This window comes from Hypomesus nipponensis, chromosome 17, assembly GCF_054491055.1.
Source record: "Hypomesus nipponensis isolate SF chromosome 17, ASM5449105v1, whole genome shotgun sequence".
Lineage (NCBI taxonomy): Eukaryota > Metazoa > Chordata > Actinopteri > Osmeriformes > Osmeridae > Hypomesus > Hypomesus nipponensis.
This window is the reverse complement of record NC_140377.1, coordinates 15,198,588-15,473,313: the sequence shown is the minus strand read 5'-3', so window position 1 is coordinate 15,473,313 and position 274,726 is coordinate 15,198,588. Positions and strand designations below refer to the sequence as shown.

Genomic DNA, 274,726 nt, shown 5'->3' with positions numbered 1-274,726 from the left:
TGTGTAAACACAAGTCCAACTTTGACCCATTGGTGGCGCTAGAGTGGTCTAATGGGAGACATGAAACTTGGTGTAGGTATAGAAGAAACTGTCCTTAATGAGTGTGCCAAATTTCACAAAAAGTTGTCGATGGGGTCTAGGGGCTGCCATTGACTCCCATGGTACAAGAATTACAAATAATAAAACCACCAATAACAATAGGTTTCCTCCTTACGGAGGAATCCTAAATATAACTGCAAGCAGTAATGGCGGATTCCTCCAAACACTGCGAACCATTGAAAAATGTTTATTCTTGACAAATTGTAACTGTATAGAAAAATGTATGCTGCAGAATTACCAATGGCATACCAAATCAGAAATACCATCAAGATCCACAAGGGCCTTTATTTCAAGCCAGTAAGTGAAGGAAGGGGGCTTGGTGAGCTTATCCATTCTAGAAAGCCTTGTATCTTTATGCATTAAGGCGTGGCCTGTAGCGCCACCTATGGGTAATGGTGGGCCATTTGTGGTGTGGTAGTTACTCTTGGTCTATACTATCAATGTTTCAGGATTTTTATAACTTTTTACCATTGTATACAAAATCGGAAATGCAATACCAACAAGATCCACATGGGCTTTTGTTAAAGTGTTTCTCGGCCTACACTATCAATGTTTCAGGATTTGAGACCTTTTTACCATTGCATACAAAATCGGAAATGCAATACCATCAAGAGCCACATGGGCCTTTGCTAAAGACCAAGGAATGAGTGGGGGCTTGGTCAGCCCACACTCTCCTGAAATGTTGCGTGTGCGTCTTGGCCGCGCGTGTGTCAAGGGAAGGCTGAGTGTGTGTGTGAGATTTTGGAGCACGCGCGGGGAGGAGCAGGGGAGACATTCATTGGAAATTTGCCTAGAAATTAGCCAAGCAAGCATGTTTCAAATATTCACCAAAAATCGACCTTTCATCTTACAGTCAACTTTTTCACAGATTTGTGTTATGAACATTCTCAAGAGTCTTCATATGAACTTGTGATTGAATCAGAGTATCAGTTTTTGACTGGCTGATGTGTAAAGCATTATTTTAGCGTTAGCGATAAGTTCAATTTGCTTTATATCAATCATTTTTTGAGATATGAATTTGCCTTTGCACCTGGTAACATGTTGTAGTGTCTTCCTCCGATCTACCAAGTTTAGTGTTGATATCTCAAAGATTTGCTGAGACATGACTTCACATCCTGTTTGGCGGCTTTTCTGATGAATTTGATTGGCTGTACCGGACAGACGGTTATGAGGATCAAAATTCCATTGATAACTTTTGTGAGGCTTGGTCTGAAGATCATCTCTGGTGAGTTTGAAGAAGATATGACAAAAATTGTAGGAGGAGTAGGCTTTCAAAGGTTTTTGATAAAACCGGAAATGGCGGGAAATCTATATAACCGGAAATTAACGCCATGGTGTGCGTTGAACTCGGCTTGATCCAGGGAATCCAATGGTACTTCATTTTTGAAAATGAGTCATACGGTTCAAAAGTTGCGTGTGTAAACACAAGTCCAACTTTGACCCATTGGTGGCGCTAGAGTGGTCTAATGGGAGACATGAAACTTGGTGTAGGTATAGAAGAAACTGTCCTTAATGAGTGTGCCAAATTTCACAAAAAGTTGTCGATGGGGTCTAGGGGCTGCCATTGACTCCCATGGTACAAGAATTACAAATAATAAAACCACCAATAACAATAGGTTTCCTCCTTACGGAGGAATCCTAAATATAACTGCAAGCAGTAATGGCGGATTCCTCCAAACACTGCGAACCATTGAAAAATGTTTATTCTTGACAAATTGTAACTGTATAGAAAAATGTATGCTGCAGAATTACCAATGGCATACCAAATCTGAAATGCAATACCATCAAGATCCACAAGGGCCTTAATTTCAAGCCAGTAAGTGAAGGAAGGGGGCTTGGTGAGCTTATCCATTCCAGAAAGCCTTGTATCTTTATGCATTAAGGCGTGGCCTGTAGCGCCACCTATGGGTAATGGTGGGCCATTTGTGGTGTGGTAGTTACTGTTGGCCTATACTATTAATGTTTCAGGATTTTAAAAACTTTTTACCATTGCATATAAAATCGGAAATGCAATACCAACAGGATCCACATGGGCTTTGGGTAAAGTGTGGTAGTTACTCTTGGCCTGTACTGTCAATGTGTCAGGATCTGGAGACCTTTTTACTATTTCATACAAAGTAGGAAATGCAATGACACCAAGGTCCTCAAGGGCCTATGCTGATATTCAAGGAATGAGTGGGGGCTTGGTCAGCCCACACAGTCCTGATATATTGCGTGTGTGTCTTGCCAAGCCCGCGCGTGTCAAGGGAAGAGTGAGTGTGTGAGAATTTGGAGCATGCGCGGGGAGGAGCGGGGGACACATTTCATTGTAAATTTCCCTAGAAATTAGCCAAGCATGCATGTTTCAAAGATTCACCAAAAATCGACCTTTCATCTTAGAGTCAACTTTTTCTCAGATTTGTGTACTAAACATTCTCAAGAGTCTTCATATGAACTTGTTTGACTGGCTTACGTGTAAAGCATTGCGAACCATTGAAAAATGTATATTCTTGACAAATTGTAACTGTATAGAAAAATCAATGCTGCAGAATTTCCAATGGGATACCAAATCTGAAATGCAATAACATCAACATCCACAAGGGCCTTTATTTCAAGCCAAGAAGTGAAGCGCTTTAATCTTCACAAGAAGTGAAGTGCTTTGTGCTTTAGGGCGTGGCCTGTAGCGACACCTATTGGTAATGGTGGGCCATTTGTGGTGTGGTAGTTACTCTTGGCCTATACTATCAATGTTTCAGGATGTTTTTAACTTTTTACCATTGCATATAAAATCGGAAATGCAATACCAACAAGATCCACATGGGCTTTTGTTAAAGTGTTGTTGTTACTCTTGGCCTTTACTATCAATGTTTCAGGATTTGGATAACTTTTTACCATGGCAAACAAAATCTGAAATGCAATACCATCAAGATCCACATGGCCTTTGCAAAAGACCAAGGAACACTCTCCTGAAATGTTGCGTGTGCGTCTTGCCAAGCCCGCGCGTGTGTCAAGGGAAGACCTATGGGTAATAGTGGGCCATTTGTGGTGTGGTAGTTACTCTTGGTCTATACTATCAATGTTTCAGGATTTTTATAACTTTTTACCATTGTATACAAAATCGGAAAAGCAATACCAACAAGATCCACATGGGCTTTTTGTTAAAGTGTTTCTTTGCCTATACTATCTATGTTTCAGGATTTTGAGACCTTTTTACCATTGCATACAAAATCGGAAATGCAATACCATCAAGAGCCACATGGGCCTTTTTTTCAAGCCAGTAAGTGAAGGGAGGGGGCTTGGTGAGCCTATCCATTCCAGAAAGCCTTGTATCTTTATGCATTAAGGCGTGGCCTGTAGCGCCACCTATGGGTAATGGTGGACCATTTGTGGTGTGGTAGTTACTCTTGGCCTATACTATTAATGTTTCAGGATTTTAAAAACTTTTTACCATTGCATATAAAATCGGAAATGCAATACCAACAGGATCCACATGGGCTTTGGGTAAAGTGTGGTAGTTACTCTTGGCCTGTACTGTCAATGTGTCAGGATTTGGAGACCTTTTTACTATTGCATACAAAGTAGGAAATGCAATGACACCAAGGTCCTCAAGGGCCTATGCTGATATTCAAGGAATGAGTGGGGGCTTGGTCAGCCCACACAGTCCTGATATGTTGCGTGTGTGTCTTGCCAAGCCCGCGCGTGTCAAGGGAAGAATGAGTGTCTGAGAATTTGGAGCATGCGCGGGGAGGAGCAGGGGACACATTTCATTGTAAATTTCCCTAGAAATTAGCCAAGCATGCATGTTTCAAAGATTCACCAAAAATCGACCTTTCATCTTAGAGTCAACTTTTTCTCAGATTTGTGTACTAAACATTCTCAAGAGTCTTCATATGAACTTGTTTGACTGGCTTACGTGTAAAGCATTGCGAACCATTGAAAAATGTATATTCTTGACAAATTGTAACTGTATAGAAAAATCAATGCTGCAGAATTTCCAATGGGATACCAAATCTGAAATGCAATAACATCAACATCCACAAGGGCCTTTATTTCAAGCCAAGAAGTGAAGCGCTTTAATCTTCACAAGAAGTGAAGTGCTTTGTGCTTTAGGGCGTGGCCTGTAGCGACACCTATTGGTAATGGTGGGCCATTTGTGGTGTGGTAGTTACTCTTGGCCTATACTATCAATGTTTCAGGATGTTTTTAACTTTTTACCATTGCATACAAAATCGGAAATGCAATACCAACAAGATCCACATGGGCTTTTGTTAAAGTGTTGTTGTTACTCTTGGCCTTTACTATCAATGTTTCAGGATTTGGATAACTTTTTACCATGGCAAACAAAATCTGAAATGCAATACCATCAAGATCCACATGGCCTTTGCAAAAGACCAAGGAACACTCTCCTGAAATGTTGCGTGTGCGTCTTGCCAAGCCCGCGCGTGTGTCAAGGGAAGACCTATGGGTAATAGTGGGCCATTTGTGGTGTGGTAGTTACTCTTGGTCTATACTATCAATGTTTCAGGATTTTTATAACTTTTTACCATTGTATACAAAATCGGAAAAGCAATACCAACAAGATCCACATGGGCTTTTTGTTAAAGTGTTTCTTTGCCTATACTATCTATGTTTCAGGATTTTGAGACCTTTTTACCATTGCATACAAAATCGGAAATGCAATACCATCAAGAGCCACATGGGCCTTTTTTTCAAGCCAGTAAGTGAAGGGAGGGGGCTTGGTGAGCCTATCCATTCCAGAAAGCCTTGTATCTTTATGCATTAAGGCGTGGCCTGTAGCGCCACCTATGGGTAATGGTGGACCATTTGTGGTGTGGTAGTTACTCTTGGCCTATACTATTAATGTTTCAGGATTTTAAAAACTTTTTACCATTGCATATAAAATCGGAAATGCAATACCAACAGGATCCACATGGGCTTTGGGTAAAGTGTGGTAGTTACTCTTGGCCTGTACTGTCAATGTGTCAGGATTTGGAGACCTTTTTACTATTGCATACAAAGTAGGAAATGCAATGACACCAAGGTCCTCAAGGGCCTATGCTGATATTCAAGGAATGAGTGGGGGCTTGGTCAGCCCACACAGTCCTGATATGTTGCGTGTGTGTCTTGCCAAGCCCGCGCGTGTCAAGGGAAGAATGAGTGTCTGAGAATTTGGAGCATGCGCGGGGAGGAGCAGGGGACACATTTCATTGTAAATTTCCCTAGAAATTAGCCAAGCATGCATGTTTCAAAGATTCACCAAAAATCGACCTTTCATCTTAGAGTCAACTTTTTCTCAGATTTGTGTACTAAACATTCTCAAGAGTCTTCATATGAACTTGTTTGACTGGCTTACGTGTAAAGCATTGCGAACCATTGAAAAATGTATATTCTTGACAAATTGTAACTGTATAGAAAAATCAATGCTGCAGAATTTCCAATGGGATACCAAATCTGAAATGCAATAACATCAACATCCACAAGGGCCTTTATTTCAAGCCAAGAAGTGAAGCGCTTTAATCTTCACAAGAAGTGAAGTGCTTTGTGCTTTAGGGCGTGGCCTGTAGCGACACCTATTGGTAATGGTGGGCCATTTGTGGTGTGGTAGTTACTCTTGGCCTATACTATCAATGTTTCAGGATGTTTTTAACTTTTTACCATTGCATACAAAATCGGAAATGCAATACCAACAAGATCCACATGGGCTTTTGTTAAAGTGTTGTTGTTACTCTTGGCCTTTACTATCAATGTTTCAGGATTTGGATAACTTTTTACCATGGCAAACAAAATCTGAAATGCAATACCATCAAGATCCACATGGCCTTTGCAAAAGACCAAGGAACACTCTCCTGAAATGTTGCGTGTGCGTCTTGCCAAGCCCGCGCGTGTGTCAAGGGAAGACCTATGGGTAATAGTGGGCCATTTGTGGTGTGGTAGTTACTCTTGGTCTATACTATCAATGTTTCAGGATTTTTATAACTTTTTACCATTGTATACAAAATCGGAAAAGCAATACCAACAAGATCCACATGGGCTTTTTGTTAAAGTGTTTCTTTGCCTATACTATCTATGTTTCAGGATTTTGAGACCTTTTTACCATTGCATACAAAATCGGAAATGCAATACCATCAAGAGCCACATGGGCCTTTTTTTCAAGCCAATAAGTGAAGGGAGGGGGCTTGGTGAGCCTATCCATTCCAGAAAGCCTTGTATATTTGTGCTTTTTGGCGTGGCCTGTAGCGCCACCTATGGGTAATGGTGGGCCATTTGTGGTGTGGTAGTTACTCTTGGTCTATACTATCAATGTTTCAGGATTTTTATAACTTTTTACCATTGCATACAAAATCGGAAATGCAATACCAACAAGATCCACATGGGCTTTTGTTAAAGTGTTTCTCGGCCTACACTATCAATGTTTCAGGATTTGAGACCTTTTTACCATTGCATACAAAATCGGAAATGCAATACCATCAAGAGCCACATGGGCCTTTGCTAAAGACCAAGGAATGAGTGGGGGCTTGGTCAGCCCACACTCTCCTGAAATGTTGCGTGTGCGTCTTGGCCGCGCGTGTGTCAAGGGAAGGCTGAGTGTGTGTGAGATTTTGGAGCACGCGCGGGGAGGAGCAAGGGAGACATTCATTGGAAATTTGCCTAGAAATTAGCCAAGCAAGCATGTTTCAAATATTCACCAAAAATCGGCCTTTCATCTTACAGTCAACTTTTTCACAGATTTGTGTTATGAACATTCTCAAGAGTTTTCATATGAACTTGTGATTGAATCAGAGTATCAGTTTTTGAATGGCTGATGTGTAAAGCATAATTTTAGCGTTAGCGATAAGTTCAATTTGCTTTATATCAATCATTTTTTGAGATATGAATTTGCCTTTGCACATGGTAACATGTTGTAGTGTCTTCCTCCGATCTACCAAGTTTAGTGTTGATATCTCAAAGATTTGCTGAGACATGACTTCACATCCTGTTTTGTGGCTTTTCTGATGAATTTGATTGGCTGTACCGGACAGACGGTTATGAGGATCAAAATTCCTTTGATAACTTTTGTGAGGCTTGGTCTGAAAATCATCTCTGGTGATTTTGAAGAAGATATGACAAAAATTGTAGGAGGAGTAGGCTTTCAAAGGTTTTTGATAAAACCGGAAATGGCGGGAAATCTATATAACCGGAAATTAACGCCATGGTGTGCGTTGAACTCGGCTTGATCCAGGGAATCCATTGGTACCTCATTTTTGAAAATGAGTCATACGGTTCAAAAGTTGCGTGTGTAAACACAAGTCCAACTTTGACCCATTGGTGGCGCTAGAGTGGTCTAATGGGAGACATGAAACTTGGTGTAGGTATAGAAGAAACTGTCCTTAATGAGTGTGCCAAATTTCACAAAAAGTTGTCGATGGGGTCTAGGGGCTGCCATTGACTCCCATGGTACAAGAATTACAAATAATAAAACCACCAATAACAATAGGTTTCCTCCTTACGGAGGAATCCTAAATATAACTGCAAGCAGTAATGGCGGATTCCTCCAAACACTGCGAACCATTGAAAAATGTTTATTCTTGACAAATTGTAACTGTATAGAAAAATGTATGCTGCAGAATTACCAATGGCATACCAAATCAGAAATACCATCAAGATCCACAAGGGCCTTTATTTCAAGCCAGTAAGTGAAGGAAGGGGGCTTGGTGAGCTTATCCATTCTAGAAAGCCTTGTATCTTTATGCATTAAGGCGTGGCCTGTAGCGCCACCTATGGGTAATGGTGGGCCATTTGTGGTGTGGTAGTTACTCTTGGTCTATACTATCAATGTTTCAGGATTTTTATAACTTTTTACCATTGTATACAAAATCGGAAATGCAATACCAACAAGATCCACATGGGCTTTTGTTAAAGTGTTTCTCGGCCTACACTATCAATGTTTCAGGATTTGAGACCTTTTTACCATTGCATACAAAATCGGAAATGCAATACCATCAAGAGCCACATGGGCCTTTGCTAAAGACCAAGGAATGAGTGGGGGCTTGGTCAGCCCACACTCTCCTGAAATGTTGCGTGTGCGTCTTGGCCGCGCGTGTGTCAAGGGAAGGCTGAGTGTGTGTGTGAGATTTTGGAGCACGCGCGGGGAGGAGCAGGGGAGACATTCATTGGAAATTTGCCTAGAAATTAGCCAAGCAAGCATGTTTCAAATATTCACCAAAAATCGACCTTTCATCTTACAGTCAACTTTTTCACAGATTTGTGTTATGAACATTCTCAAGAGTCTTCATATGAACTTGTGATTGAATCAGAGTATCAGTTTTTGACTGGCTGATGTGTAAAGCATTATTTTAGCGTTAGCGATAAGTTCAATTTGCTTTATATCAATCATTTTTTGAGATATGAATTTGCCTTTGCACCTGGTAACATGTTGTAGTGTCTTCCTCCGATCTACCAAGTTTAGTGTTGATATCTCAAAGATTTGCTGAGACATGACTTCACATCCTGTTTGGCGGCTTTTCTGATGAATTTGATTGGCTGTACCGGACAGACGGTTATGAGGATCAAAATTCCATTGATAACTTTTGTGAGGCTTGGTCTGAAGATCATCTCTGGTGAGTTTGAAGAAGATATGACAAAAATTGTAGGAGGAGTAGGCTTTCAAAGGTTTTTGATAAAACCGGAAATGGCGGGAAATCTATATAACCGGAAATTAACGCCATGGTGTGCGTTGAACTCGGCTTGATCCAGGGAATCCAATGGTACTTCATTTTTGAAAATGAGTCATACGGTTCAAAAGTTGCGTGTGTAAACACAAGTCCAACTTTGACCCATTGGTGGCGCTAGAGTGGTCTAATGGGAGACATGAAACTTGGTGTAGGTATAGAAGAAACTGTCCTTAATGAGTGTGCCAAATTTCACAAAAAGTTGTCGATGGGGTCTAGGGGCTGCCATTGACTCCCATGGTACAAGAATTACAAATAATAAAACCACCAATAACAATAGGTTTCCTCCTTACGGAGGAATCCTAAATATAACTGCAAGCAGTAATGGCGGATTCCTCCAAACACTGCGAACCATTGAAAAATGTTTATTCTTGACAAATTGTAACTGTATAGAAAAATGTATGCTGCAGAATTACCAATGGCATACCAAATCTGAAATGCAATACCATCAAGATCCACAAGGGCCTTAATTTCAAGCCAGTAAGTGAAGGAAGGGGGCTTGGTGAGCTTATCCATTCCAGAAAGCCTTGTATCTTTATGCATTAAGGCGTGGCCTGTAGCGCCACCTATGGGTAATGGTGGGCCATTTGTGGTGTGGTAGTTACTGTTGGCCTATACTATTAATGTTTCAGGATTTTAAAAACTTTTTACCATTGCATATAAAATCGGAAATGCAATACCAACAGGATCCACATGGGCTTTGGGTAAAGTGTGGTAGTTACTCTTGGCCTGTACTGTCAATGTGTCAGGATCTGGAGACCTTTTTACTATTTCATACAAAGTAGGAAATGCAATGACACCAAGGTCCTCAAGGGCCTATGCTGATATTCAAGGAATGAGTGGGGGCTTGGTCAGCCCACACAGTCCTGATATATTGCGTGTGTGTCTTGCCAAGCCCGCGCGTGTCAAGGGAAGAGTGAGTGTGTGAGAATTTGGAGCATGCGCGGGGAGGAGCGGGGGACACATTTCATTGTAAATTTCCCTAGAAATTAGCCAAGCATGCATGTTTCAAAGATTCACCAAAAATCGACCTTTCATCTTAGAGTCAACTTTTTCTCAGATTTGTGTACTAAACATTCTCAAGAGTCTTCATATGAACTTGTTTGACTGGCTTACGTGTAAAGCATTGCGAACCATTGAAAAATGTATATTCTTGACAAATTGTAACTGTATAGAAAAATCAATGCTGCAGAATTTCCAATGGGATACCAAATCTGAAATGCAATAACATCAACATCCACAAGGGCCTTTATTTCAAGCCAAGAAGTGAAGCGCTTTAATCTTCACAAGAAGTGAAGTGCTTTGTGCTTTAGGGCGTGGCCTGTAGCGACACCTATTGGTAATGGTGGGCCATTTGTGGTGTGGTAGTTACTCTTGGCCTATACTATCAATGTTTCAGGATGTTTTTAACTTTTTACCATTGCATACAAAATCGGAAATGCAATACCAACAAGATCCACATGGGCTTTTGTTAAAGTGTTGTTGTTACTGTTGGCCTTTACTATCAATGTTTCAGGATTTGGATAACTTTTTACCATGGCAAACAAAATCTGAAATGCAATACCATCAAGATCCACATGGCCTTTGCAAAAGACCAAGGAACACTCTCCTGAAATGTTGCGTGTGCGTCTTGCCAAGCCCGCGCGTGTGTCAAGGGAAGACCTATGGGTAATAGTGGGCCATTTGTGGTGTGGTAGTTACTCTTGGTCTATACTATCAATGTTTCAGGATTTTTATAACTTTTTACCATTGTATACAAAATCGGAAAAGCAATACCAACAAGATCCACATGGGCTTTTTGTTAAAGTGTTTCTTTGCCTATACTATCTATGTTTCAGGATTTTGAGACCTTTTTACCATTGCATACAAAATCGGAAATGCAATACCATCAAGAGCCACATGGGCCTTTTTTTCAAGCCAATAAGTGAAGGGAGGGGGCTTGGTGAGCCTATCCATTCCAGAAAGCCTTGTATATTTGTGCTTTTTGGCGTGGCCTGTAGCGCCACCTATGGGTAATGGTGGGCCATTTGTGGTGTGGTAGTTACTCTTGGTCTATACTATCAATGTTTCAGGATTTTTATAACTTTTTACCATTGCATACAAAATCGGAAATGCAATACCAACAAGATCCACATGGGCTTTTGTTAAAGTGTTTCTCGGCCTACACTATCAATGTTTCAGGATTTGAGACCTTTTTACCATTGCATACAAAATCGGAAATGCAATACCATCAAGAGCCACATGGGCCTTTGCTAAAGACCAAGGAATGAGTGGGGGCTTGGTCAGCCCACACTCTCCTGAAATGTTGCGTGTGCGTCTTGGCCGCGCGTGTGTCAAGGGAAGGCTGAGTGTGTGTGAGATTTTGGAGCACGCGCGGGGAGGAGCAAGGGAGACATTCATTGGAAATTTGCCTAGAAATTAGCCAAGCAAGCATGTTTCAAATATTCACCAAAAATCGACCTTTCATCTTACAGTCAACTTTTTCACAGATTTGTGTTATGAACATTCTCAAGAGTTTTCATATGAACTTGTGATTGAATCAGAGTATCAGTTTTTGAATGGCTGATGTGTAAAGCATAATTTTAGCGTTAGCGATAAGTTCAATTTGCTTTATATCAATCATTTTTTGAGATATGAATTTGCCTTTGCACATGGTAACATGTTGTAGTGTCTTCCTCCGATCTACCAAGTTTAGTGTTGATATCTCAAAGATTTGCTGAGACATGACTTCACATCCTGTTTTGCGGCTTTTCTGATGAATTTGATTGGCTGTACCGGACAGACGGTTATGAGGATCAAAATTCCTTTGATAACTTTTGTGAGGCTTGGTCTGAAGATCATCTCTGGTGATTTTGAAGAAGATATGACAAAAATTGTAGGAGGAGTAGGCTTTCAAAGGTTTTTGATAAAACCGGAAATGGCGGGAAATCTATATAACCGGAAATTAACGCCATGGTGTGCGTTGAACTCGGCTTGATCCAGGGAATCCAATGGTACCTCATTTTTGAAAATGAGTCATACGGTTCAAAAGTTGCGTGTGTAAACACAAGTCCAACTTTGACCCATTGGTGGCGCTAGAGTGATCTAATGGGAGACATGAAACTTGGTGTAGGTATAGAAGAAACTGTCCTTAATGAGTGTGCCAAATTTCACAAAAAGTTGTCGATGGGGTCTAGGGGCTGCCATTGACTCCCATGGTACAAGAATTACAAATAATAAAACCACCAATAACAATAGGTTTCCTCCTTACGGAGGAATCCTAATAATAATACTAACAATAACAATAGGTGCCTCGCAGCTTCGCTGCTTGGCCCCTAATAATAATAATAATAAATATAACTGCAAGCAGTAATGGCGGATTCCTCCAAACATTGTGAACCATTGAATTTTTTTTATTCTTGACAAATTGTAACTGTATAGAAAAATCAATGCTGCTGACTTACCAAGGGGATACCAAATCTGACCAATTCCAAATATAGCTGCAAGCAGCAATGAGGTGGCCAAGCAGTCAAATAACCCAGAAAACATTTTAGACATCCTCAGAAGAGGGTAACAAGTACACGCAGCAAGTTTGGTGTGAATCCATCAAAGATTTGTTGAGATACAACCCAACTTCCTGTTTGCTGGCTTAACGGCACATTTTGATTGCCTGTACCGGAAAAACGGTTTCGAAAATCAGAAAACCATGTGTTAGCTTTTGTGAGGCTTGGTCTGAAGATAATCTCTGCTAAATTTGGTGAAGATTTGACAACATGTGTAGGAGGAGTACAGAAAAAACGTTTTTCATTGAATTCAAAATGGCGGCCGCATAAATTCGGCTATTATCACAAATTATTATGAGTCACACACGGGATGTCCCAAGATATCATGAGACAAAGGAATCACTCAATAAAGGCAAACAAATCAATAGTTATTGGCCAAAACACATTTTTGCTTCCTGCGGCCACGCCCAGTGATCACATGACACCAAATTGTCTAGATATCCTCAGAAGAGGGTTCCGAGTCATCATACCAAGTTTGGTGTTGATATCTTGAAGATTTGCTGAGATATGACTTCACTTCCTGTTTGGCTGCTTTTCTGCTGAATTTGATTGGCTGTACCGGACAAACGGTTGTGAGGATCACAATTCTAATCGATAACTTTTGTGAGGCTTGGTCTGAAGATCATCTCTGGTCATTTTTAAGAAGTTTTGACAAAAATTGTAGGAGGAGTAGGCTTTCAAAGGTTTTTGATAAAACCGGAAATAGCGGAAAATCTATATAACCGGAAATTGACGTCATAGTTGAACTCGGCTTGATCCAGGGAATCCAATGGTACCTCATTTGTGAAAATCGGTCATACGGTTCAAAAGTTGCGTCCAACTTTGACCCGTTGGTGGCGCTAGAGTGGTCTAATGGGAGACATGAAACTTAATGTAAGTATAGAAGTAACTGTCCTTAATGAGTGTGCCAAATTTCTCAAAAAGTTACCATATGGTTCTAGGGGCTGCCATTGACTTCCATGGTACAAGAATAAAAAAAAGAATAAAACTAACAATAACAATAGGTTTCCTCCTTACGGAGGAATCCTAATAATAAATATAACTGCAAGCAGTAATGGCGGATTCCTCCAAACACTGCGAACCATTGAAAAATGTTTATTCTTGACAAATTGTAACTGTATAGAAAAATGTATGCTGCAGAATTACCAATGGCATACCAAATCTGAAATGCAATACCATCAAGATCCACAAGGGCCTTTATTTCAAGCCAGTAAGTGAAGGAAGGGGGCTTGGTGAGCTTATCCATTCCAGAAAGCCTTGTATCTTTATGCATTAAGGCGTGGCCTGTAGCACCACCTATGGGTAATGGTGGGCCATTTGTGGTGTGGTAGTTACTGTTGGCCTATACTATTAATGTTTCAGGATTTTAAAAACGTTTTACCATTGCATATAAAATCGGAAATGCAATACCAACAGGATCCACATGGGCTTTGGGTAAAGTGTGGTAGTTACTCTTGGCCTGTACTGTCAATGTGTCAGGATTTGGAGACTTTTTTACTATTGCATACAAAGTAGGAAATGCAATGACACCAAGGTCCTCAAGGGCCTATGCTGATATTCAAGGAATGAGTGGGGGCTTGGTCAGCCCACACAGTCCTGATATGTTGCGTGTGTGTCTTGTCAAGCCCCCGCGTGTCAAGGGAAGAATGAGTGTGTGAGAATTTGGAGCATGCGCGGGGAGGAACAGGGGACACATTTCATTGTAAATTTCCCTAGAAATTAGCCAAGCATGCATGTTTCAAAGATTCACCAAAAATTGACCTTTCATCTTAGAATCAACTTTTTCTCAGATTTGTGTACTAAACATTCTCAAGAGTCTTCATATGAACTTGTTTGACTGGCTTACGTGTAAAGCATTGCGAACCATTGAAAAATTTATTTACTTGGCAAATTGTAACTGTACAGAAAAATCAATGCTGCAGAATTTCCAATGGGATACCAAATCTGAAATGCAATAACATCAAGATCCACAAGGGCCTTTATGTCAAGCCAAGAAGTGAAGTGCTTTAATCTTCACAAGAAGTGAAGTGCTTTGTGCTTTAGGGCGTGGCCTGTAGTGACACCTATTGGTAATGGTGGGCCATTTGTGGTGTGGTAGTTACTCTTGGCCTATACTATCAATGTTTCAGGATGTTTTTAACTTTTTACCATTGCATACAAAATCGGAAATGCAATACCAACAAGATCCACATGGGCTTTTGTTAAAGTGTTGTTGTTACTGTTGGCCTTTACTATTAATGTTTCAGGATTTGGAGAACTTTTTAACATGGCAAACAAAATCTGAAATGCAATACCATCAAGATCCACAAGGCCTTTGCAAAAGACCAAGGAATGAGTGGGGGCTTGGTAAGCCCACACTCTCCTGAAATGTTGCGTGTGTGTCTTGCCAAGCCCGCGCGTGTGTCAAGGGAAGACCTATGGGTAATAGTGGGCCATTTGTGGTGTGGTAGTTACTCTTGGTCTATACTATCAATGTTTCAGGATTTTTATAACTTTTTACCATTGCATACAAAATCGGAAATGCAATACCAACAAGATCCACATGGGCTTTTGTTAAAGTGTTTCTCGGCCTACACTATCAATGTTTCAGGATTTGAGACCTTTTTACCATTGCATACAAAATCGGAAATGCAATACCATCAAGAGCCACATGGGCCTTTGCTAAAGACCAAGGAATGAGTGGGGGCTTGGTCAGCCCACACTCTCCTGAAATGTTGCGTGTGCGTCTTGGGAAGGGAAGGCTGAGTGTGTGTGAGATTTTGGAGCACGCCCGGGGAGGAGCAGGGGAGACATTCATTGGATATTTGCCTAGAAATTAGCCAAGCAAGCATGTTTCAAATATTCACCAAAAATCGACCTTTCATCTTACAGTCAACTTTTTCACAGATTTGTGTTATGAACATTCTCAAGAGTCTTCATATGAACTTGTGATTGAATCAGAGTATCAGTTTTTGACTGGCTGATGTGTAAAGCATTATTTTAGCGTTAGCGATAAGTTCAATTTGCTTTATATCAATCATTTTTAGTGATATGAATTTGCCTTTGCACATGGTAACATGTTGCAGTGTCTTCCTCCGATCTACCAAGTTTAGTGTTGATATCTCAAAGATTTGCTGAGACATGACATCCTGTTTGGCGGCTTTTCTGATGAATTTGATTGGCTGTACCGGACAGACGGTTATGAGGATCAAAATTCCTTTGATAAATTTTGTGAGGCTTAGTCTGAAGATCATCTCTGGTGATTTTGAAGAAGATATGACAAAAATTGTAGGAGGAGTAGGCTTTCAAAGGTTTTTGATAAAACCGGAAATGGCGGGAAATCTATATAACCGGAAATTAACGCCATGGTGTGCGTTAAACTCGTCTTGATCCAGGAAATCCAATGGTACCTCATTTTTGAAAATGAGTCATACGGTTCAAAAGTTGCGTGTGTAAACACAAGTCCAACTTTGACCCATTGGTGGTGCTACTACCAATTACAATAGGTGCCTCGCAGCTTCGCTGCTTGGCCCCTAATAAATATAGTTGCAAGCAGCAATGGAGGGGCCAAGCAGTCCAGAGCAGGACATGGCCTCCATAGCACTTGCGCAACAATTAAGTCACAATAACCTGTTGCACTCATTGCAACACACCAAGTTTGGTTGAAATATCTGTTTGCGTTCCAAAGTACTGAGTGTTCAAACTGTTTTTTTTCTGGTATAACACCACAGGCCTCCTCTGCTCCTCGTGGGAACGATGGAACCCAAGTTTGGTGACAATCGCACAAATGGTTGCTGAGTTACGCTCTCACGTGTCTTTTGCGGCTTTGCCGCCGCCTTTGATCGGCTCTACCGAACAAACGGTTTTGAAAATGGAAAGTCCATGTGACACCTTTGTGAAGCTTGGTCTGAAGATCATCTATGCCAAATTTAGTAAACATTGGACACAATTTGGGGCGTGTAAAAGGTTTTTACACTTTTCCATGAAATCCAAAATGGCGGCCGCGTCAATTCGGTTGTTATGAAATATTATCAATGGTCAAGCTTGATATCTCACAAGACATCAACAGACAAAGAAATTACTTTATTAAGGTAAACGCTTGAATAGTTAGTAGCCAAAACACGTTTATGCTTCCGGCCACGCCCCCTTTTAGTCACATGACACAATATTTGGAGGACATCCTCAGACTAAGGTTCCGAGTAGGCATACCAAATTTGGTGTCACTGTCTCAAAGAACTGCTGAGATATTACTTCATTTCCTGTTTGGTGGCTTTCCTGATGACTTTGATTGGCTGTCACGGACAAACGGTTGTGGGGATCAAAATGCTCTACCATAACTTTTGTGCGGCTTAGTCTGAAGATCATCTCTGGTTATTTTTAAGAAGATTTGACAAGAATTGTAGGAGGAGTAGGCTTTCAAAGGTTTTTGATAAAACCGGAAATAGCGGAAACTTTATATAACCGGAAATTGACGCCATGGTGTGCATTGAACTCGGCTTGATCCAGGGAATCCAACGGTATCTCATTTTTGAAAATGGGTCAAATGTTCAAAACCCTAATAAAAATAATAAAACTAACAATAACAATAGGTGTCCTCCTGACGGAGGAATCCCAATAATAAGAAAAGGTAGAATCACTTATGTGGCTTCGCCGCTTCGCGGCTTGGCCACCAATAATAATAAGAAAAGGTAGAATCACTTATGTGGCTTGGCCGCTTCGCGGCTTGGCCACCAATTAAAATATATAGGTCTTTATATATTGTGGTATCATGAGAGGCTAGACCACGATGCGGGGTGTAAGGCAGTGCATAAAAACCGGACAGAGCAGGCTAAACTGGGTTTAAACAAAATAAACTGGTTTATTTACCAAAATCAGGTCGGAAGCAAAACAAAAAGTTCCATCAAACAAAAAACGTTGTTCCACGCCTTGGATTCTACCAAGTATCAAAACTCAGAAGTCTGGCACCGACCTCTGCTTGTGCCAGGTATGCTCTCTCTCTCTTGGTCTCGGTATTGAGCCTTTTATCCTCTCTCCCTCCCCCGCCTGTGCTCCTGCCTCAATCAGAGGACTGAGGCATTTGCAGCTGTCGGCGTGGTGCATGCTGGGAGGTGTAGTTCTGGCGTCAGCCATCTTGTGGCATGGTAGCCATTCGCAGAGGGAAACGTACCGCCCCTCTACAACACGTCCTCTCGTTATGCCACAATATGTGTATGAGGATATCCATATCATCTCTCAGCTCTATGATCTGATCTATTAGTTCTTGTTTTTTTATCTAAAATTCCAGGTGACAAAAACACTTGCTCCCTATGTGGTAGTGTAGACTGAGGCGTGCCTGAACCATATGACGTCCTGTGATGATGCTAGCCCAGAGGTAAGGGACTTATGTAGACGGTCACCATTGTCACACACTGTGTTGACTGTAGGTGACCTGTGCAGTCTGTGAGGGATAGGCAATTCCCATCCTGGAAGGCCAAAACACTTATGGTTTCCATCCATCCTTCTGAATAGAGGGATTCAGAGCTTGATTATCAGGTGAATGTCAGCACCAGCCATGTAAAACAGGAAAACCAGAACAGTTTTGACGTCCAGGACCAGAATGGCTTATTCCTATCCTATGGATCAAGAAAGTTAGGTGTTCACATTGCATTTCTGATAGAGCTTTTCAAGCAGGGTCCCTCGTTTTGAGTGATCGGTAGACCTCTGATTGAGGGAGCAGGGTTAATCTGACACATACCTTCCTTTCTAGTCTAGCCCTTGTGGGGCTCTGGGCATGGATTTGGATTTTAGATTCAGATGGAGTTAACCTCACACACACTTGGTTTCTAGCCTTGTCCTCATGGGGTCCTTTAAACTTCAGACACACTCACACATCTTGGGGTCTAGTCTTGTCCTCATGGGGTCCTTTTAACTTCACACACACTCTTCTTGGAAACTAGTCTTGTCCTTATGGGGCCCTCCTGTGTAGATGACATTGTCAGTGATTTTAAATCATTTGGCCAACACTTTTCAGTATCTAAACTCCAGTTGTTAGAACCATAATGTTGCGCATCTTGAGCTTTTGAGTGTTTATAACCGATATTTTGAATGTGATCCATTGCAGCCCCCTGTGTGTTATTGAGACATCTAGAAAAGACCAGGTCTTGCACCTGGCTTTAAGTGATGCTAATTCAGAAATGGTTTTCAGTCGTGACTTTTGTAGATATCCATTCAAACAATATTGACCAGATCTTAATGAGTCTTGCTATTCTATCTTGCAGGCTCCTGCTGTGGGAGTAGAGACTGAGGCGTGCCTTAACCATACGACGTCCTGTGATGATGCTAGCCCAGAGGTAATGGAGTTATGTAGATATGTATGTAGTTCTGTCTCTGTAGCAATCAGACATTGGTGACCGGGCCCTTAAGGATAGTAGCCGTATCTGCCTCCTCTATGGTTATGAGGGACAGCCGGTGGTGGCGTTGGATAACCTGATTTTGTTTTTCATTTTACTTAGATGTGTACTGTCAGAGGTTTTTCTCTAGTTGATTATCCAGACACGGATGAAACGGATGAAGCTGATGAAACGGATGAATCCAATTATTTTATGAATAACCTGGGTCTACATCCAGTTGTGCCAATGCTGAGGAGGACAAAAAGCATTTTGGTATGCCTTTGATATTTTGAATACCTGTAAAATAATGTTACACAATTTTCCCTTTCCCTTGTGATTGGTTTTAATAGGATGTGACCATACTGACTATACCTTGACAATTCTCTTCTTTCAGATGATTGACAAGAGTACCAGACTTTACGGATGCTCTCTATGATTCAAGTGAGAGCATAGTGGAAGACACTGACTATGAGGAGTCTCTAAGCTATTGTTCAAGTGTCCAATCGGACAAAACTGATGTAAAGACTAAAGACACTCTGGTATGCCGTTAATGCTTTGAATACCAATATGTTGAATTTCCCAAACCATCTTTTCTCTAGTTATTTATTTTATTAGGATGTGAGTGAAAATGTACAACTGTCTTGTTGCAGATGGATGACAATACAACGGATCCCTCACTCAGACTCGCTTCACTAAGGGAAAGAACAAGCATAGGCCATCTTGTAAGCCACCTTTTACTCTTTTTCGCTTAAAGGGTAGCGCTTCTCAAAATCAAGTTTATTAACTAGAGAGGCAAACATGCAAATTAGGGATTTTTGACCAAACTCAGCCACTAGGGATAGCCATGGGTGTGCATTTTAATGTTTTATTCTACATTTTACACTCAAGCTGTTACACAGTATCACATTATTTGTAAATGTACTTGTGCTGTACATAGTCTGACATATCTTTTTAAGTTTACCGTCTTTTTTTTTCTTTCAAGATTCAAATGAGTCCTATAGGAGATGAGTTGTTAGACTCAAGTGCTGATAGTGGGGAAGAATATGCACCCAATCCTAATGAGAAAGCACAGACAGTGACTGCAGTGCTGAAGATATCCCAGGAAAATATAAAGAACTAAATTACATCTACAAGTCAGAGCAGATCAAAGTCTACGCGTCAGAGCAGCTCAAAGTCTATGAGTCAGAGCAGCTCAAAGTCTACGAGTCAGAGCAGCTCAACGTCTGCCAGTCATAGCAGCTCAGTCTTCCAGTCAGAGCTGCTCAAAGTCTACCTGCGGAGTCCACCGAGGAAGGCCGACGAGGAGGATCACCTCTTCTGTAAGTATCAACCTATTTATATTCATAATTAGATCATATTCTACCTAGAACTTATTCTTAGCTAGCATGTGTTTCTTTAGCATTCCTGTTCATTACACTACCCGTAGACGTAGATATGTCACAAAGTATATACGGTCAACTTCTAACCTTCACTACCTATCCAGATCTTCTTCACCTGCCCTCTCTTTCTTTAGGGCTCTGGAACTGCCAGTCTGCTGTGAACAAGGCAGACTTCATCCCGGCGTTTGCATCCCATGCTTCTCTTCATGCCCTTGTGCTGACAGAGACGTGGATCCGCCCAGAGAACACTGCAACTCCAGCTGCTCTGTCCTCCAGCTGCTCTGTCCGTCAACCACTCCTTCACTCACTCACCCCGCTCAACCGGACGGGGTGGTGGGACAAGTTTGCTTCTTTCCCCTCATATTAATACACATCCACACCACTCTCCTTTACCGCCAGATCATTTGAACACCATTATGTGATGATAACTAATCATATCAAAGCATGCTTAATTGTTCTTTATCGCCCACCAGGACCGCTTGCTGACTTTGTGGAGGAGCTGGACATGCTCCTCAGCGTACTCCCGGATGATGGAACCCCCCTGATAGTCCTTGGGGACTTCAACATCCACCTCCAGGGAACGCAGGCTGTCGACTTCGTGTCCCTCCTGACCTCCTTTGACTTGACGCTGCTGAGCACACCGGCAACTCACAAGGCAGGCAAACAGCTAGACCTCATCCTGACACGTAACTGTATCACTGAGCTAACCTCTGTAACCCCACTGCACATTTCTGATCACTTCTTTATCAAATTCTCTGTCTCTCTCCCTCCAACCCCTCCTACCTCCCCTCCCCTCGTAACTTTCCGGCGCAACCTCCGCTCCCTATCCCCCTCCCATTTCTCCTCGGTTGTAACATCCTCCCTCCCATTGACGAGTTCTCGTCCCACCCCACTAACACTGCCACTGACACCCTGTTAACCACTTTAACTGCATCACTTGACTCTCTCTGTCCCCTGTCAACCAGGCCTGCGCGATCTTCTCCGTCCTGCCCGTGGCTTACGGATGTTATTCGTGAAGAGTGGTCCACCCTTCGAGCAGCTGAGAGGAGATGGCGCAAGTCCAAAGACGGTCTGGACCTTGATAAGTATCACTCTCTCCTTAAATCCTTCTCTTCTCACATAACTGGTGCTAAAACCCTCTACTTTCTTAACAAAATTAACTCTGCTTCAAACCCCCACAAACTTTTTTCTACCTTCTCCACCCTTCTTAACCCACCTCCCCCACCCCCCCCCCCTCCACCCTGACAGCAGATGACTTCTCCTCCTTCTTTGAGGAAAAAGTCTCAGACATTAGCAGTCGGTTCCCTAAACCCACCTTTCTTACCCCCTCACCACTCATGACTGACCCAACTAAATGTCTAAACTCTTTCTCTCCCCTGTCCGAGTCAGAGCTCTCTGACCTCATTCTCTCTCATCGCCCCACCTCCTGTCCCCTTGATCCTGTCCCCTCCCCTCTCTTTCAAACCATCTCCCCCTCTATCATCACTTTTCTGCTCCATGTCTTAAACTCCTCTCTTACCTCTGGCACCTTCCCCTCTGCCTTCAAACAGGCCAGAGTTACCCCTCTACTCAAAAAACCCTCCCTTAACCCTACTGTCCTCCAAAACTACAGACCGGTATCACTGCTACCCTTCTTTTCTAAAACAATTGAACGTGCTGTATCTAACCAACTGTCTAACTTTCTCTCTCAGAACAACCTGCTTGACCCCAACCAATCGGGCTTCAAGACCGGCCACTCCACAGAGACTGCCCTCCTTTCAGTCACCACTGCCCTCCAGTTTTCCAGAGCGGCTTCGAGGTCATCCGTCATCATTCTGCTGGACCTTTCTCCAGCGTTTGACACGGTTAACCACCAGATCCTGCTCTACAGACTTTCTGAGATGGGCATCACTGGCACTGCACTCCAGTGGATCTCATCCTACCTCTCGGGAAGATCCTACCAGGTCTCCCGGGGAGGCAAACTGTCTGACCCTCACCAGCTCTCCACCGGTGTCCCACAGAGCTCCGTCCTCTTCTCTCTGTACACCACCTCACTTGGACCAATCATCACCTCCCATGGCTTCTCCTACCACTGCTACGCCGACGACACCCAGCTGTACTTGTCGTTCCCTCGACCAATCCGGGGATCTCAGCTAGGATTGAAGCCTGCCTCGCAGACATCTCCGTCTGGATGACCGAGCACCACCTCCAGCTGAACCTCGCCAAAACTGAACTTCTCATCATCCCGGCTAACCTTCCATCTCCCACGATCTGTCAATCACCCTGGGATCTGCGACGGTGACCCCCTCATCCTCTGCCAGGAACTTTGGGGATACCATAGCTGACAAGCTCTCCCTTACGGCCCACATCGCCACAGTCTCCCGGTCTTGTAGATTTACCCTCTACAACATCCGGAAGATCAGGAGATACCTGTCTGAGCACTCCACCCACCTGCTAGTCCAAGCACTGGTCCTCTCCAAGTTGGACTACTGCAACTCGCTGCTCGCTGGTCTCCCAGCATGTGCAACCCGCCCTCTTCAGAGGATTCGGAACGCAGCGACCCGCCTGGTCTACAATCTACCCAGAGGCTCCCATGTTACCCCGCTCCTCATCTCTCTCCACTGGCTACCCATCAACGCCCGTATCAGATTCAAGACCCTGGTACTGACCTTCCGAGCAGTGAACGGGACTGCACCCGTCTACATCAAGTCTCTCCTGCAACCTTACACCCCCACCCGTCACCTACGGTCTTCTTCAGACAACCGCCTGGTGGTCCCACCGCTCAAGACTGCCCGGTCCCAACACAAGCTCTTCTCCTGCCTGGCCCCACAATGGTGGAACCAGCTCCCCACCTCCATCAGGGACACAGACTGTCTCCCCACCTTCAAGAAAAGGCTCAAGATGCACTTGTTCCGGGAGTACAACGGCACTTAAGAATGCTTGGCTGGACTTGTTAGTTAGTTTCCTCCAGGATCACAATGACTCTTATTAAGTGACTCATTGCTCTTTTAGGTTAGATATAACGTAGCTAAGTCTTGAACTCGCTGTGAAATATTTTACTGTTGATTGTTGTTCTACAGGTACAGTCCTGCACTTTTGTGGTTCTTGTTGTTCTAATTCGTAACTTGTATTACTGCATGCTCTTATGGGTCTTCCCTTTTGGCACTTGTTTAGCTTTTTCACAATGTATGCTTCATGTTTTGGCTACTTGCAATGTTTGGGACAATCTCGTTGTTACGATCAGTGACCTATGCTCTTTTGTAAAGCTCTCTCTTTTGGAAGTCGCTTTGGATAAAAGCGTCTGCTAAATGAATAAATGTAAATGTAATGTAAATGTCTACCATTCAGAGCAGCTCAAAGTCTATGAGTCAAAGCAGCTCAAAGTGTAACAGCCAGAGCAGAAGCTTGGAAAAAAGTAATGACTCCAGGCAAATACTTCATGATAGCATGGCCAATCTTGATGACAAGGAAATAGAGCAAACATGTACTAATAAGGAGTCAAGTGTTTCAATGCCACCTGCTTCAAAAAAGGAGGATGGTTCTAGGAGATACAACAAGAAACACCACTGCCTTTATTGTAAACAAGTAGTTCAAAAGATGTCCAGACACTTGCAGCGTAAGCACAGCAATGAGATTGATGTTGCAAAAGCCATTAGTTTTACAAAGAAAGAAAAGTGCAATTGGACTATATCCGAAATAAAGGTAACTGTGTCCATAACAGGGAGGTCTTGGAGAGTAAGAAAGGCAAACTCGTACCATGCAAGCAGCCAAAGCAAGAAACTGAAGGACATGAGTTTATGCATTGTGTGTACTGCTCTGGATGGTTAAAAAAAAGAACGATGTGGCGACATTTTCAGGTCTGCAAATTGAACCCTGAGAGACTGACCTCCAAACCAGGTATGACAAGGGTCCAAGCACTGTGTGCTTTTGCTGAACCTGCTCCAACTGGATTTAACAATGCATACTGGAAGTTCTTAAATTGTATGAATCAAGACAAGATTACTCTTGCTGTTAAAAAAGACTGCTGCATTTTAGAGTATGGGAAAAGACTGTTCACAAAGAATGAAAGGGCAACCAGCCAGCACCAGTACATAAGACAAAAGCTGAGAGAGCTTGCTAGGCTGATGCTAGCAGCGGAAGAAGTTACACCTGTGAAGACAATGAGAGAGCTTATCAAACCTGAAAACTACAACCACGCTGTTACAGCTGCAAGACACGTGGCTGGGTTAAGTGATGAAACTGGACAATTTGACCGTCCATCTTACGCTCGCAAAGTTGGACACACCTTGCATTCTTTGGCCACGTTTATAAAATCTGAAGGCTTGAAAAAAACAGATAAGGAAGCAGTTCAAAATGCAGACGAATTCGCACAGCTATACAAAGAGAGTTGGAGATTTGACATAGCAAGCCAAGCTCTAACTCAAATTAATCAGTCCAAATGGAATACTGCTCAACTCTTGCCCTTCACAGAGGATGTCCTGAATCTCCATTCTCATTTGTCTGCAAAACAGCAGCACCACTTGAATGCCTTGAAAGAAGAGGTTTCGCCCCAGAACTGGAAAGACCTCACTAAGGTGACCCTGGCGCAAGTAATCCTTTTCAACCGCCGGAGGGAAGGAGAAGTGTCCAGAATGCCATTGACATCGTATTTAACAAGAGATGTATCAGAGGCGCATGAAGATGTTAACTTACCTCTCACAGAACTCTCACAGAAGCTTTGCAAACATTTTATTCCGGATAACCATAGTAGGAAAGAGAGGAAGGAAAGTCCCTGTTCTTCTCACTCCACTGATGAGGGAATCGCTCGATATGTTGATTGAGAAGCGAGAAGAATGTGGTGTGCTGAAAGAAAATTGATTCTTGTTTGCGTTGCCGAAATCTGTCCATTACATCAGGGGTTGTGACTGCATAAGACAGTTTGTGCATGAATGTGTTGATGTCAAAAACCGCAAAGCACTAACCTCAACTAAACTGAGAAAACACATTGCAACTCTTTCAACCGTTCTGAATCTCAAGACTACAGAACTTGATCAGTTGGCAGATTTTCTTGGACATAACATTGACGTCCACATAAAGCACTACCGCCTTCCAGAGGGCACTCTCCAGCTTGCTAAAATAAGCAAAGTTCTCATGGCTCTAGAACAGGGATGGCTTGGAGAATACAAAGGGAAAAGTCTGGATGAGATTCACATTGATCCAAATGGCATTAAGTCTAAAATGCATTTTAGTCTTAGTGCACAATTATTTGGTGAAAATATAACAGTATATTTTTTAGTGCACAATTATTTGGTGAAAATATAACAGTATATTTTTTATTTTAACTGTTCAGATATGTGGATGTCATGTTTTTAATGTGGGAAGTTAAAGGAGCATAATGTAATAACAATTTGAATCAAATACAGAGAATTCAGGTATGATAGTAAGAAGTTGTCATACTCAGAACATTACATACTGGTGAAAAGAGCTAGAATTAACCATAACCATAACATTTTTAGGTTAAGTATTTATATAAATCAGACCAAATTTCGGAGTTTATCACAAGTTTTAGCTTTCCAACTCATGCCTATTGTCGATTACCATTTTAGAGACTGTTGATATCGACACAGAGATGCAGATGGCGAATGAATCCATGGAGGTGTGTTCAGACCAAGACGTTGGAGGTGTGTGTGATTGTTTTTCTTAATGCGTTATGATCTGATTTATTAGATATGAAAATGTATGACCATTGCATGTTGATTTGGACAGTTGAATGCCTGTAGATTTCACTAGTTCTCACCATTTTACTTAGTATGCATGATAAACATCCTAGTCTTGACAGTTTTATTGACAATTAAGGTTAGTTGATCTAAATATTTTTGGTGCCTACAGAACATGCTAGTATGCCAGAAACACAGAGGTCAGAAGATGGGGACAGGGTGACCTCCATGCAAGAATATGATGACCAAAACAAAGGCAAGCTCAAGAGGAAGTCAGCAAAAAAAAGAGGCGAGTTCAGAGAAATCATACTGTTTAGAGGAGATGTAATAGGTGGCATCTTAAAGATTATGATTTATCTGTATTATAAAACCTTCTGTATCTAGGTGCCCGTACTCCAGGAGCACAAGGGTCAGGAGATGCTTGCAGGGAAGACCCACTATCATGTACTTCCACAAGGGACGACCAAAGCACAGGCGAGACTGGAAAAAAGAGAGGTGAGCTTAGCAAAATTAAGGAGATTGATGGCGAGTTTCTTGTTGGGCATTACACGTGTTGACTTAATGGTTAGAACAGAGGAAAGTGATCAGTGATTGGAATCATCTGAAAGAATGATAAAAGCTTTGTATATCTACTTAGGTAAACAAACTTCTGTGAAACGAAGCTGGATGCCAGAGGAATCGGCTGCCGTAGAAAAGCATCTGAACAACTTCATAGTGATGCAGAAAGTTCCAGGAAAAATGGACTGTCAGCGCTGCATCACTGCTGAACCTCAATCCCCAAGAAATTGAGACTGGAAAGCAGTAAAATTGTATATCAAAAACCGTATTTGTTCCCTAAGAAGGAAAATGTGAGGGAGGGAGGGTTCCAATGAAGTGTTTGTTGAAGTGAAATGTACAGTACAAATGATATTGACATTCACAATGTCCAGCGATAGGTAAAATTGTGAAATGTTGAGGTCCTGGTGCAAATGCCCCTGGTGCAGTTCAAGTTGTTCTGTTACATGGGAGGGAGGGATCCTACTTCAGACATAACACTGGTTTAATAAGTTCATAAATGGTAAAAAAAAAAAAAAAAAGTTCAATAAAAATTGTGAACAAATTAGTGTTTTGTGAGTACTGCCCAGTCTACCTAATGACAGTTTCTTACTGAGGTTAACTACACAGTGACTGATCTTGACTTGATGTTCAGGAGGTTGGTTATTGTTGAGGGAAAAGAGCATGGGAGACTAGATGCCGGATGTAGAAGTTGAAATAAAAATGTAAATCACAAAGTCCTGCAATTTCACCTACCAATCAAGGACAAAATACGAAAAACATTTGTCTCCAGATAGTTTATTGACTGTGTCCCCTCTAAGATACAAAACCTAGAAAAGTGTACATGTGTGTAAATGTGGTCCCCACAATTGCTGTACACTAAAAACATGACCCCACAAGTGTCCATAACACTGGTGTACCAAAGTTGTGAACTTTGTTAATTTGAAGTGATATTTGTGATTAGAAACTGCGCTTTACATTCCCTGATTTTTTACAGAGGTGTAGGACCATTGGAAAGGGTGGGCCCCATATATGGGCTAAAATCTAGCGGACCCCCTGAGGAGGAAAGACGAGTATGTGTGTGTGTGTGTATCTGTATGTGTGTGTCAATGTGTATCTGTGTGTTTTTGTGTGTACAGTACCAGTCAAAAGTTTGGACACATGGGAAAATGTGTCCAAACTTTTGACTGGTACTGTATATCCACATGCAGCACACATTCAGTACAGACACCCCTCTGTCTCTACCTTGCTCTTGCTCTTTATTTCAAAAACACCCACTCACTCACATACAACAAATACAGAAATCCTATATGTCTGTAGTGGCTGTCATGGCCACAGCCGTGCCCACTTGTTGTTTTTGGTTTTGCCCTGCCCTAGTGTTTTCCTGTCTTTAGCTGTGTCTACTACCGCGCACTTGTGCACTTCGAGCACTGACTTTCAGTGCTTAGGGCGCTTCACACACAAAACCATTAGAATTTAGTGCACTGAAAGTACCCGGATGGCGCACTGCAAACGGTCCAAAAAAACAGTGTACAACGATGGACACTACTCGCCCTAAACTGGCACCATCTTGGCTACATAGTGGAAGAGGACAAGCCCTTTCAGCAGCTTTTTCCGCTTGGGGTGAAAAGTGCGTTCATTTTGGCAGGTTTTGTGGGTGTCGCGAGCAGATTTGCGTCCGTCACTTCCGCCAAGTGTTTAACGTAAGTGTTCCATTTAAGACAGCACTTATCAGCGACGAAGTGCACTGAATATGTAAGTGCACTGTTTTGCAGTGCACTGTATTGCAGTGTACTTCGCAAAGCGCGCGGTATTAGACACAGCCTTTGTCTTCACGTGTCTCGTTCTCGTTAGTGTCATTGTGTCCACCTGTGTCTCGTTTGGTTCTGTGTATTTAGGTTTCTGTTTTGTGTCCAGTCTTTCGTCTTGTCCTGCTACCCATGTCATGTGAGTACCGTTTCTGTGTCCCTGGCTTTTCATGATTAAACAAGTGATGGGGGAAACAAAGCTTTTTGAAGCAACAAGCTATTTGACACAATTGTCTCGAAAAGGTATCGCTTTTTTGAAGCGTTTGATACATCTTCTCCATAGGGACATCTGCTGGTCAGTTTATGGTATGGCGACTGTATCGAGCGATGGAAGGAATCAAGTGACGTCAAGTCATCGAGACGTCAGTCTCAAAATCGTCATTGACAACTTGATAAATAAAGGTTATGAGACAAATGTTTCGATTTGCAAGTGTCAAAAATATGTTATCATATATCTTGTTGTATTATCAACAACGTAACGTCTTTGCTACTTTACGTTTATGATATTTATTTTTAGGTTCTTATAACATTAATTACACATATGCTTCAACTGAGTATGGCCTCGTGGTAAGAGCGCAACCCCTCACTCAAATGTAGTGGGATTGCATCCCCTCACCCCGTTTTAGTAGAAGTATATGCTAAAATAATATATTACTAGATGATAATATAAGCTAGCGGTTAAGGTTTTGGAACATGCTTTTGCAACCGGGAAAGGGATGGCCACATTTGAAGGCTGGTAAAACTAGAGAAAGATGTAAGCTATGTGCTTGTGTACACCTATACATATATTTACCTTGTCATAGTTTAAAACAGTGATGACAGTTGACACTTTGGTGTGTAAAATAGACGTGCAGTGAACCTCAAAGTCCATTGAAACCTCTTTCCTATCAAAATACACTTCTCACTGCTATTTTGAAAGTGCAACTTGCAAACTCTAGCTTTTGAAACAGTGCAACTTGTGACGTCACAAGTTCAACTTTGTCACGCCCCAAAATGTACATTTACCCGCCCTCTGCTTTTCTGGTCCAGGAACATAAACGGATGTTGCGTAGATCTCCGACACTTTTTAAGCTAGCTGCGCGCTGCTCTGTACTTCCAAAGGAATTAAGAATAAGAAAGTTCAAAGTTTTCAAGATATTGAAAATGGAGCGCCGTAAATGCAGTGTTCCAGGCTGTACTGGGAATGCTGACACTTTTCATAACAAGGAACCAGACACTCAACGAGCATGGCTGATGTTTCTCTATGAGAAGATCCTTGGAAAGTTCAATACATTTATTCATTTGCTGTATCTAGCATAGGTAGAATGCTAAATATGTTTCTAAACACATCAACATAACTTACTTAGCAAATGACTCTAGCTAGACTAGCTGTAGTAGGCATTGGAAGGGAAGCTTCCAAAAAAAATAGCCAGAAAACAAATAGCACCGTAACCTACTGCTAACGCCTGTCTAGATAATCTATTTGAAAGAACTGGAGAACGGCAGGTGCTAGATACAGGATACGTTGGCATTGCTGATAACTGTTACCGACAAATCCCTTACTACAGCTTACGGTTGTGATTAACATTAGGTTGGAACGCACCTCTTTTCAGCAACAACTTCATAGCAAATCCCGCTTTACATCGTCCCACGTTTTCAAAACCGTCCTTAGTGAAATGGTTTGGCAAATGTGTCGAGGGTCGAACTGCAAAGCGAACTGCAAAGGGATCTTCTACGCTACGGTATATAGACAAACATCAGCCATGCCCGTCGAGTCAATGTTAGCTCGACTCCAGCTCATCTGCTTTTTATTAACGCTGATTTGCAAGGAATGCAAGAACATAGTGAAAACACCTAGACTGTGTAGACATGTAAACTAGTTTAGCATGCTAACGCAAGAGCATAGGTCGAGTGATGATTTAGCCTAGTTTATTGGCAATGGGGATAACATTATTTCATGTTCCTGACTGTGTTTCATTCAAATAAATAACCTGTGTTGTCATGTAAATCTATAATTCAAGATGCATGTTTGTCCTGATTTTTCAGCAAGATAGTTAAAGCTAAATGAAGCTGAGTTGAATCACGATAGTTTGTTAGGATAAGCTGTTGTGCTAACCTTACCCACCTAAGGCGATCCTGTTTGCTTCAGAAGTGGAAACAACTAATGTAATCATTCCAAAATGATATCTAGTCAATATACATACATTTAATTGTACGTTTTCAGGGCTCTCAAGTTTTGAAGACAGGCAAGAGTGACATTCTGATGATCCTGCCACCTCCGGTATCCCAAACGCTGCCACTACCAACGATGCCAACGATAAGCTGGAGATTTGTTGATGCGGGTGGCCTTTTAGTTACCTGAGGAGTGAGTTTCACCGATACACACCGGCTACAACTATGAACTACTTGTTCTGAGCAGGTGTTGTCAGTGAACAGGCTGTAAAACTGTTGGTTAAGAGATTTGTGAAAAACTGATGCTAATTATCTGGGAAACATTTTTTAATGCCAGTCAAGTTGTCATTGTTTGTGTCAAACAAGTTGTGAATTTGTTGTAACATTAAAACAGGACATCATGACTGTGCTCAAAGTGATGCTTAGCTCCAGCGGTTTGCTTTGTAGGTGAACAAAACTTTCGGAAGACGTAGCAGAATCAAGAAAAATTACAGGATATGCTTTTTTTCCATTGGTTGTTTCATTAAATCTTACCCAGATACCGCCCAGAATGTGACGTCGGTGAAAACCCTCTATTCGGAGACCTTAAGGAAAAGTGTGAAATACCCCCAAAACCCAGTCAATCACCCCATTATATAGGTGGAGGCTTCAAATAAGCCCAGTTGGCTTTTCCTTGCCTCTCCCTGCACAGCGATATTCATTTATCTCTAGTATGTTTGTTTATTAGGATTCCTCCGTAAGGAGGAAACCTATTGTTATTGGTGGTTTTATTATTTGTCATTCTTGTACCATGGGAGTCAATGGCAGCCCCTAAACCCATCGACAACTTTTTGTGAAATTTGGCACACTCATTAAGGACAGTTTCTTCTATACCTACACCAAGTTTCATGTCTCCCATTAGACCACTCTAGCGCCACCAATGGGTCAAAGTTGGACTTGTGTTTACACACGCAACTTTTGAACCGTATGACTCATTTTCAAAAATGAGGTACCATTGGATTCCCTGGATAAAGCCGAGTTCAACGCACACCATGGCGTTAATTTCCGGTTATAAAGATTTCCCGCCATTTCCGGTTTTATCAAAAACCTTTGAAAGCCTACTCCTCCTACAATTTGTCATATCTTCTTCAAAATCACCAGAGATGATCTTCAGACCAAGCCTCACAAAAGTTATCAAAGGAATTTTGATCCTCATAACCGTCTGTCCGGTACAGCCAATCAAATTCATCAGAAAAGCCGCCAAACAGGATGTGAAGTCATGTCTCAGCAAATCTTTGAGATATCAACACTAAACTTGGTAGATCGGAGGAAGACACTACAACATGTTACCATGTGCAAAGGCAAATTCATATCTCAAAAAATGATTGATATAAAGCAAATTGAACTTATCGCTAACGCTAAAATTATGCTTTACACATCAGCCATTCAAAAACTGATACTCTGATTCAATCACAAGTTCATATGAAAACTCTTGAGAATGTTCATAACACAAATCTGTGAAAAAGTTGACTGTAAGATGAAAGGTCGATTTTTGGTGAATATTTGAAACATGCTTGCTTGGCTAATTTCTAGGCAAATTTCCAATGAATGTCTCCCTTGCTCCTCCCCGCGCGTGCTCCAAAATCTCACACACACTCAGCCTTCCCTTGACACACGCGCGGCCAAGACGCACACGCAACATTTCAGGAGAGTGTGGGCTGACCAAGCCCCCACTCATTCCTTGGTCTTTAGCAAAGGCCCATGTGGCTCTTGATGGTATTGCATTTCCGATTTTGTATGCAATGGTAAAAAGGTCTCAAATCCTGAAACATTGATAGTGTAGACCAAGAGTAAATACCACACCTCAAATGGCCCACCATTACCCATAGGTGGCGCTATAGGCCACGCCCAAAAGCACAAAGATACAAGGCTTTCTGGAATGGATAGGTTCACCAAGCCCCCTCCCTTCACGTATTGGCTTGAAAAAAGGCCCATGTGGATCTTGATGGTATTGCATTTCCGATTTTGTATGCAATGGTAAAAAGGTCTCAAAATCCTGAAACATAGATAGTAAAGGCAAAGAAACACTTTAACAAAAAGCCCATGTGGATCTTGTTGGTATTGCTTTTCCGATTTTGTATACAATGGTAAAAAGTTATAAAAATCCTGAAACATTGATAGTATAGACCAAGAGTAACTACCACACCACAAATGGCCCACTATTACCCATAGGTCTTCCCTTGACACACGCGCGGACTTGGCAAGACGCACACGCAACATTTCAGGAGAGTGTGGGCTTACCAAGCCCCCACTCATTCCTTGGTCTTTTGCAAAGGCCTTGTGGATCTTGATGGTATTGCATTTCAGATTTTGTTTGCCATGGTAAAAAGTTCTCCAAATCCTGAAACATTGATAGTAAAGGCCAACAGTAACAACAACACTTTAACAAAAGCCCATGTGGATATTGTTGGTATATTTTTCCGATTTTGTATGCAATGGTAAAAAGTTAAAAACATCCTGAAACATTGATAGTATAGGCCAAGAGTAACTACCACACCACAAATGGCCCACCATTACCAATAGGTGTCGCTACAGGCCACGCCTTAAAGCACAAAGCACTTCACTTCTTGTGAAGATTAAAGCACTTCACTTCTTGGCTTGAAATAAAGGCCCTTGTGGATCTTGATGTTATTGCATTTCAGATTTGGTATCCCATTGGAAATTCTGCAGCATTGATTTTTCTATACAGTTACAATTTGTCAAGAATATACATTTTTCAATGGTTCGCAATGCTTTACATGTAAGCCAGTCAAACAAGTTCATATGAAGACTCTTGAGAATGTTTAGTACACAAATCTGAGAAAAAGTTGACTCTAAGATGAAAGGTCGATTTTTGGTGAATCTTTGAAACATGCATGCTTGGCTAATTTCTAGGGAAATTTACAATGAAATGTGTCCCCTGCTCCTCCCCGCGCATGCTCCAAATTCTCACACACTCATTCTTCCCTTGACACGCGCGGGCTTGGCAAGACATACACGCAACATATCAGGACTGTGTGGGCTGACCAAGCCCCAACTCATTCCTTGAATATCAACATAGGCCCTTGAGGACCTTGGTGTCATTGCATTTCCTACTTTGTATGCAATAGTAAAAAGGTCTCCAAATCCTGACACATTGACAGTACAGGCCAAGAGTAACTACCACACTTTACCCAAAGCCCATATGGATCCTGTTGGTATTGCATTTTCGATTTTATATGCAGTGGTAAAAAGTTTTTAAAATCCTGAAACATTAATAGTATAGGCCAAGAGTAACTACCACACCACAAATGGCCCACCATTACCCATAGGTGGCGCTACAGGCCACGCCTTAATGCATAAAGATACAAGGCTTTCTGGAATGGATAAGCTCACCAAGCCCCCTTCCTTCACTTACTGGCTTGAAATAAAGGCCCTTGTGGATCTTGATGGTATTGCATTTCAGATTTGGTATGCCATTGGTAATTCTGCAGCATACATTCTTCTATACAGTTACAATTTGTCAAGAATAAACATTGTTCAATGGTTTGCAGTGTTTGGAGGAATCCGCCATTACTGCTTGCAGTTATATTTAGGATTCCTCCGTAAGGAGGAAACCTATTGTTATTGGTGGTTTTATTATTTGTAATTCTTGTACCATGGGAGTCAATGGCAGCCCCTAGACCCCATCGACAACTTTTTGTGAAATTTGGCACACTCATTAAGGACAGTTTCTTCTATACCTACACCAAGTTTCATGTCTCTCATTAGACCACTCTAGCGCCACCAATGGGTCAAAGTTGGACTTGTGTTTACACACGCAACTTTTGAACCGTATGACTCATTTTCAAAAATGAGGTACCATTGGATTCCCTGGATCAAGCCGAGTTCAACGCACACCGTGGCGTTAATTTCCGGTTATATAGATTTCCCGCCATTTCCGGTTTTATCAAAAACCTTTGAAAGCCTACTCCTCCTACAATTTTTGTCATATCTTCTTCAAAATCACCAGAGATGATCTTCAGACCAAGCCTCACAAAAGTTATCAAAGGAATTTTGATCCTCATAACCGTCTGTCCGGTACAGCCAATCAAATTCATCAGAAAAGCCGCCAAACAGGATGTGAAGTCATGTCTCAGCAAATCTTTGAGATATCAACACTAAACTTGGTAGATCGGAGGAAGACACTACAACATGTTACCATGTGCAAAGGCAAATTCATATCTCAAAAAATGATTGATATAAAGCAAATTGAACTTATCGCTAACGCTAAAATTATGCTTTACACATCAGCCATTCAAAAACTGATACTCTGATTCAATCACAAGTTCATATGAAAACTCTTGAGAATGTTCATAACACAAATCTGTGAAAAAGTTGACTGTAAGATGAAAGGTCGATTTTTGGTGAATATTTGAAACATGCTTGCTTGGCTAATTTCTAGGCAAATTTCCAATGAATGTCTCCCTTGCTCCTCCCCGCGCGTGCTCCAAAATCTCACACACACTCAGCCTTCCCTTGACACACGCGCGGCCAAGACGCACACGCAACATTTCAGGAGAGTGTGGGCTGACCAAGCCCCCACTCATTCCTTGGTCTTTAGCAAAGGCCCATGTGGCTCTTGATGGTATTGCATTTCCGATTTTGTATGCAATGGTAAAAAGGTCTCAAATCCTGAAACATTGATAGTGTAGACCAAGAGTAAATACCACACCTCAAATGGCCCACCATTACCCATAGGTGGCGCTATAGGCCACGCCCAAAAGCACAAAGATACAAGGCTTTCTGGAATGGATAGGTTCACCAAGCCCCCTCCCTTCACGTATTGGCTTGAAAAAAGGCCCATGTGGATCTTGATGGTATTGCATTTCCGATTTTGTATGCAATGGTAAAAAGGTCTCAAAATCCTGAAACATAGATAGTAAAGGCAAAGAAACACTTTAACAAAAAGCCCATGTGGATCTTGTTGGTATTGCTTTTCCGATTTTGTATACAATGGTAAAAAGTTATAAAAATCCTGAAACATTGATAGTATAGACCAAGAGTAACTACCACACCACAAATGGCCCACTATTACCCATAGGTCTTCCCTTGACACACGCGCGGACTTGGCAAGACGCACACGCAACATTTCAGGAGAGTGTGGGCTTACCAAGCCCCCACTCATTCCTTGGTCTTTTGCAAAGGCCTTGTGGATCTTGATGGTATTGCATTTCAGATTTTGTTTGCCATGGTAAAAAGTTCTCCAAATCCTGAAACATTGATAGTAAAGGCCAACAGTAACAACAACACTTTAACAAAAGCCCATGTGGATATTGTTGGTATATTTTTCCGATTTTGTATGCAATGGTAAAAAGTTAAAAACATCCTGAAACATTGATAGTATAGGCCAAGAGTAACTACCACACCACAAATGGCCCACCATTACCAATAGGTGTCGCTACAGGCCACGCCTTAAAGCACAAAGCACTTCACTTCTTGTGAAGATTAAAGCACTTCACTTCTTGGCTTGAAATAAAGGCCCTTGTGGATCTTGATGTTATTGCATTTCAGATTTGGTATCCCATTGGAAATTCTGCAGCATTGATTTTTCTATACAGTTACAATTTGTCAAGAATATACATTTTTCAATGGTTCGCAATGCTTTACATGTAAGCCAGTCAAACAAGTTCATATGAAGACTCTTGAGAATGTTTAGTACACAAATCTGAGAAAAAGTTGACTCTAAGATGAAAGGTCGATTTTTGGTGAATCTTTGAAACATGCATGCTTGGCTAATTTCTAGGGAAATTTACAATGAAATGTGTCCCCTGCTCCTCCCCGCGCATGCTCCAAATTCTCACACACTCATTCTTCCCTTGACACGCGCGGGCTTGGCAAGACATACACGCAACATATCAGGACTGTGTGGGCTGACCAAGCCCCAACTCATTCCTTGAATATCAGCATAGGCCCTTGAGGACCTTGGTGTCATTGCATTTCCTACTTTGTATGCAATAGTAAAAAGGTCTCCAAATCCTGACACATTGACAGTACAGGCCAAGAGTAACTACCACACTTTACCCAAAGCCCATATGGATCCTGTTGGTATTGCATTTTCGATTTTATATGCAGTGGTAAAAAGTTTTTAAAATCCTGAAACATTAATAGTATAGGCCAAGAGTAACTACCACACCACAAATGGCCCACCATTACCCATAGGTGGCGCTACAGGCCACGCCTTAATGCATAAAGATACAAGGCTTTCTGGAATGGATAAGCTCACCAAGCCCCCTTCCTTCACTTACTGGCTTGAAATAAAGGCCCTTGTGGATCTTGATGGTATTGCATTTCAGATTTGGTATGCCATTGGTAATTCTGCAGCATACATTCTTCTATACAGTTACAATTTGTCAAGAATAAACATTGTTCAATGGTTTGCAGTGTTTGGAGGAATCCGCCATTACTGCTTGCAGTTATATTTAGGATTCCTCCGTAAGGAGGAAACCTATTGTTATTGGTGGTTTTATTATTTGTAATTCTTGTACCATGGGAGTCAATGGCAGCCCCTAGACCCCATCGACAACTTTTTGTGAAATTTGGCACACTCATTAAGGACAGTTTCTTCTATACCTACACCAAGTTTCATGTCTCTCATTAGACCACTCTAGCGCCACCAATGGGTCAAAGTTGGACTTGTGTTTACACACGCAACTTTTGAACCGTATGACTCATTTTCAAAAATGAGGTACCATTGGATTCCCTGGATCAAGCCGAGTTCAACGCACACCATGGCGTTAATTTCCGGTTATATAGACTTCCCGCCATTTCCGTTTTTATCAAAAACCTTTGAAAGCCTACTCCTCCTACAATTTTTGTCATATCTTCTTCAAAATCACCAGAGATGATCTTCAGACCAAGCCTCACAAAAGTTATCAAAGGAATTTTGATCCTCATAACCGTCTGTCCGGTACAGCCAATCAAATTAATCAGAAAAGCCGCCAAACAGGATGTGAAGTCATGTCTCAGCAAATCTTTGAGATATCAACACTAAACTTGGTAGATCGGAGGAAGACACTACAACATGTTACCATGTGCAAAGGCAAATTCATATCTCTAAAAATGATTGATATAAAGCAAATTGAACTTATCGCTACCGCTAAAATAATGCTATACACATCAGCCTGTCAAAAACTGATACTCTGATTCAATCACAAGTTCATATGAAGACTCTTGAGAATGTTCATAACACAAATCTGCGAAAAAGTTGACTGTGAGATGAAAGGTCGATTTTTGGTGAATATTTGAAGCATGCTTGCTTGGCTAATTTCTAGGCAAATTTCCAATGAATGTCTCCCCTGCTCCTCCCCGCGCGTGCTCCAAAATCTCACACACACTCAGCCTTCCCTTGACACACGCGCGGCCAAGACGCACACGCAACATTTCAGGAGAGTGTGGGCTGACCAAGCCCCCACTCATTCCTTGGTCTTTAGCAAAGGCCCATGTGGCTCTTGATGGTATTGCATTTCCGATTTTGTATGCAATGGTAAAAAGGTCTCAAATCCTGAAACAATGATAGTGTAGGCCGAGAAACACTTTAACAAAAGCCCATGTGGATCTTGTTGGTATTGCATTTCCGATTTTGTATGCAATGGTAAAAAGTTATAAAAATCCTGAAACATTGATAGTATAGACCAAGAGTAACTACCACACCACAAATGGCCCACTATTACCCATAGGTCTTCCCTTGACACACGCGCGGACTTGGCAAGACGCACACGCAACATTTCAGGAGAGTGTGGGCTTACCAAGCCCCCACTCATTCCTTGGTCTTTTGCAAAGGCCTTGTGGATCTTGATGGTATTGCATTTCAGATTTTGTTTGCCATGGTAAAAAGTTCTCCAAATCCTGAAACATTGATAGTAAAGGCCAACAGTAACAACAACACTTTAACAAAAGCCCATGTGGATCTTGTTGGTATTGCATTTCCGATTTTGTATGCAATGGTAAAAAGTTAAAAACATCCTGAAACATTGATAGTATAGGCCAAGAGTAACTACCACACCACAAATGGCCCACCATTACCCATAGGTGGCGCTACAGGCCACGCCCTAAAGCACAAAGCACTTCACTTCTTGTGAAGATTAAAGCACTTAACTTCTTGGCTTAAAATAAAGGCCCTTGTGGATCTTGATGTTATTGCATTTCAGATTTGGTATCCCATTGGAAATTCTGCAGCATTTATTTTTTTATACAGTTACAATTTGTCAAGAATATACATTTTTGAATGGTTCGCAATGCTTTACACGTAAGCCAGTCAAACAAGTTCATATGAAGACTCTTGAGAATGTTTAGTACACAAATCTGAGAAAAAGTTGACTCTAAGATAAAAGGTAGATTTTTGGTGAATCTTTGAAACATGCATGCTTGGCTAATTTCTAAGGAAATTTACAATGAAATGTGTCCCCTGCTCCTCCCCGCGCATGCTCCAAATTCTCACACACTCATTCTTCCCTTGACACGCGCGGGCTTGGCAAGACACACACGTAACATATCAGGACTGTGTGGGCTTACCAAGCCCACACTCATTCCTTGAATATCAGCATAGGCCCTTGAGGACCTTGGTGTCATTGCATTTCCTACTTTGTATGCAATAGTAAAAAGGTCTCCAAATCCTGACACATTGACAGTACAGGCAGTACAGGCTGTTGGTATTGCATTTCCGATTTTATATGCAATGGTAAAAAGTTTTTAAAATCCTGAAATATTAATAGTATAGGCCAAGAGTAACTACCACACCACAAATGGCCCACCATTACCCATAGGTGGCGCTACAGGCCACGCCTTAATGCATAAAGATATAAGGCTTTCTGGAATGGATAAGCTCACCAAGCCCCCTTCCTTCACTTACTGGCTTGAAATAAAGGCCCTTGTGGATCTTGATGGTATTGCATTTCAGATTTGGTATGCAATTCTGCAGCATACATTTTTCTATACAGTTAAAATTAGTCAAGAATAAACATTTTTCAATGGTTCGCAGTGTTTGGAGGAATCCGCCATTACTGCTTGCAGTTATATTTTGTAATTCTTGTACCATGGGAGTCAATGGCAGCCCCTAGACCCCATCGACAACTTTTTGTGAAATTTGGCACACTCATTAAGGACAGTTTCTTCTATACCTACACCAAGTTTCATGTCTCCCATTAGACCACTCTAGCGCCACCAATGGGTCAAAGTTGGACTTGTGTTTACACACGCAACTTTTGAACCGTATGACTCATTTTCAAAAATGAGGTACCATTGGATTCCCTGGATCAAGCCGAGTTCAACGCACACCATGGCGTTAATTTCCGGTTATATAGATTTCCCGCCATTTCCGGTTTTATCAAAAACCTTTGAAAGCCTACTCCTCCTACAATTTTTGTCATATCTTCTTCAAAATCACCAGAGATGATCTTCAGACCAAGCCTCACAAAAGTTATCAAAGGAATTTTGATCCTCATAACCGTCTGTCCGGTACAGCCAATCAAATTCATCAGAAAAGCCGCAAAACAGGATGTGAAGTCATGTCTCAGCAAATCTTTGAGATATCAACACTAAACTTGGTAGATCGGAGGAAGACACTACAACATGTTACCATGTGCAAAGGCAAATTCATATCTCAAAAAATGATTGATATAAAGCAAATTGAACTTATCGCTAACGCTAAAATTATGCTTTACACATCAGCCATTCAAAAACTGATACTCTGATTCAATCACAAGTTCATATGAAAACTCTTGAGAATGTTCATAACACAAATCTGTGAAAAAGTTGACTGTAAGATGAAAGGTCGATTTTTGGTGAATATTTGAAACATGCTTGCTTGGCTAATTTCTAGGCAAATTTCCAATGAATGTCTCCCTTGCTCCTCCCCGCGCGTGCTCCAAAATCTCACACACACTCAGCCTTCCCTTAACACACGCGCGGCCAAGACGCACACGCAACATTTCAGGAGAGTGTGGGCTGACCAAGCCCCCACTCATTCCTTGGTCTTTAGCAAAGGCCCATGTGGCTCTTGATGGTATTGCATTTCCGATTTTGTATGCAATGGTAAAAAGGTCTCAAATCCTGAAACATTGATAGTGTAGGCCGAGAAACACTTTAACAAAAGCCCATGTGGATCTTGTTGGTATTGCATTTCCGATTTTGTATGCAATGGTAAAAAGTTATAAAAATCCTGAAACATTGATAGTATAGACCAAGAGTAACTACCACACCACAAATGGCCCACCATTACCCATAGGTGGCGCTACAGGCCACGCCAAAAAGCACAAATATACAAGGCTTTCTGGAATGGATAGGCTCACCAAGCCCCCTCCCTTCACTTATTGGCTTGAAAAAAAGGCCCATGTGGCTCTTGATGGTATTGCATTTCCGATTTTGTATGCAATGGTAAAAAGGTCTCAAAATCCTGAAACATAGATAGTATAGGCAAAGAAACACTTTAACAAAAAGCCCATGTGGATCTTGTTGGTATTGCTTTTCCGATTTTGTATACAATGGTAAAAAGTTATAAAAATCCTGAAACATTGATAGTATAGACCAAGAGTAACTACCACACCACAAATGGCCCACTATTACCCATAGGTCTTCCCTTGACACACGCGCGGGCTTGGCAAGACGCACACGCAACATTTCAGGAGAGTGTTCCTTGGTCTTTTGCAAAGGCCATGTGGATCTTGATGGTATTGCATTTCAGATTTTGTTTGCCATGGTAAAAAGTTATCCAAATCCTGAAACATTGATAGTAAAGGCCAAGAGTAACAACAACACTTTAACAAAAGCCCATGTGGATCTTGTTGGTATTGCATTTCCGATTTTGTATGCAATGGTAAAAAGTTAAAAACATCCTGAAACATTGATAGTATAGGCCAAGAGTAACTACCACACCACAAATGGCCCACCATTACCAATAGGTGTCTCTACAGGCCACGCCCTAAAGCACAAAGCACTTCACTTCTTGTGAAGATTAAAGCGCTTCACTTCTTGGCTTGAAATAAAGGCCCTTGTGGATGTTGATGTTATTGCATTTCAGATTTGGTATCCCATTGGAAATTCTGCAGCATTGATTTTTCTATACAGTTACAATTTGTCAAGAATATACATTTTTCAATGGTTCGCAATGCTTTACACGTAAGCCAGTCAAACAAGTTCATATGAAGACTCTTGAGAATGTTTAGTACACAAATCTGAGAAAAAGTTGACTCTAAGATGAAAGGTCGATTTTTGGTGAATCTTTGAAACATGCATGCTTGGCTAATTTCTAGGGAAATTTACAATGAAATGTGTCCCCTGCTCCTCCCCGCGCATGCTCCAAATTCTCAGACACTCATTCTTCCCTTGACACGCGCGGGCTTGGCAAGACACACACGCAACATATCAGGACTGTGTGGGCTGACCAAGCCCCCACTCATTCCTTGAATATCAGCATAGGCCCTTGAGGACCTTGGTGTCATTGCATTTCCTACTTTGTATGCAATAGTAAAAAGGTCTCCAAATCCTGACACATTGACAGTACAGGCCAAGAGTAACTACCACACTTTACCCAAAGCCCATGTGGATCCTGTTGGTATTGCATTTCCGATTTTATATGCAATGGTAAAAAGTTTTTAAAATCCTGAAACATTAATAGTATAGGCCAAGAGTAACTACCACACCACAAATGGTCCACCATTACCCATAGGTGGCGCTACAGGCCACGCCTTAATGCATAAAGATACAAGGCTTTCTGGAATGGATAAGCTCACCAAGCCCCCTTCCTTCACTTACTGGCTTGAAATAAAGGCCCTTGTGGATCTTGATGGTATTGCATTTCAGATTTGGTATGCCATTGGTAATTCTGCAGCATACATTTTTCTATACAGTTACAATTTGTCAAAAATAAACATTTTTCAATGGTTCGCAGTGTTTGGAGGAATCCGCCATTACTGCTTGCAGTTATATTTTTGTAATTGTATTGCTTGAATTGTGCACATTTTTTTTTTAAGTAATCAGTGTCATTTTGTATTTTTGGGTGTGCTCACGCCTTTGGCGAGCACAACCATTGTTCTCTCACATTTATAATATTATTAGGGTTCCTCCGGTAAGAGGAAGGTGGCATCCCTCCTCCCTCCGGTAGGAGGGATGGTTTTAAACCTTATTGGATTCAAGATGACATCACTCTGAAGTACCATCAACAATTTCACCTTGGTATGTCAAAATATGATTGAATTTGAGTAGTTTAAACTTTGGCTGAATCCATCAACTCTTCCCACAGAAGAAACAGCTTACGTTTTTATTCAGTAACTGAACATGACAATATTCAACACTGAGAATAGATCAATGGACTGGGACAGTGACCTGCAAAGCACAAGTTGTAGGTTTGAATCCAGCCGCAGTCTTTTAGCCTGTCTTACATTTGAATATCTGTTTAGTTAAACAAGAGGACATCATTATGAAATACCATGCGCAATTTCATGCAATTCCACTTTGAAATGTCAACAGCTTCTTAACCTTTGTCCCAAAGCTGACCAAAGCTAATACTCTGGCCTTTTTACTCTTACATTCTCAACAGTTGGTGTGTTGCAGAGAGGATAGAGGCTGCCTTGTAACCTTATGCTCATGAGTTCAAAATCCCCATTTAGCCTATTGTAGTTGGCCCAACATGAAGTAGTTTTGCCCTCTTGTTGTCCAACTCTTGACCTTCTACAATGTACATTTTTATAATATTTTGCCATTCCCTATTATTATTGTTCATTATTTTTGACATGGACACAAGTATTCTTCAACCCCATTATGGACACTATGGAAGCTGTCTGAATATGATTATAACATTTATTTTTAATGAAATCAACAGTTTCCTATTAATTAGATGTCCCTCAAAATAATTCAATAACTGCAAATATAGAAGTAACATACAATTTAATAATTGTGCTTACTAAAGCCTGAAATGGGCAGTTTTTGTGTTATCATACCTTTTCATCAAATATGTGGTTCAATTTCAGAATTTGAACTAAAATCAATATTCTTAAGATTACTCTGAACACTTCAGACATAGTTCAACAAAGATTTTTTTTTTTTTTCATAAGCGTAAACATTTTTACAAAGTAAATATTGGGGTGACGGGGTTGAGACAAGAGTAAAGGGGTTGAAGATGGTAACGGGGTTGAAGTGACAAATACAGCTTAACACAGGGTCGGACTGGCCATCGGGAGACTCGGGAGATTTCCCGAACGGCCGGTCAAACAAACAGCCGCTACGGCCACGGCACTATTCAAGAAAAAAAAAAGGTTTATGCTCACTTGAAGACGGCCTTAAAACCAATCAGCTGTTTAACTGGAGCAAGCCAAAATCCAAAGGGTAGTGGTGGGCATTTCCCCCGTGTAAACTTGAACGGTGCACTTTTCCGTCCATTTTACAGATCACGACTGGTCAAAAATCTATCTTTTTCCGGGTACAGCCAATTAGTTGAAGCTAATTTAGCTAACATTGTTGGTTCTTTAGCAAAGAAATGAAAAGGAAAAGAAAAGGAGAAAAAGGCGCTGAAAAAGCTAGAGATAAAAAAACACAACGGGCACTGCAAGCAAATTCTGCACAAGAATAAATGTTTAAGCCATCAAAAGATGGAGGAGGAGAGTTTGCAGCCCGACGATGAGGCTGTACAAGAGGCGCCAGGTGCAAACAGCTATAAGCAGCTGTATTTTTGACATTTAGAAAATTCAAATATCAATCCAAACCATATTGTTTTAATTTTTCTAAAAACATTATACATTTTGTAGTACTGTTAGCCAATATATAGGCTATACATTTTAAATGAAGTAAAATAAATAGCCAAGAGAAAAAGGCACTCATCTAAATATGCACAAATGTTTTTTGACTTAAAATAATATGTAAAGTGCAATGTGGCTCAAATGCAATTGTCCTGATTTTCTGTTCTGTGTAATAAAGCAGCCACAGGTGACACAGGGCAAGAGATTGAGGCTGCTGTGGTGACAGGGTCCAGTGGAGAGACTATGTCAGGTGCAACACTGCAACTGCACACAATAGAGTTAGTCTGTTAACAGGGTTATTATATGGAAATTAGTTTGTTGAATTGATTGTCATTAGTGAATATAGTTAACTGATTATTGTTCTTTTGCAACATCAAATAGCAGATGCAGAAACAGAGACAAGTATGGAAAAAGAAAGTGAGGGAGAAAGTGAAGTGAAGGGGAGGGGGGGGATCTGTGTTTCAAAGTCCCGGGCTGTTTTTCGATCCCAGTCCGACCTTGCCTTAACATATCAATAATGTGATTTTCAACTAAATTTTACCGTAAGAATTCCAGTACACATTGTATTTCATTATGTAACCATTTAAGAAAGACAATTGATCTAAATTGCAATTGAACAGAGTTTTATTAACCCAACTGCAGGACAAACTATGAAAACAACAACATAGCATACATTAGAAAATGTTTTACCTACTGAATAAGTCATCAAAATCAAACATAACTTGAGTGCTTTTGGCATTTGTGTGTGTTTGTGCAAGTGGGTGTTTGTGCCTATGCGCCTCTTGCTTCATGGCATTCAAAGTCTGACCCACACCTCTTTCGATATCTCCACATGACGCTTTGTCACAGACTTTGGGGGTGGAATTATTTCAAGGACATCATCAAAGAGGTACCAGAAGATATCATCCCGACTCGGCCAGAAGAACCGGTTGGGCCCAACACGATGCATACATTTAACTTGGACATGTGTTTCATCTGTGCTAAGGATGATACCTGGATACAGCTCTTGGTCATATCTGAGCACGCACCACTGCCCAACCAGCTCTGGACTTCCCCACTGGATTTCCCTTTCTGTCTGTGGCTGTGGATTCCTTTCACTGGCTGGTTTGGGCACAGCAACTTGTACCTTCTGGCCAAAACTGAAACTCTGCGTGTTGAAGCACATGCAGTTAAACTGCTTCCGTGTTTAGCACATGCAGCTGACATCACGGTGTATCAGTTCTCTTGGAGCCAAAGTAATGACCTGGTGGATTCTCATTGTTCCTGGAACTGCTGGTATATGCTTTGGCATTTTCTCCATTGCTCTTTCAATATCCTCGTTCTTCACAAAGAACAGTTTCACTGTTGTGTTTGTCTCGGTCAAGACCTTGAACAGCTCGTGTGCATCTGGGATATCTCGCCCCTTTGCCAGCCTTGAGTCCTCTTCTGTCTAATTCTGTGCTGAAAAGGAAGAAGTTGCCTCGGTTTTTGTACTGATTACAGGGGCCATCGCTACAAAAGTGCAGCACAGATACTTGTGGATGTGTGGCTTGAATGTAATCCAGCACAGGACTGAGGTGTTGCCATATTGCTGGAGGGCCTTTATGTCTGCAGGGGGAGACTGTGCTGAAGCACAAAGGCTCTGGTTGTCCACCAACATACACTTATCCCGTATGCAGAGTGGCTTGCTGGTGTGAAACCCCAAAGTGGACTGCTTGGATCTGGGAGCTGTACTTGCAGCTATAATTTTCTGAAAAGTCTATATGTATCAATGCCTCTTCCCCTGACATGTTCTTCTTCAACTCGCGGCAGTAGGCATACTGCTGCTTAATGTTGAAGTGATGCAGTTTGAACCGCTGTAGGTAGCTGTGGAACAGCTCAGTTAGGTTTTCCTGTGTGCCCTCCACAGATTTCTTGATGATGACCTTGACAGATGACCTCTAGCTTCTCCCTCTTTCTTTTTATCCATCTCCTTATCTTCTTTTATCCACTGGGTGAAATATACTTTGGTTGTACTGTTATATGTACTTGAGATTGGGCCATTCTTGTCCTTGCAGTGGACACACTCTCCGTACATGCAGCTCTTGTTGGAGGAGTTGCAACACACCATCTGTAACAAGTTTTCAAGATTGTCGGTCTCAATAAGTTTCAGCTGGTTGAGCTTCTCAGCCACAAAGGTCAGATTTTCATGCAACTTACACATGCATGTGTCTCGTTCTGAGATCGTCGGATTAACAACCCAAAAAGGTTGAAGATGGCAAAACAGAGAATGAGATATTTTCATCAGAGTTCTCTGTTAAAAATCTTCTTTGGAGATTTTTCAATAATCCACCAGGAACCTTTTTTGCATTTTGACTTTGTTCCCTGTGTTTGTTTGGTCCCTGTTGTTATCCTACTGACATCTCTTACATAGAACGTCTTCACTCTGTTCTTGAATTCATCAATTAAACCTGTTGGTCTTCTTCTTTTCAAAGCTAAGACTATCCTTATGTTGCCAACGCTTCCTCGAAAAACCAAGCGAATCCTCAGCAAATCTCTGCAACCTGTATTTTTTGACAATTCTCCCTGTTGTCACTTTTGCAATTAGTTGTCTTTCTCTTTCTTTTGTGGTCAGATGATATTTATTACTGATGTCTTTAATCAGTGATTGGTGATACAGCAACGTCTTCCGGATTCTGGGGTTTACAGGGCAATTTGCAGTTAGCTCATTCACTTTTGACTGTGGTGAATCGGAATGCTTCTTAAAACGTTGGCACCTCTTTTTGTATTTTTCTTTCTGTTTTCTTTCTTTGTCCAGTCTTTGCTGAAGTTTTATTTTTTCCGCAGCCTGTTTCTTTCTTTTCTAATTTTTTTCTTCCCCTCCACATGTTGCCTACAAACAAAATAAATAAATAATGATGCAAATATTTCATGAAGGAAAAACAGGGAAAATAATATCGGGAAAAGGACTAAATAAATCACAGCTCTGTAGTAAAAGTTAATCCGGTTGATGGCTGGCTAAATGGCAAACAGCCATCCATAGGATTATTTTTCACTAAGCAAAACCCATCACATGCAACCTCAACATCTAAGAGTAAGCATTCTCTATATCAGAGGTGTCGAATATACGGCCCACGGGCCAAAACCGGCCCGCCAGATGGTTCAATCCGGCCCGCGAGATGACGTCCAAAAAAAAAAAAAAAAGGACAGATTCCAAATTTGTTCAGCAGAGGTCGCACTGACAAAACGAGAGATCCGGAAGTAACCAGCACGTGACAGCAATGCTCCCACGTGACTGGCAATCTTGCCTTATCGTTATTAAGCTGTTGTTGTCAAAATTACCCATGGTTGCACCCTCATTACCAAAATGTCTTTGTCAAAAAAGAGAAAAGTTGACACAGAGTGCAGAGTTTTCCAAGAAAAATTGACTGATTCTTATTTATTCACAGAAGTTAATGGGAAATCAGTTTGCTTAGTGTGTCATCAGCTAGTATCAGTGCTCAAGGAATATAATATTCGGCGCCACTATGACTCATGGTGAAAAATACAACAATTTGCGAGGACAACTGAGAATAGAGAAGATAAATGAATTGTTAGCGGGTCTGAAGAAACAGCAGTCAGTTTTTACCCGTAGCCGAGAGGTCAGTGATACAGCGGTGAAAGCTAGCTACCTTATTGCTAGATAGCGTTAGATAACGAGATAGCGTTATTTGACACCTGATATTGATGCAATCGTGAAGGCTAAAATGAAGGCTATGTTGGTGGCTGCAGTAGGTAGGCCGCAGTGAGAGAAAGAGAAGGGAGGGTTTTAAACAGCGAGTAAGTCTTATTCCTGCAATGCTCTTTAAGATACTTTTTGCACTCTGAAGAATAGAGTTCTGTGAAAAATAACATTTACTGTGGTAATGTAATATTTAAAGACCATGAACATTGTGCAGTATAATATCAGACAGCAGTTTCAGCACAAAATAGTTTGGTCTGGTGTAACACTATTGCTCATGCTCACATGATCACCTTTATGGGTTTTTGCAGGGTGATAACGTTCTTCATAGCTCCCATCTTAGTTTGTGCATAGTGTGGCGAGTCAGTTCAGGTGGTCAGATGTGAAAATGTATCTACTGTACATTGAAATAAACAAATTGTTTTAATCAAAGTGCAAAGCAACTTTTTCAGTTCCATAGGCATATCTGTGAATACATGTTTTGCGCCTTTGTAGATCCATTATGATGTGTGAGTTATGTAGGCTCAATGATACATTTAAGGCATTATATTGAAATATTGGAAAAAAAAGGGTACAAAGGTATTTATGGGTTATTTTGATATTATTTTACTGGCCCGGCCCATTTGAGATTAGATTGTGCTGAATGTGGCCCCCGAACCAAAATGAGTTTGACACCCCTGCTCTACATTTTTCATTTTCTAACTCTTCTAACACTCAACCTAGTCATTTTCAACGCTCTTAACTTCTCATTGCTCTACCTTGAAGGTCCTGGCTGTGGATACTGCTCTGGGGCATGATTGGGACTTTGTGAAGGAAAGTTTCTCAGTGCCTCTCTTTTCTCCTTGCTTCTTTTGTAAGCTTCTCTCCACTACGCTTCTGCCGCTGTTCTCTTTCACTGAACTCATTGATTCCTTTTTTAGTCCCTGCCTACATTTTTTCTCCATTTCTGGCGCTCATTGTGCAAGTATTTCTCACTTCTTTCAGGGTCAGCATTCAGGCGTGCATGATACTGCCTCTGTCTTTCTGCAGCTGTTGTAGGTCCCATCACAGACTCATAGGTGTCTGTAGATGTTTAAATTGATATCATTAAAGACAACATTCCTTCAGAGAAATTTACTTAACAACATTAAAATCTAAGCAGAATACACGTGCACACACAGCTTTAACATGGCTTGTTATTAATGTTATTGGGTAACTTCACGACCAAAGTGTTAAAAACACAACCCCGTCACAGTCACACAACCCTGTTATGATCAAATAAGTAACGGGGTTGAGTGTGACGGGGTTGTGATTTCTTTATCATGATGGCCACTGCTCCACATGTTCTTAAAAATCACATATTTCTGAAATAACAATAAATATTTCCACAAGTAGTAGTTTTCTATCTTTATTTCACGTAACAAGTTTGAGTTGTTTAGCTTGACGACCACAATATCAAAAGATAAATTACTGAAATAGTTATACAAGAAGGTGATAACTTGCCTGTGTCTGTATGATGTGGTTCAGAAGACTTTTGTGATGTCACGTCCTGTGGTTGGTGTCACATATGGATCAGTTCATTTTTTTAATGGGCGAGGAATTATTTGTACAACGGGGTTGAGTGGTTACTGAGGTAAAGAATTAGATAATGTGATTTTAATTAATAATCATACACTTATTTAGAAAAAAACATTACCATCAAAAAAGCACAGGTTTAGGTGAAAGTCAAAATGTATGGACTTTTTCAAAATGTTATTAGTTATAACCCAAGTACACTTCCATAGAAGTTCATGAGGGACATTTTAAAATAGATGGTGTCAACTGGAAAAACAAAATAATTTCTGATATAAAGTTGCAATGCATTTAATGTTTTTATACTTTATTAAAGACTATATTTCAATGTATATAAAAAGCTTTTAAAAATAGATTTTGATGACCCAATAGATAAAATACACTGAAAAAGGTCAGAGGGACTTAAATTGTACCGCTTTCGTAGAATGCCTCAAATGTACATGTGCTGCTAGTACTCCACGGCACGATACTGGCTGTGCAACAGCACATCAATGCACGTTGTATCCATGCGTCGTTGCTAACGTGTTCTGACGTGGTGACATAGCTAGCAATGAGTACCCTTTGTCGACTTAAGGCACTTTTTGCCACAAAAACGTTGTAACCTCTTAAACCGTGCAACGGAACGTAAATCCCAATAGAAGCAACGGAATTGTGACCAAGACAAACATTTTGACAGCGACGTTGTCTATGTTGTCCAAATTTTGACTGATCCTTAGGGGGGCGAAAATAAACAATAAATATAGCTGCAAGCAGCGATGCAGGTTCCTCCTCAAGATGGCAAAATATCAAAAAAATGTACAATGTAGAAGCAAACAACTTCATATTTGGCCAACAACAATAGGCTGAATGGGGATTTGAACTCATGAGCACAAGGTTGTAAGTCAGTCTCTCTATCCTCTCTACTACACACCAACTGTTAACATTTTATAAAATAGAAAACGCAGAGTATTACCTTTGGTCAGATTTGGGACAAAGGTTAAGAAACTGTCTACATTTCAACGTCAAATTGCATGAAATTGCATATGGTACTACTTCAGAAAGATGGAATCTCAAAGCCAATAAGGTTTGAAAAACCATCAGTCAAAATGAAATCTGATTTATTGACACAAACATATTCAAGTTCAAGTCTTTTATTTGTCAGGTACACAGAACAACACAAGGTCAGACTTTTTTTTCGTAAATTACATATAACAATAAATAATACACTATACTAACCCTGAATGCACATAAAACCTATTTCAACCCTATAACCTATTCTAACCTAAGTGGAGATATTGAGGCAATGTGGACATTTACATAAATACAACCCTTTACAGTCATTTGTACAGTCATTTTGTATTTTAAAAATAGTCATTTTGTATTGCATTTCTTATTCCATTTCACCGTATATAAAGACACATCTGTCCACACACAACTTCCATCCATGCTGTTTTCCGCTCTCCCAGCACAGGTCATGCCAAAGGAGAAATACTGCGGTGGCCACATGAGGTTTAGGGGTAGTCCAAAAACATGCTTCCCACAATTGACACATTTTCCCCAAGATGACTGAAAAACTGCAGATATTTTTACTCTACTTAATTGATCTCTTTCCAGAATCTCAGTCAATGCACAATTAACAATAGTCATGTGGGCAACCAGGCCAGGGCAGAGCCCATGTTCAGCTCCTAGCGAGAATAGCTTATGGCAGTATAGCAACCAACTTTCTGGTCCTATTCAAATACACAACATGCACAATCAGGGTGACCAACAAGATTATATTAACTGATAAACATTAACATTACAAACATCTTACTGAACAAACACAACAAATGAAATCCCTCGCACGGCTGTTGTAACCGCACAATTTAACACAAGTTTCTGCATGCTGGGTACCCAAGGGGCGCTGACGCTGATTATCTAGCTGTGCTCCAACTGTGATTTGAGTATTAGCTTTGGTCAGCTTTGGGACAAAGGTTAAGAAACAGTTGACATTTCAAGGTGAAATTGCACATGGTATATCAGAATGATGTCATCCTATTTAACTAAACAGATAATCAAAATTATGACAGGCCAAAAGACTGCAGCTGGATTTGAACATATGACCTTGCTCCTTGCAGTGCACTGTCTTAGCCTACTGAGCTATTCTCAGAGTTGAGAACAATTGTGGTCAGTTACTGCATTGAAAAGTAAGCTATTTGTCCTGTGGCACGCTTAATAAGATTTGGCTGAAGTTTAAACAGCTGTAATTCTGTGATCTTCTGAGATATCAAGGCAGGGGTAGGCAGGCAGGGCAGGCCAGCTGGATGAAGCTGTCTTGGGGGCAGGACAGAAGAGAAGCTATCCAGCAAGGGGTCTGTGATGCCCTCAGCATTCTCTATTGCATCCTCTGTTACACTCATGTTATGATGATATTCCGTCGGAGGATGGGCCAAGGAACGCACCACAATGAAAAAGAGTTGACTTTGTTTATTAATCGAGCTGCTCGGATCAGGTCACCACGACAGGCAAAGTGGTTGGCATGACTGACTAACATGTCTCTTAGATAAACTTTATTTGCATGAGCTGTAACATACAAATATAGCACCCACCAAAACATGTCCTTAAACGGTATACATTCCACAACTTAATGCACAGGGAGAACAACCCAAGCGGTTCATTCATCACTCATCATTTGTGCTATTTTCTGCATGTTGCTCTTTCTAAAGGTGAAAGTAGCACATTCTCTATCTATATGTGTATTGTCCGAGACCTGCTGCGTGACCACTTAACCACAGCAAGAGACAACCTCACACATGTATAGAAAACCCGCGTATCAACTCAGCATCCTCTCTTGTTGCTCTCATTATGCTCTGTTGCACTCTGTTGAGCAGGCCTCTGCATGACCTGTAAAAGTGAAAAAAGGGTCCATGTCAGTGGTGAAAAATAAAGCTTTTCCCATCTAGATTCTAGTCAGTGAATCTAACTCCACAACCTCAGATATTGATCCTATACCCACAACATTCTTTAAGCGAGTGTTTGATAGTGTCTCAGGTCCGGTGCTAGAGATTATAAACACATCCATTAGAACTGGCGTCTTCCCAGATGCCTTCAAAACAGCTGTTGTAAAGCCCCTATTAAAGAAACCCAAATTAGATAACAGTCTACTCGCAAATTACAGACCAATATCAAACCTTCCATTTATTAGTAAAGTACTGGAAAAGATAGTTTCAGTCCACCTAAATTATTTTCTTGAAGAAAATAACATTCTGGAAGTCTCGCAGTCAGGTTTCAGGAAATATCACAGTACTGAAACTGCTCTCACCAAAATAATTGGCGACCTCAGACTAAACTCTGATGCAAATAAAGTCTCTATCCTTATCCTTTTAGATCTCAGTGCAGCATTTGATACCATTGATCACAACATCCCAATCAATAGACTGGAAAATCTTATTGGGTTCACGGATAGTGTATTAAACTGGATGAAAACATATATCACAGGAAGGAAGTTTAGGAAGTTAGTTTAGGAGACCATAGGTCTAAGAAACATGAGAACTGCTACAGGGTTGCTCAAGGAAGCTGCCCATTACCTTACTGGAAGGTCCATTACTTTTCTCTCTTTCTATGTTACCACTCGGTGACATAATAAGAGAACATAACATGAATTTCCATAGCTATGCGGACGACACACAACTATATATATCCACTGAACCCAACGATGCAACGGCCATCAATTCCATTACCAGCTGCCTGTTGGCAATAAACAAATGGATGAATGATAACTTTCTTAAATTAAATGAAGACAAAACTGAAATCCTACTATGTGGCCCCAAATCCAAAAGAGAGATGCTTGATAAGAATCTAGGAAGTTTAACCCCCTGGCTTAAACCAGAGGTGACAAGTCTCGGTGTAATCCTGGACTCAGATTTGAATTTCAACTCCCACATTAATAAAGTGACCAAAACTGCTTTCTTTCACCTGAGGAATATAGCAAAGGTATGACTATTCATAGACCAAAATGATGCAGAGAAGTTAATTCATGCTTTTATATCCAGCCGGCTGGACTACTGTAACGCACTTTTCGCTGGTCTTCCCAAAAAAAACACTGAAAGACTACAGCTCATTCAAAATTCTGCAGCTAGATTATTAACCAAAACTAAAAGGAGAGAACACATTAGTCCTGTCCTAGCTACTTTACACTGGCTCCCTGTTACCTTCAGAATTGACTTTAAGGTCCTATTCCTCACATACAAAGCTCTACATGGACAAGGACCTAGCTACATTGCTAACTCTCTTATAAACTACACACCAGCTAGAACACTGCAATCATCAAATGCAGGCCTATTAGAGGTCGCCAGAAGCAGCCATAAGAAGATTGGTGATGCTGCCTGTGCCAATTACGCCCCAAAACTATGGAATAAATTACCCATAAATATCAGAGAAGCAAATACACTAGACATTTTTAAAAGACAGCTTAAAACCTACCTTTTTACCAAAGCATTTAACACATTTTTATCTCAGAAGGGCCTTACAATTGGTAGTAGTTATATTATCGTTTTTACAGATTTGCTTTGTATTCCCGCAAAAATTGCGGCTTGTGTTTGACTTGCACTATTGCTTATGTGTTACATTTTATCCATTTTGTTGAGTTATTGTATTTTGTTATTCTGTGATTTATAATTATAATAATTTTATAATTTTACTTAATTTTTTTATTTAATTTTTATTTTAATTGAGAAACGACAAAGGCTGCAAGAGTGCATGTGTTTTGTTATATGTTTGGAAACTGCAAGTGGCAGCTCGGGTCTAAGACAGATTCGAGAGACCGCAGATAGAGTGCAGCTTGTCTGGGTTGTTGTGTGTGGAAACTGCAAGTGGCAGCTCGGATCAAAGACGGATTCGAGAGACCGCAGATAGAGTGCGGCTTGTCTGGGTTGTTATATGTTTGGAAACTACACGAGGCAGCTTGGATCCAAGACGGATGGAGACACCGCAGATAGTGCGGCTAGTCTGGTTTGTTATATGTTTTAGATCTATTACTTTTATCACATGTATTATTGTTTTTGTTGATTTTATGTAAAGCACCTTGAGCTGCAATTCCTGTATGAAATGTGCTATATAAATAAAGTCTTACTTACTTACTTACTTACTTTAAATAGGCTGACCGAGTGAAACTAGCCTGGCTAACAGGTCGCTTTCTCAGGCAAATGACGAATGAAATAGCCAGTATATAAGATCTTTCAAAACAAGCCTATCTTCAGCAGGCTCTTGTCTACAAAAATCAGCCCTTCCTGACATATTAGGAGTTGAACTGAGTGAAAGACAATATTGTTTACATACAGACAGTGAGCGAACAGAGTCTGTCTATGAGGTCAAGTTAAAACAATGTACCGCCAGGACGCAGTCTCACTCCACTTGCAAGTTTTCAACAAATCACAAAAATAATCGGAGCATCTGGCTAAAAGCACAATACCCACATCTCCTAAAGGCTGCCCTCCTCGACATTTTTGGTGTCGACCGAACTGTAAAATGGTGAACTTATGAACATGATGCGACCAAAACATGGATGCCGCCTAAGCCTATGCGGTCTCCCTGGCTCCCAGTCTGTGGGGATTCGCTTGTTCTCCTAAAAGCTGCCCTCCTCTACCTTTTTGATGAATTTGCCGAGAAGCTACATGATTCAGTAATTACACAGAGGGAAAAAGCTAGCTACTTTTCGAGTTCGGTTTTCCGTCACTTCAAACTCACGATCTAAAGGTCTCAAAGTGCTCAAACCTTCACCATAATTCAAGAGTAGTGTACTTTCACGAACCCAATCATTGATTCTAGGTTAAAATGTGTAAAAAGCGCAAAGCGAGACAGGTGTTCATCCTTGTGTCAAGGAGCAGGATGAGCCTGTGAGAATTTGGAGCGCGCGCTGTGGAGCAATTCAATTTAATTCAATCATTATATTGACATACCAAGGTGAAATTGTTTATGGTACCTCAGAGTGATGTAGTCTTGAACCCTATTAGGTTTGAAAAACAATCAGTCAAAATTATATTCGATTTATTGACACAAAGATATTGAGGCAATATGCACATTTACATAAATACACCCCTTTCAGCCATTTTGTATTGCATTTCTTATTCAATTTGACCATTTATAAAAACATGTATTCTACACATCTGGAACAAATTTCAAGTCGATTGGATCTATGGTTTATGAGGAGAAGGGTTTTGAAGGTTGTATCAAATTTGGACAGTACAGAAAATTCTGACAATATGGGTCCTTGAGGCTTTTTTGTTCCCCATGAGAAATAAGGCATGTATACAAATTTTCTGGCATTTTGGAGTAATGGGGCGCTGGGGAAATCACGTAGACTTTGGGCGTGTTTTATAGCGCCACCTATGGGCGCACATGGGCCACTATCCGTCTGGGAGTAATGAGTGACCTGTTGTATCATTGAGCCAAACTGGAAAAAATCGGGTCCAGGGGTCTCATTTATAAAGCTTGCGTACGCACAAAACGGGGCTGAAAATGTGCGTACGCCACTTTCCACGCAAAGGTTTATCAAATTTATAAAAAACAAACTTGACGGGAGAATGTGCGGTCCTCCACGCAAACTCTGACCCTCCCGTAGGCCTACGCACATTTTGAAAACAGTTGGAATTGGTGACGCAGATTACCGTACTGTAGTCAGACTGCAGAAATTGAATGTGGGAAGAACATTACTCGTAATATTTATATATTTTGTTTTCCTCACACACGTTTTTTTCATTCAATTTCATAATTATCATGAAGATTACATCCAGCAGTGTTATTTGCGCTTGTACTGAGTGATTCTTGTTCCATAAACACCTTGTACAATCCAACTCAAATTTTAAATACAAATTCAGCGCTTCCTCACCATCAGATTGTCCACTACGGGAGTTCAGGAGGGGAAGATTCCCCGACTGCATGGAATACAGGATAACATCACATATCCTTTAGATAACTGCAGAACACAGTATATAACTAAATATATTTATTTAATACTGTGCAAATATCCTCATATGTCAAAAACTGGAAATACAGTCGTCAAGCTCCCGTGCAATCGCTACACTCTACGTCCTCGTTATCAGTCCAGACTTTAATAGATTACTGTTCATAACAAAACGCTTTTGTTTTCAAATTGTATCTCGACTCGCAGTATCACTGCCACAGTTGACGCCACTCGCACAGTTTTTTTTTAAATTGGTGATCTACCGGCCACCACATTTTCGGAATTTCCGGGCTCCACCAATAGGCTAACAGTGTCTGAGAAGTTGTCGTGCGCTATGATTCACCGTAAAGAACAATCGTATGCCAAGGTCATGATTAGATACTAGATTTGCATTCATGAGGTGCTTTGCATTGACTATTTATGGTTAAAAATGGGCGTGTTCAGGGCGGGGTACAATGCTGATTCACGTACGCACACTTGTGGGTAATCTGTGATTTACGGTGTGCGTACGCACGGTTTTATAAATCTGAATTTTTGTGTGCGTATGCCATTTTAGGCTTTTGGGCGTACGTACACTTTTAGTAAGAATCCTACGCACAGTTTTATAAATGAGACCCCAGGACTTTTTGAGCTATTGGGCCATTTAGCGGAAGAATATAATAATAATAATAATAATAAGAAGAATACTAACAAAAACAATAGGTTTCCTCTTACCGGAGGAATAAATAATAAAGGAATAAGGAATAAATATAGCTGAGAGCAGCGATGCGGGTTCCTCCGCAAAATGGCAAAATATTATAAAAATGTACATTGTAGAAGGTCAAGAGTTGGACAACAAGAGAGCAAGACTACTTCATGTTGGGCCAACTACAATAGGCTGAATGGGGATATGAACTCATGAGCATAAGTTTCCAAGGCAGCATCTCCATCCTCTCTGCTACACACCAACTGTTGAGAATGTAAGAGTAGAAAGGGCAAAGTATCAGCTTTGGTCAGCTTTGGGACAAAGGTTAAAAAGCGGTTGACATTTCAAAGTGGAATTGCGCATGGTATTTCATAATGATGTCATCCTGTTTAACGAAACAGATAATCCAATTTAAGACAGGCTAAAAGACTGCGGCTGGATTCAAACCTACAATCTTATACTTTACAGGTCACTGTCCCAGTCCATTGAGCTATTCTCAGTGTTGAATATTGTCATGTTCAGTTAATGTATACAAAAGTACGCTGTTTCTTCTGTGGTAAGAGTTGTTAGATTCAGCCAAAGTTAATATGTCAAGTGTACTGTAATGTTTTAGTGTAAATGCCATGTGTATTATGTGGATACTATACTGGACTGGTGTGTTGAATGTGTCTGTATTGGGGGCGTTGCTATGGCCTACAAAGGCTGCTGCAAAGCTAATTGCCAATTACCGGGCAATTGGCTAACTGCCAATTACCGGGCAATTCGCTTGATGGGAAGGGAATGGTGTAGTATGTGGGGATAGGTCCGTTCCCTGTATAAGAGAGGACATTGGACGAACGTGGGGGGGAGATCGACACGACGGACGGGAGCGCTAGCAATTCGAAAGCTCTGGCAACAACGGAGTGAGAAGGGACCCTGGGGAGGCTCCGGACGCGGTGCCTGGTCTAAGGTCGAGGATAACGGTCAATCTGCTCTACGTTCGCCTTGCGAAGGGAAGTCCATTACTCCACCTCACTGTGCTTCTGTTTCACTAGCTCGGTCTGGTTGAGGGGTGTGAGTTTGCCTAGCAGTCCTGTCCTGCACTTTCGTTCTCTGCAGCTTGAGGGGAGTCCTCCAGGTGGAGCAGCGCGTCACCAGCGCCATTACGGAGGCTTTCGGAACGGACAGCGGTGCGAAGATCAGGGTCAGCGCTGGTGAAGGCGGGTGTCGGCCGTACTGGACGGGGACTCTTCACACTTCACCGACAGTATTCAGCGCTGATTGGCGCATCCAAATTGAAACCTTTCTACGTGCCCAGCATCTTAACCAAGCCCAACAGGTAGACTTTGTGTTAAGCGCACTACAAGGGGAGGCTAGGCGAGAGATCCTGTTACTACTTCCTGCAGAACGCGATACCCCAGCTAAGATATTTCAGGTACTAGGGGGGCTGTATGGAGAGAAAGCCACCTTAGTCCAGCTGCGAGCCCGTTTCTTCACCTGTAATCAACAAACTGGGAAGGGGGTGGGGCTGTTTATCTTATGGCTACGGGAGTGTCTTGCTACTATCGCCGCTTCGTTTCGGGGTTCTCCAAGGTTGCAGGCCCATTAAATAGCTTACTGCAGGGAACGGGGAATACAAAGAAGGCAGGCATAACCTGAACTCCAGCTTGTCAGGCTGCCTTTGAGGGTCTTAAGGGAGCTCTCTTCCAGGCCCCAGTGTTGGCTTTTGCAGACTTTAATGCCCCTTTCCGCCTCTACACTGACGCCAGTTTACAAGGCCTTGGCGCTGTGTTGGCGCAAGTGCAGGAGGGAAAAGAGAGGGTAATGGCTTACACAAGCCTTAGCCTCCATCCACCCGAGAGGAATGACCAAAACTATACTTCCTTCAAACTGGAATTTCTGGCACTGAAGTGGGCGGTCACCAAAACATTCAAGGATTACCTGTGGGGGGCAGTGTTTAAGGTATACACAGATAATCGTCCCTTGACTCATCTCCAGTCAGCCAACCTAGGGGCGATAGAACAGAGGTGGGCAGCTCAGTTGCCGGGTCTACTGGGAGGGGTTGGTTAGAGACTCCCAACGCTGGACAGCTGAGTGTCAGCAAAGCGTACTGGGACATGCGGGACGAGAGGTGAGGGCCCCCCTCCACGCGGTGGTGAGTCACTACCCATTTGAGATCTTGGCCTTAGATAACCTTTCATTGGGGCGGGTAAATGATGCATATCCATATATATTGGTTATGACAGATTTGTTTTCCAAATATGCAGTGGCAGTACCTACGAAGAACCAGACAGCCCAGACTACAATGAGGGTGTTGTGGAGGAATGTGATTCAGGTGTTTGGGTGTCCAGAACGTATCCTAACTGACCGGGGGGGAGCTTTTGAATTAGACTTGATGAGACAGCTTTGCCAGGTGTATGGGTGCACAAAGAGCCGTACAACCCCCTATCACCCGCAGGGCAACGGGGCTTGTGAGCGGTTCAATCAGACTCTCTTGGGGCTATTGAACACCTTGGACCAGGATCGGCAAGCCCAATGGACAGAGCAGTTTCCGTACTTGCTGCAGGCCTATAACAACACTCCACACAGCTCCACTGGTCTGGCTCCCTTTTATGTCTTGTTTGGGCGACATGCCCGACTCCCAGTTGATGCTGCCCTGGGCATGACCCCACCCCAAGTCCGGGCTACAACAGACGACTGGGTACAGCATCATCAGCGTCAGTTGGTAGCAGCGTATAAATGCGTGCAGGGGCACAGTCGCCACCGGCAGGGGTGGGTTCAGAATAGATACAATCGGAGGGCCAAAGCCCTTCCCTTGGTCCCTGGGGAGAGGGTATTGTGTAGAAACTTCAGACGGCGCTCCAGGGGCAAACTGGGGCCATAATGGACTCCAGAACCTTTGGTCATTGTCTCCCAGCTCAATGTAGTCCAGCCGGTCTATATGGTGCGCCCCGAAGCGAAGGATGGGCCCACACGGTCTCTTCACCAGAATAGCCTGCGCCCCTGTCCAGGGGGTTGGGCTATGGGAGAAGGGGGAGGACCAGGTAGAGAGACCCCTAGTGCAAGGGTGGGATTTAGGGTGAGAAGGGACCCTGGGGAGGCTCCGGACGCGGTGCCTGGTCTAAGGTCGATGCTAACGGTCAATCTGCTCTACGTTCGCCTTGCGAAGGGAAGTCCATTACTCCACCTCACTGTGCTTCTGTTTCACTAGCTCGGTCTGGTTGAGGGGTGTGAGTTTGCCTAGCAGTCCTGTCCTGCACTTTCGTTCTCTGCAGCTTGAGGGGAGTCCTCCAGGTGGAGAAGCGCGTCACCAGCGCCATTACGGAGGCTTTCGGAACGGACAGCGGTGCGCAGATCAGGGTCAGCGCTGGAGCAGGCGAAGGCGGGTGTCGGCCGTACTGGACGGGGACTGCACGCTTTACCAACGGTATTCAGCGCAAGGCTACTGCATAGACTGCCTGTTTAATTGTTTTTAATACTGGTCAGTAGGGACCGACCAACTAGTACCAATTTATATTCGTCAGTACTGCAGGCTGTTGGAGAGGACAAAGGACTGTTAGGAGTGGGAGCAGGGCCCACCATGGCCAGCTATTGCACAGCCCCAGACTACTCCCCTCTTGGTAGTGACTTTGCGGTGATTTAGTGGTGACTTTGCTGTGGCTTTGTTGTGGGTCCTTAAGTACCTTGCTGTGGGGTGATATTGTTCTGTGGGGGGGCTCGCCGGTTAAAGCATAGTTGGCCAGTAAGGGGGGTCTATGTCCAGCACCTAGTAGGTCCCAGATACAACTGTTCTGTGCCACAGTCCTGCCTTTTTGTGAAAATAAACTTGTATAAACATACTCTGTTTCTAGGTATTGTCTGTGACCTGGGAGGATCTGTGCTTGAGCGTGCTGCTAGGCGCGACATTTACTACTCAAATTCAATCATATTTGACATACCAAGGTGAAATTGTTGATGCTGTAGCGGAAGCATGAGGTTTAGATGACAAGCAAAAATTGCCTCTCACAGTCAAAACACATTGCTCACAACACTGTTTCCAGAATTTCTCAAAGATGGCTTGAAGACCGCTTTCCAGAACCACAGTCAACTTACGGTCAAGAATAGCCTCATTGGCAAAAGGTTTATGGCACAGCCCATGATCAACTCCTTACGGACATTGATGTACAATAGCAGACTCTCACTTCCCATTAAACCACACAACATGCACTCTCAGGGTGACCAACAAGATTATTTTAACTAACAAACAACAATATTACAAACATCTAACTGAACGAACGCAACAACTGAAAACCCTTGCATAGCTGTTGTAACCAAACTATTTTCCACAAGTTTTGGCGTTTTTTGACATTTACATTACATTTAGCAGACGCTCTTATCCAGAACGACTTACAGTAAGTACAGGGACATTCCCCCCGAGGCAAGTAGGGTGAAGTGCCTTGCCCAAGGACACAACGTAATTTGGCACAGCCGGGAATCGAACTGGCAACCTTCTGATAACTAGCCCGATTCCCTCACCGCTCAGCCACCTGACTCCCTACCTGACATGCCACACTGCATGCTGGGTACCCAAGAGCGCTGACGCTGATGATCTAGCTGTGCTCCGACTGTGTGATATGACGAGATGCTAGTGACGCGCTAAGGTCTCGGAGTCTCCTGAAATGGAACGCGTCTTTCTGCCATGAAGCTACGTGCGCATCATCATCAAAACCCCATGTATATGGCAAGATAACATCCAAGCTAACAATTTCTCCAAATCTGACTGCAGATTTGTATACCATACGTACTGTGTTATGGTTGTTTGAGTAAAACAACTTGCTTATTGAATTAGAGAGGGTACAATTTCTGGGGAAATTGTAGGGTGTGCTTGCTTGTCTTGGTTGTAGGGGTCCGTATTTAAATTACATTTTACAACTGATATTTCTGTATATTTTATATAAAAATGCATAGCCTACTTATTATTTATAAAGATTACATAGATTTAAAAGCAGATTTTTTTCTGCTCATTTACAACTCAAAATACTAAGAGTGAAGAGAAGAATGAAATAGTTGTCTTCTCATTTCCCCTGCAAGAGGGAATGGTGATCAGCAACCTCATAGTTGAATCAATCAATACATTTGGCAGACCGGTGTAAAAATTGACCTAATCTCTATGACTTAAACGTCATTGTAAGTTTTTCCCTTCTCATTATATTTTCAGGCATTTAACCTACTCATATTGCATTCATTCATTAATAAAGAACCCCCTTTGAAATGTATTTTAACAACAACGTTTCCAGCAGTAGCTAGCTATCTCAGATGGAATCGCAATTCAAATAGTATCATCTGCTAACTGAAAATATGCCCCCAAAAACGTAAATAAGCTTGACATTTATTTAGGGAAAAATCACTCATTCATAAAAATGTCAGTGGTAGCAATCATTGTCAGTAACAAGGCAAAATGCGATATAGCCCTGCTGTGTGGAGAAGCTGCCCCGGTAAATTGTAGGCTACAACTACAAGACTGTCTTGGTAGCGATAGCGTTGGTTGAATTCAATTTAACGTTACTTCCGTTTGACGGTCTAGGCTGAAATTAATTATTTTCATTAACAGATTGAAGTTTAGGCTGTGGCAATGGAGTTCAGGTTAGTAGTCACTAGTCAGATAGTTTCACCTTTTGATTTAAGTAAGGGTAGTGCCGACCATGTGCCGCCGTTTGACTTCCTACCATATAGTACTGTAAACAGCTGTGGAGATGTTTTTGTTAGCTACAGGACTAGGCTACAGTGTTGCAGTGAGCTACACTGGTTTGAAACCACAGGTAATGGTAATTTCACCAACAAATCGTTTACTTGTAATCTAATGTCATAATAAATCCTACAACGAAAATGTATTTGTGAAGATTGTTTATTTTAACGATTGAAAACAGATGCATCATAGACCGCTGTTGTATGTGTTACCCGGGCAACAGAGGCTAATGTCATGATGCTAATGCTTCAGTGAAATAGTAGACTACTGTTTCCGAAAGTAGATGTAACTACTTCCTTATATCAGCTTATATTGTACATTACACTTCACAATTGTGTTTCATATCACAAAGTAAAATGAGTAAATAGTTATCACCCTGGCCTCTTTGCTTGTGGTGTTTCTGCAGCTCCCTTGCAGTACAGCAGTTAGCCTAGCTATTTCCCAGAAGTTAACGAGCTGCTAAACTAATGTTCTGCTTGAGGTGGTCACGCGATATTTTGTGACGTTAGTGACGTCAGTAGCGTCAGTGACTGTGGCTAGCAAGTTAGCTACCGTTAGCTTTAGTTTTGGCACAAAAACGTAATTAAAACCTAATCCGTGCAACGGAACATAAATCCCAATAGAACCAACGCAATTGTGACCAAGACAAACCTTTTGACATCAACTTTGTCTATGTAGTCCAAATATTGACTGAGCTTTAGGGGCGCGAAAATAAACAATAATAAAAATAAATATATATGTGAGATAACAATGGTTTGTGCTCGCAGAAGGCAAGCACACCCCAATTACATGGCTGTTAAATGTCAAATCCAACTATAAATGTATAAAAGAGAGAGTTCCAGTCAAATCTGAATTATTTTTAAACCTAAAGGTTTAAAAGACAACCTTTGCTTAAACTGACATGCACCAACTCAGAGAACTGAGTGTCAACATCCATTTACATCCACATTTAGTCTCTTTTTTACTCTACACTTAAGGCATAACTATGTTTAACTTAATGTCTGCACCTCTCTGTCACCAACTGTCTCTGGAGTGGGGGGTGGGGGCTTCACAGGGTGTCTACAGGTGTAAACAAGTTAAATTTAAGACTTAAAACCTTTTAATAACACTTCCAATTGAAATTAAAGACCAAATTTACGATGGAAATACAAATCAAAAGTGGAAATAAACAGTAATTTTCCCAAACACTGATGTCTGTTCAATATGAACATTATGGTAAAATGACAACAATCGGTTGAGTTTAAGAACATTGACTAAATGTGTGTAATGTGAAAGGATAACACAAAAAGGTAATTGCTGTCCTAAATTACATTTTTAATTACACAATTGTGGAGCAGAAACTAGCAATTCCATGAATCCCATGGAAACAAAGGCAAATGTGTGAGATGTACTGTGTGGAACACAAATCATCCAAGAAGCAGTACTTCTCTTGAGTGGTTTTTATTCAGATGACTGATCATTGGATTCAAGTCAAAAGTCTATAACTTGAACTGGTTTCATTACTTAAGACCCTAAAAGTCAGCAGCTTGGCATGCTGGGACATGGAAAGGATTAAACATTTAGACTTTCATCAAAGTAAAAATGCTAGTTAGTCCTTTTTCATCAATGTCCTCAAAAAAGCAGTCTGCAGAGCTACTGTGTCTGTGGGGTGACTGTCTCTGGAGGGCTGGCAGGCAGGGGCAAGCAGGGCCTGCAGGCAGGGGTAAGCAGGGCCTGCAGGCAGGCAGTCAGGGCAGGCCAGCTGGATGAAGCTGTCCTGGGATCAGGGCTGAAGAAAAGCTGTCCAGCTAGAGGGGGGTAGTCCAGCAAGGGATCTGTTTTCTCTCAGCATCCTCTGTTGAACTGTGTTGAGCAGGCCTCTGCATGACCCTCCAGACCTGTAAAGGTGAAGAAAGGATCCATGTCAGTTGTGAAAAATGAACCTTTGTACATCTACACTTGACATAAACTACAGTTTTGACTGTGAAATGCAGTGGCATTACTTGAGCTTGAATCCAAATGTGTTGAACTGATGGAGACCCGGCCATGCACAGTCACTCCAAACATTTGGCTCGATTCCAGGCTCTAGCAAGAGTATTTAGCTCCGAACTGGTCATTATACACATCTGACCAAAGACCAGTTCGACCTTAGCCTGTAAACAGTGATTCTGACTGTCAAAGACTTTTAAATAGGCTGACCGAGTTTAACTAGCCTGGCTAACGTAGTTCGCTTTCCCAGGAAAATGACAAATGAAATAGGCTTGTTTTGAAGGATCCTATATACTGGCTATCTTCAGTAGACACTTGTTTACAAAAAGCAGCCCTCCCTGACGTTTTAGGACTAGAATTTAGTGAATTACGATATCGTTTACACACTGCCAGTGAGTGAGCGAGCCGAGTCTGTCATTGAGGCTAAGTCAAAACAATGTACAAAGTTTTGCACAAATCACAAAAATAATCGGAGCATCTGGCTAAAAGCACAATTCCCACATCTCCTAAAAGGCTGCCCTCAGACATTTTTGGTGTCGATCGAACTTTGAAATGGTGAACTTGTGAACATGACGCGACCAAAACATGGATGCCGCCTGAGTCTATGCGGTCTCCCTGGCGCATAGGCTTATTACAAAGACTTTCTCGACCCAAATAAAAATTCTGAGCCGACAGGTCTGTGGGGAATCGCTTGTTCTCCTAAAAGCTGCCCTCCTCTACCTTTTGGATGAAATCGCCGAGATGCTACATGATTCAGTAATTACACAGAGGGAAAAAGCTAGCTACTTTTGGAGTACTTTTGGAGTCGGTTTTCGGTCAATTCAAACTCACGATCTAAAGGTCTCAAAGTGCTCAAATCTTTACCATAATTCAAGAGTAGTGTACTTTCACGAACCCAATCATTGATTCTAAGTTAACATTTGTAAAAATAGGACTTACCGAATGTGGCTTCCTCCAAACCGGTATATCATTATATAAAAAATTTAGGAGTCACATTGAACCCAGACCTTTCGTTTGAGTACCATATTAAACAAATCACCAGAACTGCATTTTTCCATCTACGTAATATTGCCAAAATACGAAAATTCCTCTCAAAGGATGATGCTGAAAAACTAGTATGCTTTTGTTACGTCCCGATTGGACTACTGCAATGTGTTGTTCTCTGGCCTCCCAATTACCTACTTGAAAAATTTACAGCGGGTACAAAATGCTGCTGCTAGACTATTGACAAAAACAAGAAAGTTTGAGCATATAACCTCTACTCTTATCTCTTTACACTGGCTCCCTATCCAAGCCAGAGCTGATTTCAAAGTTTTACTACTAACTTACAAATCTCTACATGGATTGGCACCACTGTACCTCTCCGGTCTCCTTGCACCCTATTGCCCCGCAAGGACTCTTAAGATCTCAAGATGCCGGCTATCTGGTAATACCCAAAATTAAGAAAAAAACTGCTGGAGGTAGGGCGTTCTCATATAGAGCACCTCTTCTCTGGAACAAATTACCTGTCTCAATTAAGGAGGCTGATACTGTTTCGACATTTAAAACTAGATTAAAAACGTTCTTGTTTAGATCCTATGATTGTTAAATGTATGTACTTTCTATGTAAACCTGGGGTGTGCGTTTGCCTATGTGTGTATCACATGTAACTTTTAAATTGTAATTTTAGCTTATGTTCACACTGCCCATTTAAATGTTACAAATAAAGTAAACCTGTTATTGTATATTGTTACTGTAATAGTTCCGTTGCTGTATATTTTTATTGTTATAGTTTACTAGTTGGAGACAACGGGGGGCTGGTTGTTTTCATCCTTATTCGTATAAATATAACCTATTTTAGAGTTGTTTCCCCTGGAACAGATTTCATGTTCCAACCAAGGGGGGCTGTCGCTGTCTTGGTGTGTGGGGCTGCATCAAATACCCTCTTAGCTTTGTTAAATTGCTGCACTAGTCCGGTGGGGATCTAATTCTATTACGACTGAAACTGTTAGCTGCTTCTGGCATTCTCTATCCCCTGTGGTGTGGGGGGTCTGAGCTGTCAGGACCTGCCTGGTCGTTGGTCTACCAACGCTGGACCAGGTCGTCAACCGGAAACCAGCCTCCATGACGGCCAACAGCGAGTTTCCAGGTCCCATCCAACGTCTATAAAGCCGAACAATGGATTTTTGGTGTTTCAAAACCCATTGACACTGTATGACTATGTTTAGCTTGTGTTCTGCTCCTCTCTCTTGCCAACCGTCTCTGGAGGAGGGGATCCCTCTCTGAATTGCTCCTCCCAAGGTTTCTTCCATTTTTTCTCCCGTTGGGAGTTTTTCTGGGAGTTTTTCCTTGTCTTCCTTGAGGGTTTAGGTTGGTTGAGGGGCAGTTCTATGGGCGTATGTGAAGCCCTCTGTGACATGCTTGCGTGTAAAAAGGGCTATACAAATACATTTGATTTGATTTATCATGCGATTCCATTTGAAAACAACCGAATGGCCGCCGAAAAAGAATTGATATTCATAACGGCAACCTGCGATTGGAAGCGAAATGAGGGTAAGGGTGGGGCTTGGTCAGCACACCATTTCCATAAAGAATGTGTGTGTGTCTCGCCAAGCTCGCACGTGTCAGTAGGTTGAGCGTGTTTTATAGGGCCACCTATGGGCCACTAGCCGTCTGGGAGTAATGAGTGACCTGTTGTATCATTGGGCCAAATTTGAAAAAATCGGGTCCAGGACTTTTTGAGCTATTGGGCCATTTAGCGGAGAAAAATATTAATAATGATAATAATAATACTAACAAAAACAATAGGTTTCCTCCTACCGGAGGAACCCTAATAATAGGAATACTCACAAAAACAATAGGTTCCCTCCTACCGGAGGAACCCTAATAATAAGAAGAATAAGAATACTAACAAAAACAATAGGTTTCCTCCTACCTACTGAAGGGAGGGAAGGGGATAGTCTCTGGACCACAAGGAGAGGGTAAATGAAAGGCCAGTATCAGGATGTAGTGAACATCACATTTGTCATAGAGGCTCATTCATTCTTGCCACACAACGACTTCCCTCAAAGTCAGCCATGGTCATGCAACAGCGCAACTGCACTCGCACACAATATAATACCCCAGATTGTCCACATCTTACATTTTAAGTCAATTTGTTTGTGTGACGCTTTTGTCATGACACAAAATACAATGCAATATGTACTTACATTGCAAATGCTTTTAAGGTACTTACTTAATGGACACAAGATCAATACTGTAACTCCTGTACTTGAACACCATACTCGAGCATGACATATCAGTGCATTGAACCCACATAGACATGCACACTTACGTTCCCAAATATTCTGAGATGTGTAACATTACAAGGGTTCACACCAAGGGCGTTTCTACACGGGGGCCTACAGGGGCCAGTGCCCCTGTAAAAAATGTCCCTGGCCCCCCCTGTGGCCCCCCTGAGCTGACTGAATAAAAATATTTAAAAAAACGTATTTTTTGTTGTTTTTTACCCGTTTTTCTTCTAGTAGTCATCATGAACCGAGGAAGGGACATTGCAGCCTTTTTTGCCCCATTAAATAAAGAAGTTAGAGAAAAATATTAAGGCATTGAGAGAGCTGAGGAGCTGGAAGAGGGAGAGCCGGAGCATTTAGTATGATTTTAATGTAAAGCAAATTCAAGTATTTAATGTTTAAATATCATTTGTTTCCGTTTTTTTATGTGCCCCTCTGATTAAACACTGGCCCCCCCTTGGGCCCCCCAGTAAAATTAGTCTAGAACCGCCACTGGTTCACACTGCAGTGGATGACTAAGCCACTGCTGTTGCCATGGAAATCAGTTCCTTTGCAATCAGTATCTTAGTAACTGTGGGTGGTTGCCAAGTAACCGTGTTTGTGAGTGTGTGTTATTGCCATGAGTGTTTCTGTAATTAGTGAAATTAAGACTAAAGACTTAGTGGGTTCAAATTAAAACTACACATGCACACAGATATGAAACAAATTGTGATAGCCTAATGAGAAATAAGGTGTTTGGTAAATTCTTAAATCGTAAGGTAAGAGATCATTCTTTTTTTCTGTTTAGTTTTCTGTTTAAACTGAAAACTGCTGAACAGAACTGCTCATTCACAACTCAGTGTTGTCAGATTGCTTTTATTTAAAAGCAGGGTTCAATTGACTGGTGTTATAAGGTTCAAACACAAAGTTTTTGATCTCTTACACTCAATCACATAGGAAAGGATGGCCACAGAGTGTCCAACTACAGTAATTCCCCAAGCCCTTCATTTGCTGTACTGTATACTGTAAATGTCCACTCTGACATTTAGACTAAAACTAGATTTACTAAAACACAAATCTTTCAACTGTTAAAACAAAAACGAATGTCTTTCAATAAATATGATGTTTCTGCTGGTTAACCAGTTTCCCTTTCCATAAAGAAGAAAACATTTACCACTTGTGTGAATTTAATTATCCAAATCTTCCCCTTACTACATACAGACATTGATTTGGGAAACAGGAAAGATTTGGTTTCTTGAGTTCTTCAGGATTCCTGGTTACACACGTGTTGAAGGACACATGGTCATTGTCCGATTTCTACTCCACACTGACACTTACTCAGCCCCATCAACATGTGTGACTCCCCAGTCAACACTGTGGAGTCCTTCTGCTTCCTGGACACTATCATCTCCCAGGACCTCAATTGGGAACTGTACATCAGCTCCCTCAAAAAAGAATGCACAACAGAAGATGTACTTCCAGCTGAAGAAGTTCAACCTGCCAAAGACAATGATGGTGCACTTCTACACAGCATCATCACCACTTCCATCACCATCTGTACACTGCTGCCACTCCCAAGGATAAGGGCAGACTGCAGCGTATCATGCGCGCTGCTGAGAAGGTGATCGGCTGCAATCTGACATCTCTCGAGGACCTGCACGTAGTATTACATTAACGCTCCCCTCAGTCACTTTATTGCACACTGCAACAAACCTATTGCACTCTTCTACTTTATATTTTATATTATACAGTATTGTTTAGAATTATTAGGAATTGTTAGCATTTTGTTGTACATTTTCAAAATGTTATATTAAAAGACTGCAGCCATTTTAAAGAGTCTTATTTGTTTATTGTATACACCTGCCCACCAAAGAAAATGACATGTTTGTGTACACTTGGCGAATAAACCTGATTCTAATTCTGACACACACATTTTAAAAAGTAATTTAGGAAGTTTATCTCCATTCTGTCACATCCACCCTTGTGTTAGATCTTCCTGTTCTGTGCATGTTCAAGCAGTCAGTATCGCCGGCCTTCTATCGGGCATTGCCTGGGCCTTAATCATCCAACCCCATACTGTTTTGGACAATCATTACCTGCACTACTTAAGTCCCTCAGTATCCTTGTGTCTGTGTCCTTATGAAGGGCTAGGTTTATTTTGAGTTATGTCTTGTGTGTAATGATTGGTTTATGTTTATTCCTGGGCTCAAAATAAAACACCACAACCTGCAACTGCTCTGCTTTATTCCTGAATCATGACACATTCTAATAACTTATTTGTTTGTCACATGTGAACATTTTCTTTTTTCAGAAAGTAATTTTCAACCTGTTTTGCCTTTTCCTCTCCTTTCTCTCCAATGCCTGTTTTATTCCCATTCAAATGTTGTGCCATGCTAAATGCTAACATGCTAAATGCTAAGCTAAATGCTAACCTTCAAAGCTAATAGGCTAAACTGGTTAGTTTTAGGCTTGGTTAGAATTCTACTGTGTGCTATGCTGAGGCTTAGGTAAGCTTGGTTCCTCCTCCCACAGAAGCTCCTCTTCCCCTCTCCCCTTCTCTCTCTATCTGTGTATTGACGTCAGAGCTGACGCACAGTGCCTGGAGTGGCCGGCACATCAAAGGCCTGTATGCACATGCCTGAAAAGTGTTTGGAGAAAGGAGGTGGGAAGGGGATTGAGGAAAGTAGGGCAGCTAAGCTTTGTCTACGATCCCCAAAAGTGCCCCTCCCCATTCTCTCACTCTCTCTCTCTGCAACCAACATGCCACCTATTTTGCTGAAATAAAAAGTACGCTGATGCTTATGTGCATGACTTGCATGCAGCTCAGGGAACAGAGGTAGTTGCTTACCTTTTTAAGTCAATAAATTATGTTTTGATTTTGAACATCTTCAGCAATTTCATCCTATGACTCTATCACACACGTACACACACTGTGTACCTCCCGTGGGTTCTGGATAACTGCAGCGTCAGCCTGACTCAATGGTAATTTCTTTCTCAACAATGCTGTGGTGGAATACCCAGGGTAAGGGGTTGGTTCAACTAAATCTCTAACATTATGTAAGCTCCTATCAGCTAGCACTAGATTGCTGTGTCATTTTTGTAATGATCTAGCTGGTATGATAGACAGGGATCACATCACACACTAATATGTTCCTCTCTGCGAAGTCTGATTTTAAAAACGTGCAGTCTATAACTATCTATGAAATCATCTGTTACATGCGTAGAAATGATGACAAATGTGACATGCTTTGGTAAAAGGGGCCATTGTCGGCCAAGGCAATTTTTTACGTTTTTTACAGATTGTAAAGATCAACCACCTTCAGACAGGGTGTGATTTTTTTTGTGTCAATCATTAGAAGCGCAGAGTGACAATCATATAAACTCAGTGAAGATAAAAAAATATAGGGTGAAAATTGGTAAAGTGGGACAAAGGGATACTGTAAATGTGTTTTTATTCTTCCACGGCCTCAAGGTCTACCTCTCCCTATCCCTACCACTGTTCCTGCTTTTCCTTTTTGTAGTGCTTACACCTGATTGGTATATTTACAATTATGCACTTTAGTGCTTGTACACCTGACGCCCGTGTTTGATCCATTCGTTCACATGTGTGGCATTTTACCAGCCAGTGTCTAAAAAAGGCAATTACCATTTTTTTCAAATACTTACACACAAATTCCTTACTTTTCACACAATTTCTGAAACCTGACACCACCTAACACCAAACCACTCCTCAAATCTGCAAAACCAAACACACATTTTGGGCCTCAGTTTTCAATTTCATAAAACACATTTTGCAAAACACAACACACAGTTCTCCACGTAACACACACAATTCTAACAGGAAGCATCTTGATTCCTTTTTCAAACACAACCATTTCTTCCTTCTTGCTCAGACCCAGCTTTCCAGATCTGGAAAGAAGAAAATGATGTGTTCCAGGCTGTACAGGGAAGGCTAACACTCATAGTCTTCCCAAGGAGCCAAACATTCGACAGGCATGGCTGCTGTTGGTCTATGAGAAGATCCCGGCGAACATTTCACCCAAGACAGTTTTGACAACCTTGGACAATTTCAAGCAGGATTTGCTAAGAAGCTGAACCTGAAAAGATGTTCTGTTCCGACCGTACGCTCATCGCAACCACAAGCTGTAAGTACAGTATGATTTTGTCGCTAACAGTTATTAGCAATGCTAACGTCTCCTGTATCTAGCATAGGTAGAATGCTAAATACGTTTCTAAACACATCAACATACTTAACTTAGCAAGTGACTCAAGCTAGACTAGCCGTAGTCGGTATTAGAAGAGAACCCTTACAAAAAAAAAGTATACTTCAAGTTTATTTTGTAAGTATACTTAGTATAAAAAGTATACTATTATCATGTTACTTAAAGTATACTAGCAGTGTACTTATTTATATACTTTTTTTGTACTAAGTAAACTGAATTGGCCCACTTTTTAGGTAATTTAGTACACTTTAAAGTACACTTATAGTGTATTTCAAGGTACTAAATACTAGTTTGGTATGTAAATACTGCAAAGTAGCCTGTGTAGTGCACTTTCAGTTCATCAAGTATACTTCCTAAAGTACTTCAAAGTATACTTTGGAATACTCTAACCTGTGTAGTGCACTTTCAGTTCATCAAGTATACTTCCTAAAGTACTTAAAAGTATGCCTTGGAATACTCTAAAGTAACCTGTGTAGTGCACTTTCAGTTCATGAAGTATACTTCCTAAAGAGCCTCAAAGTATACGTTGCAATACTTTCAAGTGCACTTTTATTTATTATACTTAAAGAAGTAAACTTCTAAATGTAATTATACTATGACTTACTAATGTATTAAAATGTTCAGGTTCCCCTCAGATCTTAAGTCACTTGGTGAAAATGGGGCCCTCGCTACTAAGCTGAAAGTTGTCATTCACTGCGAAAGCCTTACCGATGCAAGAATCCAGCTGTTCTTATGATATGTAACAGTCATTCATGGTTACAATGGTAAACCAGCACAACAATGACAATTACCACGCAACAAAACACTACATTCTAAGCAGACACATCTATAAAACTATATTCATTAAGTTACATTTGTATTTCGAACAAACGGCAAACTTATCAGCACATTTTAACACTATTTACCGCCTTGCATCATGGGAATTGACCAGCCAATGAGCCACGCTATCTTCTGTGGAATTCACTGCCCACAGAGATTAAGATCATTTCTGAGTTTAAAATGTTCACCTTTAGGCTTAAGGCATGGCTGAAATGTAAATGTATGAGCGTGAATGAGTTTTCAACTAGTACAATTGCATTGTGTACCCTTCGAATTAGTTCTTAGAATGCATGTGTTCTGAATGAGTATTTTTCTATTCTGTATTTTTTAAATGGTATATTGTTTTTATAATGTGCTATTGTAGAAAGGCCCATCCAGGGACGGGAGTTGAAAATGAGCTTTTGCTATAAACTCTATGTGCATCACATCAGCTCCAAACTTTGCTCTGTAGCTATGTTTAACTGCATTGTCCCTGTCAAATAAACGAATAAATACAATTAATTTTTTTCATGTCGTTATTTCGTTCTTCTGTTTGACAGTATAACCTTTTTATAAACATTAATAATTAGAATGAGATGGATCTAAAAAATGTTACCTGTAACCTGTAATGTACTTAAATTATTTTGACTGTTTTTGTTGTATAATAATAGAAAACGTACATCCCACTCCAGAAGAAATGTATACCATTGTCTGTTTCTAAGCATACTTCTTAAAAGTATATCAGAAGTGAAATGTTTTGAAAACTTTCTTAAAAGTAAATCAAAAGTGAACTATTTTCTAAATACACTTCTTACAAAAGTGAACTATTTTCAAAGCATACTTAAAAGTATATCAAAAGTGAACTATTTTCTAAGTATACTTCTTAAAAGTATATCAAGAGTGAACTAAAAGTGTACTATCCATATTTTAGTATACTTATAGTATACTTCTTTTTTGTAAGGGATGCTTCTGAAAAAATAGCCAGAAAATGAATCAAATCAAATGTATTTGTATAGCCCTTTTTACAGAGGTCATGTCACAGAGGGCTTTACATACGCCCATAGAACTGCCCCTCAACCAACCTAAACCCTCAAGGAAGACAAGGAAAAACTCCCAACGGGAGAAAAATGGAGGAGCAATTCAGAGAGGGATCCCCTCCTCCAGTGGCGGTTGGTAAGAGAGAGGAGCAGAACACAAGCTAAACATAGCCATACAGTGTCAATGAGTTTTGAAACACCAAAATCCATTGTTTGGCTTTATAGACGTTGGATGGGACCGGGAAACTCGCTGTTGGCCATCTTGGAGACTGGATTCCAGTTGATGACCTGGTCCAGCGTTGGTAGACCGATGACCAGGCAGGTCCTGACAGCTCAAACCCCCCACACCACAGGGGATGTGTGGGGGGGGACAGAGAGATGAGAGCAGGGATTAGAGAATGCCAGGAGCAGCTAACAGTTACAGTCATAATAGAATGAGATCCCCACCGGTTAAACGTGGGCTAGTGCAGCAATTTAACAGAGCTAAAAGGGTATTTGATGCAGCCCCACACACCAAGACAGCGACAGCCCCCCTCGGTTGGAACATGAAATCTGTTCCAGGAGAAAGAACTCTAAAATAGGTTATATTTATGATGAAAACAACCAGTCCTCGGTTGTGTCCAACTAGTAACAAAAACGATAACAATAACAATGTACAGCAACGGAACTATAACAGTAACAATATACAGTAACAGGTTTACTTTATTTGTAACATCTAGATGGGCAAGAAAAAAAAACAAGAACGTTTTTAATCTAGTTTTAAATGTCGAAACAGTATCAGCCTCCTTAATTGAGACAGGTAATTTGTTCCAGAGAAGAGGTGCTCTATATGAGAATGCCCTATCTCCAGCAGTTTTTTTAATTTGGGGTATTACCAGATAGCCGGCATCTTGAGATCTTAGAGTCCTTGCGGGGCAATAGGGTGCAAGGAGACCGGAGAGGTACAGTGGTGCCAATCCATGCAGAGATTAGTAAATTAGTAGTAAAACTTTGAAATCAGCTCTGGCTTGGATAGGGAGCCAGTGTAAATAGATAAGAGTCGATGTTATATGATCGAACTTTTTTTGTTTTAGTCATTAGTCTAACAGCAGCATTTTGCACCCGTTGTAATTTTTTTAGGTTGGTAATTGGGAGGCCAGAGTACAACACATTGCAGTAGTCCAATCGGGACATAACAAAAGCATGTATTAGTTTATCAGCATCTTCCTTTGAGAGGAATTTTTATAATATTATGTAGATGGAAAAATGCGGTTCTGGTGATTTGCTTAATATGGTACTAAAACGAAAGGTCTGGGTCCAATGTGACTCCTAGATTTCTTACCAGCTGGCTTTGAGATACTTTGACGGCATCTAAGTCTAAGGTCAGATTGGATCAATTATTTCTGTATTTTTTAGGGCCGAAAACTTGAACCTCGGTATAACAGTGAAAATTTACCCCAGAGCTTCTAATTATGTTTCCTAAAGGCAACATATGAGTGAAAATAACAGAGGTCCTGGAACTGAACCCTGTGGTACTCCGTATTTTACAGTGGAGCTCCTGGATGAGCAGCCATCATAGTGGACATATTGTGATCTATCAGATAGATAGGATCTAAACCACTGAAGTTAAGTACCAGAAATCCCAACATAGTTCTCCATACGTTCCAGGAGAATCTCATGATCCACAGTGTCAAAAGCTGCATTTAGGTCAAGAAGAACCAGGACAGATAGAGCCCGCGTCAGAGGCTAATAATAGATCATTGACTACCTTGGCTAATGCAGTTTCAGTGCTGTAGTGAAGACGAAATCCAGACTGGAGAGGTTCATAAAGCTGATTTGAGGAGAGGTGCTCAGTGAGCTGTTGTGCCACAGCTTTTTCTAAGATTTGAGAGAAATGGCAAATTTGAAATTGGCCTGTAGTTGCTTAGACAACCTGGATCCAGGTTTGGTTTTTTAAGAAGGGGCTTAATAATAGCTTGTTTGAAATCGTCAGGGACTTGTCCAGTTACAATAGATTCATTAATAATACTAAGCATGGGTGGTCCAATAATAGGGAAAAGTTCCCTACAAAGTTTGGCAGGGAGGGGATCGAGAAGGCAACTTGTAGGTTTCGAGGAATTTATCAGCTTGATGTGCGCTTCCATAGAAATAGGGTTAAAGTGAGTGAGAACCTCAACATGCAGCATGCTGGGTATAGAGGGAAAATCAGTGTTGATGGCCACTCCTCCAGGACTAGTCTGTAGTTTGTCCCTTATTGCATGGATTTTTTGGTCAAAGAAATCTAAGAAATCATTGGGAGAGAGATCTGAACTAACATTGAGTGTACTTTTCTTAGTGAGTTTTGCATCAGTATCAAATAGGAATTGTGTTTGTTCTTACTAATCAACTTAGAGAAATATTCTGATCTGGACTTGATGAGGACTTGCTTGTACTCCATTTGGCTGTCCTTCCAGGCCAGGCGGAAAACCTCCAATTTAGTGGTACGCCACTTTTGTAGTGGACCTCTTGAGAGTGCGGGTTTCCTCTGAATACCATGGAGCCAGTTTCTTGTCTTTTCTTTTCCTTGGTTTGAGTGGTGCAACAGAATCTAGGGATAGTTGAAGAACCAAATTCAGATCCCTTGTTTTAGCATTTAATGATTTATATGGGATGTCAAGTGCTTCTAGTGCAGCGGGTAGAATACTAGCCAGTTCCAGAGCTGTGTTTGGGGTTATGCAGCGGCTAGTAGAAATATTCTGGGTGCCTCCAAGGCTCTGGCAGAAATCCATTTTAAAGGTAACCAGACAGTGGTCTGATAATATAGGATTGTGGGGGTGGACAATGACGTCACTAATCTTGATTCCCCGCGTGATAACTAAATCCAATGTATGCGAGTGAATATGGGTAGGTGAGACCTGTGGAATCCATTAGAGCAGTAAAGGCCTTACTTAGAGGATCTTTTGGGTCATCCACATGAATGTTAAAATCACCTATAATTAAGATATTGTCAGTATATGTCACAAGATCAGCACTAAAATCTGCAAAGTCCTCTAGGAAGAGGGAATATGGGCAGGGAGGCCGGTATAGAGTAACTATACAAAATGAGGGAGGGGGGGGCAACAGTAGAAGAATTAATCATTTTTAAAGTAGTTGGTGGTTTCATGCAAATGATCTCAAATGATTTAAAGGTATTTACAGATTTTAGGCTGAGGTTGAAGCTAGCTTTATATATCATAGCAACACCACCACCTTTCTTTGAGACACGAGGGATGTGTGAATACGCAAAATCCGGAGGCGATGCTTCATTCAGGGGGGAATATTTGTCAGGTTTTAACCAGGTTTCGGTGATTCCAATCAGGTCCAGGCTGCATTCAGACATCAGATCATTAACAGGCATGAAAACGGGTCAGGGGTGAAAAAGGTGAGAAGGATATTACCCCTCTAAGCACAGACGGATTATCATGACCATGGGCCCTGGACACAAACTCGCCACGGGCCCCTGTCTACACACGCAAACAGTGCGCGCGGAACGGCGGCTTCCCATTATGCACATAACACCGGGCAACACACAACCACACAAAAATAACTCATTTTAGGTCTGTTTTATTTGGCACGTGCCACGTACAGCACAATAAACATATTATGGGAGAGACTGCAAGCACACAGCCAGTCCTCGCAGTATTATAGAGTAAAACACACCTTAATTAAAACATAGGCAACCATATGACACAAATCGTTAAAGTAATAAAGGCAACATGAATCAACATCAGTAAAGAGCCACAGCTAGGACCACACAAAACCACAGTGAGACTCACCTAAAACGTAGGCTTTTTCCGGGATTACTTTGATGAGAAGTCCTTTATCAGATCATCAAAGTCATGTCTCGAACGAGTTCGGACTCTATAGCCATGAGTGATAAACTGTTCAGGCGTCTCTGGGTCATTTTTGTCCTTAGTTCATTTTTTATTCTGGCCATTTGAGAGAATGACCGTTCTCCCTCGCAGTTTGTCACAGGAAGCGTCAGATACAGTCTTATGGCAATGTACACATTAGGAAATGTTGACGGTAATCTACAATCAAGTATTGTTTTCAGACATTTCGGTGGAGGCACATTCTGTCCGTCTGATCTGATGAAAGCTCTGAAGTGAATCAGTTCATTTCCAAGATTGCTGTCCAGGTCAGCGGGATAGGCAGAGGCAAGTGAGTTCGCTTTGTTTATTAACTCAGTCAGGTGTGTTTTCCAGCATGAAAAGAACACCAAACAGACCACACAGGTGCTTGTATGCATCAATTCTGTGACTGAGACAGCTGACTAACTTATCGATAGCCACATTGAATGTTTCTATTTGGAATTTGCTTTTCCCATCAAATACCGCATCTTTTTCTGCGCTGTCATCCTCAAACCGTTTGCGCTTTCTGGTGCGCTGGAGGTCATATTTGTACATCTGGCACACGCCTGGCACAGCTAAGACTTCCCTTTCAAAGTCTGTGAAAAGACCTCTCTGTGCTAATACAAAATCACGCAGAGATTTAAGAAGGCGCACAGCTGTCATGAGGTCTATGTCAGCTTTTTGGAGCTGTAAACTTGTCAGTTGGAAACGAGCCAGAATTGTATTCCAGAAATTAGCCATGAACGCAGTTTCCAGTTTATTTAATTTTACAGCAAGTGTCCTGGCCTCACTTCGGGTGTCTCTTTTCTCAGTTTCATCTTCAGATATGCTCTTCAATGCCTCCCTTATTTTAACATAGTTTTGCCAAAGAGCTTTAGTCGAGTCAGCTTGGCAGCTCCACCGAGTGTTTGACAGTGATTTTAATGTTAAGTCTATGTGAATATCAGAGTTCCGAAAAACTCGCTCCCACCTGTGAGTGGATCCTGCGCAAAATGTGTACAAGGATTGTCATAAATCAAAATACTGTCCCACTTCTAGACTGCTTCCCTCTATGCTGTTCACACCCACTAAATTTAGAGAATGCGCAGCACAAGGCACATAGTGGATTAATGTTTTTTTTTTGCTTCAAATGTGCCTGCAGTCCATTGTACCGGCCCGACATGTTGCTGGCATTATCGAATGATTGTCCTCTACAGTTAGATAAATCCAGCCCAAGATTCTCCACCATGGCAGTCACACAATCTGCTAGACTTTGGCCTGTATGGCTATGAATTGGCTCAAATGCCAGGAAACGCTCCACTATGTTACCTTGCTTGCTAACAAATCTGAAGATAAATGTTAACTGATCAACATGAGAGAGGTCAGGAGTGGAATCTACAATGATAGAGAAATACTTTGCATCACGGAGATCTTCTGCAATTACTTGCCTGGTTTTTTCTCCCATCATGTCAATAAACTCTTCACATATTGTTGACGACAAATATGAGACGCTCCCTCTGCCCTTCTGGCCATATGTTTTTATATGCTCTGCCAGAAATGGGTCAAATTGGGATATTAACTCTAATATTCCCAAATAGTTGCCGTTTTTTGGCGATCCAATGAGCTCGTCATTCCCTCTGAATGCCAGTCCTCTTTCTCCAAAAAACTTGATCACTCCCACCACACGTCGGAGAACGTCCTTCCAATATTCCCTCGCATCCGAAGTTTGCTTTATCAGCGCTGAGTCGATTGCGCAAGATCCACTCATCCTCTGCATCAGTGTCAGCATGTTGGACATATGAACTGGGCTCCTCTCATGTTCTGTAATGCGATGTGGATGTATCCAGTCGCAAAAAACGTCCACAAATGCATTTGTTGCCCCCAAAATTTTGCAGGCAAAGCAAAAGACATGTCCAGTTGATTGTGAATACACCAACCATTCCTCTGGGGCTAGTTGACCATTTGGCAGGCGACTGCACATCATGTCATTAGTTAATGAACGAACTCGACCACCTAGTCCACAGTCTCTCGTCGATGCAGGATATTTCCTTCGTCTGTTGTGAAATGAAGAGGGACCTCTTTCAATAAGAACACTCTTTACTTTGCCACTGAATATATTTCCCCACAGCGCAGGATCAGTAACAGTTTCACACCAGGAGTCTTCATCATCATCCCTCTGCTGTACCGCACTCTCAGGTTCGTTCCCGGCCGCCAATATCTCATCCACTGGCGATGTGACAGGACTTAGCTCGGTCTGACCTGTCTCGGCTGCTACCGCCAGGCTGCAGCCCGCCGTAGTAATGCTAGAGCTAGCATTGTCCGCTGCAGTTGTGGTACTGACACCGCTGCTGTCAGTAGGCCCACCATCACCTTGCCTCACTTTTCTGGTGAAAAATGAGGAGATGGACGGAATTTGCTGCAACACAGAGACATCTTTGGCTTCTTTTTCTTTCCTTTGCTTTCTTTTAGCTGCTCCACTCAGCGATCTATTCTCCATTTTGAAAACGCATTGTACGTTTCGACGGTTCAAACGGTTTGACCTCCAGCATGCGTACGTCATTGTGTCATCACACATTTAATCTTATAATTTCTCAAAAATTCAAATTATTTTATTGTCATACTACATTTTCAAAACCATATCCATTCCAATATATATTTTTTAATTCTTTTATTTTATTATTTTTTACAAAAAAAAAAAACTCTGAAGGCCAAGGGCCCCCATTGGCTCTGGGGCCCTGGGCACACGCCCACTTTGCCAATGCGGTAATCCGTCTATGCCTCTAAGGAGGTCCGGGTGCATGCTACCTGTTGTAGAAATTTTGGTCATATGCATATATGTATGTGTATTAGGGCTGCCACGATTAGTCGACGTCGTCGATGACGTCGACGCTGAAAATGCGTCGACATCAAACATTTAAAATCGACGCATCTTTTTTAAATGTTATAACCGCAAATCTTCTTCGTCAATATCACTACGTTTTTGCTGCATGCATCAAGTCAGTCGTTGTTGGCTCGAGTCATTGGTCGGTTCCAGTCAGCGCTCCAGTTTAAAAAAAATCAGTCAAAGCTCCAGTTAAAAAAAATCATGGCATCTGCAGCAGAGTCCGACTTGGTTACGAAACGTCCCCAAAGACCCAAGGGTTCAAAAGTATGGGAATACTTCAACTTATCACCAAACAATAAGGTGGTTTGTACATTGTGCAAAGTTCAAATGGCATACGACAGCAGCACTAGCGCTATGCACGAGCACCTGAAAAGGAAGCATGGAGGCGCTATTCTGGATGATGGACCGCTAGAAAAGGCAACACCACCGTAAGTGTTGTCTATTCATGTTTATTAGATTACCATAAGTAGGGAGAGCTTTTTAAATACGTTTTGTAATTGTAGCTGCTAAATACACGCATTATTAAAGCCACGTTGGTTGATAGGATAGCTCTTGCTATTTAGCCAACTTGCCGTAACCATGATGCATTGCTAGGACAACGGAGGCATATGAAGTGATTCAAAGACGTAGCCCTACTCCGGCTCTAGTCTGTGGTAAATGTACCTTGTTCTTCGATAATTGGCGAGTATCACTAGAATCATTACCGAACTGGCATAAGCACCAGCCCAGAACCAGCACCTTGGAATTTTGGGTTTAAAAGGAGTGTGTGTTCGTTCATGTTGGGCTTGTTGGGATATGTTATGTACTTTATCTAAATATTTATTTCTGCCATTATTTGAAGCACATTTCTTTGTGTGGGGAATGTCATAAATACAATAAATACCGTTTGAGTAATTGTGATCAATAAAATGAAAGGTGTAAGTCAAAGGATCATAGAGAATATTACTGTCTTCATTAATACATGTTAAATAATTAGGATGTATTTGTTTTTCTACTCTCTTTCTTTTAGTAAAAGGCAAAGCCACATGAATGAATTCCTGCAAAAGAAGGATTGCTCACCACAATTTGCAGAAGCTCTTACTGATAGTGTCCTTAACATGATCATCAAAGACATGAGACCCCTGTCAATGGTAGAAGATGAGGGTTTCCGTGCTATGGTTAAAAAATTCCAACCAGGCTACGTTCTCCCTAAGAGAACATGCTTCACCAACATGATGGAGAAGAAATATGAGGACGAATTCCAGAAGGTCAAGCTTGCCCTCTCCTCTTCCGGTTCCATGGTCAGTTTAACTACAGATGCATGGACAAGTGTTGCCACAGAAGCATACTTGGGCATAACCTGCCATTTTATTAACAACGACTGGGAGCTTGTAAGCTATAGTTTGACTACTATGCCACTTGAAGAGAAACACACTGCAATGAATATTGCATCCTGGATTGAAACAGCAATTGAGAAGTTTGGAATTCCTGCAAGTAGAATCAAGGCTGTGGTGCATGACAATGCTGCTAATGTAGTAGCAGCCCTCAAGTTGTTGGAAGAGAGGCATGGGATATCTTCAATCCGCTGTGCTGGCCACACATTACAACTAGTGTTAAATCAAGCACTGAAGAATCCACAAATCAACAAATCAATTGGAGCTGCAAGGTGCTTGGTGGAACATTTTAAAAAGAGTGAAATGGCCAACTCAAAGCTGAAAACAAAACAAAAACAAATGGGCAAACCTGAACACAAACTGATTCAAGATGTTAGTGTGAGATGGAACAGCTCTTACTACATGATCAGCTGCCTGCTAGAGCAGAGGTGGCCTGTTACAGCAACTCTGTCAGACCCAGAAGTAACAAAAAGAGCCAAGCATTTCCTTGACCTCAAAGCTGAACAGTGGAGCCTGTTGGAGGAGCTAGAACAAGCTCTCAAGCCATTTGAGTGTGCTACTGTTTATCTTAGTGGGGAGTCATATGTGACCCTCTCCTCTCTACCTGCACTTACTAAAGGACTGATGAAGTCCACACAAAATGCAGCCTTTGACAACATCCATGTGCAGGGATTTCAGGCTGCTGCAGCAAATGAAATCACAAAAAGGTGGGAGGTTGAGATGGCCTTCAAAGATGCTGCTACAAACACCAGTGTAATTGCAGCTGCCCTGGATCCCAGGTTTCGCAGAATGAAATTCCTGTCCCCAGATGAAAGCCTGAAACTGCAGGGGAAAGTGCAAGCCCTTGCACTAGAAGCAAAGAGGAGAGTGATAGAGAGTCAGCAACAGCAGCATCCCACAGAGTCCCAAACAGGAGCAGGTGTTACAGAGAAGAGGTCTGTGTCGTTGCTGGACACATTGCTTGGGTCGGACTCAGAAGAAACAGCTAGCCAGAATGACAGTGGGGATGAGGCAGATGTCATCAGTGAGAGAAGAGATTCTCAAGTATTTTGGGGAACAGCCTCTGCCTAAAAGTACAGATCCTCTACAGTGGTGGAAAGCAAATGAGGCACGGTTTCCCTCCCTGGCTGTTCTGGCAAAATCTTACTTGTGTGTACCTGCCACATCAACACCTTCCGAGCGTCTCTTCTCCGCAGCTGGAAACATAGTTTCCAAGAAAAGAGCTAGCCTGAGTCCAGAACATGTGGACATGTTGACCTTTTTACAGTACAACACACTAGGGCTGCCACTAACGACTATTTTTCTTTTGATTAATCTGTAGACTATTTTATCGATTATTCGATTAATCTAAACGATTCATTTTCCCAAAAAAAACAAAACAACTTTTTACAATTTTTTATTTTTAACAAAACTGTAGGTTTAAACTATCAACTCCAACGTTAATTAAAATATTTACACCGAGCGCCTTGCTAATGCATGCAAATTCTGTCTGATGTGATGCTAGTTAGGGACTTCCATGGTTAATGCGAGCGAAGCGGTTTTTGGAGCTTGAAACAAACAGCCGTTTGTCCAATTGGTAAAACGTTGTGTTGTGAAGGTAATTACGTTTACGTTTCTTAGCCTGGTTTTCCATCTTTATTGTCTCAAATTAGCTCTTCTGTCAGTGTCACTGTTGTGTGTAAGCGGCACTAAGGGCTGCATACGTTCATTTGGAATTTTCCACCGGAACTTTAGCTAGCTGGCTAACGTTGCGTTCTCTTCTGCTGTGTTCAATGACTCAATTCATCAAGCTGTAGCTAACGTTAGGTAAGTCTATGTCAACAGAGCTCCTGAATAACTAAACTTAAATATACCAGAAAATATAAAAATTATTGAAAACATCATTCACCAAATTCAGTCAAGTAAATCGCCGAGGCCAGGAGTGCTTTCAGCCTCTGATGGTGGTCTGCACTGGTGATGCAAGGACCTTCGCGTTAATATTACCATGCACTCGCGCTGCCTTCTGACATATGCACCTGTTCTCATTTCACTGAATATGAATACCAACCCCCCCCCCACAACAATTTCTCATCAAATCTACATGATTCACGTAGGTCACCCATTTTGGTTTCAAAACGGCGATTTTCGCCGAAAGGTGAGGGATTTTCATGTCTGATTAATCGAAACGGCCTTTGTGGGTAGAGATCTGATGTTTAGGAGCCCAACATTCCAGTATGGGTTTTTGGCAGCTTTAGACGTAGATACTTCTTCTGAAAAGGTGGCACTGTTGTCAGAAAACTTGGTAGGAAGAGCAATGGGTGAGCAAGGCTGAATACATTAAATTGGTATAATTCCTAATAATTGAGAGCCGGAACTTGGAAAAAGTGAGGGAGACTGACACCATCTCAATGGGAAAAACGAGATCAGCAATCACACTGGCTACACTACAAGCTGAGCTATCGGGCCCCCAACAGTTCACAACATGCCTATCAACATACCTATCCGACTCTCTAAGAGACTGTGGCCCGGCTTGTTCTAGTGAGTGTCAGGCCTGCTTTAAAATTGCTTCAATAATCCTAGACAAAAGAAAAGCACCTCTCCAGCTAGGATGGAGCCCGTCACTTTTCAACAAGCCAGGTTTGGCCCAGAAACGAGACCAAGATCTACAAATCCTAAACCTGATTCTGAGCATAAGCAAGCCAAACAGCGGTTGAGAGAGACAAGCCTGCTGTAGATCTCGTCAGTCCCCCTAACAGGTAGTGGGCCAGAGACCATTACTCAATGCCGACTCATCTTTTGAGCAAGGTCACATGCCCGAGCTATATTAACCTTCGTGACCTCTGACTGCCTCAGCCTAACATCATAGGTATTCTCATACCTATCATGAGTGCGTGTGCCATGTGCCTTAGCTGGGGACTTTGCCTTAGCCCTTGTGCTAGCCAGCACCCTAAGATTACCTTCTATGTCGGTAGCTCTGACCCCTGGTACACAGTAAACTGTCACTGGTTGGTCTAATCTAATGTTACAAGTGATGGAGTCACTGATCACTAACGTCTGAGGAGTCCCACTCCCACCATGCTGCAAAGGTGAAACCGGTGGGGATAAACTTGAGTCCTCCCTCACGCTAGGACTCCCTGTCTGTGACGTTGCGCCAGTCGCATCTAAAGTTACTAGCAAACGTTCTTCCTCAAGCGTCTGGACGCGACTCTCTAACATAGTCAACTTTTCAAACAAAATGGCACATGTAGGACAAAGTGGGTGGTCGTGAGACATTATAGCTTATTTACGTTAATAGTTTATGCCAGCCAAGATAATCCGTCAAGAGCGTTGAGTTGGCTAGTTCAACAGGAACAGTAGCGTCGAGCTCCAAGGAAGAAAGCCGCGCTGAGTAAACCTATAAATAAGACAGTAGATGTATAGATTAAATCGGTAAGGGCAAAATAAATGAAGTAAAATATAATATATAGCAATTAACAAGAAAAAAGTTTGGGAAAAGTTTGGAGCAGTTCAGGTGCAGCGCGATATGTCGTGAAATGTATGTCAGCAAGAGGAGAGCCAGGTTTGGTGGGGTTAAACGTGTACCTGGTACACGTTTGCTATTCTGCCAAGCTGGCAGAAAATAGCATACACTGTAAATGCATAAGCTACATGACTTATTGAAGATGTGACCATAATTACCCTTGTTCATTTCACAACATTAAACTTATGTTGGTGTATTATTTTAGTTGCAATCCTGCAGTGGCAAACGATCGTGGGAGCAAATACAAAATAAATATAAAACCATAATTCAAAACGGTAAGTAGCAGTAGGCAATACTCAAGTGTTTCCCCTAGGATTTTTTTTAGCAGTGGGGGCAGGTCTGTCCGACCCCCCCCCCCCACTTAGTCGGTGCTCTTTATCACCTGATTATACAGACACCCCTGCAGCCAATAAAAATCGAGTATTCACCATGACCATTGTATATATTGAGGTATTACAAGCAATCCGGTCACTTGGCTTTCGAGCTACGCTACCTGCATTGCAAACCTTGACAAAATCAAACGGCTTGTCATTTGAGATTTCCCCAACCCTTTGATCTTCACGTTCCAGATCTTCAGTGCTACTGATATTTTGCCAACTATTTGCTTTTCAATTGTCACTCACAGAGGTAAGACATAAATAAATAAACATATATATATATATTCTAGCGTCAAAAGATCTGAGGAAAATGTAACTGGGTACAGTAATGCTAACTAGCATTGTTGCTTCTGATATAGTGACATATTTTGCCTTTCAATCGTCAGTGCTCAGTCACAGAGGTTAGACATTAAAATATATATGTATTGTAGTGTCAACAAATCTGACAGGAAAATTTAGCTGGGTAGTGCTAGCTAGCATTGTGATCGGTAACAGTGCAAACCGAATGAAACCAGACCAGAGGCAGAGCAGTTTTTCTAGTTAGAGCGAGCTAGCTCTAGCTAAATAATTTGCCACAGTTTGCATTGTTCGCTTATATTTGGAGCTTGCAGTAGCTAAACCTCAGGCTAGTTGGGCTTTTTAAATATTTAGGTAGTAAAGGAACAGTTAAAATGCAAGAACAATAGCTACATTTATAGTTTGCCGTTAAAAAATTGTTATCACCAGAACGGACGTTTTGAAATGTGCCATAAACTGCTAGCTGACTTTTCTATTAAGTGTATTTTTAATGAAATAGTGTATATAAATGACATTAAAGGGAAATCAAATATCACAGAGACCTATTTCGGCCATACATTCTAATATTGATTGCACAGAATTTATATTGTAAATATTTCGAGTGGTAGTCAAAGAAACGATTTGCGGTCTTGGTGCTTCTGCACTGCAAAAAATGCCCCTCTAGAAATAAGCCTAATATTCCAAAATCTAGTCAAATTATCTTGTATTGAGCAAAAAAATCTGCCAATGGGGTAAGAAAAATTTGCTAGGTTAGAATTCTTAAAACTAGCAAAAAAAAGTCTAGCCACTGAAAAATCTGAATGTGCCTTAAAACTAGACAAAAAGGCTAGAATTCAAGCAAACTGATCTTAATTATGCTAGCTATGAAATCATATTTATTTGAGACAGAGTAACTTAAAATAAGCATGTTATTCTCTTAATTGAGCTCACAATTAGAATTTATATCTTGAAATAAGATTAATAACTAGCATAACTAATCTTAAAATAAGCATTTTATTCTCTTAATTCAGCTGACTAAGAATTTATACCTTGAATTAAGGTTAATAACTAGCCAAAAAAGTTTAAAACATGACACAATGTCTTAAAACAGCACAATAAAAACAAGTTAATTAATCTCAAATTAAGGCACCAGAAGCATCTTGTCTTTAGCATTTATTTATTTATTAAGAGATGTTTTAATCAACACTTCAACACAATTTGAAAGGTTTTTCTTTCTTAACATGCACTGCATCCATTAATCCACTCCTTGAGTCAATGAGTACAGGACCAAGATTTTCATAGTCACATAGACCAAATAAATGAAAAATATGCAGGTATTCAAGCAGCAGAACAGTTAAAATAATTTCTTCTTAAAACCAAAAAACACTTCCATTCCAGCTGCTAGTTAGAATATTTGAAATTACAGCATTAACACTTACCTTTCTCAAAAAAAGAAAAAAACAAAACATTTTCTCAGTGACGCACTTACCCAATGACATCAACAGACACGTGGCTAATGGGTCTGCCTCTCAAACGTAATTTTTTTTTCTCAGAGATATCAATTACTCAAGGAAGGACCTTCACTCGGCAATGGCTTTTTTGTAGGAAGCAGTTGAATCTTGTTCATGCAGGGAGTCCTGGAGAACCTCAGTTTGCAATACTGAGAGCCGGATCCAGGGGGGGTCTGGGGTGGGCTGCGCCCCCCAGATTTCTGCTGCGCCCCCTCAGATTTCTGCCCCCCCCCCCCCCCCCCCCCCACCCCCACCCCTCCAAGCTCTTTCTGACTTCAGCCAATATGGTTACATGTTGAAGTTATGAAAAAGTATGTTACTGCTTTCAGTAATATGCTTCTTCTTTTTTTTTTCCAATCTTTTAAAAAGATTCCCCAATGATTGTCTGGTTGATGGCAACGTAGGTTAGAGCTCCGCATCCACGTTTACCGATAAATGTGAAATCAACCTCGAATCTCTTGCCACTCACTTGTTCTCGAAGTTATCGTATATCGGCCTTTTGTGGAGGATTTGACGAATAGTAAAGTTTAGCATTGGTGTTTAATGTTAAACCCTGGAATTTCATACTTCTGTTTCAGTTTTATTCTTTATTTGTTTTCGTAGAAGATACACTGGTTAAAGACGTTTACAGTAGGCTAGTCTTTTAGCTCCGTTAGCCATCGATTGTTCTTTGCGTGCGTGTTTGTACCTACAGAGAAAAACCTTTTATCATGCATCGATTTCGGATCCCCAAACCATCTACTACTGCCCCTGCGACAAGGGATATTAAACTCATAGCCTACTCCAGAGCAGGCTGAGCGTGCTGGTCCTAGTGGAAGCACTTCCCTGTCTCTCGGTACCAACGTTACCCCTGCTGTGGTTGAAGGCGAGCATGGTTTGAATGACGGCAATCCAATGCAGCCTGTTCTGCAAACGTGCACATGTTAGCCAAGGTAGGCATCGCACTCATACTTGGTTAGAGTACTCAGCCAAGCTACATGCATGTTTCTGCTTCCCCTGTCGATAATTTTGAGCCAGAAATTATAAAGACATCACCTTGATAGACAAGGGTTTTACCAAAGGAAACGGCGGCGGTTTAATTTACATAGAGCTCAATAAACTATTTTGCACTCAAATGAATGCCCAAAAATTTTGCTTGCGCGCTGTGCGCGCTCGTACTGTGGACGATCCTATATCCAGCATGGCAGCATCACACCAAACCCAGGATATGTCATGGGTTTGGGTTAAGCCCCGAATGTTTATCACGTATGGCTCCGTGCCTGATTAACACTCGGATCGTGAAGCAGACTCAAAAATGCTAACATAATGGTTATATAAAAAATTAAACGACCCCCTTCCGTTATCGTGATGCCCCCCTAGAAATGTTCACTGCCCCCCCAGTCAAAGCAGGCTGCATCCGGGCCTGCATGTAATGAGTTCTGTCATGAACTAAATGTTTAGATGTTTGTGCTGGTAAGACAATTGAACAAAGAACCAATATATCATGTCACCAATATCATCATGGGCACTGTGCCATATCTATAATTACAGGAATCTCTATGCGTGTTCCACAAATTTTATCATGGGCATCTACAGTTCAAGGAATCTGTGTTTGTATGTTTCACTGACATCTTAATCACTGCATCACGGGCACTGTGCACTAGTGTAAATATATTTTGATTCATTTGCTAAAGTGCTTGCAGTATTTGAGTGAAGATCACATGAATGTTATACCCATGTCTTTGTTACATTGTCAAATAAGGTACCATTGTGAAATAAGGTATTTGACAATGGTGATTTTCTTTAAATATCCTGTAAAGTGGAATTGAAAATGAGTTTTGAGTTCATCACACCACAGAAGAATGTGTTGTTAACTACCCATCCAAATCCCCCAAAATACAAAAAAAACAAACTGAAAAGTATGTTAATTAAGCTTTGAAATTGTGAGAAAATAAGCAGTCTTCTCTGCTTGACACTGGGGGGGCATGCCGCCTGAAGGAGCTGAAGCTCTGCCCCCTCGAATCTAGCAACAACAGCAACACTAGTTAAATCAATTGAAGATATCAGAACAGACCTACCTGCAGTCTTTTGAGTGTTTTATGTATTAATTGCTTTTGGCTTTGCATTGTACCAGCTGGGTTGCATTGGTCGGGTTTTGGCCCAGCCTATACAAAACCTGAGCTGAAAACTGAAGAGAAACTGTTCACATTTCAGTGAAACAAAGTTTTTGTGCTATGCACATGCTTTCAGGGACTCATTTTACATGTATATAATGTACTGAGAAGCAAATCGTGGAATTTGCTTTACAGGATCTTTGATAAATAACCTAATGAATCAAACTTAAGACTTGCTATCATTTGTACGTCTAAGTTAATTTGGATGCAGAATGAATCATTTCACCTCTGAGAAGATCAGGAGACACTGTATGCCTTTTAGTTGGACTTAAAAAGGTGGTTACTAAGATGGTAATGTAATTTTCTTGCTGGGAGACCATCTATGTAGTACAAGCAATATGATCCTCCAAAAAGACCATAACATTACCAATTTAGTTATCAACTTGACCAGCACATACCCAAGCTAGTCTCCCAGCAAGACCATCACATTACCAGTTTAGTGACCAGCACAAACCAGCATAGACCAGCTTCTAATTTTAAGATGGTTTATGCTATATTTTTTCAACAGGTCCTTAATTTATGTTTGCAACATTCACATTGCTTATGTTACACACACCATGGATGTGCACAGAACCGATGAAATGCTTTTTGTACTGAAATAGAGATACATTATTGATTTGGCCTTCTTTACTGCCTACAAATAGAAATCCAACAATGAGTATAATATTGTTCCTACAATTAACTTTATTCACCTGTGACCATGCACCCACCTGTAACTGGTGTTCCAGCAAATCAATATCAAGATCAGCCTTCCTAATCTTCTGCCCGAAGTACACAATCTCTTGGTCAGCATGAGATGCTGTTTGTACAACTCCTTTACTGGTAACTGGAGTCAGATGGCTGAGCGGTGAGGGAGGTGGGCTAGTAATCAGAAGGTTGCTGGATCAATTTCCCACCGTGCCAATTGACGTTGTGTCCTTGGGCAAGGCACTTCACCCTACTTGGCTTGTGTGCAAAATAGATATGAAACACTCTCCTCCTCTTTGTTCAATCCGGTTGTGGATGAAATGTTATGTCAGTTCCTAGTTGGGGGAGTCAGGTGGCTGAGCGGTGGGGAATCGGACTAGTAATCTGAAGGTCGCCAGTTCGATTCCCGGCTGAGCCAAAATGACGCTGTGTCCTTGGGCACCTTACTTGCCTCGGGGCAATGTCCCTGTACTTACTGTAAGTCTCTCTGGATAAGAGTGTTTGCTAAATGACTAAATGTCATGTAATACACTAAATATCATCAGCTAGACAGCTGCTTTGCGGGGGAGGAGAATTTTCACCAATGTTGTATAAATAATCATGCATGAAGACTAGATTTTAGAGCACTCTATCGCCATAGACTTGTCTCCTTGCTGCAAGAATAAACCGTTGATCTACTTTGACTCCAGCGACCAGCATTTCTTGTGGAATTATTCTAACACATCATCATCATCATTCTGTGATGAAAAGCATTCTGTACGGGGTTACTGCTACTACAACACTAACTGAAATGTACTTTGTATCATGTCAAATATAATTAAAACCAAGTTTACATAGGCTACAATCTCAATCTTATAGGCCTTAGCAAAAAATAAATAAAAATAAGCTGCTGCCAAGTGCGCTTTGCGTCTGTGGGATGCACCAACATGCTATTTTATTTTATTACATCCCACTACTTTTTCACCTGTAATATTAACGGACAGTGTGGTTAAATACTCAATGTACAGTCGTAGCTAAGAGTATTGGCAGTGACACATTTTGAGTTTTGCGTTTGCTGGTTCAGTGTTTGTGGATGATTTTTTTTACATTGTGACGCCACGAGAGGCTACACAGCCCTCAGCGGGACAGCTCAAAGTAGTGCGAGGACACCGGGGTCGAACAAAACAAGGAGTTTATTAAGGATCTTCCGAATTAACAACAAAAAATTGTGATATCGAGATATGTCAGAAGATACCTGTCTGAGCACTCCACCCAGCTGCTAGTCCAAGCACTTGTCCTCTCCAAGGTGGACTACTGCAACTCGCTGCTCGCTGGTCCCACAGCATGCTCTACCCGCCCTCTTCAGAGGATTCAGAACGCAGCGGCCAACCTGGTCTACAATCTACCCAGACCCTATCATGTTACCCCGCTCCTCATCTCTCTCCACTGGCTACCCATCATGGCCCGTATCAGATTCAAGACCCTGGTACTAACCTTCCGAGCAGTGAACGGGACTGCACCCAACTACATCAAGTCTCTCCTGCAGCCTTACACAGCCTTTTTACTGTTGCTTGCTTTTCTACAGGCACACTTGCACTTATAGCGATTCATGTTGTTTAATTGTATCTTGCTTAACTACTTAAGTAACTTATGGTTCTTCCCTTTGGCACTTATTTTGGTTGTTTACAATATGTGCTTCATGTTTTGGCTACCCGCAATGTTTTGGGGCTATCTTGTTGTTATTATCAGTGACCTATGCACTTTGTAAAGCTCTCTCTTGGAAGTCGCTTTTTAGCGTCTGCTAAATAAATAAATGTAAATGTAAGATGTTAGCAGTTATTTAATGCCAGGGCCCAAAAACAGTGAAATGTGAGTTTTTGTGATCAATTTAAATGTTGGATGGCAAATAAAGCTTTCATTTAAAATCCATCTGATCACACTAGTCGCTTTGTATAAAAGCGTCTGCTAAATGAATAAATGTAAATCACTCAGCACAATAATTGAGTCACAATGTGAATCAACACCACAACGACTGAAGCAGCGAACTTTGAAAACATAAAATGTATGTCACTGCCAATACTTTAGGCTGCGACTGTATGGACTGGCTACTGCATTCAAATGTATGCATTGACTCAGTCAGCAAGGAGGATGTTTGTCACCGGGTGTCACGGAGTTCCATTGATGTTGGCTTTTTATAGTCTTCATGCCCACGCTTAACTCAGAGTGGATATATTCCAAGTTGATTTAACTAATTCAAATAAGCTCTTCTGGAACCGAAGAGTTCGGGGTTAGGCTTACAGTTTGTTAAAACTGAAAGACCCCTACAATGTATGTATTTATTTATGTACAAAAGCTTTGGTCAAGCTTTGGTATAAATTCATTGATTCGATGTTAATCAACAGCAAATGAACTGTGAACAAACTGAGAACACAGAGATTTGAGGGTGTAACTTTAATTGTAATTTTTATTGATTATCTACTCTAAACAAAAAACGGTGCTGCTCACTTAGTGGTAAGGATGGAATTCAAAGACATGTTGGATTCATACTCTGACCCTCACATTCAAGTTGGAATGTTATTAATTTTGAATGTTGTTTGGGTACACTGTTAGCCTTTTATTTCAAATGTGGGTCAAAAATTTATTTTCTATTGACTTCTTCCAAAGATGTTGCATCATCAGGAAATTAAAAATAATACCAAATAAAATAAAAATAGCATGTTTGAACATGCCAATGAAATGTACAACATCAATTTGTAAGAAATGGCAGGAATAGTAGTCTATACAGAATGAAAATCTCAATGGGAAACTGAGATAAAATTAATCACAAATCTGAATTATATTGAAAGTTTCTTTCTTACTTACGTACTTTGGACATAAGACCCTATGTGTGTGACATACATTTGTAAGCCTTCAGTAGGGTGTCTGACATTTGTGTATATATGTGAATGTGAATATGTAACGCTATGTTTTAAGAAATGTCTTATCTGTTGTGCCTGTGCTTTTTATGTTTCACTGTGGGAGAGTGGGAATTAAACGTCATATCGATTCCTTTTTATGTCTTGACGTGAAGAAATTGACAATAAAGCTACTTGAAACTTTTACTGTGCTTCAGACTCTCTGCATGGTTTTTCGCGTCAGGTAGGCTACATTTTTATACAGGATAGGCGATGCAGAAAACATCGGCAAAGCCGCAGCATGCGTTGCTGTAAGAAAAGTGTACTTGGCGCATAACCAGCTGATGAATCAATTAATCATATTCCCTGGCATGTCATGTCCCAGTCAATGAAATCAAAGACGGATTTACACATAGGCCTACATGCAGATACATATTTATAGGGTGATATCAGGTCAAATGGGCCATCAGGTAAAATGGGCAATTTAAGGTTTGGGGGTCCCAGCCCTGACAAGTAACAGGGGATTTGATTGCTTTATGGTTGCAATGGTGGGCGGGCTAATAATTCAAACAAGACTGCACCAGAAAGCTGCATGGTAAGTAGCCTGGCATACCAAATCTAACTAAACTATTCTAAGGATGATAAATCTTTTTTTTTTTTTTACATGCGCATAAAAAAACTATGCATAATATCTGTCTTGATGGCATCAATCAGAAATAATGTTGTTAGTTTGGTATATGAACACATTTTTTGAAAAAGTGATGTTTTTCTTGGTGGCCCAATTTACCTTAACCCACTGAGGTAAAATGGGCAACATGGTTTCAGCTAAAATGGGACATCATCTGTGTCCCTCACAAACACACATACATATGTGTTGGAGTGTGTGTGTGAGTCACACCATGACCCCCCCCAACAGTAATAATGGTAGTAGATATTTTATGTACAGTGAGTATGGCGGGAGAAGGAAAAAGAGAGAAAAGAGAGGAGGAGCAAGGACCAGAGAGGAAAGGATACAAAGATAAAACAGGGATGGAAAGGAAGGCCAAACAAATACAATCTGTGGAAAGAGGAGAGGATGAAGGGGGCCTTAGATTAATACATGGAGGGAGAGAAGAAAGGAATTACAGTGAGTGTGCACCTCTTATCAAGAGCATGGGGTGTGCCGCGATCCACACTGCAAAGACGCATCAGTGGAAAGGTGACTGGCAGTGAACATGTGTCAGGGCGGAAGCCCTACCTTCCACAGGAGGCGGAAAGGGAGCTTGCTGCCACCCTCAACACATTGGTGCAGAAGGGGTTTCCCTTCACAAAACGTGATATCCAGCAAGTGGCCTTTGATTTTGCAGGCAGGAACAACATATCTGGTTTCTCCAAGACAGCAGGGAGGGCCGGATATGACTGGTTTAAGAACTTTCTAAAGTGCAACCCAGAGCTTGGGATGTGCAAGCCAGAGGTCCTGTCTGCAGCACGGGCTGCTGGACTCAACACAGAGGTGGTTAGCCAGTGGTTTAACCAGTATGAGAGCCTTTTGGTCGAGCTGTGTATTGAGGGCACACTGTCACATATATATGGAACTGTGACGAGTCTGGGCTTCAGGATATTTTTTTTTATCATGGCACATATGAATGTTTGTTTAATGCAGTTTAAATGTTATGTGGCTGTATGAGCAACTGTGTTTTAAAATTTAAATTTATGGTAAATTACTATTTCCCTTTGCAGTTTCACTGGCCCATTTTACCTGAACAGCTGGTCCATTTTACCTGACACTAAATAATTGTATTACATCATTTCAACAAAAGATTATTAGTCCATTAGTAATCATAAAAACACATGGAAAATGCATGGTATTGTAGCCTATTATTGTCCCAAACGATGTAAGTGGCCCATTTTACCTGATATCACCCTAGTACATGCGCTTTCAGTAGGCCTATATATATCCTCATAAGTGTCTATGAATTTGTCTCAATTAGATACTCTTTGGCCTTTTATACTTATTCTGAAAGAGTTGATAACATTATGTTCGCTACCAAGATCTCATTCGATGATTAATTTCCATTAAGCCTACTGCCAGCAGGGACATTTAAAGAAATGTGATCTGATTGATCGGGGTAATAAGGCACTAAAGATGAGCATATACATTTTACCAAAATACCATTTAGTTTATCGGCAATTTTTTTACCAAGCTGCCTGTCTTGCTCTGGCAGCGGTGGCGGTGTTTGATTTAGCCATAATATGCTTATTGTCTTCATAGACTCATTATAATAGTTTGCTCAGATGGCGAGAATATCACCACTCTCTCTTTCGTCTTTTCCGCCATCATACCGTTACAAAATCACGGTTTGTGATCGACCTTTCCTGCCTTTTGAAGAAGGACGTGCTCGTGCACTTGCCCTGATAAGTTTAGCCTGATTGAAATTAACCACATGATTTGGATGCGGATCAGCCGTCGACGAACCGATATTTGTGGTTCTCAGTTAGCTCGCTAATGTTAACGGGCTAAAGGGACAATTGATTAACTTAGCTTCAACCTTTACGACGAACGGGCCCCAGGGGTCTCATAAACATGGCGTAGGCCTACGCACAAAACAGGGCTGAAAATGTGCGTAGCCTACACCACTTCCCATGCAAAGGTTGTGAATTATAAAAAAACAAACTTGACGGGAGAATGTGCGGCCCTCCACACAAAATCTGACCTCTGACCACATTTTGGAAACGGTGGGAATTGGCGACACAGATGACCGTACTGTAGTCAGACTGCAGAAAGTAAACGTGGGAAGAACGATTACTCATAATATTTATATATTTTGTTTTCCCCCACACACGTTTTTTTCACTCCATATCATCATTGTCATGAAGATTAAATCCAGCAGTGCTATTTGCGCTTGTACTGAGTGATAATTGTTCCATAAACACCTTAAAATCCAACTCAAATCTTAAATCAAAATTCAGTGCTGTCTCAACATCACATTGTCCACTATGGGTGCAGGAGATACCCCGACAGCATGGAATACGGGATAACATAATATATCCAACATTTAGATAACTGCAGAACAGTGTATAACAAAATATAACTTAATATATTTACATCATCGTATGTCTCGTTATCAGTCCAAACTTTAATACCGTTCATAACAAAACGCTTTTGTTTTCAAATTGTGTCTCGACTCGGGGTATCACTGGCACAGTTGATGGCAGCAGCAATATGCTGCAACTCGCACAGCTTTATTTTTTATTGGTGATTGTTACGGTCGTCGTTGTCTAGGGGGTAAGTTGGTCGACTAAACCTGATGCTAAAGCTAACCTCGGCAGGCCCAGACAGGTGAAGAGTGAAAGGACACACGGGAACACTCACTCCAGCCAGGTAGACTCCCACCCCGGTCTCCAGGACAGCCCAAGCCGCCGTTCGGTTTGGCGGACAGCTCGCTCGCGGTTGGTAATATTCAGATTACATTACATACTCGGTACCTTAAGCACGCGGAGCTACTCGGTACCTTAAGCACGGCGTTGGAAAAAAGGAAAAGAAAGGATCGGCAACAGAAACCCAGGGGGACAACCGGTCAGTATCCAGGGTGACGTCCACTCAAACAACTCTGAGGTTCCCCCCATTCTTTCCGCCATCCGGGAGTTCAAAAATAATTAACTCCTCCCCTTAATTACCTGGGCCCCAATCAGGACACCGTTCCACTCCCCTTTCCAATCACCACCATGTGCAAGGCCACCGCGCCACTAAAGTGTTATATTCGTTACTTTCGGGAAAGGACAATAAACCTCCCTCTCACCCTGCCACTAGGCGTGCGCTTACAAGTAACAGTGTCTGAGAAGATATTCGTGCGCACCAGAAAGTTTATTGTGTGCAGCAGAAAGGGGGCTCCGTACAGTTCAGTGCAGTGTAGCTAGGTGCTATCGACTTCATGCAGCGCCTGCGTCGCCTGCAGCCCGGCTGACTTGAAGCAGCCAGTGGCATTCTCAGCTTCAAGTTTGAATTTGAAATTTGTTTTTCAAATTTGTTCATTTTACTGAACAAAATAAAAAAGAACTGAGTCATTAGGTGCGTTCAACATGGACTGACTTCATGCAGCGCTGCAGCCGGCTGACTTGAAACAGTGAATTCTGGTTAGATTTTTTGTCCGACTTGAGACGGCGCCAAGGCTAGGCCACTGTGACGTAGCCATCAAAGTACCGTGAGATCGATTCGATGAACTGCCGGCTGTGTAGCCGAGCGCATTTTCTCAAGAGCAACTGCACAGGTTCTAATGAAGACACAGCTATTTCATGATTGGCCAGACTCACACACGACAACTTTGACGCGTGTTTTCTAATTATTCTGACACTTTCAATTTTGCCAACGCTCAAATCCGGACCAAACTGTTTAATTGAATTCAAAATGTGTTAAAGAAAGGGTTTTAGTCCGCCTCTTCACTAACGAAAAGACGTTAGACGTTAATAAAGTTTTATTATAAATAAAGTAAAGTGAGCAAACAGCCAATCCATGTCGAACGCACCTATGAAAATGATCCGAACTTCCCCAACACTAAGATATGACACGGTCCAGTCAAAAAAGGGGACGTTGTCTGTATCCCGTATTGTCCGTTACAGTTTTAATTTTCGTGAATATTACAAAAGTTAAAGTGTTGAAGAAGCCACTCAATATATTAAACAACATGTTTGGGATCACTAAATACTCATAACTTGTTCTTATTTACCTAAGCTTCCAGTTGAGTTGTGGACACATCATGCGTGATGTGATTTGATTTGCATCAGAATACAGACGGTTTTTCCCTGGGCAACTTAGCTAACACGGTGATACTAGTTGTAATGTTTTGTATGTAGGCTATGTTTGCAGGGCTGTCAACTTTTTCAAAAACCTTGGCGTGAGATTTGGTGCGAGGGCCGAGCTTTCGCGAGCTAATCAAGTAGTGAGTGGCAGATTTGGTCTGAAGTCAAGATCAAATTCTTAAATATAATGTTTCACAAGTAGTTGTGTCAACTTTCAAGCATGCCTTCTGCGTGTTTGCCATACATTTTTATCATACTTTCATTTTAGCCTACATCCACGGACTAAATATAATTAATTGGCTATTTTCAGGCATTGTATTGTACACTAGATTATTATTTTTTTTTTACCTGGTAAGCCGTGAATAGGCTACATCTTTCAGGCTGTTTTCAGAAGATGCAATTTGCACCAACAACTTAACACATAACTTGAACCATAATCAGGCCAGGTACAGTGCAATGTAGTCAGAAAAAAATACACATATCTAGGATCGAGTGCGAATATTGTTTTTTTTCCGTCACTGCGGCCGGTGCTCGATGCTTCTAATGATTAACACAAAACGACCACACCTCTCTGAAGGCATGAAAAGGTCAAAAATCTTTTAAACCGATTATCTGGGCTAGAGCTTTCCAGGTTAAACAATATTCAGATACGCGTATGTCCTTCAACTATTCGATTTCAATGCATGAAACATAATAGTTTGAAATCTTACAATCTGCTCTTTCACAATTTGTAAAAAACGGATAAATGACCTCACCGACAACATCCCCTTTTGACTGGACTGTGTAATATAAATGGCCTACTTATTCTACAGAAAACGCAATTCACACAATGTCTTTAGTAAAACCTTTAACTAAGATTTTTTGCAAACGCAGGTCAAAAACAAAAACACAAAACAAACATCTTTCCTTATTTGGGGTAAAAAAAATATTCCTTACTCACTCATAAATTCTTTATTATTTTGATAAGGGGTCAGAGTGGAGAGAAATATAGATTTTTTCCATTGGTAGTTACAGTGAAATGCAGTGTTAAAAAAAAGCTGTGAGCAGGAAGGTGCACACACAACAAGCATTCCTGTCCTCCCATCCTCTCAGAGGTGGCTCTCCGTGTCGCTCTTGTCTGAAGTTCCGTTCTTGAGCGGGAAGGAGGAAAATCCCAGTGCACTGACGTTCATGTTGCTCTCGTTCAGCCTCCGCACCCTGTATGTCTCGTAATGGATGTAATGGGTGACGCCCTTCAGGTCTTGCAGGTGAGATCTTGGGGGAAAGAACATAACCAAAACCTTTTCAAAACCCACCAGATCAGACATAATTGTCTATATATATGTTAATCTATATGTGTTAGGCCAGGGGTGGGGCAGTCTGGCCCGCGGGCCGCATATCATTTGGTCCGGCCCGCCATGGCACTGCAGGAACCATATTATTAGGTGCATTATTCGTTGGCAGCAGCATTATTTTAATATGTGGAAGAGGACCGTACCAATGTTCAAAAAAATGTTGCTCGCATTAAGTGAGGAATTCCTTTCTAGCAAATCAAACAGAATTAGAATACGTTATTGGTTTGGCTCAAGCCCCGAATGTTTACGTGTGGCTTCGCGCCTGATTAACACTCGGATCGATAAGCAGTCTCAAAAATAGTAGCAATATCAAAAATTATACAATCCCTTTCCATAATCATGATACCCCCCCAGAAATGTTTACTGCAACCCTACTCAAAGCAGACTGCATCCGTGCCGGCTAACATCACAAACCTCACAAAGAGAAGCAGTTCCAGCCATCAAATTAGGGGTGAGTTAATTAAATGTTTGACCAAATATAGCAGGCACATTTTTAAGTTGATAATGGTTAGTCTGTACGGCCCCAGAATGATTTTATAAATATCCAAATGGCCCTTTGCAAAAAAAAAAGTTTCCCACCCCTGTGTTAGGCTAACAAGCATAGGAACTGAAACAAAATAACACATTAATTTTACATGACTCCATATTTAATGTTCCTTAATCAGAGCCAAGGCTTTCTGTGATTTCTCAGTGCTGTTCTTTCATTCAGTTGTCAGCAAAGAAGCCTTTTCTTTTTTTTAATCATATCTATAGGCTGGACCTGTTGCCTTTAACCAGAGGTCAAACCAGACTTGACCAAAGTTTAGAAGGGCATGTGACTCATGTGACAAGAGAAAGTTCCTCTACCCTCACACAAGAAATGCATTGCATGTGAGGGTCTCTCTTTCTTTTTGTGGGGGATTGCTTCATGTTCAGGTGCTCATTACCAAGAGAAGCCAGTTACCCAAAATCTATCTTAAACTATTTAATGGGATTTTATTAATAAACATCAGTATGTTGACCTACTCCAACACATGCAAACAGAACTCACCTGATTAGCAGGTTGCGCAAGTTGGAAAACTCGCAATGTGCCACATTTTCCACTGCAAAGAAATACAAAATGACAGAATAGTTTTAGTATCTAGTTCAACAAAAAGTTCACAAACATTTTGGAATGTTCACAGACATGTTTTTAGTCAGTATGGTCAGTGGCAGCAACCTGCTGTTCATTCAAACCACTAGGTGGCAATGCAGGTTAATCTGATAGCATTTAGGTGCTTAAGCACATGATGTGTACAAACTTGAGCGTTAAAACTAATTGAATCAAGCTAATTTGCAAGTTAGAAACTATAAAGTTCACCTTGACCATGACAAGTCATATTGCCTTTGTTAGATAATGGTACTCTACAAGGGCTCCCTTTTCTTGTGCCCCTTTGCTTTTCTTCATGTCTACCTTAAATGTAAACATTACCATGATCTTGATCTTATTGTCAGACACTATCGTCCACTGACTGTCAATTCATTCAGGATCATCATGACAGAAATCATCAATCATCATCATAATTATGACCAGTGTTGGGGTAGTTACTCAAAAAAAGTAATTGATTACACATTACTAGTTACTTTAAAAAAAATTAATGCTTTACTTTACTAGATTACTCACTGCTGAAAGTAACTAGTTACACTACTAGTTACATTACTTTTGGATTACTCCATAATATCACCTGAGATGCAGTTGCCAAATAACGATATATGTAATATATATATATATATGTCCAAATATACTCAAAGTCTTAGAGACACAGTATTCTTAGAGAGACAAGAGACAGATCTCCTCTTACATGCTTTTTAATACCACAAAGCTGGCCACAAAGTTGTGAACATCAACCTAAAAGTTGTCAAGCATAAAAGGCTACAGTACTGGCAGTAAGCAAAATGTCTCAAAATAAAATAATGTTTAACCCTTTACTGCCTAAGCCAAAATTCTGAACATTCCATATGCTGTTGAAATATGATATTCATATGCATATTTTATGCATTTTCATATTAAATCATACACCTAACTGTTTATACCATATTGAAGAGGAGAACTAGGGGATTTTTATGATGTGAATAAATATACGATTACTTAAGCAAATCATATTTTATCAAGGTGATTTCAGGCAGCCATTTTTTTACAAAAACTTCTCCATCCACCATACCTCATCAGACAACTTAATCTTTTACCACTTTAATTACAAGATGGAGAAATACTTTGAATAGGTGGAATATCGACAAATCTGTGGGCAATGTAGAACAGAAGACAGATTAAAAATATCATATTTTGATTCAAAGTTATGACCATTCTAGTGACTGGAGTGGAGACGTGGGAAACCGGAATTCTTCTCCCCCAAAAGTAGCTAGTGGTATGGCTGGAGTTTCTCCCACAATCGACTGAATTGGCCAAACAAGGCATGTACATTTAGCTTGCAGTGTACATCATCTAGCTAGTTAATGTTATTTTTCCAAGTTTTTTAGAAATCTGCTCAAATCGAGGCTAAACAGTGCTACTACCGTCATAGCCAGGGCTGGCCCAAGCCTTTTGGGGGCCTTAGGCAGAATAGATTTTTTCGTAATTACCGTATTTATTCAATTAAACTTCGATTTATTACACATTGTTCATTTTTGGTGCGCCGTTTATGCGAGGGCGGCATTTATTTGAGGGCGACGTTTAATCTAAGAAATATGGTCTGCTGCTACAAGGTATTTCAGGACATGCTGCTCCTACTGTATTTCTGGGGCGGCGTTTATTACACAATGTTCATTTTTGATGCGGCGTTTAATCGAGGGCAGCGTTTAATCGAAGAAACACGGTACATTAAGGGTCACATGATATGCCGTTTTTGGATGCTTTTTATTTACTGTATCTGAAGTATCTTTCCCGAAATTTAGCCTTGGTGCATAATTACAGCCACTATGAGCAGTCCCTTAATGAGCTTTCCTCAAAATGCGCTGTGTCTGTAGCTTTAAATGCAAATGAGGAGGAGAGGGGCGGCAACATGCGCTAATGTTTTCAACGGATGTTTCGCAATGGCTCGTAGCCCCCGTTGCTGTAAGATACCTCGAATTTAGCCATTCTCATCTGATCACCCTGGTTTGCAGAGGTGCACACTAATTTCAATGAGGAGAAAGGCGGATATCGCAAGCCATAACACCAACAGCAGAACGGTTATCCAAATAACAAAGAAGTGTACTATACTCGCGTTACAGCATTTGTATTCACACACACACTTGATGCCATCTACCTTCACATTAGCGACAGTAACTCAGCTGGCTCGTAGCCCCGTTGCTGTAAGATGCTTCAAATTTGCCCATTCTCATCTGATCACCCTGGTTTGCAGAGGTTCCCCACAAATTTCAACACGGGGAAAGGCGGATATATATGTATAACTAGCGACTACTAGCGAGATATTAAAAAGAAATATGCCAATTAACATGTAGACACTTACACCTTAATGCTATCCAATGTTGCAATAAACATTGACAAAAGTTTATGAAAATACTGTTTATAGTTTTTGTTGCTTTGGCTACCTTGCATAAAAGGTTGACACCACCGGGAGACATATCTCAAACGAAAGAGTAGGTTGTTTCTTCAAAATAAGGTATATTTAGTCAATTTTAAAACATATGCATTTTTTGAAAAATCTAGTTGAAGACATGTTGATGGAAATGCATTGAAATCTGAACATTCTATTGAGAAAAAGGTTGTTTAAAAGGTATGTCGGCACCACCCTGACACTTCCTGAAAAGCAACGTTACGTAAAAAAACGTCATCAGTCAAAAAAATAAAAAATCGAAAGACATACATTTTGTTTTTTGGCTCTGTCAGGCCAAATAGTGTCCTAGGGCCAAATAGGCGCCGTCCACACTAGCCCGGGTAAGTACAAATACGCTTATTCGAATTGAAAACGATCTCCGTCCACACTAGCGTTTTCACATCGTTTTCCAAATGTTTGCCGGCCACACTAACACGGATACATGAGAATCGTTGTCATGGTTACGCCACTTCTGTCACCCCCTCCCGCCACGCTGCTCTGTTTACATGCATGCAATCAGCTGAGACTGACACTTGTTTTGAGGTTTAAACAAAAATTGTCATACAAAAAACAGTTACACTAACTTATAAATAAGTTATAGAGATGGAGCAGCATATTTCTTTCACTTTCCATCTTGACTTTATACCCTCTAGAGCACAAGCTACCCCAGTGCCATGGCAACTGAGCGTCATTGTATCTGAAAAGCTCCGGCGACCCCGTCCACACTACTACGTGTACCCGGCGTTTTCAAATGTCTCTGGCTAGGGGAGCGTATTCGAAAAGCTCCGTTTTCAGTATCCGAATACGCCGTATTAGTGTGGACGGGAGGTGCAAACGCAGACATATGTATGCGTTTCTAAATTTACCCGGGCTAGTGTGGACGGGGCCATAGTGTCCTACCTGATGTCACAATGCCGTTCCAAAGCAAGGACACTACCGTTGCAATGCCAACCTTAAATTCCTGAGATATCTACACGTGCTAGCAGGAAAGAGTCATGGTTGCTATACTGGTTACCAGGTAGGGTAGGACGTTTTGAATCTAGGCTTATTTAAACCAGTTTATTCTACTCTACTATTTTAAATGTTCACTCGTTCGACATTCCCGAGATAGCAACACGCGCAGGTGGAATACTATACGTGTTGCCTTCTCGGTCTTTTTTGGACGAAAACAACTAGCTAGCTAGCACCAGCTATTGAACGAGTTAAAATTTAAAATCGAAGAGTAGAATAAACTGGTTTAAATAAGCCAAAACTTCCTACCTGGTAACCAGTATAGCAACTATGACAGTTTCCTGCTAGCACGCGTAGATATCTCAGGAATTTAAGGTCGGCATAGCGACGGACGCGTCCTTGCTTCAGAACGGCATTGTGATGTCAGGTAGGACACTAATTGGCCCTAGGACACTATCTGGACTGACAGCTCCCTGAATGAGTCTTTGTGCAACCTGTGACGTCAGACCCTGTGTGCCTCAGAAACTCCCGCGCTGAACTCAGACAAGGCTGCTTCAAATGCTCACACCGATTGATTAACACACAGCAAATAGTTGCTAGCCCTTATATATATACCCGTATGCGGATGCAAGTATCGATCATGGTTACTGGTTTAAAAATATATATTTTAGACACTTTACATGTATCTTTTCAGTGTGCAGAACAAAAAACAAACATTGGTAATATAAAACCCACTCTCTTGGTGACTTTTTTAATACATTTTTCTACCAAAACGATTCATGGTAGTGATATGCAAATGTTTTTGTCACGTAGCACCAATTGGAACCAATCATTACCTTTTTTGTCTGTCAGGAAATGCAAATCTATTACAAAAAAAAGCGGAAATATTCTTTCTTTCCAGCAATCAATTTTGCAAGAAAAGAAATTCTATGGCAGATAAAAAGACAAGAACTACTGAAATGACATTCGCAGGTGAGGGGGAGCAACACAGTTGCAAAAGTTTAGGTATCATTTTAGATCCAAATAGTCTTAGGGTTTGTGGCAAATTACCATTAGAAACATTAACAAATGGGATCATGATCGAGATTATTATGCATAGTCACAAATTAGCATTTAAAATGCCTGCGCACCTTGTAACGTCTAATATAGTTCAAAATAACTATAAACTCCACGAATGTGACTTCGATGATAACATATGGAAGAGAATACATACTTTTGTAAGTAAGCTGATAAAACGATTTAATAATTTAGTCAGAGTTCGTGATAAAGCCTCATGTCTAGGTGAGGTGTTTGAGCTACCGCCTCCATATGGGCGTGAAGTTGTAGAAACTCCACCCTGTGCGTCTCATGATGCCTGTGAGACAAGTCAAAATGACATTTTTGATGTCTGTCACTGGGTCTAACATTTACAGTATATGAGGCACAATGTGGTAAGGGCACCACAAATGGCTTAACCCTTGTGCTACCTTCGGGTCACATGACCAAAAGGTTCATAACGAATCATCGTTGTGTTTACCCAATTTTACCCAATACAAAAGCAAATAAAAATAATTGTATTTTAACCTTTGCAATGTGGGGGGTCTGAGACAGCCCAACAGTTAAAAGAAAATGCTTCATTTTGTTTTTGTATGCGGGAAAGTTGTTGCAAACGACGGTGGGTCACAATGACTGATGGGTCAGAATGACCCGAAGAGAACACAAGGGTGCACAACCCCCCCCAAAATATGGTGGACATGCTGTAACTTAACTTGTCTACTCTTCCATCATGATTGACAGCCAATACAAGTACCAGCGTATTTTGAAGTCAAAATGCGTATTTGTTACACAAATTACGTACAGGTTGGCAGGTCTGCTTATTGATAGAATGGCAGGGACGGACTGGAAGTAAAAATAGGCGCTGGACTTTGATCCAGACCGGCCCACCAGAACCGGTCCCGTATACGCCACCACACCGAGCGCCTTGCTTATGCATGCAAATTCTGTCTGATGTGATGCTAGTTAGGGACTTCCATGGTTAATGCAAGCGAAGCGGTTTTTGGATCTTGAAACATATAGAAGTTTATTAGACTCTTTATTCAAATGGCAATGCATTTGTCAAATGGCAATTCAATGCGCAAAGTGACAATGCAATCCGCAATTCAAATGGTAAAGTAGTTGTCAAATGGCAATTCAATGTGCAAATGACAAAGCAATCCGCAATTCAGTTTGTATTATGGAGATTCAATGTGGTAGCTAAACAGCGCCCCCAGTCTATTGCATTAGCATTTACTTGTCATCACGCTCTTTTTGTTGTAAAATTCAAATGGAAATGCAATCTGTCAGTTCCCCCATCAAGACGGGGCCCCACCCCTATTGAGGGTAAGACCCTGCTTCTGAGTGGCTACTATGGCGTGAAATTAGTGCCAGGAGAGCAAGCTCTGTAAAAACGATTTGTAACTTGCAAAGAAGATTTGTGTCTCTGTAGAAAATGATTCGTGGACTTGCAAAGAAAAAAAGTTTTGTGTCTCCGTAGAAGAAGGCAAGATTTGTGTACTTGCAAAAAATATTTGTAACTTGCAAAAAATATTTGTGTACTTGTAAAAACAGTTTTTTGTCTTCGTAGAAGAAAAAGATTTGTGTACTTGTAAAAAAAGGTTTTGTGTCTCCGTAGAAGAAGGCGGGAACACTGCTCCCAAAACCATCTACGCCAATCAAATATAGCCATTTCTGTGTGTAGTATCATTGGACATTTTTGTCTGTATCACACAAAGAACGTCAGCGAATAAGAACAAAACTAGAATGCTGATGATTTCAATGGCGAGTCATTTGGTAATGTTTAATAGTTCAAAATATCCATGGGCATGTATCTTTAATGCAACATTTAAAGATTATTCAGTTAACACACTCTTAATAGTATAAACTAATGGATAAGGGTCGTAGTAAGTTGAATAGTTTTTTTAATGTAAACATGTATACGGATATTTAATTAGACAACCAGACCATGTTGTGTCAGTCCCTGAAGATGCTTTTGGAAACTATGACAATTATGCCATGTTCAGCTTGTCACTGGAGTTCCGCATATCAACCTGTGACACAGGTGTTGGTCTCTAACCCTAAGGCCAGGAATACACCAGGCTTGTTTAATTTGCATTATATATTGTCTAGACAAATGTACCATTTCATTGAAAGTTTTGTTATTGTACAAGGTTTTATTCACAAATTCAGCAGGCAGAATTGTGTGTCCAATGAACAATTTTACAATTTTTGACCTAACAACTGGGTCAACCTTTAAATACTTTTCACGTTATTTACATTATATTGTCCTCCACAAGCATTCACTACATGTTACCTTTCTGAAAATCCTCAGTTGCTATGAGGAATTAAATGCTGCGCTACAGCTACTGAGCAGGTACACATTTGAACAGCAGGTGGCGTAGTTCTGCCAATTTAGTGGAATTTAATCTGAACCCAGATAACTATGTTACACTGGCAGTAAATAATACATTTCGAATGAAAACCACTATATTTCGCGCCAGTTCCCTGCCATTTAGCTGCACATTGTCCAACTAATGGTAGGTTTAATGACTGGTTGTCTAATTAAATATCTGTATACATATTTACATTAAAATACTATTAAACTTACTACGACCTAGATCATGTGTGATAGACAGACGAAAATGTCCAATGATACTACACACAGAAACTGGCTATATTTGATGGGTTTAGATGGTTGTGGGCCTTCTTCTACGGAGACACAAAACTTTTTTTCAAGTACACAAATCTTTTTTGCAAGTTCACAAATCTTGCCTTCTTCTACAGAGACACATCTTTTTTGCAAGTTACAAATCGTTTTTACAGAGCTCGCTCTCCTGGGACTAATTTCACGCCATAGTAGCCACTCAGAAGCAGAGTACAGTTGGGTCTTACCCTCAATAGGGCCTAGCCTGATGTTGTCATACTCATAATTCTAGTCAGAAGAGTCTGAAAAATTGTAAAGACCTACAACCAATCAGAGCAACGTATTATGTTGTTTGTTGAAAACTAATTCAACCCAAGGGCTCTTTCGTGACGTTGTTGATTACGTTACTGTTGATCATCTGTCCATCATCGTATAAAGCCCGCCCTGGCAATTTCATTGGTCCGTCCCGATTCTGGGTTTTCTGTAGTTGTCCCCAATAAGAGACCCTCCAGACCCAACTTCCCAAACACATTTTTTTGTGGGCGGGAGAAGTTGGGCTGGCAGCCAAGCTAGTGGGGACCCGCCTTGATGGGAGAACTGACAGATTGCATTTCCATTTGACAAGTAAATGCTAATGCAATAGACTGGGGGCGCTGTTTAGCTACCACATTGAATCTCCATTTGAATAAAGAGTCGAAAAGACCATGTCAATATGAAATGCAATGCAATAAGCATTTTTATTCAAAATAATACAAACTGAATTGCAGATTGCATTGTCATGTGCACATTGAATTGCCATTTGACAACTGCTTCTCCATTTGAATTGCGGATTGCATTGTCACTTTGTGCATTGAATTGCCATTTGACAAATGCATTACCATTTGAATAAAGAGTCTAATAAACTTCCATAGAAACAAACAGCCGTTTGTCCAATTGGTAAAACGTTGTCTTGTGAAGGTAATTACGTTTACGTTTCTTAGCCTGGTTTTCCATCTTTATATTGTCTCAAATTAGCTTTTCTGTCAGTGTCACTGTTGTGTGTAACAGGCACCAAGGGCTGCATACGTTCATTTGGAATTTTCAACCGGAGCTTTAGCTAGCTGGCTAACGTTGCGTTCTCTTCTTCTGTGTTCAATGACTCAATTCATCAAGCTGTAGCTAACGTTAGCTAAGTCTATGTCAACAGAGCTCCTGAATAACTAAACTTAAATATACCAGAAAATATAAAATGATTGAAAACATCATTCACCAAATTCAGTCAAGTAAATCGCAGAGGCCAGGAGTGCTTTCAGCTTCTGATGGTGGTCTGCACTGGTGATGCAAGGACCTTTGCGTTAATATTTCCATGCACTCGCGCTACCTTCTGACACACGCACCTGTTCGCATTTCACTGAATATGAATACCACCCCCCCCCCCAAAACAATTTCTCATCGAATCTACACGATTCACGTAGGTCACCTATTTTGGTTTCAAAACGGCGATTTTCGCCGAAAGGTGAGGGATTTTCATGTCTGGTGAGGTCACTCTGTTTGAGGATGTAGACATCTACAGAGGACCCATCTTAGATAAGTTGTTGGAGTCAAGTCAGAAGAGTTTGATGCTATGACTCAACAAGTTCTAGAACTTGTATTTGTTAGTTTAATGAAAGTTTGCTGTAGGTTGGTAGCGGACCACTTGGAACATGGATGGTATGATGATGTGTCTGAAGATCAGTATCATGTCCTCAGATCAGTTCCCAAAACAAATGTTTCATGCGAGAGGGATTTTGGGATATTTGATTAGATCAAAGTTCAGGGCAAGTAAAATAGCATTAGAGGGTATGGTCATGTTTAAGCAGAATAGGTCCTGGAAATGGTTGTCAGGGTTCGATCCAGATAGAAGAGCTAAAGATCTCGCCTCAGCTCGGACAACTGTGAAAGAATGCATAGCATTAGAGAAGATAGATTGCCTGTGCTTAGAAACCAACAGGATGGCCAGGTAGTAAGAGAGGTTCAAGCAGTGCGCAGGAAACAACAGCTCACTCTTGAAGTTTGGTAAGTATAGTGGACTATGGACAAGCGAGTTAGAGGTTAATGAACAGGTAAGTAATTTAGGGAGAGATTTAATAATAGCAGTAGTTGATCAGTTAAAGTTCTGTCGTTTTGTGTTGGGGCAGAAAAATGAGGGATAGTGAATAGTGGGATTTTAAATATATCAAAATATGGCAAGAGGCTCCCAGTAGATCAGCTCATCAGTAATCTGAAGAGTGTTGTAGTTAATGCCATCAAGCCTGTAGACACTAGTTTAGATGAAGGGTTTGGAGCTGCACCGGCTGATCTTGTTGCTGATAGGAAGGTATAGTTTTTGAGGGATGCTGCTAAACAGCACCTTAAGGCACAAGATCTGGGGCGGAGGAGGGGAGGGTTGAGTATAGTCAGACTTCCAAGTATTGAAATGCCACAGCAGTTACTTGGTAAGAGAGTTAAACATTTGTATGTAGAGTGTGGGTTAGATAGGTGGTTTAATGGGACAGTTATAGATTGTAAAAGAACAAAATATAAAAAAAAATTCAAAATAAAATATGATGGCTATAGAAAAAAGTACTGGTTGCCCTTATGGACCGAATACCAGGAAAATAAACTAGTATTAATACCGGTTAGTGCAGAGGATCTTGTAGGGAAAAGAATAGCGCACATGTTTATTAGCAGTGAGGACGATAGTGTATGTTGGTGGCCAGGCAGAGTAGTTAGTTTTAATGGGAAAGATGGGTTCTTAATAGATTATGAAGAGGAGGAAGATGACAGAGTTGCCAGCTCAGTGGTAGAATACCCATTTCTAACAGATTATTACGAGAATGAGGTTAGGATTTATAAATAGGTTTGTAGTCTTGCGATGGGTATATAATATTCAGGCTGTATTGGGCAAGTAGTCATTTGCTTGGTTTTAGCATTGGGTTGTCTGATCAAGTGGGCCTGTGCAGCACTGACAGACTTAGCTTTGCAATATTAAAACGGACTATGTTTATAAAAGTAGATACAGGTAGGATTAAAAGTAGTACAGTATGGTGATATGAGACAGGGGGCCCTGTAATGGGGTGACTCCCTGTTAAGCCAAACTGTCATAGCTAGTATAGAAGTAATAGATAAAAGTTGCTCCCCTGAACCTTCACCATGGATGCAGAGGTGCCCAATTGTACTCTGAGAGCTATCAACCTGTAGGTTTTTTTTTCACAGGCAATTACTACATTTTGGACCATAAGTTTCATAACTTATTTAATAAATAAAGTATATCATTTATAATACAATTAGTGTATACTTTTTGTCCATCATAAACAAACAGATGTGTTCAAATCAAGTTATTTGAAAATAATGGGCAATGTCACAACAATTGAAAGAAAACGGGGCAAAACTGATAGGAAATTTTTGGTCTGTCCCCCCTAATACTGGTTGTGCAGAGGCTTGGATGAAGGAACTTAAAAAATACTTTTGTTTTGATTTGTACATCCAAACACTGAGCAACTGTTATGCTTCGTTCGTTTGCTAGCCATGATGTCTCTCCAGGAAAACCGATATCGCACTTGCCTTCGCACGATCGTAGCTCAGTTTTTCATGGGCCAGATAATTTGGGCGGGCAAAGCAGAGAGAAGGGCGGTAGCCTGGCTCTGCAAGCCAAATAGTGTCCTAGGGCCAAATAGTGTCCCACCTGACGTCACAATGCCGTTCCGAAGCAAGGACGCATCCGCCGCTATGCCGACCTTAAATTCCTGAGATAGGTACGCGTGTTAGCAGGAAACTGTCATGGTTGCTAGGTAGGAAGTTTTGTATTTAGGCTTATTTAAACCAGTTTATTCTACTCTACTATTTAAAGTTTTCACTCCTTCGATAGCTGGTGCTAGCTAACTTGTTGTTTTCGTCCCAAAAATTACTTATTTAGCATACATTTTTACAGACTGGGAAGGCAACACGTATAGACTACCTGCGCGCGTTGCTGTCTCAGGAATGTCGAACGAGTGAAAACTTTAAATGTGTTTAGATTATCATGAGATAATGTCACCAAAAAGTACTGTCTTTCAGTAGTAGAGATTAAGCATCTGTTGAACACTCACCCTCTATGATCCCCCATTTTGTTTTTCTACCCAGGACCTTGTTCCCATTCACCTGGTGCTCCTTGTCCGTCCCCACCACTGCAAACGGAATGCTTTCCTGCAAGTGCGACATTAACACACGAGAGTGACGTCCACAGCAGACACATAACTAAAAACACTGCAAAGGGTGTTAATTTCAACCATTACTCTAAGACGCTTACTTGCACAGCCAGGCATGCAAACAGGTCAGGGGTAAAAAGGTGAGAACAATATGGCGAACCCCCGACCCTCTAGGGCAGCGGTTCCCAACCTTTTTTGCGCCATGGACCTGTTTCATGGAAGACATATTTACATGGACCGGCAGGGACGGACTGGGAGGAAAGATAGGCCATGGACTTCGATCCAAACCAGGGGCGTAGCCAGAAACATATTTTTGGGTAGGCCTAGAAAAATATGGATAGGCATCTTTTCAGTTATTTTTTACTTATTTACTTTGCGATGTGCACCCGGTGCATAATGTTTCGTAGATATTTTCGTTTTTGGTTAGGCCTTAGAACAAATTGGGTAGGCCTGTGCCTGCCCAGGCCTACCCGTGGCTACGCCCCTGATCCAAACTGGCCCACCAGAACCGGCCCCTGCCACCACGGCTGCCCTGCTAATGCATGCACATTCTGGGTTTGATGTGATCTTAGACAGCGACTTTCACATGTAATGTGAGCGCGCGGAGTGCGCAATATTTTTTTTGCTGATTTGAGCAAAAAATGAAAAAATTGGAGCTTTATGTAAAATAAACATAGCCGTTTTTCAATTGGTAAAACCATGTCTAATGAATGTCATGTCTTTTTGTCTCTTAATCTTGCAGCTGCATCTTTACGTTTCTTAGCCTGGTTTTCCATTGTTATATTGTTACTAGCTAGTCTAGCTTTCAATCTGTCAGTCCCACTTTTGTGTGTAAACGAGACGACAGTGGAAAATCCCATTTCACAAAAGATGTTGGAAATGGAAGCAGGGTTTTCAGTGCTTTTGTGGTGATATCAGCCTTCATCCAAAACACCGGCAGTGTTGTTGTCTCAAACAGGCTTCATCGAGTGGTAACTATCACGTGTCATGTTTCAAGAGGAAGAGATGCGCGTGATAGTTACCACTCAATGAAGCCCTACAAACTTGCTAAACTTTGTTTTTGGCTCAGAGGAAAAGGCCCGCAGAGAAGGAGAGAATCCGGTAATTTTTTCAGACTAAAACGTCTTTCAGATAATCAATTAAAAGGAAATAATGTTATTGTTTTTTCTGTGCGGCCCGGTACCAAATGACCCATGGACCAGTATCGGTCCGCGGACTGGTGGTTGGGGAACGCTGCTCTAGGGGGGTCCAGGGGCATGCTTCCCCGTACGAAAATGTATTTAATTTTAAAGTGCACTTTGAGAGCAAAATTAAGAGGCTAGATCAATGTAAAAAACCTCTCCCCACTCTGCCCCTGATTGGCTGTGAGGTTTCGGCATTAGGAGTGACAATTAGTTCCAGAGCCAGGTGTGAAGTTGCAAAGCACAGGCATGCCCCCCTTGTGATTCTCACCTAAAGGTGAGGAGTTTGCATGCCTGCACAGCTTGTATCCCTCCCTCCCTTCGAAATGTAACTAAGGGACAAGGTGAACGTGGCCTATACATACTTTGTAGTAATGTACAAGACCTGCAGAATGTGTCATGACATGGTATCATTGAATATATTGAACACTTTAACCGAAGATGGAGTTGATGTCCTTTCAAATACATTTACCCGAATCTTGTTGTTGAGTATCCTATCCTCTGTGTCCTCGTCATACTCCTTCTCAGGGTACACACATATTCCATGAGTCTGCAGGTCCTGCCTTATCTGTCAGGGTTCAAAAGTCAACAGGAAAATAAGTGCTTTGTTTACACAGTGGTACCATTATTTATTAAGGCGATTCTCGTGTAAAAATTCCGCAGTAGTGTACTGTAGGATCACATTTCAAAGAAAACCTCGGCCTGCAAGCTACACTATATCATGTACACAAACAAAGTGTGTAGTATTGAAGAAAGAGACAGTATTGCTGGTGTGTGGAGAGGTTTTCTTGAGGAGTTAGGATGGGTACTGTACCAAAGCCTAGCTTTTCTCTCACTCCCATTGGAGGCTGAGTGTAAGAGAGGGATAAGATAGACAGAAATAGAAGAGAGTAGGAGAGAATGGTGAAGGTGAGAAACATAGAAGGAGAGAGAGGAGGGAAATGGGTCGAGGAGGACGGAAGAAAAGATACAGAAATGGCAGAGTGGGTAAAGAGAGGTGAGAGAGATTAATAGATTGTATACAAAGAACAAGGATGAATAGATTATATTAGATGAAGAGCAGGCACTTGAGAGTAGATTTTAAAACTCGTCTCTGTAAGGTTGATAATCTGCATAGTGTGTATTCTCCTCACCCTCTGTTTGAACTCCAGTCTCTCCTCAATTGTGAGTGTGTCTGCTTTGGCGATGACTGGTACAATGCTCACTATCTTCCCCAACCTCTTCATGAACTCCACGTCTATGGGGCGTAACCTAGACACAGAGATAATACAATATATTATCATAATTAGTATTATATATATTATATATATATATTATATATATATATAACATTTATATAGTTTCACCTGCTGGTGAAAGGGTGTTACATAACTAAACCTTCCATCATAAACTTTTTCAGAAGCATAATGCTACATAATGACAGCACCTATTTCTTGTTTGTGTGTGTGTGTGTGTGGGGGGGGGGGGGGGTAACAATTCTTCCTCCCTAGTGGCTGTTTTTTGGTGTCATCAACCAGACTGCACCGGGGTCCAGAGTTCAATGGCTGAGATGTTGGTACTAGCCAGTTGGTACTATACTATCAGATTTGATTCAGATGTCAATCTAGATATCCAACATCATATATACGTTCTGGTCGGTATCTACTTATCTCTGGTCACAGTTCATTTATAGACAGTATTTGTCCGTTTTACAGCTGTTAAAGTGTGTTTCTGTGTGTTGCTTGAATTTGTGTTACACTGTAGGTATGTACACTAATTATGGTGAAATTACAAATAAAGCAAACCTGAACTTGTATTAGTCTGTGTATAACATGCTTGTCAATGTGTGTAACTGTGTTGCATGGCCTTGGGACAGGTCGTTCCAATATAGAGCTTCTCTCCTCTCAAATACCCCTTTTCCACCAACTCATCTTGGGTGCTGGTTCGAAGCCAGTGCTTAATCTCGAACCAGTTCTTTCTCTTTCGACAGCCTAAGAACTGTAGCCTGGCTGCCAGCTAGTGATGTGTCGTTCGTGAACGATTTGTTCATTTTGAACGAATCCTTACAAGGACTCGGGAGTAACGAGTCCTCTCAAAGAGTGATTCGTTCATTTTCTCGTGGCCGCGCATCGGGACTGTTGAATAGGCTCGTCCAAGTAAACAAAAATGATTAGTTCATTTCCCGACTCGGTCTTTCTACGAGTCTTTGGATCATTTTTCACGTGACCTGCATAGGCTCTGTACTGGTAGCTAGAAATGAACGATTCGTTCATTTCCCGACTTGGTCTTGGATTTTTAGTGTGATTTAATTACTGTTATTGTTATCTATTTGTGGCTGTATAGTGCGATTTAATTTAATTTGTATTTAACCTTATTTATGTCTATACTTTCGAGATATATAATATATATAAATATAAATATATATATATATATTTATATTTTGTTACAAAGCTCTGCTTGACAAACTTTTTTAACTTAAAAAAACATACGGTTGTATACTGTTTTCTATAATGTAAAGTGTGTTATTGTTATATGCAAAGAGTCAATTATTAATAAATGTAACATGTTGCAATATTGGGATTTTGGGTTACAATAAAAACATTTTACATCACATTTGATTAATTTGGCATTTCATTCAAAGTGACACACTAACTTCAAGATGACTCGCAAGTCAACTAATGCAAAACTGTGCGGGAGGGTGGGGAAGGGCCACAGTCCCCTTGGAGACAACCATGACTGACAGCTGTACTTCAACACCGGCTCCACCCTTATTTGGCACCAACATGAAGTGCAGTAGGCCCTACATGTGTAACCTGACCTCTTTCAATTGGTGTGAACTGTGAACTTGCTGCATGCCCCCCTCCTATGGACAATGTCACTCAAAGTTCAGTTTTAAATCAAGTGTTTCTTACACAGAACTTTCCATATAATATAAGACCATTTCACTTGAATTGCACATTTGTGTGGCAGATCATATATTTTTTAAGAAAACCTCTATTAAATACATTTACATTACATTTAGTCATTTAGCAGACGCCCTTGTCCAGAGCGGATTACAGTAAGTACAGGGACATTCCCCCCGAGGCAAGTAGGGTGAAGTGCCTCGCCCAAGGACACAGCGTCATTTGGCTCAGCCGGGAATCAAACTGACGATCTTCAGATTACTAGCCCGATTCCCCACCGCTCAGCCACCTGACTCCTACAGTACAAATACAGTACAACATGACAGTTTGTATGGTTTTAAATGGTCCTTTATAATCACACCAGCATTTAATTATCACGGCAAACAATTACACTGCACTAAACTGTAAGTGTAAATGTAAAGTGAAAATAACAAAACCAGTCAGTATGATGACTTGAGCGAATATCATTCACGTCTTACTAAAACAGCAGCCACGCGAAAGGAATGAGGAAACTGTTTCCTTTACTAAAAAATACAATGCGGGTCATGTGAAAAAAGGATCCAATGACTCGTAGAAAGACCGAGTTGGGAAATGAACGAATCGTTTGTTTCCCCTAGCTACCAGTACAGGTTGGGAGGTGAACGATTTGTTCATCTGCCGGGTACGAGTCTTTGGATCCTTTTTCACGTGACCTGAAGAGGACACAGAAATAATTTGTTAACCTTGTTCACTTTTGCATTACTAGGTTTATTAAGACGTGAATGATAGTTGTTCACAAGTAGCCTAATAATTACAGGTTTTGTTATTTTAACTTTTTTTGTACTTTACTTATAGTTCAATGCAGCGTAATTGTTTGCCGTAATAAAGAAATGCTAGTGTGATAATAGATGACCAAATCGTACAAACTGTCATGATACATTATTTTAATGCAGGAATTTGTTCTAAAATAGTATCTGCTGGTGCACATGCACTAACCTACTTGAGAATATGATACGTGTAAGATACGTGTTTGCACCCCCCCCCCCCCCTTGAAATGAACGAATGACTCTAAAAAAGATTTGTTCATTTTACTGAACGATATTCAAAGAACCGAATCAGTAAAATGGTCCGAACTTCCCATCACTACTGCCAGCCCAACTTATCCCCGCCCACAAAAAAATGGGTCGGGAAGTTGGGTCTGGGGGGGGGCACGTTTGGGGAAAAAGTATGTCCGAACAGGAGCTGTTTGGACCAATTAAATTGTCAGGGCGGGCTTTATACGATGATGGACAGATGATCAACAGTAACGTAATCAACGTCACGAAAGAGCGCTTGGGTTGAATTCGTTTTTCAACATATTACCAGAGCCTGTTTAAGGAGAGCCTTGCCACTCCCTATTAAGCCCCATTGTACCGAATTTGGCAGCAGTTCCACCAAAGTTCCACTGGGGGTGATTGCAAGCGAGTGCATGTTGAATGGGAGTCTATGGAGCTAAACGGCTAAATTTGTCTCTTTCGCCTGATTGTCGTTGAGAAATCTCCGATTTGATTGTAGTTTTTGCATGTTCAACATGGATTATAGGTCGAAAGTTGAATGAACGAGTACTTATGTCCTTTTGATTTCTTACAGGGTGAGTCGTTGTTGCCCATAACACGCTAGCATTCTGCTAATGAATGCTGATTGGTTAGTGAAGGACTGATACGACCAGAGCTCCCGCTTGATGGCATCCGAAGCGGAATCAGAATGTCAGAGCATTAGCAACATTAGCAACAACATTAGAAAGCAAAAACTCTTTCTAGCATGTGTATTGACAGGGAGAGCCTAACCTGTCAGCTGTGTTGTCGATGCCCTGAGAGAAAAAAGTAAGTGACCAGAGCTTGCCGTAAAGCAGTAGCTCTGGTCGTACGATGAGTATGACGTCAATGACATTTTCAAAAGCTTTTTAGAACAGAAAGGCGACTTTAAAACAATCTAACAGCCAGCAGTGTGTATTATTTTTGCCTCCCCTTTCGAATTCAGAATTCAAATTACTAGACACAAAATTTTAACCTGAGAAAAGTGGATTTTGAGGGGTACCGCTCCATAGACCTCCATTCATTCTGCACTCGCTCGTTAGCACCCTCACATGGAACTTCAACCAGTTCAGAACCCGGAAGTTTCCCGAGAGTGGCAGTTCTCTCTAAATTAGACATTCTCTGATATTACGTTGCTCTGATTGGTTGTAGGTCTATCCAATTGAGCGAAGAGGCATTTGTTCGGTTGAAACACGCCCCATAGTCACAGCCCAATGGAGAGTTATCAGACTCATATTCTGACTAGAATTATGAGTATGACAACGTCAGGCTATAAGAACCGGCTCCGAACCAGGGAAAGTGGTTCTTAACTAGCACCACAACAGAGCTTGGCTAAAGTAGGAACCAAGTAAGATCCGCTTGCCTCAGGGGCGGGGTTACCGCGACCAACAAGATGAACAGAATCCTTTGACCACCATTGCTGTAAGTTTTTAGAAACACACATTTTGAGTTTGTTTTGAACTTTATTAAGTATGACCCTATATTTAACACAAATGTAATACACAAGCACTATACAGCGAGGGTTAACAAAAAATATATATACCTGGCGCAGGGTTTCTGATACTACAGTAGTCTAGCTAGTCTAGTTCACCCAGCACACGATTGACATTCAACGTTGAAATGCTGGTTGGCAGTGACTCGCTAGCCATACAGTAAATGTGTAGTGGCCATAATCCAGCGAATGTTAATGGAAAATATATGAAGTGCTGTATAGCCTAGTTGACAAGATCATGCAACATCTAGTCAGCGAATCTGATTCCTTGCATCATGCCGAGTAAAAGCTGTATTTTGATTGAGTCAGGAGCACCTGTATATCAATAACGATCAATATATTGCCAGTACATGAACCCATGTCTGCACACTTGTCCATGACACCGTTTTACACAAACTATAACCCTGTATTAACTACAGTTAATACAGAGTTGTAGTTCACTATAAATATGTTTAATTCTCATCAATCCGAGATGTGTGCCAATAAGGCCAGGCAATATCACACCCCAATGGGGCTATTTTTTTCCTTTACTCCTATCAAAATGAAACTTTACACAATGAAACTACCCATGAAAAATAACATTTGTTGTATTACAGGTTTCTTTGAAAATGAATTTTAATATGCAAATGAGCTATACACTAATCGAATATGCCCAAAATACACCCAAATAGGCGCCATACTTATTGAATATGTCCTAATTTGCATAGGCAGAAACACCATTCATATGTATGACAAATACATCGGCCCAATCTTCATCCAATCATCCTACTGCCAATGACCTGATGGTCATTATTGGCTTAAATCTCCCATCAAAAACATGCCACCCCCAGTCTTTTGGGTCCATACGTTCACTTCCCCTTTTCCACTCCAATCATTTGGTAAAGACCCGAAAACTATGGAACTTTGCAGCTGTTGACATTGGATGGAGAGTTGCATTTACATTAATGCATTTAGCAGACACTTTTATCCAAAGTGACTTCCAAGAGAGAGCTTTACCAAAGTGCATAGGACACTGATCATAACAACGAGATAGCCCCAAACATTGCGGGTAGCCAAAACAGGAAGCATACATTTTGTAAAACCAAATAAGTCCCAAAGGGAAAAACCATAAGAGCATGTAGTTAGACAAGTTACAATTAAACAACATGAACCTCAGAAATGCAAGAGTGTACCTGTGGAAAAAGCAAGCAACAATAATATTTTTCTAAGCGAGTACAATCATTTTAAGTCAGTTACAACTAACCAACAAGAGCAACAAGTCTCTCAATAAGAGTCCTTGTGATCCTGGAGGAAACTAACATCAGGTCCAGCCAATCATTCCTAAATACCGGAACAAGTGCGTCTTGAGCCTTTTCTTGAACGTGGGGAGACAGTCAGTGTCTCTGATGGCGGTGGGGAGTTGATTCCACCACTTGGGGGCCAGAGAGGAGAAGAGCTTGTGTTGGGACCAGGCGCTCTTGAGAGGTGGGACCACCAGACGGTTGTCAGAAGAAGACCGTAGGTGACGGGTGGGGGTGTAAGGCTGGAGGAGAGACTTGATGTAGTCGGGTGCAGTTCCGTTCACCGCTCAGAAGGTCAGTACCAGGGACTTGAATCTGATATGGGCAGTGATGGGTAGCCAGTGGAGAGAGATGAGGAGCGGGGTAACATGGGAGCGTCTGGGTAGATTGAAGACCAAGCGGGTTGCTGCGTTCTGAATGCTCTGGAGAGGGCGGGTTGCGCATGCTGGGAGACCGGCGAGCAGCGAGATGCAGTAGTCCAACTTTGAGAGGACAAGTGCTTGGACTAGCAGCTAGGTGGAATTCTCAAACAGGTATCTCCTGATCTTCTGGATGTTGTACAGGGTGAATTTACATGACCGGGTGACTGCAGAAATGTGGGCTGTGAGGGAGAGCTTTTCATCCATGGTAACCCAGAGGTTCCTGGCAGAGTATGAAGCGGTCACCATCGCAGATCCCATGATGATTGAGAGATCGTGGGAGATGGAGGGTTTGGCCGGGATGATGAGAAGTTGTTTTGGCGGGATTCAGCTGGAGGTGGTGCTTGGTCATCCAGGCGGAGATGTCTGTGATCAATCCTCAATCCCAGCTGAGATCCCCGGATCAGTCGGGGGGAACAACAGGAACAGCTGCATGTCGTCAGCGTAGCAGCGTAGGAGAAGCCATGGGAGGTGATGATTGGTCCAAGTGAGGTGGTGTACAGGGAGAAGAGGAGGGGTCCAAGGACAGAGCCCTGTGGGACACCAGTGGAGAGCTGGCGGGGTCCTAAAACTTTGTCTCCCCAGGAGACCTGGTAGGATCTTCCCAACAGATAGGATGAGATCCACTGTAGTGCAGTGCCGGAGTTTGAGGTTCCACTGGGGATTGTTGTTACTTTGTCGTGGTGGGGAGGCTTATGTGCCTCCGTGACCCTGAAGACTATACCGGCGGGGGTTATACCCCTGGCAGGTACTACCAAGCCAGGCAGTTTTCAGGTTAGAGGCCAGTCTAAAAGCAGCATTGCCATCACCCATTGGCAGTAGGATGATTGGATGAAGATTGGGCCAATGTATTTGTCATACAAATGAATGGTGTTTCTGCCTATGCAAATTAGGACATATTCAATAAGTGTGGCGCTCATGTGCATGTTCAATATAATTTCAAAAGAAACTTGTAATACAAAAAAAGTTACTTTTCATGTATACTTTTACTATGTAAAGTTTTATTGTGGTAGGAGCAAAGGAAAAAATTATTCCTATTTGGGTGTATTTTGGGCATATTCGATTAGTGTATAGCTCATCTGCATATTACAATTCATTTTCAAAGAAACCTGTAATATAAAAATGTTTACTTTTCATGGGTATTTTTCTTGTGTAAAGTTTAATTTTGATAGGAGTAAAGGAATAAAATAGCCCCATTGGGGTGTGATATTGCCTGGCCTTATTGGCACACATCTCGGATTGATGAGAATTTTTCCACAACTAGGATTTCTTAGGACTTTTAGTATGTTGTTCTGGACACCTCATAGAAATGATCTATGCTGAAAAAAATTATTTTACCTGGACTACAGGGACACCGACAACCTCGGCAACCCTGCGCCAGGTATATATTTTTTGTTAACGTCTGTTTAATCGTACAGAGGCATATAAAACAAGTGGGTGTGTAGACACATATACGATAAGTTTCTCCTACATCTTGAAACCTAGAAAATGTTTACCATTACCAACGGTTGCTACGTTACAAGAAACAAGAAACCAATCCGATTGGCCAACGCTAGCGTTTTCACATTCCTCAATTACATAAAGTTGAGAAAATCCAACCTGCAACCCAGAGGATGTCTAATATGGCGAGAACTCCCACTCTCTGGAAACTTCCAGGTTGTGAACTGGTTGCAGTTCCACTTTAGTTCAATATGAGGGCGCTAACGGTCGAGGGCAGAATGAATGGAGGTCCATGGAGCTATACCCCTCAAAATCCACTTTTCTCAGGATATAATTTTTTGTCTAGTAATTTGAATGTTGAATTTGAAAGGGGAGGCAAAAAAATACACACCGCTGGGGGATAGATTTTTAAAAAGTCACCTTTCTGTTCTAAAAAGCCTTTTAAAATGTCATTGACGTCATACACATTGTACGGCCCGAGATACTGCTTGACGGCAAGCTCTGGTTACTGCCACTTTTCTCTCGAGGCATCGACAAAACAGCTGACAGGGGAGGCTCTCCCTGTCAATACACATGCTAGAAAGAGTTTTGGTTTGCTTATGTTGTTGCTAATGTTGCTAATGCTCTGCTATTCTGGTTCTGCTTCGGATGCCATCAAGCAGGATCTCTGGTCGTAGTCAGTTGCTAGCGTGTTATGGGCAACAACGACTTACCCTGTAAGAAATCGAAAGGACACAAGTACTCGTTCATTCAACTTTCGAACTGTAATGCATGTTGAACATGCAAAAACTACAATCAAATCTGAGATTTCTCAACGACAATCAGGTGAAAGAGACAAATGTAGCCGTTTAGCTCTATATACTCCCATTCATTTTGCACTCGACCGCGATCACTCAGTGGAACTGCAACAAAATTTGGTACAATGGGGCTTAATAGGGAGTGGGCAGGCTCTCCTTAAACAGGCTCTGCTGCAACTCTCCGCTCTCCTTCCCACAATGCCCTATGCGAGCGTCAGTGCCTGGTTTAATTGAAAATTAATTGGAAGCTGACGCCCCACTCCGCTGCAGTGTGAACGCACTGTTAGCATTCTTCGGATTGATAAACAGCCTTTTGATGGGCTCTGCTTTGTGTTTGGTGCTGCCGCGCTAGCGTTGCTGGGAAAGATGAGACGTACACAGTGACATAATGACGTGGCTCTGTGGTGGCTCTCTAGCCATAGAGTTAATATAACTAGAGTAAGCTACTTTTGTCTTCGAAGATGGCGTCCCCATTCATTTCTATGAAAAGTGCTCAGTGGCGCAGTGAGGCAAGCGAGACTGCGAGACTAGGACGTGGCCATCTTTCCACTTCCGACTTTTCCGGTCTAGCTTTAAACAGTGGCTCTTTTTTTCCCTAACTCCGAGACCTCGTGCACGCTTGCAACTAGCTGTACACGTCATACTTTGTGACAACTAATCGCAAGCATAGATTTATATGGTTACGAGCATGTGAGCTAAGGCATTGCAGTGGCAGAATCTATGGGCAGAATGCGGTACAAGTCCGATAAGAATCAGCAAACATGATGCAAACTTAACAGAAATGTATTCTGTCACTGTATAGTATTCCTTTCACTTGTTTTTTAGTTATAGGTTGTAGGGCTAAATATAGGACTATTATAGATGGAACTCATCACATATGTTGCTTTTTTTCTTCGTGATAAGAGTATGATTTTCAACGCATTGTATCGGATGAAATAAACTGTTAACATGAACAGCTCTGTCGTTGTTCTCGCCAGGCAAAGAAAGCTTAATAGTTATTTTGGTAACCGAAATCTTCCATAATGCAGACTTACCATAGCTTACTGTCAACTTTATATTCAAACGAAATGCCACAAAATTCACACTGCCTTCAATTTATTATCAGTGTAGAAATGTGTCCTGTGTTTTATATGTTCATCCTACAAAACCAAACGCCTATTAATGGATATAACGTGATCTAACAAGACTTGGTAATAATGTAATAATGTAATGCATTTAGGTTTAGTATAGTGTATTATTTATTGTTATCTGTAACTGAGGAAGTTTTAGTATTAGGGTTAGTATGGTTGATTATTTATTGCTATCTGTATGTTTCACTTATTTAAGCTCAGCATAGATGTAATTTATGTTCTGTGTACTTATATGTTATGTTATGCCAGGTGCTTGCGTTGTCTTGTCTTAAGAATTTCAGTGCCCAGTCTGACCTTCCCCCCTATTTAGACAATGTGAAACACAAGTATCAAAACGCAAAGCGCAAGTAACTTTGTGGGCGTGACTTCAGCTTGGTTGTTATTTTGCCGGCGGGATACATGATTTTGCGCCTGGCGCAAATTTAAAAAGGGTTGGTTTGAAGTAGCTACATTACTAATGGGTGTGGTTTGGGGGCGTAACGTGCAATAAACCAATCAGAGCATCATCTCACATCCCCTTTAAGAGCAGCGCTTGTTCCATGGCGAATTGCTATTATAATGGCGGATTTGCCAGGCTCATGCCAGCGGTTCACAGCCGAGGAGATCGACGTTGTCGTCAGGGCCGTAAAAGATAGAGAAGTGACATTGTATGAGAAAGGCAGAGCAGTTTTCTCATTGCACTAAACTGCCCACTCATGCTACTCATTCAAATTATTATTCTTATTTTTACATATATTTAATTTGTTTAAATTGTTATATTTTTAAATTGTTTAGTTCTTAGAATTAGTTTAAGTAATGTACTTAATTTATACCAGCATATGTTTATTGTTTGCACCTTCCTACCACAGCAAATCGCGTATTTGTGTAACATAAGCTTCATGGCGAATAAACCAAATTCTGATGGGCATGGGAGAAGAAACCTAACCAAATTAGCTTCGGTTAAACAATCATGGGAGGAAATTGCCACCGTTGTTACAAATGAAGTTCACATACATAGAAATGTCTTATGAAAATCTTTTTATAATCATTGAAGAAATGTAACACGCCATAAATCAAAACAATGTAACGTAGCTTTGCAGACAGAAGACCCTGGCCTCGCCAGCAGTGTGCACGGACCAAGCTTGCGCCCTTAAAATAGCATCTGAATATTATCCCATTGACTTTAGGCCACGTTTTTCCCGGTCAGTGGCGGAATTGTTTTTCGGAAACTGCAAAATAGCACCAGGGAATGTTTGCGCCAGAACACGCCTCCTTTTTCGCTGAACCGCCCACGGGAGCGCAAAGTCATTTTGAAGTGCGTCTGTGGAGGGAAAAGTCGGCTTTGCGTCAAGTTCAAACTAGGAATGACACTTGCGTCGTTGACTAAGTCAATTGCGCTGGGTGCAAGATAGGGCCCCTTGTGTTGTTCTGTGTACCTGACAAATAAAAGACTTGAACTTGAAATAAATAAAAGTTTGAGAACTGTGTCTAAAATATACTTTATTGAACATTTGCCTTTGAAAGGGGAATATTCACAGAACCATATAGGCTACAAGACGTTTCCCTCAAATGTAAGTGGGGTGAAACATAGTCACTGGGGACCTTCATTGTCCCACAAAAGCAGTCTGGCTTGATGACACGATCAAAAAAAGAATAATGGGTGTGTTTAACAAAAGCTTCTGAAGGCAAGACTAATATTGTTTAAATATATATATATCATTTCCTATTGTGGTTAATAGTTAATAAAAAAGTTAAAAGTATTAATGTTCGTCTTTGCTCCAGATAGCCATGTCAACAATCTATGCTCGCGCTTAACATAATATTTGTACGGTGGCTATGAAGCGCATAAACAATGGCAAATCGCAAAACACAACGGCGAATAGGAAAACACAACGACGAATAGGAAAACACAACGGCAAATAGGAAAACAACGGCGAATAGGAAACCACAACGGCAAATAGGAAAACACAACGGCAAATAGGAAAACACAACAACATTAACTTCGACGGAAAAGGTAGGGCCTATCTAGCAGGAGACAGACCCTCCTGATTGGACAGACGGACTGTCTGTCTTTTAACAGGAAGAATCGGTAAAAAACACAAACGGCACCTGTGAATGGTTTTCGACAGGACAGACAGCAGCACCATCTCGATTTACTGACATTTTCGGTATACTAACACAGTGTTTCCCAAACTTTTTTTCTGGGGACCCATATTTTAAAAGTCACAAGCCTTCGCGACCCAAGCCAATAGAGATTATTCGTAAATCACAAAATAAAGGTGGATTTGACCATTATTGCACAAGAATGAGGATATTTTACTGTTATTGTATTGTTATTTCAGAACTTGTACGCCTACTGCAATTGTTAATAAGCTATCTCAGACTGAGTGATCACTTCTCTCTGAACAATTGAACCAGCAATGTTTAAAGAAGGTATCCAATAAGTGCCTAATTGGACATACAGCTATAAAAAAACATATAGCCCATGTATTCTTATTTTCAACATTCAATTGAACCAGCAATATTGTAACAAAATATGAAATAATTACAAAAAGATTACAAATTATACAAAACATGTTGTATCCTTTTCAACATTGCTAATGGGATAGCTGGGCCTGTCTGCGTTTTTGTAGTGCATTTCAGTCCGTGGTGCAGGAGGAGAGCGCAACACGAATATCAGGCCCAGCATTCAGTCAGTTTCTGTGCTTGTCTTCATTTGTGTGAGCACAAAAAATCCCAATTTGCACATGTACGTGGTAGTGAAAGGAATAAGCATATAATTAGAAATAGTGGCCCTACTGAGGACAGGATATTCTGACGAAATGCTTATCCAGAATGATAAGGTCACAGATCCATAGCGTCAGTGCGATCGCAGCTGGGCTGTAACAACTCGGTTTCTTCTGTAGGACTAACAGTGCGTGTCCACTGCAGCGACGCGATGCAAGCGACAACATGTTTTCCATTCATTTTATATGGAGCCAGACGAATTGCTTGCGTGGTCCATTGTGGGTAGCAACGCGACGCAACAGAGTTGAGATTTTCTCAACTTTACGCAAATGAGGAGCGATTTTCGCTAGCGATGGCCAATCGGAGTGTTTTCTTGTTTCTCGAAACGTAGCAACATGGTAAACATTTCTAGCTTTCTAGGTTTCAAGGTGGAGGAGAAACAAATCGTTTGTGTGGCTGCTTACCCAGTCCTGTACGATACATAGCTGTATTTGTACAGAGGTATTAATAATAAAAAAACGAAGGTTGCCGAAGTTGTTGGTGCTTGTACTTTCTAATTCAGTCTAGTGACATTACGTAACTTCGTTCTGTAGTAGCTAGCTAGCTAGCCCGGCTGGAACTCACTATCATATCGACAGATTACTGTGGCAGAGACTGACGAATATAGTAAAACGTTTTTACACATGTCAACATGTATTTCTATTAAGCAGTTTTGTATTTTGTATACAAGTTGTATTTTGATCGATGTTGCAACTACGTAAACCCAAGTCTGCACACTTGGCCATGACAACTACGAGTGATTTTAGAGAACTACATTCTACATTCATCTGTTTGAAACCGCCGAGCGTGGTGAACTGTGGGAAGGCGAGCAATGGCAAGCGATTCGCGTCGCTGCAGTGGACACGCACTGTAAACGTCAACTCAATTTAAGCCTGAGGACTCTCAAATTCGAAGGGATTTTGCATCCACCTTTCAACATTCAGAAGGGCATACCTCTCTGTTGGAAAATAGCGATCAAAGTTCACAATAAGCGCAACGAGAAGAGTTTTATTACGCGCAGATGGCTGCTGGTCTTTCAAATAGGGGAAGTTTATTTTCATAAATCATATATATTTTACATTGTTTTTCTAGTTCACTGGCCCTTACGACACTAGCCGAGCCTACTGTATGAATAGTAGGCCTATGTATGAATGAAGGAATGAATGAATGAAGGAACGATCAACGAAACAATAATAAACTCGAAGAAAATGTGGGAATTAGGTTCAACTGAAAAAAGGCATGTGGTGTATAATTGTATAAAATGTATGATGAAAACTCGCTAGCAACTTCGCCAAGCAAATACCAAGAGATAGGTTGCAGCAGCTCTTTCGACTACACTTACAGAATCCGCGATGGGACTGAGCTTGAATAGCTTCGGTAACTTTTTATAGTACAAAATTATTGTCAATCATAAGGAGATGTCTTTCAACAGACCCTCCAATCATCACGCGGAAGCCCTGCATCCAGGCCAGCCCACTCCTCCATTCACCCCCACCTGAGCGTCCATGGGCGGGACATAATCGCAGCATTTATCCAATGACCGTAAAGTTTCGAAGCACTGAAAAAAAAATTCAAAGCAGCCCCATTGAAGTCCATAGAAGCTGAGCTTCAACAGGGAAATGCACTGTGGCGCTACGGGAACGTATGAGAAGGAAATCAGTCAAGTCGACCTGCTAATAAATGTAGCTGATTCTGAATGAACTCGTCTTCGATATGAACGTGTTCTAACGCATTTAAAATGTTAACACAATAGTAAATATTTGACCATTAATTAGTTTAAGAAATAGCCACTGGCAGAGATTCAGATCGTGACAAGGCGACCCCCAAAAAATCTCTTGCAATCTCTTGCAATCTCTCGCGCACGCGGCCTATTCAAACTGGTGAGACCCCGAGCGTGAACTGGGAAGAGGTGCAAATTACAATAGTAGTGACTATTTGTCCCGGGGATCAGCACCCTGGTCAGCGCGCACCTCAAGTCCCCGGGCGATCGTTCAACATGGCACCCCAGATGGGACTTGTGTCTTAAACCGATTACAAAACGGAAAAGTCACGAGTGCACAAACTCGCTAGAAGACCTGTTCCACTACCATTAAAACCGGAAAGCTCCAGGTACAGAAAACTTGTAGAGAAAAGAAAACCTAAGGCGCCATTAAAACCGGTGAGCTTTACGGCAGATAAAACTTGCAAGTAGTCTAGGGAGGTCCCAAACACCCGTAGAAGAACGGTAACATTATTCTGTTGGTTTTTCCAAGGTAGTACTGGTTTTATGTGAAATAATATCGGTTATCGTTTCTTATCGATACTAGTTCAGATAGGAATCACGTTTATTGTTCATATAATCTACCGGCCCCAGTGCTTACGAAGAAAACTATACAGAACGTTATCTATTATAACGGAGGACTAGAGAGAGCTTCAAAGTTAACCGCCCAGAGAAGGGTGGCTTTGTGTAAAGAGCAGAGTTAAAAGCAGAAACAGGGTCGCAACCTGGTTATTTAATATACTCGTAGCACTCTCGATAGAATGGTTGAATTTTACTTTGAGTAACTTTGGAAGTGGTTATTCTGAGCCCTAATGACGGACTGAGTTTAGGTTATTATTCAATCACCAGCTTCAAATTGCCACGTGTTATTGGTGATGAATGTTTGAAGTCTTGGAAAATGTGGGTTATTATTTTAATCCCCAGTTTTTCAAATTGCCACGTGTCATTGGTGATGTATGTTTGAATTCTGAAAAAATAATTTGGGTTATTAGTTAATCCCCAGTTTTTCAAATTGCCACGTGTCATTGGTGAAGTATATTTTGAATTCTGAAAAAATAATTTGGGTTATCATTTTAATCCACCAAAAAATGAGTACCCGCGTGAAGTAAAGTGTATTCGGAGTTTTACCAATGGCTTCATTTGCGGGGTCAGAGTGGGAGCCCGAGAGTTCCGAGGAGGATGTATCCTCTGAAAACAGTCGAGAAGGAGTGGCCCAGAAGGTCTCTCAGTGGAGACAGGAACACGAACCCCACAGGAGAGAGAATTACGCACAATGTAACTCTCGTAAGAGGTGACATATCGATATATGAGCCAGACGAAAAGGCAACGGCATTAAATCCGGCAAATTTATATCTCAATCACGGTGTGGGAGTAGCCGCCGCTCTGCAAAATCCGTTCCCAACTGAGTTTAGCAAACAAAAAACGAGCCTCCCAGGCACCGTTCCTTTTAAGGATGGTACAGTCATCCGGACAAAAGTTATTGGGAGTAACAAAGAGTGGGTGGTTCAATGCTGTTATACACCTAAACACCTGCTAATGCCCGATAATCTAAACATACAGGAATGTTATCTCTGTGACATTATGTCTAAAGGGGTCCAGGTGGCAAGGACTAAAACAATAGTAACAACTCCATTCGGAAAAGGAGAATTTGGCTACGATACTGAAGCCAGTTTCTGCTGCCTGGCCACACTGGCCACATCACACCCAGACACACATTTTATCTACCTCATACAGAATGAAAGACACTATCATAGAGTAAAGGAAGTGATTGTGGAAAGAAATCAACCACCACCGTACGGCGAGCTAAATGAGAGGTTTTCTAACCTCGAGGTTAGAAGCCCTCCGAAACCATATGCCACAGCAGCACATGCATTAAGGGAGCTAGCAGAAGCAGGAAGTTATTCTGAGGCTCTGTACAACAGAGAGAAACAGGAGAGAGAGGGAGAAAGAGAGTTACCTACAGCACCTCCACCACAGGGTTAAGATTTAACATCATCAGATGATGAAGATGAAGCCTCATTAGAGCGGAGGCCTACTTCGGTGGTTCTGGGGGGGGGTATGGTATACCGTAGCGGCGCTGAAGCTAGATGAGCTGGCCACTGGAGAGAAAGGGACCCTGGTAATAATTAAAGGAAAGAATATGGCAGAAAAGAGTCAAGAGGAGGCAGAGGTCAGCAGGCGTGTGGGACCTTCATATGAGAAAAGCTTACACAGGGTAGCCGTAAACAACCCAGAGAAAGGACATTTATTCTGCTTAGAGACACGAGGGAAGATGAGCGGAAAGTGCGCGTCTTTACATGTGGGGGTAGTAGTAGCCAGTCAGATACATCAGCACTTGGAAAACATCCTCACTGAAGCCGTAGTACATTGTCGTGAGAACGATGAAAGAAAGGTTGTGGTCAGAGCTCGTACCGGTGGAGAGCGCATAGGAGGATTGTCAGGAAGGGAGTTGGCTGTTGCCGTAACCGTGAACATGCCATTTGAGGCAGCTGAGGGGATCCAGAATGTAGTCATTCTTGTAGACAAGGAAGACATAATTGAAGAGACACTCAGAAGCCTGGAAATTAGTCATACCAGATTGTTAGAGGCAAAACATAAGACTAGAAGCCAGGTGGAGGAAACTGATGATGGCTATTGTCTGTTAGCCCCACCAAGTCTACCTCCTCGTCAACAGAAAAATGTATCATACAAAGAGAGTAATAGGAGGAGGTCCGCTAACAGACCCCAAACCCCACACAATTATGATGAGGTAGCGAACGAAGATTTGTCGGAGGAGGAGGAGTTGGTTATCCCAGAATATACCCAGTCTCACGACAAGACTGGATGGGATGACCAATGGCGGGATTATGAACAGCCCAGCAGGCCAAGGCCCAGGTTCATGATGAGAGAGGGGGTTACACACACAGTGGAAGAACTAAATTCAAGAGGGCACATTAGACCACCAATAAAAACAAGTACCGCTAATGGGGGTGGGAATCCAAGATTTGTCCAGTGAGTAAACAAACGTAGTAAACCTGTGGAGGTGAGGAGGTATGACCCCCGTAAACCACCAGCAGCGGACCCCATCTGGGTGACGGCCACAGGGAGGGAGTTCACACCCCTTACACAATATCAAACCAGACCACCTCAGAAAGCAACAAGCAACCTTCCAGAGTGGTATGGAGGTACAAATGAAGAGTATAATATTATTCCTTATGCTCCTACCGCAGAAGAGTTATGGGAGACGCCTGGCATCTCCCAACCCTGGAAAACATCTTATACCCAGGCAGGGATGAATTTCTATAGGGAAGGTTGCATAAAAAGAGATCAATCCATAGAACGACGCAGTAGAAGCAGACCCACGCATGAGACAGGAAGGTTTAAATCATAGCACCTGGCACGGGGGAAGTGGCACTTGGAGTCACACTCACCTAGGATCAGTGCAGGAAACTATTGGGTGGTGTAGAAATTGGCTAAAACCAACACAGAACAGAACTGGGCTAGGTATTATCCTGGGGGGGAGAAAAAGATGGGCACAAGGTTTAAGAAAATGTCAAAAAATAACTTCAGGCCCCATAGCTAGGAAGAGACCATTTCGAAGTCTGCCACAAAAGATGAGAACTTATTGGACTAGCCAATACATGACTCTAGTAGGAGCTGTTTATGCATACCCCGAGGAAGATATTACAAAGGCCTATCCAGGTATTCCTTCTGCCATCCACATAGGTATAAAAACTCACCACAGCCTGGGCACCAGAAAAACTATAAATCTTCCATTCATCGTTATCACAAGAGAAGGCAAGGATGGTTGGAAATATACACTGCTAAAGAAAATCTGATTGGGACTGGAAAGACGTTTGGGGAACTTATTATAAGCTGGATGTAAAGGGTCTTAAGTGGGAAAGATATCGATATGATGTAGACCGAGATAAGAGCATAGCTCAGAGTTGGGAGTGGCAGTCGAAAACCATAGAACAGAGAAATAATTAAAGGAGAAATCATACAAAAGAGACCTACTGTGATAAGAAGTAATTTGCCATTTTTTGGAAATGGGACAAAGTGCCTTAATCCTTACAATATTTTCCTAAACGTAGATCATCATGTACTACCAGTGACCATAGGAGCGATAAAGCAGATGGTTGACAGTGACGGCCAAGGAATCGTTTGTGATAGCATGGAATGGCCCTCTTTGGGTTATGATGATTTTAATGTAGGTAAAGGGATCTGTAGTGGGAACCATGGGAAATGCCATAGCTGATATAGGTCGAGAGATATGGGAGTGGACAAGAGATCAGATAACGACAGTTGTCACTAACTTATGGAATTGGATAAAGTGGCCACTCCTGATGGCAGGAATGGCCGTATTGGGTTTTATTGTTCTATTGACAATACTGGAAAAAAAAGTGCCTCTATGTATCAATATGATGTGGAGAAGATACAGGCCTATTGTTAACACCACTTCAGAAAAACAAAAGATAAAAGGGAGAAAAGTTGAACGCCCAAAAGGCCGTTGGGCCCGGTTAGGTAGGAAAGCGAACAAACAGAGAGATGTGGGGCCCATTTGTTTAACCACATCCCGTTCAACTGAAGGGGTAACGGTTCTGAGATGCTAAATTAAAGGCTCGGCGCCTCAGAACGGAAGATGAATAGCACAGACCAGAGGTCACCACCTGTTCATCCCCCCCCAAAAAATGCATGTATGTGTGTGTCTTTTACGTTTGCTTTTTTTTTTTTTTTATCTGAGGCCCTTAGACAAAAGAACCAAACGAACTTAGACAAATCATGAATACCCAAGCTGATAACAAGACGGTTAACAGTACTTTCAATAATGGCACTGGATCTGCGGACCGCGACAGAGAGGTCGCAGAGACTTTGATTTCTTTTAAGGAGTGTCGGGAGAAACTCGTGGATCGTTTTGAGAAGCATTTTGCCAAAATGGATCCTAAAGCAGCGGCCGAGAAGGTGGCGAAAAGCCACCAGGAGTTTCCAATGGACCCCCGTGAGGGATTTGCTTCACATAGGGAAGAATGGCGAGATAAGGCAGAAAAGGTCAGACAGACTGCTGATGAGAGAATTAAGGCTGGAGCGGTTTTGCCTGAACGAAGTACGTCATCGAAGAAGAGGAGAGGCGCGATGACAGACTGAGATTTTTCAAAGCAGGACGGCTGATAGCGGGGGGACGCTACAGGCTTTTTGTGGTACCCTGCCCAGAGAAGATGTCGGTCTCTCATTTCCTGACAAGTCCATTCGAGTGGGTCAAAATCCGCTTGGTGAAACCCGGCGTAATCAAGCCCTCAGACATCTTAAAGTGCTGGATTGGGTCACCCTAATGGAACATTTTGGTAATTCAAGATTGATAAGTACCCACCTGAACCGCAAGGAGTTCTCCAAGGAGGAGTATGCCGTGGCAATGGGCCGCAACAAAGTGCCCTGTGATGTTTCCATATGGGAGTACGGAGCCGACGGAGAAAGAGTTTGGGGCCACATTGCATGGGGCGATGGTCATGTGGAGATCTTCGAGCCAGAGCCGGGAGTGCACAAGAAGAGAGTCATGAGAATGGAGGGCCGGAGGGCTGGAGGGCAGTCACCGTTTTTCCTCTCCGAGGTGTACTGCGACCCCGAGTGTTACCTGCAAGAGCATATCAAGCAGTGGGATAGATCCGACCGCTCCCAGATGGGAAGGAGGCTCCTGGTCCAGGGGAAATGCAACGAGCCTGGCTATGTGAATGAGAATGGATTCTTTGTTCCGGTGTTCTGGGACCCGTACACGATGACATGGAAGCAGTGAAGGACTTATGTCTTTCTTTCTTTCTCCAAAGTTCCAGAGCAGGGTGTTGAACGCACCTGAAGGAGCTTTCGTTTTGATGGACTTTGGAGAAATAATTTTGAGAAAAAATAGAAAAAAATTATGCTTCTTAACGAAAAATGTGCATTTGGCAATTGTGTTTGACTTTGTGCATACGTATATCCAAGTTGTGCATTTAAGTTTTAAATGCTTGCAGACATATATAAAGGTTTTAGCATTTTTTCATGCATACTTATATCAAGTTTTGTGTTTTCAAGAGAAGTTTTGATCTCTAGTATACACATATGTTTTCAGAATGTGCATTGGCAAATGTTAAGAAAGTGCTTGCATATATTTTCAGAATGTGCATTGGCAAATGTATTTTAAGAAATAGCTTGCAAAATGTTTTTGGAACTTTTTTACCTTTTTGAATTTTAAATGCTTAATAGATGTGCATCTTAAGATAGATATGTAGAACTGCTAATGTGTAGAAGTTTAAGAACAAATGTTTCAGTATGACAGATGCAGAGGATGTGGTTAGTGAATGCTGCATTGGTGAAACCACATTTGACCTTTTGAGGAGTGCAGGAGAAGTGTGTAAACAGATAGAAGTCTACGTCATATATGGCCCGAAGTCTAGACAGGGCCATCCATACTGAAAGATATAAGAATGAAAACTTGTGTGTGAATACACAACTCTCTTGTTTCCGCACACTGAAACCTCTGTCTCTCTGCCTGTCGGAAGTTGAGTCTAAAACTAACGGGGAGGAAAGCGTTTTTGTTTTATGTATTGCCCTGGTGGGAAGGACGTTAACCGGGAGGGAGACACAACCGAGTAATAAGTGATCGATAAACTATGATGTGTTGCCCAAAAAAGGTCCTATAAACATTTGCTGCTATAAAAAGGTGATCTCTTGAGGTTGTGATTGAGGGCCCGAACGTCTGCGACATCGTGGTCGCTGTGTTGGGTGCGGTGTTGGGTGACTCCTGAGGGAGTCTCCGACTAACTCGTAACTCGACTAGGCGTGTGATCTCCGCGCACGCGGCCTATGCAAACTCGTGAGACCCGAGCGTGAACTGGGTACAGGTGCAAATTACAATAGTAGTGACTATTTGTCCCGGGGGATCAGCACCCTGGCCAGCGAGTCCCTGGGCGATCGTTCAACAGTATTTACATTTTTAGTTGCCTACTTGATGCAAATTGAATCTAATCTAGCCAGCAATCACACCAGCAACTGCTCAATTTAAGACAAGAAAGGAGTTTGGTAAATAGAACAGAATATACAAGGCAACCAATTGCATTCATTAAAACATTTTATTATACAATTGTCCAGTGAGAGGGTCATTGTTTTAAGTGAGGGGACCTGAAATTTCTGCCGAGCGTTGAGAGTTAGCTGGACGATAGGAACCCTTGATCTGTAATTCATTGTTGCTACCTCTAATCACTAACTACGCTAATAAGAGAAGACTAACTTTGTATGCCAACGAACACCGATAACTAGAACTAATTTGACAAACCTGACTTCAAGTGCTTATACTCATCCTGATGTTGTGATTAGTTGACAACATATCAACTATCACCTCTTATGTATGTGGCGTGTTAGGAATCAAACACGAAAGTATGTCAGTTTTATGGAGCTTTAATAATCACACCCCTCACTCCTTCTGAACAAAAATCATTCCTTCTTTTTCCATAAGAGGTCAGTCAGACATCACATAGTCCTTCTGCCATGCAGGTGGGGACCTGACACGAGTCGACGTCCCAGGAACAGGCGATGGTACCGCTGCCATTGGCTCTGGACCTATGGAAGGGGGAAAATGGGTGGGCACGGGAGTGGTGACTGGGACAGACTCAGCTGGTGTGGTAACTGGGTTTGGAATGGAGGGGCCGCTGAGACTGACATCACTGTTGAACCTCTTGACATGAGCGGCATTTCTCATTTTGGGTGGGCTGTTGGGTTGTTGAATGATGACTGCATTTCCTTGTTTACTGATGACTTCATATGGCTGTGATTCGAAGTTGGGGTCTAGCTTGTTGGACTTGTGTAGGTTCTCGCAAAGAACAGTGTCTCCTGGTTGTATGTCCTGATCCTTGGCTCCTCTTTTCTGATTAGCAGCGATGTTGCGTTTCCACTTGTGCAGAGCGTCCTTGTCACAAATCTCCTCTAAAGCGGTGGCATGGGGTTCATCACCGTCCGCAGGCATATTGGTGAAGCTTAGCAATTTGTTGCGGAGATCTCTGTTCATCAACAGCTTTGCCAGGGTCACTCCTGTGACTGAGTGAGGAGTGGTCCGTTAGTGAAACAGAACTTTTCAGTGCAATTGTCCAATCTTTCTTTTCAATCTTGGCTATTTTGACTGATTTCAGAATGGTTCTGTTAAATCCTTCCACTTCTCCGTTAGACTGAGGCCAATATGGTACTCCTTTCAGCTGCATGATGCCATGTGTGGTGAGGTAATCATGGAACTCTCTGGATGCAAAGGGTTGACCGTTGTCGCTTCTCAGATACTTAGCATAGCAATGAATTTGGAACATCATTTCCAGAGCATTAATCACATTGGTTGCATTTGTGACTTTCATGTAGGCAACTTCGGGCCACCTGGAGTAGTAGTCGACTACAGCAAGCAGGTAGTTACCTTCAGAGATGCTCAGCAGGTCAATTGCAAGGTAAGTCCAGGGCTGGTCTGGCGATGGCGTGCGCTCTAACTCTTCTGGTGGAGCGGTCTTGCTACTTACTTCACATGGGTAGCACTTCTTTACTCACTTTTCGACCATTCTGTCAATTTCAGGCCAACAGACTTTGGTTCGCAGTCGGTTCTTTGTTCGGCCCATTCCTTGATGTCCTTCATGTCCTAACTGTATGTACAGTTAGGACATACATGTGTACAGCAACCACCGTTCCACTCGGGCTGATGGGGGTAGTGAGTTGGGTGATAGCACTTTCACAAGCGCCTTGTGATCTGTGAGGATCTTGAATTCACATCCGATGAGGTACAAACTGAATTTCAGACAGGCCCAGAATACTCCGAGAGCTTCTCTTTCGAACTGAGAGTAGCGTGTCTCAGTAGTTGTGAGCTTCCTGCTGGCGTAATAGACAGGCTTCCAGACTCCGTCTGTCTGTTGTTGCTCTAAGATGCCGCCTAAGCCAATGGGAGAAGCGTCACAGGTGATTCTGGTTGGTCTTCCAACTGAGTAGTATGCCATGACGGGGGCGTTGATCAAAGTGGTTTTGAGCTGGTCAAACGCACTCTGTTCTTCCCTCTCCCATTTCCACTCAGCATCTTGCTTAGTGAGCTCCCAGAGAGGCGCAGTTATGGTGGCGAACTGTGAGACGAACTTTGCACAGAACTGAGCCAATCCGAGGAAGCTGCGCATTTGTGACGCATCAGTTGGTGGGGGAGCATGCCCGATGGCTTTGACCTTTTCATCTGACACCTTTAGGCCTTCTTGTGATAGGACATGCCCCATGTACTTGATGGATGTCAGTTTGATCTGGCATTTCTTCTCATTGACTGTCAGTCCTCTTTCAGCTAGACATAGCACCACGGTAGCCAGCCTTGTGTCATGTTCAGCTTCTGTGCTGCCAACTATGACTATGTCGTCAGACATGTTGTATGCACCTGGGCAGTCTTTGATAACTTGGCTGATTATCTGTTGGAATTTTTCAGATGCCATGTTCACTCCGAACAAGAGCCTCTTGTATCTGTAGAGTCCTCCTGGTGCAGCGAATGTTGTGATTTCTCTGGAGTCAGGATGGCGCTCTACTTGGTGATACGCCATGTTGAGGTCAATTTTGGAAAAGTATTTTTCTCCGACCATTTCCTGGATGGTCTCGTCGATGGTAGGCACTGGATGACCCTCACGGATGATGGCCACATTAGCTCTTCGCATGTCAATGCATATTCGCATATCTCCATGTTTGCGGTCATTTTCTGGCCTTTTCTCCACAGTGACTAGTGGGTTTACCCAGTGAGCTGGTTCTGACACTCGCTCAATGACGTCTAGGTCCACTAGCTCTTGTAGTTTTTCGATGACGCGCTGTCGTCGATTGAATGGAATCCTACGCACAGGCTGAATGACTGGAGTGACGTCTGGATCAATTTTCAGTCTGAGCTGGTAGTTCTCGAGTTTCCCCAGCCCAGTGAAGACTTGAGGGTACTTTGTGCGTAGACTTGACCATACGTCGGCTCCAGAACAGCTCAGGATGTTTGCGCCGATGCCCACTCTCAACAGTCTTAGGTCTTTGCTGGTTCTGCTGCTTAAGAGTGATGCTTGTGCTTGTGGCACCACAAAGAACGAAGCAGTGGCACGCCGTTGTGTTTGGGACTTCAAGTGTGCACTTGCCTAAGAGCGTGAGGGGTTGTTTGCTGGCATAAGAATACAGTTTGGTGGAGGCAGGCTGCAGACTGACTTCGGGCCTAGCCTTCTGTAATCTTTCGAAATCATGCACGGACAGCGTGTTGTGGTGAGCACCAGAGTCTATCACCATGGGTAAGGTGAAACCGTTCAGGCGCAGGTCTAAGGTGTCCCCTGTTTTAGATATTCTGAATAGGTAGAGATCTTCAGAATCACTCCGTGAGTCCTTACGTTCTTCTTCTACCCTATGTTGGCCTTTTTTGTTACGACCTTTGCTTTGCTTTGGATCATCCTTGCTTGTCATCTGGGTTTGACTTGCATTTGTCTTTGTGGAAACAGAGATCATCAAAGTGACCCTTTTTGCCACAGTGGCTGCACTTGTGGTTCTTAGACCGGATGCATTTGCGACCTATGTGTCCTTGTGCACCACATTTGTAGCACCCTGACTGTGATGCTGACTTTGGCTTTAGTTTGGGCCTTGCTCTGCTGGAGACATGGTTTGTGTTGGATGGAGGACTGAGAATTAGCGCCTCCTTGTGGTGGTATGAGCCAATTACTTGGATAAGGCAATCCAATGTGAGATTATCTTCTCTGTATAATTTGGCTTTTAACTCTGAATTTTTAATGTGCAGTAGTACTTAATCTCTTACATGGTTATCAGCTTCAGCATTGAAGTTGCATGTTTTCACTAGTACTTTGAGGCGAGTGATGAAATTATTTATTGTTTCACCAGCATTGGGCTCAGTTTCCCAGAATTTTGTACGGGATTTTGGTATGTTCTCCCTTAATGCAAAAGCTTTATCGAAGATTCCGATGGCTACTTGATACATATCTCGTGCATCTCGCTGATCATTAGCAGGTTGGTGGGCTTTCTGTGGTGGGCTAGCTCTAGTTACCACAGAACGAAGTTACGTAATGTGACTAGACTGAATTTGAAAGTACAAAATACCCACCAAGAGCACCGACAATTTCGGCAACCTTGCACCATGCATCATTTTTTATATTAACATATCTCTACGAATACAGAGATGTGTCATACAGTACTGGGTACCCAGCCACACAGTTTCTCCTCCATTTTGAAACCTAGAAAGCTAGAAATGTTTACCATGGTTGCTACGTTACAAGAAACAAGCAAACACTCAGATTGGACATCGCTAGCGACAATCGCTCTTCATTTGCACAAAGTTGAGAAAATCTCGACTCTGTCGCGTTGTTTCCCTACCCACAATGCACCACGCAAGCAATTCGCCTGGCTCCATAGAAAATGAAGGGAAAACGTTGTCGCTCACATCGCGTCGCTGCAGTGTGAATGCACTGTTAGGCTTCAAATCAGCCGACGTCGCTAAGCAACAGAGTAAGCTGGGGTTGAAAAGTTACCGGACTACTTGCGGAGTGCTACGAAAGACGTGAATCAGAAGCAAAAAGGCCATTTTCCTTTCTCTCTTGCTCTCAACGAAAGCAGTCGCATTTTCTTTCCCTCTCCTCCCCCTGACCTTCCCTGCTTGCTTCCCTGCTTGGCTTCACGGAGAAATGCTCTGAAGTTTCAGTAATTTGGATAGTTTTCGATGATATTATTCAAAATCAAGTGAATTGACTACAACCACAAAAAGGAACAACCTGAGGAACTGAAGCCCAAGGAGAACAGAAGTATTTTGGGCTGCTCTCCCAGACTGACCACAGGCAAGCAAGGTAAAGCGTGTTCCCTGTAGAACTATGGCTTGCAACGACTGCAAACAACTTACTCAGAGGATAGTCGAACTGGAGTTAAGAGTAAGAACCCTCTTAAATATCAGAGAGAACGAAGACTTTATAGATTCTATGCTACCTAGCCCGGATGCTGAGCTACCGGCTAATGAGCCACCCTTGGAACCAGCTTTCTCTCCACCGGCCGATGGACCAGATGAGTCATGGCCTGCTCTTGGCGCTAAACCAAAGAGGCCTAGCGCTGCCTCTACCTTCATCGGAGATGGGACTGGCACCAAGGATAAAAAGCCAAAAAAGCGAGGCATAAACTATTCCCGCATCACCAGATTTGAACCACTGGGAACTTTCTTTCCCTTGTGTGTGGAATCCAAGGCGAAGAGGCACAGGAGTGCTAGCCACGCAGCTAACCAACATGAAGAGCCCGGAGTGCCGACACACTGTCAGAAATATTAATCTATCAAGCATTGCACAGTCAGTCGGTGAACAAGTTTAAGAAAGCTTTATTGCTTGCGGCCGGCCCACAAGGAGACAAAAACATCACACGCCATTGTGCTACAAAGTTTGTCCGGTTCACAAGTCTTCAAGTAAGACTATTTATTGGTGAGAAGTCTCCTCCCCTGCATATCAGCTGTCAATATGATCGATCCCAGAGACAGAGTGCGTGTGCACGTGGAAACTTACAGAGTTCTCTGACCCTAGGTTTGACCATATGATTCACTCAGCACAGATAAGGTTAACACATTTATCGCACCTCTAGCATACTAATGATCAACTTAGGTCAGTTTGTCTACGTAAGCCTAGTGTCATGTATAGGTCATGTGGGGAGAGGGTTCTCTGCTGACAAGGAATGCTGAACACAGAATCATTCTTATTACAGGATAACAGTTACATCTTCAATTTTCCCAACATATCCCTCCTGTTTATCCTGAATAAAAGGTGTTATTCCAAAACCACGCCTACACACAGCCAATTAAAATAAAAAATACATAAAATCAAAACGATTCATAAAAATCAAAAATATGTCATATTCAATAAGACTATACACCATTATAGTCAAGTGGTGTGAATGCTTGGACATGACGGAAGCCCATGGTGTTGGGTAAAACCCGTCATCACGAAGCAGAATTGTCATTTGACGTCTGATGCGTTGGACCTCATCTCAGATCTCGTTCACACAAAATCAAGTAGAAACAAAGATTGTAACAAAGAAATCAATACAGAAATGATCAGGATATAAAAACATGCCTACTTGTTGTCAACATTGTCATCTCTAAAACCATCAACCATTCAGTAAACTGTCAGTCAGATTTTTCTAAGACCGTCGAAACCAGGCCCTGATTGTGCTCTTCCTCTCCAGGTTAGGTGATAAGCATTTCTCTCCAAGTCAGGGAGTCATCATTTAACCAAACAAAAACCTGTTTAACCCTTAAGTCCCCCAGATTTTGTCTCCAGGTGTACTCCCCTGGTCAAACTTATCTCCATTTTATAGATGGCAAAAGAAGCTCACCCTCCCCCGAATCAGATCTCCTACAGAGCGGTCAGGACTTTTGGTCAACAGACATTTCTTTCCAGCCTGCTGCTAAGTCTTTTACAACCTCTGCATGATAAGACACATCACAATTTCTATTTCTTTTCAAATTAATATCAACTTTCTGTAGTACAAATAGGTTTCTCAAAAACAAAACATTAAGCTTTAATGCAGCTCCCAAATAATACTTCATTAAGTCACAAATGAAACAGTATTGTTATCTCCTCTTCCGACAGTCTATAACTGTTCTCAAAACATTCAAACTACTGCCCTGGAACATAACAAATCAGCTGGAACATCTTTACATAACTGGTAGAACGTATCATGATAGGAGTGTTTGTACCTAAATTTTATTCCACAGAAAAGTTTCTCACTTATCTCAAGATTAAAACTTCACTTCTAAATCTATTTAACATTTGCATTGTTATCAATGAAACAGTTAAATCTTTACTTCTCCTTGTTTCTCAAAGTCCAATTTGTTGAAACGGATGCCATGATTGTGTGCATGATGATTGTGTAATCTTCTCATAGAAAATGTAGTGTAGTTGATCAAAACGGCAACCTCAACGCACTGTACTATAGGCACAGCGCGGAGTTTTCCTTAAATTTCACTTCAAACAAAATGCACGCTTGACTCACATGTACCATGCCATCCTCTCTGAAACTAGCCAGGAATGACCTTGTTCACCTTGGGTCATTTTCCAGGACTTAACGTGTCAAATCCGTCACCACAATCCAGTATCATTAGGTCAGGGACCTCTCACTGGATTGAGACAGCATCTCTCTCCTGTCTGGAATTTCAAAAGAAGTAGACTACACAGTAATTAAAATTACATTCTCACAGAGGTCAGTTGAAAGCAACTGACTCATCATCGGCCCATTCCTGAACCTTTACAACATTTCTTTAGCTCAATAAGGTTCATGCATATTATGTTTTCTCACAAATAGGGTACGCTAAAAAAAGTTTTTTCTTAAAGTTTTTCTTGGATAGTTTGGAACTCCATATGCTATGAACACTTTCATTATCACTCCCTCCTGTTGAGACATGATTCATCTCATGGCTCAATATTATAGCATAACGAAATAGATTGTTTAGTATCACAAGTTCCTCCTGTGAATTTACCTAACCCCTCATTTTGGTGACACTTCTTGCATATCTCTCAAGACAGTGTCATCCACATTTCCTAATGTTAAGACATCCTGTATGGCTGCCTCTTTTGCTGCCACATCTGCTTTAGCATTCCCAGAAAAATAAAATCAATGTTATCAGTATGAACTTCTAGTTGAGCAAACAAATTCTTCAAAATCTGCATCTTTCCTTGTAGATAGTCACTGAGGTTAAAACATTGCATCTTTTAACCATAGGGAACAGCAATGAGATGCTCTTGCATTATTCAGTAAACATAAAACTATTGTTATAATGTTGAAGCACACATTATAAACCTGTGTAATCTGTTTAATCACTCAGCTGGAATAGCACTGTGCCTGGTTGAGGTCTAGCTTTGGCACATGCAAGACAGTTGGACTGCCCTCTTTTTTGCGAGCAGTAAACATCATCCATTCCAACCACTAATTTTCTGTCGGTAAATCCAGTTCTTAATACTAGTGTGTTCTGCTCGTCTCAGCGGTGTTGTCTTTATCTGTCCTATTGTTTCCACTAGGAGCATCATACAGGAGCAATCACTTTTTCAAACCATAGTATAGGGAAGACTATTATGAATATTAGCAACAGTAAGCTAAATATGGTACCACGGATGTCACAATACTACGGACAAGGAAATGGGTGATCTTTTCTACCTTTCCCTGCTTACTGTCTCCTATCTTTTTAGCCTATTTAGTCTACACCCTATGTCTCTGTTGGCCGTTGGTTTCTTCACTGAGGTTGAGACGCGCCTTTCTTTAAGAGAATGACTCCCCTTTGTAGTCAGACTTGTGCCTCAAGACTGTGGTGCGTAACTAATCAGTCCCTGTATCAATGTCCCTTACTTTCTTACAATGTGACAAGCATCTCCAAAGTGTCCTCTCTGCTATTTTGAATACAGAATACTCCATATCCCTATATTTACCAGCCATTACGCTCTCAACATGCGCAATGCACGGACAATTCTTCAAATTTCAATTTTGCGGACCAAAAACCCTAAATAAAAATATTTAATTGGAATATTTTGTAGTTTGTATTATGATTTAATGCAACACTCTTGTTACTTTCTCAATTACTCTTAATTTTTAATAACTCAAATTTATCACTGTTTCCATCAGCGCCCGCTTCAAACTCGAATCAAACAAACAGCGCGCTCTGGAACAAAGCAAAAACTTTTTTTTCTTATTTTTTCTTTGAACAACACAGATGGTTGGCGTTTATCTTCTATTCACTTAATTTTGCTCTATAACTCTTCTGATTGTATGTATTAGAACCAATGTATAAACCAGGGGTGTAATTTCTGCATTCTTATTGAATACCTTCACACAGATATGCCGCTTATAAATACAAGTTCTGGTCGGAAAGGTTCCAAAAACCTCCCTGTTTGGCTAGGAATTACAACAAATGTTGATCACACATTTGTTAACCACCAAACTTCGAATTCATCCAAACGGACACATCCTTCAGCATTAATACTCACATAATTATGCAGAATTACCCTCTGGGATCACCTTTGTAAAACTTCAACGTAACGGGACACTTTTAGCCCCCACCTTTCCTCTGAATTTCTGAAACTCATGTAAAATGTACTCAAACAACCAAAAACCTTGTTAGCAAATATTTCAAAATACTCATCACGTACCATATTTTAAAAGTCACCAAATTAATATCAAATTCGCCTATTTCTCTAAATTTGCGTCTTTTCAATCTCTCAATTTCTCTGCGCATGCGTCATGCGGTTACTCATCTTTGATCTCATATGTCAAGCTGCAATTCCTTTACTAGCCTGTACCCGCCGCCATCGCTGTTGATTCTGTCCGTAAACTATGACAAATACATTTGCCATTTTTCCTGTCTCTCTGGACACTCACGAAACCACAGCCTTGATCTTTCCGATCCAAGCGCTGTCTTTCTGGCAATTTTTCTGACATTATTCAACAGACAGCGGACTGGCAAATTCCTAGAATCATGTCAGCCTTCTTTGAGACACATTTGAGACAAAAATGACGACATTCTCCTCACTCTTTAACCCCCAAAAACGGAATTCAAACTTCAATTTCACCATTGAACCCGAATTTTGGTTTCCATATTTATAAGCATTTCACACATCCACTGTACAACTTTTAAAACAATTAACCATGGTTATATTTACATAGAACCTCGATATTTACAATTCTATCAACTCTTAGTACTATTTTAATAACAACATAAAACTTGGTCCAAAGTCTACATATGCACCTAAGATTACTCGTCAGAGATGTTTACACATATCAGAGTTCTGGTTGGGCAAGTCTTCAACTAGTCCATTTGATTAGGTAAATATTAATACCACCAAACTCAAACATTTCAGCAAAACAACCTCAGCAGCATCAAACACATATATGCAGCACCTTTGCCCTTGACAACATAGGCCTAATAAAAATAATAGCGCGTCTGTTTCTATTTAATCTTTTTCGTGGTGCACGGAGTATATTCTTTACAGTAGCCTCCTCAATAAGGCTATGAACTTTTACAGGTTATATTTACTTCAATGGCATTCTCACAGAACTAGCAACAATCTTTCCATTTGGTTAGGTATTGGAATACCACCAAACTCAGACATATTTCAAATATCTCAGTTCTGGTCGGTCAGATTATAACTAATACTGTTACCCGGATCTCCCGTCACCACGTTCTTAGTAACTATAACCCCGCCTATTTACGTCACCAGTACTACTCATGCATCAGTTTTCAAAACACTTTGCTCCACCAATATTATGCACACGCTTTCACCTCACGTTAGGTTTTAGCAAAATGACTTAATTCACGGATACCCCACCAATACCGATCTCAGTAAAATATGACGCCCTATATTAGCTGCACTGGATTTTCACCGGGTCTTAGCAGATATAGGACCAGAGTGCATCTTTACCTACTGCACTGTGGAGTTTTTTTCTCAACATAGGCCTAAAATAAAACAGTCGACTATATATATACAATGTATTCTTACCTTGCCCATCGAAAGCTGTGCCTCTTAGCTAGTCCAGAATTCCGTCACCTTTCCACCACCCCCCCCAAAAAAACCTGGCCTCTTTTTAAACAGCCATTTTTGCTGCGAGGTTCTCCATTGTCATGCACGTCTGCACGATTTTAATTCTTGGTTCTTGGGTTCTGGATGGTGGAATGGATGTTGGAATCCGGCTCGAAGGACCATTGTGTCAGAAATATTAATCTATCAAGCATTGCACAGTCAGTCGGTGAACAAATTTAAGAAAGCTTTATTGCTTGCGGCCGGCCCACAAGGAGACAAAAACATCACACGCCATTGTGCTACAAAGTTTGTCCGGTTCACAAGTCTTCAAGTAAGACTATTTATTGTTGAGAAGTCTCCTCCCCTGCATATCAGCTGTCAATATGATCGATCCCAGAGACAGAGTGCGCGTGCACGTGGAAACTTACAGAGTTCTCTGACCCTAGGTTTGACCATATGATTCACTCAGCACAGATAAGGTTAACACATTTATCGCACCTCTAGCATACTAATGATCAACCTAGGTCAGTTTGTCTACGTAAGCCTAGTGTCATGTATAGGTCATGTGGGGAGAGGGTTCTCTGCTGACAAGGAATGCTGAACACAGAATCATTATTATTACAGGATAACAGTTACATCTTCAATTTTCCCAACACACACCATGATGGTAGCTACTACACACATGCAAATCCAACATATCATCGTCTGCTACGACAGGGAGTCCCCCATTTTACTCCAAGGCCCTCTCGGGGCACTGTTCGACCCCCTATCAAGTCTAATCAGACAACAATATCACAGGATTATAAAGATCCAAGGTATGCTAAGACTATCCACAGCCCATCAGCTCTTAGAGGAGCTAACGTTGCTAGCACTATAGAATCTATTGGTAGCACTGACACAGTGGCTAACCTTGGTCTAGCACAAGGACCTATCATTGCTAACCCAAATAAGATAAGAACTGGCTCCACAGCTACAAATAAGGCAAACGTTAGAAATGCAAACACAACACCACATATGGCCACTATCTTGATTGGAGATGCGATGACAGCACATGTTAAACTGGCAAAGACAGAAAATATTTGTCTTAGCAACACATCTGTCGAGGAACTGTCGTCAGATGTACTAACAATCCTCAACAATAAACCAAACAACCCTAAGATTATCATCCACACTGGCTTATTTGATATCCTACACATGAAAACTGGCACTGAGATACTTAAAAAACATTCCACCCAGCTACTGAACACACAACAGATATCAAGATGTATTCATCAGTGGACCAATTGCATGCTTTCGAAGAGGAAAAGAAGCCTTCAGTCGACTACTATCTTTCAACACATGGTTAGCATCTGTCTGTCTGGCACACAAACTGAGATTTATCGATAAATTCAATGTGTTCTGGAACTGTGCAGACCGTTTTCAAGCTGACGGACTCCACCCAAACCGTAGAGGATCTCAACTACGAACAGCAAACATCAGTCACGTGCTCCTGACCACAAATCAAGTTGCTCCCCCTATCCGTGTTGTGTCTAAGCTGACTGACACATTCCAAACAACCTCCCATGGAACAGAACAGAACATTCAAACAGCCTCCTGCAAGGACATGGGCCTTGCACAGATCTGCACCCCCCGGATGAATTCCCTTGTGATGGAACAGCTCAGTGACATAGACTTTCCCAATGAAAAGCTACGCTAGGACAGCCACCATGCTATTTCATTAGACATACCGGTCATCATCACAAACAGAAAATGGCATGGTAAAATGCATGGTTACAAACCTGAAACTAGTGTTAGAAGTCACAGAACTATCCATATTCTTCAAACTGATTTATCAACCCCTGTTTTATCTGTTGATACCCCACAGATGAAACTGGCCCTTCTAAATGTTAGATCACTAAATAACAAAACATTTCTAGTTAATGATCTGGTCAAAGAAAACAAATTAGACTGCATCTGTTTAACAGAAACCTGGCTAAACAACGACACGGCAACAGCAACTTTGACAGAAGCGTGTCCGCCAGATTAAAGCTTCCACCAAGTTTCTAGGAAATCCAAAAAAGGTGGAGGAGTCGCAGCTATTTTCTCCTCTGAACTATTGTTCAAAATCACTGAGCTAGGTGAATTCACCTCATATGAATATCTTGCTATAGAGCTCAAAACCAATATCCAAGTAAATAAATAAGCTGACCCAAGAACTATTGAGCTCTTAAATCTCCTAGACAGTCTCAATCTAACTCAACACATAACAGACCCAACCAGACCCAACACACCGGCACGGAAACATACTAGAGCACACTAGATCTAGTGATAACAACTGGACTAAATATCAATAACATCTCAATAACTGATCTACCCCTCTCAGACCATCATTGTATACTTTTTAATGTGGAAATTATCCCAACAAAAACCACAAAAGAATTCTTAGTCCAAAGAAGATATTTAGACAATACAGCTATGATGAAATTTTCTGAACAATTTGCTCTATATGAACCAACTAATCATGATTGCTCTCTGAATGAAATGGTAGAGAACCTCAATGATGCACTATTATCTGTGTTAGACTCTGTTGCACCACTGAAAACCAAAAACAAGTCCACAAGCAGAACCTCCCCATGGCTGAGAAATAAAAATTGTAGTGAAACAAAAAGAAAATGCCGTGCAGCAGAGAGAAAATGGAGGAAAACAAAGATCACCATCCACTACAATATCGATAAAGATACACTAACCACCTACAACAAAACCATCCGTCTAGCGAGGAGAGAATATTTTTCCAACATTATTACAGAAAATGCCAGAAACTCCAGAGTTCTTTTCTCCACCATTGACCAGCTGCTAAACACTGTCCCTACCCCCCCGCCATCCTCAGCAGTTAAATGTGAAGAGCTTGCTTTGTTCTTCAAGAACAAAATAACTTTGATCAGAGCTAGTACTAGTAATAGTGGGGTCGAAACTGACATCAGTAGATTCTGCAACATAACCATGAGCACATTTACCTGTATCACACTTACTGAACTTTCAAAAATTGTCAGTGAATCTAACTCCACAACCTCAGATATTGATCCTATACCCACAACATTCTGCGAGTGTTTGATAGTGTCTCAGGTCCGGTGCTAGACATTATAAACACATCCCTTAGAACTGGCGTCTTCCCAGATGCCTTAAAAACAGCTGTTGTAAAGCCCCTATTAAAGAAACCCAAATTGGATAACAGTTTACTTGCAAATTACAGACCAATATCAAACCTTCCATTTATTGGTAAAGTACTGGAAAAGTCTATTCAGGGGTCCAGGAGAGGAGGGTCCGCCAGATTGTCGAACCTCGGATTCAGGAGGAGCAATGTGGTTTTCGTCCTGGCCGTGGAACAGTGGACCAGCTCTATACCCTCCGCGGAGTCCTGGAGGGTACATGGGAGTTCGCCCAACCAGTCTACACATGTTTTGTGGATTTAGAAAAGGCGTTCGACCGTGTCCCTCGGGGGCTCATGTGGGGGGTGCTCCGAGAGTACGGGGTACCGGATTCCCTGATCGGGGCTGTCCGGTCCCTGTACGACCGGTGCCAGAGTTTGGTCCGCATTGCCGGTAGTAAGTCGAACTTGTTTCCGGTGAGGGTTGGACTCCGCCAGGGACAGGATTTCTAGGCGCAGCCAGGGTGTTGAGGGGGTCCGGTTTGGTGACCTCAGGATCGGGTAGCTGCTTTTTGCAGATGATGTGGTCCTGTTGGCTTCATCGGGCTGTGACCTTCAGCTCTCACTGGAGCGGTTCACAACCGAATGTGAAGCGGCTGGGATGCGAATCAGCACCTCCAAATCTGAGGCCATGGTTATCGACCGGAAAAGGGTGGAGTGCCATCTCCGGGTCGGGGAGGAGATCCTGAACCAAGTGGAGGAGTTCAAGTATCTCGGGGTCTTGTTCACGAGTGAGGGAAGAATGGAGCGCGAGGTCGACAGGCGGATCGGTGCGACGTCCGCAGTGATGCAGGCTCTGCATCGGTCCGTCGTGGTGAAGAAGGAGCTGAGTCGAAAGGCGAAGCTCTCTATTTACCAGTCGATCTACGTTCCTACCCTCACCTATGGTCACGAACTATGGGTAGTGACAGAAAGAACGAGATCGCGAATACAAGCGGCCGAAATGAGCTTTCTCCGCAGGGTGTCCGGGCTCTCCCTTAGAGATAGGGTGAGAAGCTCGGTCATCCGGGAGAGGCTCAGAGTAGAACCGCTGCTCCTCCGCGTTGAGAGGAGCCAGCTGAGGTTGCTCGGGCATCTGATTAGGATGCCTCCTGGACGCCTCCCTGGTGAGGTGTTCCGGGCACGTCCCACTGGGAAGAGGCCCCGGGGAAGACCCAGGACACGCTGGAGGGACTATGTCACTCGGCTGGCCTGGGAACGCCTCGGGGTCCCCCAGGAAGAGGTGGTGGAAGTGGCCGGCGAGAGGGAAGCCTGGGCCTCCCTGCTTAGGTCGTTGCCCCCGCGACACGATCCCCGGACAAGCGGCAGATGAGATAGTTTCAGTCCAACTAAATTCTTTTCTTGAAGAAAATAACATTCTGGAAGTCTCGCAGTCAGGTTTCAGGAAATATCACAGTACTGAAACTGCTCTCACCAAAATAATTAGCGACCTCACACTAAACTCTGATGCAAATAAAGTCTCTATCCTTATCCTTTTTAGATCTCAGTGCAGCATTTGATACCATTGATCACAACATCCTAATCAATAGACTGGAAAAGCTTATTGGGTTCACGGATAGTGTATTGAACTGGATGAAATCATATATCACAGGAAGGAAGTTTTATGTTAGTTTAGGAGACCATAGGTCTAAGAAACATGAGAACTGCTACGGGGTTGCTCAAGGAAGCTGCCTAGGTCCATTATTTTTCTCTCTTTATATGTTACCACTCGGTGACATAATCAGAGAACATAACATGAATTTCCATAGCTATGCGGACAACCCACAACTATATATATCCACTGAACCCAACGATGCAACGGCCATCAATTCCATTACCAGCTGCCTGTTGGCAATAAACAAATGGATGAATGATAACTTTCTTAAATTAAATGAAGACAAAACTGAAGTCCTATGTGGCCCCAAATCCAAAAGAGAGATGCTTACTAAGAATCTAGGAAGTTTAACCCCCTGTCTTAAACCAGAGGTGACAAGTCTCGGTGTAATCCTGGACTCAGATTTGAATTTCAACTCCCACATTAATAAAGTGACCAAAACTGCTTTCTTTCACCTGAGGAATATAGCAAAGGTACTAGCCATTCACAGACCAAAATGATGCAGAGAAGTTAATTCATGCTTTTATATCCAGCCGGCTGGACTACTGTAACGCACTTTTCGCTGGTCTTCCCCAAAAAAACACTGAAAGACTACAGCTCATTCAAAATTCTGCAGCTAGATTATTAACCAAAACTAAAAGGAGAGAACACATTAGTCCTGTCCTAGCTACTTTACACTGGCTCCCTGTTACCTTCAGAATTGACTTTAAGGTCCTATTCCTCACATACAAAGCTCTACACGGACCAGGACCTAGCTACATTGCTAACTCTCTTATAAACTACACACCAGCTAGAACACTGCGATCATCAAATGCAGGCCTATTAGAGGTCGCCGGAAGCAGCCATAAGAAGATTGGTGATGCTGCCTTTGCCAATTACGCCCCAAAACTATGGAATAAATTACCCATAAATATCAGAGAAGCAAATACGCTAGACATTTAAGACAGCTTAAACCTACCTTTTTACCAAAGCATTTAACTAATTTTTATCTCAGAAGGGCCTTACAACTGGTAGTAGTTATATTACTGTTTTTACAGATTTGCTTTGTATTCCCGCAAAGATTGCGGCTTGTGTTTGACTTGCACTATTGCTTGTGTTACAAAATGTGTTACATTTTATTCATTTTGTTGAGTTATTGTGTTTTGTTATTCTGTAGTTTTTATTATTATTATAATTTTACTCTATTTTTGTTTTTTTATTTAAAATGTAATTTTAATTGAGAAACGACAAAGACTGCAAGAGTGCATGTGTTTTGTTATATGTTTGGAAACCGCAAGTGCAGCTCGGTCCAAGACGGATTCGAGAGACCGCAGATAGAGTGCGGCTAGTCTGGTTTGTTATATGTTTTAGATCTATTACTTTTATCGCTTGTTTTATTGTTTTTGTTGATTTTATGTAAAGCACTTAGAGCTGCAATTCCTGTATGAAATGTGCTATATAAATAAAGTCTTACTTACTTACTTACCTTGACAGCGGTCTGTTATTCATAGCAACGGTCTGTTATCAGAAAATAATTGCCCGCATAACGTTGGGAACCCCCATTCAAGTGAATGGAGCTTCCTACAGCGTTAAGAACAGCCGTGTAATAAACTATATTAATAACATCTCATGTATGTGTGACAACCATTTGCTAAACTTGCTACAACAAGGCAGGCAACTCAAGCCATTTCTCCCTGTGCTCATTCAATATAAGTCTTTGGCTCATTCAGCTCAATGTAAATCGGCTATCGGCCGATGTGAACTTTTGTGCTTTTGCCCTGTTAGTATCCGTGAGCACATTTGCAGGCAACTTTTATTGACGTAGGCAAATAAATGGGGTGCTAGTTCACCCAATTTGGATTGGTTTCAAACTTTGCAAAAATCAGAAAACATTTTTTTATGAAAAAGCTAGTAGTAAGAGCCAAGTTTGAGGATCGATTTTTTTTGGGGGGGGGGTAGATAGTTTTGTAAATGTTGACTGGAGTTAATAGAATAAAAACGACCGGAAGAGTCGGGAACCTAACCGTAAATGCAATACCACCTACATCCACCGGGGCCGTTGCTTCAAGCCGAGGGGCGAGGGGTCTGTCTCTTGCCCGTGAAAAAGCAAACCGGTTCGTAGAAGGCTCGCAAATTGAACCAGCTCCGAACTAGCTCCCGGTTCACTTTGGTGGAAAGGGGGTAAAACAGACTTCCTGTTTCAGACTTGGAGGCTGACACTGAGTTGGTGTTTAAGGTTACATAAAAAACGGTACAGAACTGCTGCACAAGTTCACACTGTGGGACCTCCCCCTCACGGCTGTATTCTTTCCAATTCTGCCCTAAAAGCATTAATTGTGAGTCATAGAGGAAGTTACAATATTGTAGCAAAGTTCTCGAAGTCTGGAGGAAAATTGGGTGGGAGTTTATAAATGTTGATAAACTATATCTTTAGATATGTGCTTAATTTGGGGATATGTCAAATAGTAAGTGTCATAACAAAATAACTACTTAAACACTTAATATAAAAAACATAGTATGGTGTAGATCAATTAATCCTCATTGGAATTTACTGTATTTAATTTGAATTAAAACTGGAAACAAGGTCACAAGCATGCTAACCAGTGTCCAGTGGCGGGCAGGAAGTAGATGCAGCAGTGGACACGCGTGTCAGGGATCAGTCTCTTCCTGTTGACGTGGAGCTCCTCCTTGAGGTACTTCTCATATTGCTCGTTGACATACTTTACTATAGGCTCCCAGCTGTGGAGAAAGCAGGGACACCTGACTTCACCAACCTGCCCTATGTAGAATGCTTCCCGATTTAACAAACACATTTATAACGTGTTTTGGATTAACTATCTTATTTAGAATGCATTATGATTTTTCCACCATTGTTGTATGTACAGCGATCAGCCATAACATCATGATACCTATCAGTGGGTGGGATATATTAGGAATGAAAGTGAAAAAGTTGTTGTTAAACTTGATGTGTTAGAAGGAGGAAAAATAGGCAAGCGTAAGGATTTGAGTAACTTTGACAACTGCCAAATTGTGATGGCTAGACGACTGGGTTAGAGCATGTCCAAAACTGCAGCTCTTGTGGGGTATTCCCGGTCTGCAGTGCTCAATACCTATCAAAAATGGTCCAAGGAAGGAAAAGCGGTGAACTAGCAACAGTGTCATGGGTCTTTGATGCAAGTGGGGAGCAAAGGCTGGCCTGTATGGTCCAATCCAACAGATAAGCTGCTGAAAAGGTTAATACTGGTTCTGATAGAAAGGTGTCAGAACACAGTGCATCACACTTTGTTGCATATAGGGCTGCGTTGCCTCAGACTAGTCAGGGTGCCCGTGCTGACCCCTGTCCACTGCTGAAAACGACTACAATGGGTACTTGAGCATCAGAACTGGACCACGGAGCAATTGAAGAAGGTGGTCTGATCTGATGAATCACATTTTACATCACGTGGATGGCCTTGTGTGTGTGTCGCTTACTTGGGGAACAGATGGCACCCCAGGACACACTATGGGGAGAAAGCAAGCCACGGAGGCTGTGTGATCCTTTGGGTAATGTTTTTCAATTTTGGACTCCAAATTCCCCAGATCTCAATCCAATTGATCTGTGGGATGTGCTAGGCAAACAAGTCTGATCCATAGAGGCCTAACTTCGCAACTTACAGGACTTAAAGGATCTGCTGCTGACGTCTTGGTGCCAGATACACAGCACACCTTCAGAGGCCTAGTGGAGGTATAGAGGAGTCCATGTCTTGACAGGTCAGGGCTGTTTTGGCAGCAAAAGGGGAACCTACACAATGTTAGGCAGGTGGTCATAATGTTATGGCTGATGTATCTTGACTTAACTGTCACATTTAGATAACAAAATAATCACATTTATGATGTATTCAGACTTCACTACCATATTTACAATGCAGAATTAAAACACATTCTAAACATTTTAAATGTGATAGTCAAACCGTATTTTAACATAACTGTCATATTTATAATCTAATATGGCTTAACACACTTTAAATGTGGTTGGATTTAGCTGTTAAAAATACATTGTGACATCACTATCACCTTTCGATTGCATTATGACCTATCACATTTACAATTCAAAATAACTTATCAACTACATTTGTAATGTGTTGTGACATCCCTCATTATTGTAGAACGATACTGTAAACTTACATCATAATACCAAGACAGTTGCGTACATTCTGAATGTATAATGCTTAATGAATTGTTCAAATGTCTTTTTTTATTAAAATAGACTGACTATACCCACACTCTTTATCCACGCGTGCCTTTTGTCTGTCCCTCTCTTTCGCTCACTCACCAGTTCTCATTATTTATCTGGTCTCCAAAGCCTGGGGTGTCAATCACCGTCAGCTTCATCTTGACTCCCTTCTCCTCAATCACTACACAAACACAGAGAGAAATACAGACAGCCAGACAGAGAAAGAAAGCGCATTTATTTTTAAAGATTTTTCTTCTAAAAAGCCAGTCACCAGAGAGTGAAGGTTGGTCAATACACATTTGTGGTAAACTCCCAAAGAGAACAAGCGTTTGGAAGGACAGAGATACAGGAGTACATAAGAGCATTCACTTTTTATGAAGTAGTGAAGCATGTTTAACAGCAAAGGCTTTCCAGCAAAACAACCATCACCTCGACACTTTATGGCAATATTTGTAATTAAGACAGAGTTTTTGTGCAACAGAGAGTATGTGTATTTTGCAGCAGAAAAGTGGAGCAATAAAAAAACGCAAAACACCTGAGAGATATACATTTAGCCTGAATGTATGGGTGTGCACAACTGTGTGTAGTTTATGTAGACATGTGCATGTTCTGCACCCAAAACACTATAATTTGAGGATCTTCAGGTGTAGATAGCAGGAATATTCTGAGAGTGGAAATGTGACAGCCAATAACCAGTAACCTGCAATTAAGTACAGAGGCACAGTGACTGGGAGAGCCGATTTGCAGAGTCTTTTTTACAGACTTTTAATAGTCTGTAACTACATTATCAGTGCTTGACAGTAGAGGACAGGGACAGGAGGTTGTGCAACCATCTCACTTTTCAGCTGAAGGCCTGAAAAAGGGGGGTTGAGAGTTTCTATTCTGTTAGTCAGCAGCAAAGTACATACTATAGAGGGTGGTCGTCAGCAAGGTCTGATGAGAATAGTGGGTCAGAAAATCGTATTAGTTGTCTATAGACCAATTCTTTGTTTGCGTGCACATCCCGAATGTTTACAATGTGGTTGCAGAAAACCGGGAAAGGATAGCATTTATAATGGCAAAAAGACCTCACGGATAATACAAATAGTTTGATTTAAAATGACCAAAAAGGTCAAGGAGGACAGCCTTTAAGAGAGAAAGCGATTCCAAATTGATCTGTCACATCAGAATTTTTGGGTGACAAAAGCCTTGAAATTTGAGTGGAAATACCGCCCGGTAGACCGCATTGTCTTAAGCTGCAACCAGTCTCTTGTCTTGGTTGCGTCATGTCACTAAGTTCATAATTTTACAGTTGGGTCAATTCTACATCAAAAGGTTTACACCAAAAAAGTCAAGCAGGGCATCATTCAAGAGATATGGGAATTCTGTTTTTTAGCCAGCTGGTTCGATTATTTTTGTGATTTGTGTAAAACTGGCAGTCTGAGTGAGACTGTGTCTCACAGCGTTATGCTGTTTTGTCGTTAGCCTCAGAGTCAGACTCGGGTCGCTCGGGTCGCTCACTGGCACAATGTTGTATTTCACTCTACCAAAAACGTCGGGAGGGAGGACTGCCTTTTGTAGATATGAGCCTGCTGAAGATAGCCAGCATCTCGGATTTCTTTAACCGAGCCTGTTTCATTTGTCATTTGCCTGAGGGCTAGTTTTGCCCGATCACTTGGTCAGGCTATTTAAAGGTATCGGGGTCAAGTGACTTTTGTTTATGGACAAGTGAAACGTAAATGTACAAGTGCCTCAAAAAGTTTATTTCAAGCCCTGCAATCCAGTGGCAAGAGATATATGAGGACCTGATCGACACTCCAAGTGTCATAGACCGGGGAAAGGTTTGTCTTTTTCAACCGACATGTGCAGTTGAGCCTGCTTTACAGTCGTGTGACGTGGGGTAAAAATTGGTCTATTGCTAGATGTATAGCCCTCATATTAAGACAGTGTTGAAGTCACTCAAGATAATACAATTTTGGATCACCAACTACTCATACTTTGTCAGCAAAGTTGGCTTATTAAAAGGGCGATTGATTGCAAAACCGATTTTACCTTATCATAGTTGAAAAATGACAGTTTGGTGTGTAAAGTAATACATACAGTGAACCTATCAACATTTTACTATTTTGAAACGGCAACTTGCAAACTCTAGCTTTTGGAACAGTGCAAGTTGTGACATCACAACTTGCAGCATCAACTTTGTCACGCCCCAACATTTACCTGCAGACCAGCCCTCTGGTCAGACACTAGTTTAGCTGCGCGCTGCTCTGTGTACTTTCACGAGAACAACAAAGGAGAAAGTTTGAACGTTTTTAAAGTATATTAAAATTGAACCATCGTAAATCCAGTGTTCCAGGCTGTACTGGGAATGCTGACACTTTTTATAATCTCCCCAAGGAACCAGACACTGACAGACATGGCTGATGTTTATTTATGGGAAGATCCCTATAAAGTACGACACTAAATTATTACTTTGCTCGAAGCATTTCACCAAAGACAGTTTTGATTAAAAACCTTGGACAATCTAAAAAAGGATTTGCTTAGCCGCTGTTGCTGAAAAGAGGTGCTGTTCTGACCGTATGCTCATCACAAACGCAAGCTGTAGTTGGTGGCCAAGCCGCAAAGCAACTTAAGTGTTTCTACCTTTTCTTATTACTATTACACTTCTTCCGCCATTGGAGTCTATGGCAGCCCCTAGAATTGTATCGTAAAAAGTTGTGAAATTTGGCACACTCATTAAGCACAGTCCCTTCTTTATATTCACTAAGTTTAATGTCTCCCATTGATGCACTCTCGCGCCACCAACTGGTCAAAGTTGGACTTGTGTTTACACAAGTAACTTTTGAACCGTATGGCCGATTTTTAAAAATGAGGTACCATTCAACACACCCTATGACGTCTATTTCCGGTTAATATGTACAGAGTTCATGGTAATAATGTGGTATCTGCTGTTTGTTGATTGGTGGAGAGGGAGTAGGAAAAAAGAATGAAGGGATGCGAGAAGAAAGAATGGTGGAAAGTTTTTTGTAGTCCGCGTGTACGATAATAGATCTCGAGATTAAAGATCCAGTAAAGTGGAATTGAAAATGAGTTCTAAGTTCATCACACCAAAGAAGAATGTGTTGTTAACCTTTAAGGAATCCTGTTAAATTTGCCTGAAAACGCGTTTTCTAAAAGGGCCTTTTGATGACTCCAGAATGACCCTTTGTAACCAAGGTCAAATTCTTAGGATAAAAAGGTATTCTTTTTCATAATTGTTATCTCTAATGAAAGGTGGTACTTAGAACTATCATATATAGACCTTTTTGATGAACATTGTAGAATTTTTATTCATCAAGTTTGGCCCTTGAAAGCTTCCGGTTTAAGACGTGCGAATGATTGTTTTGATGGAAGTCAGCTAGTTTAAAGCATAAGTGAGCAAGTTACAGTGGCAAAAAATGTTTTTTAAAACAATGTCAATTGTTGCTGTGTTTGGCTCTTTGTCGAGATTGGGGAATAACAAGTTTCAACAAGTTTACATTTTCTATAAAAACGGGACAACGAGATGACTGGGTTGCTGCTGTAAACAATAGCTTGTTGATCTTTCAACGTTGTTTCAATAGTAATATCGGTGGAAATACCGTTAGAATAGCATTGATTTAGGTTGTTTTTTCAACGTTGTTTCAATATATTGGTGGAAATACCAGTATCGTGTTGGTTTTTCATTGTTGTTTCAATATTAAATAAGGGTACATGATGATGGGTAACATAGTCTGACGTTGGTTCAATTAAATTGGCATTGAAAGTGTAGTTTCAATAAAGTTTGCTATCTGAGTTAGTGCTTTAAAAAGGTGGTTTGGGGTGCCATAACTTGTCATGGAAGGGAATTTCCAATCATGCCTAGCATCAGTGGGATGTGTCCTGGCTTAGGTTACTGAAATGAATTTGCGCAACAGGCAAGGGATCCACCTGAACAATAAATATACTTCAGTAGAGATAAAACGGTTGTGGATCTGACACTGCATGCGTAGTCCTAGGCTATGGCTAACTCTCATATCCACCTGGTTTTTAACCCTCGACCATACACTGGATTCAAAAATGACATGTGGGTGATGTAAAACCAGCAGATCACATTGAACACTTATCTGTGCATTTATTAATTACTACAATTTCACAGCAGTTATTCACAAGTTCAACAGATACAACCTACCCGCTGCACACCTTCCCGAACGTTGCATTTAGTATGCAGGCATCATAGCTGGTCTAGGTCTTTTTAAGCCGTCTCTATCTTAATATGTACATTGTTTGTTGACTCCCATTAAAAAAAAATGTTGTAGGCATCAGACTTTTATAAGCTCCAACAACCTCTTTACTGACAGTAAACGCACTCTACCAAATAGTATTTGGTAGGCTAATCTAGCTACTATTTGAAATAGTGGTAGACATCGGGATACATTAGCTCTAGCTCTACCTTAGGCTATCAATTTCAGATCAGCCTAAAATAAATTATAGTCTAAAATAAATAACGTTCTGATCCAGTGGGTTGGTTAGGGCAGTGGTTCCCAACCCTGCTCCTCGGGACCCTCTGTCCTGCATGTTTTAGATGTTTCCCTGCGCCAACACACCTGCTCCAAATGAATGGGCCGTTATCCAGCTCTGCAGAAGCCTGTTAACGACCATTCATTGGAATCAGGTGTGTTGAAGCAGGGAAACATTTAAAACTTGCAGAACAGGGGGTCCCGAGGACCAGGATTGGGAACCACTGGGTTAGGGGACACTATTCGATGTATCGCTGCTATTCACAGCCAGTTGATTGATGGTAATATGTGCTATATCATGTTAACTCGATGGTAAAGTAGCTAGCGACTAATGTATGAGATGCGCTAACCGGATGTAGTTCAGGGCCTTGCGTTCTAAACTGGTCTGTTATTGTTTACGTTTCAAAAAAGGTCTATATAACCAAGTTCCTCATTAGTATTACTGAAACACAAAAACTGAAGCATTAACACATTGGAGTGTTTCATCTGATTCCAAGGATTGGCACACAAAGAACACTGATTCTGTCAACCATATTGCACAATAGACTTTTATTTTTAAGGCTACACAGATACCTAGCATATGGGGTATCAGAATTTACAGCTATCGCTAAGCTACAAAGCTAACAAGCTAATTTCGGAGCCAGTCAAAGCCAATTTGAGAAATTTGTTTAGAATGTGTGTGTGCGTGTGTGGGGGGGGGGGGGGGGGCAGGACGCATAGACCTAGTTGGCTTTAGAGGGCTGTCAACGGAGCATGGAAGCTCCTATGGGGTCAAACAAGGTGTCAATCAAATGGGCAGAATGTATCGGCCATTTAACCTGTTTACGGTCCTATCTTGCCCGCGATACAGAAATGCTGCCCCTCCCTCCCTCAGTTACGACGCACTTAATTCGAACAATTTTTTTTTTTACTGCTACACATGTTATACATCATTGGAAAGCTACGATTCTATTGCTTCCATTGAAATAAACCAATTCAAGATCAAGTAGCAACAGCAAGTACAGCCAACGTCTTTGTCCGGTGACCGTTCCTTCAACAATGCCAGAAAAAAAAGTTGTATGCACACAACACATCAAAACCTCATCCTCATACATTCCCAAAGGTCCAAAGTATCTAACCATGTAGAGCAGTTGTCCAAACAATGAATTATATCCTAACATAGCCAAGATCTTCCTTTGCCAATTATTATTATTTCAGTCTTTCACGCACTATCGCTCATAGGAGGAGATGTGGTTCGAGTACGTACAAGTGGATTGTCTTAATTACTTTGCATCGTACCAGCTGAGTAACAGAATGCAACCATCTGTGATCTGACGTAGATAGGTCGCTGTGACGTAGATCGGTTGGGTTTTGCCTCTGCCTATACAAAACCTGAGCTGAATACGGAAGAGTTTTAGACCACTGAACAGGGAACTGTTCAACGGTGTAACTCCACATTTCAGTGCGACAAAGTTTTCGCGCTTTGCACATGCTTTCAGGAACTAATTTCACACGTATATAATGTATTGAGAAGCAAATTGTGGAATTAGCTTTACAGGATACTGTAAACTTACTACTTGCAAGAAGCAAAGGAGATCATATCTGCTCAAGTTATAGTGTAACTACTCGCGTGTAAGTTACTAGCTAGCTCGTAAGCCGCGGAGTGCCTTTCACTAACACAGTGAATTAACTAGTACTGTTAATCAACATGGTTTACTATAGTAGGTTTAGTTTTATATGTTGCCAACGCGGGGACAACTGCACAAGAGTTTCATTAAACAAAGAAACCAGATAGTACCATGAGATTCTCGGACATCACTCAAGGTTCCTCTAGCCATGCTGGATGAAAGACGCTGACATCAACGCTCGCTATTGCATTGGACACCAGCCATTCTTCGTTATCCTACTATCCACAGAGATATTTTACTGACAGACACAGACACACATCATACTGTTGTACTGTTGTTAGTTTAGCTCATATGAGTGAAGTGACCATTTAAGTCAAATGTGAGTGTGAGTCAAGTGTCTGAGCGGTTAAGGAATCAGGCTAGAAATCAGAAGGTTGCTGGTTCGCTAAGAGTGTCTGCTAAATGACTTGTTTTTTGTTGTTAAAAGTACACTAAAGGTGTATGTAAAGTAAACTTACCAGAGTGTGTATTTCCTTTTACTGTTAATGTATATGTGACCGTTGAGGTAATAGTTATACTTAATAATAAATATAGGAACTCAAAATTCATAAGGCAAATAGCAAACTTAAACAAATTCAGGGCCCTTTGTTAGACCATTAGGGAACAGAAGGGCTATATAGAACATGCACAATGGGAATGAACCAATGTAGGCCTACACGATTCACAACACTTCAGTTGACGTGAATTGGCTAAACTCACTCAAGTATGTATACGAACCACCCACACCAGCAAATCACTAGCTTTTCGTTGGCATAGCTGGTAGTGGTCACACTTGCGTGGCTGTGTGTGACTTGTAGACGACTAGCACAACCATGTCTGTTGCACTTGGGTAAGTTTAATATCTATCTATCTGTCCTGTTTAGGGGCTGTGTGATCATCTTATGTGTAGGCAAGAATGTTCGTGTTTTTCTGTTACTGTTATGTACCAAACATGCAGAGAAGTTGTAAATTTTTTAGCTAAGTTAGCTAGGTAGCGCAGTTGCAATGCCGATGTCCGTATACAGTAGTTGGGGGTGGATCTGCCTCTGCCCTCTTCTACAAGGCCAAGGGTTCACACAGACTTTATACCACAGACTTTAAACCATTGCCATATATTGCACCCTTGCCATTTTTGCACTCATATTTGTAAGATTTGTACTAAGCACCCTGTTTGTATTGTTTTATTTTTATATATTGTACATTATTGCTATTTTACACTTTATATTTATTTAATTCTACATACCTGTCCCCTTTGTATTAGATAATTAGACTTTGCACCTTTTGTATAGTATAGTTAGACTTGTCTAAACTTACACCACTTATTTAAAGGTCACATGACATGAAAACTTAACTTTAGGAGGTTATTTAACATTAATACGAGTTCCCCTAGCCTGCATTTTTTCCCCCAGTGGCTAGAAATTTCGATAAGTGTAAACCAAGCCCTGGGTATTCTTCTCCACCTTTGAGAAAATGAGAGCTCAAACGCTCGGTTTTGAAAATCCCCCTGTTGTGACATCACAATAGGGGGTTACCTCCCCTTTCTCTGCTATGCCCGCCCAGAGAATCTGGCCCACCAATGAGAAAATGAGCTACGACCGTGCAAGCGCGATTTAGTTTTTTCCTTGAGGCATCATCGCTTCCAAACGACCGAAGCATGGCAGTTAGCCCCGCCTCTTTCTTCTTCATAGCATTTAAAGCTACAAACCCAGAAACGGCACGTCCTGACGAAAGCTCATTGTGGGACTGCTCGTTGTGCCTGTAATTCTGATTAAGATACAGTATTAGGGAACCACTAAGGCCTATATAAAAGCATCCAAAAACAGCATGTCATGGGATCTTTACTCCTATATGTGTGGAGACTTGCATTTAGTAGACACTCTTATCCAGAGAGACTTACAGTAAGTACAGGGCCATTCCCCCCGAGGAAAGTAGGGTGAAGTGCCTTACCCAAGGACACAACGTCATTTGGCAGAGCGGGGAATCGATCAAAAGTATCGATTCCTTGTCTGTGCAAACTTTCATGGCAATTAAAACCCATTCTGATTCTGAGTTAACCAGCAACCAGTTCCCACCCATTATCTGCCTGAGGGAAGTGTGAAAAAGTTTGCCATATATGAGTAAAAAAAAAAAAGAAGATCTAAATGCGGACAAATATCAACACCTGTTTTCATGGTTTCATTTCATGTCTAGACTGTGCACTTGCAAGCCTCGATTGTTTCATTTTACAGCTGGAGGAACACAGAGAGAGGTTACAAGTTTAACAGTATCAGAATCAGAATTATTCGCCATGAAAGTTTGCACAGACAAGGAATTAGCTTTGGCAGGAAGGTCCATACAGTAAACATCTTAAACACATCTTAAATTTAAATATGTGGTCTAACTATACTAAGGATACATAACTAGCAATACTAAGTGGAATACAATTAAAATAAAATATACAATAAAGTAAAATATAAGTTGCCAATTTACAATATAAAATACAAATATTACAGGAATTGAGTGTAGTGCAAAATGTAAATCGTTTTTACATTCAGTCAGTGTGAGCTTTGGCCTTGTTGAGGAGGCCAACAGCGGAAGGGAAGAAACTGTTTGTATGGCGTGAGGTTTTGGTCCTGATGGACCGCAGCCTTCTGCGATAGCCAGCACAACCAGTCTCCACAAACATAACCATGTTTAGCTTGGATAGATTCTGACCACTTAAGACTGAACACCTGTCAAGTAGACATACAAGGGTCTATTGTACAAAAGAAGACTAAACCAAACAGGCGTTTTTGCTGTATCATTATATCGTAAGTTGCTTTGCTGTGGGAGACAATTATGTCTATATTTAGGAGAGTTGTGTCACACTTTTTTGCGGGGGAAAACCTTGCCGGGAAATGTGCTAGGACCGCCACTGCTCACCCGACAAGCTTGATGTGTGCACATAGTAGTAGAATGGGGAAGAATTAGGCCGAATCCCAATATTCTGTCTTACCCTTACCCCTTACCCCTTGTGTCTCGAAACTGAGGGGTAAAGGCTACATAGCCCTATGAAATGAGACACCACTTGGTTACGGTTACGTATATCGATGTCTCCAAAGCAAGTAGTGTTATGCACTGATATCAAACGAAATTTGCTGCTAATGGAGATGAGTTAAAACTGTAGAGATGCATGGATTCCATTCAAGGCTGATCAGAGAAATGCGGGACTGTTGTGCGAATCAGCAATGTAATGTTAGCTAGCGAACTAGCAATTTTTTTTAAGTTTCAATTAAGAACATGGTTGAAAATTCATATGTATAGGCAGGGACGTGCACAGGTTGTGGCTAAGGTTGCCCGGACAACTGCCCGTTTGCCCTCAGAGGGAATAATAAATAAATAAATTAATTAAGTCAATTTTAACAGCTGCAGTATTTCATGTATACCTAGATGTAAAAAATTGCCACTCGTGCCCTTTTTTCAGGCCAGAGCAACTGCCCTTCAAAATTCCTGTGCACAGAGCAATGTAGAGTACAGAACAAGGCCGTCATAATTTTTTTATCAATAATATAAGCCGAAAATATTACATTTATGGGACTCTCTGGATGATCTGTCTGCCATTGTTGCAGGTAGTGCAGCATTCACATACCCCTAGCAGGGCTCGACATTAAGGCTTGTCCGATTTTTTGTAGGGCAAGTGGAAGAGAACTTTACTTGTCCCACTGGACAAGTTAAAACTCAAACAAAATAAAATGCTATGTTACTTCACGTTATGTTCCAATTATTATTAGTCTATTTTACCGAATTTATTTGACCGAATTCTGCATTAGCAAAACACAAAATAAGTGGCTTCGTCCCAAGATCTCTATAGACCGTGCAGCTAATTTAATGTTAAACACTTGAACGGGGGCTTATTACTTCAAAGAGTTTGTGTCTTATTAATTCCAAGGGCAGTTACAATCACCAGTTTTCATCTAACTTTCACCATTACAGAGAAAGAGAGGCGGAGAGAGGGAAAGGGGAGAGAGAGACTGTGCCGCATGAGGTAAAGTCACCAGGCCATCTCTTGGGCATCATATTAATAAAATGCAAAGGAGGAGTGAGACCATGTACTGTGTGTGAGGACAAAGCCTTCGAGAAAGACATTACATGTATTGTAGCGGCATTAAAACAGGGCAGGCACAGTTCAGTATCATCAGGAAAGGCAAAGCTGCTTGGTAATGGAGAGTGTGTGTGAGGTGTATGTGTAAGCGTTGTTACATCGTGGTTGAAACAACCATGCTCCTGGCATTCTCTGTCCCTCCTCCACACATTCCCTATGGTGTGGGGGGTTTGAGCTGTCAGCGTCTGCCTGGTCGTGGGTCAGTCAACGCTGGACCTGGTCGCCAGTGGAGGTTGATCTGTGACAGTCTGCCAAAGCTGGAGCTAGTCCCCCGGCCAGTGATGCTGCGCCGATCACAGTCCCCAACCCTGTGGCTACCTCTACCCAAGTTGAACACTGGATTTTGGGATTTCAACACCCATTGACACTTCCCTGTTGTATGACTATGTTTAGCCTGTGTTCTGCCCCTCCGTTTCACCAACCGTCTCTGGAGGAGAGGATCCCTCACCAAATTGCTCCTCCCAAGGTTTCTTAAATTTTTTCTCCTCTAGTGAGTTTTTCTGGGAGTTTTTCCTTGTCTTCCTTGAAGGTTTAAGTTGGTGTAGTTCTATGGGCGTATTTGAAGCCCTCTGTCACATCGCTTGTATAAAGGGCTATACAAATACATTTTTATTTGGTTGGCACCGTATTATTTAGCGTCCCTGTGTGTGTATATGTGTGTATATAGTGACTGAATGTATGTGTGTTTTGCTTTGTGAAAAGTCTGAACATGTATGTGGGTGTTCGTGGTTTGTTCATCTGATTATGTTTGTGTGAAAGTAGAATTGTGTGCATGTGCATATACTCACCATGGCTGACTGATTGCAGTTTCACAGTTTTAGATATTTTTTCTTCGTAGTTGGGAGTGCAGGACTTGCGGCTGACTTTGGACTTAAACAGTGTGTTAACAAGAGTGGACTTTCCTAGACCACTTTGACCTACAAAAAGAACAAGGAATGGATTAATAAAGAAAGGCTGATATATAGTCCTACACACAGTGACAGGCATACAGTGAGGGAATTTTTTTTTTGATCCCCTGTTGATTTTGTATGTTTGACCACTGACAAAGAAATTATCAGTCTATAATTTTAATGGTAGGTTTATTTAAACAGTGAGAGACAGAATAAATGTAAAAAATCCAGGAACACACAACAACATTTTTAGAAATTGATTTGTATTTTAGTGAATGAAATAAGTATTTGACCCCTCTGCAAAACATGACTTAGTACTTGGTTGCAAGGTCAGACGTTGTTTGTAGTTGGCCACCAGGTTTGTCCCGCTTCTCTTTGCAGATCTTCTCTAAGTCATTAAGGTTTTGAGGCTGACGTCTGGCAACTCAAACCTTCAGCTCCCTCCACAGATTTTCTATGGGATTAAGATCTGGAGACTGGCTAGGCCACTCCAGGACGTTAATGTGGTTCTTCTTGACACTTCTCTGGCCACTCCTTTGTTGCCTTGGCCGTGTGTTTTGGGTCATTGTCATGCTGGAATACCCATCCACAACCAATTTTCAATGCCCTGGCTGATGGAAGGAGGTTCTCACCCAAGATTTGGGACACCCCCAAAGCATAATGTTTCAACCTCCGTGTTTGACGGTGGGGATGGTGTTCTTGGATTTATAGGCAGCATTCCTCCTCCTCCAAACACGGCGAGTTGAGTTGATGCCAAATAGCTTGATTTTGGTCTCATCTGACCACAACACTTTCACCCAGTTCTCCTCGGTATCATTCAGATGATTTCAGTCCTTCATGGCGTAGTGTTACCAATTGTTTTTTTGGTTTCCATGGTCCCAGCTGCCTTGAGATCATTGACAAGATCCTCCCGTGTAGTTCTGGGCTGATCCCTCACCCTTCTCATGATCATTGCAACTCCACAAGGTGAGATCTTGCATGGAGCGCCAGACCAAGGGAGATACAGTTCTTTTGTGTTTCTTCTATTTGCAAATAATCGCACCAACTGTTGTCACCTTCTCACCAAGCTGCTTGGTAATGGTCTTTTAGCCCATTCCAGCCTTGTGTAGGTCAACAATCCTGTCCCTAACATCCTTGGACAGCTCTTTGGTCTTGGCCATGGTGGAGAGTTTGGAATCTGATTGATTGCTTCTGTGGATACCTTGATTGATTACTTCTGTGGACAGGTGTCTTTTATACAGTTAACTAGCTGAGATTAGAAACACACTTTAAGGGAGTGCTCCTAATCTAAGTTTGTTACCTGTATAAAAGACACTTGGGAGCCAGAAATTTTTCTGATTGAGAGGGGGTCAAATACTTATTTCACTCATTAAAATGCAAATCAATTTATAACAATTTTGACATGCGTTTTTCTGGATTATTACATTGGTATTCTGTCTCTCACTGTTCAAATAAACCTACCATTAAAATTATAGACTGATTATTTCTTTGTCAGTGGGCAAATGTACAAAATCAGCAGGGGATCGACAAAAAAAATCCCTCCCTTTACGTAACATCCTATATCGTCTTTTTAGTTGAGAGAGAGCTAATATTATGCAGTTGAGATCTTTTTCCAGCTTTCATTCACAAAAGTACAAATCATTTACAACATATGAGGCTAACAGAACTTTGCTTCTTTCTCAGCCACACATGGCATCATTCACTCAATTACCCTAGGTTCAGTCAAAGCCACAGTTCCATATGATTTGACATGTGGAATCTGGAAAACTCCAATATGAGAATGTTCCACATCCAGTATATTTTCCATTGCTGACAGCAGTGGCTGGCCATAGTCAATACAACTCTGGTGGCAGAGAAGGTAATCTATACACCTTTGCTGGAAGAAGACCCTGGCCTTGCCAGCAGTGCACACGGGCCAAGCATGCGCCCAAAATAGTCTCTGAATAACGCGCCACTGACTTTAGACTACGTTTTTCCTGGTGTGTGGAAGAATTGTTTTCGGAAATTGCAAAATAGCACCAGGGAATGTTTGCGCTGGAACACGCCTCCTCTTTTCGCTGAACCTCCCCGGGAGTTCATTCCCTAATTTACCAACGTGCGTCTGTGAAATCCGCTGTGCGGCGAGTAGTGTTTGCAGAGAAGTCGGATATGTGTATGTTTATCCATTTAATCACATTGACATGTAATCATTTAGTAGACACTCTTATCCAGAGCGACTTACAGTAAGTACAGGGACATTTCCCCCGAGGCAAGTAGGGTGAAGAGTCTTGCCCAAGGACAGAATGTGATTTTTCATTGCAGAGAATTGAACCGGCAACCTTCAGAGTAATAACCCGATACCCCCCCCCCCACAAACACACACACACGACCATTTTATACAGTAATAACTTGTACTTTTAAATTGTAAACTTCCTTGAGAGTCAACAAACACAGGCAGACAAACACATAATGTGTATGTGCCCTTTTGCTGTGTGCTACTCAGTAAACCTCCATCAACTGACAACACCATTTCAAGGCATCAATAATATTAGCACTCTGACAAGGGTCTGTGGGTAACAGTCTCACCAGTGTATCCTTCCCCCCTAATCAATATTTTTGTTTATTTCATCTCTCTAATAATGCAAGGAATATCTGTGTGTATTTACAAATCAGAATGGTTTTAGTTTCCCATGATAATAATAAGAAAATTATTTGCCGCCAGTATGGCTTGCTCTTCACATCCCAACCCCTTCACTCTGATTGGTCCTCTGGTCTGCAGTGAATATGATATCTTGAGAACTTGGGCACTCGGCAACATTAATATTTTGCAGGTTTCTTTTTTATAATCCAACAGAGTGCTGTAGGCTACCGCGATTGAACTAATGCGATTAACAAATGCATTCGCAATAAAATGAACTTAAACGTAGTAAGAAAAATAGGGAAATTCTGTTTTGTTATTTAGAAGTGAATTTGATTTTACAACCGATAATCAGCTGCTTTCAAAGGGGCTGGCTAACAAACACAACAACAATACAAAGTGGATATACTTTCAGTATAAATCTGTGAATTTTATTACATAAATTAATGTGTTGACTGATGTCAAAACTGCCAGCATATTGCACTCTATGGTGAATTAGGCCTACAATTATGACAACTGGCTCAACCATTGTGCATGTGATCACTTCTGTTATGAACTAAATGTGTGGCGGCCTGCGGAAACCCGTCCAATGTCGCGGCTGCTCATTGTTGGCTATAAGCCATAAAAGATCGAAAATCGTTTTCTGTCAAAATTGAGATTTTTTATGTTTTGTATAGTTACCATGTTAAATTATGTTCTCATCTATCATTGTTAAGCCCACATGCTATTTATGTTATATTGTTACGATAAGTTTTTGCCGTCCTTCCTACGGGATTAACTACGTTGTTCTGATTGGTTGTAGGTCTATCCAAGTGAGCGAAGAGGCATTTTTTTCTGGGTTCGGTTGACACACACCCCATAATCACAGCCCAATGGAGCAGTATCAGACTCATATTCTGACTAGAATCAGAGCCTGTCTAAAGGAGAGCCTGTTCACTCCCTGTTAAGCCCCATTGTACCGAATTTTGGTGCAGTTACATCAGAGTTCCACTGGGAGTGATCCCAGTCCAGTGCAAAATAAATGGGAGTCTATGGAGCTAAACGGCTAAATTTGTCTCTTTCGACTGATTGTCGTTGAGAAATCTCAGATTTGATTGTAGTTTTTGCATGTTCACCATGGATTATGGGTTGAAAGTTGAATGAACGAGTACTTATGTCTTTTCGGTTTCTTACAAAGTGAGTCGTTGTTGCCCATAACACGCTAGCATTCTGCTAATGAATGCTGATTGGTTAGTGAAGGACTGACAACGACCAGAGATCCCGCTTGATGGTATCCAAAGCGGAACCAGAATGTCAGAGCATTAGCAACATCATTCACAAGCCAAAACTCGTTCTAGCATGTGTATTGACAGGGAGAGCCTAACCTGTCAGCTGTGTTGTCGATGCCTTGAGAGAAAAAAGTAAGTGACCAGAGCTTGCCGCAAAGCAGTATCTCTGGTCATACAATGTGTATAACGTCATTGACATTTTAAAAGCTGTTTAAGACAAAAAAAGTGAATCCAACAAAAAAAAACACCCAATAGTGTGTATTTTTTTGCCTCCCCTTTCAAATTCAACATTCAAATTACTAGACAAAATAATATCCTGAGAAAAGTGGATTTTGAGGGGTATAGCTCCATAGAACTCCATTCATTCTGCACTGGACCGTTAGCGCCCTCATATGGAACTAAGGTGGAACTGCAACCAGTTCAGAACCCAGAAGTTTCCCGAGAGTGGCAGTTCTCCCCATATTAGACATTCTCTGCTAGAATTATGAGTATGACGTCAAGCTAGAAAACCGTGGCAGCGATAGCCATGACGAAGGAGCAACAAATTGATAGAAAGGGTTTGTCTTCTTCAGTTATTTGGAAGTGGTTTGGCTTTTTGAAATCCGACAAAGAGCAGAGCAATGTTATGTGCAAATTGTGTAGTAAACAGACAGGTTGCTACCAAGTCTGGTAATAGCCTACGACAAACTGCAAATGTGGACTTCTCGACAGGTCTACAAATGGCTTTGTAAGCAGAGATTTCTAAAAACGTTAACCGAGACCGTAGGTCGAAGTCAACAAACGTTTTAACAAAATGAGGCGACAAAGCGTTTGCAGACCTGTCGAAAAGTGCATATTTGGTTTCTTATATAGATCTACTACAACAATACGTGGGAAAACCCCAAATCAAACAACGAATCTGGAACAGACGCCTTGTTGTCAACATCTCCAAGGCAACCACTTGCTAGATCCGCAAATGGGTTTGCGGACTTCGTAGTACGTCTCTGGACCAATAAGAACAGCGTATTGGTCCAATGATACTACTAGTATATAAGAAACCTTTTTTACCACCTGAAGCAAAATCACTCGTTGGACCATGCAGAAAATGTGAGTTTGCGCCAAGGTATTGATAAAAAGCAAGGTTTAAAAAAGCTTAAGTTACTTGACCCCAGAGGCCTGTTCCATAAAGCGAGTTTACCGAATATGCCAGACTTATGTCAGTTAGTCTGACTCATTTCTATTTCATTCGGTTCCATAAAGCTAGCTCAACGTAGTTCAAACTCAATTACTATGGTAACTTATGCTTTGAAACTAGCCTGGTCCGGGTCAGGCTAATTGTCAGGCATAGACCGTGTTCTTGCTAAACCAGACGTTCCTGTAACAATGACCCAACGGGAAAACAATGATTTACCACGGACATTCTCATTTTTTAATTGTCATCAGTTCAATATGTAGGCTACATTTATAGAAAATCCACTTAAATAGCCTACATAGGCTACAACATTTAGCCTATGACAACAGGGCAGTCACACTTGTGTCATCCTTTGCTGGTATTGATCCTGTGCAAAAGATTCAACGCTGGAACAAAGCCACCAACCACATTGAAGTTGAGAGACCTCATATTGTGGGTGCATACAACAAATACATGGGCGGTGTGGATTTGCTGGACTAATTTGGAGCCAAATTCAAGTTCCCCCCTAAATTGCGCCGCCGATACCGGACCGATCCGGGGATCTCAGCTAAGATTGAGGCCTACCTCGCAGACATCTCCGCCTGGAGGACCGAGCACCACCTCCAGCTGAACCTCGCCAAAACAGAACTTCTCATCATCCCGGCCAAACCCTCCATCTCCCACAACCTCTCAATCACCCTGGGATCTGCAACGGTGAACCCTTCATCCTCTGCCAGGAACCTTGGGGTTACCATGGATGATGAGCGCTCCCTCACGGCCCACATTGCTGCGGTCTCCCGGTCGTGTAGATTCACCCTCTACAACATCCAGAAGATCAGGAGATACTTGTTTGAGCACTCCACCCAGCTGCTTGTCCAAGCACTTGTCCTCTCCAAGTTGGACTACTGCAACTCTCTGCTCGCCGGTCTCCCAGCATGTGCAACCCACCCTCTTCAGAGGATTCAGGACGCAGCGGCACGCCTGGTCTACAATCTACCCAGACGCTCCCACGTTACTCCGCTCCTCATTTCCCTCCACTATCTAACCAACTGTCTAGCTTTCTCTCTCAGAACAACCTGCTTAACCCCAACCAATCGGGCTTCAAGACCGGCCACTCCACAGACTGCCCTCCTTTCAGTCACTCCTGCTCTACAGACTTTCTGAGATGGGCATCACTGATCTACAATCTACCCAGACGCTCCCATGTTACCCCGCTCCTCATCTCTCTCCACTGGCTACCCATCAACGCCCGCATCAGATTCAAGACACTGGTACTGACCTTCCGAGCAGTGAACGGGACTGCACCCGACTACATCAAGTCTCTCCTGCAGCCTTACACCCCCACCCACCACCTACAGTCTTCTTCAGACAACCGCCTGGTGGTCCCACTGCTCAAGACCGCCTGGTCACAACACAAGCTCTTCTCCTGCCTGGCCCCCCAGTGGTGGAATCAACTCCCCACCTCAATCAGAGACATAGACTGTCTCTCCACCTTCAAGAGAAGGCTCAAGACGCACTTGTTCCGGGAGTACAACGGTACTTAGGAATGGTTTGCTGAACCCAATGCTAGTTTCCTCAAGGATCACAATGACTCTTGCTTAGAGACTTGTTGCTCCTGTTGGTTAGTGGCAACTCATTTAAACTGTTGTATTCGCTGCATAATATTCTGTTTTAGTTAAACTTTTTTCTACTGGTACACTTGCACTTAGAGATTTGTGTTGTTTAATTGTACCTTGCTTAACTGAATTAGAACTTATATTTAATTGTATATTTTATTTTAATTGTATTCCACTTAGTATTGCTAGTTTATGTATCCTTAGTATAGTTAGACCACATTTAAATTTAAGATTCCTATATGTTTATTGTATGCACCTCCCTGCCAAAGCAAATTCCATTGTCGTCTGTGCAAACATTCATGGCGAATAAATCCATTTCTGATTCTCTGATTCTGAACTACATGCTCTTATGATTCTTCCCTTTGGCACTTTGGTTGTTCACAATGTGTGCTTCTTGTTTTGGCTACCCGCAATGCTTTGGTGCTATCTTGTTGTTATTATCAGTGACCTATGCACTTTGTAAAGCTCTCTCCTGGAAGTCGCTTTGGATAAAAGCGTCTGCTAAATGAATAAATGTAAATGATACAGTTACATCTTCTGGCACACTATTATCATTGCTGGGATCAACGTCTCCTCTACAAATGGGACTGCAAGGCTCTCAATATTCCCAAGAAAAAGATGTTGAACAGGAGACTGTTTCAGGCGCAACTAGCTTCCTCCCTCATCCTGACAAACAGCTGTCGACACACCAAGGAGAGGGCGGCCATCTTCAGCCAGTGGGAGCCCTTTGACGTCAATAACTGTGACACCTCAGAGACCTGTGACTGCTCAGAAGAGACCATCCTCAGGTAATGGGGGTCCCAGCCAAGAGGGAATGTGAACCGCCAACGGATGTGCGCAGGGGTATGGTCGAACATTTCCGGTGAACACAACAAGAGGATGTTGCAGACACGGCATAAAAAGATATTCTAATATGCTCTGCAGAAAGTGCAATCTCCGTCTCTGCTTTTCAGAGGAAAGGAACTGCTTTTAGGACTACCATTGCACGTGAACAATGGACCCCGGGGTCTTTGAAGTTATCATTCTATTTTTATAATATTTATCCAGTTTTATTTATTTTTTATAAATTCTGATTCATCAAAATATGACTGTTGGGTGTTTATTATTAATTAAATCTACTGTTATAGTGCTATGTAAGCAATCCACACTCAAAATTAACCATTAGTTGTTTTGTGTATTTATTCTAACAGTATGAGAGCAAATGCTGAAATTCTGCTAGCAAATAGGCCCAACGTTGCATTATTACAACTTTTCCCTAAAAACGTCCGAAAACATTTTTTGGAATAAATCCTTCATTATCTTCATCAAAAAACATGTTGACATTACTTTTATGTTTGGGTCTTACAGGGTTAAGTCGATTTTCTATAAATGTAGCCTACATATTGAACTGATGAGAATAAGAAAATGAGGATGTCCGTGGTAAATCATAGTTTTCCCGTTGGGTCAGTGTTACAGGAACGTCTGGTTAAGCAAGAACACGGTCTAAGCCTGACAATTAGCCTGCCCCGGACCAGGCTAGTTTCGAAGCATAAGTTACCATAGTAACTGAGTTCAAACTACGTTGAGCTAGCTTTTATGGAACCGAATGAACTAGAAATTAGTCAGACTAACAGACATAAGTCTGGCTTATTCGGTAGACTCGCTTTATAGAACAGGCCTCTGATTTTTTATATCGAGGAGTGTGTTATTCGTAGTTGTTGATTTTGATAATTCTGATTGGTTTGCATGGCTTTATCCTTCTCATTACACTGCCGTCTACAGGTTTGACATAGTCATGAACCGGCTAATATACTGCAAACCCAGACGGAATAATGAAGGAAAATGAAAATTGAGCGGAAGTATGTAGGAGGGCGGAGCCAGGCAAAGAGCAGAGTACCTTGCCTGGAAATCCATACCCAAATCCGAAAGATTAAGGGTCTGGCTATGAGTAATGAAAATGGCCCAAATGGAGGGGCGGCAACAAGCATGCATTTGAAAATGCACTGCACGCAATTGGATAACACTACGACTAATGTTTACTGACTGATTCCAGACCGATGTCTGGATGTCTGACCGATGTGATTGGTGCAGTTCGGGCATGGGTAATAAGCATCATTACTCATGAGCGAAGCTAGTTCAGGCATGGCGCAGTTCCCGTTTGGCCTTGTCGGCCAACAAAAGGACTGTCCCGTTGTACAACATGGGGTTCGGCCACTAGGAGCTGTTTGTTCCTCGAGTGCGGCGAGGCCGTTCCATCCGCTCCCTTGCATGCTGCCCGGGGAAGGCTCCGTTTCCTGGGCTGCTGTTGTGCTGTCCAAAGGGGGCTCACGTTCAGGAGCCGACCACAAGCACTCGCGGCATATCTGGCATATCCGAGGAGCGACATTTGCAGGTACTGTCGTGAATCACGTTCAGGTTTTCTCGGTGCACTGACCTGTTGGACAGGCGTCTGATTGATTGCGGGGTGTAGGGTTGGACATATCGAGGACAAGGACAATGCAATGTGCACGCTTCTAAAATAATAGGAGCAGTAATGCTTTGCTGCACAAGCCCGCATTCAAAAAAGCAGCCAGAGTTCGGTAGGTAGTGTTGTGGAAAAAAAACACCATACTGTTGTAATTATGAATATGGTTAATGATTATGGATTCAATGAAACTGGTAATCACCTTTGTAGTACATGCTATATTATTGGAAACCAGATGCAAAGCTGTTGACTGATTATTGTTATCCCTAAACAATGGTAGGAGACATAGAGCCCAAAATATAAGGTTTGAATAATTAAAGGATGAGTGGGGGAGAGGAGCATGTGAATTCTTTCATAAAGGACCAGGACGCATAGTCGTAACTTATGAGACATATTTGTGGCCTTAAGCCCAGAAGCCTAATGCAGCTGGCTGTTCAAGGTCAGAAAGAGCTTGATTTCAAGAAGTGTCTATGTAGGAAAGTACCTGTTTTGAATCCCCAGAGACAAGGGATCCACTGTGTAAGATTACCTAATGTCTATGAAACCAACAAATATCATAACATATTAACATACAATGGGGAAAAGACTATACAAGTTAAATTGTCCTGAGAAAACTTCAGTCGGATCCCGGGATCACGCTCACGTTCTATTGGCAATCTTTGTTACCTGAGAACCAATAAAACACTTTGCATCAACCCTGCTGAGTTCCAGTGCTGTTTTTACATCTTGAGAAGTGACTGAAGACGTACAGAACTTTTCGTCAGTAGGTACTAGCCATTAGTAATGTTACTGTTACTAAGCTGCCCTTTTTGTCACTGCTTGACCAAGCCGAACAGAAGTGCTTGCTTTATTCGCGCCGTTTAAATTGGTTGTTAGAATCGTGGAGCAGATCCAATCTAATTGTTTGCGTTTGATGACGTTCATTCAATTCCGAGCAGCGGTATGATGAATACACCGGAAGCACAGGAGTACATCGTCCTAGTGACATTTAAGTAGCCTAACAATGGAGATGGCAAACGTTGTCAGTTAATGGCAGTAATAGTTTAATAGGATGTGTCCTGTAAAGGAATAAATCTATGATGCTAACCCTGCTGCTATTTCTTATACTACTAGTTATGTCTCCTACTTATTAGAGATGCATCTTAAGGTCCCATGACATGCTGTTTTGTATGTTTTATACAGGCCTTGGCGGCCCCCTAATATTGTAGCCTATCTGGTCAACGGTCATTTGCACGCATGTGTCTTATGACATCATAAGAGGAACATGTTCAATTGGAGCATTGAGCTTCGTTTTCTCAAGGCAGAGAAGATTACCCTGGCCCGGTTACACCTTTAGATATACCAATGTGTACTGACAATGCTGAACATGTGTCTGATGTAATCAATGCGTCAGAAAAGGAGTAACGATAATGATGAACCGAGAAGCTTGTGAGACGGTCTGCATGAAGCCAACTATACTGATTGCAATAGGTATCTGCATGCTGCAGGTAGCCTGCAGGGACGCTTCTCCGATCTGTGCCCTTGTCAAAGGGCAAGTGAATACCGCCAACCCCTGCCTAGCTTCAATATTCTTATAAATACCATGATGTGTTCTCTGTGAGCCCTCTGCCTGTAAACATGTCCGTGCTGTGCCCTTTGCAGGGTGCACCGTTTCGAGTCCCGCAAGCTGCAACCGTGTCCATCAAAGCATTGGTGGTAGGTGTCCACTTGTACGTTCGGTGTGCGGATCCTTCATCATGCAGCCTTCCGGGGAGCCCGTCTATCCGTCTTGTAATGAGCGGTGAATGGCTGAAAGCAGACAATTGTCTTACCAACTAGGGGTGTCACAATACCAAAAATTCAGTAGTCGGTGCCGATATCAGTAAAATAACACAATTCTCGATGCCAATTTCGATACCATGGTTAAAAAAAAGGATTTTCTAAGATTCCATGTACTTGAACCATTAACTTCATTTTAAAAATATTTGGAAAAATAGCTCAATTTCATAAGACAAAGGCAAATACAGTGCAATTAAGCCATTCAGCTAACAAAATAAACATGAGTTCACCTTCTAACCAAGGTAGGCTATAGGCTAACGTTAAAACTACAGAATAGGTAACCTAAACTACGTACATAACATAAGCCATTGTAACTCTAGTGCCCACCATCTCAAACATTGTGTAACGTGTATGACAGATTAAAAAACAGAAAGAGTGCATTCTTTGGTTGTATTCAGAACTTCACCGCAACCACAACGAACATTGATTTATTTGGTATGATGCCAGTTGTTAGCATCGGTGCTGCGCCTCTTCTAGAACGGCTCACCTTGAATTCTTTAAACAAATCCGGATGACGATCTTTCGGTTGCTTAGCTGAATTGGAAGTATGACCTCCCTTGATCTGAAGAACACGGTAGCATCTTCTGCATAGTGGCTTTTGCGGATTAATCATAACGCCACGGTCATCTGCCTCAAACGCAAAGTAGGCTATTTCCAAACACGACTTTTTGTGCCTATGTTGTAAACCAGTGTTTCCCAAACTTTTTTTCTGGGGACCCATATTTTAAAAATCACAAGCCTTCGCGACCCAAGCCAATAGAGATTATTCGTAAATCACAAAATAAAGGTGGATTTGACCATTATTGCACAATAATGAGGATATTTTACTGTTATTGTATTGTTATTTCAGAACTTGTACGCCTACTGCAATTGTTAATAAGCTATCTCAGACTGAGTGATCACTTCTCTCTGAACAAATTGAACCAGCAATGATTAAAGAAGGTATCCAATAAGTGCCTAATTGGACATACAGCTATAAAAAAAACATATAGCCCATGTATTCTTATTTTCAACATTCAATTGAACCAGCAATATTGGAACAAAATATGAAATAATTACAAAAAGATTACAAATTATACAAAACATGTTGTATCCTTTTCAACATTGCTAATGGGATAGCTGGGCCTGTCTGCGTTTAGTGCATTTCAGTCCGTGGTGCAGGAGGAGAGTGCAACACAAATATCAGGCCCAGCATTCAGTCCGTTTCTGTGCTTGTCTTCATTTTTGTGAGCACAAAAAATCCCAATTTGCACATGTACGTGGTAGTGAAAGGAATAAGCATATAATTAGAAATAGTGGCCCTATTGAGGACAGGATATTCTGATGAAATGCTTATCCAGAATGATAAGGTCACAGATCCATAGCGTCAGTGCGATCGCAGCTGGGCTGTAACAACTCGGTTTCTTCTGTAGGACTAAGCGTCAACTCAAGTTAAGCCGGAGGACTCTCAAATTGCGATTTTGCATCCACCTTTCATCATTCAGATGGGCATACCTCTCTGTTGGAAAATAGCGATCAGAGTTCTCAATAAGCGCAACGAGATGAGTTTTATTAAGCGCAGATGGCTGCTGGTCTTTCAAATAGGGGAAGTTCATTTTCATAAATCATATATATTTTTCATTATTTTTCTAGTTCACTGGCCCTTACGGCACTAGCCGAGCCTACTGTATGTATAGTATGTATGAATGAATGAATGAAGGAACGATCAACGAAACAATATTAAACTCAAAGAAAATGTGGGAATTAGGTTCAACTGAAACAAGGCATGTGGTGTATAATTGTATGCAATGTATGATGAAAACTTGCTAGCAACTTCGCCAAGCAAATACCAAGAAATAGGTTGCAGCAGCTCTTTCGACTACACTTACAGAATCTGCGATGGGACTGAGCTTGAATAGCTTCGGTAACTTTCTATAGTACAAAATTATTGTCAATCATAAGGAGATGTCTTTCAACAGACCCTCCAATCATCACGCGGAAGTCCTGCATCCAGGCCAGCCCACTCCTCCATTCACCCCCACCTGAGCGTCCATGGGCGGGACATAATCGCAGCATTTATCCAATGACCGTAAAGTTTCGAAGCACTGAAAAAAAATGTTCAGAGCAGCCCCATTGAAGTCCATAGAAGCTGAGCTTCAACAGGGAAAAGCACTGTGGCGCTACGGGAATGTATGAGAAGGAAATCAGTCTGTCGACTGATTTCTTCCACATGTACATCCATTCCGCCAATGTTAAACCATTTGTCATGTGTATGAATAAATGGTGAAATCAACCACGTGAGTGTCTTGATGGAAATTCACGTGAGTGTCTTGACTGGGTAACTCGCTGAGCAAATTCAAATTGTGCTTGCGAGAACTCTGGATTTCCAGGGTAGTTCTTTCTAACAATCCTTGTTGTTCTTTGAATCTTTCATGAAATGTTTACAAAATGCCATGAATGGTCTATTCTCTTAAGCGGTTTGTGTTTTTTTTTTTTATTAAAATAGTATGTTGTGGAAATGAAAATTTAATGTTTGCCTTCACTGAAAAAACAGATTTGATTACAAATCTGTTTTAGATTTTTGCATGCAACTTATTGCTTCCTAATCTATAGATTTTTGACAATATGTTTAGCTAAGATTAAGATAAAATAAGATTAGCTGTAGCTAATAGTGTGTCTTGCGTAGGCTACAGCGTTGCAGTGAGCTACACTGGTTTGAAACCACAGGTAGGGTGACCAGACGTCCGGATTTCGGCCAGACAGTCCGGTTTTCCACCCCTTTGTCCGGACCGCTGTTGCGTGTCCTCCTTTTCGCCCTTTTGTCCTCCTTTTTGACCCTTCCTGCCCACAGTTGCAATTTACCACTCGTGTAGGCTTTCAGATGCCAAAAAGAAAGACTTCCTTCAAACCTACATGTTCAGAACTCCACTTTGCCACTAAGAGCAGTAAAGATCAATATCATGCCTTCTATAAGCTGTCGCATTGATATAGACGTGAGTAGTAGGGGGAAATGGGCTTTAGAGCGGTATGCCTGCGCTACGCAACGGCACAAGGCTAATGCTAGTTCTGCCGGGCACTCTTCCTTTACATAATTTTTGCTTCAAACACAACAACAGCGGATGATAAAACAATCGCTGCTGAGTTGACCAAATTATATATTTTAATGTCTATTACAATTGAGTTCATATTCTTCCTTATATCAGCTTATATTTTACATTACACTTCACAATTGTGTTTCATATCACAACGTAAAATTAGAAAATAGTTATCACCCTGGCCTCTTTGCTTATGGCGTTTCTGCAGTTGCCTTGCAGTAAAGCTATAGATAGCGTAACTATCTCCCAGTTAACTTCCCAAGTTAACAAGCTGCTAAATTTATGTTTTACTAGAGCAGGGGTGTCAAACTCATTTTCACAGAGGGCTACATCAGCACAGTTGCGCAGTGTCTGTGGCATCTGCGCATACTATTGAGTAACAATCAAAAGCACAAGCGTTGATTCTCAGCTGAAGTTTCAAGTTAGCTGACAAGTCCTCGATTCTCCGCACCACTGTATTTCTGGATAAACTCAGATTGTTGAAATCCGGCACTTTGTCTGGACACATTATTTCTGTGACTTTGATGAGGCACTGCTTTATGAAATCACCGTCTGAAAACGGTTTGCTGTGCTGGGCAATAAGTTTAGTGACTTCATAACTTGCTATTGTGGCGTTTTCCTGTATTTTGTTAGCACAAAAAAAAAACTGCTGTTGAGCTTGCAAGCTAGCTGCCATTTTCTTGACTTTCTGTGTTTGTTCGGCACCGGTGTACGATGTGTAGCACAGACACACTTTCCGTTGATTTCTTTAAAGAAATACAAATTTTCCCGTTGTGTTTGAAATCTTCTACACTCACTTGCTATTTTGCATTTCTTCGGTGCTGCCATTTATGGTGACTCGCGGGAAAAAAAATATTTGCTTAATATTGTTTCCGTGGCTGGCTCTATCTAGTGTTAAAACTTAGAAGTGCAACAAAGTTGAGCTCAAGCATCTTGCACGGGCCATATTCAATTGTATTTTCAGAATTTGACTAAATTTAATTGAATTTGTTGTGGGCCGTACTTTGGACACCCCTGATTTAGTGCATGGAAACGTATCGGAGAACATCTCAGAAGTCATGAGCGCAGCAGGGAGCACGTTGAAAATGGAGAATGGAGAATTGGCGCCAGCTAGTGGCAAGATTGACTAAAACTAAACACCACAATGGACTCCATTGTATGCCATTTGGCTGAACAAAATTTAGCATTTCAAGGACACACTGAACACCTGTACCAACCCAAAAATGGGAACTTCCTGGGTCAGGTTGAATTAATGGCCCAATTCAACCCAGTAATGAATGAACACTTGAGGAGAATCCAAAGCCAGAAATGCAAAGATCTTTACCTCAGCAAACAGATACACAATGAGGTAATATCTGTAATAGCACAAAAGACCACAGATGCTGTTGTATCTCTGATAAAGAGAGCCAAGTACTTTGCTGTCATAATGGACTATACACCAGACAACAGCCATACTGAACAGCTATCCCTTGTAATGCGCATTGTAAACTGTGAAGAAAATTTGGAGCATTGAGGAGCATTTTCTTGGATTTGTTGACGTCCATGACACAACTGGGAAAAGACTGTATGAAACTTTCATGGACCAACTGACCAAATTGGATCTTAACATCTCTGACTGTTGTGGGCAGACATACGACGATGGGAGCAACATGCAGGGTAAGCACCAAGGTGTACAGAGGAGAGTGCTAGACACAAACAAGAAGGCCCTGTATGTGCCATGTGGGAGTCACAGTTTAATACATTTGGTTATTTGTGATGCGGACAGTCATCAGTCTGTGAACTTTTTTGGTGTCCTCCGGAGATTGTACAACTTGTTCAGCTCCTCTGTGCAACAGTGGAATATTATGCTGGAACATGTACAGATGATGACTGTCAAAAGTCTGTCTTTAACCAGATGGGAGTGCAGAGTGGACAGTGTGAAAGCCCTTGCACTCGTTGGCACTCGTTGACCATGCCATAGCCAAAAGACCTACAGATTCTGAGACTGTGTCCAAGTGTGAAACACTTTTGAAAGACATGCAGACCTGGAGTTTTCTTCTACATGTTATTGTTTGGTATAACATTCTGTACCAAATAAATCCTATCAGCAAACTCTGTCAGAGTCCAAAAATCTCAATAAAGACCATGAAAAGACAGATGGACTTAGAGAAAGTCTGCAAGAGTCCAGAGAAAAAGGGCTTAAATCAGCGCAGAGAGATGGCAGAGGAATTAAAAGTTGAGATGACACTCCCTGAACAGAGACAGCGAACAACTACTCAAAGATGCCTGTATGAAGGAAGAGAGGAGACAAAGTTCACCCCTGAAGAGCGTTTCAACAGGGAGTTTTTTTTACCTCTTGTTGATACGGCCCTTGGTAGAGACATATTTTGGTCTTTATGGGTTTCTTTATTCAGTGGAGAACAAAAAAGCAGTGCATGAAAGAACACTGGGCATTAGCTGCCAGAAGATGGAGGTGGAAACATAGGATGTTGATGGTGCTGATTTGGAACTGAAGATAAGGGCTGCAGTTAAAGCCTTTCAAGACTGCATCTTTTCCCCTTCAGAAATGCTTGATTATATATACAAGGAGAACGTACTGGATTGTTACCCCAATCTAAGCATTGCACTCCGATTACTTCTCACACTGCCTGTCACTGCTGCTTCCGGGGAAAGGAGTTTTTCTGCCTTGAAACTAATCAAGATATATCTGAGTTCCACCATGGCTCAGGAGCGACTGTCAGACCTGGCAGTTATATCCATTGAGCAAGATGTGAGGAGAAAGCTAGACATGGAAGATGTCATCACTGCATTTGCCAATGCTAAAGCACGAAGAATCAGGATTTAATCCTGCACTCAACACTCACACACAGTAGGAATGGGCGATATAAACGATATGCAATATAAACAATACAAAATTGGCCCTAGCACACAGTAAGTGTCAGTTATAACTCCTTTCAATTCATGCCATTTTCCTTAAAATGCTATACTGAATGCTAACTTATATGCTCCTCTCTTTTTGTCTACCTTTTCAGGTATTTGCTTGCCTCCTGTACAGATTGAAGAATGGGGAGCTGCCCCTCCATTGCCCTCCAACTCCATTCCCACCTTGGCCCACTCTTTTCACCCAACCCCACAAGACTGAAACACACTGTGTACAGACACTCACTCATTCACATCCAGTTGTCTCCCTTTCACTCCTGCTCACGCAGTCACTCATTTGTCTCTTTTCTCACACTCACACAAACACACGTCTCCCTTTCACTCACACACACACACATACTCACTCGTGTCTCCCTTTCTCTCACACACTCACTGAAACCATGGGCATAGATTTAGGGGGGGACGCTAGGTACTTGTCCCCCCCAACATTTGAAAATGACAAAATTGTCCCCACCAATATTTTAGCGAATTGTGCTGCTATTTGGATCGATTCCGACGGCCAGGACGCGATAGTACAAGAAATGCCATAATTTGACTGGCTGAAAACCCGAAGGGGGAGGGTTATCTGACACGCGACACGCACGGGAAGAAGCTCATACTACTTTGCTTACTGGCAGTCGCACACAGGCTAGCGGGTGTGTCGGCGACAACGGTACAGCTAACTTACCAGGGTTGTCTGCCAACAATACATACATAAAAGGCCAGAGTAACACATTTTAATATTCCCTTTGCCCTTCAGAATGTTCATGTTTGCCCCTTTTTGTGCTTTGTAGATCAGATATGCCTCCACCCAAGAAAAAGAAAGGGGACATACGAAGCTTTTTCAAAAAGCAGTGTAAGTCAGGCTAAATAACTAGCCACACTAAAAGTGGTAGTGACTAGGCTTTCAAATGCAGATTCTTCTGTGGAAAAAGTATTACAGGGTATCCGCGGGGTCTTAAAAAGTATTAAAAGTTGATAAATCCATTTAGGGAAAATTAAGGCCCTTAAGGTATTAAAAAGTCTTAATGCCGATTTTATACGGTATTACATTTTGTTCACGCTTTGTCTAAAGAGTTTGACTCAAATGTATGCTTGAATATATTTATTTTCCTCCCCATGACTATTACAAACAACGACGTGCTCGGTCAGCGAGTCACGTAAAATGCACGGTTACAGTGCGTGTGTTGTGGGTAGCGACGCGACGTAACAGAATTGAGATTCTCAACTTTATGCAAATGAGGAGCGATTTTCGCTAGCGATGGCCAATCGGAGTGTGGAGAAGTTCACTTAGCTTTGATTGCGTGTGCCACCCTAAGCATGGACAACAGAAAGAGTAGAAGAGAACTGTCTGAGGACTTGAGAACCAAAATTGTGGAAAAATATCAACAATCTCAAGGTTACAAGTCCAACTCCAGAGATCTAGATGTGCCTTTGTCCACAGTGCGCAACATTATCAAGAAGTTTGCAATCCATGGCACTGTAGCTAATCTCTCCGGGCGTGGACGGAAGAGAAAAATTGATGAAAGGTTGCAACGCAGAATACTCCGGATGTTGGATAAGCAGCCCCAAACAAGTTCCAAAGAAATTCAGCTGTCCTGCAGGCTCAGGGAGCATCAGAGTCAGCGCAAACTATCCGTCGACATTTAAATGAAATGAAACGCTATGGCAGACCCAGGAGGACCCCACAGCTGACACAGAGACATAAAAAAGCAAGACTACAGTTTGCAAAAATGTACTTGAGTAAGCCAAAATCCTTCTGGGAAAACATCTTGTGGACAGATGAGACCAAGATAGAGCTTTTTGGTAAAGCACATCATTCTACTGTTTACCAAAAACAGAATGAGGCCTACATAGAAAAGAACACAGTACCTACAGTGAAATATGGTGGAGGTTCAATTATGTTTTGGGGTTGTTTTGCTGCCTCTGGCACTGGGTGCCTTGAATGTGTGCAAGGCATCATGAAATATGAGGATTACCAAAGGATTTTGGGTCGCACTGTACAGCCCAGTGTCAGAAAGCTGGGTTTGCGTCCGAGATCTTACATCAAAACATACGTCAAAAAGCACCCAGAAATGGATGGCAACAAAGTGCTGGAGAGTTTTAAGGTTGCCAGCAATGAGTACAGATCTAAATCCCATTGAACACCTGTGGAGAGATCTTAACATTGCTGTTGGGAAAAGGCACCCTTCCAATAAGAGAGACCTGGAGCAGTTTGCAAAGAAAGATTGGTCCAAAATTCCGGATGAGAGTTGTAAGAAGCTTATTGATGTGTAGCGTGGTTTGCACGGTTAAGATTAGCAATACTTCGTTTACAATAAAGTATAGTAGTTCTTGGGGCACCACCTCTGATTCGTGGAAGGGACAGAGGAAACCTTGTTTAATAAAATAGCACTCGTAATAATCAGTTTAATCTTAAGTAGTGAATTCTATGAAAGTAGAGCCGATCATATAACGTGAGAGATGAGCAAGTATTATACACAATGATTTATTTAAGAGAATGTAATTATAGTGAACACATACCAGGTAAGTTATGGGTTAGTTGGGCTAAAGCAGTACAGTAGGCCTAGATTCTAATGCGAGTGCACTACACAATGGTTGCGTAGAGTGCGTGTGAAGGGGGAGGGGGAGAAGTTGAGGTAGAGGAAGAGGCTTCTATAGTAACAATGGACGATCAATGGAAACTGACCTAACGATGATTAAGTTAAATCATTTGTAAAATACAATCAAACATCAACAATTCAAACACAACATGCCAATATGTCACAAGTAAGAAATTTGCAAATCGCAGTTACTTTTGTCGGTTTGAAGAACGGAGTCAATGGTTCGTTATGTCCAACGAATAGAAAACGGAATCTCTCGTCAAAGTTCCGGGCGCAAAGTGAATGTGCAGGTTATGAAGAAATAGACTAGAGTGTGCACCTCCAGTTGATCCTACGAACGAGCGGGGGTGATTGTACGTTTGGGGGTTAAATACCCCAAAGAACAAGGGGGTCATCCCTGTGAAGGTGACCTCTCTCATTGGTCAGTTACTTCCACCTTGGCGTTGTCCTGGGACCTACCCAGAGGTGTGAAGTGGCTGATAGTTTTGAGTTCCATTATCTCAAATGTCCATGGAATGCTTAAACTTCAGAATATAACAATACAACTTTCATAACTGGTTTTGTTAGTATGATACAATTATTTTGATACCAAGATTGACTGATTTAACTATACCTGAAGGGAAGTTATAATCAAACATTAATTAAACAACGTTCTAGGTAAATGAGACAAACACATTATAACACATCGACTACTGTCCTTGAATTAGTGTCCATGAGCCATGTAGTCCTTTAGAAAGTCCACACAAGAAAGTTTCTCCAAGGAATTCCCTTTGTTCTGATAATGTGAGACCATGTGGTCTCTGTTCCTGACCCCATGCTGGGTCAGGACTTTGACGCTCCTATTCTGGCAGATAAGGACAAAGGGGGAAAGACCCTTCCCTTGTCGGGGGTAGGAGGAAGGTGTGGATGGCACCATGCTTTGTCTGTCGAGACTCTGCTACATATGGTTATAGAAAGCAACTGATTTCAATAGTTTTTCCAAAGGGTGTGCAACCAAATATTAAGTTACGGGTGCCAAGAATTTTGACCAGCCCATTTTGGGAGTTTTGTGTGACATTATGTCCAATTTGCTTTTTTTCCTCCCTTTTTTTTTGTTCCAATACACACAAAGGGAATAAACATGTGTATAGCAAAACGTGTTACTGCAATACTTTTCTGTGAGAAATATTTAATTTTCTGGAAAAATTTCTGGCGTGCCAACAATTCCGGCCATGACTGTATATCAATGCGACACAGCTTACAGAAGGCACGATATTGATCTTTGCTGCTCTTAGAGGCAAAGTGATGTTCTGAACTCCACGTAGGTTTGAAGGAGGTCTTTCTTTTTGGCATGTGAAAGCCTACGCTAGTGGTAAATTGCAACGGTGGGCAGGAAGGGTCAAAAAGGAGGACAAAAAGGCGAAAAGAAGGATATGCAATAGCGGTCCGGACAAGGGGCTGGAAAACCGGACTGTCCAGACGTGTGGTCACCCTATTAGGGGGGCAAAAATAAATAATAATAAGTTTAATATATATGTGAGAGAACAAAGGTTGTGCCCTTGCCGAAGGCAAAGTACATCCAATAAGTTAATATATATATGTGAGAGAACAAAGGTTGTGCCCTTGCCGAAGGCAAAGTACATCCAATAAGTTAATATATATATGTGAGAGAACAAAGGTTGTGCCCTTGCCGAGGGCAAAGCACACCCAATAATATTTATTGTATTTTAAAATTGGCTTGTTGAAAATCATTATACATCATTGACCCATTAATATCTATATCAATAATGTTTTACCCATATCCCCAAGCTCTACCTGAGTGATTTAAACAGATTTGTATTCAGAAGCGTTTGTAGTTTACAAATATGTATAATATCCAAGAAGTCAAATTTTCACGATGTGAAGGGTTTCCGCAGGCCGCCACACAAATGTTTCGAAACATTAGATGTTTGTGGTTGTAAGACAATTTAAGAGAGAACCAATATAGTAAATTTTGATCAACATGAAATAATCCATTTTAACGTAAGAAACAGCAGACAAATGAAGGCTACGTAATCATTTGCATGAATGTAGGCTACCACATCATTGGTAATTTGACAAGAATAGATATGGAGGTTGAACAAGTACTTCAGAGATAATGGCAGTCTATGGCAGCCCATAGAACCGATTGGTGCAAAGTGAAATTTGGCACACTGATTTGGAACAGTATCCTGATTATCAACACCAAGTTTCATGTAGATCCCTGAAGCATTATAGCGCCACCAAGGCGTCAAAGTTGGAGGTGCGTTTACGCCCATAACTTTTGAACCATGATACAATTTTTCTTAAGTGAGGTTTCATTGGATTCCGTAGATGCAGACGATTCAAATGAACCCTATGGCGTCATTGTCGTCCTGAAGGTGTTTCCGTCATTTGTATTTTAAGAATACCAACCTTTTCGAACTCCTCCGAGGCCGTTGCTCCGATTTTCATGAAAATTACAACAGATCATCTTCAGACCATGCCGACAAAAAATTATCAAAGTTTTATCGATAAGTCAAACCGTTCACGAGTAACGCTAATGATTTTGACAAAGAGCATGCCAAAGCGGACGTGAGGCCTTGTCTCTGTGACGGTTTACCGTATGGAGTCGAAACTTTGGAAATGTCATCACAAGCATGTAATCTAATCATTTTCTTACCACAATAACCTTGATATGTCAAAATATGACTGAATTACAGCTGTTTATACTTGGGTCAAATCTGACAAAGCTCGCCACGGGAGAAACGGCTTCCTTTTTTTTACGAAGTAACCGAACACAGCATTTTCCATCAGTGAGTATAGCTCATTGGGATACGACGTGCTCCTTTGAAACGCAAGGTTGTAGGATCAAATCCAGTCACAGTCATCAAGAATCTCATGAGACTGGATTATCTGTTTAGCAAAGCCAGGTATGCCACAGTAGCTGTCTAGCAGTATAATCATAATAGTAACAAGAACGTTCCATTGTCAGGGAATTTTCCTTTATACTTAGGACTTTCCGGTTATATAGATTTTCCGCTTTTTCCGGTTTTATCAAAAACATTTGAAAGCCTACTCCTCCTACAATTTGTGTCAAATTTTCTTCAAAATGACCAGAGATGATCTACAGAGCAAGCCTCACAAAAGTAATCGATTAGAATTTTGATCCTCACAGCCGTTTGTCCGGTACAGCCAATCAAATTCAGCAGAAAAGCAGCCAAACAGGAAGTGATGTCATATCTCAGCAAATCTTTGAGATATCAACACCAAACTTGGTATGATGACTCAGAACCCTCTTCTGAGGATATCTACACAATTTGGTGTCATGTGATCACTGGGCGTGGCCGCAGGACGCAAAAATTTGTTTTGGCCAATAACTATTGATTTGTTTGCCTTTATTGAGTGATTCCTTTGTCTCATGATATCTTGGGACATCCCGTGTGTGACTCATAATTTGTGATAATAGCCGAATTGATGCGGCCCCCATTTTGAATTCATTGAAAAACGTTTTTTCTCTACTCCTCCTACACATGTTGTCCAATCTTTACCAAATTTGGCAGAGATTATCTTCAGACCAAGCCTCACAAAGAGCTTTACACAATGTTTTGATTTTCAGAACCGTTTGCCCGGTACAGGCAGTCAAAATGTGCCATTAAGACAGAAAACAGGAAGTTGGGTCGTATCTCAGCAAATCTTTGATGGATTCACACCAAACTTGCTGCATGCACTCGGAACCCTGTTCTGAGGATTTCTAAAGTGTTTTATGGGTCATTTGACTGCTTGGCCACCTCATTGCTGCTTGCAGCTATATTTAGGGATCCTCCAGTAGGAGGGAACTTATTGTTTTTGTTAGTATTGCTAATATTATTATATTTCTCCGCTAAATGGCCCAACAGCTCAAAGAGTCCTGGACCCAATTTTTTCCAGTTTGGCCCAATGATACAACAGGTCACTCATTACTCCCAGGCGGCTAGTGGCCCATGTGCGCCCATAGGTGGCGCTATAAAACACGCCCAAAGTCTACGTGATTTCCCCAGCGCCCCGTTACTCCAAAATGCCTGAAAATTGGTACAAATGCCTTATTTGTCATGGGGAACAAAAAAGCCTCAAGGACCCATAAGGTCCGCCATGATATTTTGCTGTACTGTCCAAATTTGGTACAACCTTCAAAACCCTTCTACTCAAAAACCATAGACCCAATCGACTTGAAATTTGTTCCAGATGTGTAGAATACATGTTTTTACATAGGGTGACATGGAATAAGAAATGCAATTCAAAATGGCTGAAAGAAGTGTATTTATGTAAATGTCCACATTGCCTCAATATCTTTGTGTCAATAAATCAAATATAATTTTGACTGATTGTTTTTCAAACCTAATAGGGTTCAAGACGACATCACTCTGAAGTACCATAAACTATTTCACCTTGGTATGTCAATATATGATTGAATTCAAGTGAATTGCTCCACAGCGCGCTTCACATTCTCACAGACTCATCCTGCCCCTTGACACTAGGGTGACCACCTGTCCCGCTTTGCGTTGTGTCGCACATCATTTGCACCGTCCTGCACGTCGCATATTGAGAATAATGTGCGATACGATACAGAGCAAAGAGGGACAGGTGGTCAACCTACGTGACACACGCGCGAGCTTGGCGAGACGCACACACATCCTTTCTGGAAATGGTGTGCTGACCAAGCCCCACCCTCACTTCGCTTCCAATCGCAGCTCGCCGTTACAAATATAAATTATTTTTTGGCGGCCATTGTTGTTTTCAACTGGAATCACCTGAAAGCCGTGTTGGAGGCAGCCACGTTTGGTAAGTCCGATTTTTACACATTTTAAGCTAGAATCAATGAGTGGGTTCGTGAAAGTACACTACTCTTGAATTATGGTGAAGGTTTGAGCACTTTGAGACCTTAAGATCGTGAGTTTAAAGTGACGGAAAACCAAACTCGAAAAGTAGCTAGCTTTTTTCCTCTGTGTAATTACTGAATCATGTAGCATCTCGGTGAATTCATCAAAACGGTAGAGGAGGGCAGCTTTTAGGAGAACAAGCAATTCCCCACAGACCTATCGGCTCCGAATTTTGATTTGGGTCGAGAAAGTCTTTGTAAAAAGCCGATGCTCCAGGGAGACCGCATAGGCTTAGGCGGCAGCCATGTTTTGGTCGCGTCATGTTTATAAGTTCACCATTTCACAGTTCGGTCGACACCAAAAATGTGTTTGTTACCAAACCTCGAGGAGGGAAGCCTTTAGGAGATGTAGGAATTGTGCTTGTAGCCAGATGCTCCGATTATTTTTGTGATTTGTGGAAAACTTGCAAGTGGAGTGAGACTGCGTCCCGAGGGTACATTGTTTTGACTTAGCGTCAATGACAGACTCGGTTTGCTCACTCACTGGCAGTGTGTTAACGATATCGTAATTCATTAAATTCTAGTCCTAAAACGTCAGGGAGGGCTGCTTTTTGTAGACAAGTGTCTACTGAAGATAGCCAGGGGGGTATTCGTCGTAGCTCGCTAAGCAGTTTAGCGAGCTAATTTTCAGGCTAAGATAAAACACGCCCCTATTTTTGGTTCGTGGAAGCAAGTTTAGATAAATCACCATAGTAACATATCAATTAGCACTAACCTGCTCGAGAGCAGGCTAACATAAGTGTAGCTGGATAAGCTTGCCACACCCCCGGAAAATAATTGGCAGATCCCTTTTTGAGAGACCCAGCTGACCAAGGAGATATAATTCGATTAACTTTCCATACCAATAGAGTTCTTCACGAGTGCCAAGATCCTTTATTTCACACGGATGAGTTCTTGTTTGAGCGATATCGATTCAGCCGACAAGGACTCATTTATTTGCAAGACCTTCTTGGGCCGTACATTGCAAATATCACACGCCGCAGCAAGCTATGCTTTATGAGCTTATGCTGCTGTATGTGAATATGAAATGTCTTATCTGTTGTGCCTGTGCCTTTTATGTTTCACTGTGGGAGAGTGGGAAACGTCATATCGATTCCTTTTTATATCTTGACGTGAAGAAATGGACAATAAAGCTACTTGAAACTTTTACTGTGCTTCAGACTCTCTGCATAGCCTTGAGGTTTTTCTCGTCAGGTAGGCTACATTTTTATACAGTATAGGCGATGCAGAAAACATTGGCAAAGCCACAGCATGCATTGCTGTAAGAAAAGTGTACTTAGCGCTTAACCAGCTGATTAATCAATTAATCATATTCCTGGCCATGCCCCAGTCAATGAAATCAAAGAGGGATTTATACATAGGCCTACATGCATATACACATATATAGGGTGATATCAGGTAAAATGGGCCATTTGGGGGTCCCAGCCCTGACAAGTAACAGGGGATTTGATTGCTTTATGGTTGCTATGGTGGGCGGGCCAATAATTCAAACAAGACTGCCCCAGAAAGCTGCATGGTAAGTAGCCTGGCATACCAAATCTAATTAAACTATTATAAGGATGATAAATCTTTTTTTTTTACATGCACATAAAAAAACTATGCATATCTGTCTTGATGGCATCAATCACAAATAATGTTGTTAGTTTGGTATATGAACATATTTTTTGAAAAAGTGATGTTTTTCTGGGTGGTCCAATTTACCTTAACCCACTGAGGTAAAATGGGAAACATGGTTTCAGATAAAATGGGCCATCATCTGTGTCACTCACAAACTCACATACCCATGTGTTGGAGTGTGTGTGTGTGTGAGGGTGTGTGTGTCACACCATGACCCCTCCAACAGTAATAATGGTAGTAGATATTTTATGTACAGTGAGTATGGCGAAGGAGAAGGAAGCGAGAGGAGAGGAGAAAGGGAGAAGGAAAGAGAGAGAAAAGAGAGTAGGAGCAAGGACCAGAGAGGAAAGGATACAAAGATAAAACAGGGATGGAAAGGAAGGCCAAACAATTACAATCTGTGGAAAGAGGAGAGGATGAAGGGGGCCTTAGATGAATACATGGAGGGAGAGTAGAAAGGAATTACAGTGAGTGTGCACCTCTTATCAAGAGCATGGGGTGTGCCGCAATCAACACTGCAAAGACGCATCAGTGGAAAGGTGACTGGCAGTGAACATGTGTCAGGGCAGAAGCCCTACCTTCCACAGGAGGCAGAAAGGGAGCTTGTTGCCACCCTCAACACATTGGCGCAGAGGGGGTTTCCCTTCACAAAACGTGATGTCCGGCAAGTGGCCTTTGATTTTGCAGCCAAGAACAACATATCTGGTTTCTCCAAGACAGCAGGGAGGGCCGGATATTACTGGTTTAAGAACTTTCTAAAGCACAACCCATAGCTTGGGATGTGCAAGCCAGAGGTCCTGTCTGCAGCACGGGCTGCTGGACTCAACAAAGAGGTGGTTAGCCAGTGGTTTAACCAGTATGAGAGCCTTTTGGTCAAGCTGGGTATTGAGGGCACACCGTCAAATATATATGTAACTGTGACGAATCTGGGCTTCAGGATCATTTTTTTTAAAATTATGGCACATATGTTTGTTTAATGCAGTTTAAATGTTTTGTGGCTGTATAAGCAACTGTGTTTTAAAATTAAAATTGATGATAAATTACTATTTCCCTTTGCAGTTTCACTGGCCCATTTTACCTGAAACTGCTTGTGCCAAAAAAGTTGGCACAGCTGATGTTTCAAGAACTGTAGGGCCTAAATAATTATATTTCAAAAACAGTCATTAGTAATCATAAAAATACATGCAAAAGGCATATATGGTATTGTATTATTGTCCCAAACGATTCACCAAAAAGTGGCCCATTTTACCTGATATCACACTAGTACATGCGCTTTCAGTAGGCCTACATATATCCTCATAAGTGTCTATGAATTCGTATCAATTATACTCTTTGGCCTTGTTTTTATACTTATTCTGAAAAAGTTGAAATCATAATTTTCGCAAGCAAGATCTCATTCGATGATTAATTTCCATTAAGCCTACTGCCAGCAGGCACATTTAAAGAAATGTGATCTGATTGATCGGGGTAATAAGGCACTAAAGATGAGCCATTTTACCAAAATCCGCATTTAGTTTATTGGCAATTTTTTTGCCAAGATGCCTGTCTTGCTCTGGCAGCGGTGGCGGTGTTTGACTTAGCCATGTTAATATGCTTATTGTCTTCGTAGACACTCATTATAATAGTTTGCTCAGATGGCGAGAATATCACCGCTCTCTCTTTCGTCTTTTCCGCCATCATACCGTTAGAAAATCGCGGTTTTGGTGATCGACCTTTCCTGCCTTTTGAAGTAGGACGTGCTCGTGCACTTGCCCTGATAAGTTTAGCCTGATTGAAATTAACCACATGATTTGGATGCGGATCAGCCGTCGACGAACCGATATTTGCAGTTCTCAGTTAGCTCGCTAATGTTAACGGGCTAAAGGGACAATGGATTAGCTTAGCTTCAACCCTTACGACGAACGGGCCCCAGTATATAGGATCCTTCAAAACAAGCCTATTTCATTTGTCATTTTCCTGAAAAAGCAACCTACGTTAGCCAGGCTAGTTTCACTCGGTCAGCCTATTTAAAGGTCTCTGACAGTCAAAATCACTGTTTAAAGGCAAAGGTCGAGCTGGTCTTTGGTCAGATGTGCATATTGACCAGTTTAGAGCTCTTGCCAGAGCCTGGAATCGAGCCAAATGTTTTGTGTGACTTTGCATGGCCGGGTCTCCATCAGTTCAACACATTTGGATTCAAGCTCAAGTAATGCCACTGCATTTCACAGTCAAAACTGTAGTTTATGTCAAGTGTAGATGTAAAAAGCTTAATTTTTCACAACTGACATGGATCCTTTCTTCATTTTTACAGGTCTGGAGGGTCATGCAGAGGCCTGCTCAACAGAGTTCAACAGAGGATGCTGAGAGAAAAACTGATCCCTTGCTGCACTACCCCCTTCTAGCTGGACATAATCATAATCAGGACAGCTTCTCTTCAGCCCTGACCCCAGGACAGCTTCATCCAGCTGGCCTGCCCTGACTGCCTGCCTGCAGGCCCTGCTTGCCCCTGCCTGCAGGCCCTGCTTGCCCCTGCCAAGAAGTACTGCTTCTTGGATGATTTGTGCTCCACATCAGTACATCTCACACATTTGCCTTTGTTTCCATGGGATTCATGGAATTGCTAGTTTCTGCTCCACCATTGTGTAATAAAAAATATAATTTAGGACAGCAATTACATTTCTGTGTTATCCTTTCACATTACACACATTTAGTCAATGTTCTTAAACTCAACCGATTGTTGTCATTTTACCATACTGTTCATATTGAACAGACATCAGTGTTTGGGAAGATTACTGTATATTTGCACTTTTGATTTGTATTTCCATCGTACATTTGGTCTTTAATTTCAATTGGAAGTGTTATTAAAAGGTCTGAAAATGAACTTGTTTACACCTGTAGACACCCTGTGAAGCCCCCACCCCAGAGACAGTTGGTGACAGAGAGGTGCAGACATTAAGTTAAATATAGTTAGCAGGAAGGCCTGCCTTTTGTAGACAAGAGCCTGTGTAACGGGTGTGAACCTGTGAAACTCACTTCTCAGGCATGTAATGGGCTACCCGCGTCAACGAATAGCTAGCTTTTCTTTGGCGTAGCTGGTAGTGGTCACGCTTGGCAAGTCAGAGGTCCTGCCTTCGAGCCCAGCGAGTGGCGAACAACGCCTTGTAGTGACGGAGCGTGGCCACGTCCGTTACATACCGCCACATTGGTGCCGTGACCCAGACCATGAGGTTAGCACTAGCTAACCGCCGGAGTGAATTTCATAGAGGTGAATGTAACGGGTGTGAACATGTGAAACTCACTCCTCAGATATGTAATGGGCCGCGTCAACGAATAGCTAGCTTTTCTTTGGCGTAGCTGCTAGTGGTTGCGCTTGGCAAGTCAGAGGTCTTGCGTTCAAGCCCAGCGAGTGGCGAACGACGCCTTGTAGTGACGGAGCATGGCCACGTCCGTTACATACCGTCAGACCTGCTGAAGATAGCCAGTATATAGGATCTTTCAAAACAAGCCTATTTAATTTGTCATTTGCCTGATAAAGCGACCTACGTTAGCCAGGCTAGTTTCACTTGGTCAGCCTATTTAAAGGTCAGAATCACTGTTTACAGGCAAAGGTCGAGCTGGTCTTTTGTCAGATGTGTATACATTGACCAGTTAAGAGCTAAATACTCTTGTTAGAGCCTGTGTTTTGGGTGACTTTGCATGGGTTTCCAACACATTTGGATTTCAGTTCAAGTATTGCCACTGCATTTCACAGTCAAAACTGAAGTCTGTATCAAGTATAGATGGAAAAAGCTTCATTTTTCATCACTGACATGGACCCTGTCTTCACTTTTACAGGTCATGCAGAGGCCTGCTCAACAGAGTGCAACAGACCATGCTGAGAGCAACAGGAGAGGATGCTGAGTGTAACAGAGGATGCAACAGCAGATGCTGGAGCAACACAGACCCCTTGCTCGACTACCCCTGGACAGCTTCTCTTCAGTTTTGACTTTGATTTGTTTGCTACGTGAGAGCCCTGTCAGCCTCCATTGACGATTGGCCCAATGATACAACATTGGCCCAATGATACAACAGGTCTCAACTCATTACTCCCAGCCTCCAAAATCATCAACAAAGGAACCAAACAGGAAGTTGCGTCAAATCTCAGCAAATCTTTGAGATATAAACTCCAAATTTGGTATAATGGTGAAAGACACTACAAAATATTCCCATGTGCAAAATTAACTTAATATCTTCAAAAATGATTGAAATAAAGGGAATCTAATTTATCGCTAACGCTAAAATAATGCTTTACACATCCACCGGTCAAAATGTTACACTCTGATTCAATCACAAGTTCAAAAAAAGACTCTTGAGAATTTTAAGTACACAAATCTGAAAAAAAGTTGAATGTAAGTGAATATTTTAAATATGCATGCTTGGCTAATTTCTTGAGCTTTTTGCCCAAATCCTCTCTCTCTCCTCCTCAGCACGCGCGCTCCACATTCTTACACACTCAGCTTTCCCTTGACACACGCGCAGGCTTGGCAAGACGCACTCGCAACATTTCAGGAGAGTGTGGGCTGACCAAGCCCCCACTCATTCCTTGGCCTTGTGGATCTTGATTGTATTGCATTTCCGATTTTGTATGCAATGGTAAAAAGTTCTTCAAATGTTGAAACATTGATAGCATAGGCCTTGAGTAAAGGCCGAAATATGCTTCTGCGTCTCCGTTTACGGATGGGCGGGCGCCCGGATACGGACGGATAGACTGTGTTTATGGTTCTCCGTAGGCTGTGGGTGCTGAAAACAATTCACCGCCAGAAGAGTAGGTGGCGCAATGGTTTTTTGTAAGACGTCGTCGAGTGTTTATTTACCTAGGTTACCCAGAAGTCAAAGTCATCAATAAAATATGCACATTTTCAGCAACTACACTGCCCATTTCTTGTGACATTTGAATTCAGATGCTGATTTATGTGTACCATTTAGCTGAAATATGTAAAAACGTACAGCAATGGCGGTCAAAGGATTCTGTTCGTCCTTTTTTCTGTTTGTTTATCATGGCAACCCCGCCCCTGACGCAAGCGGTTCTAATATTGACCAATCACAGCCAAGGGGGTGTCCGTAGCTCTCCGAAATTACGACGGATAGTTAGAAAATTCAGGAGGTGCACGTCAAGCTTTCTGAGGCTCCGAGGGCTGACGGAGAGCTCATAGAGGGCGTTCCACGGAGACGAGGGCATTCCCATGCGTCCGTTTTTCGAAAAACGCAGAAGCATATTTCGGCCTTTACTACCACACCACAAATGACCCACCATTATCCTTAAGTGGCGCTACAGCCACCCCCCAATTGTCCATTTTCAAAGTGATTCCATTTGCATCCCCTTTGTCCCAAAATTCTGAAATTAATTACATATGCCTTATTTCTCATGAGGAACAAAAAAGCCTCTAGAACCTAACACCCACCCCCACAAATCTGAAAAATAGTTGAATGTAAGATGAAAAGTTGATTTATTGTGAATATTGAAAATATGCATGCTTGGCTAATTTCTAGGGCTGTTTCCCCAAATCCTCTGTCCCCTGCTCCTGTGCGCGCGTGTTACACATTCTCACACACACACACACAAGGGGCCAGAGCCCCTTGACACACGCGCAAGCTTGCTACGACGCACAAGAAAAAGACCATTCGTTTTTATCGTTGGAGAAGACTTGAAGACAACGACCCCCGAGACTCCTGCAACCCTCAGAGATTTTCATTGTTACATTTGACAGTGAGTAATAAGAGCCTACAACGGCAGTACAAAACATGTATTTTAGCGTTTGTATTCGTATGATAACTTGAAGACTTTTGTACTGTAGTAAACAGGATAGCAGCTAATCCAGGGGTACTCAATTAGAAACTCAAAAGGTCCACTCACCAAATTTCCATTTAGTCGAGGGTCCGGAACAGACCATGGTTTATTTTCTGGCCCTTACTTCTCCCATTGACTCCCATTCAAAATTGACTTAGGTTTAGGCACAGTGCCCGTGCCCCTTGGCATCTTTCTCCCATAGACCAGAGTTCTGGGGGTAATTTTTTCCAGTGTCTATGCTTTGTGTCATAGTGATGTTTCACATTAGCTCTACCACTTTTGACAAGGGCAACCGTCTCAATGTAGATTAAACACATCGGTTTTGTGCTCCCTACCGGCAACATAAATGCGTTCTTGTCAATATATTCTGTCTGAAATTTGCGATTTTTCTGAATCAACTTCTCGCTGGGTTTTGTCACGCCATTATTTTTGCTAAGGAAGAACAGGTAGGCTAGCTACCGTTAGCAAATCGATTAGCCTGCGTTGTTGCGAATGACAAACACAACCTGCATGAATCATACAGGTTGCGGCCAATGTTGAGTGAGTGAGTTGTCATGATGATTGCTATTACAGCTCCTGATTGGATCTTTGGATTGGACACAGAAGATAGAAACCACATCTTGTAGGAAAACCATAGACATAATAAATAGCGTAAAGGCTAAAAAATGTGCTGGTTAAAATGGAAACGTTCCCAGTGTTTCCCCTGTTGATTTTATCGTGGCGGCCCGCCACGGCTAAATTTCTGCCGCCACGGTATCAGAAATAGGGCTGTACAAGACAGGCCGTCTATCAGCAGTGATTGTTATGCATGTCAGAGAATAGCAAGGACTCACGCTTCACAGCGCAGTTGAGATTGCGTGTGTGCGTCTTTGAGAACTGTAAGTCGTATAAATTATGTTTTCAGTTCATTAAAGCCTGTTATTGTATTAGTCTACAGTTATTGCAAAACTGGTAATTTTCATTGTTTGTATTCTTCCCCTGCTAGCATAATTGCATGCCTTTTTGCATTCGATAGCGATTGCTGCCCTTGCTCACATTTGTATTTTAGGTGCATTATTATGCTGAAGTAGTTTTCAGACATGAAAATCCCTCACCTTTCGGCGAAATTCGTTGTTTTGAAACCAAAACAGGTGACCTACGTGAATCTTGTAGATTCAATGGTATTTTTTGTTTTTTGAGGGGGGGGGAGAGAGTATTCATTTTCAGTGAACTGCGAACAGGTGCGCGTGTCAGAAGGGAGCGCGAGTGCATGGAAATATTAACGCAAAGGGCCTTGCATCACCAGTGCAAACCACCATCAGAAGCGGTATATCTAAGTCAAGTTACCCAGGAGCTCTGTTGACATAGATTTAGCTAACGTTAGCTACAGCTTGAGGAATTGAGTCATTGAGCACAGCAGGAGAGAACGCAACGTTAGCCAGCTAGCTAAAGCTCCGGTGGAAAATTCTAAATGAACGTATGTACCGCCTACACACAACAGTGACACAGACAGATCGAAACCTAATTCGAGACAATATAAAGATGGAAAACCAGGCTAAGAAACGTAATTACCTTAACTTGACAACGTTTTACAAATTGGAAAAACGGCTATGTTTGTCTGTTTCAAGCTCCAAAAACAATTTTTCGCTCAAATCAGCCCAGAAAATTCGCTCGGGCGCTACGCGCGCACGCATTAACCATGGAAGTCCCTAACTAGCATCAAATCAGGCACAGAATTTGCACGCATTAGCAGGGCGCTCGCTGTGGTGGCGTATACGGGACCGGTTCTGGTGGGCCGGTCTGGATCAAAGTCCAAGGCCTATTTTTACTCCCGTCCCTGCCGTCCTATCAATAAGCAGACCTGCCAACCTGTACGCAATTTGTGTAGCGAATACGCATGTTGACTTCAAAGTACGCTGGTACTTATATTGGCTGTCAATCATGATGGAAGAGTAGACAAGTTAAGTTACAGCATGTCCTCCATCTCTTGTGGGGTTTATGCATTAAGCCATTTGTGGTGCCCTTACCACATTGTGCCTCATATACTGTAAATGTTAGACCCAGTGACAGGCTGGCATGAAATGGCTTGCATAATACTTAGTAAGGAGGCCATAATAATTTTTGACCCATGGCTTAAGTTACGTTTCTCCAGCTCTCCCCAGGTTGGCAAAAAAGTAACTCAAAATGCATCAGATTGATGCTTTAAAATATGGAATATTTACATTTTTCTTATGGGGGAGCATGCACCCGGACCCCCTTAGAGGGTTAATATCCTTCTCACCTTTTTCACCCCTGACCCGTTTTCATGCCTGAGTTTTAATTAATAGTGGGTATATTGTTATTATTTGCTAAAGAATGCTTAGCCTGTCAAGATCAAATGAAGCCGACAGTGTAGGCCTACATGCTTTCAAGTACCTTGATCGATAGGCTAGGCCAGGGGTTTTCAAAGTGGGTGCCGCGGCACCCTAGGGTGCCGTGACACATGCTCAGGGGAGCTGCGGAAGGCCCAAGGCTTGATCATTAAATGTATTTGTATTTTTATTATTATTCATTATATTGATATTATATCAATAAAACATTTAAGTTATTTGCGGCTCAAACAACAATCGGCTACAGTTCACAGTTGATTCAGGGCTTAATGTCAACAACAGTTCTTTCGTTGATTTTGTTTGTTATTCCGTATTGACAGCAGATGGAGGAGTGCGGGTAGGGGCAATTAATACGTTTTTAAAGAGAATGCATCCACCTCCACAGGAACAGACATCGGAATCGAAATCAGCAAAGAGAAAAAAGAGACATAACGATTCTCCAGTAGGTAACGTGCCCCACACCAGTATGCCTGGTCTGCAGGGAGAAGTTGGTTAATGCAGCCACGGTGTCTAATAAATTGGCAAGGTACCTGGAGACCAAGCACCCAGCACACCAGAACAAAGACATTGAATATTTTAAAACGCAGAATACTACAGAGAGCGAACGTATGCTTTAATTGTGCGTGTATGTGAAGGCACAAAAGGCTTGTTTTTTAGTTGACGAGTTGTTTGCTAAATCTAAAAAGCCACACACTTTAGCAGTCGCTCATTTTACTAGCCTGCAAAAAATGGATGATGTAATGCTAGGGCCAAAGAAAAAATCCCCCTCTCTGATAACACGATCAAAAGTCGCATTGATGATATGTCGGAGGACATGATTTGCGCTTCAAATAGACTCCACTGATGCTAGTGGCCTTTGCCAGCTGATCGTTAACGTGAGATACGTGGATGAGGACAATGGACAAATTTACAGATATCATATGCTACCATTACATTACATTTATGCAATCAGACGGGTTTATCCAAAGCGACTTCCAAAAGAGTTTTACAAAAGTGCATAGGTCACTGATCATAACAATGAGATGGTCCCAAACATTGCGGGTAGCCAAAACATGAAGCATACATTGTGAAAACTAAAGTCCCAAAGGGAAGAACCATAAGAGCATGTAGCCTAGTTGAACATGTTACATGTTGCATTGAACATAAAAACGCCTAAACAGCATGTCCAAAGTAAATTGAAAGCTGTTCTTGAACCATTTGGAGTACATGCATGTAAATGGTCTCTTTTGAAAGTTGACACTCTGAAGTTATTTCCTCTGTTGTCAGGACCCCTGTCAGTCCTTCAGGTGTTAAGTAATAGAAGCTTGAACACAAGGAAAGTGAAAGTTTCTATTTCCGCCTAGATTTTGTTTTGAAAACAGAGGGCTAAAGAGGACTAGAAGTGGTTGGTATTAGCTGGAAGACAGAATTGGACCACAGGGCAAAGCCTTACCCAATTCAAATCAAAAGTCACGGTTCTGTCACATTTTTTTACAAGAGTACATCCAGGCGTTTTCTAAAAGGGCCTTTTGGAGACTCCTGAATGACCTTTTGTAACCAAGGTCAAATTCTTAGGATAAAAAGGTATATTTTTTGTTGTTATTGTTATGTCTAATGAAAGGTGGTACTTGGAACTATCATATATAATAGCTAAATCCCTCATTAGTATTACGAAACACAAAAACTGAAACATGAACACATTGGAGTGCTTTATCTGATTCCCAGGATTGGCGCACAAAGAATATTGCGCAATAGACTATTATTGCGCAATAGACTTTCATTTTGAAGGCTCCACAGGAACCTGGCAAATGGGGTATCGCCATTTACAGCTAGCGCTAAGCTACAAGGCTAACTCGACCCACATCTCCTCCTATGAGCAATAGTGCATGAGAGATTGATATAAATATAATTGGCAAAGGAAAAATAAAGAAACAAGATTGTGGCTATGTTTGAATATAATTCAAAATTCATTGTTAGGGCAACTACTCGACATGGTTAGACACTTTGGACCTTTGGGAATGTAAGTAACATGATAACAGTATACTTTTTACACTAAGTATACTTACAAAATAAACTTGAAGTATACTTCTTTTTTTGTGAAGGTAGCCGATTACCATTCCCTCTTGCAGGGGAAACGAGAAGACAACTATTTCATTGTACACTTCACTCTTAGTATTTTGAGTTATAAATGAGCAGCAAAAAAAAAAAAGCTTTTAAATCTATGTAATCTAAATAATAAGTAGGCTATGCATTTTATATACAATATACAGAAACAGTTGTACAAATGTTGTTAAAAAACGGACCCCTCTGCAACCGACGCAAGCAAGCACACCCTACAATTTCCCCAGAAATTGTACCCTCTCTAGTTATTATGTAATATTGGATGTGTGTTTTAGAAAATGTGTCCTGCATATGTTAGCATGAGTTAAGAATATGTTGGGTATAACTGAGTGAAACATGTACAGTATATACATATCTCAATGTCAGAATGTGTATGTGTATCCCAACTCACCCACAACCATGACATTGAACTCAAAGCCTGCCTTCATTGTTTTCCGTCTCATCTGGTCCAGCACGGCCTCAATGCCCACGTATCCAAACAGGTCGCTGCCTTTGATGCTACCCTGTAGACCCGACTCGACTGTGGAACAGGGGGGCAACATCCCCTCCATCTCAACCGCCTTCTCTCTCTCCTCTCCCTTCTCCAGCCCTCTCTTCTCCATTCCTCTGTCCTCATCCACATTCTCCTCCTCTGCTGTTTCATTTTTTTTGTCCCCAGGCATCTTCCCCTCCTTCCCTGCATCTGGCCCCATCTCTTCTGCCTGTCTGTCCTCCATTGGGGTGGTGAGTGTCTCTGTCTCCAGCTCCTTTGTCTTATCTGGTGGGGGAGAGAGAGATACTGGAGTCAGTGCACACACTACACACACAGGTAAACACACACAGGTCAGGGTTTGTATTTGATCACTGACTCTCAAATGTATTTAATTAAATCAAGTGTGTGAGTTAACTGAAAGCTCCCTTATAATTTCTCTCCTACCACTGTCTCAACTGTCTCTCTACTCTCTCCTTCCACCTCCACTCTCACAAACCCTTTGGTCCTCATACCTTACTTGAGGATAAGTAAGGTATATTTAAGTATCTTAAATACTACTTGTTCTGAAGAGTTTTCCATTATGTGGTGTTCAGGGGCAGAAGTAGAGAGGCTGGCTTTGAATTCGAAAGCCACAGACAACTACAGTACTAAAGTTAAACCCATTAAAGTTCACACCAACATGTAACCCAGGTAAAATAATGGACCAATTAAAAGCAAAACTATATAAAAGTAATGGCTAAAAATATTATAAATGTGTCCAAAACTGAAATTAACAATAATATTAAATTCAAAATATAGCTGCAAGCAGCAATGAGGTGGCCAAGCAGTCAATTTACCCATAAAACACTTTAGAAATCCTCAGAACAGGGTTCTGAATGTATGCAGCAAGTTTGGTGTGAATCCATCAAAGATTTGCTGAGCTACGACCCAACTTCCTGTTTGATAGCTTAATGGCACATTTTGATTGGCTGTACCGGTCAAACGGTTCTGAAAATCAAAAAATCATGTGATGGCCTTTGTGAGGCTTGGTCTGGCATAGATAGATAATCTGGCATATTTGGTCCAGATTGGACACACTTTGAAGGAGAAGTAGAGAAAAAAGTTTTTCAATTAATTCAAAATGGCGGCCATATATATTCGGCTGTTATCACAGATTATTAAGAGTCATACACGGAACGTCCCAACATATCATGAGACAAAGGAATCACTTTATAAAGGCAAACAAATCGGCCAAAACACATTTTTGCTTCATGCGGCCACGCCCAGTGATCACATGACACCAAATTAATTGGACAGAAGAGGGTTCAGAGTCATCATAACAAATTTGGTGTTGATTTCTCAAGGATTAGCTGAGATATGACCCAACTTCCTGTTTGGTTGCTTTGTTGCCAATTTTGATTGGCTGTACCAGACAAACGATTTTGAAAATCAAAAATGTTTGACAATTTCTGTGAGGGTTGTTTTGACGAAGATGTGTGTCAATTCTGTGGAAGATTTGACAAAAGTTGAAGGAGGAGAAGCGAAAAACGTTTTTTCTTAAAATTCAAAAAGGCGGAAAATAATGACCGGCGTTCTATACATTATCCCGCTTATTACACGGCTACTTGCCAACAAAAATAACTTAACACAGTGTGTTTTTTTACAATGTATTTGTTACCATTCGTATTGTTGATCAGCAGAGAAATGTTTCGCCAAAGACGTTGAACTTCATAGACTTTGAACATTATTTAGGCTTCAAATCAGCTGACGTCGCTAACCAACAGAGTACGCTGGGGTTGAAAAGTTACCGGACTACTTGCGGAGTGCTACGAAAGACGTGAATCCGAGGCAAAAAGGCCACTTCCCTTGAAAGTGGTCAAAATATGCATAGCAACGGTCAAATATGAGAAAATTGTTCACCGCAGAACATTGGGAAGCCCCATTCAAGTGAATGGAGCATTCTACAGCATTAAGAACAGCCGTGTAATAAGACAAAATAAAGTTTAGCCATAGCTGTGGCATTGAAGACAGTACTGTAGCCTACTACTGCCAGTGGGAGAGCCGAGTCTCTGACTCTCTGAGGCTAACATCAAAACAAGACGCGGTCTCACTCAAATTTCAAGTTTTACACAAATGACAAAAATATACTGACCTGCTGGCTGTGTTCGCAATCGCCATATCTACAACAAGACTCAAAAAAGTTATGAGCGTTACGATTGGCTGATGTATAATTAATTAGCATCGGCGTAAATGTGGTCCGCTTTCACAAAATACACTCCACATCGGAAATTTTGTCAGACCAACGCAATTGTGCTTCAAGGTCAAACAAAAAGCAAATCAAATAAAAGTTCAACTACAATTCTAAATATCGCAAGAATGCGATTTATATGATGGCTTATATACAATACAACAACCAGACATTTAATTGACACGTGTAATACAAAAATATAGTATATGAGTATACCGCGGTTGAAACTGTAGCCAAATCTCTCCCGGTAGACACATTTCTACCGTTGCACGGTATATACAGTCATACCGCCCAGCCCTAGTGGCAGCCTCAGTTGGTAGGTGGTCCTCGCCAAAGGTAATGTCTACGTCACCCCTATCATCTGCATTTCTTTCCTCCACCAGTGGTACTTCCAAATCATTTCTATGTTGTGTAGGACAACGCAGGCACCGGCTACAGCTGCAGATCTGTCAGGTTCCATCAAGATGCTTAGTAGTAGATAGATAGTAGATACGTTCAAACTAGGCTACGTTTGAATTTACGCACAGCTGGTGCAACCCAGTGCAGTACTACACTACTGCTGTGTTCGTCTTGGTAGCGATTGCGCTGATTGAATTTGATTTAACGTTCCGTTGTACAGTTTAGGTTTAAATACATTTATTTTCATGACAGATTGACAAAGTTTAGGGTGTGGCAGTATCAAACTATGCGTAAATTCTAACTGGAAAACTCCATACGCAACATTTTTCTCTGATTCATGAACACAGCGTATGCGACCGACATCACACGTTTGTCTTAATAGATTCCACTTCCAACATGTGATTGTGTGCACGGGAACAAGATCGTTGTCCACACCCCTTCAACCACGTGCTGTATCTAATCAACTGTCTAACTTTTTCTCTCAGAACAACCTGCTTGACCCCAACCAATCGGGCTTCAAGACCGGCCACTCCACAGAGACTGCCCTCCTTTCAGTCACCACTGCCCTCCAGTCTGCCAGAGCGGCTTCGAGGTCATCCGTCTTCATTCTGCTGGACCTTTCTGCAGCGTTTGACACGGTTAACCACCAGATCCTGCTCTACAGACTTTCTGAGATGGGCATCACTGATCTACAATCTACCCAGACGCTCCCATGTTACCCCGCTCCTCATCTCTCTCCACTGGCTACCCATCAACGCCCGTATCAGATTCAAGACCCTGGTACTGACCTTCCGAGCAGTGAACGGGACTGCACCCGTCTACATCAAGTCTCTCCTGCAACCTTACACCCCCACCCGTCACCTACGGTCTTCTTCAGACAACCGCCCGGTGGTCCCACCGCTCAAGACTGCCAGGTCCCAACACAAGCTCTTCTCCTGCCTGGCCCCCCAATGGTGGAACCAGCTCCCCACCTCCATCAGGGACACTGACTGTCTCCCCACCTTCAAGAAAAGGCTCAAGACGCACTTGTTCCAGGAGTACAACGGCACTTAAGAATGCTTGGCTGGACTTGTTAGTTAGTTTCCTCCAGGATCACAATGACTCTTATTAAGTGACTCATTGCTTTAGGTTAGATATAACGAAGCTAAGTCTTGTACTCGCTGTGAAATATTTTACTGTTGATTGTTCTTCTACAGGTACAGTCCTGCACTTTTGTGGTTCATGTTGTTTTAATTTGTAACTTGTATAACTGCATGCTCTTATGGGTCTTCCCTTTTGGCACTTGTTTAGCTTTTTCACAATGTATGCTTCATGTTTTGGCTACTTGCAATGTTTGGGACAATCTCGTTGTTATGATCAGTGACCTATGCTCTTTTGTAAAGCTCTCTCTTGGAAGTCGCTTTGGATAAAAGCGTCTGCTAAATGAATAAAGATAAATGTAAACCAGGGGCGGACTAGGGGGAAAAAGTGGCCCGGGAGTTAGTCAGACCGGCCCACTCAATACACGGTGCGCGGTCCTTTCAGTACACGGTGAGTTGCCCACTCAATGCATCGACGTATCGATCAGTGGCCTACTTGGAAAAATACCCATACACTTAACACGCTGCCCCCGCGACCCGATCCCCGGACAAGCGGCAGATGACGGACGGACGGACACTTAACATGATTTTGGATGATTCCAATGAAATTACATCATATACATATTTTCTTACGTTAACCTTTTCTGGGACCCTTTTAAATGTGCCTAAAAACGCCTAAACAGCATGCCCAAAGTAAATTGAAAGCTGTTCTTGAACCATTTGGAGTACATGCATGTAAATGGTCTCTTTTGAAAGCTGACACTCTGTGGTAATTTCCCCTGTTGTCAGGACCCCTTTCAGTCCTACTGGTGTTCAGTAATAGAAGCTTGAACACAAGGAAAGTGAAAGTTTATAATTCCGCCGAGATTTTGTTTTGCAAACAGAGGCCTGAAGAGGCCTAGAGATGGAAGGTATTAGCTGGAAGACAGAATTGGACCACAGGTTGAAGCCTTACCTAATTTAAATCAAAAGTCAAACATAATACCACAATATATTAATATTTGTCACATGTTTTTATAAGAGTACATCCAGGCGTTTTCTAAAAGGGGCTTTTGGAGACTCCAGAATGACCCTTGTAACCAATGTCAAATTCTTAGGATAAAAAGGTATAATTGTTATCTCTAATGAAAGGAGGTACTTAAAACTATCATATATAATAGCTAAATCCCACATTAGTATTACTGAAACACAAAAACTGAAGCATGAACACATTGGAGTGCATTATCTGATTCCCAGGATTGGCGCACAATGAACACTGATTCTGTCAACCATATAGCGCAATAGACTTTCATTTTGAAGGCTCCACCAAAACATAACAAATGGGTATCACCATTAACAGCTAGCGCTATGCTACAAGGCTAACTAGCCTATTTCAGAGCCAGTCAAAGCCAGTTGGAAATAATCGTTTAGAACGAGTGTGTGGGGGGCCCTCTCAAGCCTAGTTGGCTTTAGAGGGCTGTCAAGGGGGCATGGAAGCTCCTATTGGGTCAATCAAGATGTCAATCGAAAGGGCAGAGTATAGCGGCCATTTTAAGACTACCCCCGCGTTTGTACTCGCCCCACATCTCCTCCTATGAGCGATAGTGCGTGAGAGACTGAAATAAAAATAATTGGCGAAGGAAGAATGAAGCAACAAGATCGTGGCTATGTCCGGATATAATTCATTGTTTGTACAACTTCTCGACATGGTTAGATACTTTAGACTTTTGGGAATACGCAGATGAGGTTTTGATGGGTTGTGTGCATACCTGGAACATTCCGAAGTAATCGTTGGTAATAATTATAAGTAGTACCCTTTTTCTCTGACTTTGCCGAAGGAACGGTCACCGGACAAAGACGTTGACGGTACTTGCTGTTGCGAGTTGATCTTGAATTGGTTTATTTCAATGGAAGCATAAGAATCTGAGCTTTCCAATGATGTCTAACATGTGTAGCAGTCAAAAATATATATTTGTTCACATTTAGTGCATACTAACTGGGGGAGGAGAGGGCAGCGTTTCGGGCCCATGAAAATCTGGTTAATCAAAGAACAAAAGAAAAAGAGAAAATCACTCGCTGCTATTGATTAAATAACATATGTAGCTTTAATACGGATTAATGTAAAGTAAATAAAGTATATGTTTGACAAATGAGATCTCTGATGGTAGTCCTTGAAAAAAAACAAAATAGTGCTTGAAAGTCCTTGAAAGTACTGGAATTTTATTATACAGTATCTGTACGAACCCAGTGGTTGGGATGGTCCAAAATACCGGCCCACTTCCATCACCAACCGGGCCTCCCTCTGACATTGCCGGCACTTCCAACTATTTTCCATTTTACACAGCTTGAACACAATTTCCTGTAACACCATCTAAAATCACTGACTGACTTCTATATTCCTCTTCGCGATCTGTATTCACACTCATGGTGCCATGGTTTTAAAACATTCGGAAGTGTCTTCTGAAATGTATTCTTAAGGACTTCGGACGTTTCATACGGTACTGGCGCGCACTGGCTGAGAAGAAGCGGCTTTTTTCTCAGTGTTTGAGTCGTGTTTGTGCAAAGAATGCTGTTTCAGACAGCGCTTCTTCAGAACTGAATTGATCTATTCTTGATTCTACTCTTATCGTGCTTGAAAAACACTTAAATTAATTGAGAACATGGTCCTATGCTATAACCCAAACCAAAGAATGCCAGAAAAAAGGATGGTGCTTTAATTAAATTAGCAGGAGGGGGGTGGGCTGAGGCGTTAATTTTGAGCGAAAAGACTATATGTATATATTTTTTTTTTAAGAACACTTCAAAATTACTTTGTAAATTCATATATATTGTCTTTAAATAATTCAAGCACTTTTCAAGTACCTCGTCATTTATATGACTGTTTTCAAGGGTTTAAATTTCAAGTCAAATTCAAGCACTTTAAGCACCTTGTACAAACCCTGCAACCAGAGCTTGACATTAACATTTTTGCTCACCAGCCACTGTGGCTTGTGATTTTTTTAAATTAAACTGAGCAATTTCATTGCCAAAAATGAGATATATTACCAAATGTTCTAGCCTCTCTGGAGTAAATGTTAGACAAGCGTTCTTTCAACTTACCATCTCCGTCACGTGTGTTCGCGTGTCTATGTTGCTTACCTAGTAACGAACGTACGGTGGCCGAGACTGTTCCGTGTGTTTGCACATCTGTTACGATATGTGCTGGCGGCAGGAAACTTTACTCTGTGTGCCTGTGCCTCGTCCATTAATGTATACAACGTTAGCAGGACATCTTGGTTGGCGTTGCCTACTCAGCGTGAGAAATACGAGAAAGGTGTGGTGTGTGAGTGTATGATCTGGTTGAAATGCGTGTGTCACGGTCAATGTGTGAGGCTTGAGAACCCTGTTTTAGGTGTGTTTTGAGAAAACTACAATCAAAAAAATATAGGAAGAGAGATATATAGAATTTCCCCCGCCAAAGTGGCTAGTAAGAGTGACTGCTTTTTCTGCCACAGCCAAATTCTACCTGCATTTGGCGAGTGGGCGGGTGCTAATGTCAAGCCCTGATCCAAACCCCGTCGGCCCACCGGGGATTCCCCCGGTATCCCCGATGGCCAGTCCGCCCCTGCCTTCAATTCCCATATTTTACCTTACGTGGTGTTTGAAATGCCCATATTTTGTCAGGTTTCTCAGTAAACTAATTTAATTAACCTATTGTGAACAATGAATAATTCTTAATGCGTGAAATAGGAGGAGAATTAGTTTGGTGTTCTTCGGCTAGCAGTTATTTGAACGTTGACGGAGTAAAAATGTTTTCGATTTACAAAAAAATTATTAATCAACCCACGGTGCCTTTATTGTAACATGGGTACGGTCGATAGCACTGAAACTACATTTTGTTGCAAATTGCACTTTGATGTTGGCCTGGTCAACCGCAGTGTAAGGGGAGGATGTACATTGGGGACATGTGGATCCCACACCTCGGGCGTCACACGACTGAGTGGCTTTCCCCCGACCTGTCTGCTGGCTCCTAGTTGCTGATACCTTTTACAGTCGATTTGCTTGACTTTTGTTGGGCATTCCAACACAGGGCCCAGCTCACTCAGGACAGAGATCCAAAAGAATGATAAATCGTTATAGATATCCGAGAGACAATCAGTCATCATTGTGGGCCAAGAAATCCTCACAAACTCCCGCTCGCCTTAATCTCCCATTGACGATGTCCTTCATAAGCGCAGCAATTGTGCACCGATAGTATAGGACAAATACATGGAGGGAAAAAAATGTGTATCCCCTGGCGATTTTGTACGTTTGCTCAATGACAAAGAAATGATCAGTCTATCATTTTAATGGTAGGTTTATTTGAACAGTGAGAGACAGAATAACAACAAAACAATCCAGAAAACGCATGTCAAAATTCTTATCAATTAATTTAGATTTTAATGAGTGAAATAAGTATTTGACCTCCTCTCACTCAGAAAGATTTCAACCTCCCAGGTGTCTTTTATACAGGTAACGAGCTGAGATTAGGCGCACAGCTCAGCTCGTATAAAAGACACCATCACAGAAGCAATTAATCAGATTCCAAACCCTCCACCATGGCCAACACAAAAGCTGTCCAAGGATGTCAGGGACAAGACTGTAGACCTACACAAGGCTGGAATGGGCTAAAAGACCATCACCAAGCAGCTTTGTGAAAAGGTGACAACAGTTGGTGCAATTATTCGCAAATGAAAGAAACACAAAAGAACTGTATCTCCCTCGGTCTGGCGCTGCATGCAAGATCTCACCTTGTGGAGTTGCAATGATCATGAGAAGGGGTGAGGGATCAGGCCAGAACTACACAAAGGGATCTTGTCAATGATCTCAAGGCAGCTGGGACCATGATCACCAAGAAAACAATTGGTAACACTACACCATGGACTGAAATCCTGCAGCGCCCGCAAGGACCTCTTGCTCAAGAAAGCGTGTGCACAGGCCCGTCTGAAGTTTGCCAACAAACATCTGAATGATTCAGAGGAGAAGCTGGGTAAAAGTGTTGACCCCAAGAACACCATCCCCACTGCCAACACAGAGGTGGAAACATGCTTTTGGGGTGTTTTTCTGCTAGGGGACAGGACAACTTAACAGCAACAAAAGGACGATGGACCGGGCCATGTACCGTCAAATCTTGGGTGAAACCCTTCTTCCCTCAACCAGGGCATTGAAAATGGGTTGTAGATGGGTATTCCAGCATGACTATGACCCAAAACACATGGCCAAGGCAACAAAGGAGTGGCTTAAGAAGAAGCACATTAAGGTCCTGGAGTGGCCTAGTCAGTCTCCATATCTTAATCCCATAAAAAATCTGTGGCGGGAGCTGAAGGTTCGAGTTGCCAAACGTCAGCCTCGAAACCTTAATGACTTAAAGAATATCTGCAAAGAGGAGTGGGACAAAATCCCTCCTGATATGTTTGCAAACCTGGTGGCAAACTACAAGAAATGTCTGACCTCTCTGATTGCCAACATGTTTTTTTCTGGATAGTCATTTTGTTATTGTCTCTCACTGTTCAAAAAAACTACCATTAAAATTCTAAAAATCAGCAGGGGGGGTCAAATAATCTTTCTTCACTGACTGAATATCACATTTAGCATAAGTCATTTGTGGCCCACATTCAAAGGTTTTCTTTTTGGCTAAATAGGCTAAAGCAAGATGATTGGCATAATTTATAGATATACAATTTACTCCCATTGTAGATCAAGTAAAACTAGAGAGGGTACAATTTCTAGGGAAATTGTAGAGGGTGCTTGCTTGCGTCGGTTGCAGATGGGTCAGTTTATTATCTTTATTAACTGCAAAAACGTAAATAAGGAGTTTTAAATATTTCCAACGCTCCCACCAGAGTGAGTTATTTTTCCGAAACAGAAGTTTACCCCTTCCTCTTAGTTTTGCACTTAACTGTGAGCGCTAATGGTGTTCCGATACTCTTTTTGAGCTTGGGGTAGAGCTAAGACGAAGGGGTATACACCCCTTAAAACCAAGTAAGATCGGGAGCTTACTTGAAACCTAGGGTTATGTGAATACTGCGCAACCGGCAACAATGGCGGCAAGATCATCCAGAGAGTCCGATAAATGTAATATTTTCAGCTTAATTGCTTAATTAAAAAATTGACAGTCTTGTTTTGTGGTATACACAGTCCTGTACATATAATATATTTGCAACCATTTTCCTAATTAAAACGTTTCCAAAAATCGCTAGTTTGCTACGCTAATGTTACAGTGCTGATTTGCACAACAGTCCCGCGTTTTTCTGACTAGCATGTCTACCAATTTTAAGTAAACTCCATTAGCAGCGAATTTCGTTTAATATCAGTGCATAACACTACTTGCTATGGAGATATCGGTTTTACTGGAATATTCTTCATGACATTGTCATCACACTCGTGCAAAGGTAGGATCTCACACTTGGAAATGTTTAGCTTAAGACCTGAGGCACTTGAGAATTGTTCAACCAAAGTCAAAGCGCAAGACAACTGATCTTTGTCTTGCATAAACAAAATTGTGTCATCTGCCAGTTGTGCAATCTTTATTTCTCTGTCAAAAATATGTATACCTTTAAATTCCAGATCATGGATTACACTTAATGCTAGCAATTCTGTGACCAGGAGAAATAAGAAGGGAGAAACTGGGCAGCCTTGTCTTATTCCACGGTTGATTTCAAATCTATTAGTCGTATTTTGGTCAATTATCACAGAACTATTTATATCCTTATGAAGCATTTCAATAATATTTATAAAATAATCGCCAAAACCAAATAACTTAAGAGTCTTCAAAAGAAATGCATGTTCAATAGTGTCAAAGGCCTTGTAGAAGTCTAGAAAAAGGAGAAGAGCCTGTGACTGCACTGCATCAGCATAGTCTAGAAGATCAAGCACCAGTCTTATATTGTTTGTTATGACGATTTTTCATAAAGCCAGACTGTGTTTCTGATATGATATCACCAAGGCCAGTTTTAAGTCTATTTGCATATACTAAGGCTAATATCAACCTTTAACAATGAAATTGGATGCCAGTTGTCAATACAATGTGCGTCTTTACCCGGTTTAGGGATGAGTGAAATAATTCCTTGTTTCATAGTAGTAGTCATCTCCTTTTGCTCCACACATTCTTTATACATACAAATCAAAGGATCCTGAATATATTCCCCAAAATGCACATAAAATTCCACTGAAAGCCCGTCAATCCCAGGAGCTCTCCCCTTTTTCATGGAATGGAGAGCTTTCCCTATTTCAGCAACTGTTATATCAGAATCACAAACTGCTTTGTAAGTGTCATTGATTATCGGAATATTCTTACGTATTTTCTCAATGAACACGCTGCAGTAACTGGGATGAAACTGAGAAGAGTACAGACCTTTGTAAAAATCTGCAACAAATTCTGTAATTAATATAGGGTCATTAGATTTGGTACCATTTATATTGAGAGAAGTCAGGGCTTTTCTTTGGCCATTCCTCTTCTCCAGTGCAAAAAAATAACCAGAGTTCTTCTCCCCCTCCACTAACCATTTGGCCCTAGATCTTATAAAGGCCCCTTTAGCTAAATCCAAGTACAACTCGTCAAGTTGCAAACTGATGTTTTTAATTTCTACCTTTTCTTCATCAGTAATATTCTCCTTAGACAACTCATTTATTCTTTGACGTAATTTTGTCTCTAATTGATTTCTAGTGGCTTTAATAATTGTACACCTCTTAATGGCAAAATATCGTGTTTTGTATTTAAAGAACTCCCATTTTTGTTTACATCCCTCACTTAAGTCAGAGAATAATTCAGTTATCAGGTCTTTAATACTATTGTTAAAGTGTTCATCTTTTAGTAAGTTATTGTTCATCTTCCAATAGCCTCATAATAATGGCGTGTCCTGCTGGCAGCCCAGTTTAATTGTTATCAACTTATGATCAGACAGTGGTGCAAATGAATGTAAGACTTCCTTAACAAAATGAATAGCGGATTGGGAAATCAAAAAAAGATCAATTCTCGATTTAAGTGTTGAGTTTTTGTTCGACCAGGTGAAGTCCATTAGATCAGGGTTAAAAAAATGCCACATGTTTACCAAAGAAAGAGCAGAACACAAGGATAAAATCAAATTATTTGCCAAAGGACCCTGACTCAATCTAGGGGGGAATCTATCAACACTTGAATCGACACATTCGTTGAAGTCACCCCCAAAGACCACACAAGAATCACTATATTTGTCAAGAAGTATTTTGGTATTATTCGATATCTGGACAAATAAAGTTTTGTTGGACAAATGTGAGTTATATCCATAAACATTACATACAATAAAAATGCCATTGTCTTGTTTTGTCTTGTTTTATAACTATCATCACCCATCTTCCTTCAGAGGATTTCACTGTTTCTAACACTTCACCTTTGAATTTGTGTAAAAGTATAGCAACCCCTGCTGAGTTATTACTTCCATGACTATAATGTATAGTATTCCCCCATTGTGATCTCCAAAATTTGACATCCAATTCAGTTGAGTGAGTTTCTTGGAGCATTACAATGTCTGCCTCGCTTCTTTTACAAAATAAAAATAAAGCTTTCCTCTTCACAGTATCACGCATTCCTCTTACATTTAAAGACAAAATAGACAAAGACTTAAAAACATAATCCATAACAGTGAAAGATAACAGCTAACACTTAACAAGAACTTAACACTTAACAAGAACTTTGAAATCTTACAAACTCACCTATAAAGAAGAGGTGGATAACAACTATCATTTTTTGTAACACAGTGCGAGGATGTCATTAGACACAGTGCAAGGATGTCATTAGACTTAAAAAAAATTGATTCTTAACGAGTAAAGATAGAAAATTCCAATGCACCATTGTAAAATGAAATAACTGCTTCAAAAATCTGGAATCTCTGGTATAAAAGGCTGTTTCCTTTAAATTTCCCTTACACAGTCAATGGATGTTATATAAAAAAGGGTAAAAAAAAAGGTAAAAAAGGAGCTTAGCAAAACCATTATGAATTTAACTTGAGTCCTCGTGAAGATATCACAGAAGTTGTAAAGAAAAAAAAAAAAATCAAGTTCACTTCTATGAGTTCGTTTTCACAGTAAAAGTAACCTAGGGATTCATTTACAGCATTTGTATTTGTTTCTTATCCGACATCTGAGAAGTCGTATTTCTTCCCATCAATAAGGGCAAATTAGCTCTTAAAAGACACTTTCTTACCCTCCTCTCGTGCCTTCTTGACTAATGGCCAGAGCCTTTCCCATGCGGCTCTGTCCTCGGGAGACAGAGGTTCCGTGATGGTCAGATGTTTAGCCTGAAGATACTTGGACTTCCTAACGGCATGCCAAACCGCGTCTCGAACTCGTCGCACTGCGAAGAGGATGATGATTGATCTGTTCTTCCTTTGTTGTTTAGGTCCAAGACGATGAACAATGTCAACTCCTGCATGAAGACTGTCACAGACGTCGGGCGCCACCTGTTGTAGAATGTCGATGACTCTCGTTCTCACGTTCTCCCCATCAGATTCTTCCTAACCGTGAAGTTTCAAAAAACATTTCCAGCTATAGCGGCGGGATTCATTCAAGGTTGTTTTTAGAGTGCCGTTTTCCGCTTTCAAATGTTGAATCTCGCTTTGCATTTGGTGCAAATTTTTCTCTGGAGGTAGCCTGAGTTGTCTTCTCAATTTTGGAGATCTTATGGAAGGTTGCATCATGCTTGGCAGATAGTTCCCGGATAGCAGCCATAACATCCTAAATACTTTCATTAGTACTAGCCATAGCTGTTCCCGTTTCCTCACGTTTCGCTTTCTTACTAAATGGTTTTGTTGGGGTGTCTGGCTCGGTTACTTCAGTTACGTTGTCAAAAGATGGACTCGAATCGAACCAAACTTTAGCGTCATCTTCACCTGAGTCCACAGGAGAATGTACAGCACTGGAGCTAGCACTAGCTGCCAGTGTCATATCTAGGGGATCCTGCAGCATGTTATCCTTCTGCTTAATTTTTTCTTAAATTTTCTGCCCCTACAATCAAATCAAAGTGTCTTTAATTAAATAAATATAAACACACAGTTTGTGTTTTCTCAAAATTATGATTCAATTATAAGTTGTTATACCACTTCAGTGGAAGTTTCTCTACGAGCTCGGGTTTACATATCTAACCGCGACAACGCCATTTGTGCCCCCCGCCCTCCTCAGCGGTCAATACGGCTCCGTGCCCTCTGACGTCATCTGCAAAATGAGCGACGAGTCAGCTGCTGAGTTTTACTATCCAGATGATGCTGAAAAGATTTGTCATCAAAAGTGAGGATGAGGACTAGACTCTTTTAATCACTTGTGTCGTTATTTTGTGTTGAAATTAAAGCCATTTTAGCAGAACCATGTTGTCCGCTTTCTATCAAAAGTAATGAGTTGCTAGGCAACACATGAAACACAGCGTGAGAAGACTTGAGAGCTTGCTACAATTAGCCTAGATCTAGGCTCGAGGTACCATTTATTTTTGTTTACAAAATGAAAAGAAGCTAAAAATGCCATATAATAAACTACTTACTAACCTCGACCGTTCGGTCATGCCGGTAAATATCAAACCTCGGCTTTGCCGTTCCAGCTTCAGTTTGATATTTCCCGGCATGACCTCACTCTCGGTTAGTAAGTAGTTAATAATATTATATATATATATATATATATATATATATATATATATATATATATATATATATATAATATAAGACTTTGAATATATCATCATCTACAGTGCATCAGACGTGAAAATCCCTCACCTTTCGGCGAAAATCACCGTTTTGAAACCAAAATAGGTGACTGACGTGAATCGTGTAGATTCGATGAGAAATTGTTTTGGTAGGTCTATTCATATTCAGTGAAATGCGAACAGGTGCGCGTGTCAGAAGGCAGCGCGAGTGCATGGAAATATTAACGCAAAGGTCCTTGCATCACCAGTGCGGACCACCATCAGAAGCTGAAAGCACTCCTGGCCTCAGCGATTTACTTGACTGAATTTGGTGAATGATGGTTTCAATCATTTTTATGTTTTCTGGTATATTTAAGTTTAGTTATTCAGGAGCTCTGTTGACATAGACTTAGCTAACGTTAGCTACAGCTTGATGAATTGAGTCATTGAACACAGCAGAAGAGAACGCAACGTTAGCCAGCTAGCTAAAGCTCCAGTGGAAAATTCCAAATGAACGTATGCAGCCCTTAGTGCCGCTTACACACAACAGTGACACTGACAGAAAAGCTCATTTGAGACAATATAAAGATGGAAAACCAGGCTAAGAAACGTAAACGTAATTACTTTCACAAGACAACGTATTACCAATTGGACAAACGGCTATGTTTGTTTCAAGCTCCAAAAACCGCTTCGCTCGCAGTAAACCATGGAAGTCCCTAACTAGCATCACATCAGACAGAATTTGCATGCATTAGCAAGGCGCTCGGTGTGGTGGCGTATACGGGACCGGTTCTGGTTGGCCGGTCTGGATCAAAGTCCAGCGCCTATTTTTACTTCCAGTCCGTTCCTGCCGTTCTATCAATAAGCAGACCTGCCAACCTGTTCGCAATTTGTGTAGCGGATACGCATTTTGACTTCAAAACACGCTGGTACTTGTATTGGCTGTCAATCATGATGGAAGAGTAGACAAGTTAAGTTACAGCATGTCCACCATCTTTTGGGGGGGGTTATGCATTAAGCCATTTGTGGTGCCCTTACCACATTGTGCCTCATATACTGTAAATGTTAGACCCAGTGACAGGCTGGCATGAAATGGCTTGCATAATACTTAGTAAGGAGGCCATAATAATTTTTTGACTCATGGCTTAAGTTACGTTTCTCCAGTTCTCCCCAGGTTGGCAAAAAAAGTATCTCAAAATGCATCAGATTGATGCTTTAAAATATTTTTTAAAAATTCTTATGGGGTAGCATGCACCCGGACCCCCTTAGAGGGGTAATAGCCTTCTCACCTTTTTCACCCCTGACCCGTTTTCATGCCTGGTACATAATATAATACAATTATTTTGAGAATCTGGAGAAATCTCTGTGTAAGGGACAAGGTGGAAAATAAATTCTGCATGCCTGTGATCTTCAGGCACTCAGGAGAAACTGCATAAAAACAGGCATGATTCTGTAATGGAAATCATTGCATGCGCTCAGAGACACTCAAAAATAACTCATTGTCTGTGAACACAGTTTGCCGTGCCATCCACAAATGCAGGTTAAAGCTCTATCATGCAAACAAGAACCCACATGTGAACATGATTCGGGCGGAGCTGGTTCCTGCAGGATACGTCACTAGCATCTCGTCATATCACGCAGTCGGGGCACACCTTCTTTAGAAGGGCGGGGTATTAAACCAGAATATCACTGCACTGCATTACTTAGTGGACACAGGATGCTCAGCGTTTCAATCCGGCTGTTTCTTGTTTCATTCACTATGTCCAATTGGTCTTGTTCTAAGGTAGAAGGGCATGCTTCTAATGGATTGCGTCTCATTGGATTGGGATGGAAGTAGTGATGGCGTGGAAATCCCTTCGGCCGATGGGTTCAAACCTTGCCCCAGCTCTCGCCTGGCGCTGAGGCAGCCTGTTCCAATCGAGGAATGGCCTATTAGTCACCTTCTGGCCGGATTTTATACTAAGGAACTTACTCCTCCAGTCATGCTGTCGCACGAGGATCTGTTCCTGCGTTTTGTGGATGTGTGAGAGAAGGAGCCGGTGGATTCCGTCCCCCGCAAAACGGTTGCTCGAGTAGCCAAAAAGACCAGGGGCCTCATGTATAAAGGATTTCGCAGCTTTCACACCAGAAGATGGCGTACGGCCAAAACTCAAAGTACCTACGCACAGAAATATTCACATGTATAAAACCGGTCGTACCCCAGGGGCCTGTACTACGAATCAAGATTTGGCGTTAGCGAGGTAACTTCAGGTTCAACCCAGGGTTTTCTGTACTACGACGGTGGATTACTTGTTACCGGGGTAGATCGCCATGGTAACATATGCTGAACGGCTAACCTGGTCGGGAGCAGGATAAGTTGGAGATCAGAGATCAACCGGTATGAAAACCCCGCCCATTAACTAATTCTTGACGATAATGTCGTCACCGTTCATAGTAGATCCTGTGCAGCTTGGTGCGCTGATACTGTAGTGAGAGGTGCGTTCAGAAGAGCCAGAACATTTAGAGACCGACAAAACCCTTTTGCATTCCCTCATGAGTATCTTTCTGAAAGATATAGATTCTTAGCAGAGGAAATTACGTATATTGCCAGCTTCTTGAGCCGTATGTTGCCAATGCGACGCATTGAAGCTGTGCACTCAGTCCCACAGACTGAATGCATAGCGTTTCGTTATTTAGCTATGGGTAGCTAGTTTTATAGTGTGGGTGATGCGGAGAACCTGAGCAAGAACACGGTCTGCCGCGCAATTTTGAACGGATTTTATGATGAAAAATATATATCCAAAGTGCCCTTTGTAAAAACTTTGGACTCCTAATATGTTGACAAAATGAAAGGAGGTTTTTCACTCAATGTTCTGATTTCTGTTCTGGAAATGTATGCAAATAATATCATATTTTACAACGTCATCATTTGCTCATTTAAACATAGGCCTACATTTACAGGAAACTAGTAATGAAAACATTATTTGACATACTATTAGTTATCAACTTGGGAGGTTTCATGTTGTATGTTATCCCTATTCACTGTGTCTCCCCTTAACCCTTTTGTCTTTGGGTTGCTTTGACCCATTTTCTAATCATTTCCATATCAGAAATTGGGGTTTCTTTCAACCAAAACCTTTCAAACCAAAAAGAACAATGGGTATCTGTACAAAGCTCTTCACAAGTGATACATAAATGATCATTTCACTATACTTTCATTGATTTTTGATGTTTCATTCACTTTTATAGCATTTTTCAAAAATAATAAATAGGACATTGAAAGAGAGAAGTGGTGAAAACCCCCACAAAAGATTCAAAAGGCACAACAAAAAAAGCCACAAAAAGGTATAAAAATATCAAAACGTAGACAAAAGTTTAACAAATACATCCTCATGTGTTCTCCCTCCCCTAGGAACGGGAAAAATATGTCAGTGTAACTAAGTTTAGTGTCGTTCAGTCATGTACGATCTCTTCTCATATTCCAGTTTTTCTGTCTCCATCCTTGTTTTTTTAATTAAAAACCTTATAATCGAGCTCCAGGGTTCTTTTATACAGGGCTCTCACACTGTTTGCTCCAACCTGAAACAAATGTAGAACATTGTCCCTTTGCAAGGCACACTTGGAGAAAGTTGAAGGTGTCCATTTGACTACTGTGGTTTTTTGCTTATACCTTGTGTCTTTGTCTTGGCCTTGAAGTGGAGGCCCTAGGCTCAGGGGGAGGAAGAAGTTCCTCTTCCTGCTGAGTTCAACACCATAGAAATGTAATCAATTGAGTCATATTTGAAATGAGCACTTTAAGGACTTGTGTCTTATGTTGAGACCACCACAATTAGTAAGTCATTACAGACACTTCAATCACAGTCACACGTTCACACACTCTCACCATCTGTGTTGCAAGTGGTAAATAAAACTCAAAGGTGTACCCCCAAAATGAGCAGGCAGACACAGTTTCCTGATCATCTAGGACCTCCACTTGAGAAAGTAAATATTTCATCTATATTCAGCAACCACATATGGCATACATACTGGCGTATGACTATTAGTTTCACTGTTACCTCTGTATGGCACAGTGGGACGACAGTGGGTGGTGGCAGCAACACCACTGTATTTCCTGTCACTGCAGAGAACAGTAATACATTTCACTCCTACAATATTCATAAATAATTGTTGAATGAACATGGTCACATAGATTACTTGAAACATACATATGCCTGGGCTTCCAACCTGCTGCCACCAGTTGCCAAATTTTTCTTCCTGTTGGCTGCAGGCAATTTCATTGTTCTGTAGGCCTTTTGTAGCTATACAATATCCTACAAAAGGGACTAATTCAGGCAATTCAGCCTTGTACTTGTTGGCCTTAAAATATGTGCAAGTATTGCCTACTGCTACTCACTGTTTTGAATTATGGTTTTATATTTATTTAGCATTTGCTCCCACAATCGTTTGCCACTGCAGGGTTGCAACTAAAATAATACAGCAACAAAAGTTTAACGTTGTGGAATGCACCCGTGTAATTATGGTCACATCTTCAATAAGTCATGTAGCTTACGCATTTACAGCGTATGCTATTTTTTTCCAGCTTGGCAGCAGCGACTTTGTTGAAATTTGCCTGTATTATGGCTGTATTCCTGATACGCTTGTATTACAATATTTCACGCAGGAGGAGTAGACTAAGTTTGTAAGATTGTCTGCTCCTCCTCCGTGAATTATGCGGCTCTTGTTTCGTCCATGTTTGCGATTCGACATACGGTTCAAACACCGCCCCTTTATGTTAACGCGCACGTCTCTAGATTGGAAAGATCTGGGTTGAGTTAGAGAGTTGATAACCGCCGTCGTAGTACCGCTTATCGTGACTGCAATTGTTAGGCTTCGCGTAGCCGGGTAACTGAAAGTAATCCAGAGCATGTTGATTGCGCACCTTTCCTTTATAAATCACAATCAACGTGAGATTGACCACACGTGAACGAGCCACTGACCCCGCCTTGCCTCTTCCCATAAATGAATATGCATATGGCCTATAAATGAGCTCCTGAGGTCATTTCTTTGTTTGAATTACCGTATTTCTTCGAATAAACAACGCCCTCGAATAAACGCCGCACCAAAAATTAACATTATTTAATAAACACCGCAGCGTTTATTCAAAGAAATACGGTGACTGTGAGATCGAGGTTCTGACAACAGAGGTGGAGGCGAGAAAACGTGTCCTGTTTGCCAGCCTGTCATCAGGTATTAGCGACAAAAGAAAGTTGGCGGAATGGAAAACTTTCACTATTTGCGCCCTTTCTTGTTTTTAACCTGTAGCACTTTGAGATTTAGCTAAATGTAAAGTGCATTACAAATAAAATCATTAGGATTCCTCCGTAAGGAGGAATCTGTTGTTTGTGGTGGCCTATTGTTATTGGTGGCCAAGCCACTTAAGTGTTTCTACCTATCTTTACTATTATTAGGGGCCAAGCAGTGAAGCTGCGAGGCACCTATTGTAATAGTTAAATTTATTATTATTATTAGGGGCCAAGCAGCGAAGCTGATTGTATTTTTTGTAGCTAATTTTATAGTTCAATTTTACACGAAAAAACAGAAAGAGGGAAATGTTATGACGATATGACTATTGTGAAAACAGCCAGGTGGTGAGATTTTAATATAGGTTTCTGTAAAAACGTTGATTTGTTTGCTACATGAGAGCCTGTCAGCCTCCATTGACGATTGCGGCAGCAACAAGTCAACAGTGTTGACACTCAGTCAACTGTCGATCTGCGTCTGGTGAGTATTTTCTTAATTTCGTACCAGGGTCAATTCTACATCTAAATGGACAGCAGTGTTTTAAAGATATGGCGATTGCAAAGACAGCCAGCGGGTCTGCATAGTTTGTTATTTGTGTAAAACTTGGAATTTGAGTGAGACTGCATCTTGTTTTGACGTTAGCCACATACTCTGATCACCCACTGGCAGTGTAGTAGGCTAAAGTAATGTCTTCAACGCCACAACTATGGCTAAACTTTATGTCTTATTACTCGGCTGTTCTTAATGCTGTAGAATGCTCCATTCACTTGAATGGGGCTTCCCAACGTTCTGCGGTGAACATTTCTCATATTTGACCATTTCTATGCATAGTTGACCACTGTCAAGGGAAGCAAACTATTTCTCTGCTGATCAACAATACGAATGGTAGCAAATACATTGTAAAAAGACACACTGGGTTTAGTAATTTTTGTTGGCAAGTAGCCGTGTAATAAGCGGGATAATGTATAGAACGCCCGTCATTATCTGGGAAATAAGCCCCTTCATGGCGAAACAAAACTGGCAAAAACGCTGCTTTGCGTCGTGCGTAACAACTCTCATTACCTGTTCTAAAATCAGCGCAAACCACGGCCTCTTGGGGCTTATTGCTTAATTATCCCTTACAAAAGAAACGTTTTAATTTCCTGCGCTTTCAAACAATCAGTGGAATGTGGATAGCAACGGCAGCTAGCTTGCCTCTAGCAAACTGCGTTTGAATTAGCTATGTCCCCCTAAATTAATATCAAACTTATTAACGTTTTGGGGGACTTTTTTTTCAGTTAGCAGACGGTACTATTTGAATCACAATTCCATCTGAAATACTGCCAGTGACACGTGTCCATTTCAGGTTTTTTTTAACGCTCTGCACCGCTTGCCTTCCCACAGTGCTCCACGCCCGGGGGCGTGTTAGATACAGAGAAGTTAATACAGAGTTGTAGTTCTCTAAGGTCACTGTTGTAGTTTTTGTAAAACGGTGTCATGGACAAGTGTGCAGACTTGGGTTCATGTACTTACAATATCGATCATTATTGATATAAATATAAGTGCTCCTGTCTCGATCAAAATACAGCTTTTACACTGCATGATGCAAGGAATCAGATACGGTGACTAGATGTTGCATGATCTTGTCAACTAGGCTATGGGCACAGTACTGTACAGCACTTCAGTAACATTCGCTCGGTTATGGCCACTACACATTTACTAACTGCCAAGCAGCATTTCAACTTTGAATGTCAATCATGTGCCGGGTAAACTAGACTACTGTAGCTAAACTAGTACAGTATGCAGCTAGCACAGAAGAAAGTTAGAGCTCGGTTGCGTACTGTAGCTAGCTAAAGTGACAAGACTGAATTTAACACACCAGGGACACCGACAACCTTGGCAACCCTGCGCCAGGTATACATTTTTTGTTAACGTCTCTTTAATTGTACAGAGGAGTATAAAACAAGACTGAGTGTGTAGACACACATACAATGAGTTGCTCTTCCATCTTCAAATTGTCAAACCTCGAAATGTTTACCATGACAAACAGTTGCTATGTTACAAGAAACCAACCCGATTGGCCAACGCTAGCGTTTTCACGCTCCTCATTTACATAAAGTTGAGAAAATCCAACTTTCGACGCCCCGCTCGCCTTCCCACAATACCCTACGCGAGCGTCGACGCCCCGCTTGCCTTCCCACAATGCCCTACACCAGCGTCAATGCCCGGTTTCATTGAAAATGGATTGGAAGCCGACGCTCCACGCTGCTCCGCTCCGCTCCACTGTAGTGGACACGCACCGTAACAGTAGCTTGTTTCAAAGGGTGTTCTTAGTGAATTATGCAATATGAGTAGGTTAAATGCTTGTAATATCACTAGAAGTGAAAACTGACACACCTGCAACTAAAGCAAGCAAGCACACCCTAGAATTTCCCCAGAAATTGTACCCTCTCTAGTTGGTGGCCAAGCGGCGAAGCCACTTAAGTGTTTCTACCTTTTTAGGGGCCAAGCAGCGAAGCTCCGAGGCACCTATTGGAATTGGTAGTATTATTAGGATTCTTCCGTCAGGAGGAAAACAAGCGGAGCTGGTTCATGCAGGGGGACGCGAGACATAGCGCCTCATTGGCAGCGTGTCACTGACAGCGCGTCATATCACGCAGTAGGGGCACACCTTCTTAGCAAGGCGGGCTATTTAATCAAGATATCGCTGCACTCTGCTTTGCTAGTGCGACACAGGGTGCTTTCTGTTTAATCTGCTGATTGTGTCTTCGGGTAAGGTTGTTATTTGGCGGATTCCGCTGTGTGGGGCTGAATCTTTGGGAACACTTGGTCTAATGTGGGTATGTGGCCGACTGGCCGTGATTCTGCGGGACAACGTGGGTTATGTCTGTCTGCGTGTAGCACTGCGTTTTCGCAGGATCTAACCTGCATGTCTATATGGTCATTGACTCTGGACTGGTCCGTGTTGGATCTGGAGTGGTTGGCCGTGCATTGCTGGGCTCGGTAGGTTGGCGTGTTCTGGTGCGGGCGTTTCCCGTGGTCTACTGGGCTGTGCCTCGGCCTATCCGTCGTTTGTTTTGGGGATGTCTCGTTGTTATGGTCGTGACCTAACACTAAAGCTCTCTTGGAAGTCGCTTTGGATAAGTGTCTGCTACATGAATGAATGTAATGCAATGCAACGGTTTTTATCATAAAATCAGATTAAACTTATGGTTGGGTAAATGTCTGCTCAATGTCACTAGTGTGTACTGCAAATGTCTTCTCAGGAGCCCAACGTGTCGCTAGGGCTATCAAGGATCCGGCAGGGGTATCTGTGGGCCGTGATTGGTCTGCGGTTCCTTTAGTCGGTGGCACATCTACCAATACATATCTGAGGCAGTGGCGGCTGCTGATTTTCGAATAGGGGAAGCTCATTTTCAGCCTATATCCTACGTATTCATTTATTTATTTAACTAGTTCAGCCCTACAACAATAGTCTGGCCTACTGAATGAATGAATACATGAACGAACGAGCTAACGAAGAAACATTAACTCAAAGGGAATGTGGGAATTAGGTAAACTAAAATGAGGAATGTGGTGTAATTGCATGATTGCAGCATTATTCAATGACTGTAGAGTTTCGAAGATCTGTGGAAGCAGCCCCATCAAAGTCATTGAAGCTGGGCTTCAACAGGGGAATGCACTGTGACGCTACAGGAATGTATGAGACGGAATCAGTCCGTCGACCTGCTACCGTACGTTGCTGATTCCGAACGAACTCGTCTTCGAGATGAACGTGTCTAACTCATTTCAAATGTTAACAAAACAGTACATATTTAACCGTAATTTTACATTTAGGGTTTAAGGAAGCGGCTGATCTGGGGTGTCTGACAGGGTTACAGGGCCTGGCATTTAGCTTGATCTGCCTGATCCTGTCTGTTTCGGCAATATCGGTCAATATCAGTCAATCGCCGGGCAGGCGTGGGCGCTGCATGGGTCTGGCAGGCTGTCTCGCCGACGCGTCAGGTGTGCCCCAAACAGTCGCAGTGGCACCTGTTGGGATTAAACGGCGATCGCGGATGTCTTCATGCTCTTATGACTTCAGCGTCGTAGCGGGTGCCCATGTCGACATTCCGTTCGAGTTCTGCGTAGGTCAGCTGGACGGGTGCAGGGTGCATTCGTGCTGCACCTGCCGGCCGATTTGTGTCCTCGCACCGGCTCAGTGAGTTCATTTGTCGTTGCTCGGGCGTCTTAATTTCGCATGCGCATCGTCTCACGGTCGGTCGTCGTTCCCGTCTGTGGCCATGGCTAAATCGGTTGCGGGCTGCTGCACAATTGCGTTGTCTGAGGGTTGCAATCCGATTGCGATTTGGGCCGTGCTCTGCGGGCATTTGAACGGTGTCGTTTTCTGTACTGCCGGGGTGCAACTTTAGCTCCCTGTCGGTGCATTGTGTTGGGGATTGGATGCAAATGAAGAGCTTGTGGCTCGTTGGAATGGAGTTCGGCGGGCGATTGCAAGTCACAGCACTGTTCGACTGTATCCCACTATTTGTACCCCACTTGTACCCCACTTGCCCCGTTCGTTACCAATGCCGGGAAGCCATGACGGCTACTGGTTCACCGGCGGCTTGGAATCCTGTGCCGGCGCTGTGGTCTGGATCCTAAACTGTAGCTACACGGCGCACTCGTTTGGAATCGGAGCGGCTACGTCGGCGTCTCAAGTGGTTTCATCATCTACGCGGAAAGTATGGGTAGTGGTCATGTGCAACGGTTCATTGTTACATCAGACTGAATGCAGGGATGTTCTGGACAGCCAGGAGGATGGCTTTCACTCTTCCAACCTCTAATAACGTTTACTCTTCTCGTTCTTGTATTTCAGGCTATGTATTCACTCACTCCATGTTAAGGTGTTCAAATGCTTAATACGAAATGTTTCGTCTGGTGGCTGGCCGGGCGCGGGTATGCAGCAGCATGTGGAGCGACAGGTGACAGTCACCATCGAAAGTTGGGATGTCGAGGCCGTGCCTCAGTTGGGTAGTTGAGGCGATGCCTCAGTTGGGTAGTCGAGGCCGTGCCTCAGTTGGGTAGTCGAGGCCATGCCTCAGTCAGTAATCACGTTCGTTCAATTTTAATTCATTCACTATAGATGCAGCAGGGGCACAGTCTGCTCTGAGATACGATGCTGAGGGTAAGTATGGCTAACACGACGCTCAGCTAGTTCAACTTCTAACACAACAGGGGCACCACATACACACAGCAGTCTCATGCATTGTCTCGTCTGGCATGTGGTTTTGTGTTGGGGGAATGCGTCGCTGCTCTCTGCTCGGAGGTCGAGACGGTGTCTCCGTTGGGTGCGGCAGGGAGCCGATGGAAGCAGAACCATAATGCCAAATTAAATGTTACTATGATGTGTTGTACCGTGTGAATAAAGTATCAAGTAAATACTATACTGAGTCCTCCTGCCTGAACCTATTGTTATTAGGGTTCCTTCGGTAGGAGGGAACCGTATTGTAGTTGGTGGTATTATTATGTTTTACCCATGGGAGTCAATGGCAGCCCCTAGAGCACAATGGTAAAAAGTTGTGAAACTTGGCATGTTGAAACTGCAGACCATTAGTAACTACCATACCAAACATGGGCCATGTGAGACAATAGGTGGCGCTACAGGCCACGCCCCAATATGTGATGCCATTTGCAGGCCATAAGTGCCAAAATGCTGAAATGTATTATATCTGCCTTATTTCTCATGAGGAACAAAAAAGCCTCTAGAACCTATAACGGCCGCCATATTGGATTTTTCTGTACAATAAAGATTGAGGAAACAAGTTTTTTCGCTACTCCTCCTACATTTCTGGTTGAATTTTCTTCAAAGTTGCCAGACATGATCTCCAAACTGAGCCTCACAAAGGTTATCACTGGAATTTTTTTTTTCGAAATCGTTTGTCCGGTACAGCCAATCAAAATCATCAACAAAGGAACCAAACAGGAAGTTGGGTCAAATCTCAGCAAATCTTTAAGATATCAACACCAAACTTGGTATATCGGTGGAAGACACTACAACATGTTCCCATGTGAAAAATTGACTTAATATCTTAAAAAACGACTGATATAAAGCAAATCGAATTTATCGCTGACGCTAAAATAATGCTTTACACATCCACCGGTCTAAAACGGATAATCTTATACTATCACTAGTTCTTATGAAGACTCTTGAGAATGTTTAGTATTCAAATCTGAAAAAAAGTTGAATGTAAGATGAAAAGTAGATTTTTAGTTAATATTTTAAATATACATGCTTGGCTAATTTCAGAGCTTTTTTGCTAAATCGTCTCTCCCCTCCATATGCCCGCGCGTGCTCCAAATCCTCACACACACTCAGCCTTCCCTTTACACATGCGCGGGCTTGACAAGACGCACACGCAACATCTCAAGAGAGTGTGGGCTGACCAAGCCCCCACTTATTCCTTAGTCTCTAGCAAAGACCTTGTGGATCTTGATGGTATTGCAATTCCGATTTTGTATGCAATGGTAAAAAGTTCTCAAAATCCTGAAACATTGATAGTATAGGCCATGAGTAACTACCACACCACAAATGACCCACCATTATCCATAGGTGGCGCTACGGCCACCCCTCAATTGTCCATTTTCAAAGTTATTTATTTGCATCTACTATTTGCATCCCATTTGTCCCATAATTCTGAAATTCATTACATCTGCCTTATTTCTCATGAGGAGCAAAAAAGCCTCTCCTATAACGGCACCCCCACAAATCTGAGAAATTGTTTAATGTAAGATGAAAAGTAGATTAATTGTGAATATTTAAAATATGTATGCTTGGCTAATTTCTACTAGCCTGACGTTGTCATACTCATAATTCTAGTCAGAAAATGAGTCTGAAAACTCTCCATTGGGCTTTGAGTACGGAGCGTGTTTCAACCGAACTCAACAAATGCCTCTACGCTCAATTGGATAGACCTACAACCAATCAGAGCAACGTATTATGTTGTTTGTTGAAAACGAATTCAACCCAAGGGCTCTTTCGTGACGTTGTTGATTACGTTACTGTTGATCATCTGTCATCATCATCGTATAAATCCCGCCCTGGCAATTTCATTGGTCCGTCCCAATTCTGGGTTTTCTGTAGTTGTCCCCAATACGAGACCCTCCAGACCCAACTTCCCAAACACATTTTTTTGTGGGCGGGAGAAGTTGGGCTGGCAGCCAGGGTACATTTCTACAGCTTTTTCCCCAAATCCTGTCTGTAGTTTGTTTAAACAAACGTAGCTTTTTAAACCTCTAGGTTTAATTCTCTCTTTTATACATTTAAAGTTGGATTTGACATTTAATCATTTAGCAAGTTGTTTGACTCAAAAACCATAACAGTACATGGCCCCAACAGTATCAAGCTCCCACCTTCACTCCTTAGTCTAGTACACATTTTAGACTAGTAGGCATTCTGTGATTAGTTTGGCCACAGCTAATTCTACTGTTAAAAGAAACAGCACGTCTTCTTCTTCAGAACTATACAGTTAAATCAACCAAACACAGCTTGGTCATGTTATCATCTTCTTTGGCACATCTAAACTAAGGACTAGAAGAAATCATGACCAAAGCAATTTGTTGAGGGATGGTTCCTCCATAAACAGTTGCCGACAAAGAATGTCAGACAATAACTTAAACATAGTCTTGCATTAAGAGTAGAGTCAACAAATTGAATAACTGTGCTAATGGTTGTTGAAACTCATTGCTCTGAGTTGGTGCATGTCAATTTAGGCAGAAGTCCATGTCTGGTGATATTTGACAACCTCAAACAGCATGAGTGTGCTTGACATACGTTATTTTACTTATCTTCATTTTACTTATTCATTTGCCTTTAACTTGTATATTTTGTTCATTGCTAATAAAGTATTTGTTTATTCTAAAACTGCTATCTATCTTAACACCTCACGGAATATAAATGTGTGCACAACAATTAGTTCCATTCAAGTAAGTCTATTTTATTGGACAAGAAGCATTCCATGAGTGGTGACATTTGACAACCTCAGTCTGCCACTGGGCCAAATGAAAAGCTCTATTCTTAATTTGCAATGCATCTAGGGGAAGTCTTAGATCATAAGGGGCAAAGCTGCGGCCACTTGTGATGTTAAAAAGGCCAGTTACATTAAAAAAAATATTGCTGTCATATACCATATTTCTTTGATTAAACGCTGCAGACAAACAACTAGACAAGGAGGTCAAACAAACGCTGAGTGTAAAATTGAAGCTGCGCGTGTCTCTACTTTTTGTAGAAATCTGAAGTAGCATGACAAAACATTCTTATACTTTAGCTTTCAAACAGAAAGCTGTGCAGAAAGCACTCACAAGCAGCAACAGACCTGTAGCACGCAAACTTGAGGTTGATGAAAGGCACATTCAGGAGTGGTCAAGTCAGCTACCTCGCTATATTGTATAAAATATATATATATAAGTATATAAATAACTACTGGAGTGGTTCGGAGTGAGGGAAGAATGCAGCGCGAGACCGACAGGCGGATCGGTGCGGGGTCCGCAGTGATGCGGGCTCTGCATCGGTCGTGGTGAAGAAGGAGCGGAGTCGAAAGGCGAAGCTCTCTATTTACCAGTCGATCCACGTTCCTACCCTCACCAATGGTCACAAACTATGGGCGGTGATCAAATACAAGCGGCTGAAATTAGCTTTCTCCGCAGGGTGTCCGGGTTCTCCCTTAGAGATAGGGTGAGAAGCTCGGTCATCCGGGAGGAGCTCAGAGTAGACCGGCTGCTCATCTGCATCGAGAGGAGCCAGCTGAGGTGGCTCGGGCATCTGATTAGGATGCCTCCTGGACGCCTCCCTGGTGAGGTGTTTTGGGCACGTCCCACTGGGAAGGGGCCCCGGGGAAGACCCAGGACACGCTGGAGGGACTATGTCTCTTGGCTGGCCTGGGAACACCTCGGGGTCCCCCAGGGGGAGCTGGTGGAAGTGGCCTAGGTTGCTGCCCCCGGGACCCGACCCCCGGACAAGCGGTAGATGACAACGACAACGACAGCATTTTAACCACGTTTGTCCAAAATTTCTAAAAGTTGGTACGCATGCCTTATGGAACAAAAGAGTATCAAGAATTTTTGAAAATTACTTAAAATCAGCCATTGATCCAATTGTCTTTAAATGGTGTGTACATGTGTGAAATACATGTCTGTGTCATGTCAATTTGGTAATGGTTTGCAATGTTAAGGAGGAACCCGCCATTGCTGCCTGCAGCTATATTTGTTAGTTTTATTATTCTTGTACCATGGAAGTCAGTGGCAGCCCCGAGAATCCTTCGATAACTTTTTGAGATATTTGGCACACTCATTAACGACAGTTACGTCTATACTTACACAAAGTTTCATGTCTCCCAATAGACCACTCTAGCGCCACCAATGGGTCAAAGTTGGACTTGTGTTTACACACGCAACTTTTGAACCTTATGACCCATTTTCAAAAATGAGGTACCATTGGATCACGACGAGTTCAATGCACACCATGGCGTCGATTTCCGGTTATATAGATTTTCCGCTATTTCGGTTTTATCAAAAACCTTAAAAAAGCCTACTCCTCCTACAATTTTTGTCAAATCTTCTTAAAAATTACCAGAGATGATCTTCAAACTAAGCCGCACAAAAGTTATGGTAGAGCATTTTGATCCCCACAACCGTTTGTCCGTGACAGCCAATCAAAGTCATCAGGAAAGCCACCAAACAGGAAATGAAGTAATATCTCAGCAGTTCTTTGAGACAGTGACACCAAATTTGGTATGCCTACTCGGAACCTTATTCTGAGGATGTCCTCCAAATATTGTGTCGTGTGACTAAAAGGGGGCGTGGCCGGAAGCATAAACGTGTTTTGGCTACTAACTATTTAAGTGTTTACCTTAATAAAGTAATTTCTTTGTCTGTTGATGTCTTATGAGTTATCAAGCTTGACCATCGATAATATTTCATAACAACCGAATTGACGCGGCCGCCATTTTGGATTTAATGGAAAAGTGTAAAAACCTTCTACACGCCCCACATTTTGTCCGATGTTTACAAAATTTGGCACAGATGATCTTCAGACCAAGCTTCAAAAAGATGTCGGATGGATTTTCCATTTTCAAAACCGTTTGTTCGGTAGAGCCGATCAAAGGCGGCAGCGAAGCCGCAAAATACACGTGAGACCGTAACTCAGCAACCATTCGTGCGATTGTCACCAAACTTGTGTTCCATCGTTCCCACGAGGGGCAGAGGAGGCCTGTGGTGTTATACCAGTAAAAAAACAGTTTGAACACTCAGTACGTTGGAACGCAAACAGATATTTCAACCAAACTTGGTGTGTTGCAATGAGTGCAACAGGTTATTGTGACTTAATTGTTGCGCAAGTGCTATGGAGGCCATGTCCTGCTCTGGACTGCTTGGCCCCTCCATTGCTGCTTGCAGCTATATTTGGTGGCCAAGCCGCGAAGCGGCGAAGCCACATAAGTGATTCTACCTTTTCTTATTATTAGGATTCCTCCGTAAGGAGGAAACCTATTGTTATTGTTAGTTTTATTCTTTTTTTTATTCTTGTACCATGGAAGTCAATGGCAGCCCCTAGAACCCTATGGTAACTTTTTGTGAAATTTGGTACACTCATTAAGGACAGTTACTTCTATACTTACACCAAGTTTCATGTCTCCCATTAGACCACTCTAGCGCCACCAACGGGTCAAAGTTGGACTTGTGTTTACACACGCAACTTTTGAACCGTATGACCGATCAAAAATGAGGTACCATTGGATTACCTGGATCAAGACGAGTTCAACGCACCCTATGGTGTCAATTTCCGGTTATATAGATTTTCCGCAATTTCCGGTTTTATCAAAAACCTTTGAAAGCCTACTCCTCCTACAATTTTTGTCAAATCTTCTTCAACATTACCAGAGATGATCTTCAGACCAAGCCTCACAAAAGTTATCGATTAGAATGTTGTTCCTCACAACCGTTTGTCCGGTACAGCCAATCAAATTCAGCAGAAAAGCAGCCAAACAGGAAGTGAAGTCATATCTCAGCAAATCTTCAAGATATCAACACCAAACTTGGTATGTTGACTCGGAACCCTCTTCTGAGGATATCTACACAATTTGGTGTCACGTGATCACTGGGCGTGGCCGCAGGAAGCAAAAGTGTGTTTTGGCCAATAACTATTGATTTGTTTGCCTTTATTGGGGTGTGCTTGCCTTCGGCGAGCACAAACCATTGTTATCTCACATATATATTATTTATTATTTATTGTTTCTTTTCGCCCCCCTAAGGATGCCTCAATATTTGGACTACATAGACAACGGCGATGTCAAAAGGTTCGTCTCGGTAGCGATTGCGTTGGTTGTATTGGGATTTATGTTCCATTGCACGGTTTAAGTAGAAATTACGTTTTTGTGGCAAAAAGTGAAGCTAACGGTGGCTAACTTGCTAGCCACAGTCACTGACGCCACTAACGTCACCAACGTCACCAACGTCACCAACGTCACGAAAACTCGCGTGACTATCTCTAGCAGAACATTAGTTTCCCATCTGTTAACTTGGGGGATACTAATCTGCAAGGCAGCTGCAGAAACGCCACAAGCAAAGAGGCCAGGGTGATATTTAATCATTTTACTTTGTGGTGTGAAACATAATTGTGAAATGTAATGTACAATATTAGCTGATATTATTAAGTAAGTAGGCCCACATCTACTTTCGGAAACGGTAGTCTACTATTTCACTGAAGCATTAGCATCATGACATTAGCCTCTGTTGCTTGGGCAACACATACTACAGTGGTCATGATGCATCTGTTTTCAATCGTTAAAATAAACATTCCTCACAAATACGTTTTTGTTGTAGGATTTATTTTGACATTAATAAACGATTTGTTGGTGAAATGACCATTACCTGTGGTTTCAAATCAGTGTGGCGGCTCACTGCAACGCTGTAGCCTACCCGAGACACTAATGAGTAGCTAACAAAAACATCTCTTTAGAGATGTTTAGAAAGTCAAACGGCGACGGAACATGTTTGGCTTTCCCCTTACTCAAAAGTTTTTCAATAGGTGAAAGTATTTGACTACTAAACTGAACTTCATTGCCACAGCCTAAACTTTGTCAATGTCAAAACTTTGTCTGTTCATGAAAATAATTAATGTCAGCCTGCTTCAGCCTTGCTTAGCTGTAGGATATACATTTTACTGGGTCTTGCTGCGCTGCTTGATTTATTGAAATTATTATGAAATGTTATGTTTTACTAGCCATTTGCCTTCTTAAGCAAATCACAGTATTTCCCACCCCTCATGGTGTAACTGAGACGACCGTAAATAGCCTAATTCATCTTTCAAGTAATAAGCCCCCGTTGAAGGGTTGAGCAGGAAATTAGCTGGTCTGTAGAGATCTTGGGTTGGTGGTTTTACTGATGCAGAATTCGCTCAAATAAAATCGATAGACGTAACGAGTGGCACATAACGTGAAGTAGGCCTAACATTGCATTTTATTTTGTTTGAGTTTTAATAACTTGTCCAGTGCATCGGGGCAAGTAGCACTAGCCTAAATTGATCTTCCAGACTTGCCGTAAAAAAAAAATGTACTCTTCCCGGACAAGCCTTAGCTACATGGCTAGACTGTTGATCCAGATCAGAATCCATCATATCTTGGACACTCAAAATCAGCGAATCTTGCAGCCAAATCAAGTAGCCTATATTTATAGGCCTTTATATGGCTACAAACTTCTGCTCGGTTTCTAGCTGGCTACTTGTTACCAAGTTACAACTTTGTTGCAGGGGCATTCTTTGTCTACATTGCGAGCTAACAGTGTCCGGTAATTATGTCGCTATAAATAATGATGTTAAACCGAGACCACTAAGCCCTCAAAGAAAATGTAAGGTCAAAGAAACAAAAGAAAGGTTTGAGGTTACTCTGAAAATTATTAATAAAATAGGCTTCTAATATTAAACTGCTAAATCCTTCTCTAACTAGGCTCCTCTATGATGCATAATGAAACTTAACGTTTTTTAAGTAATCAATAAGCCTACGCTTGCCCTCATTACTCAAATGATGCCGTTCAGGGCGTTCAAATTACATAATAGGGCGATGATAGGAGGATAATAGGACATAATAGGGCAACCAACAAGTTGTTTATATCTGATTACAATTTAATAAGTTATCTAGCGCTGCATCTTCATGAGCTACATTTGGCCTCCTTCTCTTCCAACCAACCAGTATCACCTCTCCTCCATCTGAGTGATGCATGTCATTTTTACAAACTTATTATCAAGGGAACACAATGGTCAGAACTGTAGTCATACACTTAAATGCTTTTTGAAATATGTAAACACCAGGAGTGTATGGAAAGCTGGGGCAGCCACAAGCACACCCTCACAATTTCCCCAGAAATTGTATGCTCTCTAGTTGAGTGATTCCTTTGTCTCATGATATCTTGGGACATCCCGTGTGTGACTCATAATAATTTGTGATAATAGCCGAATTTATGCGGCCGCCATTTTGAATTTATTGAAAAACGTTTTTTCTGTACTCCTCCTACACATGTTGTCAAATCTTCACCAAATTTAGCAGAGATTATCTTCAGACCAAGCCTCACAAAAGCTAACACATGGTTTTCTGATTTTCGAAACCGTTTTTCCGGTACAGGCAATCAAAATGTGCTGTTAAGCCAGCAAACAGGAAGTTGGGTTGTATCTCAGCAAATCTTTGATGGATTCACACCAAACTTGCTGCGTGTACTTGTTACCCTCTTCTGAGGATGTCTAAAATGTTTTCTGGGTTATTTGACTGCTTGGCCACCTCATTGCTGCTTGCAGCTATATTTGGAATTGGTCAGATTTGGTATCCCCTTGGTAAGTCAGCAGCGTTGATTTTTCTATACAGTTACAATATGTCAAGAATAAAAAAAATTCAATGGTTCACAATGTTTGGAGGAATCCGCCATTACTGCTTGCAGTTATATTTGGTGGCCAAGCCGCGAAGCGGCGAAGCCACATAAGTGATTCTACCTTTTCTTATTATTATTATTATTATTACACTTCTTCTGTCATTGGAGTCTATGGCAGCCCCTAGAACCGTATGGTAAAAAGTTGTGAAATTTGGCACACTTATTAAGCACAGTCCCCTCTTTATATTCACCAAGTTTCATGTCTCTCATTGGAGCACTCTAGCGCCACCAACTGGTCAAAGTTGGACTTGTGTTTACACACGTAACTTTTGAACCGTATGACCGATTTTCAAAAATGAGGTACCATTGGATTCCCTGGATCAAGACGAGTTCAACACACCCTATGACGTCAATTTCCGGTTATATAGATTTTCCACCATTTTGAATTTTAAGGAAACACGTTTTTTCGCTTCAACTACTTTTATTTTTTTCAAATCTTCCCCAGAATTGGCACACATTATCATCAGACCAACCCTCACAGAAGTGATCAAAGGATATTCGATTTTCAAAACCGTTTGTCCGGTACAGCCAATCAAAATCGGCAACAAAGCAACCAAACAGGAAGTTGGGTCATATCTCAGCAAATCTTTGAGAAATCAACACCAAACTTAATATGATGACTCGGAACCCTCTTCTGAGGCTGTCCAATTAATTTGGTGTCATGTGGTCACTGGGCGTGGCCGCAGGAAGCAAAAATGTGTTTTGGCCAATAACTGTTGATTTGTTTGCTTTTATTAAGTGATTCCTTTGTCTCATGATATGTTGGGACATCCCCTATGTGATACATGATAACTTGTGATAATAGCCGAATTGATCCGGCCGCCATTTTGAATTAATTGAAAAACGTTTTTTCTTTACTCCTCCTACACATGTTGTCCAATCTTCACCAAATTTGGCAGAGAGTATCTTCAGACCAAGCCTCACAAAGGGTTTCACATGATTTTTTGATTTTCAGAACCGTTTGCCCGGTACAGGGAGTCAAAATGTGCAATTAAGCCAGCAAACAGGAAGTTGGGTCGTATCTCAGAAAATCTTTGATGGATTCACACCAAACTTGCTGCATGCCCTCGGAACGCTGTTCTGAGGATTTCTTAAGTGTTTTATGGGTCATTTGACTGCTTGGCCACCACATTGCTGCTTGCAGCTATATTTATTATTATTATTACACTTCTTCTGTCATTGGAGTCTATGGCAGCCCCTAGAACCGTATGGTAAAAAGTTGTGAAATTTGGCACACTCATTAAGCACAGTCCCCTCTTTATATTCACCGAGTTTCATGTCTCTCATTGGAGCACTCTAGCGCCACCAACTGGTCAAAATTGGACTTGTGTTTACACTTGTAACTTTTGAACCGTATGACCGATTTTCAAAAATGAGGTACCGTTGGATTCCCTGGATCAAGACAAGTTTAACACACCCTATGACGTCATTTTCCGGTTATATAGATTTTCCACCATTTTGAATTTTAAGGAAACACGTTTTTTCGCTTCAACTACTTCTATTTTTGTCAAATCTTCCCCAGAATTGGCACACATTATCATCAGACCAATCCTCACAGAATTTATTAAAGGATATTTGATTTTCAAAACCGTTTGTCCGGTACAGCCAATCAAAATCGGCAACAAAGCAACCAAACAGGAAGTTGGGTCATATCTCAGCAAATCTTTGAGAAATCAACACCAAACTTAATATAATGACTCGGAACCCTCTTCTGAGGCTGTCCAATTAATTTGGTGTCATGTGATCACTGGGCGTGGCCGCAGGAAGCAAAAATGTGTTTTGGCCAATAACTGTTGATTTGTTTGCTTTTATTAAGTGATTCCTTTGTCTCATGATATGTTGGGACGTCCCGTGTGTGATATATGATAATTTGTGATAGTAGCCGAATTGATCCGGCCGCCATTTTGAATTCATTGAAAAACGTTTTTTCTTTACTCCTCCTACACATGTTGTCCAATCTTCACCAAATTTGGCAGAGAGTATCTTCAGACCAAGCCTCACAAAGGGGTTCACATGATTTTCTGATTTTCAGAACGGTTTGCCCGGTACAGGCAGTCAAAATGTGCCATTAAGCCAGCCAACAGGAAGTTGGGTCGTATCTCAGCAAATCTTTGATGGATTCACACCAAACTTGCTGCATGCACTCGGAACCCTGTTCTGAGGATTTCTAAAGTGTTTTATGGGTCATTTGACTGCTTGGCCACCACATTGCTGCTGCAGCTATATTTAGGATTCCTCCGTAAGGAGGAAACCTATTGTTATTGGTGGTTTTATTATTAGGATTCCTCCATAAGGAGGAAACCTATTGTTATTGGTGGTTTTATTAGGGTTCCTCCGGTAGGAGGGAACCCTATTGTTATTGGTGGTTTTATTATTATTATGTTTTACCCATGGGAGTCAATGGCAGCCCCTAGAGCACAATGGTAAAAAGTTGTGAAATTTGGCATGTTGAAACTGCAGACCATTAGTAACTACCATACCAAACATGGGCCATGTGAGACAATAGGTGGCGCTACAGGCCACGCCCCAAAATGTCAATTTTTTAAGTGATGCCATTTGCAGGCCATAAGTCCCAAAATGCTGAAATTTATTACATATGCCTTATTACTCATGAGGAACAAAAAAGCCTCTAGAACCTATAACGGCCGCCATATTGGATTTTTCTGTACAATAAAGATTGAGGAAACACGTTTTTTCGCTACTCCTCCTACATTTTTGGTTAAAATTTTCTTCAAAGTTGCCAGAGAGGATCTCCAGACTGAGCCTCACAAAAGTTATCAATAGGATTTTTGATTTTCAAAACCGTTTGTCCAGTACAGCCAATCAAATTCATCAACAAAGGAACCAAACAGGAAGTTGGGTCAAATCTCAGCAAATCTTTGAGATATCAACACCAAACTTGGTATATCGGTGGAAGACAATACAACATGTTCCCATGTGAAAAATTGACTTAATATCTTAAAAAATGACTGACATAAATCAAATCAAATTTATCGCTAACGCTAAAATAATGCTTTACACATCCACCGGTCTAAAACGGATACTCTGATACTATCAATAGTTCATATGAAGACTCTTGAGAATGTTTAGTATTCAAATCTGAATTTTTTTTAATGTAAGATGAAAAGTAGATTTTTGGTGAATATTTGAAACATGCATGCTTGGCTAATTTCAGAGCTATTTTGGCTGAATCCTCTCTCCCCTCCTCCTGCCCGCGCGTGCTCCAGATCCTCACACACACTCAGCCTTCCCTTGACACACGCGCGGCCAAGACGCACACGCAACATTTCAGGAGAGTGTGGGCTGACCAAGCCCCCACTCATTCCTTGGTCTTTAGCAAAGGCCCATGTGGATCCTGAAACATTGATAGTATAGACCAAGAGTAACTACCACACCACAAATGGCCCAACATTACCCATAGGTGGCGCTACAGGCCACGCCCTGAAGCACAAAGATACAAGGCTCTCTGGAATGGTTAGGCTCACCAAGCCCCCTCCCTTCACTTCTTGGCTTGAAATAAAGGCCCATGTGGATCTTGTTGGTATTGCATTTCCGATTTTGTATGCAATGGTAAAAAGTTCTCCATATCCTGAAACAGTGATAGTATAGGCCATGAGTAACTACTACACCACAAATGACCCACCATTATCCATAGGTGGCGCTACGGCCACCCCCCAATTGTCCATTTTCAATGTGCTGCCATTTGCATCCCATTTGTCCCAAAATTCAGAAATTCATAACATATGCCTTATTTCTCATGAGGAACAAAAAAGCCTCTAGAACCTATAACGGCACCCACACAAATCTGAAAAAAAGTTGAATGTAAGATGAAAAGTAGATTTTTAGTGAATATTTGAAACATGCATGCTTGGCTAATTTCAGAGCTTTTTTGCAAAATCCTCTCTCACCTCCTCCTGCTCCTCCTGCCTGATCCAAATCCTCACATACTCAGCCTTCCCTTGACACACGCGCGACTAAGACGCACACGCAACATTTCAGGAGAGTGTGGGCTGACCAAGCCCCCACTCATTCCTTGGTCTTTAGCAAAGGCCCATGTGGATCTTGATGGTATTTCATTTCCAATTTTGTATGCAATGATAAAAAGGTCTCAAATCCTGAAACATTAATAGTATAGGCCGAGAAACACTTTAACAAAAGCCCATGTGGATCTTCTTGGTATTGCATTTCCGATTTTGTATGCAATGGTAAAAAGGTCTCAAAATCCTGAAACATTGATAGTATAGGCCGAGAAACACTTTAACAAAAGCCCATGTGGATCTTCTTGGTATTGCATTTCCGATTTTGTATGCAATGGTAAAAAGTTATAAAAATCCTGAAACATGGATAATATAGACCAAGAGTAACTACCACACCACAAATGGCCCACCATTACCCATAGGTGGCGCTACAGGCCACGCCCTAAACCACAAAGATACAAGGCTTTCTGGAATGGATAGAATCACCAAGCCCCCTCCCTTCACTTCTTGGCTTGAAATAAAGGCCCATGTGGATATTGATGGTATTGCATTTCCGATTTTGTATGCAATGGTAAAAAGGTCTCAAAATCCTGAAACATAGATAGTATAGGCCAAGAAACACTTTAACAAAGCCCATGTGGATCTTGTTGGTATTGCTTTTCCGATTTTGTATGCAATGGTAACAAGTTCTCCAAATCCTGAAACATTGATGGTATAGGCCATGAGTAACTACCACACCACAAATGACCCACCATTATCTATATGTGGCGCTACGGCCATCCCACCATTGTCCATTTTCAAAGTGCTTCCATTTGCATCCTATTTGTCCCATAATTCTGAAATTCATTATATATGCCTCATTTCCCATGAGGAACAAAAAAGGCTCTAGAACCTATAATGACCACCCCCACAAATCTGAAAAATAGTTCAATGTAAGATGAAAAGTAGATTCATTGTGAATATTTAAAATATGTATGCTTGGCTAATTTCTAGAGCTTTTTCCCCAAATCCTGTCTGTAATTTGTTTAAATGAACGTAGCCTTTTAAACCTCTAGGTTTAATTCTCTCTTTTATACATTTAAAGTTGGATTTGACATTTAACAGACATTCAATCATTTAGCAAGTTGTTTGACTCAAAAATCATAAAAGTACATGGCCCCAACAGTACCAAGCTCCCACCTTCACTCCTTAGTCTAGTAGCCATTTTAGACTAGTAGGAATTCTGTGATTAGTTTGGCCACAGCTAATTCTACTGTTAAAAGAAACAGAAGGTCTTCTTCTTCAGAACTATACAGTTGAATCAACCAAACGCAGCTTGGTCATGTTATCATCTTCTTTGGCACATTTAAACTAAGGACTAGACTTTTAAGAAAGCATGACCAAAGCAATTTGGTGAGGGAGGGTTCCTCCATAAACAGTTGCCGACAAAGAATTTCAGACAATAACTTAAACGTAGTCTTGCATTAAGAGTAGAGTCAACGAATTGAATAACTGTGCTAATGGTTGTTGAAACTCATTGCTCTGAGTTGGTGCATGTCATTTTAGGCAGAAGTCCATGTCTGGTGATATTTGACAACCTCAAACAGAATGAGTTTGCCACTGGGTCTAATGAAAAGGCTCTTGTTTTGATTTGCAATGCAATTATGGGAGGTTCTAGATCATTGGGGTGCCAAGCTGGGCCCAGTTGTACTGTTAGAAAGGCCAGTTACATTAAACATTATTGTTGTCAAATTATTTTTTTTTCCCAGCATTGCAGGCACTAACAAAAGCAGTGGTGCCCAGAAATGTTTCGCAGGAGTGGCGAAAAAGAGAAGCAGAACAGTGGAACACCATCTCACTACCATTATCTCTTATTCACTCTCATCTGTGTTTTATTTCTGTAACTGGTAGAGTATGGGACTACATGAAAGTTTCAAAGTCAAAGTGTAGTAATGTACAATAGAGGAACTGGGTGTACAAGCTTCTGCTTGCGGAATGAATGCTTCGTGACATGTTTTATAAAACTTGAGAAGTTTCCTTTTATTCGTGGTGTGTGTCCAGTATATAACGTCTAGCCCTGCTTTATCCTACCGCCCTGCTCCCCGGCCCCTCGTCGTAGCCTCATCTCCATGCCCATAACATTACGCCATTAACTAGATCCAGTTACATGACACTGGGAAATGGGTGCTGATGTGGAAAGTCCCCAAAAACAGCAGAAAACAAGGAAAATATTAATCCACCAGTCATTTTTACATTTTAAATATGGAGGCATCTATAGGAACTAGTGGTTACTCCTTTGTTGTGCACCCAACAGATATTGGGCTACTTTACATATAATACATATATAACTATACTTATAGGCCTTAACGTAGTTGTCGGCCTACCATTACATACACGTCCTTTACTACATTGTATCTTCCCTTTCATAAAGTTATTGTTGTAATCAAAGCTTTTAAAGAATGGATCTCTGCATGATGGGCCTGACCAGAGCAGAGGTGGCCTGACAGAACACGCTTCAAAGTTGTCACTTTCAAAAGGGTGGCATTTTAACCCTGTTCGTCCAAAATGTCTAAAAGTTGGTACGCATGCCTTATATTGCTCATGGGGAACAAAAGAGTGTCAAGAACCCATAATGTCAGCAGCATGGATATTTCTCTACAGTGACAATTTGTGAAGAATTTCAGAAAATGACTTAAAATCAGCCATTGATCCAGTTGTCTTGAAATGTTGTGTACATGTATGAAATACATGCAGGGGCGGCCTTAAGCATCTGGGGGCCCGTTTCAAAAACTAATATGGGGCCCTACCAAAACATAAACATAATAGAGCAGAAAAGGCAAGGATTCCTGTCGGTTTCCATCAATGGTATCTTATTTTATTACGTGCACTTTCAGCTTCATGAACAGGGCAGCTCAACATCGGAATAATCCAACCTTATTTGATTAAAACAATATCTAATTATACAGGGTTTTAAGTTGAAATAAGGCTCGCCTTTTCACGCACGGCAACTTCACTGCTAATTGACTAGCGCAGTATATGTTCAGCTGACTTGGCAAAAAAAAACAGCTCAAATATCCCGTCAACTTCAATTATTTAACAAAAAGCAAAGAAGAAAAATAGTCTGACGTGACACTGATCCGAACTTATCATAAACTAGCTCTAGCTCTACAACGATGCACTCACCGGGCGCACCGCTGCTGTCGCCGGTAGTAGGATCTACAGATGCTGAACCAAAGATAGAGATCACTTTTTGTAAACTGAATAAAGCTTTTTTTTTTTGTCCGATATTTTTAGTTTTTCAGCAACACTGGCATATGTACGTTTCATTTCTTTTCCTGCTCAAACTAACATTTTAACCTTGGTTGCGGGGGCGGTAAACGTTGCCATGGTAACCACGAGTTCGACCAATCAGAGATATCAGTCAGTGTTGTTTTGCTTAGAATTGTGGGTAGTGTAGTATTTCAACAAAAGATCGCAAATAACAAGGTTGATTTACGGACTTGTGGCTTGAGCAGAAACTTTCGTTTCACAACCTCGTAGTTCGTGGTCAGTCTGCCTTGGATGGTTTAGAGTAGACATTGTGGCAGACAATCAATATCTTACTGAGAGAATGAACGGGACTTTTGCCGGTCTGTTGGGGGTCCCCTTGGAGGGCGGGGCCCGTTTCAATTGAAACGGATGAAACATAGGTAAGGCCGCGTCTCAATACATGTCAGTGTCATGTCAATTTGGTAATGGTTTGAAATGTTATGGAGGAACCCGCCATTGCTGCCTGCAGCTATATTTATTTGTAATTCTTGTACCATGGGAGTCAATGGCAGCCCCTAGACCCCATCGACAACTTTTTGTGAAATTTGGCACACTCATTAAGGACAGTTTCTTCTATACCTACACCAAGTTTCATGTCTCCCATTAGACCACTCTAGCGCCACCAATGGGTCAAAGTTGGACTTGTGTTTACACACGCAACTTTTGAACCGTATGACTCATTTTCAAAAATGAGGTACCATTGGATTCCCTGGATCAAGCCGAGTTCAACGCACACCATGGCGTTAATTTCCGGTTATATAGATTTCCCGCCATTTCCGGTTTTATCAAAAACCTTTGAAAGCCTACTCCTCCTACAATTTTTGTCATATCTTCTTCAAAATCACCAGAGATGATCTTCAGACCAAGCCTCACAAAAGTTATCAAAGGAATTTTGATCCTCATAACCGTCTGTCCGGTACAGCCAATCAAATTCATCAGAAAAGCCGCCAAACAGGATGTGAAGTCATGTCTCAGCAAATCTTTGAGATATCAACACTAAACTTGGTAGATCGGAGGAAGACACTACAACATGTTACCATGTGCAAAGGCAAATTCATATCTCAAAAAATGATTGATATAAAGCAAATTGAACTTATCGCTAACGCTAAAATTATGCTTTACACATCAGCCATTCAAAAACTGATACTCTGATTCAATCACAAGTTCATATGAAAACTCTTGAGAATGTTCATAACACAAATCTGTGAAAAAGTTGACTGTAAGATGAAAGGTCGATTTTTGGTGAATATTTGAAACATGCTTGCTTGGCTAATTTCTAGGCAAATTTCCAATGAATGTCTCCCTTGCTCCTCCCCGCGCGTGCTCCAAAATCTCACACACACTCAGCCTTCCCTTGACACACGCGCGACCAAGACGCACACGCAACATTTCAGGAGAGTGTGGGCTGACCAAGCCCCCACTCATTCCTTGGTCTTTAGCAAAGGCCCATGTGGCTCTTGATGGTATTGCATTTCCGATTTTGTATGCAATGGTAAAAAGGTCTCAAATCCTGAAACATTGATAGTGTAGGCCGAGAAACACTTTAACAAAAGCCCATGTGGATCTTGTTGGTATTGCATTTCCGATTTTGTATGCAATGGTAAAAAGTTATAAAAATCCTGAAACATTGATAGTATAGACCAAGAGTAACTACCACACCACAAATGGCCCACCATTACCCATAGGTGGCGCTACAGGCCACGCCAAAAAGCACAAATATACAAGGCTTTCTGGAATGGATAGGCTCACCAAGCCCCCTCCCTTCACTTATTGGCTTGAAAAAAAGGCCCATGTGGCTCTTGATGGTATTGCATTTCCGATTTTGTATGCAATGGTAAAAAGGTCTCAAAATCCTGAAACATAGATAGTATAGGCAAAGAAACACTTTAACAAAAAGCCCATGTGGATCTTGTTGGTATTGCTTTTCCGATTTTGTATACAATGGTAAAAAGTTATAAAAATCCTGAAACATTGATAGTATAGACCAAGAGTAACTACCACACCACAAATGGCCCACTATTACCCATAGGTCTTCCCTTGACACACGCGCGGGCTTGGCAAGACGCACACGCAACATTTCAGGAGAGTGTTCCTTGGTCTTTTGCAAAGGCCATGTGGATCTTGATGGTATTGCATTTCAGATTTTGTTTGCCATGGTAAAAAGTTCTCCAAATCCTGAAACATTGATAGTAAAGGCCAAGAGTAACAACAACACTTTAACAAAAGCCCATGTGGATCTTGTTGGTATTGCATTTCCGATTTTGTATGCAATGGTAAAAAGTTAAAAACATCCTGAAACATTGATAGTATAGGCCAAGAGTAACTACCACACCACAAGTGGCCCACCATTACCAATAGGTGTCGCTACAGGCCACGCCCTAAAGCACAAAGCACTTCACTTCTTGTGAAGATTAAAGCGCTTCACTTCTTGGCTTGAAATAAAGGCCCTTGTGGATCTTGATGTTATTGCATTTCAGATTTGGTATCCCATTGGAAATTCAGCAGCATTGATTTTTCTATACAGTTACAATTTGTCAAGAATATACATTTTTCAATGGTTCGCAATGCTTTACACGTAAGCCAGTCAAACAAGTTCATATGAAGACTCTTGAGAATGTTTAGTACACAAATCTGAGAAAAAGTTGACTCTAAGATGAAAGGTCGATTTTTGGTGAATCTTTGAAACATGCATGCTTGGCTAATTTCTAGGGAAATTTACAATGAAATGTGTCCCCTGCTCCTCCCCGCGCATGCTCCAAATTCTCAGACACTCATTCTTCCCTTGACACGCGCGGGCTTGGCAAGACACACACGCAACATATCAGGACTGTGTGGGCTGACCAAGCCCCCACTCATTCCTTGAATATCAGCATAGGCCCTTGAGGACCTTGGTGTCATTGCATTTCCTACTTTGTATGCAATAGTAAAAAGGTCTCCAAATCCTGACACATTGACAGTACAGGCCAAGAGTAACTACCACACTTTACCCAAAGCCCATGTGGATCCTGTTGGTATTGCATTTCCGATTTTATATGCAATGGTAAAAAGTTTTTAAAATCCTGAAACATTAATAGTATAGGCCAAGAGTAACTACCACACCACAAATGGCCCACCATTACCCATAGGTGGCGCTACAGGCCACGCCTTAATGCATAAAGATACAAGGCTTTCTGGAATGGATAAGCTCACCAAGCCCCCTTCCTTCACTTACTGGCTTGAAATAAAGGCCCTTGTGGATCTTGATGGTATTGCATTTCAGATTTGGTATGCCATTGGTAATTCTGCAGCATACATTTTTCTATACAGTTACAATTTGTCAAAAATAAACATTTTTCAATGGTTCGCAGTGTTTGGAGGAATCCGCCATTACTGCTTGCAGTTATATTTATTGTTAGTTTTATTCTTTTTTTAGGATTCCTCCGTCAGGAGGAAACCTATTGTTATTGTTAGTTTTATTATTCTTGTACCATGGAAGTCAATGGCAGCCCCTAGAACCCTTTGATAACTTTTTGAGAAATTTGGCACACTCATTAAGGACAGTTTCTTCTATACCTACACCAAGTTTCATGTCTCCCATTAGACCACTCTAGCGCCACCAATGGGTCAAAGTTGGACTTGTGTTTACACACGCAACTTTTGAACCGTATGACTGATTTTCAAAAATGAGGTACCATTGGATTCCCTGGATCGAGACGAGTTCAACACACCCTATGCCGTCAATTTCCGGTTATATAGATTTTCCGCCATTTCCGGTTTTAGCAAAAACCTTTGAAAGCCTACTCCTCCTACAAATTGTCTTCAATATTCCCCAGAATTGGCACACATCATCGTCAGAGTAACCCTCACAGAAGTTATCCAAAGATTTTTGATATTCAAAACCGTTTGTCCGGTACAGCCAATCAAAATTGGCAACAAAGCAACCAAACAGGAAGTTGGGTCACATCTCAGCTAATCTTGAGAAATCAACACCAAACTTAAAATGATGACTCGGAACCCTCTTCTGAGGCTGTCCAATTAAATTTGTGTCATGTGATCACAGGGCGTGGCCGCAAGAAGCAAAATGTGTTTTGGCCAATAACTGTTGATTTGTTAGCCTTTATTAAGTGATTTCTTGTCTCATGATATCTTTGGACATCCTGTGTGTGACTCGTAATAGCTTGTGATAATAGCCGAATTGATGCGGCCGCCATTTTGAATTATTTGAAAAACGTTTTTTCTCTACTCCTCCTACACATGTTGTCCAATCTTCACCAAATTTGACAGAGATTATCTTCAGACCAAGCCTCACAAAAGTGATCACGTTTTTTTGATTTTAGAAACAGTTTTTCCGGTACAGGCAATCAAAATGTACCGTTAAACCAGCAAACAGGAAGTTGGGTTGTATCTCAGCAAATCTTTGATGGATTCACACCAAACTTGCTGCGTGTACTCGTTACCCTCTTCTGAGGATGTTTAAAATGTTTTCTGGGTCATTTGACTGCTTGGCCACCTCATTGCTGCTTGCTGCTTTACTGTTACTAGTCAAATAGCTAATTCTGTATATACATGTGTATAATCAAAGACATGAAGCAAGATTGCAGGTTTATTCCCTAAACTGAAGTTTACAATTTCTAGTTTAAAGATATCACATCCAAATCGAATGACATTATCTTCTCCAACAACAAAATCTTTCTCTGTTGCACCGTTCCCCACTCGTCTTCTACGTAAATTTGCATGCTGCACTTTCAGGCAGTGATCAGTGCGCTCTGATGATTTGCATGTTAAACAAACAATATTTGAAATATGTAGTACATTGGTTATTATTTATTATCTCTTACAAACAGGCATTTATTATATCGGCATTCAGTAACAACAGGACTGTTGACACAAGGCTTATTTTTAGTAGCCTAATAGCAAATTTGATAGCGGCTGAATCTGTAATGTCCAGCAACCACATTGAGTTAGATCGGGAAAATGTTTGTACATTTATGTTTGACTAGTTGTCTCCATTCTTACGTATGTATTTCTTTCAGATTATCTCTTAAAACAGTGACATAAAACATCACACAATATAAATGGTTTGATGAAATACATTGTGACATTTATAGAAGAAAAAAAAAACGTTTGAAATTTCGATTAGTCAATTTTCACAAGTGTTTAGTGTCGAGTCTTGGTCGACCAAAGAAAATATGATATTTTTCGGGGTCAGCCCTAATTATTTGTGTTTAGTTTATTTTAGACCCAAGAACATTGTTTTGATGTTATTGCCATTTTAATCTATGCTAGATGTTATGTTTGTGTACCTCATCTATCAAGAGGGAGGACTGTTAGTGTTCACCTATTTCTTCTTTTGAGTTTTAGGACAAATAATTTTAATTGTCATTGGTATTGACAATTTAATGTTAATACACTTCAGTTTCCCCTCTTCCTTCAAACATAGGGAAATTAGTTTTGGTTCTTCGGCCAATATTAAACCTCCTATAAGGGGATGCTACAGAGTGGTAAACATGGCCTTGTCCCAACTTTTTTGAGACATGTTGCTGCCATAAAATTTAAAATTGCCTTATTTCTTCCTTAAAATGGTACATTTCATCAGTTTAAACATATGGGTTTGTTAGATATGCAAATCATTGTGTTCTGCTTTTTATTTTCGTTTACACAACGTCCCAACTTTTTTGGAATTGGGGTTGTACCTAGACCACTAATGGGAGCAAGATCGTTTTAAAGCATGCATTATAGAGAATTGTCTGGAACATTTTCATATTAAACTGATTAAAAGCTGTTATTAGGCACTCTTGACATAACTGCAAAAATCAATTTTGCATCCAGCAAAACATTCTGGGGTCATTACTCTGACAATGAATACTCACATCCCACAATCCTTCTAATCACATACAGTGTAGACAAACACACTAACTTGCTTGTTGGACTCGCTAGCTTGTTATGATAAATCAGCCTCCCAGGTATGTTCTTTATACTACTGTGTAGCTGAATAACTGTTAATGTGGTACGGTAACATACCAAACACCTATTCAGCTTGTTGTGCTATTGTGTAGTTGAATAACTTGCCTTTCCAGATTAAATGTCTGTTTTTGGTCTTGGATGTTGTGAAATAAATGTTGAAATAAATGCAATTTATTGTCCAATGCAACTTATATATGTTTTTTTCCTCTTCATGACGCATTTTTTGACTGATGCAACTTATACTATGGAGCGACGTATAGTCCGGAAAATACGGTACTGGTAAAACTCCATGACAAGCGCATGTACAGTATGCACACAAACACAAGACAGTGTTATCCAGTGAATGCAATGGTGCAATTCAACAGACAGAGGGATTTTGTTCTTGTCAGGCACCAATGTGAGTCCAATACAGTATTACTTAATTATATACTGAATATTCAGTTAATAGTGACAAAGAAAGCAATTACTAGAACTAAAACAAGAACCAAGTTTAATTGATTAATTTACCAATACATGGACACATGCAGAACTGTCAGAGAAAGCAATTTGTTCAGAAAAGCATGTCTAAGCTAGGTTATTCTAAATGAAAAAAAGAAAAAAAAGAACAGTACTTCCTACTCGCGCTGCAATATTTCTCTGACGGCCATGCATGTTGCATTTACCAGGTACATTTCAGATACATATTTATTTTTGGATAATACAGCTGCCAAGGATTTCAAATACACAAGCCCCAAGTGTTGCAAAAAAAGTACAAAATCTTCATACATTAATTTGGGAGTATTTTGGTTCAGTTTAACAAATAACCCACCTGAAACTCCAGTCATTCCCCAATTGAAGGAAAGTTATTACATGTGATCTATATGGAGGTATGAATGACCTCACTGATTGGATGGTCTGAGTGTGTGTTTGTGGGTGTGTGTGAAGGGGGGGGGGGGGTCAATAGCCAAATCATTCGATAAGTATAACAATCTTTTTAGTTTTATAATGTCTCTTTTTAGAAGCTCTTTAGAAGCTCCTTTAAGGCCCCGTCACACCATAACGTTCTGGTCAACAATCTATGACGTTAGAGGAAACATTGGTAATTGTCCATGGTCGCTGGTATAGTGCTCTTATAGCGCCAGAAGAGCGCTGTGTGGACGCTGGTAATCGTCGGTAATCGTCGGAGAATGCTGGTCCAAAAAAAAGTTTAGAACATGCACAAAAGTTTTCATGGAACCCGCGTTCTTCAACGATTAATTTTGAAAGCTGAAAAACGTTTGTGGACTGTTTGAATAACGTTGCATGTGTTTGGCTATCGTTAACCGGTCGTTACCCTAGAGTTACTTGGTTGTTATTCATCGTTTGCTTTCGTCGCAAAAGCAAACGTTTTCATGGTTTCATCCCACGTCGCTGCGACCCAGTGACACGTCATCACACGCTAATAGTTTTCAGGGGTGTCTTACTTGGTCGATGTTACACACTCCTCATGCGTCAATCCCACGCTAGTCATGCGTTATAGTCACATGTTAGTCACACGCCAGATGTGTACAACAATTTGAACTTTCAGAGAACGTTAACCAGAACGTTATGGTGTGACGGAGCCTTTAGGTGTAGATGAAGCTAACCAAACTATAAACAAATCTGAAAAGAAACAATGGCTCATACTCAACTATTGGAGTAAAATAAATTACAACACAATGGATAGAACTATGCATGCACTCCTTGTGTATTGATCACTAATCGTACACGACCACTGAGGTCTACCTGGCAATGTCAGCTGGGTGTGACCTTTTGAACATATATGGGGTTCGACGAGGATTGCTAGGTCGGTTGCATCAACATGAAACTCTTCTGACACATACAGGAAAAGAGTTACTGACCTGTGTTCTGCTTCAGCAGAAATACTGTGGTGAAAAGAGGAAGTGGATTGAACTGGTCTCTTGACATTGTACCTATCATTTAGTAACATTTCTGCAGTGTGTCAACTGTGCAACTGTGACAGTTGACAGCTTCATTTTATAGACATTAAATTGAATTGATATATGACCTGCCAGTATGCTTTGTTTATTGGTTATGTTTTGTTTTCACTTGAAACGGTCAATGTTTTACACAAGTCTAAACAATCTTTTGCTAAAATTGTACTTAGCATTAAAAAGAGAAGATAGCCCACAATATTTCACACATCTTGAAATTCAGACAGTTTTACAAAATCCTGCTTGTTTTGTCCAATAGGAGGCACTGGAAGCTACAATCTTAGTTTCATTATAAATACTTTTGCCTTTCTTAGCTATTCATTCTTTAAAGTTGCAGCTCATGTGTAACCGCACAACACTGCTGGCTTCATTGTTTTGAGAAGTGGATTGAATGCTGCTCATAAAGACACATAGGGGTGGGTATGAAAAAAGCAACATTCTTACCTTCTTTCATTCACAAAACCTTTGTCAACATACTGGTTCACAGTTGCACAGTTGGCCTTATTGCAGGCCTGTCCCAAAGGCGATAGAAAAGTTATTCTTTCTCTCTTAACAGTTCATCCTCTCGTCTGTTTTCCTCAATGCCAGAAAGGTGGTGGAGCTGATGTGTCTGTCCTTCCCCTCTTCTCTTCCTCTTGCACTCAGTTGCTTTCCATCTCTTTCTCTGACTGCCTCTCTCTCTCTGTATTTGTCCCTCCCTGTGCAACAGCTAAAAGCAGCTCACAGGCCATTTAGATGCAGATTGACCAAAGAGCTTCCACTAATCCCAAGAGAAGGCTTCACCTCCTCCTCCCCCCATTGCTCTTTATCTAACCCCTCCCAAGACTCATTTACACACGAGTGGATGTGCCGTCAGTGCTCCTAACTCAAGATGGAGGGATATCCAACTGACTGTATCCGAATGCAAGTAATTGACCTATATAATCAATAAATTGGAAAAAACGCTCTTTGAAAAGGGAAGCAACTAAATGCATCAACTCATTTTCTTCCCCCATCTCTCTTTCTCATCTAACTCTTTTTCTCTATCACTGTATCTCTCATATCATCTCCCTGAGTCTCACTCATGTGCTCCTTCTCCCTCTCTCATTTACACTTATTTTCTCTCCGCACCTTGCTCTCCTTTCCTCCCTCTCTCTATTCCTACAGGAAGAAAGGGAAAGAAAACAAAAGCTTGCACCATTAATTCAGCTCACATAATGAAGTGGCAGTCTTAACGTACAAAAAAAAAGAGAAAAAAAAAAGACAGAGTTTGAGCTCTTTTTCTCTCTATGTCTCGTTCAAGCTTTCGACTGAGCAGAATCAATACTCCTGTTAAGATCATCCCAATGTGTGTGTATATGTCATCCACCGAGTACTTGGGTATTATGATATAGACCAACTGAGCCCTGCCTGAGATTTTTGTGTTGAATTTGTTATTAAATAACCACATACCTAACAGAAAACCAAAATGTAAATGGACTCCCCCATGGCACACATCTTCCTGTACAATTTGAATCATTCTGCCTCCAACGTCGGAAAATAGATCATAAAGTTAAAATGTCTAACTAATTTACAAATATTCGAACTCAACTTTACAAACCCATGTCTTGTTTTGATGAGATTAGTCTATTGATGAGATTTTTTCCCCCCTGATAGATAAAATCTTCTGTAACATATCTTTAAGAACATATTGAATATGTTAAATGGGAAGTTTGATTAAGTGTGCAGGCATGTTCTCCAGTTCTCCTTTACTTGAATGTGTCTTTTTTCATTGATTCAGTGAGATGGTATCATAATAATCAGGCTACAAGGGGTACAAAATTAAATAAGAGATGGCAAGAGTGAGGGAAAACAGGGAGGGAGAAATAGAAAAACAGAAAAACAGAAAGAAAGAAAGAAAGAAAGAAAGAGAGAAGGTGGGAGTAGGAGAGGGAATGAAAGAGGGAGCAAGAGATAGGAACAGAGAAAGAGAGGAAGGGTGGAAGTGAGAGACAGGGGGGAGTAAGGAAGAGTGAGAAAGAGAGGGAGGGAGAAACAGAGAGTGATGGAGAGGGTTTAAGTATCCAGCAGCAGCCCACTGAGTCTCTATGGAGATGCATGTCATTGTTGGAGGGATAAAGAGAGCCTTTTGCTCCTTTCACTCACCTACATTCATGCTTTTTCCACTGACTTCCACTGGACTACCACACATGCACACACAAACACACACACAAACGCACAACCTTCCGATCAATCTACCATTCTACACAGTAATGTGTTATTTGCTAAAAAAAACAATGATGTGTCCAGCAAAGGTTGACCTAGAAGTATATATACTATAACACAACATCAAATAGTGATACAATCAATACTGCCAATGTTGGGATACAACAATAATAACGCAAAAAAAGTTTGTTAGGTTATCTACCAAATGAGTTAGTGTGGACAGCCCTATTAATTTTTTTTACCTCTAGTTGAGACTGGAGAAGTCAGAGGACTGCATTCACTGGCGTTCAACTGATATAGAAGTATTCAGGATGTCAGTAAGCAGACAGGCGTGTGTGTGTGGGCGTGACAGGCTGTGTGTCAGAAGATGATGCATTTCCTGGCCCATGGGCCATGAACTTCCTGGTTTTTAACTAGCTATAGTACAACCCAATATTTCACTCTCTACCTCCATCTTGCTGCTCCCCTACCTTCACTTTCACACACACACCCTTTTTCTGTCTCTCTTATCCCACTCATTTTCTTTCTGTCTTTTTGCTGTCTCTCCCTTTCTGACACAGATCCTCTGAGGAGGGCAGGAGAGTTTGACAAGTTTCTTGTTGCCAAACCTATGGCTGTGTGTGTGTGAGTCTTTGCGCATGTGTTTGCATGTTTTCCGCCAAACAAGCAGTGTCCTGGACAACTCCCTGTTTCGCAAAGACAATAATAAGCATGGCACATTGACAAAGTTTCTGGCATAGAGATACATAGATGTTTAAAATGGAGAAGTTCCACTTTCACTTGTTTGGAATACATTTACATTTATTCATTTAGCAGACACTTTTATCCAAAGCGACTTCCAAGAGAGAGCTTTACAAAAGAGCATAGGTCACTGATCATAACAATGAGATTGTCCCAAACATTGCAAGTAGCCAAAACATGAAGCATACATTGTGAAAAAGCTAAACAAGTGCCAAAAGGGAAGACCCATAAGAGCATGCAGTTATACAAGTTACAAATTAAAACAACATGAACCAACACAACACAAATTATTGTGAAGGACTGTTAGTACGTCAAATATAAGCAAATCCACAGGTTTTACTCAAACCTATTGGTTCTTTTAACATTACAATATTAAGTTTATAAAACAGAAGTTATTTTAATAATAGTCACAACTTGGAGACAACATGCAGAGGCAGGTGTGCCAGAGCAGAGGTTACATTACTACTGGATTCTGAGATAACCAGGCATTTAAAAATTCCTATCCCACTCCTGCAGCCTACACTATGGAAATATCATCTGGTGAAAAAAATCCATACATTCCACTCGATGTCTCAATCTTAACTTTCAGTTCAACCCTGTCCTAATCTATTTTGTGTGGCTTGGTAGGCCAGGGTGCAGGGGCAGATCTAGAGATTTTCATTCGGGGTGGCAATGGGGTGGCAGAAGGATGTTGTTGGCTTGCCTACTCCCTATGGTAAATGATTAGGCTACAACATTGTAGTTTAAATTGAACAGTAACATTAATATTATTTATTGAAATGTTCTGTAATGTATAAATCATATTTTTCCATGGGAAAATTGGGATGGCAGTATTTTTTATTGGGGTGGCAGCTGCCACCCCTTGGATCCGCCACTGCCAGGGTGCTACAGTATGTAAATCTACAATTGCAAACATTTAATGCTTTACATATCTTTGTGAAGAGCCAGAAAATCATGCAGAAACTAACTATTGACAGCAACTGCAACTAGCCCAGATTTGCCAAACACTGCTCTTGACTTTATAAATATACTTTAGAACATCACGTAATTCTGGGATTGTTGACCAAAACTCATCATCAGAGTACAAGTCATACTTTCACACACACACACGAGAGAGATGCACACACGCATACAGTTGCTCTTATACTTCTTCTAAACACACTCACACACACACACACAAATAACTTCTGAGGGATATCATATCCTATATTCAATCCTTTGTCCATATACTATCCTATTTCAATCCATAGTCTAAATTTACTGATGAAATTCAGTGAAAAAGGTGAACCCAAAAATGGCTGAGATCCTCTCACTTTTTTGGTATCAGTGAGGATAACAACAAATCTCCATTAAGACATGCATTTAATCCACCTCAAATCACCTCTGGAGTTATTGAGGCACAAGCTTGGTTGTATTGTATTATTTGTAGGGCTGTCCCCGACTAAGATTTTCTTTGATCCACCAAGACACGTCTAAACACTTGTGAAAATCAACTAACCAAAATTTGAAACTTTTTTTCTTCTTCAAAAATGTCACAATGTTTTTCATCTGACCATTTATTTTGGGTGATGTTTTACCTCACTGTTTTAAGAGATAATCTGAAAGAAATACATATGTAAGAAGGGACATTGACAACTAGACAAACAAACGTACAAACATTTTCCCGATCGGACTCAATGTAGTTGCTGGACATTACACATTCAGCCACTATCAAATTTGCTATTAGGCTACTAATAATAAGCCTTGTGTCACCAGTCCTGTTGTTACCGAATGCCAATAAAATAAAAAATGTTGGTTATTATTTATTATCTCTTACAATGTACTACATATCTAAAATATAGTTTGTTTAACATGCAAATCATCACAGCGCACTGATCACTGCCTGAAACAATGGGGCTCTGCCTTACAGATATCAACTATTTGTTTCCAACTAGTATCTATTCCAATAGTTACTAGTATCTATTTCAGTTTTACTAGTATCTAATAATTAGATACTAGTACTTATACATTAGTTACTAGTATCTATTCCAATTCTTACTAGTAAAAGTTGTATTGTTACTAGTAACATTTTAAATTGAACTATCAAGTAGTCATTTTCACTCGCCACAAGCAATGACGAGTAAAAAGGCAATTCTTACTAATTCTTACTTGCCTTCAGCAAGGGCACAACCATTGTTATCTCACATATATATTATTATTATTAATATTATTTATTTTTGCGCCCCTAAAACTTTGTTAATATTTGGACTACATAGACAACCTAGGTGTCAAAGTTTCGTCTTGGTAGCAATTGAGTTGCTTGTATTGGGATTTACGTTCCGTAGCATGGTTTAAGTAGAAATTAAGTTTTTGTGGCAAAAGTGAAGCTAACGGTGGCTAACTTGCTAGCCACAGTCACTGACGCCACTAACATCACCAACGTCACAAAAACTCTTAAAGTTTTTTTTTTAGTTTAGCAGCTCGTTAACTTCTGGAAGATGGCTAGGCTTACTGCTTTACTGCAAAGCAGCTGCAGAAACGCCACAAGCAAAGAGGCCTGGGTGAACTATTTGCTCATTTTACTTTGTGATATGACACACAATTGTAATGTGTATTATACAATATAAGCTAATATTTTTAAGGAAGTACACTAGTTTACTATTTCACTGAAGCATTAGCATCATGACATTAGGTGCGTTCGACATGGATTGCGGCTGCATGAAACGACCGGCGAGAGTGGCCGCTTGCAGTCGGGGAGGGGTTGTAAATGGCTCTGTGAAGTCGGACATTTCAGCTTCTCGTGGTTTGCTGCATTGACGTCAGTCACTGCAGATTAAGCACTGTTTGCTTACTTAGTCTATTTATAATTAAACGTAGTCTTTCCCATGGGCGTCAGCAGCATTTTGAAAGTGGGGGGGGACACATTTTGCCGTAATTTTTTTAAAGATGTAGATGCAATTTCCCGCATTCTGGTGCATTTACCACAACTATTACTACCATATTTGTTATACATATATTGAGGGGCTGGACATTTAAATATTTTGAAAACTAAACTTCCCAATAAGCAATGGGACATCTTCAACTACCTGTCACCTTTCAGCACTCACCTCAGCAACAGAGCTGTCTCTGATAATTGACATAAGCTTAATGTAGATTGTTCATATGAAGAATTCTGAGTCGTAAATCATGTTATCAGCGTATCAAATTCACAATTGGTATAGGTTTAGAAGCCTAATAATTATGTAGGCTACATAAAAAATGTGCATCACCCTAAAGCATGACTTGACAGTTCAGAAATGGTCAAATGTGTGTTGAAACCTGTAGTCTTTTCCACAGATCACATCCTTAGGATGTAAGCTTTCAGAAAATACATGGGTTAGGTGGTTGAATCCGTTTCCCTAAATGGCACAGCCCAAAAAAGTATCAGCCATATACTCCATTTACCAATACCGAATTTATTATGCATGGGCAGCATACTAACATGGAGAGAAGGACGTGTCTCTTGTCTCATTAGATAACATCCTGAGGGTATAAGCTTTCAGAGGATATATGGTTTTAATGGTTGAATCAGTTTTGCCTTCATGTTACTGTCAAGTTCTTTCTCAGTAATGCTGGTCCACTTGGCAAGACCCAAAAAGACGCGAGGCACAACTCAGCTTTAGTGTTTTTTATTGTAAGTTTACACCAGCACGATAACAGGTTGAAAACCTTAAAGAAAGAAACAGATTCTCAGTGCTCACAATAACAATTAGACCACAATCGGTCACCAACAGAAATACAAGTATGCAACTTAGTGATGGGCTGCTCGGTACTACGGTGTCGATACTGTCCCGACACTTTCAACACTCACTGCATCGGAACAACGTTCCGAGACAGGTTTTTAAACACTTCCGGTCACGTGGCAAAATGTTTCGAAACGTTTTGTGACGTGATCTTGAACGAAACCTGTGTCGCACTTGCCAAAAGACTCTGACGTGTTGGGGTATAAAATGAGGCGGCAAAGCCAAAGGTTCTGAATGCGTGAGACCTTGGTTGAGAGATTTGTGAGAGTTTGAGAGAGATAGAGATTGAGAGAGTTTGAGTTTGAGAGAGATAGAGATTGAGACAGTTTGAGACAGTTTGTGACAGTTTGAGACAGTTTGAGAGAGACAGAGAGAGTTCGAGACAGAGAACGTTAGAGAAAGTTAGTTACTTGTGTGCCATTAGCGAAATCCTGTTTGTTCATTTGTCTGTTTGTGTGCTGTTGTGTGTATAAAAAACAAAATATATATATATATATGTAGAGATATTATCAGTATTAGCTTCAGTGTAGTTATTCATAGTTTAGTGCTGCCTTAGTTAGTTCATTGTGTGTTTCCATAGTGTGTTTATATTCAGTATTAGTTGATAGATATTTTGATAGATAGTTCAGATAAATAGTTTAGATAGTTTGTAGTAGGCCTAGTGTTAGCTTGAGAAATGGAGAATAGGGCCAACAAGAGACAAAGGTCCCATGTGTGGGAGCACTTTGATCTGGTCTCCCCTAACAAGGTGCAGTGTTTGCAATGCCCTATGAATTTGTCGTACTGTAACAATACATCTTCAATGTTAAGGCATCTGCGAGCTAAGCACCCAGCGCTAGCAAACCCATCTGCACCCAATGCAGAGGATGCTGTTGCAGATGCTGCTGTAGCTGCTGGGAGGCCTGCAGTCCTACCACACGGTATGATTGCTTTCACAATATCATGTAATGGTCAGAGGTTGTAGGCTACATAAGTTATACAGTATATGTATGAAAGTTACAATACAATTAATGAAAATGAAAATTATAATACATATTCAAACGATTTGTTGTCTTGACAGCAAGGAAACAAGCACTGGATGATGCACTGGTAGAGATGGTGGTGAAGGACCTACAGCCGTTTTCTGTGGTGGAGGATGAGGGCTTCAGAGCATTTGTGGGGAAGCTGGATCCAGACTACACTCTTCCGACAAGAAGAGCTTTAAAGATCATGGTTTGTGATAAATATCACACAGCCAAGGAGAAGGTGAAGGCTGAGTTGAGGGATGCAGCAGTTTGTGTCAGCCTGACGTCTGACATGTGGACCTCCAATAACATGGATTCATACCTGGGTGTTACATGCCACTTCACCAAAGAAGATAAGTTATGTTCAAGACTGCTGGGTGTTGCCAAGTTCACTGGAACACACACATCAGAGCATATTAAGGACGCAAAGGATTTGCTCATAGCAGACTGGGGTCTACAAGGCAGAGTCAGGTGTCTTGTTACCGACAATGCAGCAAACATGGTTCTCTGTGCTTCACTGATGAAAATCAGTCATGTTTCATGTTTTGCCCATACACTAAACTTAGTGGTGAAGAAGGGCCTTGATGATACTGCTGATCTGGCAGCGATCCGCTCAAAAGCAAGGAGGATTGTGACATTATTTAGAAGTAGTTGTACAGTCAAGGACAGGTTGGCAGATGTCCAGAGACAGATGGGAAGGCCACAACTGAAGCTGATCCAGGAAGTGGAGACACGATGGAACAGCACCTTCTCCATGTTCGAGCGTCTGCACGACCAGAGGGAGCCAGTAGGAGCTGCTCTCTCTAGTCTGAGGACAGACGTGACAGCAATGTCAAGTGCAGAAAATGACACCATCTGCCAGTCACTTTCCATCCTTGCCCCCTTCAACCACGCAACTGTGGAATTGTCAGCTGAGAGCAATGTGTCAGCCTCCAAGGTCAGTTTAGTATCTATCAGTCCAACAGCACTTACAATACAACACATGTGTAACAATTAACATTTAAATATCTGTCTTCTATTCCAGGTTATTCCAATGGTGAGGATGATACAGCACAGCATTGCATTGAAGCTGACTGTAACAAGCGACCCCACAGCAGCAGATTTGGGCAACAAGCTACTGCGATGTTTAAGGGCCAGGCAATGTCCAGAGACGGTTCATTGTCTACAGGCTGCAACCATTTTAGATCCAAGATTCAAAACAATTGCATTTGGCAACCCGGATAAAGCAAAGGATGCACTTAGATACGTCACAGCAGAGTGTGCAAAACTCATCAAGGCAACAGCTCCAGCTCCCACACCAGCTCCCACACCACCTCCACCAGCTCCCACACCACCTCCACCTACTTCCACGCCTGGCACCAGTCATCAGAGACAAGCTGGACCGACAACATCAGAGGTGTTATTCTTGGATATGTACTTGTATCTTTAACATTCCTTAGAAATGATTTATTCCTAATGATTTATTTCCTTGAAAGGGGAGCGTCCACCACATCAACCTGTGGTCACTCCTTGATGACCGAGTGAGTGACACCAGGAGAGTCCAGAGCACCACTGCCAGTGCTACAATTGAGGTACAGCGGTACCTGGCAGATGCCTACCTGGACAGAGTGGAAGACCCCTTGGTTTACTGGGGCAGAAATGCAGGGGTCTTCCCTCACCTTTACAAACTGGCGATGGTCCATCTGGCCATCCCTGCAACCTCGGTGCCATGTGAGCGCATTTTCTCGAAGGCTGGCCAGGTGGTTGATAAAAAACGTAATCGCCTGAGCCCAGGCAATGTTGATAAGATCCTGTTTCTCAATAAAAACCTGTAAATGTACCTTCTCCCTCACAAGTCTTATTGCACTACTTCATGACACACATCAACCCGAAATCCATACTCCACTAACAAGATAAATTTTTGGCCTTCCTTTTGGTTTGAAAACAATGCAAAAGATGTATAAATATATATATGACAATGTCTATTTTTAGTTTACCGTCTTGAACCGTTCGAAAACCATTCTTTGGGCCAATAATATCTTTGAATGAGATAGATCTCTCTGGCGTTCGATACCACACTGTCTGCGTTGCAGAACGGCAATACTTCCACTCAACCACACAGCTCATTACAAATTCAAGGTGGAATTAGCTATAAACCCGTTGGTTATGCCATACTCGTAGCTGCCAGCAGATGTCGCTGTTGAGTAAAGGTTTCAAGCGTTTCAAAGGCCCCGACTCAAATGTTTCAATTGTCTCGATGTTTCGAAAAGCCTCGATTTGCCCATCACTAATGCAACTAACACATGGTTCCAAGCTACTCACCAGTGGCGTCTCAGTGGTCTTCCGCTGCATTGTTTGAGCATGGGCGCTTGCACCTGTTTATAATGCCCAATCATGCCCAATCAATGCAGAGGAAGTCACAATCTACCTAGTGCGCCCTGTGGTGTACAGGCTTTTTGAAGTAGAAAATACTACGAGAAACTGAAAAATAAGACATGTGAGGCAAGAGGGTAGGGTTGGCTCTTTCCGACAAAACACCTCCCACTTGACCTCCTGGTGAAAACCCAAGGAGGTCACATCGGTATCCTGTGGTGACTGCTGGTCGATGGGCAGGAGGACAACAAGCCGTCTGACATCTCGGTGGAGGATGGTGGCAGGGATCTTGCTTTTGGTTACTTGTTTAGCTGGTTTATTTGTGTCCACCAGGTAACTTGGGTAAACCCTCACATTGGCATCTCTGACAACTCCTGCCTTGTCCTGGTGGACTTGCACCACCCTGCCGAGTCTGTACTGGTTCTTTAGTGCGTTTTGGTCAGCCACCCAAACTACATCTCCAACAGCAACATTACGCTTCTTTGTATGCCACTTGCTCCGTATGAATAGGTTGGGGCTACTTCTTCGAACAGGCTGTACACCAGAGGGCGCACTAGGTAGATTGTGACTTCCTCTGCATTGATTGGGCATGATTGGGCATTATAAGCGCCCATGCTCAAACAATTCAGCGGAAGACCACTGAGACGCCACTGTTGAGTAGCTTGGAACCATGTGTTAGTTGCATACCTGTATTTCTGTTGGTGACCGATTGTGGTCTAATTGTTATTGTGAGGACTGAGAATCTGTTACTTTCTTTAAGGTTTTCAACCTGTTATCGTGCTGGTGTAAACTTACAATAAAAAGTACTAAAGCCGAGTTGTGCCTCGCGTCTCTCTGGGTCTATCTGGGTCTTGCCAAGTGGACCAGCATTACTGAGAAAGAACTTGACAGTTGAAAACCAAACGTGCTCCACAAATAACAGGACAAAGGAAGATAAACGGCTCTCAGGAATCCAAGTGCGTGGGCGTGAGATCAACAAATGGCTGAGGGAAAGACCATTAAACAACTCAAAAAGGGGCGAACAACCGCAAGGAGCCTCTTCACACGACAGTACAACATCCTCATGGAAAACGCAGAGACAATGGTCCAAGGTGACTTAAAGGACGAATTCAACAAGCTGTCTGAATGTTTCAAAGGCCTATGTGATGCCAATGATGATTATTTGGCAGGACTGCTGTCAGAATCAACAAAGGAAGAGGAGGATGGACACTCTCAAACAGCAAGAAGAGGGTGAAAAAACAGCCAGAGAGGCTGAGGAGAAGCTCAAACTTGCAAGAGAGGTTGTACGGGATCACTTGTGGTCAAGGTATGGCAGGGAGGAAGTTGATGAAGCAATTGAGGAGGCTGAGGACATTGGACAAGTTGCGAGTGACTTACCTGTCTTGAGTATCAATGTTGAAGGCTATGATGTCCACATGACTGTTCTGGATAAAAGGCTTAAAGGGGTCATAGACACAATGCTGGCTTGGGAGCGCTGGATGCCAGAAGAGGGGAGAAGGGAGCTCAATGCCAGGATTCGAAACACAAAGACAATGCAAGGTAACCTTGAACTGAGAAGGGCTGAATTTGTCACTGCACGACGAGCAGAGGAGACTGCAGAAACCAGGAGGAATGGGGCACCTCTGACTTCTGGACCATTTACTCCCCTTGTGAGGATGAGACCCACCTCACTCCCCACGTTTAATGGTAACAGGAAGGAATTCCACAGATGGAGGAAGGACTGGGAGAGTTTGCAGAAACAAGGTGAACCTACTGGATCAAGGGAGGTAAAAAAGATCCAACTCCTGGACAGCATTGAGAGCGAGATTGTAAAAGGTCTAACACTGACAACGTACCCCTCTGCAGAGGGAATTTTCAGAATACTCGAGAACAGATATGGAAATAAGACTTTCATAGCCATTGAGATCCTGGAAGACCTGGACAAAGTACCACCTGTCAGAGGGAATGAGCCAAGGAAGGTCATAGATTTGATCCAGGCGGTCGAAAAGGCTCTCGCAGACCTTACAGAGTTGGCCAACACTGGTGCAATCAAGAATCCACTCGTCATAAAGACAATAGAAAGTAAGCTTCCGGATTTCGTGAAAAGGGACTGGCTCACCTATATGCTTGAGGCCGCCAACGATGTGAGTACGGACAACCATTTTGACAAACTGCTCACCTTTCTGAAGAAGCAGGAAGGCATTCTGGAGAGGCTGGAGCAACTCAAAGTACCGAATAAAATGTCCAGTTACCCTGCAAAAAGGCCAGAGCAAAAGTTTGCCTCCACCAAGGCCACAAAGAAGGACCTTGGGGGTACGTGTGGGTTGTGTGGTGAAGAAAGGCATCAAAATCATCTCTTCTTCTGTAAGAAGTTTAAGTCTTTCGGAGTCCCTGAGAAGATGGCCACATTTAAGAAGCTTGGCGCATGTAAAAGGTGCCTTGTCTGGCATTCAGAGCCCGGAGACTGCAGAGATGCATACCTCTGCATGAACAAGGAGTGCAGAAGGGGAGGCTCTGCTGATCATCACTTCCTCTTCTGTTTCACCAGGAAAAGTGATGGTTACCAGAGGAGCAGTGCGAGCAGGGATTATCTAACCGCTGAGCGGGAGGGGTTTATGGCTGAATTATCTCCTGAGATGGCAGTGAGGTGCAAAAAGGCCTTCACCAACGGGAACATGCGAACAAGCAGATCGACGGATGCTAACTCACTTGCTGGAAAAGCATGGACTTTCTGAGCTACCAGTCATTCTGATGCTGATGGAGGTAACAGCCAACGCAGGTCAAAAGATTGGGACTCTTATAGACCTGGGGCCTCATGTATAAATGATAGCGCAGCTTTCACACCAGAAGATGGCGTACGGCCAAAACTCAAAGTACCTACGCACAGAAATATTCACATGTATAAAACCGGTCGTACGCCAGATCCTGCGCACCTTTCCTTTATACATCACAATCAACGTGAGATTGACCGCACGTGAACGAGACACTGACCCCGCCTTGCCTCCTCCCATAAATTAATATGCATATGGACTATAAATGCATTCCTGAGGTCAATTCTTTGTCTGAATTACAGTATTTCTTCGAATAAACGCCTTCCTCGAAGAAATGCCAAACCAAAAATGAATGTTAAACGCAGCAGCGTTTATTCTAAGAAATTACGGGGACTGTGAGATCGAGGTTATGACAACAGAGGTGAAGGCGAGAAAATGTGTCCTGTTTGGCGGCCTGTCATCAAGTATTAGTGACAAAAGAAAGTCGGCAGAGTGGAAAGCTGTCACTATTTGCCCCTTTCTTGTTTTTAACCTGCAGCACTTTGAGATTTAGCTAAATGTAAAGTGCATTACAAATAAAATTATCAATATTATTTTAGGGCCATCAATGCTGTCGGTTCAGAGAACCGGACCATGGCAGAAATGAAGAAATGGTCCGATATAAAACTTTAAAGAAGAAACAAGTGGTGGCGCATCGTAACAGCATGGCAGCTATAGGATTAGCGTGACATGCATTTCCTGAGTGACTTTGTTGTTCGTTTGACAGCCTCAAGTTTAACAGAAGTTATTAAGTAGTGGCGGTAAAAACAGAAGGCTATATAACATTTCCCGTTTTGGGTTTTGGCATTTTGATGTGATTATCCAGATTAATTATCAAACTTTTATTTGAATGTTTTTTGAATAGTCAACGACATAAACCTACTAGTGGAAACTTTATTTTGTAATGTTTGGTGAGTCTCGGCACTTTTCAGTTAGAATTTGCCATGTTACAGAGCCAGACAAGACTTTGCGGACGGTCCGCACATTCTCACGTCAAGTAAATCTTTATACATCACAAAGTGTGCGTGAAAACCAGCGTACGCAAGCTTTTTGTGTGTACGCAACGTTTATACATGAGGCCCCTGGCGTCCGATACCAACTATATTACCCACAAGGCTGCTGACCGTTTTGGACTGTGCTGTGAGAAAGTGACCTTGGTCCTGTATGGTGTCAGGAGGATGGCCATGAGCGTTGGAACAAAAAGATACCTACTCCGAGTGCGTATTAAAACAGCCACTGGTAAGGTGAAGGCACATGAACTGGTTTGATATGGACTGGATGAAATCGCCAAAGTTCATAAAGAAGTCGAACCATCAAAGCTTCACACATTCTTCCCAGAAGCCAGACTAGAGGAACTGAAAAGACCATCAGAAGTCGAGCTACTGATAAGTCATCGCGAGGGAAGACTTGCTCCCCAAAGAGTGAGAGTAACTGGGGACCTTGTCTTGTGGGAAGGCCCTTTGGGGAAGACAGTAGGTGGAGCTCACCCGGACCTGTTTGAGCACATTGAAATGACAACACACCAGTCCAGGACTCATTTTGCACGATCCATGCGAACTGCTGCAGTCAAGTATGAGCAGATCAAGCACACAGAGCTCGAGCACACTCCGACAGAAGCCAGGCAACACGATGCTAACAGCAGCCAAGGCCCTTGACTTTCTTGAATGGTGGAGATGGAAGAGAATTGGTGCTTCCTGTGAACCAAAATGCGGAGGATGTGGCACCTGTCAGCCTGGAGGCAAAGAAATGACCCTGGCAGAGGAGAAAGAACTCGAAATAATAAAAGGACTTACCTGTGTGAAGGAAGATGGTCATATAAACTCACCACACTGGGATTCGAAGTATCCATGGACACAAGATCCTGCTACACTCCCAGATAACAGGAGAGCAGTCAAAGCCACTTTCTTGAGGACATAACGACAGCTGCAGAGGGCGCCTGAGTGGAAGACAGCCTACACTGCCCAAGTCCATGAGGTGGTGGAACGACTTGCAGCCATCAAACTCACAGCTGAGATGAGGAGAGATTGGAAAGGCTCTGTTTGGTACATAAGCCACCTGGGTACCCCAAATCCTCGCTCTGTAACGACTCCAGTTCGCTTGGTGTGGAACGGCAGTCAGAAATTCAAAGGGCTAAGTATGAACGACATTCTTCTGAAAGGACCAGACGTGCTCAATCCCATCAGAGCCGTCCTGCTGAGATTCAGGCAAGGTGTGCATGCTGCCTTAGGAGACATCAGAAAAATGTACAACTCTGTCCAGCTGGAGGATCGGGAAATGCATCTGCATTTCAACAACAGTTACAGACTAACATGTAGTAATGAAATGCTGCGAATTGCCAAAATTTTAAGAGCAACCTTGTTAAATTTGGAAGACAATTCTGAAATAAAAGGTTTATCTTTCTTCTCTTTTTTCCAGTCGTTAGAAAAACTAGCATGTTAGCTAAAGTTAACTCCAGATTAGCTCACGGTTTTTATGGCAATAAAAATAACACCAGCAATTTATTTTGTAGTTATTTGGAAAAAAACATCCTTGTCATCTCTTTCTGCCTGAAACAGACGCCTAGGTCTGAACACAGCCAAAAGCCCAACATATTTCAGACCCAGATTAAGAAATCAACAAATGCTGTTCCACTTGTAATGGGTAAATAAAGTATGCTATTGCCTATCTAGCTAGCTATAATCCTAATGTTTGCTGAAGGATCTTTGTGACTTAATGTCATTACAGTCAGAGAATGTCTCATAAGGGTGCTTTGGCCACTGAAGGGAAAACTTGGGCAACTGTGACTTACTTTCCTCTTAATAACCCTCGTTATGTCCATCTCGTCTGTGGAACAGTCATGTCTGAAGTGCTAGATGCAAGCGCGATGCGTATATCAAAGAGTATGGGAATTGAATCTGCATGCGTGATGCCAAGTTACATTGCGGCGACGCCCATGGTCTTTCCGTTAGTGAAGATGCGGAATAAAACCCTTTCTTCCATACATTTTTTATTTAATTCAACTGTTTGGTCCGGATTTGAGCATTGGCGAAACTGAAGGTGTCCGAATATTACAAAACACACGTCAAAGTTGTCGTGTGTGAGTCTGGCCAATCTTGAAATAGCTGTGTCGTCACTTGAACCCGTGCAGTTGCTCTTGAGAAAATGCGCTCGGCTTTGATGGCGACGTCACAGTAACGTATCCTCTGCGCCGTCTCAAGTTGGACAAAAAGTCTAACCAGAATTCACTGTTTCACGTCAGCCGCCTGCAGCGCCGCATGAAGTCGGGTCATGTCGAACGCACCTATTAGCCTCTGTTGCCCGGTCAACACATACTACAGCGGTCTATGATGCATCTGTTTTCAATCGTTAAAATAAACATTCCTCACAAATAGATTTTCGTTGTAGGATTTATTATGACATTAGATTACAAGTAAACGATTTGTGGGTGAAATTACAATTACCTGTGGTTTCAAACCAGTGTAGCTCACTGCAATGCTGTAGCCTGTCTAGTAGCTAACAAAAACATCTCCACAGCTGTTTATACTTAACAGTACTAGTAGGAAGTCAAACGGCGGCACATGTTCGGCACTACTTTTACTTAAATCAAAAGTCTTTCAATAGGTGAAACTATCTGACTAGTGACTACTAACCTGAACTCCATTGCCACAGCCTAAACTTTGTCAATCTGTTCATGAAAATAATTCATTTCAGCCTAGACCGTACAACGGAAGTAACGTTAAATCAAATTCAACCAACGCAATCGCTACCAAGACAGTCTGGTAGTAGTAGAAGCCTACAATTTACTGGGGCAGCTTCTCCACACACAGGGCTAAATCGCATTTTGCTTTATTACTGACAATGATCGCTACCACTGAGATTTTTTATGAATGAGTGATTTTCCCCTAATTAAATGTCAAGCTTATTTACGTTTTTGGGGGCATATTTTAAGTTAGCATATGGTACTATTTGAATCGCAATTCCATCTGAGATAGCTACTGCTGGTAACGTCGTTGTTAAAATAAGGCGGCTTCAAAGGCGGTTCTTTGAATGAATGTAATATGAGTCAGCTAAATGCCTGAAAATATCACGCAAAGGGAAAAACTCACAATGACGTTTAAGTCATAGAGATTAGGTCGATTTTTACACCGGTCTGCCAAATGTATTCGTTTTGAACCAACTATGAGGTTGCTGATCACCATTCCCTCTTGCAGGGGAAATGAGAAGACAACTATTTCATTCTACTCTTTACTCTTAGTATTTTTAATTGTAAATGAGCAGAACAAATATGGTTTCAAATATATGTAATCTTTAGTAGGCTATGCATTTTTATATAAAATATACAGAAATATCAGTTGTAAAATGTAATTTACATACGGACCCCTGCAACCAACGCAAGCAAGCACACCCTACAATTTCCCCAGAAATTGTACCCTCTCCAGTGTTGCTAGTAACACTGGAATAGATACTAGTAAGTATTGCAATAGTTACTCGTCAGAAGCAAATAGTTGATATCTCAAATCGGAATGACAACTAGTATCTAATTATTTGGGGATATCCTCAATTTAAATACGAAGTAAGAATCTGTTTGGAGATATCTTAAGTTTGGTGATATCTTCATTCAAGTGTTCTAATGAATAAACATGAGGCAGACAACCACATGCTTTCCTTGTCCGGCCCACTCGCGATGGAATCAGTTTTCTCATCTTGGTCAGAATTATATAGCCTGTAGGCGACAAGCCTCAAAATTAAACAATGTTCGCGGGGTTCTTCACACGCTGCGTGCTATATTCTTTTTATGTAAAAAGAATATCGCCATGATAATATCTTGTATTAAGCATTGATTGCTTAGGTCTGTACAGTAGTTCATCCACCCTTACATTGGGGGGAACACTATCGATACCCATTGTTCACCAGTTATTATAGTTCACGAGTAGTTTAATATCTGACGATCATTTGTTAGATGCCTTCTGTATTTTAGACTAAGACATTAAATTATCTCATAAACGGGCTGCATGATGTCTGACGTGTGATCTGTCAGTGCGGCGGGGACACCAGAGAAAGAAGACAATATATCTTAATGATTATTTGTATTTTCCCATGGGACCAGTGTGGTATCATCCCTGTATAATTAATATAAGTCATGTATTTTGTCCAAAAATAACTGGTGGAAGTTGTGGTTCAATGGCAAAATGTACGAGCCAGAAGTATCAGCACTCCAAGCTGGATGATTATCAATTACATTTCCTGTTTTGAGTACATTTCAATTTAATAGCTATTTGTTGATGATGGTATATATGAAGGCTAAGATAATTCATCATGAATTGTGTTGCTGATGAACTCAGCAGAATGGACCACACTAATTAGGGCATTGCGGTCCCTGTCTGTGCAGCTCCCATACCACACTGTGATGCAACCAGTCAGTATGCGCTCTATAGTGCATCTGTAAAAGTTAGTGAGGATGACTGAGTTCTTAAGTCTGAACTTCTTCAGTCCGAACTTCATCAGTCTCCCCTGGGGCCTATTCCATAAAGGCCGCTCAAAAAAGCTAGACTTAAAGTCCTAAACCAGACTTCTCGTCTCGTCTCGTCATCTTCCGCTTGTCCGGGGATCGGGTCGCGGGGGCAACGACCTAAGCAGGGAGGCCCAGGCTTCCCTCTCCCCGGCCACTTCCACCACCTCTTCCTGGGGGACCCCGAGGCGTTCCCAGGCCAGCCGAGTGACATAGTCCCTCCAGCGTGTCCTGGGTCTTCCCCGGGGCCTCTTCCCAGTGGGACGTGCCCGGAACACCTCACCAGGGAGGCGTCCAGGAGGCATCCTAATCAGATGCCCGAGCCACCTCAGCTGGCTCCTCTCGACGCGGAGGAGCAGCGGTTCTACTCTGAGCCCCTCCCGGATGACCGAGCTTCTCACCCTATCTCTAAGGGAGAGCCCGGACACCCTGCGGAGAAAGCTCATTTCGGCCGCTTGTATTCGCGATCTCGTTCTTTCGGTCACTACCCATAGTTCGTGACCATAGGTGAGGGTAGGAACGCAGATCGACTGGTAAATAGAGAGCTTCGCCTTTCGACTCAGCTCCTTCTTCACCACGACGGACCGATGCAGAGCCCGCATCACTGCGGACGCCGCACCGATCCGCCTGTCGACCTCGCGCTCCATTCTTCCCTCACTCGTGAACAAGACCCCGAGATACTTGAACTCCTCCACTTGGTTCAGGATCTCCTCCCCGACCCGGAGATGGCACTCCACCCTTTTCCGGTCGATAACCATGGCCTCAGATTTGGAGGTGCTGATTCGCATCCCAGCCGCTTCACATTCGGTTGCGAACCGCTCCAGTGAGAGCTGAAGGTCACGGCCCGATGAAGCCAACAGGACCACATCATCTGCAAAAAGCAGCGACCCGATCCTGAGGTCACCAAACCGGACCCCCTCAACACCCTGGCTGCGCCTAGAAATCCTGTCCATATAGGTAATGAACAGAATCTGTGACATAGGGCAGCCCTGGCGGAGTCCAACCCTCACCGGAAACAAGTTCGACTTACTACCGGCAATGCGGACCAAACTCTGGCACCGGTCGTACAGGGACCGGACAGCCCCGATCAGGGAATCCGGTACCCCGTACTCTCGGAGCACCCCCCACATGAGCCCCCGAGGGACACGGTCGAACGCCTTTTCCAAATCCACAAAACATGTGTAGACTGGTTGGGCGAACTCCCACGTACCCTCCAGGACTCCGCGGAGGGTATAGAGCTGGTCCACTGTTCCACGGCCAGGACGAAAACCACATTGCTCCTCCTGAATCCGAGGTTCGACAATCCGGCGGACCCTCCTCTCCAGGACCCCTGAATAGACCTTCCCAGGGAGGCTGAGGAGTGTGATCCCCCTAAAGTTGGAGCACACCCTCCGGTCCCCCTTTTTAAAGAGGGGAACCACCACCCCGGTCTGCCAGTCCAGAGGCACTGTCCCCGATGTCCACGCGATGTTGCAGAGTCGTGTCAACCAAGACAGCCCTACAACATCCAGAGCCTTAAGGAACTCCGGGCGGACCTCGTCCACCCCAGGGGCCCTGCCACCGCGGAGCTTTTCAACCACCTCGGCGACCTCGGCCCCAGAGATAGAAGGGCCCCCCCCGATGTCCCCAGACTCTGCCTCCACGTCGGAAAGCGTGTTGGTGGAATTAAGGAGGTCTTCAAAGTATTCCTTCCACCGATCCAGGACGTCCCCCGTCAAAGTCAGCAGCGCACCGTCCCTACCGTATACAGTGTTGACAGAGCACTGCTTCCCCCTCCTGAGTCGCCGGATGGTGGTCCAGAACCTTTTTGAAGCCGTTCGGAAGTCATTCTCCATGGCCTCGCCGAACTCCTCCCATGCCCGGGTTTTTGCCTCCGCGACCGCCAAAGCCGCATATCGCTTGGCCTGCCGGTACACATCAGCTGCCTCAGGAGTCCTACCAGCCAATAAAGTCCGATAGGCCTCCTTCTTCAACTTGACGGCATCCCTCGAAGCCAACTCACCACCAGGTGGTGATCAGTTGACAGCTCCACCCCTCTCTTCACCCGAGTGTCCAAGACATGCGGCCCCAAGTCCAACGACACAACTACAAAGTCGATCATCAAACTGAGACCTCGGGTGTCCTGGTGCCAGGTGCACATATGAACACCCTTATGCTTGAACATGGTGTTCGTTATAGACAAGCCGTGTCTAGCACAGAAGTCCAACAACAAAACACCACTCGGGTTCAGATCGGGGGGGTCGTTCCTCCCAATCACGCCCCTCCAGGTCTCACTGTCATTGCCCACATAAGCACTGAAGTCCCCAAGGAGGACGAGGGAATCCCCGGGAGGAGAGCTTTCCAGCACCCCCCCCAGAGACTCCAAAAAGGGTGGGTACTCTGAGCTGCCGTTTGGTGCATAAGCACAAACGACAGTGAGGACCCGTACCCCCACCCGAAGGCGGAGGGAGGCTACCCTCTCGTCCACCGGGGTGAACCCCAATGTACAGGCGCCGAACCGAGGGGAAACAAGTATTCCCACCCCAGCTCGACGCCTCTCACCAAGGGCAACTCCAGAGTGGAAGAGAGTCCAGTCCCTCTCAAGGAGACTGGTTCCAGAGCCTATGCTGTGCGTCGAGGCGAGGCTGACTATATCTAGCCGGAAACTCTCTACCTCGCGCACCAGCTCAGGCTCCTTCCCCGCCAGCGAGGTGACATTCCACGTCCCTAAAGCTAGCTTCTGCAGCCGAGGATCGGACTGCCAAGGCCCCCGCCTTCAGCCGCCGCCCGTCTCACACTGCACCCGACCCCCATGACCCCTCCTGCGGATGGTGAGCCCACTGGAAGAGGGTCCCACGTTGTCTCTTCGGGCTGTGCCCGACCGGGCCCCATGGGAAAAGGCCCGGCCACCAGGCGCTCGCCATCGAGCCCCACCCCCAGGCCTGGCTCCAGGGGGGGGGGGCCCCGGTGACCCGCTTCCGGGCAGGGGCAACTGAGAACCATTAATGTGTTTCTTCATGGTTGTCTTTTTGAGCCATGCTGTTTGCCTTGGGTGACCCTACCAGGGGCATAAAGCCCCCGACAACATAGCTTCCAGGATCACTAGGACACGCAAACCCCTCCACCGCGGTAAGGTGGTGACTCATGGAGGGGGTCGTTGACTTAACCCTTGTGCTGCCTTCGGGTCACATGACCAAAAGGTTCATAACGAACCATTGTTGTGTATACCCAATTTTACCCAATACAAAAGGAAAATAAAAATAATTTTATTTTAACTTTCGCAATGTGGGGGGTCTGAGACAGCCCAACGGTTAAAAGAAAATGCTTCACTTTGTTTTTGTATGCGGTAAAATTGTCGCAAACAAAGGTGGGTCACAATGACTGATGGGTCAGAATGACCCGAGGAGAACACAAGGGTTAATTGTTTTGAATTTTCAGTGAACGCTCAAAATTAAGTATTGCTAATCTTAAACGTGCAAACCACGCTACAGCTATTTAAGATGGAAGGAATAAAGGAGAGATTGGCAGAGCAAGTTAGAACATATCCACACCTTTATAATACCTCTCAAAATTAGCTACAGCCATTTTCTCCAATCGATCACCTAGGCTACAAAGCGTAAACAATGTAACCATAGCTATGAATGTAACGGTGAATTGATTCTGTTTACGTTGCGCGAACCTTGAGCACAGGCGACTGTTTGCCGAAGTATAAATGCAGCAGCCTGAGCAACACTTTTTTTTTTCGGCGGCAACCATTTCAAAAGTGTTGGCGACATAAGTATAAATTAGGCTTAACCACTCAGCCTGACCCATACAGTCCGCCATGTACGGGGAACATTTTGAAAAACGTACAAATATCTCTTATGAACCATGTCTCCAATTGACTTTATAATTATATATGTATTTGTAGGATACATTTGTAGTTATGCTAGTTTGAGACCACAAATATGGAAATAATAGTGAATGCAATTAGGAGGGCGGCTTTGTCCACATTCAATTTTTCTTGTTGTTTTGTTCATAATTTGAATATAAATGTGTACACAAAAATTACTTTCAAACAAGAAGGTCTAATTTCTGAAAAGCCTCTTGTCTTGATTTGCAATGCAGCTAGGGAAGGTTCTAGACCATGGGGGGCCAAGCTGGGGGTCAGTCTTACTGTTAGAAAGGCCAGTTACATTAAACATTATTGTTGTCATATCGCGTTCTTCCCAGCATTGCAAGCACTAACAGGCAAAAGCACCAGCACACCAGAAATGTGTCATAGGATTGGCGAAAAGAGAAGTAGAAAAGTGCAACATCCTCCCACTTAGGGCTGCACGATTATGGCCAAAATGATAATCACGATTATTTTTGATCAATATTGAGATCACGATTAATTATCACGATTATTTGTTGATTTTAATATAATCAAATTGTATTGTCACAATGCATTGTAGCTACCTGCAGAATGGATGTGAATAAAACTCAAAATATACAATCAATAAAAAACAAATATTCCATAACAGAATGTAACCAAATGAGAACATTTCAGAACTATGCAGAAAGGACTAGTTGACAGGTTTTGGGGAAAAAAACAGTAGCCTATCAACACTTTCTGGCTTGAGGGATGAGCAAAGGCAGGTCACAGGTAGGTTTTTTTGTATTTTTTGTTAAGATAGTAGCCTTATGACCGACTGCTATCTGTTGTGGAATTTTCCTCATGTTACTCTGGCCCCGTCCACACTAGCCCAGGTAAATACAATTACGCGTATTTGAATTGAAAACGATCTCTGTCCACACTAGCGTTTTCATATAGTTTTCCAAATGTTTGCCGTCCACACTAACACGGGTACATGACAATCATTGTCATGGTTACGCCACTCCTGCCCCTCCCTCCCGCCACGGTGCCCTGTTTACATACTCCTCTGGCAATACTATTTGCCAACACCATCTGGTTATAGGCCTCCAAATCTTTGTAGGATTTAAGGTCTTCCGCTGTGTATGGGCTCGGCGAGAAAACCAGGTATAGTTGACTATATCGGGATATGCAACTGAAGGAAGAATCACCGCATCATCACAGATCCAAGAGGGAGCTAACGCTAACTCGTAGGGATCTGCACCGCCAATAAATTGTAATTTCTCGAAATATTGCGCATTTTCTTGTGGTCCAAGTCCTTCCCTATATGCCTTTGCATCTTGGACGCGTTTTGATGAGCTTTTCGGTTGTTTGGACATGGCTACATTCACTTAAAGTATCCAAAGCACATAATACTCCACTGTACTTTTTTACACCAAGTGCCTCCACAATGGCCGCGCATCCGGGTTACCGCCCAGAACGTGATGTCGGTGAAAACCCTCTATAACTTTAAATCACTTCATACGCCTCCGTTGTCCTAGCAAAGCGTCATGGTTACTGTTAACAAGTTAGCTAAATAGCAGCTATACTGTACAGCGCCTCTATGTTTTCTTTTCAAGTGCTCGTGCATAGCGCAAGTACTGCTGTGGTAGGC

At 41.8% G+C, this 274,726-nt stretch overlaps 4 protein-coding genes, 3 long non-coding RNA genes and 4 pseudogenes across 10 annotated transcripts; 7 read left to right on the top strand and 4 right to left on the bottom strand.

Annotated features, from left to right (window-relative positions):
• The first annotated feature begins 17,651 nt into the window (after positions 1-17,651).
• On the top strand, positions 17,652-19,397 carry LOC146253683 (uncharacterized). Its single transcript, XR_014731649.1, has 5 exons — positions 17,652-17,678; positions 18,565-18,636; positions 18,799-18,948; positions 19,070-19,214; positions 19,326-19,397. It is a non-coding gene; the product is annotated as an uncharacterized LOC146253683 (long non-coding RNA).
• Positions 19,398-20,109: 712 nt separating this feature from the next.
• Positions 20,110-22,967, top strand: LOC146253682 (uncharacterized; annotated as a pseudogene).
• Positions 22,968-23,872: 905 nt separating this feature from the next.
• Positions 23,873-26,755, top strand: LOC146253681 (uncharacterized; annotated as a pseudogene). Its single transcript, XR_014731683.1, has 7 exons — positions 23,873-23,930; positions 24,069-24,307; positions 24,545-24,622; positions 24,909-25,331; positions 26,047-26,053; positions 26,114-26,224; positions 26,367-26,755. The product of XR_014731683.1 is annotated as an uncharacterized LOC146253681 (transcript).
• Positions 26,756-44,784: 18,029 nt separating this feature from the next.
• Positions 44,785-60,121, bottom strand: LOC146253680 (uncharacterized; annotated as a pseudogene).
• Positions 60,122-63,819: 3,698 nt separating this feature from the next.
• Positions 63,820-65,653, bottom strand: LOC146253679 (uncharacterized). The gene is made up of 2 exons (XR_014731827.1): positions 65,434-65,653; positions 63,820-64,403 (listed from the first exon to the last, which is right to left on the bottom strand). It is a non-coding gene; the product is annotated as an uncharacterized LOC146253679 (long non-coding RNA).
• A 4,858-nt stretch (positions 65,654-70,511) lies between these two features.
• LOC146253678 (uncharacterized) lies at positions 70,512-73,561 on the top strand. Of its 2 annotated transcripts, none has more exons than XR_014731862.1 (3): positions 70,512-70,724; positions 71,636-71,887; positions 72,590-73,561. It is a non-coding gene; the product is annotated as an uncharacterized LOC146253678 (long non-coding RNA). The 2 variants fall into 2 exon arrangements; XR_014731861.1 differs by having other exon boundaries at positions 70,512-70,764.
• A 168-nt stretch (positions 73,562-73,729) lies between these two features.
• LOC146253677 (uncharacterized) lies at positions 73,730-80,226 on the bottom strand. Its single transcript, XM_084678807.1, has one exon. The coding sequence runs from the start codon at positions 80,200-80,202 to the stop codon at positions 78,664-78,666; it is 1,539 nt and encodes a 512-aa protein (XP_084534933.1). The 5' UTR covers positions 80,203-80,226; the 3' UTR covers positions 73,730-78,663.
• A 1,294-nt stretch (positions 80,227-81,520) lies between these two features.
• Positions 81,521-83,263, top strand: LOC146253676 (E3 SUMO-protein ligase ZBED1-like). Its single transcript, XM_084678809.1, is given in 2 exon segments — positions 81,521-82,894; positions 82,896-83,263. Coding segments are annotated over 2 exon segments (1,668 nt in total). The 5' UTR covers positions 81,521-81,536; the 3' UTR covers positions 83,206-83,263.
• Positions 83,264-98,870: 15,607 nt separating this feature from the next.
• Positions 98,871-251,707, bottom strand: septin12 (septin 12). 2 transcript variants are annotated; one of them, XM_084678313.1, is made up of 10 exons: positions 251,384-251,707; positions 202,164-202,529; positions 165,419-165,547; positions 154,468-154,549; positions 152,757-152,894; positions 114,032-114,149; positions 113,371-113,466; positions 111,619-111,715; positions 100,401-100,452; positions 98,871-99,290 (listed from the first exon to the last, which is right to left on the bottom strand). In XM_084678313.1, exons 1-10 carry the CDS (start codon positions 251,391-251,393, stop codon positions 99,125-99,127), a joined length of 1,254 nt encoding a protein of 417 aa, XP_084534439.1. In that variant the 5' UTR covers positions 251,394-251,707; the 3' UTR covers positions 98,871-99,124. The 2 variants fall into 2 exon arrangements, with proteins under 2 accessions (XP_084534439.1, XP_084534440.1); XM_084678314.1 differs by lacking the exon at positions 251,384-251,707 and adding an exon at positions 215,128-215,408.
• On the top strand, positions 181,631-182,330 carry LOC146253675 (uncharacterized; annotated as a pseudogene).
• Positions 251,708-258,720: 7,013 nt separating the features above from the next.
• Positions 258,721-260,443, top strand: LOC146253673 (zinc finger BED domain-containing protein 4-like). The gene is made up of 3 exons (XM_084676914.1): positions 258,721-259,566; positions 259,654-259,665; positions 260,105-260,443. Exons 1-3 carry the CDS (start codon positions 258,721-258,723, stop codon positions 260,441-260,443), a joined length of 1,197 nt encoding a protein of 398 aa, XP_084533040.1.
• The last annotated feature ends 14,283 nt before the right edge of the window (positions 260,444-274,726 follow it).

Coding starts and splice junctions, on each gene's coding strand:
- LOC146253677 (XM_084678807.1), bottom strand. CDS start 80,202: ATGTGTGATGACACAATGACGTACGCATGCTGGAGGTCAAACCGTTTG.
- septin12 (XM_084678313.1), bottom strand. Junction 111,716..113,370: donor TACTCAACAACAAGATTCGG/GTAAATGTATTT, acceptor TCGCACTTGCAG/GAAAGCATTCCGTTTGCAGT. Junction 99,291..100,400: donor TTGCGCAACCTGCTAATCAG/GTGAGTTCTGTT, acceptor CTTTCCCCCAAG/ATCTCACCTGCAAGACCTGA.
- LOC146253673 (XM_084676914.1), top strand. CDS start 258,721: ATGGTGGTGAAGGACCTACAGCCGTTTTCTGTGGTGGAGGATGAGGGC.